The following is a 208,168-nucleotide window of genomic DNA, read 5'->3' as shown; positions in this document are numbered from 1 at the left end:
CCATTCCCACTTTGGAGCTGAAATACGTCTATGGGTACGTTATACCTCCTTGTGATGTGAGGTTTGTCTTTCAGTTGTGTCACAGAGAAAAGAATCCATTCACTGAGCAATGTTTCCATTCTTTATATATGGTTCAAATTTTGAGAGAAGTAGGTTGTGTTGGAGGTTAATCTCAACACTTCTCTGTGAAAAACTTAAAAAAAATTTGGAAGTGAAATTGTGGAAATTGCTATGACCTTTGAGACACCATCCTTTACAACAAGCAGTAAAAAAATTGGGCTGCTCAGGCTTACCTCAAGTTTACAGGAACATAAATTGCGACAATTGAACTGCAAGCTTGATGTTCTTAAATCACATCATTATTTTTCGGGATATTGGAAGGGAAGGTAGAAAATAGCAGATTTCCATCCATCTCAGGAAATAATAACAGCCTTACTGATTGCCTTCAGTATTTTGATGTAGTATATTAGGTCATTTTTATCCCCCTCATTTTAAAAAAGGCTTCTTTTAAAAAACATCTGCTATTTAGGATAAATCATGATATTGACAATTTACTTGTCTGATAAGGTGAATCTAACATGCAGGTTTATTTTTGTCTGGAGCCTAACACACAAGTGTGCAGATAGTAGAGGTAAACCTAGAGAAGCCCATGGACTTATGGAATTATGTTGATTTATACCAGCTGAGAATTTCATCAAAACACCTCAGTGTCATAAAGTAAAAGCTAGAATTTATTTTAGAATAAAAGTGAAGAAAACTTTATTATAGCAAAAAAACAAACAAACAGCTGTAGGAGTCAAACAAAAGGAGGAATAAAAACTGTGTCAAAATTGAAGAGCCCCTGTTAAAGCCACCTTGCCATCTTAACTCAATGACTGATTTAAAAACAAACAGACTGACCCCAGGATCACAGAGAACAGTCCTTTCCAATACATCATTAATGCTGTGATATGGCAAATGAATTATTGCAAGTTGTTTTTCTTTTTCAATTTTTTTTTCCTTTTTTGAGGGGGGGGAGGGGGGGAGAAGTAGGAAAAGGATACTTTGTGCTAATAAAAATTTATTAACCTAATGGCTAATAGATTCCCACTGAACTGAATTAAAAGTAGCAAATGCAAGTACTGCTACATGTAAGCTGACCCCATGTACGTGAGGTCTCTGCACCACCTGGGCAGTGGATTTACGTAGGGGCTAAGGGGTACCATCTGGCCTTCATGCCCAGTGCTTATGGGGCTCCATTCCTTAATGGGTCAGAGAAGATAAAGGGTCCTCTGGAGAAACACTGGCTTGGGCTTGTCCTCTGTCTGTGTTGTGCAGGGTGAGTAACATGCTTTCTTCATCTTATTCTGCAAGATGTATTTGCTAATTTAATGTGAGAAAGGGAGAGTGAGCTGCTAATAAATAATGCTGCATAGATAGCAAATGATAATGCAAACAATAGAAAGCATAGGAGGAAAGCGTCTGTTCCCTAGAGGAGAATTTATTGAACGCTGGGATGTAACAATAAGAAGCTACGTTCACAAATCTCTAAAGGCAGTTTTGCAATGTTCCAGCGGCATACAGCAACTTAATTCTAGCCCAAATTTCCAGTGGAGTATGCTTTTGTGTAACTGACTTCTCTGGCCCTGTGAGGCTACCGCAAGGTATGTGACAAGGGAAGAGCTGTGGCCTGGGTGTCCTGTTCCTTCGTGACTCATGCAGATGGTTTTGAAGCCTCCTCTTGAGTTACAGCAAGCGCAGCTCAGATGTAGCCCTGGAGTACAGGGCAAAGCTTGTTCTCTTTGTAGTCTTTGTTTTCTTAGTGCGGGGAAAGAGAGGAGAGAAAGTCCAAATAATGAATCTGCACATAAAAACAGGTCACTCTACAAAGTAAGTTGGCTTGTGGTACTGATTTTATTTTGACTATGTGTCTTTTCCTGAATAAGCATCTCTAAAGTCATATTCAAGCTATACACGGATTGGACTGTCTGTACAGATGATTTCTGTGCAAGATAAAATCTTGAAGGTGTAGATTTTGCCCTATTTTCATTCTTGTTCCTTATGAGTTCTTGCATGCCTTGAGTTACTACAAGTTCTAAATACCTTGTAGTCTTTAGTGTGCTTCTGTAAATGGTGTTAGTGTGATACCAGTACAGTAACATGTAAGGGACAAATATTGCATCTGGAATCTCTGATTGACTCTGAGTTAGGGTGCTTGCTGCCTGCAGCTTCTCCCATTGCTGGCCATCTCTCCTTCCTTTCAGCCAAAGGAGTGCAGCTCCTGCTTCTCCCCTATATTGCTGCTGGAAGAGGACAAAAAATGAAAGAGGAAATGGTGGTGTGGTGAATGATCCCTTTCCTATTCTGATAGTTCAGTGCTTGTAGAGATCAAGAGAGAGTTGCAGAGGATTCCAAACCTCATCTCCCAGGAGACTGACTTAGCTATGAAAATCCAAACTGTTTGGTATTGAGGAACTATCCGCTCCCCCTACTGAAATGTTCCCATGTTGGAGAGAGGGGAAAAGAGGGAGTACAGTACTAGCTAATTGACTAGTCATGGGTCGTGATGTCTGTCTGGTGTGGTTAATAGAGTATACAGAAACGCTTTTGTGTGTAAGAATCGGACTGCATGTCTCCCTCCTTCTGGCTGGGCACCCTAGCCACTGGATTACTCATGTGGGAGGGTACCAGAGAAGGGCAGGAGAGGACTGATCAGGATGCTAGTTTAGGATTGGAAATACTCCACTTCAGTCTCTTTTGCAAGGCTAAGTGGCTTGAATACTGTACAGAAGCTCATCGTGAATCAGAGGCCTGAGCCTAATTTTCCAACGTCTAGGCTGACAGTTTAACTGCTTCTGGATTCACCATTCAGGTGTAACCACTCTCTCTTGCCAGGTTTTGGTCTAATTTACAAAGATATGTTCCTCTAAGCTGTAGATGGCCTGCATGTGTTACAACTTTGTACTGCAGTATGCCTCTTTACAGCAATAAAATTCTCAGACAAAGACTTGCTGGTTTCTTTTCTTGCAAACAGAATCATACTGATAATATAAAAATGAGAACTTATCAGATTCTTCATATGAGAAGACTAAATGTGATCAGCTTCAGATATCTCCACAATCAGATGCCTTTGCTAAGGACAAATCCTAGCTAGAGGAGAGCACAGGTGGTGTGTACTTCAATCCCAGCTTCCACATGGGTATCCCTTACAAGAGGGCAAGTTGCCTTGCAGAGCTTGGGTAATGGGTGGCACACCTTTTTGTATATATCATTAACAATAGTCATCCTATCTTTGAAGTTTTACAGCATGAAACACAGGGGTTCTATTTTTGTGGAGAAAATAACTGTAGACAATCTGAGGTGGAAAAGAAAAAAAGCGAAGTAACATCTTCGACACATATTTACTTCTGAAATCTGCATGCTGGCAGAAACCCCCAAACTATAATAAAGGCAAAAATCTTTCATTCCTGTTCATTTTCATTTGCAAGGGCCAGTGAGATGTTCTCTGTTTTGAATGGAGCTGAAATGAACAATGTACATTATTTGTTTAACAATAGCTGTATATGCAGTGTTCCCTGCCTTTTTCTCTGCATATTGGTGCTACTTACCTGAACTTGCAGAGCTGGCAAAAACTGTTATATTTTGAGAACTGTAGCTAAAGAGCAAGGAAAGAAGTAAAGGGAGGAAAAGAAGGAAATAGTTGTCTCGTTTTTCTGTTTAAACTTCTGGTGACACAGTGAAAATTTTTAAAGCAGTTTCACTATGAAAAGTAGCTGTAAAAAGCCTCATTTTGAGGATTTGTGTGTTATCATAATTTCTGTATTGACTCTGCATACTACTTGAGCAAAATCAATGTGTATGTACAATATAAAATATTGATTAACCTTGTAAATATATCCTGGCATCTGAGGCTCAGACTGGTGGATTACTTTCTTTATTACCACCAGCAGCAGTAATGGTTCTGTAGATTAGCAGTTGCTTCAAATATACCAGATTCAAAACTATTTGCAGCTATAAGTGACAAAATGAAATTGAACTTTATAATATGCGTGACAATTTACACTGTGTTAGCTTGATTGTCTCTGCAGCACTAATGGATATTAAAAAAATAATTAAATAGAATATTACAAACACAAATCAGGAGATAGAAATGCCCTCATTGAAAGGCAGTTAGCTGGTAAAAGCTTAAATAATTTTGCAGAAGAAGTTGTAGGGTATTGAGTCACTTCATTTTGGTTTTGAAGCCATTTGCTATTAGACTATTTTCAGATTAATTTGCCTGTGAAATATGATGAAGCATGGTACCTGAAGGCTAGCTCTGAATATGTCCCTTGCAGTTCAGGTATTCAGAGCACTTCTACCACCAAGTTCCTGTGTTTCTGAAGGAGATCACATCTGATCTACAGTAGTATCTCTTTGATAATGCTAGGAATTATTTAGTGTAGTTTTACTTTGAGATGATGATGATCTCTAAAACAATCTTTTTTCATTGCCATTTAATTCCAAAGAATGATTAAGGGAGCAATTCAGAGAAGCTTATCTATTACTACACTAACTCTTGCTTTAAGGGATTATGTTTGTGAATAAAATTCTCTGAGGAGACACATCATCTCTCTTGAGACAAGTCGTCTCTCTTTTGACGTGGAGGAACACAAGAAAATGTGCTGGAATTTTTTAATAACTTCATATGCAAATAGGAAAAGAAACAAAACATTTGTTTAAGCAGTACGATAAATAGCTAACAAATTAACACTATGTAGGGGTATGATACCTGATTTGGACATTACTATGTAACTGGTCAAATCAATTTTCTTGGGTTTTCAGGCTTGTCCCTAAACTGAGAGCTTCGGTACTAAACAAAGCTCAGCCAGTTACGTGCAGCTGACGCTGACTGTATTGGGAGAGTCTGAATTCTCAAGTCCCCATTCATCTAACATCCACATTGATCATGTGCACGTGTAAGCTCAGCATAGGGTTTTCTGAAGTGAGGAGGAGAGATCAAGTATGTTTACCTCAGTCTCCTCTAGGTGAACTAGGAAGGTCCCTCAGAGATGATGCTGGGAACAAAACAGCCCAGTCCTGAGCAGGCAGAAATTGTCCCCAGGCTGGCTCTTTCCATGCCTCAGTCACTCTTAATATTTCAATGTAGGCTCAGCTCCTGAACCCCAAAGGACTCCAGTTCTCAGTGCACTCCTGTATGAGGCTCAGATATATTTTTTTCCCTCCTTGTTTGAGGGAAACATTCAGGCAGCCTCTGTAGGTAGTATTTTTCTAACTCTGCTTCTATATCAGAAAAATGTATAGACTTTCCTTGTTATACCTACTCTAGACATCTGGCATGTGACTAGCAGTGTCTTGTAGGATTTTATACTAAACACTTGTTCGCATCTGTTCTCAAAACATTGTCTTTGCTTCCCTTATTTTTCAAGGAGTGGAAATGTTGTCATTTCTAACTGGCTGGTCTACCTGCCCACTTTTTTGGCTCTTCATTAGCACAGCTCTTGGATGTGTGAGCATCTACATGATGTATCTTTATGACAAGGTGCTCTACCTTGTGCCACAGTGCTGCAGCCCAGATGGGTTTACCTCTCTGCCTCCTGTTGACCTTTTTATGTAGCTTTAGTCACCTCCATATGGCATTTGTAACTATCTGTGAGTCAATGTAGAGACGGAGTACTGGCTGCTCGTGTTCATCAATAGTCAGAGCCAGCTGGATGGCCTTCCATTCTTCAATCTGATTCAATTTACCTTTTAATTTGACAGTTTCTGTGACTTGTCATGGGCAACTCTGAATATTAGCTTTGCACCTCTGATGGTTTTCCATAATATGACAGGACCCATTAGTAACCAGAGCATATTGATTCTCAGATTCTGACTTTCTGGTAACTTATACAGTGGGACTTTTTTGGCATGAGCCACCTCTTCAGGTGGTGCTTGGGAACCTCTGCTTTCTGGCCAGTCCATTATATTTTCTGGTATTTTTGGTGGCTGGTGTTTCACAGTCAAGACTGTTGCATGATCTGTGCTACTCGCTTGATATAGCATTTGTCAAACTGCAGAAACTGAAAGCAGCTGTTAATAAGTTTTAAAATTTTTGTACAGCAAGAAAGGGAGTAGGTAAGGGTACAAATAAGTGTTAAGAACAAGAGAGTCAACACTGCTACCTGCAACAGCAAGTAACTTGCTAAATAACAGCTAAAGAGATAAAGCAACTATAGATTTGATTAGAATGTGCTAGACTGAATTTATAGTTATTTTGAGTCCCATGCTATTTGACAAAAAATTCTTGTGGATTTACCATAACTGGCCAGTAGGGCACCACCCAGTTGCTCGCTTATTCCCTATCTAGCAGGATGGGAGAGAGAATTGAATAGAAAAAAGGAAGTAAAAGCTTGCAGATCAAGATAAAGACAGTTGGATAAGTAAAGGAGGGAAGGAAGGAAATGAACAAGTGATGCAAAGGCACTCTCTCCCCACCAGCAGACCCGTACCAAAGCAGTTTTTAAACAATGGCAACTTGGAAAAACTGCCTCCTGCCCTTGTTCTTGTAGCTGAGAACGATGCTATATGGAAAGGAATATTCATTTTGTCAGTCTGGCTCAGCTATCCTGGCACTGTCCCTGCTGTGAAGTGCTGGGGGTCAGAGCGGGAAATGGAGAAGGCCTTGACACTGAGCACTGTTCAACACTGGCTAAAAGTTGTGTGTTTTGGTCACAAATCATGACACCACATGGGCTGCTATGAAGAAGGCTAACTCTCCCAGCCAGACAGAGTACAGGCTAGCAATGTCTTGTAGAATAACTGCTCTTTACCCTAAATCATATTTACATCTCTTCTCAAAATGACACCACCTTTTCTGACTACGTCTTTTATTTTTCAAACTGGTAAAACCAAGCTCCTGTAGAGACAAGCTCTTTCCTGTTTCATGAGACACAGCAAGTTTGTGACACATGAAGAAACCTAGACAAAGCTATGCATTTATTGTATTACATGTGGTTAGAGACTCTAGCTGCAGACCATGACTGTTGTGTGAGGTACTGTGCAAACATGAGATCAAAACATGGTTTCTGGCCATGATAGGAGTTGCCATTTCCATACCAGAGCTGATGACAAAGTTGTCTGAATCCAGGCATTGGGTGAGACAACATCATTGCGACAGGCAGCAATTTCATCATATCAGGAGCTGAACTACTTTCAACAGGCAGCCCTGCAAAAAATAAAAATAAAAATAGGGCAGATCTAATTAAGGAGAGAAGAATTTTGCTCTTTGGATGTGTGCTGGACCAAGGACTGGGAGCTCAGTTTCACTAAGAGGTCAAGGGAAGCCTGCCTTGACCTTGAATGTACTTGTGAAGAAAGGCAGTGCTTGTCTTTTCAGAGATCTAAGGATGTAATTCACTTCTGGTGTGCCCCAACTTCAAAGTACTTCTCCTTGCAGGTGAGCACATTTAATAACATCCTCAAATGCAGTACAATCAGGATCCTTCCAATAAGTTTAAAATTTGTGATTGGTGTGGTAAACATCTGGATTTCCCCCATACTCAAATTGTATTTCCATTTTAATAAAATAAAAATCCTTTTCTGAGTAGGTACAAACTAGACATAGTCTATTTTATCTTTAGACAATTTTCAAACTGTTATTTGGGGTTTTTAAGTCCCTTGCTTTGGAGGCAAGTCTTCTAATGCAACACTGGAATGGAAATCATGATCTTGTGGGAGGGGAGAGGCTTGTCTTGTACTGGTAAGGGTGTATTTGTTTTTCTGAAGATGTACCTTTTGCCATGAAAAGGAAAGATTTGAAACCCAAGAATGCCTTTCAGAAGCAAAAGACTACGATGCTGGGAAACACCATGTGAGCAGATCTAATGCCTCCAGACCTAATAATTCCAAGGTGTTTCTCTGCCTTGAATTCCCCTGAAAGTTCAGCTTTTCCTAATATATTTCTGAACCAAGATATAAATATAATCTCTCTGAACTTGACTGCAAAGATTTATTGCCAGCTAAAAAAGAAAGAGATCAGACAAACAAGTGGTTTTTGATGGGCATTAAAAGCTTGGTTGTTCTTTCTCTTCTGAAATATTATGACATTCTCATAAAAATCCTTTTCCCTTTAATGCCAAAGCAAGGCTCCTGTTAATAATGTAACACTGATGGCACCAGCCACCTCTAATCACAAGAAATGAGCTGGCCCCAGCAAAATTCTACTTGAGGGATTTCTTCAAGCAAATTCGTCCCTCACCTCTCCACGACAGCAGCTGCTGAAGATTGGGAATGTGTTGTTACCTTAAATAATGTGCTGCTGCCACATGTTTTTTTCTTCTGTGAAACAAAGGATTTTTTATTTGAAAAATAGAATAGCATACCTTGAATAGTGCTATGGGAGACTGTCAAGGTAGCCTTTCCTGAAGTAAGCTATTTATTAAAAGAGTTTTCTATACCACTACTTCTTAAAAAGGGGTGTGGAAAATGTGTATGCAGTGTAAATATGTGATAGTTCCCTTCACTTCAAATTTTGATAGATTAAAGAAACATACTGTCCTGATCTCATCACTCTGGGGGTCTGGACTGGATGATGTTTTGAGGTGCCTTTCCACCCTTTTTTTCCTCCCCCCTTGTGCTAGTTTGAGTGTCCCAAGCCACATTTCAAATGTTGCTGTTCTTCTTTTATGCATCACGTTGAAAGTAAGCGTAACTTGCTTTTGGCTGATGCCCTAACCTCACAGTGAGCTGTGGGTATGAGGCTGCATTTCTAAACTGGAAAGGATAGGGACTGCAAATGATCAGCTGCCTCTCTTAGGCAGTCTGCTTTTAACTTTGCAGTTGAACTTGGGCATGAGGGTGCAGCTTAACATGTGCACTTCAAAAAATGCTGAGGGTAAATGTGTAGGAGAGCCCTTCTGGGGCTGCACATAGTTGCTGAGCCAAACTTTTGCTTCAGCACTGCCATGTGTCCTACCAGGGGTGTGGGAACAGGGACCTTGTGTGACAAGAGTTCAGGCCAGTTCTGTAGATGCTCCAGAAATGATTATGTAGGCTCTTATTCTGGGAACTGAGGAGAGATGGAAGGAGGTAGGCACTGCAAACACACAGGAAATTTAACTAGGGATCTCTAAAGCAAATGGCTTGTTTAAATGTAATGTTCCTTAGGATACAATTTACCCCATTTCTGGGGCTTGAAACTTGCTGGTTTTGCTATAATCTGTGTGCCTCAGTTCCCTGGCTGATAATGGAATAACTTTTACAAGTGAGAGCTGAACTAACCTCTTGATGCTCCATTGACTAGATGCTTTACCCCTCAGAGGATCCGGTAATGAATGGCCCAACAGGTTCATTACATAAAGGTTTGTATTTATTTACAGGTACTGCTAGGTAACAGTGGCTAGCAGTAACAGCTATATAGGGCTCTGTGCTTCTGGGGGCTGAAGAGGCAAGAGAATCCTTGCTGGGGGTAGCTGATAGCTCTTGGGTGGCTGTGGTGAGATCTGGAAGCTCTAGTGGGTGGGAGGGAATGGCGGAACAAGATGAGCTGAGTTTCACTTTGGGATGTGTTCAGGCTAAAGTGAGACGTACCTGAGCTGCTGCCTAAGCTGACAAATGGGCTGGAAGTGTATTAGAAGAGCCAGTATGAGTAAGGGACAGAAGGGGAAATGCATGCTGGTAGAAACCTTCATGAGGGAGAGAAGCTGTTGCACCATCTTGTTCTTGACTACAAGGAGGATAAATAGAAAGCAGAGAAGGTGCTGATTAATGAGTGAAGGACGTATGTGGAGTGTACTGAGTGGGAAACATGATGTTCTGTCTGTAGGTCTGTCTGTGTAGTACTTGGCACGTGTAGCTGTCTGCAGTGTCTCACACCTGTGTGTTGATTGAGGGGTACTTTTCAACTGGTCCATTTTATGAGGAGACTTTAACATCCAATGATATGAGAAATACAGTGGTTGGTAGTTTTGAGTACAAATTTATAGTAATTGTTTCACTGTTTCATCAGGAAAACAAATATAAGCTCTGTGGTAATTTCATATTTCATAATACAAGCAACATGCAAATAATGATGAAAATTGTTGGCCTCTTGAATTCAATGACAGAAAGCCTCTTGCAACTCTATGCCAGCACCTAACTATGAGGAATTTTTGAAAAATCTCAGCAGCAGGTATTCCAGCTGCTAGTTCTTCCCCTGTAGTGTGCAGTGGTGCACTGAATCATCTTCATGGGAAAATCTGATTAAGGAATGTGGTCACTTAATTAGGGAGTGAATGATCTTTGCTTTTTGTGGTTGACTTTTTTTATTAAAGGGGGATGACATTACCTTTAATCTTGGCTTTCAGGTGGTGTGAATTGGTCTACAAGAATCAATACAGCTGTGCTGCTTGATTTTCACCAGCAGAGACTCTGACCTCCCAAGTGCAAGAGTACTGGGTGGTGTGGGGGAGACAATACTGCCTGGTGTTCTGGGAGAGTGATTAAGACTTGATCCTGGATCACTGAACTTGGGAAGTTTTGCCAATTGACTTAGATCAGGATCAGAAACTTTTCACTAGAGTGTGAAGCTCTGAACAAGCACATTCTGAAAATGTAACTCACTCCATGACTGAAACCGTTGGCATGATGGGAAAAATGAAGAGTACTTCTGCAACATTACATACTGACATAAATAATTAAATGAAAAAGGAAGTTCAGACCTTTTGCTTACACAATGAAGGAGGAAAAAAGTAAATATATATTTGTATTTGTTGGTGTTGTATAGGATTGGTAGCTAGTAGTTCTGATAAATTCAGAAGCAGAAGCCTAGATTATTAATATTTTATTTTTTCTGCACCCAGAGAAACCCACTGTACTGAGCACTGTACAAATGCATGCCATGCAACACTCCTTTGCCCTGAACAGTTCTCAGGTGGATAGGGAGTAAGAAAAGAGTAGGAAAAGAGAAACCTAAATACAGAGAAGTTTTCTACTTTACAATTGCTGAAACAAAATAAATTTGTGACACTTATGACATTGCTAGGTTCAAATGCTTGGATTATTAAAAAGCTGCCATTCTTTATGTATATATATATATACATATATATAAAGCTGTTGTCAGAGGGCTACCTAATACATAAGATCTCATCCTACTCTTTTTAGGGGGGGGAGACCAGTGGAATAGAGAAGAAGGGACAAATTCTCTATTAGTTACAAATGACGGAAGTCCTTCCTTTAAATAAAGGCAAAAAATTCTTGTTCCATCCATCAACACTGCTTGTCCTGTTTGGGCTGCCCAAGATCTTTGGTCATATTCTCCAGTTGAAAGGCTTGTAGAGGACCCTGTATTAAATGACTTCATTAATTTTTAGACATTACATTACTTCTCATGCTTAGATGCAGATGTTGGTGGAATTCAAGTATTATATGAATGGCACTGTATTCACTAGTGTGGTTGTCATTTTAATAAGGTGTGAATAGTCCTTGAGTAAACCGTATTCACCTATTTTGCATTGGTGTTGCACCATAGATTTCAAGGAAGTAGGGCTTGAGCTTAAAATTATTGACTGTAGGTTGAATCATTTCAGAGCTAATGGTTATATTATTACTGGAACAGGAGAGGAAAATCTGAGAGAAGAAAATGAGTGGGGGCTTAATACAGCATTTAGTGAAGAGTAAGCAGAATCAAAAAGGGACTTAATAATATTGGTGGATGATATTATTAAATTTGTAACGAGAAATCTTATATATTAGCTGACATGGCTAAGGACAGCCTCTGTAGAACTTGAAAGCAGTGAAAGTAGCTTGGTGATTCTTGGAATGGCCAACATCTGAGTAGAGTTAGGGGACTGGGAAATGCTTTTTAAAATTAGAGAGTCCTGTAGGAAGGCCAGAAAATTGATTACGCAGGATTTTAATTACTGAGATATCGATTAAAATAATAACTATACACAAATTAAGAAAGGGTATGTAGCTCAGGACTGCTTTCTTAAGCTGTTTGTGAGCTCGCACAGTCACACGCTCTTGCATCCAGCCCTAGGGAACTGAGCCAACTATGATAAATGAGGTGGAGAGAATCTGTGGAGCACCCTGGTGTCAGGGAAAGAAGAATGGGGAATGCTTAAGGAAGAAGCACAGTTTTTCTGAGGTTATTAAAGGCTAATACTGAGGAAGTGTGCCCAAGGAATTTCTTCTGATTATGGAAATCTCCATCTGTACAACTGAAAAATAACTGTGATTCCCTCAGAGAGAATGTAATTTAAATGTGTCCTGGTTAAGTCTACACAGGTTAAAGGCTGATGGGGGTGAAGTCAGTACAAAATTAGCATAAAGTATTAAGCAGCTACTTTTTTGAAGTACAGCATAATCAGTGCAGTTAGGAGCAGGATAAGGTGATGCACAGAAATGAAAAGAGACTATACAATTAAATTCCTTAGTTTATCCAAGTCATCGTTTTCACATGCTTTTTTTTTTTTTTTTGTATATCCATTCCCCTTTTTGATCTTGCTTTTAGAGCTAGGAATGCCTTATTTGCTTCACAGGATAGGCGAAGGTGATTATAACAGGTTATGTTAAGGATATGTAATAGTATTATAGATTGTGCTGTGTAGTCTATGGGTACCTTTTTCACAAATAAGTTTGGTTTATTTCCTGATTTTTGCCATGTCCTAATAAAGAAGTGTTGCAGCAAGGTAAATCGCAGAAAGATAAGAATATCTTGGCTTTGCTGCCTGCTAGCAATAGCAGCTAGTGGGGAAGCAAGCCATGTCCTTTTAGCAGAAAAAGTATCTTGCTCCTTAAGGAGCGTATGAAGCGTTCCTACTTAAAACAACTCTTGAAGGCAAGATGTTGTATTCTCTGGCACAAGGGAACAGGAATCTTAAAAGATGCTTTTTTTTTTTTTTGGGGGGGGGGGGGGAGAGGTGGAGGGGTGGGGAGGAGTGGAATGACTTCTCCACTATTCATGGTGCAGAAGGGACCAGAGAAAGGACGTCTGAGTAAAATGAAGTGGATTAGAAAAAGAGCTAGGACAGATAGGTTCAGTAATGGCTTTATTCTTCTTTACATAATGAAAGAATGGAAATAAGCTTTATTTAGAGAATCTTTTTGTTAAGTTGCTGGAATAATCAGATAATTTGCAGTAAAGCATGAAATGGTCTGGCCTGCTTCAAATAAACAAACCACAGCTATTCAATATAAGCAACATACAAGCCTGTGTTTAGTAAGAAACAAAGTTTGACTTATTGATGTCTTTGTTCTAGGGGCTTCTTTTCTTATAAATGCATTAGGTCTTCTGGCCAGTAAAATGTGATGAATGGGAAGATGCAAAGAGCAATGTATTATATTTTAAAAATGCTATTTACCCAAAAGGCTTCAGCAGAACAAAAATGGAGCATTTTATGAAGCACCTATATTTGTGGCAGAACCTTAATCTATTTTTTTTAAAGAATATTTTGGTTGACTTTAGCAAATAATTTGGTTAATGTAAAGATAATACCCCTCAATGGTGGCTGTGGGGTGAGGTAGAGACCAGGGAGGAAGGCTGTCCTCTTGAATGCTGCCTTGAGATGTGGAAGATGTTTTAGTTCTGTTGCCTGCTAAAGGGGTTATAACTCACTTCTCTTTCTCTGTAAAGTGCTCTCTTTACTATGTTTCCATAGGGGCTGCTGTTACTCTGTCCTATTGAGACTATTTAAATTTATATTATGTATTTTACCTGCTCATTGGAGTGGTGCCTGAAGCATGAGAGCATCACTTCCCATGAGAGTACCCAGGTGCTCACCTGAGCAAACCCCTGAGGTTGTACTCCTGTGCACAGATGTGGAAAAACACTTCTGTATGCTCATATTCCATGACAACTTTCTGCATCAATCCAGTCCTGTGCACTCCCAACACAGGAAAGAGTAGTGAAGGGTGTTCCTCCAAACCCATCCACTCCTTCCTGCTAAGACCAAACATTTCAGGCTGGGCCACTGTCTGCCTCCCAAGGGTAGAAGTTAAAGTTGCATAGGAGCAGGAGAGGGTGCTATATTTTGATGTCTATCTCTGCTTTCCTTACTGCAGCAAGTTGATGGTAGTGATCTGTACCCTGTGGCCTTGAGCTCTTCAGGTGGTGGTGCTTGCTCCTGCAGCAACCTGATAGAACTTACCTGGTAGGTGAGGGTGGGCTGGCCACATGGCGCACACCTGGTTTCTGTTGCCCAGGTCGTGAGGTAGGGCTGCAAGCCAAAACCTTGAAGGGGAGATGTAATCACTTCTTAGTGACTGTTAGTTGATGCCTCTTCCTCTGTATGTTTTCTGATTTCATGACTGGCTGGCATTTCCCCCCTCTTTCCTATCCTCCCTTCCCCACACTCTCCAATCTGTTTTTTACTTCACTGCTTTCCATCACCTAGTGGCGATGGATACGCTGGGCTACCTATCTGTAATAGGAGGCCACCTTCACTTACAGCTCCAGTACTAGCTTGTTCCCCAGATCTAGGCTGCTGGTGACAGGGCTGCTTTTTTATTTTGTCTCTCAGCCCCATGATACCAAGTGAAGGCTTTTTACTCTTCCACTCCAGAAAATTGGAAAGGAAGAGAGAAAATTGCTTTAAGAGAGTGGAAAGATGTGTAAGATGGGGGAGAAGTGCTAAAGTGAACTAGAGGGAAAATACCTAGTGGGTATGGATCATCTTTTTCCTATAAGAATCTACTTCTGCCCATCAGTTATTTTTGTTCCACAGCAAATATAAACCAGTGTTAGTTTTCTAAAGTCAGGATAGGGCTGGCAATCTAAACCAGCTGAGAATCTGCTCTGGTTTCTAACCAACTACATGCTAACTTACTGCAGATGGACTTGCTAAATCAACACCAATCAGCTTTCAATGTGAAGCTCTTGCTGTGGCAGATCATGGCCAGAAGTTTTTTTCTGGCTGCTGTAAGTGAAAGGGATTTCTCCTGATCTCTTAAACCTAGCAGAGATTCACAGAAGCAGCAGAGTTCAAAGTTAAGAAACCTTTCTAATATCCAGCAACCATCTGATTTTTTTTTCCTTAAAGACATTTGCCTAATTCTTATGTAAATAGCCACAGCCTGGTGGCCAATCTAATCCAAAAGCATTACTGCTGGCAAACAAGGGATTAAGAAAATGCTGTATTGAAATTGAAGCCGTAGGGCCTGATAGAGCCAGGTTGCCATTAAATTCTATAGATACTGTATCCTTCTTGCCAGCTCTATTGCACTTTAATCCAGTGCTCAGGGTTTTCTATAACTAAAAAGTACTTCTTTAATCCCTTTTTCACACACTGCAATGCAAACCTCGATGCTGAATAATCCGCTGAGGTTTGTGCATTTGTCAGATCTCTGCTTCATTAAATTACCAAATTTTACTGGCAGCAGAGCAGGGTGGCAAAATGTCAACATGGCTTTGCAAAGCCACCAGTCGCTCGTTTCTAAAGATGAATATGATCTCTATTGATGCCTGTTTACTATATTTCAGCACTAACCTTTATAAAGTGATGGAGGGATGGGAGGAACTCCAGGGCAGGCTTTCAACGTGCGGTAATGTATTTTTCTCAATCAGCATTTGATTGAACCAAGAAACGAAAGGCTTTGGGTTTATGAGGGCATTGGGTCTGAACTCTGTTGCTAGACATTTTCTGTTTTGTTTGGTTTGCACTGTTAGTGATATCATATTGTCTTTGAACATTCATCAGTATTGTGCCATTTGATACTGCAAATGTGTGCCAAGAGAAACAGAAGCCCAACATGAAACAGTGGGATCAAAGTTGCATATGTTTTCTAGCGGCTGATAAAACATCTTCCCCCAGCCATCTGAGTGTCTGATCTGCAGACACTAATCTCTGGAATTTCTGGTGATGTTCCTGGTCCCTGATCAGTGTTATTTCATGTACATTGTGCTGGGACTTTCTGGGGTTAAGGAGGAAGGGAACTATTATTGAGTGTAATATAACATCAGTAGGAGCATCGAGGATCCAGATATTTATTTAGGTTCAGCCCTGAGGGGCATTGGCATAATTCTGACATTGAATGCAGATCATCTGAATTCGTGACTCAAAGCTTTTGCCACTTTCTTCTCAGTGAAGTGACCTGCAGTTCATACCCGTTCTTTCTGTGAGATAGGCTCTTGGCCGTGTCGATGGGACTTTTACTTACAAAAGGAAAATACTTTGGTCCTTAGGACAAACAGGCCCCACAACAAATTCCATGAACACAACTGCATGCTGGGAAGTACAAAAGAGAAGCATTATTAAGGAATCAGTTAAAATCAATATAGTTCCAAACACCCCATGTTGGGACAAGACTTTTCCATCTCTAGAATTACCAAAGGAAGTCTAATTTTTAACCATGCTTGAGAGGTACTGGAGACAAGAATTTAGTCACGCTTCATTTTAGTTCCTCAGGAATGTCTTTGTTTAATTTAATACAACTGATCTGAGTTGTGAAGAGGCAGAACCCATACCTGAATGGGACAAAAGAAGTCTCAACAGAAACATGAAACAGGTTTTATGGCTTTTGACCTTATGGCTCCTAGGAGGAATGAATCATTCTCTGGTGAGAAATGACCTAACCTGGTCTCTTCTGTGGCTGGAATTGCAAAACTGGAAAGCAATGCAGTGGATGCAAAATAGTCTTCGCAAAGTTTGCGTATGTTTTGTGAGCATCTTGAACTATTTATTCCAATTTGCCAGCACCCCAGCTCTGTTGCTTGGTGAGAGCTACTGGACTGACCTACTGTTTGTAAATGCCAGTGGATAAGTAAAGAGCAACATGCAGAGCTGGGGAAATGTACAGAACACTACTGTGCAAATTTGCATCAGCTGTGATGAGCTATTTTTGACAGCTCTGTAGACTACATTGGTGGGATAGACACCAGGATTTACAGCTATGTGGGGGCTAAAAGGAGTTTCTGCTAGAAGGAAAATTGGGCAAATACACTCCATATTAAGATGATTTTAAATAATAATATATGATGGATTGTAAATATCTAGTGAGTCAGGCTACTGAAGACATGATATGCATAAAATGTAACAATAAGGGGACAGTAGGGATAGATTAAGTGACCTAAATTAAGTATAATTTATGTTATCTTGGGAGGAAATATGAACTAGATGACTTGAAGTCCAAACTATTTCTGTATTCTGTGAGCCTATGAATTTCCATTATTTCCACTGCTTTTATGGGGAAGGGTAGGAGAAAAGTGCTTTAACTGTGAACTTGTCTTATTGACTTTGTGTATCATGTTACATATGTCAAGGCAACTAAATGCTTTCACTGGAGACCACATCTATTGTCTAATCTTGTTGGTACTTGAAGTTCTGAATGTTCATAAAAACATACCAGACATAGAAATGAGTTTATGACACATAAATGACACTAGTGCCTTTACATGGGATATTATCAGTGAATATATTTGGTTTTAGATTGTTGTGACTATATATACTGAAAATATTGCAACTTGAACAAGGCAAGATTAATGTAGTCCTGCTTCTGTACAGTACAATACAGTGTTCCTATTCCAGCACACTGCTCTGGTCGTACTTCGTGAAATGAAGAGTCTGCTAAATTATGAGGATGTTGCTACTCGAGACTGGTAACTTATCCATGAATCTCTCTGTTTCCCAAGTGGATCCTATGTGAAGTTGCATGGGATTTTCTTGCATTTAGTTTTTCTTTCTCAAGATCAAGAGGGCAGATCACTAGAAAGCTAAACAATGGTACATTTAATAAAGAGGGGAACTATTTTGTGCAAGCTTAAAGCTTTTAAGTGTCAGTACAAAATGCAGTGTTACTATGCTTCAATACTGCTTAAGCAGCGTATGCTTCCACTGAGCACCATGCCATTCATTTCTAAAAGAAAATATCTCTGCACCAGAAAGAGTACGAAAGGCTTTACAGCTGAGATGGTGAATTTAGTACCACAGAAATGAAGATTCAGCCTTGCATGTGACAAATAAAAATACCTGTGGTTTTACTAGTTGGGGTAAAAATTCATAAGGGAGATGAGTCCATATGCTTCAAGGACATAAGCCAGTCACTGACTGCCTGAAATCAGTGAGAGATCGCCCACAGTGGGATAGTCATGCCTAATTGTCCACTGAAAGGCTTTTATCCTTTCTTTTAAAAGTGCTTAGTCCTGTTTACTCTCTGAGATGGGACAGAAGTTTGTGCTGACCATAGATCTCATCCACTCCAGCAACTTCTGTGTGGGAGTTGTATCTGCTGAAACAATGACACCGTGCTTTCACAGCATGTCAGCTTATATATGTTTTGACTGTGGGGGCCGAGAAGTACCTCAGGTGATTCATACAAGATTGGACTGAGGTGCAAAAATATCCAGGGCTGGGAATAGTCCTAACAAGCAGCAGTTTCTGGGTGTGGAGTCACAGAGCACAAGCTAATGGTGGGGAGGAGGAGGACGACGACAACACATGGGATTTTTAGTTTGTCCTATGTTTTCCTCCCATTTAGTCATGCATTTGTGTAACTCTTACTAATCTAAGCACTGGAGCAGGCTGCCCAGAGACATGGTAGAATCTCCATGCTTCAAGATCTTTGCATGTTGCCAGATATGCGGTCCTGGGCTACTTGGTGACCCTGCTTGACTAGGGGGTGTTGGACGTGACGACCTCCAGTGGTCCCTTCCAACTTCAGCCAGTCTGTGATACTGTAATCCTGTGCATACATTCAGCCCAATACAGCAATAAGAGGGAAAATGTGGCATGTGGAAGAAATTCAGAGCTGGCTTTCACTTAGAGCTTCTCTAACTTAAGAGTTATCAGCAGAAATCTCAAAACAGTGTTCTCGTAGTATGGTGTATAGCCGTAAAATTGACCTTGATTAAAGGGGTATTTGGCTAATCACATGTTCCCAGGAGTATAAAAGACAAAATTGGGAAACTTGGGTCTGCTTCCCAATCTCATCATAGTCTGTGGGAGGGTAATCAGTGCTGGATCAAAATCAGCATCAAAGTATTTTTCCTTCATGCTGGCTCAGTTCTGGTGGCTGATCATTAAATGTGCAAAGAGGCAGGATCCTGTGTGTTCCCTTATTCTGTGTCTTTACTTCTAGTGGCCTGCATTGCTTTACAACTGTTCTCCTGCTCTTTTATGCACTTTTTATTAAACTCTGTACCGCCTGGTCTTTTCTATGTTGTCTTGAATCTATTTTAAAAAACAGGATGAAGTGGTACTGGATCAAGACAATCTGAGCTGTACCCTTGGGAGTCATGCATGGAAGGGACCCCAAAAACAAATGGCATCATGGAAAAACAAAAAAAAAAAACAAAACAAAACAAAACAAAACAAAAAAAGGAAAACCCAACAATTATGTGCTTACTCTGCCATCTTATTACTATTTTTCGACTAACACGAGGAACAAGGTGCTAGTTTGACAAGATGCTGAGCATTTTCCATTACATTCTTAATGTTCCACAGAATGCTAGGGTACAAAGAAAAAGGTGTTTGGTTCATGCTTCCTAGCTGTGGTGATCAGCACTAGACAATTCTTTTTGTCTAGCAGATTTGTGAAGTCTCGGAAGCAATTTCATGTTATGTTTGTAGCTGTAGGAGATGCTCCCCATTTTCGGGGGAGAGGGGAATACCTGGGGTCTGCTCTTGATTTCTCTTGTGTTGGTGTCAACTAGGAAGAAAGTATTGCCCTTAAAGCTTTGATCAATGGAAGGAAATTATGCATGTTTACTGCTGTCCAGGTTTAAGCTGATGGTTTTATTTCTAAACATAAGGTTAAGTATATGAATTAGCACCAAAGCGTAAACTTGTTCCACTTAATACACATGTATGCTTATGGTATCTTTATATATGTATAATCTCTTAGATACATAGCATCTGTATATACTGTATAAACATGTACGTGTACATATATTTCTACAGTCACATACATCCCATGTATGTGTATGTATAAAACAATAATATTTTGTCATTGCCAGTGGTTAAATAACCAACTCCAGTGGTTAAAAACACATCCATCAATACAGTTATTTGACTTTTTCAGTTCTGCCACAGAACCTCTTCCTTGGGTGGGAGGAATAATGAGGGAGGAATAGGTGCTATTCATAGAAAATAGATCACCAAAATGAAGTTTTATGAAATATTTTCCCCACTTCTCATTAAACTTCTACTTTAAAATATACATATTTTTTTTCCCCAGGAAAAAGCTATATATTCTAAAAGTCCTTTCCAATCTTCTTAAATGCTACTTTTTCTTATTCAGCTCTTCAAAGAGCAGCAGCCACGCTATCCCTCATTTCAACTTCAAACTGTGCAGCTCTGTTGGTCCAGCACAGCGAGGGTGCTTTGAACCTGAGAAGAGAAACTAGGGGTTTTTTTGGGACCTTGAGAACCGCTTTCTGAGAACTTCAATTAGCATTTCTTTTTCACCCATTTCAACTTTCCTGACTTTCAATAAAATAAAATAATTGTATATTTACGTGTCTGGTTCCCTAGGGTTTGGCAGAGACCCTTCGTTCTTATGTTCCAGGATCTTTTGGATCCTGCTATTTGGACCTTCAGATAGATTGATACGTATGAAACTCTGCATAGGCAGCTAACTTTGTGTGGGGCAAGCACGAATTGACTTTGGTTTCCTCTCAGAGGTAACTTTATTCTGCACACAGCGAAAAGATTCAGAGCATGTCAAAGGAAGGAGCGACAATTCTCTCTGACTAGACAGCCAGATCCCTGAACTTGGTGCCTTTTATTCTTGGTGGCCCACCTCAGTGGCAGTGATATGAACTCTGAGTACCAACAGGGCACGGTGTGAAAAATGAAAGTTGAACTCTGAGAGCTTCCTGCTCTGTGCTTGCACTTCCCCCAGGTGTTTTGTTCGTGAGGTATCGGTGGCTGGAATCTGAATACTTGCCTAAATATAACGCCTTAAAGGATGTATGAGATGAGCAGAAAGCAGATGTGCTGCTGCTTTTCCTCTGACTATAAATAGCCAGGTCATCAGCACAAATGTGGCTGTCTACCATCAGCAATTCTAACTGATTTGTGGATCACCAAGTGCTCCAAAGAGCGCACTTCTTATTTCTTTGTTCTAGAAATTCACCTGTGCCAGCTCAGTGTGAAATGTGGGACATGCTGCAGGTAATGTTGATGCCACTGTTATAGTTGTGGTTGTTTGAAGCAGCTGATGACTGGGGGCTTGGCCAGCAGAGAAGCCCTTTTATTCCCTCACTTGGACAAGAGCCCTGGTGGCTGCAGTGAGTGCTGGGGGAAACCCCTGCTGAGGTCGCCTGTGTCCCATCAGAGGCTTTAGAGGCTGAACTGCTGGGACAGCAGATTGAATGAGGTCCTGCTTGATGTGAGCATGAATGCCTGAAATCCTCCTAAATGGGAGAATTACAGTGCCCCCATGACTTGTGAAAGCAGCTGTGGGAAAGAAAGGTACTTCAAAGGTACACCAAGGAAATGACCGGAAATGCACAAACTTCAAAGAAAGACGATTGTAAAGTAAACAGCACCTTCTTCCTTGGAACTGCATCTTTTTATCTGGGTTTCTCTGAGCAATTAAATATTTCTTGATCTGTAAATGCCTCCATGTTTACAACCTACTTTTTAGGCTGTAATGTGTCCAAATATCCTGTGGTAAGAACTCTTCAATTGTAAGGGATTTGCTCATGGAAATTGGTTCAATAAGGTTTTCCCTTTCACCTTCTACAACCCGCCCCCCCCCCCCCCCCCCCCCCCCCCCCCCCCCCCAACAGACTGAGCAGAGGCTTGCTGCTTTTCTGAGGTAATGTGGATTTGGAGTTGTTAATAAATACAAGCAGGTTTACAACTAACATCAAAGGTTTACCAGATTATACTCAAAGGAAGATGAGGTTTTTGAGGGCTTGAGTAAACAAAAAGGTTGAGATCCTCAATTATCTTTAAAAGCTCTTTAATACAAGCCTCAATAGGCTTAAACAAACAGAGGAAAAGACATGTCCGTGCTGTGTGCTACCCACAGCACTACTAGGTTGCCTACTGTAACGCAGTTCAAGGCTACATAAGGAATGAGAGATAAAGCAAATAGGTTTGCCTGTAGAATGAGATCATTAAGAAAAGGTGATGGTTTTATTTGATGCAGTAAGAGGTGGAGGGAAAACTAACTATAGCTTAACAGGCATAGCGGATTTTGAGACATATATGGCAATTATTAGTCATACTATTTGAATCTAAAAGGGTAGTGGTTCAAAGGACTGCTTAGAAAGGCTCAGGCTAGGAAGAGGAAGCTATTAAATTAGCTGTCCTCCTGTGAGTGTGTGGGATTTTTTCCCCTTTTCTGAAAGTCTTAGGATACTTCTTGAAGATGATGAAATTTCACAGGTGTGGCAAGAAGGATAAGATTCATATGTATTACTGTTGTAGAGATTTTTAGTCCTCTCTAAAAAGCTAAATGTACCTCCTGTTGTTATGGTCAAATCGGTAATAGGGCATATGTACAACCTGCTTCTATGAGATAGTTTAAACAAAACAAGGAATGTTTAATAGGTATTTAGGAAGTGAATAATTTCTAATCATCTGCCCACTGTCAGGCTGAGTAATACAAAGAGAAGCCATAAAAAATCAGATGAATTCAAAAAAACAACACCCTGAATTTAACCTATGGTCATGTTGCTCATAATTGAGTTGAAAACACAAAGATTGAAAACATCAGTTCATCAAATTCTGAGTCCTTTATCTGCTTTATTTGGTTTGTTTGAAAGAGTAACTAGGAATTTTTCTTTTTTTTTTTTTAACGCATCTTTCATAATTGATGATTTAAGAATACCCAAGGACATCTTTTATTTCTGTGTCAATAGAATAAGTGTGTATGTTGGGTGCTAGCTTAGTATATATAATCATACAAAATCAAAGCATATAAAGCCACTTACTGTTCAAGATACGTTGCTCTACTGTCACAGAATAGTTACAGATAAACAGATGTGAGTACCTATGTGGACTGTTACCACAGACAATAAAGAAGTTCTTTTATTAAAATAGAATGGTTTTCACTGATGCTGCCTTGCTTGTATGTGAGGTCAGTGGAATTCAATACAAATTGAACATGGAATTGTGTAAGCACTAGGTATAAAACAATTGGCACGAAGAAAAAAAAGTCAAGTTTTTCCACTCCCAAGTATCTCATGTGTGTTTACAAACTTATTTCACTTATCTTAGAGCAAGCTCCAAGTACACTTCTAAAATGTTGCACCTGCTTTCATATTATTTTGTCACTCTAATTTTAGATTCATTTTGGTGGTCGTCTTATTGCTGCCTGTCTTCCAAGTTAGTGGTATGAGATTTCCCCCATTATGTTCAACTGTTGGAACCAAGTTGATCTGTTCAATGACTTTACTGTGAACTAGTATGAACTGCACGCTTATTATTGTTGGGTTTTTATATTACCTTCTTCTAATGGTTTTGATATTTGTAAAAGGATATTTTGAGATACAATTTTATAAAAAAATTATGGAGGAAAAATGTTTTTCAGGGTCAGGGGGTGAAATAGCAGGTAAACTACGTGACTACTAAATCTTTGAAGTGATGACTTGATACCTTTCAAGTATATGGACTTTCAACCATGGTTTCTCTCAGATTTTATTTTCAATTTTTTCAGCTGGTGTGAATAGTATTACATCTACAAGAGCACAAAGCCTCAGAAGGATGTACACCATGCAAAATGGGACATGCAGCTGAATGCAATGAAATATACCATCCTCTGAGATGTTTTATAGAGCTAGATGTTAGCCAGCTTCTATTGCGTACTGCCATCTTGCCTATTAGTTTGAAATCACTTTTTCTATAGCTTTGTTCATTTGTTAAGGCAATAGTTTTTGCTCAGGTCATCTTCATTGAGTTTACCTTGTGGTTAACAGTTCAGTAAGAGCTCTGCTATGTAGGTCTCTGGAGCATTGGATGTAATCAGATGTATTTGTCTTGATTCACTATCTTGCATCTTAAGAAAACATGGGACTACACAATTTTTGGCCTCATATCAGACTGCAGTGCTGTTTTCTGTTGAGATGCTGAAGTGCTAAATGTTTCCCCTGAAGGGGAACTGTAGTGCTTATGAGACTTACAAAAAGTATACAGTATATTCTTGTAGATATTTACAGAACATAATTACACTCGCTATCTTCTGGTCTTCTATCTTTTGCAATTCTTGCACTGACCACTAGCAAAGCACTGCATGCAATGGGTACGTAAAATGTAAGCTGCTGTCTTCATCTATGCTCCCCAACACATGATGTGCTTTACCAGGCTGTTCTCACTCCTTTGCCATTATTTCATGGTTGCTATGGTGAGTTAGGAAAATGCTGGTTATTAATTTGATGCTGAATGAGGTATATTCTTATCTCAATGAGTGGGGATTTACCCACATAACTCCTAAAAATGTGAAGGTATAGAATCTTGTTTCCCATACTAAAAGCTTTGTAGCTTCCAGCTGTCTTTGAAACAGCTGTTGAGAGATCCTGTGTCACTGTCATGCCAACCAAATGGAAGGTTTTTTACTTAATGAAGAGAAATAATTCAGAGACCTGCCCACCTGGAAAGGGAGTGAAAAATAGCTCATTCTGTATTTTCTTGGTCATTAGTGTTCCATACAAAGTACTAATGAGAAATGAACTAAAATTACAAAATAAGCAGGTAAACTGGCTGCAATTTGGTTTCCATATGACCCTACTCCCATAGGATTTCTATTGTCGAATCAGTAAAGTAAGGCTAAACCCCCCACTAGTCTTTTTTCAGCTTCTCATGGACCAATGTTGAAAGTACTGAGTTTCATGTCAGTTGTGTGCTAATGAGGACAGCATGCAAGCAGTGAGCAAATGCGAGGACTATTTCACAATTTATGCAGAAAACCAGTCCTGCCACATTAACTTCCTCCATGTGTACCTCTATTTTGTGAAAAGCAGCTCATTTATTTCTGCAGCTCTCTCCTTTGCTGCTGATTCTCACAAGACTCTGGGCCTGCAGAGAGCAGGCAACCAGACAGATGGAGAAGGATGAATGCAGTGCCCCTTCCTGGGAGAAAGAATCATGAAGAGATGAAGTAGCCTAATATCATATTGTATTTTCAGTAAAGCCTTGCCTACAAAAGGTAGAATATTACAGGGCCAGAGGAGCCCAGCTGTGATAGAAATGGGTTTGGGGATACTGTTGGGAATCCAAGCTAGGTAAAAGGCAAGGCAGCTTTGCTTTTTTCTTTTTTTTTTTTAAATGATTGATCTGGTGGAATGGTGGAAGCTACATATGGCAGCCCTGTCCTGGAACTTCAACATGGTCCTCCACTGAATTTCTGAAGGCAGATCTCCATGGAATGGAGAGACAATAAGAGCAATCCTCTTGTGAGAGAGGGAATGACCTATCCCAAAAGATTTATCACAGTGGCTACAGCACTTGTTATAAGCTGTGCATGTCAAGTGAATGCAGTGCTAGAGTGGTGCTTTTTAATAATAATGAGCAATATTATTAGGTGTTAGTCAAAACAGAAAGCTTTGACTTTAACAAAGTTAAAAACAGAAACAAAGATGGTGTGCATTTCTATACAAGCCCAGTGTGTAAACTGGGTTTTAATTATCTCTGGCAATATGACTGTTGCTCAAGTTAACAGAAGGTGTAGGGAGCATCGACCTACCTTGTTCTAACTGACACAGTGAATATCTTGCATTGTAATAGAGATGGTGCAGATACTTTAAGTTACAGAGCAGAGTCTGCCACTGAGACAGATGTCACCCTTTAAGAAAAGAGAAACTTCAGACATACCTTTTCTTATAATTGAAAAGCATTGTCAGGTTGGCAGCTTCTGGGACACTGTTTAAATGACAAATACTCATGCTAGTTGAAAATGAACCCTGCTTAGCTGACATTGGCAATGTTTTGTTATTTCCTTTTTCTCATTTCTAAAAGGCTAGTAGATCATTTCTGTTCATTAGACTTGATAGAAATTAGGCATGGAAAACTCCCTCGGGCCCCTTTTCATCTCAGAGCTGTCCCAGGTACTCTGCCTTAAAGCTCCTTAGTAACACAGAACACATGGTACGCGAATGCAGCATTGGAAGGTAAAAGAAAAATAAGTTTTACCAGAGGAATGCAGACATCCTCTTTTGCCCATTTCTCTTGCTGACATCTTACTCTTTTTGGCTGTGGCTATCTAACATGTGGGAGCATTCACAGTAACCCAGATGAAATAAAAATTCCGATAGGCCTAAAAACTTAGGCGGTTCAAACTATGCTTCCCTAATAGAACATGCATTAGAGCGACATGCACAATCATCTGTCTTTCAAGGACCAATAAGCTGAGAGCTTTTTTGATCATAAAGCAAAGAAATACTTCTCCCACTCTGTTTCCTCATTTACTTACCCATCACATCAGCAGGTAGATTGCTTTTACCATTATGCATGTATTTATGGATAATGCTTTAGTGCTAGTCTGCTTAATAAGGAATCAGTGCAAAACATTATCTTGCCAACACCTATGGTTCAGAAATGTTTTCATACCAGTGTAGGAATTTATTTGGAGTTTCTCACCATCTCAAGAGGCAGAGTTCTCTGGAACAGTCATCTGATGAATGATGTTGTGTGGAAACATGAAATGATGAGAACATTTTTTTCCATATGAATTTGAATTGTAATATATTTCAATTAACAGCATTTTTTTCTGTTTCTGGAATGTCTAGTTCATGAAGATGAATTTCAGTCTTTACAGCAGTTGGAAAGCTGGATTGTTTCACCTGTATAATATTAAGGATAAAATACGGATTTGATTGTGATATTGCTAGTTAAGAGCAATCTAAACAATAGTAAAAAAAAAAAAAAAAAAAAGGGCAGGGCAGGAATGATCTTGATTATGTTGGGATCATTGTGTAAATTTAGTAATAAGTATGTAAAGGGACGATTTTTAGTGGTGTAATTTGATTTTATTAGTAATATTAAGGGACTTCATTGCAAAATTCAAAGTCCATAGCTGGAACACTGTCTTCATTCATGTGTAAGTCCAGAAGAGATCAAATTTACAAGTACTGGTGACATCTTAAAGCTGTTATTAGGGTGCTCTCTTTCAGGACTTAACCTTCTCAGACTCAGCATGGTATCTTTTCAGTCTCAAATTTTAGCAAGTTTTGGACTAATTTCTGTATAATGTATCCACAACTAATTCTGACAGATTACATGAAATAGGAAGAAATTGTGGACAGGATAATCTTTTATTTTGGTCTTGAGGAAACAGGAGTAATGAAGTGTGCGCACCAAAAAGTGTGCATGCCATGGAAAGGCAGTTTTAAATTAGTGTCTGCATGTAGTACCTTGCCACATTAAAGGGATTGTGCTGTTGTCTAAAGGCGTGGCTGCATTATTACCAGTCTGTGGAAAGTCAGAGTTGACCGTGGGTAAATGGAGCTAGAATCTGAGAAGGGTAAGCCCTGAAAGAAGATATCAAGCCTGAAGATAAGGTCTTAGGCTCACATTTCATGTGGCTGTTTCTGGAACACCATTTTTGTAATAAACTTGGAATGAGAAAAGGTTTTTCTGATAATTTTACTTTGAGAACAGCATGAGAACACCAATATTGCTACAGGCTCTGACAATCAATGTGACTGTATTGCCAGCCTTAAGCTTTAAAATACTTTAAAATCCATGCATCATAAAATCCTGAGATTACAAATATTCTTAGCTTTTTAAAAAAAAAAAAAAAAAAGAGAGAAAAATCATGTTCTGTTAACATTTGTTTTCTACTTAGTTTTCACTTGATTCTGGTATCTAAGAATTTAAAGAAAATACCAAGAAAGAATAGAAATACTATTGTTGGAACTGGTAGTATTGTCTAATAAGACAGCAATGACAGTAGCTAAATATATTAGGTAATTTCCTTTACTGTGTTTTTAACTATTATGCTAGTTCAGAAGCTAGGATGAGGGAAGCTACTATTACAGAAGGCCTTTAATTCTGAAAGCTTCATAATTGTGTAGTATTACAAGGTAAAATGTGGAAGGGAAAAAAGGCTAGGACTACAAATCCTGTTGCCATCCTCTAGAAGAGAGAAGTACATTTAGTCTGGAAAGAAAATCTGAGATGGCACAGTTCTGATTTTTTCCATTTAGAAATCAGGCTATTTGGCAGCAGCCCTCGATTTCTACCTGCAGAACTCAATCAAAGGACTTTGCAAAGCACGGTAACTATTTAATTTCTAAGTCTTATTGAGCAATGTTGAGATTACTTTAAACTCCAGTTTTTGGAACAGATTGTAACAGAACAAAAATCAAGTCCTTAGTAAAGTATTCTGCTGTCTACTTTTATATTTTCAGATTTAAAGCAGCGTTTGTTAAAGCCAAGGCAGATTATTTGGAAAGACATTGGCTAAAGATATAATTTTGTTACATGAGGTCTTCTCTTTGTTTTAGCTAATCTGGTGATGTTGTAGTTCCTTAGTAGTAAATATTTGCTCTTAAAAATAGTTTCAATTGGCTGAATGAGATATAATAGCAAGAAAACCAATTGCTAGATGAAAACAGCTGCACTACAGAGGTGAATATTATGTGAGAAACATTTTTCAATGGAGACCTTGTCATCTATATTTTTCATAACCACTGTCTGAATTTATAAATCTGAATGAATTCAAAGGGTTTCCTCAGCTGTAATAAAGTCTGAACATGGGACAGTATGTAGCCTTCTGAACTTAAACAACTCTTTCAACATTTTAATAGGAAAAAAAGGAAAAGATGGTATAAAATCCTGGCTCCAGAAAGGTTTGACTTTTCTGACTGTAGTGAAAAAAGGATTTTTCCTCAAAGATTCCTCAAGAATGTCTGAAAAATCTCAATCTCCTTTCTCATCCCATTTCCAATGAGTTTATATTTGTGTTAAAAAACAAACAAAAAAACCTACTGATCTTGAAGTCATTTGTTGCTCAAAGTACAGTGTATGGGAAAGGTGGTTTGTGGATCTTGTAACAAGTTTTCCTGCAAACTGAGCTTTAACTACAGTTTTATGTAAGAGGCTTCTATTGAGCTCACAGGAAGAAAGATGATGCCCATATTATTCAGTACCTAATGATGCTAATAAATTTGTCTTATTCCTTGTTTTATAAAGTTACCTGAACGAGGAATTTACACATTTTATGGCCTATAGGATAGGTATTATCTTATAGGTCTATATCCTATTACCCTGTATGGCCTGTAGGTAGGTCTCATACCTATCTACATACATGTTACTGTTATTATGACCTTCAGCAGCAGCCTTGGCTACAGTAACCATACAATTGTAGAATTTAATATTCTGAGAGGCATGAGGAAATTGAGCAGTAGAATGAAGACCCAGGACTTCAGAAGAGTAGATTTAAGCTTGCTGAAGGAGCTGTTAAGAGGGATCTCAGCAGTCTGCTGTGGAGGCTGAGGGAGCTGCAAAGTGTTGGGAGACTTGCAGAGACAGTTTTCTACAATCACAAGAGCAGCTTATCCTCCTAAGTGCAGGGAAAATGAGTTGGCAGAAGAAACCAGCATGGCTAAACAGTGAGCTATTGAGAGAACTAAAATGAAGAGGAGGGGGTTGGATGGAGGGAAACAGAGGAGGTTGAAAAGGGAACACTCCTAAAGGAGGACAGAAATATTGCTTAGGCATGCAGAGATCTGAATTGCAAGGCCAGGGTCAAGAGAGCTGCAATTGGCAAGAGATTTTGACAAAACAGTGAAGGCTTCCATAGGTGTGCTAATAGCAACCAGATATACAAGGAAGATGCATACCTGCTGCTCAATGGGGCTAGCAATTTAGGCCACAAATAATGTAAAATGCTGACATGATCAATAACTTTTTTTGTCTTGGTCTTCACAGTATTAGCCCAAGCCTCTATGCCAGGAAGAAACAGCAAAGCAAATGGCAAACTACTAATAGTACAGCGAGGTAAAGTTAGGGACCTTCTATACAAATAGGGCATATACGAGTCTATAGGATGTGACAATGCACCTTAGTGTGGTAAGGGTGCTGACACCTTTATAAAGCTCTTCTCTGTCTTTTCGGAAAGGTCCTCTAGATGATGAGAATGGATGATGGGAAAAGAGTAACTATTACACCTGTCTACAAAATTGGCAAAAAGATGTTTTGGGAAATGACAGACCAGTCAGCATCCCTTCAGCTCTTGGAGGAAAGAAAAGTAGAATCCTTTTCCTTTCGTGTATGAAAGAGATACCATGAAAGACAAGAAGGTGACTGGGAAAAGTCAACACAATTTTACCAACAGTAAACTGTTTGATTTTCTTTTATGATGAAATAACTTGGTCAATGATGGAGGGTAGTGCTTTGGATGTTGTCTACCATAATTTCAGCAAGGCATTTGGTGTGGTTTCCCACATCCTTGTTGACAGCCTGGTAAGGTATGAATGAGCTGAGTACCAGTTGCATGGAGAACTGGCTGATATGCTGTACTCAAAATTGTTGGTGGTTAATAACTCAAAGTCAAACTGGCAACTGGCCACATGTTGAGTTCCTCAGGGGTTGACCCTTGGTTCAATACTATTCAATATCTTTATAAACAATCTGGATGAAAGGCTAGAATGCATCTGCACCAAGCTAATGGAGAATACAAGACTAGAAGGAGAGGTAGAACAGGAGCAGGAGAAGCCACCATACAGAGAGACCTTAGCAGGCTGTTTTAAGTGTGAAGTCTTGCACCTGGAATAATCCCCAGTAGCAGTACAGGTTGGGTTCTTACAGACTGTCCTGAAGAGAAGGATGTGGGAGTTTCTGTAGACAACCTGGATGTGAGCCAGCAGCACAGCATTGCAACAATGAAAGTAAACAGTCTCCTGGGCTCTATCAGCAAGAGTACAAATAGCAGGTTCAAGGGGGTGTGATGATTTCATGCTATTTGGCACTTGATAGTCCACATCTAGAATAGTGTTCGGTTTTGATTCTCCCTGCCATGTTCAAGAGATATTGGAAAATGAGAGGGTTCAGTGGAGGGTCACCAAGATGATTAGGGCATCAGAGAACCTGATGTATAAAGGACTAATGAAGAAGTTGGGTCTTCTCAACCTAGAGAAGAGAAGGGTTTGCTAATCAGTTTTCCAATTCCTAAAATGTAATCTCCTAAAATGTAATTATGGAGAAGATAGTGCTCTTTTCACAAGTATGTGGTCACAGGACAAAGGCAACAGGCAAACTGTGCTGGGAAACCTTCATACAAACATAGGGAAAAAAAATCTTGACCCTGAGAACCAATTGGGTTATGTTGCATATAGGCAGGATCCTGGTTACTGGAAATAATTTGAGATTCTGCTTGACAGGTATTTGCATTATCTGATTTCTAAATAACTAAGGTTGGATCAGATGAACTCCAGAGACCTCTCCCCACCTAAACTTTTCTGTGAGTGTGACTCTATGGGGGAAAAAGTTTAATTCCCTGAAAAATGCCTATGGACTAAATTTAAGCATGATATAAGAAGGCTCAGCATCACTCAAACTAGATGAATTGTGCATACACAAACACAAGCAAGAGCTGAATTTACTCAAGATTTTGGGATTACAGTCAAAGTAAATGCATAATACGGATGTATTATAGTGCAAGCTATGCAAGATTGATATTAAAGCTGCTGAAAAGCTGGCTAAAGCCATTTATAAGCTGGTCTGGTAAAGTTATCTGCCTTATAACAGCCAGCATAACAGTCCCTGTTTTGTACCGTGTTTTATCATTAGTGGTATTTGAAACTGTAATAAAATGTAATAAAAATCCCTCATATCCAGCATTCTACAGGAAATTGAGGAGTGAGGGATTTGAACTTGTTGGATTCCCTTCATGTCTTTGTCAGAAAGAACCACCTTGTCATTACTGGAAGAGGAGACAGATAAAAATCCATGGTGTTGATGCCCCCCTAATGAAACACTTTTCCATACTGGATCTCTGAACCTTTCGAAGGGATATTAAAGCTTCCTTGTCCCAAAGAGGTGAGTGGATCAGTGGTTGTCAGAGAAGGCTGTGAACTAGAAGGGTGGTCTCCTTTTTCGCACACTGACATGCACAGCTTGTTGCAGTGACTTTGTCTTGTTCTTTGGGCCCTCAGAACCAGTGAAAAATAAACCCTTATGGCATAACTGATTTTGCATAGGAAGGAAAGTACTTTCTTTGACTTGTTTGTGGCACTCCTTAACCTGTGAAGAAAGCAAACTTTGTGGGTGGAAATTGTTTCACATAGTCTAAATAGTTCAGTAGCTGTGTCATGGAAGTGGTATTCTTTAAAGCCTGCAGTTGAAACGTTTATCTCTACGCTAGGGTGCAGAGCGCATATCTTTAAGTATAGTGTCGATATGTCCTGACCCAGATGAAAGCTTCTTAAGACAGTTTTTTCTCAATCCTGTTACTGCACATTAACTGTGAATGGGATTATTCTCTAGTCTGCCAGTCAAGCTGTTCAGAGAAAGCAAGAAAAAAAGTGAGGGAGAGAGGAGAGAACAGATTCTGTTTTGTCAGTCTGCCATGGGACCAGCAGGACAAGGACCTAAACTTTCCACACTACTAAGAACTACAGCTGCTTCTGATATGTGTTGCAGAGCAATTAGCTGACATACTAGACAACAACACATTTTGGAACATTTTTCTCCCTTTAGGGAGAATCAAAATGCTCATAAGGGCATAATTCCAGCACTGTGTTTGAAGCCAGCTTCTAGAGGAATGTTAGCACAGGAGTCCCTTACCCTGGTCCTGCTTCCTGGGGATGCCTGGTAGGCTTGTATGGAAGGTCCTTCCTGACTGCTTTTGAGTGTCTAAGCAGAGCCAGTAAGGGAGAATTCAGTGCTGTTGAAAAGCAATGGATCAGTTGAAAAGCTCTGGAGAGTAGAGGCCTCTGTTTATCCTCAGGATGCATTTGGTGCTGGCCCTGGCAGGCCCAATTTCAGTCTGGCTTTGTGGTCATCTGGAGGCTTTTTCCTGAAGGGCAAAGTTAGAGCTTAGTCATCTTGAACTTTGGTCTATGCATGGGGGCAAGGGGTCTCTGTATGGAGAGAGAATTGGAGCTAACTAAGGCAAAGGCTTTTATGCTGGAAAAAGCAAGTAATTTAAGGCTCAGTTCTGCTCTATAGTTGAGCCTCAGAGTTAGGTTGGTATACAGCTGAATTTTAGGGGCCATACCCTATCTGTTAGCACACTTTGACTTGGGCCCTGTCAGCAGTGAGGGGAAAGGCTTTACTTTGGCTGGTTCCCTATTCGTGGTTGTATCTGGTTTCTTTTCATGGGAAGACCTTCACAGAGACTATGTGGCTGGGTTCTTCCTGAAGGCCATGACTGGGCCACTGAGATCTTCTAAGCCTGCTACAAATCCAGCCTCTCCTGCCTGGCAATTACATTAAATTATTTCCACTCTGGAAATAGAAGTTCATTAACTCAACATTAACATCTTCAAAATCTGAAGAGCAATAGAGTTAGCCATAAGTCTCTGCTGACCTCACTTATCCTGGATGGGCCTCTTAGCACAGGCCTGCAAAAGTTTGTTGGCTTGTTTTCCCAGCCTCAAGCCCTGAAATGAAAAATGTCAAGATGGTTGCTTCTTCCAAATGATGTGGCCTTTTCTGCACTAGAAATGATGAGCAGAGATCTCTGTGCTTGCTGAAGAAGTGCTGCCTATGAGCAGCTCTGTTTCTCTTGAGCCACATGCTGAAGAGAAGGGGCTGGGTGACTTGGCTTCAGCAGCACCGGGTGGAGATGTGTGTCCTTTGAGTGCTGTGAAGTCAAATGCTGTTACATCACTCCGCTGCCTTGCCACATGGAGATTCGAGTCCATTGCAGGCTGCATTATAAACATGTGCTTTGTCTGCTGATTGTCTTCCAGGAGTCACTAAGGGCTGGTGTCAGGGAGATGGAAACCCTTTGCTGCTTGATGGGTTGGGTCCCTGTAGAAAATCAAAAGTCAGTAAGGGAGCTCACGGTTCAAGTTATAGATGTTTAGAGGTGAAATAAGCATGAGAAACATACCAGAACCCTTAAAGCCCTGGTAAACATCGTTGAGAACTGGAATAATACTAATACTGTTTACTTTGTTTATGCCATGAACCTCTCTAGCTCCTTCCTCTGTTACTGGTTTCTCTTCAGTTGCTACTGTTCCCTGTTTATCTGGATAATTTCTGCTTAGCTATTGTCTGCCTTTGTGACTGGCATTATGTGCAGCCTGTAATAACTTTTGTCTTGGTGATGTGCATGTTTAAAGGAAATCTCTTGCTGTCATTTGCAATCAGATTTTAATTTAGAAATCAGCTCAATTGTGAATGTATTAATTTTAATGTTTCAACTGTTACAGTAATAAGGATTGGGAAATAATGGTATAGCAGAACACTGGTATCTGGAGGTAGGTTTGAAGTTTTAAACAGCTCATTTATTTAAAAGGGGCATAATTCCACATGCTGGAGCAAAGCAACTCCAGTGGAAACCAGGGGTGTCCTAGGGTATTTGGAAGTCTATCCTGTTACTGCTAGATAGACCCTTTAAGTATCAGTTAATGGTGTGCATGCTGTGGTAGGAGGAATGTTTATCACTTTTGAATAATCAGGTCTATCTGCTGCTCTATCCTAGATAACATCCTTTCAGATGATATTTTTTCTTTTGCATTGGACCTAGTATCTTTGATATCAGATATTTATCTTTACTGTTTCTTTCACTTGCCCTGTGGTGACTTGAGGGTGTACGTCAGTGTTAACATATTCTACTATGTTGGTTCTGTAAATGTAAACCAGCATTTTTATCTGCCGAAAGATTTATTTCTCTTAAACAACTGCAACAAAACTAAAAACAATTATATTTGACATTGAGGAAATTTATCTTCTGACAAAGAGCAGAACACTGAATTTTCTTTAGCAGGCTGGAGTTTTCTTCACCTAGTTTTTCTCATTGCAGAGAGCTTTACTCCTCCTTCATTTCCAGCATTGATCTCTTCCATCCTGATATGCAGGACGGAAGTACGCATCCTGATTTGTTCTGCTGAAGTAGCAGGGGACTTCAGCATCCTCATTCTGAAATGTGTTGCACACAGTTTTTGTTTGGATTTGCGGAAGAGGACCATGCACAAGGGCCCTCTTCCCACCAGGATGCTTCATAAGGAGCTTGCTGTAATTGCAGCTCTTATGTTTCCCTGAGAACAAAAGCTTTTATCTTCTCTCCCAAATATTCTGTGAATGGATAAATCTAGGACAAATTTTCTCACTGAATCTACTAGAAGAACTGGTTTGCTCTGGAAAGGGTCTTGCACAGCACTCCTGAAGATGCAGATCTCCCCTTATAGTACTATGTTTTCGCCGCCTTTGAACTTCTAGGTGAACTGAAGCATTTCTTTGTCATTCCAACTCAGGCCGGAATTTCATGGTCTGGATTAATCTCAAGCATAGGAAATTCTGAATGATTCTGATAATAGAAGTACTAAAGCATGATCACTCAGCTTGGTGTGTTCAAAACTTTCAGTTTCTACACAGAAGCAGTTGATAAAACCAGTCTTTTCTTTCTATCTTTATTCATAAATTCATTTATTTTGCAGTGTGAAAATTAATCTGTTCTGGAAGAATTCCAGTTTTTCAAGCAGTCTTAGTTCTACATTAAGGTGAGTTTTGTATCTTTTCAGAAATTTCAGTTGTAAAAACAAGATGCAAAAATAAACTTTCTGACATTAGATTTTCAGTGAATCAACTTCTTCATATAAAAACACTTGCCGAAAGATTTATAGACTGTTCTAGTAACGATGTTTCCAAGTGACTGATTCCAGAATTCCATGCTACTGCAGCAAAAGTAGAAAGTTCTATGTTTCAGCAGCAGCATATTAGTTTTGAACCAAAGGTCTATGAATGACTTGAATATAATACAGTATAATTTAGAAATTGTATCTTGTAGGGAATTGAAATCCCACCTCATCTTCTTATCTAGATTTTCCTTTTATTCTTCTGACCACTGTCTAATCATTCACAGGTGAAATTTCAAAATATTTCATGAGCACTTAGTGAGAATCTTTCAGCCAAATTCCCTTCCAGCAATTTGGAAGCTCTTCATAATAGGTCAGAAGAATCTTGTCCAATTGCATTGGGTCTAGTAAAAAAAAAAAAAAGAAAGAAAGAAAAAAGAAAATGATAATTTTTTGCTTTCATCAAGAGCTGTATGGTGTGGTATCAGGCTCCAGAGATGAGCTAAAAAGTTATGTAAAAGATGATCAAACACTAAGACCTTAACTCCATGTGATTTGGGTCTGATTTTGGAAGATGCTAAACATCTGCAGAGCTGTTGGATTTTACTTTGTGTTTTGCTCATCACTTTTGAAAATTGCAGAAAGTATCAGGTCACAAAATAGAAAGCAAGGGACCTAAGATCAATTTGTGAAGTCGTGAGTACTTGTTTATATATCTCCGTATGCAAATCTTCTTTGTAAGCCAGTCAAGAATTAAGTCTATATTTTGAACACACTGTAAAACATAGCTAGAGCATTAGCTATATAAGTGGTGGTGAACCCAAAAATAAACAGATCTTAATGACACATGCCTTAAAGTATGTCACTCTTTCCCCAGCTAAAAAAAAAAAAAAAAAAGAAAAAGGAAAATAAAACATAAAAAAATCCAGGACAAAAAAAAGTCTCTTTCATGGGGTTTATGTCACAGGCATCATAACTCAGTATTAAGTGGTGGTACATGGTCTGACATCCTTCTTTTATTAGCATGTTTTTCAGTAGTTTAAGCCATCAACTAGAGTTTTTTTCAAAATGTATCAAATTATTTCAGCCCTGTCTCAGTATGAAATAGTACAGTTATCATTCAGATAAAGGACAAACTCCAACAAAAATGTTTGGGAAATTGCAAAATGACAAAATGTCACTTCTGAGGAAATATAGGAACCTGTCAGAACACACAATTTTTACTTTATATACCTGTCATGCTTTTTTCTACATTTGTGCCTAAAGAAACCACTACATAGTCGTTTCATAAATTTCCAATACAAGGAAGGGTGATGGGTAAAATGAAAGTCTTACCTCCAAAATTCCTTGCTCTTCTGCATTTATGTTGGGCTTTTAGCTATCTTGTGAAATCATTAGAATTTATCATGCCAATAGGCATATAGGGAGTGTTAACCACAGATCATTGACAGAAAAAAACATGCATTCACAGTATGTATGCACACTGATGTCTGAGAAACTGAGCATGTGTGATGTGTGTGCTTCTTTAAAGAGTGGTTTCTGCTTCTTCAGGCTTTGACACTCAAAGGCACATGTACATATTCTAAGCCGAACAGATTTGAATTACCTTATAACCATGACAGGATGAGATGCATAGAAAGCAGTTACAAACAGCTCAGTGTTTTTCCTCTTGATTTATTTTAACAGATGAGGGTGATCAAAATGAGATTAAATTAGAGAAAGGCTATGTCTGTTAGCAAGTGGCATGGCCCAGTAGAAATGAATCTGCAAAGCAAAACCCTGTGACCACCCTGTAAGTGTTTGTGGGGAGGTTCCTTCATGCCAGATCCTGCTGGAGTGCAATAGTTGTACTCCTGAAGTGTATCTTCTGGCTTAATTTCATCCAACAGGGATCCAGATCATGTGCTCAGAGACTGTTCTGCAGTGCAAAATAATGTGAGGTAAATAGGGAGGATTGAGAGATTCACTTTGAAAGTACAACCCAGATCTACACAGAATTGCTGATGTAGACTTACCAAACAGCACCTGATCCAAAGACCTGCATTCAAAGCAGTAATCCAATGTCATAATTTGTTTTTTAAAAAAATGAAGACTCTTTCGAATGACAATGACAGAAGCTAATGTTCATATGAATGTAACCCAGCCTTCTGGGGACAAATTTGAAAGCCAAATGAGTTAATCTAATGCAGCTGATGTTGTTTCTGGTAAATGCAGGGGCCATAGTGGCATAGACACTGCTTTTCTGTAATGTGATGGCACACTTCCTGATGGGGTTAAAGTCTGTCCAGTTAAAAGTGTATGGCAGTTTCCTAGTAAACCATTTAGCACAGTTATTGTGGTATCTTGCAAAATGCAATGGAAGAGCGTGTCTTATGTCCAGCATGCAATTGTTATGGTATTTTGCAAAATGTAATGGAAATGAAGCTAAGTGGCTGGTCTGTTTAAAATAAATAAATAAATGATGCTTCAGTAGTAGTATTATAGAGACTGACTGACTTATGCAGAACGATGGACATTAATGTATTGTATAGGGCAATAAGTATGTCTCACATAGTTCTTCTAACGTACTTTAGAAGAATAGCTATTTACGTTAACAAATTTATGTAAATTTAACTGTTGCAACTCCCTATTAAGTTAGATTTATGCTTGGAGGACCGTGCTGATTTTTATATCATTTCCATTTCTTTTGAAACCAGTGCATCAACTGTTGTAATATGGCACAGCCCTGCACAAGTCATTGGAGTGCCTTCTACTGAAACCTACTGGTTAATCTTGCTTTGAAAATGCTGTTCTGCTTTGTTCCGTCTCTTGGAGAATTTAGAAATTTTAGCATCATAGGATAATTCAGTCTGGGAGGATGCTCTGGAGGTCTGACCTCCTGCTATGTTAGTATTTTTATGGGATGTTCTAAAAACAGATGCAAGTGTGACAGTTTTTTTTGTGAATTTATAACTAGCTGTATCCTAATGTTTGAGAAGTTCTATGAAGTAATATCTTCTGAAGACAGACATAGTCCTCCAGTGTGGGATTTTAAGAAAATCAATCTGTTTAGCTTATCAAAGAGAAGGTTGAGGGGTGAAGGGGTCATGATCTGAAAATACCTACATTAAGAAAACCATGGCTCTTTAATCTCAGCAGGAAAAAGAACAAATAGATAAAGTGCCCAGAAGCTGAAAACAAACTCAGATTTAAAAAAAAGATCATAGCAACTTACTAAAGTATGCTTTATCTATCGCTTGAAGTTTCTAAATCAAGAGTGAACATCTTCTGAAAACTATATGTTCTATTTCAGAAATTATGGACTGATGTACAAATTTCTTCACTAAAATCTGTGACCTGTGCTAAGAAATCAGACTAGTTGATCAAAACTGTCTCACTTGCATTGTGTTGTATATGCTCCTGTTTGTGACTTTCTGTTTAAAGCTCATACTGCTTCATAACTGCAAGCTTATTTTAGGATCCTGACAGTGGTCGTAGAATAATTGTGAACATAGGTCAAATAATGGGTATGACGATTAAGGATAAATGAACCACCAGAAATGTAAAAAACAAAATACTTGGCTGGTTTTTGTGAATTTCATCAGTAGAAGAACTCTGAGCAGAGTCTCGATGATAGTGGTCACATTTCCAATATTAGACTGGGTAGCTTTTTTGCATTTCTACCTTTGGAGCTGGCAGCTGTACACCTGGATTAGTGAGGTAGGAGAGAACAGCTATTTGGCTCAACAAAGCATGTAAGATTGCATTTTAAAATAGGCTGTCGTAGTGCAGCTGTTTAATAGCATAGGCTTAGTGAGACAAAGGCTTGCTTCATTTCTTGTTTTTGCATTAGAAGAGGGTGATAGAAGGTGGCTGAGAGTGAGGCTCATGGTGGCTTGCAGGGCATTTTGGAAAAGGTGGAAGTACTCAGGGCTCTGTCATGTTTTTTGCTTTGTGAAATAAAAAAACAAAGCTGGGAGCATAATACCTTTTCCAAACCTCTGAGGAAAGAATTAAAACTCAAGTCCATTCTGTGAATCTCTACATCGACTTGGTCAGTTTTTTCTGTGTAATCCTGAGTGTGTTCATCCCTCATGATAATGGCTCAAGTCTTGATGTGTCAGATGATTCACAAACCAGACTCTTTTCAAAGTCCATTGCACAGAAAAGTAAGAAAGGTAGTCTGGTTGCCACAGCCAACAATGCCATGGTTCCCAGTATGACAATTAAAGATACCTTTGAGTCATAATTCTTCAAAACTTTGATATTGACTCATACCCTGTTATAAGCTCTGTCCTGCCAGTATTTCTCATGTGGTTTACTGCTGTCAAATCAATGGATCTGTAGGGGCAAATTATGAATTTTTCAGTTTGGTGCTGATCTCCTTCTCCTGTCAAAGCAGGAAAAGAATCTGATTTTATCTTGAAATACATCTGACTTAATTTCATCCAAAGGGAGTTAAGTTTGCTGTCATCAAATGCTTTTTAAAACCACACATGCAAAATTTTATTTTTGTTTCTGCAATACTTTTGCATCTTTATAATGAAAATGAATGGGGCTTAAAGAATTTCCAAACTTGGTCCCTCCTTCAGTATTTGTTTTCATTGCACCCTCAAATTCCTCAAATTGCTTTTATTCCCCAGTTTGACCAATCAGTTTTTGAAGGAATTTACAGTTTGGTCCCCTCCTGTACCCTAGCAATGTGGACTATAAAGAAAGGTAAGATGAGCTTGCCCAGCAGAAGGTATTCCATTGAAATAAATAATATTGCTGATATATTAAATTACTGAGCATGGATGGGAGCATCTGGCTGTGACAGGCTGCTGGGCAAGGGGTTAGAGCGTTTTGTGGCGATGTCTGCCAAGCACTTGTGCTTAGCTCTGAGCTTAGCAGGGCTCACTCCCCTAATTCTAAGGACTAGGTTAAAAATGGTATTAGTGCAACATTTTGAAATGCCATGTGCTGCTTGTGCTAGACTAGGCCATCAAGCTAGATTTTTGTGCTGTCATCAATAGCTGTCATGAAAATTTCCTTAAATCTCTGTTTGGAAGGGGTTTCATGTAGCTGTAGAGACGGATGCGTGATTATGCTTAAAACTCAGGGTCAAGCCAACATGGAAAAAACTGAGTTGTAGTGGAAGGGTCTTTACAAGTAGGTTTAATGCTGTTAATGTATGAATTATTTTGATTTTATTTCTGTGCAGAAAAGCTATACTTCAGTGGCTTTAATGTCTGTTTAATAAAACAAAACCAGAAGTTGTGTCTTTGGAGGGACCAAAGAAAGGGAGCAAATAAATGGTATTTTTCTCATGTGGCTGATGATGACTTGTGCCTGTCATTGCTATTCCCTGTTTATCCGACCTATTAATGGAGGGCAAAATTCCAAAGAAATGTTTAATTAACATTTGTAATTAGTATTACAAAAGACCCTGCTTTACAGAACAGGCAGCCCAGAGAGGAGGGCCAGGAAAAGACAAGCTCTTCACCCTGTAATTATTGCAGCTCTCCATAGTGCTCTCATTCATCTCATTAACATCACAGTGGGATGGTGCCACTGCAGGCTACTGGCAGGTGTCTAACTGCCTTCCTCCTGGGGAGACTTTTACAAAAGAGGTCCTGATCTGCAAATAAGTTTGAAAGCTTGCCAGTGGAGTATCTCATTCAAACTTTGCAGTCTCCTGCTTCCAAAATACCCTGAAGACTTTCAGTTTCAATAGACAGAGGTGCTTTGGGGATGCGGTTGCTTTTTAATTGGGGGGGGGGGGGGGTTAGAGAGGAAGAAATCAAGGTTTGTCTAACAAAATATGCTCCTTCATTTGCATGTTTAAAAAAAAAAAAAGCTAGGAGGGAATTGTGGATGGATAAACAAAAGGAAAATCTGAGTCATCACTTGAAAAACACTGAAATGTAATCAACCCATAAGGAATTGTGTGTTTTGTGTGTGAGTAAAGCTTTTTTTTGTAATTCGCTTCTTTCAAATTAAATTGGAACAACTTGTACCAAGTAGTCTAATTCCACAACTGATAGTGGATCTTTTAAGGATGGGAAAAGGAATTTGTTTTTGTATCTTTAGGAAATGTATAAAAACAGTGTATTAATACTGATATTCATTTTTTTCTCAAGTCTACAGCTCATATTTACATGGGACCCTCGCCTTAAACTGAAAATTAGTGAGTTTCTAGCCATAAAACATATAATAAATACCAAGATAACATTAAATAAAAGGGGAAAAAAGCTATAAGCTTTTTGCTTTATGTTAAAGATAAGACATGATTTAAAGCCAATATCATGTTTTTTTAAGATACTTTTATTATTTTTAGATATGTTGGAACTGAGCTTTTTCTTTACAGCTCTAAGTAATGAGGCAATAAACATTTACAATATATGGCAGGAATTCAGTCGGCAAGTACCCAGTCTTTGGAAAAGTCCTAAATCAGGTGCACATCCCACCAGTTTTACTGGGATTGCTCTTGTAACAGTTTGTCAGCCTTAGTGTATTGTTTAGTGATGATTAGATGGCCATTATAAATATGCATAACAGCTAAAGTAAGCCTACATCTCCTGAAGAGATTGTATATAGAAGGGCACTGAAGGTGATGTTTAGAACAGCAGTGCAAAAATCAGAAAATGTTTGAATCTTGCTGGCTAGATTACCTGTGGTGAATCACCAAGATCAGATGACCTGTAATTTTAAGAACATATTGTTCAGTTTAGTGAAAGGAATCAATGCTGCATTTATTTACTGCTGATAGAGCAGTACTACTGTATTTTTAAGAGCTCCAATCATGGCCTAGTAGATTGTGTAGGAATCTGTTCAAATATTGCATAGAAAGGTGGTCTGTGCCTCAAAGCAACTAAAACACAACAGGCAGTGGACAGACACAAAAGGAAGATAAGGAAATGAGGGAAGATGTAGGCTTGCATAAAAATGGATCTATATACATGAATTGGTGTTATACTTTGGGTCTTTGTTTTAAAGATCTCTATGAAAAAGATAATGAGATTGTCTTTAAGAACATGTAACTAGTAAACATCAGCAAAACTATTCGATGAAAATTCACATCATGGATTGATTGAAGGCACTTGTCAACTTTTTGGCAGTTAATAAGAGATGATAATGACAGCTAGCATAGTAGAGGCTGTAACACTCTAAGGCACATTTAAGAAGAAAAAATTAGTACTCAGGCTAGTGATATAACTTTTAAAGGTTATGTGATGAAGTCCAAAGATTTGCTATTCTAAGCCTGGATTTCCTTTGTGTATGAATCTGCTTATGTAAAGGAGCTTGAATTCAGGAACAAACACTGTAAAAAGAGGTATATCCATGAAACTCTACCTGTGAGGAGCCTTTGGGGTCACACGGCCTTCTTCGAAGGCTCCTCATGGGGCCTTCGAAAGAGGAGCCTTCGAAAGACGGCCCACAGGAACCCAGTGTTGTAACAGTGAACCTTGTAATCGATCCTGGCAGATTGGAACAACAAGCCCAGGAGTTCAGAGCGAACATGTACAATGTCTTGGCAACACGCAGGAGCTGGAAGCTGACCTGGAATCAGTAAGGTATGGCATATAGATCTAACTGCTCTTCTACAGCTTACACCTAGAAACCATTGATATACATGAGGAGAAAGCAGAAGTACAAATACATTTAAACATAAAACTAATATAAAATCATGAAAATTACTAATGCTGGTAATGAGTAAAATACAGGCTGGAACAGGCAGGTTTTTTTCACTTTTCAAATTCCTCTCTTTTGGCTTATACAGGTGCATATATTTTCCTTTAATGTCTACTGCTTTTGGATATAGTAATGATAAAATTAGTCTTGAACTTAAGACCAATACAGATATGAGTGCTTAAAAAAAAAGCAATCGGGTACCTGGGATGACAAATCCATATGATTAGTGCACCAGCTCCTTACCTCTGAAGGCCAGAGCTAAAATCCTTTATTATGACCCTAGTAAAAATGAATTTGGTGATCTACTGCATGTAGTAAAGGTACAATATTATCTTCAGTTTCTACTGACTGTAAGCTTCATCATGAAAAGGCTTTTTTCTTTCTATTTTCTGACTGAGTCCTTGAACCAAATACAGATCGTGTATAAATAAGTGTAACCCACTGACCCTCTGTCCCACACTGTGTCCTATATATTAAAGCTTTGGTGTGCTGAAAGGAAGGAATTATGTTCCCAGAGGGATGAGCAGGAAGATTGCTGCCTTTTTTTGTCCTTCATATGATAGCATGACATTGGCTTTCAAAGGAGCCTCCTTCATGTTACTTTTGTGTATTCTCACGCATAGCCCAATTATAACTATCCCCAGTGGTGATTTGACTAATAGCTGAGCTGTCTGTGCAGCAGTCTGCAGCGCAGCTGGTTCTGCATCATTGGTGGGCGTACCTGGCTAACACGGATTTCAGTAGGAACATAGTCACAAAAGAGTAAGTTTTACTTCAGTTTTCATACACTTAGTATTTATGCCAGTAACTAAACCCCTAATCTATTGTGCTGCTGCTGCCTAATTCTAAATTTCATATTAGGCTGAGTTTACCCAATCAAGCTGCAAGTGGAACTCTGGCTCTCTAAGTGGGCCAATGCAAAGTAAGATATACCCTGTTTTTGTGGTATCTGATGATAAGGGACTGCAAAAGTGAAAACTTGCTTTAATCAGGTGAGAGGCACACAGGCTCCAGTCTCAGTGATCTCTTCTCCCAGCTTGCCTTAAGGGTTGGCAGTTTATAACTGCCAGCCTGGGCAAGCTGTGCTTTTGCTGATCATATCTCTGGGATCTTAATTTGATGTGTGATATTTGCCAGTGGCAGGTTTTTAATGCCCATATTTTTCAGACACTTGAAAAATACAGAGTGAAAAGCATTCAGTTGAACCCATTGCCAAATGCTATTTGCTCTCAGTTTGGATTAGTGCCCCAGCTTACAGCTGTTGTGATCTTCAGGGGAAAGACTGTGGGAAGAGACTGACCTTATAGCACACCTGGAAGTCCATGAGACTCTGTCTTTGCCAAGTAATACCTAGTCAGGAGGGTTAAGTTACACAGCCAGGTAAATAGTAATGCTAGCTGTTGTCATGTTTTATTTGGGTGAATGTGGCTGTTAAGGCAGTCCTTTAGGGACATTATTTTGAAGCTGGCAAGCTCTGCATCCTAAAAATAACCAGTGCTGAGCAAGAGTCAGTGTGACCAAGGGAAACAGTTATCTCCAGATATTAAAGTCTCATATCTTCAAGGTTTAACTTCTGTGGTTGGGGCTAAACCTGCTAAAGTCTACATGAGATAGATGCTTGGTGGATGATCTCTCCCAGAAAGGTGGGATTTTAAAGTTGTTTTCTCTCCTCTATGCAGTCACTCAAAATGCAGGACTCTGTGTTATAAAACTGGTGATTCAACAGAAGCAATACAGAAAGTAGTTGCCAATCAGTCATTCCTTACAGACATCCCCTCTAGCGCACATGCTGGCCTTTTTAGGAGGCAAACGTCATTAACCTTTCTTTTTTGAGTTTGGATTCCAAGTTTTTTATTGAAATTCAGTTCACACTTGCAACATGCTCTCCTTTTGGACTGCGGATGCTGTGCAGTATGCAGATCATTCCATCTTCTGCTCCTTGTTGGTTGCTGCTGCAGAACCAGAACGTTCCAGCCAGCAGCTACTGCAGTGTTTTTCCTCCAAGGGCTCTGATGTAGAAAGTCGTCAGTGCAGATGGTTCTTACTGGAGAGGAGCATGAATGTGTCCTCCAAAGAGAAATCCCTGGAGACGCTCTTGAGCACAATGTCAGATGAAATGCCCTTCTGCATACTGCTCCTGAAATGAGAAATGTTTGTTTCAGTGGGCTTTTGGTTATGGCTAGGGTTTAAATGTAATTACATGCCCTTTCTCTACTTTATTTAATAGTCCAAAGAAGGTTACTATGGGGCCTTTTGTCTAGGTGTGCTCCCTTCCCAGCAGCGAATTAAGTGACTGTGTGCTTCTGTTTCAAATGCTGTGGGAAGGTTGGAGACCTGTTTCACCACCTGTCTCTTGAGTCTCCACTTCCAGGTCACTTGTTAAAGGACTGGGAGTGGAAAAAAAATATAAAAATCAGTGGCCACAGATAAGTCAGGGCACGGGTTAAGGAGGGTTTGATTGAAATTTGAACCATATTTCTCTTTGAAAGTGATCTGCAAAAAATCTAATGGGGAAGGGGTGAAATATTTATGCAAAAAAACATACCAGCTTTGCTAATGCATCTACAGAATTGAAGTGTTCTTTGAAATGAAACTTAATGAAACTTAACTCCCAAATACATGAAAATGATGCTATTTATAAAGTATAAGAATGAAATAAGTCCCATCGAATTGTCAAGTTTGGTACCAGAGACTGTTCTTCCAGTCTAATATTTTAGTTGCTGACTTTGAGATTTACTGTTTGCTGACACATAAGTAAGCTTCATAAGAAAACACTAGCGTCCATTATTTCATTAGGTTAACAATTGGCATTTACTAGTTGCAAGGGAAACCCTGAAGCTTGTCTTGGCTCTATTTCCTGCAATGAGCAGGAGAGTGAGGGTTTTTATCAGTTTTACCTAAATTGCTCTCCACAGGACCAGAGGAAGGAATTCACTGCCCCAGAGTTCTTTTCAGAACCCTTTCTCCATCAAGTATCTCTTATCCTGACATTAAGGGTAAGAAAGCTCTGTCTCTGGAGAGACCATCTCTGCCAAAACAAAAAGCTTGAAAGCTTGGTTTTGTTAATTTGACAACCAACCCATCTTCAAAGTATGGTTTCTCACAGGTCTTGATTCCATTAATCAGAGGTGGAAGGCTCATGCTGTGTAAATGAATTATGTTAATGGCTAGCACGTCACTTCTGCCATGAAATCACGTGACCTTTCCCTCAAAAATCTTGTGGATTTGGACTTTGAAGAAAATGATAATTTTCTTAAGTTCTCTATAGAAATTACCTGCCTCTAAGTTAACTTGGCTCCTCAAACCCTGTTCCTTAAAGAAACGTGAAGTTGCATTCTCTATTTTGATTGTATATATCTTCTTGCAATTTCTAATTGCTTCTCTGCCTACTACACTTAACTACGTATATTTATTGACACAATATCAGCTACCTCTGCATCTTCAGTTAGCTAGCTACAGGCAACACTGCAGATAACAGGCTTGCTTCTTTCCTATGAAGTGTTTTCTCCCAAGTGGGATTGGAGCATCACAAATCTTGATAACATCTGAAAAAAGACCCAGTGTAGCTGGGTAACACCAGAGAGGACAGTCTCAAATGCGAGAAGTGCAAGTACCCATTGATCAGCTGCTATGCTGCTGTCACTGCAGTTCAGGACCATGACAGCCTGATACGTTCCCTGGCCTGTCCGTCCTGACGGAGAGCTGAAGTTAGTGATAACTTCTCATTTCTTTTGAAAAGATCTTTGTACCAACAAGAGAAAAGTGAATGGTGGTTGGTTTTGTAAGTTGTCTGAGCCACTTTTTTATTTTTTTGTCAAGCTGACAGATTTCTTTATGCTTATTGAGCCTTGAATTATTCTACAATGTTGACATGACTGGCAAGGTCTGGGTTCTGAGTAATTCCAGGAGATTGCTTGTAAATAGATACTGATCACTGAATTTTGTATTAATAATAGTAATGATAATTGTGAGTGAACCTGACTTACCGCTTGATCGCTTCCACTTTTTCTTTGGGAACATTAAGAATGGGAGTTAATTTAAATTGTATGTATTATTCAGGGCATGTCTTTTAAACATCTTATGGTATCATTAATATACATGTAGAGGGTAATTTCAGAGACACATGTTTGATATAGAAGGATTTGGAATGTGTAGCAAGTAATGATTCTTTCTTTTGTGAAGTTGTAATTAAGTTATTAAAAATTCATCCTTCAAAATATGAAAATACATATTTTTTTAATGCATCAATTCATTTCAAATATACTGTGTATTTTTAAAATTTGCATTCTGTGGTTTGCCTTATGGATACTGCCATTCACTAAGTTGATATGGTGAATAGGAGAGCTGTGTCTTGATTTCAGGAACAAACCAAACTTTGGAAGAGCTAGATACCTGTTGCCAGGGATGCTCTGCTGGCTATATTGTGACTGGCTGAGCGCACATGGTTCATAAGACAGTTAGGGTATACCATCCCCCAGCAAAGGTGCAGGCATGGATGCCTCTGGTCCTGCACCTATCCCCCTGAACTTATAACTGAAGAGGATGTAGCTGATATGGACCAAACAGACCCCATTAATCAGTGGGAAGAAACTGCTCTCGCTCTGTTGCTGAGTGTACCACGTAGTGATGAAAGATATCTTCACACCAAGTTCAGGTCCCTGGAGGGCTTTTAGTGTTACACTTAGAGGGTGAAGGAAGCTAAAATGGAGCTGATGCATGTGGTGCAAACTCGCTTCTCTCATTGCCACCTGGGATTTCACAGATTGGCAGCTAGTCACTGATGTTGAGCAAGGTCCCTCGCATTAACAGAGCTTTGTTTCTCGGGGACTCATGGGAATAGTTTTGGTTGAGTGGTTTGATTTGCATGGCTTCACATTCGTTGAGTTTTGTTTTGAATTCTGGACTTAAGTTTATTTAAATTCCCCAAAGTGACATTCACTGAAGTTGCCAAGTTTCACTTGGTTTTGTGTTGAAAGTGACGGTATTCTGGCAATTTTTCCGGATTAGTATAAAGGATTAAGGTCTGATAACTCATCAGTATTAGAGGCAGGCACTTCATACTGCTAGAAAGCTGCAAAGACTACTTTTTCCTCTGTCCAAGAGGAGGAGGCTTCTGTTTCTAGACATGTTATGTCCTGTGACATCAAGTTTTAATCCTGGAATATTATTCAATGTAGAAAAGTTATTTTTGGTAGTATTTAGACCTTTCCAAAGTGCATAAGCTTTTATCTCTTTTGAGGCTTTTTATAACATGGCTTAGAGTCTTAAGGAAACCCTGTTTCTTTGTGAGGAATATATGACACAACACCAATAAAACTTCCCAGCTTTCAAGTGCCACTAAAAGTATGTGCCTGTGACATGTGTGGTCTTTCACTGCACAGAAATGTACTCTGGCATGACTTAAAGCTTTTACCTATTTACTGTATGAAATGATTTACATAATGTGACTGTGGCTTTGCTACTCATGGGTAGTACAGCTATTTTAAACTCCTGTTTGTAAAATACTTGCTTATTTTCCCTCTCTGAAGAGAGGCAGCTGAGCAGCAGGAACCTCTGCAGAGGCTCTTCCTGGCTCAGCTGTCTCCAGGGGAGATGTATGAGGGAGAAGCTTCCCGCATGATCCTTATTGAATAGGATGGACCTGGGAACCAAGCTTTGCGGGCAGTTAAAATGAAAACAGCTTTTCAGCAAGTGTTACTGCTTAGCAAATGCACTTTCTGGAATCTCGTTGCTGAACAAAGTAAGAAAAATAATAGGGTGACAAATTTATTTAAAATTGCAAATGAATTTGCATGGGTGAAAATATTTTCCTTTCTCTATTTCAACCAGGACTACTTCTGACATCCTTGGATTTGAGCATCTATGGTGAATGCCTTTAAGAATAAGTCACCATGTGCAAATATTTCGCATTTATCCTTTTAAATGGGAAGTTCCCTTACCAAATTGCCTGTTAGCCTGCTGTCTAGCACTGAAGCAGATATAATGTTCAATAATCTGGGAAAGCATTGTCATTAGAGATGCTTCATGTGCTAGCAGAAATTTCCCATACTTTCTGTTGGTCCCATTAAGTTGAGACCACAAGTTATAAGAATGGAACTGAAAATTAAAAAAGAAAATAGTGTTTGATCAGCTCAATTTCCATTAAATTCAGTCGTTCCTATAAGAATATTTTAAAGGATTTTAGATGTTTATTAAATGTAGCATTTGTAATCTTCTCTTCCTACCTTGGTGCAGTTGAAAATGTTACTGTGATGCCTTGGCTTTAAAGATAGCAAGATGGGCAATTGCTTTGGCAATGTAACTTAGTCAAGAGATGAAACTCACATGGCATAAGTGATGAGCTCTGTTTTTCTTTTTGGTTGAGATCACGAATGGATCTGTCGCCAGTGAGCACCCCAGACATCTGAAAAGCATGCCGGTAACATGCATCTGTGCATACCATGTCAGAACACATGCTGTGTAGATCCTCTTTTTGTTATATACAGGCAGGACAATTAGTTGTTCCAGGTCAGTTTCTGGTGGCCCCTCAATTAGGCAACACATGTGGTGTGTTCAGGGCTGCAGAACTCTTTTGATGCAGGAAATTTTGTTTAATATAAGTAAGGTTAATAAAAGCTGGCTTCAAGTAGCAAATGCATTCAAGATTTGACTCTTGTAAATAAAAATTCAAAGGTGTTTTGGGCATGCAAAGCAAGTCTTTCTTGTCTAATGGCAATCTATACTGAATGTTGCTTGATACACAGTATTATGAATACTTCAGTGAGGTCTGCAGTCAAATATCCTAAAACATGTTCCATGACCCAATATGCAAATCAGCTGTGGGATGTGAGAGGGCAGTTGGGGTTTACTCTACATAGATTTATACTGTTTTAACAAAGGTTATTTATTAAACATTATCGACATTGGTTTTTTCACCACTTTTGAAATTCAGGAGGGTATTCTATTTTTCTTTAGGGAAAGAGTGAAGAAGTAGGTCAGGAACCACGACTGCGAAGAGGTCGCTCAAGGGAAGGGAAAGGTGAAGTTCTGTTCTAATAAGAAAAACAAAGAGGTTGGGAGGCTGCTGTCATTCATGAAAGAACCACCTCTTCTGAGTTACTGTTATACATTAAACTATTTAATATGCCTCAGTTGTTGTTCTTTGAATATTTTAAGGTTAACAAAGGAAATGCCTAGCACTACATGATTCAAGGGAGTTAAATCAGAGGATGTTGGAGGAATTATAATTTATAGTACATGGACAAGTCTTGAAGCATATTCCATGAGTAACAAATGCCATGCAACAAAATCGATATCAAAATTGTACGATGCAAATTTGACTTTGTGAAATCACAAAATCCACATAATACAGTAAATAATTTTGGCAATTGTCACCATGAAAAATGGATAGAGATTAGTGGACCATATTCTGTCTTGCTTTGTACTCAGTGATATTCCTGCTGGAGATAGGGAATATACTAGATAAAAATTGAACCAAAACAAGTATAAATAGGGGTTAAAGGCTTACGCTTCTCAAGTCAGCAATTTGCATGCACAAAAACAAAGTATATTGCAAACGTGCCAGTTTGTCAGGTGGAAAGAGCAGAGTTTAGTGTCTGAAAGTTGTTTTTTTTTTCTTTTTTCCCTCCAATATTATTGAACTCCCACAGAAATGGGGAAATCCTCACTAACTTTAGAGCAGAACTTGCCCTGGACAAATTAAGCAGCAGTGATGAAGTGAGGTGGTGATGTTGCTTAGGCATGTCTCCAGCCAGCAGGCTATGTGAGAACCCAGGAGCTGCTGGTCTGTGTGACCCTATAGCCCAGACCATGAGATGCTGCAGTCACAGCATGTTGTGTCGTGAGGTCAGTGTGCATGGGAAGCCTTGCAAAGCCTCTCTTTCTGCGAGACCTCTGCAAAGGAAGCAATCTTCGGTGAGGCCAGAGTGCATCCTGAGGTCTGTCCCTCCTGTGCAGGTTTCAGAGTTCGACGCAGCCGGTAAAAATAGGGACACCTCAGGGCATATGTAGGTTCACAGGCGCTTTTCCTTTACTGTGAGCTGTGGCTGTGTGCATGAAGGGAATATATTCTTATGGGTGTGCAGGAGTCAGCATGTTTCCTCTGCAAAAGCTGGAGGACTGCAGGGGAAGAGTTTGGGCCGATGAAGCAATGTCGTTTCACATCAGTAGAAAATTGGCACCTCTCTCTTTCTCCCTCTGAAATGCAGCACTTCAGTGCTGACCTCTGCTCAAAATGAAGTGTGTTGAACCTATAATTAGGGGAAGTTCGAGTGACTTGCACAACAGAAAAATGAGAGTTCTGGGGTTCACTTACCATACTCCTATGCTGCATTTTGAAGCCTCCTGGCATTTGTCTTATTGTGTTGTCCTGCTCATCTCTTAATATTTTGCCCTTAAAGTCCTGGAGTGCAAAGTCAGGCTTATTTTGACCCTCAATTTTTACTAAGAAAAAGGGAGTTGTTAGTCCTAAAAGCTGTGGACATAAGATTGAATGCTCTTTGAAGCCTCAAGAATAAGAAATCAAAACATACAGCAGTTATTTAATTGTATAATTGTAAGCATCTGAGAATTTGAAATATTTGGGAATAACAGTGCTACTCAAGAAGCCTCCACATGCCTGTGTCAGCATGCTTCTAAATTACAGTAAACCTGTGCTCAAAATAAAACTCTTTCAGAACAGAATTAATACGCTTCCTCCTGTCGGTACCCTCTCCTTTTCTGTGCAAACAACTTGTAACAGCTTTTTTCCATCCTTATTCAAATAAACTCTTTCTTTTGTAACCAAAATGAAGATGAGTAACAAGTGAAGACATTTTTTTTAATGATGTTGAGAGTGAATCATTATTTAGCTTAAGATTTCGGCAATTATTTTCTACTAATCACTATAATACCACACAAACATTAACAATAATTTATGAACTTTAGTTCTTTGAAATGCTCAGTTCTCTGAAAGTAACCCTTTGTCTTTACGTATCATTGTCTTTGCATATGCATGTCTGGGAAACATGTATATAAGTAGATGTACAAATACGTCTGCATGTATTACCAAGTCATACTTCTTACCCATTAAAGATATCCCACTCAGTGTACACAGCATACAAATTAATGTTTGAATATACATCAGGTCCTCAAAGGACAGTCAGGCCAGCTAGATGACACAGAGTAACTCATACAAGTTTCTCAGAAAACCCTAAATTTGAGTCACATAACATATATTTCAATGGTAGTACCTCTTTTACAAAGATATCCAGACAACTTACTAGTATAGAGTAGTGCCCTGTGTTGTGTTTTTTTTTTTTTTTTTTTTTTTTTTACTTCAAGCTATAGCTATTGATTTCCTTCAAGAAGCAGTGTGATGTGATGTGAAAGAGGTGCTGGGGCAAGGGGCTGCTGCAAATTACAGCCTGGGGCCAGGAGAGACCTCTGTGAGGCCAGTGCTCGTTCTGGTGAGCAGGTAATAGCATGATCAGAGCACAGCAGCTCTGCCTCACCACGCTGCTGACTGCAGGAGCAAGCCTGCGTGGATGAGGAAGTCATTCTGGACTGATCTAGACAAGGAGGAGAGAACTCTGGTGCACAAAGAAACTATCACGGTGAAGAAAGTGATGTGCATTTAATAATGATCTTATCATTAATTCCTGGAATTAGATCATAAGATGGGATAGATGTTCTGTGTTTATTATTGTTCAGGATTTTTATCTGTAGATGCCTTCTAGCTTCAGCTCTGTGCAAACTTTTTTATCTATACTTTTTTGGCTTTAATACCAAGCAGCTTTCAGACACATCCTTCATTAGAGTGGCTTCCAGGAAATGGACTGGAAGCCATTGCAGACAATATGCTTTTCAGGCATTCAACATTTTCACAAATGGTTTTGTTATTCTTGTCTGGTTTCACAAGTAAATCAGACTGACAGGGTCGAGAATACCCATGACACAAGCTACTCTCAGTAATAAGTAGTCTCTCTTAACAGAGATCCAAAGTCCAGTAAATGCCACGATGGGATTATGCCAGCAGGTTTAACTCGCTTCAGCTAAATGGCCCATCACTGCAGCCATGCTGGTGTGTGTTGGGTGGGGTCACTTCAGTCACCTTCTCTTCAGCAGATCTCTTCTAGATCTCCTTGTAGATCAAAGCACAGAAGTATTTGTAGCCCGTGTTACACCTCTCTGCCCCGACTGCCTCATGGCTTTGGATTGTGCAAGACCCAAAGACAGCAAGACTTGGCAGACTTAGAGCTGTGGGGGATGCTGGGGTCCTGGAGGGATGTAGGAGGTAGGCTGGTGGGAGGGGGCAGGATAACCTCTCACACCTTACTGGGTAAACCATGTTCATCTTTCCTAAGACTTGGAACTAGGGATTGCCTTTTTTTCCTTAGTGTAATAGGTGTGAGAAAAATTTGATTTTCAGAACATTTTCAGTGACAAACTTTTTGACATCTCATTTGCAATTGTTTTGTTTAATAAGATTAGCTTAAAAGCAAATGTTAGGTACTAGTGTATGCAACAAAGACATTTTCATTATTTTGCATCTGCTGCCATGTAATTTTATACCCTACCTTTGGTATTAGATGAAGCAGAGGGTTATTTTCCACTCACCTTCTCTATCTTTCATGATAGTATAGTTCTTTAACCTTTTCTTCAGTCTGTCAATTGTGTTATTTGTTTATTTTTTTTCCAATCTATCAGTTTGTCCTGAATAAAAGCCCAAACTGGATCCTCCAGAGATTTACATAACCAGATGGTACTATGTTTGGCATCGTTCATTCCTCTGATACCAAAGCTGATCACGTTCTACTCTTAGTAGTTCATCAATTTCAGATCTGAACCATGTTCTTTAGAAAGCCCGGGTGAATTCTGTTCTGTCCTTGTAATTTGTTATTGCTCATTTATTAATATATTCTAAAAGCTTTCCTACCAGCACTTCAGTTAGAGGCACTTCTACGACTTTCCCCTGTAAATAAGGACTCCACTATGAGAACGTTCTTTCCTCCAGTGTTAACTTTATGCAAAAAAAAAAAGTGTTTATTTTTTCCAATATTACCACTCCAAAAGAGCTCTGTCTTTTTCTTCTCTCACTGGGAGCACAGTAGCTCTACATTCTCAAAGTCTCTCTCTCAAAAAAAAAAAAAATGTTTCACAGACTTCGGTTCTTGAAGAGACACAAATGAAAACTTAATGTAAAACATCAGCGTATAAAATACGGTCCAGTGTATAGACTGCTTTTATTGTTAAGCTGTCTATATGAGAAACAGTTACAGAGGTGCGCGTTTATATCACAACTTCATTCTGTTGTCCCACGTACAAAATGTAGTACTTGTTAACAGTACCTTTATATGGTATGGTAAATACGACTTTGCGAGCCTTTCCTGAAAGCATTTGCACCACATGAGGCATTGTGTATAATACTGACACATCAACAGAGAACTGTGTTTTCTGAGTTTTATTACAAATACAGATCTTGAGTAGGCTGGGCTACTAAAATCCCTTCTCACAGTGTATGCTAAGAACGTCCATGAGGGAGCCTGGTGTACAGTACCTTGTGAGCTGTGAACTCATCTTCTAGTTTAATGTGTGTTAAGGTCTCTGGGGACACAAGTCTGGAACGAGCTGGAGCTGATAGAAAGTTTGAAATTAGTCAGATATTTTTAAAACTCGTCATATGAGTGAAAGTGTTGGAAAATGGCTTATAGGAGGCAAGTAATATGAACACAGCAGTGGGGAAACTAACCCTAAGCCTCACAAGTTTTTGTAAAAATGCCAGTTAGGTATCTCTTGGTAATGCTGATGCTGAGACATCCTTTCACCATTTTTCTGCTGGCTGCATCGACAAGGCATTGGGACATTTACAATGAAAGTGTCTCAGCATATTTCGTCCACTAGAATCTCCTTTTTATTCCAGCAAGGTCAGAAAAAAACTCATCTGAAAAATCCAAGAGGGGGATGGAAATGCTGACACTTAAATTGCCCAGTTCAGAAAATCTGATGCCCATGCTACTTTTCATTCCCACAGCTCCCAAGTACATTAAGCATGTTCCTTTTAAAGAAGGCTTGTGTTGTTGCAAACCGTATTCTCAATGTCTAGTTGCACTGTGCCTGTGTTTGTGTGGTGTTTTAATCATTGATAGATACCTGAGTATTCATTGCTTTCTTGTTATTTCTCATGGTTGCTCTTTTTCTGTTGCTATTGGTAAAATTGTTATAAATGGTTTCTGCTGTGCCCCTATTTGCTCTTGAGTCAACATAGAGTAGTAAGTGAAAATATAATTCAGGGAATGTATTTTAAATTTTTTTTTTCAGTAAAGCTCAACACTTTTTACAGGATTTTTATCCAGTAGAGTAGGGTTACCGCTGAGTGGATTATTACATTCTGTTGTTAGCCTGGAAAGGAAAAAAACAAAACAAAGCAAAACAAACAAGAACAACAACAAAAAAAACACAGAATGAATAAAGGAATAAATTAATTTAAGTGCCGCAAAGTGCAATAAATTTTATTTTAATTCTAAATGGAATTGTTGTCATTTAACCCTGTGTATAATTTGTATTCAGAAGCAGTTCCATTTCCCCTGGTATGTCTATCAATACTGTATCAGTATACTTTCCTTCTTTCTTTCTTCCTTTTATCTCTTTGAGTCTCTTGCCAGTCCTTTGTTTCTTTCCTTTTTTTTTTTTCTTTTTTTTTTTTTTCCCCTTGGGATAGGGAAGGAGCAGTAGTTATGGTTCCCTCCCCTTCTCTCTGATGGCTAGCAAAAAGATCCTTGTATTTCTTGTGACTGATCTTTCCCTTTCTCAGAGTACTACCATTCTGCAATGTATGACTCTGAAATTGCCATGTTTTGAAGCAAATAATGCAATCCCTTGGAGAAATTTGAGTCTCCCTTCCTTAGTGCTATAAAACTCCCCTTTCTCCTTGCTAGAAAATGAGAAACCAGCCTGTGAAACCTGATCTGTTCTCTTTCCTGAGCCCTTTGCTAATTTACTAGCAAGTTGCATGTTCAGGACAGAATATTTCTTTGGAAAGCTATGCAGAGACTTATAGTCAAAGATACTCTGAATTTTAGAACTCAAGGGAGTAGCTGCACTGGTGCAGAGTTAGCGGGCAAGGGTTTAGATGAGCCTTGCAGCAAGTGTCCATTATTTTATGACTTGTCAGTTACTATCCCACTATATAATATGTGGTAATGCTTCAAATGTCCTGCAAGACAAGATGTGCATCTGGTTGTCTATCAGACTACACTAAATGAATATTCATAATGTAAGTATGAAGCATGATATTTTCCTGAAGAGTGTCTCTGTTCCAAAATATATGCCTGTCTCATTCATGTAATTAATTCAGATAGACAGCTTCTTGCAAAAGACTTTCAATAAAATGTTAGCTAGACTCCTGGAAGGGTTAACTTCCACACAATTTAATTTATGTTCTGATTAAAAAAATAAATAAATCTCTTCGACTGGTAACTGAAAAAAATCATGTAGATGGAAACCTTAGAAGTGGGCTGACTAGCAGTGAAATGCTTGTTGCCAGGAGTATAGAGCAAGAGTGAAATGGACAGTACCCTTTCTCTAGTCTAAAGTGAGATTTGGTACCTCTCCCTTTACTTCTTAATGTTAATCTTGGGGAATAAATGGCTGTTGCTGATGGCAAGAAGTAAACAGCTATGAGCTCAGCTGGATGTAAAATGACAAAGAGCTGGTGGAGTCAGTAAAGCAATACTGATTTAGACTAGTGGAGGATATATAACTAAACTAAATCACCTAAATGAAATCAGCCATTTGCAAAATCTTCTAAATATGGTTCTGAATAATTTTCAGGGATGATGGTAGTCAGATGTTCTCACACTATCTGAAGATGGTTTCTTTTCCAGACTTGAGGATTCAAGACCTTCCCTTTCTTTCAATGGAAATGTCAGCGGCAGATGTGTGGAGGGGAATATTATGGGGGCATTCACAAGAGGCCAGGGAGGTCTCCAAAAGGAATTTTAAGTGCTGTTACTAAACAGAATTTCTTTTCTTACCACTTTTTTTTTCTTTGTTTTTTTTTTTTTTTTTCCCATTAGAAATCATGTGTTAGAAGAGAGAGAGCAACTGTTTAACTGAGTTGCTTTCACAAGTGGGACTTGTGAAAGGGCCAGACCTCTGTGTGTCATGTCTCACAAAAGCATTGCTGTCAGAGGTTGGAGCATCACTTTCCGTTGAAGTGACTGTGGCAGGCAGAATGGTGCATCTTCTGTGAAATGTTTTTATTGCCTCTTTTTCTTATGTTTCTTTTCATGGAAATTTAGTATACCTTATGCCCTTTTCCATATTAAAAGTAGGTAACTCCAGGAAAGCACATAAATCCAAAACCATTTATTTTCATCTCAAAACCCTTCTCACCCCTCCCCCCCCCCTTTTTTTCTGAAGCAAGGCATAAGAAAACCTCAGAAATACACCATGAAAACAGCATGATAAATTCTGATATATCCCAGCACGTGTCATTTCCTCCTCTTTCACTTTAAAGATAATTTTGGAGGTTAATGAACTTAAACGTAATACTTGAAAATAATCACTAGAGATAACAGAAAAAAAATCAAGCAGCTCCCCAGACTAGAAGGAAATGTTTGATCTTAGACTCTCAGGCTCATTTAAATTCACTACTGTAAGTCCATCACTTTCAACTATCGATCTATGATAAGACATTTTTATTAATTTTTCTGTAGAAAAATTCACTAGCATTGAAGAAGATTCAGCATGCAGAGGGAAAAAGCTTCTTAATTTGACTGATTAGACCAATTTACCTAGGCTTTCCTAAAAAATGAAAGGATGCACTGTAAATCTTGGACTTCATCTCTGAAATGTTTAGTCAATCTCTGGCAATTAATCCATACCTTGCTTTCTCAGACTGACATATATCATGCAGTGTTCTTTACAAGAACCACTTGTATCTTTGCATTTTGTTTTCTTATCCAGTCATGGTGAGTTTAATTAGTTAATGCTTCCCTTATTCCCTTGCTCCAGCTGCACGTACTGTGGTCATATTTTGGTAAGAGGAACAGTTCCTACGTAGCTTTTATACCTCTGGCACATGGTTGAGATGGGATAAGATCTGGGTGGAGCTTGGCAAGCTGAGATTTTCCATGACTTTGTAGTCCATTACAGCGGCAGCATGCACACACACACACTGCCCAATGTGTAAGGAATCATAGCATATCCCAAGTTGGGAGGGACCCATGAGGATCATCGAGTCCAACCTCTGGCTCCACAGAGGGCCATACAAAAAATAAGCCATGTGTCTTGTCTGAAAGCATTGTCTGAATGCTTCTTGAACTCTGGTGGGCTCGGCGCTATGGTGACTTCCCTGGGGCCCCTGTCCCAGTGCCCGACCACCCTCTGGGTGCAGAACCTTTCCCTAACACCCAGCCTGACCCTTCCCTGTCCCAGCCCCATGCCGTTCCCTCGGGTCCTGTCGCTGTCCCCAGAGAGCAGAGCTCAGCGCCTGCCCCTCCGCTCCCCTCGTGAGGGAGCTGCAGGCCGCCATGAGGCCTCCCCTCAGCCTGCTCTGCTCTGGGCTGAGCAAACCAAGGGACCTCAAACACTCCTCACATCTTCCCCTCCAGATCCTTCACCATCTTTGGAGCCCTCCTTTGGACTCTCTCTAATAGTTTTATGTCCTCATTATATTGTGGCACCCAGTGCTGCACACAGTACTCGAGGTGAGGCCGCACCAGCACAGGGTAGAGCAGGACAATCCCTTCCCTTGACCTGCTAGCCTTGCTGGGCCTGATGCACCCCAGGACACGACTGGCCCTTTGGACTGCCAGAGCATGCTGCTGGCTCATGTTCAACTTGCTGTCAACCAAAACCCTCATGTTCAACTTGCTGTCAACCAAAACCCTCATGTTCAACTTGCTGTCAACCAAAACCCCCAGATCTCTTTTCGTGGGGCTGCTCTCCAGCCTCTCATCGCCTGGCTTGTATGTATATCCAGGGTTACTTTATCCCAGGTACAAACATAGTCTGGGGAAGATTGAGGAGATAGACTGTGGCTGCTTGAGGAAAGGTCTCTCTTGTGATTTGCTTTTTTAGCTGGACATACCAGTAAAGCCAGAATGTAGTTTTTGCTATGCCGTCTTTACAAATATGGCTTGTACAAAAGACTTTTTGTATCCTTTCCTGATTACCTTCAAGTACAGAGAGAGTCTAGCTTGAAAAAGCCTTGCAAGATCAGCAAGACTGAAGTTGATTATGTCTGTCAAGACATTCTGACAAAAAGGTACTCAGGTTTTCTCCCCTTGTGTCTTCTACCCAAGATAGAATTGAATGTGGTCTGGGGTTTTAGTTAATTCGTTAATTAATTCAATTTTAAAAACATTGGCTCATTAAGGTTCAATATTTCTAAACTCTGGGATTCCCACAGGTCCTGGAACTCAAGATAACGTTCCTGAAATGCTTGAAATTTGCTAGAGGTGGGTGGGTCTTAGCACATATTTATTCTCTCTTCTTTCCTTTTATTAACTATTGCAATTACTTTGAAATCAAACAACGATAATGCTACATGGGCAGTATTAAACAATATATCTGCGGTTCCCTGACTGTTCCCTGAACAGCAGAACCAAATATCTTGCTGGTAGGCAAGCAACAATGAAGTCCTGTTCTTATTTATTTATTTATTTATTTATTTATTATTATCTTTTCCCACTGGTGACTCAAATGTATCAAGATTCAAGGCATGATGCATACTTTTTTTCTTTGATGCATACTTGGCATTTTTTTTTTATTATTGCTTCTGAATTTTGTTAAACAGAAAGGAAGGAAATAATTTGTTTGTATTTGAAGATTCAGTTGTTGTGTCCTGAATATTACCGCAGAGCTTTGTTTGGTAGTTTTGTTGTAATTTTTCTAATTGATGTTCATCTGCTGAAGTGACTGAGATGCATCTGAAATTAAGGAGATAGATTTCAGTATATCTGAATTCTGCTGTACTTGCTGTGATTTTTTTTAGAAACAAAACTTTGTTTCTTGCCTGTGACTTTTACATATACCATGTCTGCAAACCTTACAGGTTTCCCACTTATAAAAATATGGAATATTCTCCACCAATGACTGAAATTGGGAAAAAATAAGGGGGTAGGGTTAGTTGTACTTGTTTTTAAAATGTTTTCAGAATGTACCTAGCAGGCTGCTGAATGACAATGCTTCACAAATTGCTTGCCCAGCTGTATAAATTGTGGGGAAAATAATAAGAATTAAGAACATTGAATAATTTATCATAAAAAGTGAAATTTGTCAAATAAATTATTCAGTGATATTATCTGACAGCTGTAACTGTGGGGCTTAATTAATGAATGTATGCAAAGCACTTTAATCTTCAGCTTATGAAAGGGACTAGTTGACAAAGTTGCGTTCAAGAACACAGGCATGAATCCAAGAGGGCTAAGAAACCTAAGAGGTCCCTTCCAGCAGAGTCACATAAAAAAACATTTTCTACAATACATTGTATTATAGTTACAGAAAAATTACTGTCTACAATATATTATGCTACAGTCAGAAAAATTGTTGTCTGCAGTACGTTGTAGTAAGTATCTGTTCTTGCAGGTACATTTGATGTGGTGATCGTCTACTATTTGAATTTCAAAAAACACCGTTGAGGATATTAGATACCACTGACTGTACTGTTCTTGGTGTACCAGAGCTTTAGGTAGTGTCTACCAAATAGACATAATCTGGTCAGAAAAGCTTTGGATTTTGCTTGAATGTCTAAGGAGGAGTTTCCTTTATCCATCAGCTCTGTATTTTTTTTTTTGTCCACTTCCTAAATCTTGGAAAAGAATGTAATTGACCACATTTTTTTCACCTCCAGCTTCTCTCTAGCTAGTCCAGATATCTCACAACTCATGTACTTCCCCTTACAAACAAATTCTGTAGTCGTTATTCCCATGAAGAAGCACATGAGAAATTGTCTCTAGAATCCTCTGAAGTCAACTGAAAATCTTTCAAGGACTTTACAATGGTTTTAGGTTGAACTCTAAAATAGTTTTCACTTCATGAAGGATTCTATTCCGTGTCCACTCTGGCATTAATGGTTTCTTTTGATTGAGGCCCCAGTGGGCCAAAACTTGAGCCAGTATGAATTTTAGTTTGTTTTTCTGTCTCACGGTCTGTATAGTAGTCTTGACCAGCTGAGAACCACTGCACAAACTTAGGCCTAGGCTGTTTGCCATTGCATATTACTCACTTGGATAAAACTTGGAAACTTTAATCCCAGTTCTTCTCAAATCATTGTAAGTACACTGTTCACATAGTAACTAAAATGTTATGATTCTATAAATTTGCTGGCAAGGGTTTGGGTTTGCATTTTTCTTTGCAAAATGTGTCTCTTGCTTCTGAAGCTGCATATATATGCAATGCAAAAAAATACTCTGGCAATCACAGATTTTAATTAACAGAAGAATAAGCAGGTGCATAAGAACTATGAAACATCTTCATCCATTAGCAACTATTGTTCTGATCACATCAATAACTTACACACTCCTTTGAAAGTCTGGAACACTTTTTGCTAAAGTTATTTATTTTTGCATTCGTTGTGCCAATTTAGCATAGCAGTGCCAGAGAAATGATCACCTTTTTGCCTTTTTATTTCCTCCAAGCTGCTTCCTTGAACTGTTTTCCTCAGGGAACAGAGAGGCTGTAGTAATATCAATTGCACAGAAGAGTGCTTTATGCAGAAACAATACTCTTGCTAAACAAGTTAACATTGACCATGAAATGGTTCCCAGTTAATTATGAATATGTATGACCTATAAATTGTCATTTGTCTTAAATGCAATATATATATATATATATATATGTAGATCCAGAAAAGAAGACTAGTATCTGTTTTCTTTTGGTGATGGGGTGATAGCTTTTTAAAATTGCTAAACCCTATATATGTGCCCAGAATAGTGTAAGTATAATTTTGTGTGTGTTTTTCGCTTGCAAGAATCAGATAAGTATATAAAGCAGAAATTTTTCTCCTTATCAAGATCAAGGAAGGAGGCTTAGTGAGTTGATCTCAATTTTGAACTTTACTTGAGGAAACTAAAAGTTCCTAGGACAGACTTTATTTATTTATTTATTTTTCTCAGAAGACTGTAAAAGTGCAGGCTGAGTTCAAGAAAACTTTGAATCTCAGTGAACATTTCCAGCAAAGACATTCTGGCACCAATGGCTTGCTGCCTAGAGGAGACACTGGAGCAACCTACAACTTCTGGTATTCAGCAGCGTTTATCCATCCATACAACCTTGGGACATTCTTTTCACTTTAGTGGTTAAATAACAAGGTGATGTTTTCTGCAATATAATAGGAAAAAAAAAAAAAAAAAACAGAAGCTTTCTGTAGAGTGATTTCAAACAAACAAACAACACCCCCACCCCCACAATCCATTAACAATGGAAAACAGCAAGTCAGAGACAAACATATGGATTAATCTCATTAAGGAGAAGCAGAGTGCTTGAAGCCCCCTTTCTTCCTATTTTTCTTCCCTCTGCTTTTGTTTTTTCCTTGCCCAAGGAAATCAGTGAAAAGGATTTTTTTTTTTCAGGCTTTTGGAGTAGTTTTCAAAGACTGCTGGCAGCACAGAGGCTTTATCTTTTAGAAGTCACGTGCAACTATATCTGTAATAATCTATGATAGATGAAGTGATAACATATGATATGTCTTAGGCATGGCAAAATGAGAGCTGTGAAAAATTTGAAAACTTAACATGATAGATGGCCTTTCTTGAATTACACAAAGTAACTGGTTTATTCTTAATTTAAAACTTGGTGCCTGATGCATAAAAATTTAAAGTGTTTTAAATCCATATGTTTTTAACAGGAGAAAGACTCTTACACTGAAGAATGATATTCAAGACGCTCTTAGATAGTATAAGGTTTATTCTAACAAGAAACACATTTTTTTACTGTTATATCAAGTCCACTTATAATTAAGTGTATGGTTTACTATCGTCTTTTTATACATAAAATTCTACAAAAGACATTAAGACCGGATACAAGTGATTTCTTAAGAGTTTATGTGGGGAGGAGAGTACAATTGCATGTTTTGAAGGTACTCTGTAAATGTAAATTGTAACTGACACAAATCAACAGGAACTAGATTATCTAATCAATTCTCGGCTCATAATCTCTCCCTAAATTTAATTGAAGTGGTGGAGACTATTTTTTTCTGGAGTTTGAATGAGGTGTCATTTTCAATCCACACTTCTTTTTGTTTATGTATTTTTGAATGTCTGATATCATCTCTTCTTCTGTCAGTGCTGAACTCTAAGTTGGTGTTAAAGGTCTAGAAAACCGTTCTGGGTAATCTAATCATTGCCCAATATGCTAGCAGTGCCACGGCTTATCCATTTTGATGGTCATTTTTGTTTGCAGGTCTGCATGCAATAGGAAATAGAGTGTGACACATGATATATTTTATACCAGCTGTGAAAGAATGAAGATCTTCTAGCTTCAGTTTAGGGAAGAATTTCAGCAACTGCATATTAATGATGCCATAGAACATAATCATGTGCTTAGTCTTATGCCAAACGTGGTGAATTGGTGAATTGAGGCCTCACTTGTTTTGACCTTCACAGGAAATAAGATGGTCAGCCAGAGGTGAATGTCTCCATAATCAAATCAGAAAACTCGGGATACTTCCAACCCACTTCTAGACACCTCTCTCACTTCAATTAGCAATCCATCAAAATTGAAAAGTAAAGCAGGGGAAGAGATGTGTTTAGCTCCTTCCTGGTGCTGGAAAGCTAGCCGCTGAATATGTTACTTTAATAAAACCCATGGGAAGCTTGGAAGGCTTGCATTTGTTCTGTTGTTATTAAAAGAATGTTTTAGTAGAATGCATAATTTGATTTTATACTGCTTGCCATTTGATCAAGTAAACTTGATTTCCACATATTCAATTGCCTTTGCCTGCAAAGCTGCTTCACTGTTTAAAATAATAATTGCATTTTGTTTCAGTTTTTACAGAGAACATTGGATTCATCTTCGAATTAGAAATCATGGACTAAGCAAAATGCAGGGCTTACATTTCTGGGCCTGACTTCCATTGACATTACGGCCAATTGACATTAGACAAATTTTGTAACAGGATCATGTAGTTGATGTGAAGAGTTAAGGTCAAGTCTCAGGCTCCTTTGCTCTTCCAGAACACACTAGAGGAGCATGGTGCAAACTAGTTGGGTCCTTGTGATACCTTTTTGTCTGAATTAATAGTGCTAGTAACAGCTGAGTATCATCTGAAGAGAGCAGTTTGACTTACTGTAGCATCGGCATGCAAGCAAGATGACACCAAAGAGCTAGACAATCCCAAACACTTTCTAAATCAGATTTTATAGAGAAGGGTCAGGGCAAATTGACCATTTGCTATACATTTAAACCCTAATTGTCCTGATCTCTGCATGGGCTATTTTACTACTTTTTGCTGAAAGCAGTATAAGAATGAAAAACATTTAAGGATGTGTTAATCTAGGGGTCAACCATCACTGTGTATTTTACATATTTGGTATCGTGAGCAGAACAAAATGAGGCTCATCCAATGTGGTTTTTTTTTTTTTTTTCAGTAAGCTGCCAACAAAATGCAGTATTTGACCTTTAGCTTTACTGCATCTCTTAAAAGCAGAAGGCAAAGCTGCTAGTCAGCACTCTGAGTGCCAGCCCAGCTCTGCTCCTATTTGTGCGATATGGGGCATAGTGGTTGGGAAAATCCCAGATGGAGAAGATCTTTCTTGTGATTTCCCACTGAGACATTAAAATCAACATCACACAACCAAAAAGTCCCTGGTCTCATAGATGCCTCTAGGGAGTCTTGAGTTTCATAAGAACTTGTGATTTTTTTGGTATGTGTTTTCCTGGTGGCTTTTGGTCCTGCTGTGTTCATTTAGACAATGACAATTTACGTCCATTGCAGTTGTTCTCCTGTGATTCTCCTTGGTAGCTCTATTGACAGTTCCTACACCTTTCTAACTTCCTAGTTTGCTGTTGGTGTTGGTGGTGGTGGTTGTTAGTTTATTTTTGAAGACAGGTAGATTTTTCCAGGTGGTGTTTAGTTTTATAACACTCATCCCAAACAGCTCCTGTCTTGACTTAACCTCTCTTTCTCTGTGTTCCCTTTTTTGCACAGGGTTTGTTCATTGTTATATTCTTCAGTTCAACTTTTGCTACACGTTGTTGGTGTGGCATGAATGTTACCAATGGTGAAAATCAAGCATACATATTTCAACATTCATCCTCTTAAGTCTGCACAGTACAGTAGAGTTTGTAGACAAACTGTGGAAAGATCTAATGAAAATGCATGTTGTGAAAATAATGACTTTTCAGGGCAGATTAATGGAATGAAATATCCACATTTCCAAATTGTCCTTTAAAGTTGCATCCCAATTCTAGTTATCTGAAAAATAATGCATGCAATTTTTATTTATTCATTACAAGAGAACTAGGCATCCCAATTTGCTTGGGTAATACATATTTTGTTCCTTTGGAAGCAAATGATCAAATATGCTACACCATGGGTAGAAGTTATAGATATGACTTTTAAAAACTGTAATCCAGAATGTTCTGTTTTCATTTTGGAGGCATAGAAAATAATCTCGGGAAGTGGCATTGAAAAGAGTAGTAATAAGAAGGAACACTGATAACGATATTTAAAATTACCATTAATTTTAACACACACTGTGTCATAGAGGAACAAAAGAAGATTCACTGCAGCAGGAAGGAAATAAATTTTAAACCAATAAAATTAATTTCACTTTAATACAATGACTAACTGGTATACTTAAGTCATTATTACAAGATACAATATCAGAAATAAACATTTCTGTGAATAAGGAGAACAGTTATATTAGGCCAGATAGAAAATTTATGTGGGATATAAACCTTCATGATTCAGGACATAAACCAGCTACTAAATAACAGAGGTTGGGAAGACATCTTCCCTAAGGGCACAGTAATCTTACATGGTAGTTCTCACACTTTGCTGTGACACATTTTGAGGTACTACTGAGTCTTGAAGAAAAGGCACCAAATTAAGTGGAACAGTGATATAATTAAACATGGCAATTCTTTTGCTCAAGCATACTATTTCTGTGAATGAGCTTTCATAGAAAGTATCGGATAACTCTCATCTTTAGATTATGCTTGACATAAAAGAAACTCTAAAGCTTTTACCTTAATGTTCTTTTTTAAAAACAGATAAAATATAATAATACTCGACCCTATCCTCCAGTGTTCCTAGTTTCCTTTCTGATGAACTGACTCACTTCAGATAGCCCTGATAATTTCCAACATTAAACAACGTCTCTCTTTGCACTTCCTTTTCCTTACTTAACTTCACACCCTGAATATAATGTAGTGCTCAAGGCAACTGCTTGTAGTTTGTCCTGTCAGTTCCTAAATGGGAAAACATGTGATGTGGCAAACTTTTTGTCCTACTTATCTTCATTCAAAACATTTTATCCTTTTAATCCTACAGGGACATTTTGCAGAAACTTCACACCTTCATGTCACTTTCTGTTTATTTTCAAGGTTGCCTGAATTGCAATTAATCGACATCTGGACTTTCACTGGAGACAATGTCACTTGCTGAGACCATTTCTGGATGACACAAAGTTATCTCTTAGGCTCTACTGTTTAATTAGAGATTCCAATTAATTATTCTTCATGTCCCTTCATATTTCTTGTGCTCTGCAGAGAAAAGTCCTCCTTACCCTAAGGATTCAGAGAATCATTTTGTCAGGATTTGCTGCCTTCTTCCAACTAAATGGAAAACTGGCCTAGATTAAGAAAGCTGCTATCAACATCATCTGTTTGCTTTTCTTTTTAACTGTTTGAGAGAATTTAATTACATGAATTGATATAGAAGATATGGACTTTCATATTTTATCCGCATGTGTGACTGAAGGTCTTAGAAAAATTTACCTGAAGGAAAAAATGTGGTCTTAAAACTAGACCGAAAGCCAGGATCGGAACTCTTCTATGTTCTTACGCTGGCTTTTCTGCTTTACCCCTACCTGACTCTCATTAATTCAGCACACTTCTGCCTCACCTCAGAAAGCACTTGTTTAGTTTTACCCCATTTCACAGGTTGGTGATGTGAACATAAGATAAAAGGAATTGCATGCTCAGCAGTAGAAAGGAATCTCTCATAACTTTTGTTGTCACTGGGAAGAAGAAAAAAGGAAGAGAGTTGTGCTACTACAGATTGATGTTAAATGAAAGAATAATAAAAAAATGGTAGGACTCAGAAGGTCATATCTAGTCCATCCTCTTACCTTAAAGTGAAATCAGTTCTAAGTGCGTTTTTCATGGTGGGTGCTTGTGTAAGTTGCTTTTAAAGTGATGGAGGTTCCCCAGCTCCCATGGGCATGCTTTTCTAGGGCTTCCTTTGTCCTGTCAATTCTCCTAATGGCTCACCTAAATCTTTCTTCTTGTTGAAGTTCCATACTTCTTATGCCAGAAATGGACATGAAAAACAATCTATGCCTTTCCTCTTTGCTTTTGGCTTTTGCACAGTTGAAGTCTGTTCCAAACCTCCCCTTCTGCTTGCCTCCTATTCCCTGTCAGCCCCCACTTTGTTTTCTTTAGCCCATTAGCATTAATTCTTTAAGCCTTTCCTGGAATATGTTTTCTAGATCATTGTTATTTCTGTCTTCTGGATTATTTTGACTGGTCTGCCTCTTTTTGATATGGGGTAACCACCTGTACATAGTTTACTGGCTGACGCTTCCCCGTTGCTGAACTGAATGAAAGCACTACCGGGTTAGTTAAATATCACCCACTAGAAGACACTCCAAACGCCCCACTCATGTTGCAAGAAAAGTTCTTGCTTTTCAAGGGCTTGTTGACTTGTTTGCTGATTCCCTGTACCTTCTGAATTGTTACTGGAAGGAGCACTTACCAGCTGGCTCATCTAGATTTTGCACTTCTGTGGGTATTCCTGCATTTACTTCTATCTTTTTCATACCGTTTCCCCAGTTGGAAGAGGTTAGACTCACTTAGAATTATAATCCTGTTCTCTGATATTCTCACTGTTTTCGCTAGCTTTGTGTCATTGTCATTTGTACGTGAAACAGGCATACTCTCTATTCCCCCATCTGGGTTGTTAATAAGAATGTTTCATAAGAACCACAGCAAGGGGAAACACCTTCTGTTCCCTGCCTAATATATCCTTTCATTTTGACAATTTCATAGAATCATAGATGGTTTATGTTGGAAGGGACATTAAAGATCATCTAATTCCAACTCCCCTGCCAACACCTGCAACCAGACCAGGTTGCTCAAAGCCCCATCCAACCTGGCCTTGAACACTTCCAGGGATGGGGCATCCACAAATTCTCTGGGCAACCTCTTCCAGTGTCTCACCATCCTCATAGTAAAGAATTTCTTCCTCATATCTAATCTAAATTTACCCTTTTTTAGTTTAAAACCCTTCCACCCTGTCCTATCACTACAATCCCTGATACAGAGTCCCTCCCCAGCTTTCCTGTAGTTCCCCTTTAGGTACTGGAAGGCTGCTGTAAGGTCTCCCAGGAGCCTTCTCTTCTCCAGGCTGAACAACTCTTACTCCCTCAGCCTGTCTTCACAGGAGAGGTTCAGTAGCCCTCTGATCATCCCTGTGGCCCTCCTCTGGACTTGTTCCAACAGGTGCCTGTCCTTTCCGTGCTCGGGCCCAAGAGCTGAGTGCAGTGCTCCAGGTGGGGTCTCACTAGAGCTGAGCAGAGGGGGAGAATCCCCGCCCTCGCCCTGTAGGCTACTCTGCTTTTGGTGCAGCCCAGGATATGGTTGGCTTTCTGGGCTGCAAACACACATTGCCAGCTCACGTTGAACTTCTCAGCAACCAACACCCCCAGGTCCTTCTCCTCCTCTAGTCCTGGCCCCAGCTGGCCCCAACGGCCCTGCTGCAGGGCATGGCTGGGCCCAGCAGCCAAGATGGTGGCACCCTGGGGACAGCCTGGGGAAGGGAGGGCACAGCACTGCCTGGCAGCCAGCAGAAAGAAAGGAAGAAAAGTGGAGAAACAGCCCTGCCAGCACCCCACATGCGGGAGAGGAGGAGGAGGGCAGGAGGGGCTCCAGGAACAGGAGCAGAGATCCCCCTGCAGCCTCTGGGCAGGAGGCGGCGCTGGAGCAGGGATTTCCCTCCCTCAGCGCCTGGGCAGGCCCCACGCTGGAGCAGGGCACGGTGTGAGGAGGAAGGGGCGGCAGAGAGGGGCTCTCAGGGATTGAACCCAGCCCCACGCTCCAGCCCCTCTGCCGCTCGCTCAGGGGTGAGGGAGGTGGAAGGTTCGGGGATGGAGGGGTGAGGCTGGGCATGGGAAGGTGGAGGGTGTTGGAGTAAAGGTGTTGTAATATTTGTCCTTGTTTCTCACCATCCAAATCTATTTTAGTTGGCAATAAATTAAATCACATTTCCTTAAGTCGAGTCAGTTTTGCCCATGACAGTTGAGTGATCGCCCTGTTTCTGTCTGGACCCGTAAGTTTTTCTACCTCATTTTCTCCCCCTGGCCTGCTGAGGAGGGGGCAGCAACAGAGGGGTGGGGTGGGTGTCTGGCTGGCCAAAGCCAACCCACCACAGCAATTTACAAATACATTAATTATTTACTACTGGATTTTGTAGATGACTGCAGTTTATTTCACTAATCCATAATTTCCTTATTCTATTTCCTTAATCTTCACTTTTATTTTCTATAAAGGCAGCCATGATGTTTACCTTTTTTCAGTCTTCTGGTACCTCACCCACCCTCCCCTTATTCTAAGAAATAAGTATCAAGTGCCCTGATATTATTATTTGAGTAAGTATTCTAGAATAGAGTACTAAGAATTCTAGAATAGAGTTAACTTTATTTGAAAACATTTAACTTACACAAAAACTCTTAACCAGTTTTCTCTTTAGTTTATACTAACACTTTATATTGTTTTATTACTGATAATAACTCTACTAGCCATTTTAAATATCCTTCTGCACACTTACACCACATCCAATACTTTTACTGTGGACTGATTCAGAGTAGCGCAATGCAGATGGTCTGGCTACTTCTTTCATTTTAAATACACCTTTTTATCAAGGCTGAAAATCTGGGAGATTTGATGCTTGCTTTCCATGGTTGTTATAAAAAATCTTATCGTGATATTTCAGTTCCAGATTGCTTCTTTGGGTTGCATTTTATTTAAGAGTCTGAGCTAAAGGGACAGAATCTGATATTTGTACTATTTTGTCATTGATACCTTTCTTGTCAGTGACTGCATAAATAGCTAGTCAAAGGGTGATAAAGAAACCAATATGCTGTGTCAGTGCTACTCAGGGATTTCTGTGTGCATGGAGAATGCTCATCACCTAAACCGTTTTCTGTTCCACTTTTTTCCTGCAAATCACCACAGAGCAGCTGTAAATGAGTGGCAGGATCTGGATGTTCATATAAGTTAGGAGAGCATTATCACGTCCTTTCTTAAGACACTTTTGATCCATGAAGAGCAAAAAGGAGAATAGCTGCAGGCAGTAAGAATATCCTCATTCCTCTAAACTGTGCAAAGTATAAGGCCTTTGCTAGAGAAATCGTCATGTATTCCATGTGTATACAGCATAAGTTATTGGGTATGGTGCTGTTGGAGAATGGAAAATAGCACCTCCTGATTGAAATTATGCAGCCTGATAACTCCATTCCATTTGCACTAAACGAGACCAAGTCCTGTTCTTCATGTAACTCAGAGACAAATTTCTTGCAAACCAGACCTTTATGTCTCAAGGGAGTGGGTCTCTTAAGACTCTTCTGACAGGCACAGAGGTGGAGGATCAATTTAATTTCAGCTTTTAGTCAAGCTCTGTCTAGAAGGTTTAGAACTAAACAAATAAGCTATTTTGGAGAAGGAAGGTTTTTTTTTTTTTTTTTTTTTTTTCTCCTGTGTTTTTTATCAATAGGCAGTGTTTGTGACAAAATAATACCTGACTGCATTATTCTTAGGAAAGACCACTTGCAAGATTCTGAATTTGGGCTGTCTGATTTTGCCCCAGAAGATTACTGTGTCAATGGATGTGCATAAGTCAGCACAGAATCTACATAAATATATAAAATATACACATACAGTAAAAACATTAGTCAGATAGAAAGAGCAGATGAGCCAGAGCAAGCACAGTGTGAAACTATTTCAGCAAGGCGAATTCAAAGCAAACACTGAAACAAATGAGGTGGCAGACAACAGTATGAATGTTAATGAACCTAAAAGCAATACAGTGGAAAACTATTAAATGCAGTTGTGGTGCATGAACAATATATTCCTTTAAAAGATGCTTTCCTCTATTGGTAGAATGTAAAGATGTAAAATTTCATGCAATATTTATGAGAAGTCCAGTCCAAATATCTCATCACTCATCAGTACCATAGTTCTGTGTTCAGGATAGCTATGGAAGTCTATAACTAGCATTTCAGGAATCATTTAGCTGAATTTAGGAAAAAAAAAATCTAGAAATATCAGGAGTGATTGTGAATTCTCCCTAGGTTTTGCACTGTTATTATTTCACCACTGTGGTAATAACATCTATCAGGATCTTTCCTAAGCTGCAAGAGTGTAAAGCACTGTTAATTTCATAGGAGATGGCAGCTACCGCATGTCTTCCACTTGAGTAGTTTGTTTACAGGAATACAGATTTTCGAGCCATCAGCAAATTTTTGGCGTCTGCAGAGCTCCCAGTATTTCCGATATGACACCTATATGGCATTCTGTACTGATGAAAAGTCGTGCCTCGCTTTGAAATACTACCCAGAAGATCTGCTTCTGCAGCTATTTTGTCTCAAACAGTTAATCGTACCTGTCTTTTAGCAGGTATCTGTTTCTAGTTGGCTATACTTACTTTGCTCATCAGCCCTTATCAGGCTGCTGCCTGAGACAGGCTTTGGACCTTCAGACTTTCGCACATGCAAGCCCAAGTTATGGTACCCTTTCTCAGTGCAGAGTACTTGCACTCTTGGTCAGCCCCTTTGGGAAGGGAGAGGAGGTAACTTCCGCTCTCCCAGCTCAGCTCTTCAGGACCTCCCTTCCTGCCTGGAATTGGGTCACAGGTGAAATGCCTGGAAAGAAACCACTTCACAGAGTGAAAACCTTAGCGCGAGCATCCTGTGTTTAGCTAAGCAAGGAAAAAAGTGGGCAGCTTTACTTCTGGTGGCCCAGTACATTCGTGAAGCATTTACAGCAGTCTAATTCTATGTCATCGCTTCCACATTTTACTAGACTCCCAATTTGCTTTGAAAACAGCAACGTTGTGCTATAAAAGTGATGTATGCACCTCTTTTGGCTATCTTCCTATTTTTATGTTCATGAAACTTCAAAGAAGTTGAAATGCATGCACTTAGAACTTTCAGTTACTCCTGTTAAATGTGTTAACCAGAAGCCAAATAAAATAAGCTGGCTCTCAGAGTGCTAAAACCAATTCAGACACGTAGAGCACAGATTATGGATCGGCTATATTTGGATAAGGTTTGCAGAAGTTCTGCATTACATAATTGCTTTATCTCAGCAGATTTCAGTGGAACAGGTGCTATTCTCTTAATAAAATTAAACTTGTGACATCTGGGGAAGAAATACTGCCCCAGCATAAAACGATGAAGCAAAAGCAAACCATTCTATTATCACTTCTCTTAACCTAGACAGCACAATTGCTCAGGAAAACACCAATCTACTGTCCATCTCAGATGCTGTGAGAAGAAATTTGGCATATGCGAGGGCTACTGCACCTTCCTCAATGTTACTTTATTACAGATGTGCAGTGCTTATCTATGCCAAGTAGTTTGTGATGGTGCTAAGCAACATTTCTAAGGTGGCTGTGGTTCTGCCCAGCCTTGAGGTGTGCAGGTAAATAAATCAGGCCAAACTGAGCACAGAACTCTTTCTTTAATCCAGAGCTGGTTGTGCTTTTTATCACATTTGCACTCACAGTGGACATTTTTTAATAGCAGTGCAAGGCCAGGCAGTAGAGAGTCAGGATTCATCCTCAGAGCTCTTTCATATGATTCAGGAAGGCTCTTCTGTCACAACAGCTGAGCATCTCTCAGTCCTACAGCAGCAGAGCTTCTTGCTGGTTGCTTATGACAAGCTGTCTCTGATGGCTGCTTCTTGTCTTGCTTTGGTGAAAATCCATCTGTCACCCACTTGGAAGATAAAGCCAGGGAGGAAAGAGTGACAGAAACACAGGAAAACAGAGCTGAGCCAGGAAATAACTAAAACTGATTATAGCAATAGACTGTGCAGACAACAATCGGTTATTTCACAATAATTAAAACATATTGTAAATCCATGGTCAAGAAGTAGTCTGTATTTCAAAATGGGGAATGCATAAAACAAATATACCTATTGCTAAACAAATATATGTAATATTTTAATTCTTGTCTCTGTAATTGTCTCTTAATTTTATTTTTTCACAGTCAAAACTAATAATTGTTGCAAGAAAGATTTGAGTTTCGAAGCATGCATTAGGAGGCGTATTTGAAATCTTACCTTAATAAGTATCATGGTCTACAAAAAAAGTTGGACCACAGAGACATTATTTAAAAACAAATGCTAATATTTTTTCAGCTACATTGACTATAGGCAAAACCATTTGTCATTATGTAAACAAATATATAAAGGTGTAAGTGCACACCTTGAATTAAAGCTGCTATGAATTCTGTTGCATTATTTTTAGTGAGAGTACAAACTGCTTATGCAATCTTTAACCCATATGCAACCAAGACTCCCAGTGAATTTTATGCAGAATTAAAAGATAGACAGAGGGTAGGTTCAAGTCATTTTATCACAGAAAATCTCCCAAGGGGTTTTCTTAGTCATAAATCTGTCATAAAATTGCCTTGCTCCTGGATGCTGGTATTTTTGAGATTTTTGGCTCCTAATTCCTCTGCTTCTAATACCTTTATTCTCAATACTCTAATTGAGTAAGACTCAGGGAATTACAATAATCAGTATAGAAGTACACAGTAACAAGGGTAAAAATAGGGCCAAATGCCCAGTAATTTTTCCAGGCTTTCAAAATGGAAATAGTTCCACTGATTTTGAGGATAAGGAAGATGAAAAATCCTTTTTAAAGATGAAAAATCCTAAAGAAATCAAAGGACTTTCAATTTATTTCATCCAGGTTTAATATCTATCCCTTTATTGGTAGGTTTTTATTTGTTTGTTCTTTTTTTGTTTTGTTTTGTTTTGTTTAAAATTAAATCACACAGCTTGAAACCACCTACATTAATCATAGTATCCAGAAGATATAACTGTTTGAATAAAACAAGGGTGCTGTTATGATAACAGTAGAAACCTACATGACATTAGTTGCACGTTATTCTCTGAATCTAATTTGCTGTAGGTTTTAAATATGGATTTGTTGTTGCTGTTTTTTTTTTTTTTAATTATTAATTGTTTTCAGACCACTTATTAGTCAACATCTACTGTGCAACAGGAATTCTTAATATTCTCTTATAATGGTAATAGGAATTCTTAATACTCTCTGATAATGGCAAAAGCAGTCCCAAACCCAACACCTGCTTCAAAGCCAGCATAAAACTATTTTGCCAAGAGAAGAAAGAAGAAATTGTATTAACCTCAACTGCAGTTTATGGCCAGGCTACATGGTGGGAGAGGAGCAAGTGACTGATTGACCTTAGTGTCTTTCGCAGGGCAGGGAGTATTGAGGGCTGCAGCTGTATTGACCTGTTACACCTGGGACATCGCTGGGGCTTTTGTAGGGGTACAGAGATGTGGGAAGGTTTGGGCTGGTCTGTTTCAAAACTCACTGCCATCTTACTGTACTGCTTTAGAGCAGATAATGTGCTCTGGTCCTCCTGTGTGGGTACATCAACACTGCAATTCAACGCAATTTAGTGGATATTGTGCAGAAGAAAAGATCTAATTTAATGAAAACAAACAGGAAACATTACTGGAATTTAACAGGCAGAATGAGAATCTAATTAAGAAACAGCAACAACTGGCTCTAGTGTAGCTGCTCTTCTCTCAGTGGCAATTCATGCCACAGATATCAGTGCCAGTAACCATAAAAGGATGTGGCATGATCAAGACATGTCCCCCTCTACAAAAACAGTGATCAGTCTGGTTTTGTTGGCAGAGGAAAACTTCCTGCCCTAAGCTGGGTAAATACTTTGTGTGGGACCCAGCAGTTTGTCCCATGCTTCTGTCAAGTGGTGACATGGATCTGGTGCTTTTATGCTTGCTCAGAGCGTCAAACAAGGACCGTTTGGTCTAGCCCCAAGGAGGCTATCCACTTTGCAGTTATGAAGCACCGAGACAGTGCACAAAGATGTTATACTTGATAATGTAAAGATCTTCCTGACAAACCACAGGTCAGGAATAAGGGTGATGCAACAGCTGTAGCATAGCCCTTTTTTTATGTTCTATCTTTGATAAAGTCTATAATAAAAGTTAATAGAACTGCCTATGGGAAAAAAATGTTGTTTCACAACAGGGTGACATTCATCCCAAAAACAGTTCTAGCAAAAGGCTGCCAAGTTGTTTAAACCCACATAAGCCCAAATTTGGGGACCAATGCCGGATATAAGTGGTATGCAGACAATAGTAGGATCTCTGTGAAGGACCACATTTCATCAACAGAAAAGCAAAACAATGAAAAACTGCTTTTTTTTTTTTTTTTTTTTGCCTGTGGGGGAATATTACTAATGCTAGTATACTCTGGCAGGAAGAAATTCTGTGTTTATTCTTTTTGTTAATGAGCATCTTTTTGTGCTGTAATAGCAGAGCTATATTTGCAGGGAGGCCATCTTAGGTGGATTCACAGAGCATCTGCCCTCACCTACCGGCACAGTCAAAGTAACTCTCAAGAGACTGCTTATCTGGTCACATGCATTTCACTCTGTGAGTTCGTAAACATCCAGGTCAGCCTAGGAGCATCACCTGCTTAGATTCTACTAAGAAAACATGTATGCACAGTTGTATGCATACATATTTGTATGCGAAATATGTATATCTGTCCATTCTATAGCATAACAGAAATAGCTTCATAACATAAGGAATATCAAAATACAATAAAAGCATATGCTCTACAAGTAAAACAAAATAAGCTCCAGGTACTTGTAAAAGCTTCCGTAGCAGTGACCTGAGACACTTTTTAGCCACTACATTGTATATATCAGACATGATTGGTAGTCCTTGCTGTCACATTTGAGGAATCAGTAAGGGTGGATGCAAACAGTAAAGGAGTCAGAATGGAACAATTACAGAAAACTGTCAAAAATGAAAGCAGGAAATAGATTAAGAGCTACCATAGATGTGTGCAACATGCTGAAATGAGTGAAAAATCACCATGGTGACCTAAAAAGAATATATAATCCTATTTTATTATTCTAAATGGTTTTGTGAAGCAATGCCCAAAATTTCAGTGTAACCTGGTCACAAACATCATTGATTTCAAAATGTGAAAAATGAGACCATTAGTCCTCTGGGAACTGTGGAGGAAATGTACAACAGAGTTGTAGGCCTTTATGCAAATGTTTTTGAAAGTCTGTTCTATCCTACATTTGGGTGTGTGGGGTTTAATTATGAGTAGGATCAAAGACATCTTGAAAAAAGCTGTTCTTGTTTTATGTATATGCAACTCCATCTACATTAATTATATCTCAAGATCACAGAACTTGGTTATGAGCAGTAATGATAGTGATGCAAATTATATTGTGGCACTGGTAGGACGTTTCACCTGCAGCAGAGGCACAATGGATTACCTCTCTCTGTGTCCTTTAATTAAGGTATATAACCTTGTAGAGGCCCTCTTCTGTGGTGTAAATGTCAACCTTTGTGAATTAAGAAAAGCTTGTTGACAAAGTATTGTTTTCATATTCATAATAGGACTCTAGTGCAGATATATTTGGGGTTAAATTCTCTGTGTTTGAAAGTTGGCATAGTTCTGTTAGCCTCAGTGAAGTTCCACTCATGAGCCAGGGAATTTGGCCTTCACAGGAGAGCCATTTCAAGTGTCATCAGATTTTGAAAGTATTTCATTATTCCTTTGTAGGTAATGGAACTGGTTATTTCTCTTCTGAGTGAAATAGCATTCGCTCTGGAATTTTGTTTTATTCTTGACTTTGTGAAAGAACAACATTTTCAAAAATTCCTGGGAAAGTCTTTTCCTACTTTTTCAGTCTTTTAACCACATTTTTCAAATCCTTCAAATGCATTTTGTTAGTTCTGTCCCTCTTTATATTTTCCTTTTTCCTAAAGTTACATGATGCTATTTTTTGCAAATTGTTTAATAATGTGGCTATATTTCTGTATCCAAAGTTTAATATATTCCTTACCGTTTTTTTTTAAGACATGTATTACAGTCCCAATAACAAGTGTACATTTACCTTAGCTATAAAGAACAATACATTTTTTCGAGTGAAGTTAATTCTGGTAAGAAAAAGAGTATGTTATTTAGACTCTTTCTTTGTAATTTCCAAGCTTATTCCTTTCACATATACTATTCCAAATGTGGATAAAGAAGATTTTGTGAAAAGGGAAGTGCACAAATACTTAGAAGGAACTTTGAACGTTAGGGAAGGTAAAAACCTCGGTAGGTAGGATACCTATGGATTGAAAGGATAACTATGGGGAAAAGAAGCAAATGGTCATCTTTCCCTATGCCGCCTTCTAATCCCTGAGGCAGAAGAATCTACCTGCCTTTGTCACACAGTAGGATTGTTAGTGCAAAGGACAAATATTCTTTCATTCAGTTATGTCTTTATAGGTCTTTTCCTGCTGTGCTTAAGTGGGGCAAACTCCCACAGAGTTTTCTTTTGTAAGGATGAAATAACCAGTCCCTGACAGGGTGGAATCAAGAGACAGGGCACATAAGGTAGCGTTTACCTCATGTCTCTTAAAATACATATGGATAGTCTTCCAGACAAAGAAGAAGTATATTTCTTCAATCATAAATCAGGTTACTACTAGTTTATATAAAGATAATCAAAGGGGTAGTAGATGATGCCTGATGCAAATCTGATGAGAATAACTCCATAAAAAGATGCCTACTCCATTGAAAAGATGCCTACTGTCTTGCAACAATTGTGTAGACAAAGGAAAGCAAATCACAGGAAATGCATGTCGATCTGCAAGTCTGATGATTGTTTAGAAGGGGAGAAAAAACGCCTGCCGGAGTGTCAAGCTCTTCTGAATATGGTGAAGTCTACCAAGAAATAAAATAATAAGATATATGGCCTTGGTTGCAGAGCAAGAGAAGTCAGAAACTCACAATGCAAACAAGATAATACCAATTGGAACATTATCTTAATGGTGGTAAGAGTTGTTATGAAAGGATGTGATAAGCCAGGATAGCCACGGGCCAAATCAGTCACTTTCCAACCACATACAGCCTGTTTGATCATAGTGGGGCTGCACATCCACACATTCAGGCTGAACTTTTAATTAAATATCCTTCAAAGCTGATGATGAGTAGGAGGTGAAAGAAAGAAAAGAAGTGAAAGCTCATCTGCAGTTATGTAAGGAAACATCAACATGATCTCACATCTGTCCAATGGCCTACTGAGAGAATATATTTGCATGTACTTAGACAACCTTTTGAAGAGGACCCAAATTCTGAATTAACATGAAGCTAGTCTGAGTTGTATTCTCATCTGTCTTACAGAAATTATCTGAAAAAGTGGTGAGGCATCAGATGAATCATTTGATCATTAATATTGGAAAATAATTCATTGCTAGTACAACAATACTTAATGCTAGTGAAAAAAAAAATGTTGTACTAGCTGTACTGTAGAAGAATAGAACTAAGATAACCGTTTTCTAAAACTGTGTATCATTTATAGTAGAGTATTCTAAGTATGGTCTCAAAAATGCTTTTGATGAGCTCAGGTGAATAAATATTTTAATTTTCTTTAGATTTAGCCTCACAAGCCTTATATTTAGATTATTTTTTTTTTCTGAAAACATTCATTCTTCATAATTTGATCTCTATTGTAAAAAAAATAAGAATGCTTGTAGCTTCAAATAAATGTGTACAGCCTATGCACACCAACATCTTAAAATATGGTAAGTCATGGAAAATTGATAACTGAAGAGGCAAAAGTTTGACACCATATATCTACAAATTTTAATTAAGAAATTCTGAAACCTGATAAGCAGAATGCAGGAGATAAACATAACCTGTATTAGAACTCAGATCTGCTTGGAAACTGCAAATGAAAATATTACCTTTCAGAAGATCTACCTAAGACTGGCACCGCTGCATTGCAAAGGCTGCTTGTGAGTTTCAGAAATTCAGAGTTTTGGTATTACCTTATGAAAACTTTGATTAAGACTTGGGTTACCTGAGACCCTGGCTCCTTGCCTTTGTTATATGAGATTCCGATGGGCTTGTTTTCTGGACCTCATGTTGGAGATGAAATTTGTTCAGGCTTCTCATTTTAGTCTCTTCTGTAAAAGGATTGATAATTTGTGTTTGGTTGGGCTTTATTAAGACTTACATGAAAATGGGTCTTCTAAGGACCCTTTGCGTAGATGTACAATCAGTACAGACATACAATACAGCAAGGCAGTGTTTTCTGGAATGCGTTTATCTCTCTGGTATGTCATTACTGCCAAGTTGCTGAACCTTCAGACAACCTGCTCCCAAGCCTTTCCTCACAGTTGATTGGGAAGGATGTGCATTAGGAGAAAAGGACTTTACAGACCTATTTTTTTTTTTATGGATGTTAATATGACTGAAGACATTTTCGTGAGGTAGTTACATTTTAAGGTGCATTAGGTGCTCTGTTGCCTCTTTTTATGCATCCACTGTTCATTTTAATATTTTCTAAGAGCATCTGTAGTATGTGATAGGTGTTAATGTCACTTATAAAATTAAATTAACTAGGATGTTCTGAAATTGTCTTTAAAGGTCAAATTATAATAATCTTACCCAGAGTAGTACTTTTACTCAGGGGTAGGTCTAGGTAAATTGATAGCACTATAGAAGAAGTAAGGTTAGACATATAAAAGGGCTTTGGCACAACAGTCCCACCAAAATATACTTTCCACTGCCTAAATTCAAAGATGTAGATTGTTAGAATTCTAGTTCATTTCCTGACACACTTGGAGACGTTAAAATTTTTCCTCCTAAATTATCTAAAATTTTCCGTCAATAAGATTTCACCGTTACATAGTGATGTACTTCTGGGTGGTCAGAAGATTTAATAATCTGGAACATAAATGTGATTGTTCCTTTCCTGCATTTCCGTGGCTACATAAACTATACGTTCCTTTATATCTGTCACAAAAATGGATCCCAAAGATATTCCAAAAGTATATGGATCAGATGCAAGTGCTCCAGTCATCAGCACAGTAGAAAGCTATCAGTAGAAGAATTGAGAAAGACCCACACCAGCACATCTGAGAATTCAGAACACTCAGCTGAAATTTCTATTCTTATGAGGAAGGATCAGTGGGGAATTTGGGAATTTGTTGCTTCTTTACTCAGAGCACTTCCTATAACCATGGAGTTATTGGACATTGTGGGGCTGCTGTAGGAGTGGAGTGATCTACCATGCATTTGTGATTAATAATCACTGCTGCAGCATTAGATACAAACTAACATTATACATTTAATTTTGAGAATAATCTTAACAGTTATTCTTTGATCACTCTGCCAATTTCTGTTGCTCTCATTCTTCAGTGTTTAATTCCTCCCAAGAACTGTGTTGGAAGGGATCTGGCTTATAAATGGGAAACCACTGGGCAGCAGTGTTCATTGAGTCTGGCTGATTGTGTGGACAAGGTCTTGGAACAGTGCAGATAGCGTCAATAAAAAATGTTCAAGCTAGATTTGAATGGGTTAGCCCACATACTGGAAGCCCTGTTGATTCACTATTGACCATAATATGCTATGGTGAAAAGCAAGACAAAGTTTAAGCAGAAAGGGAAGGGTACCATGCTAAGGATATGCTGAGTTTGGTTCAGGACTGTAGCAGTCCAATTCACTTCTGAAAGCGGGTCAGAGGTTTTTAAGTCACTTACTGCTTTTGGAAATGCTGCCAGGAGTGCCTCCCTTTCTCTTTAGTGTACCCCTCAGTACACCATGATTTTGCTCCAGACAGACTCCAGTACATGTTCTGACATTCAGTGGTGAATTTTGTTGCACGGCCTTGTGCATCATGCACACATGGTGGCACAGAGCCTCTGCCTTGGCAGCCCATCCTGAGGGTGCTGCAGGGAAACCGCAGTCAGGCACACAGGGTGGATGATCACAGTGGAGGAAATCCTAGCAGTCTTCTTTGTTCCTCCCTAGTGCAGAAATAGCAGTGTGAAAATGAGCTGGAATGCTTTCCAGTAGAACAGTCTCAGTCAGGTTTTTAATCATGCATTTGAGCATGCATCACCGCTCAGCTATGACTGAACCTATCAGGATACCACTCCTCGATTCTGTGTGGCTTGCACTCCTAGTTGTTCGTTTCAGTAGATTTTTTGAGTCTAAACAGAGACAAAGGCAAGTACATGACTGTGAGGACACAATGTATTAAGATAGTCATTTTTCATTTTTTATGACTGTCATGACTACCCTTCAGCTGCTGGGTGCATCGCTTAGCTCTTTGTTCCTAATGCCATTCATTGAACTGTCAACATTTGTCGTTTGTTGTGCATGCAACCTGGTTGCAGATGCTAGCATTTCTTGTAATGCCCAGCTTTGATGCTTGAAAATAATGGCTTGTTCCCCACCCTCCTATGCCTTTGCACAACCAGAGAAGCAAACCCTCAGGGTACAAAGTATATTCAAGATTCCTGCTTCCTCATCCATCTTTCAGACCAGAGATGTAACTGAATAAAAACTCTGCTACAAATATTTCCAAGGTTGGGAAGAGTCTAGAGCAAGACCCCTTCCTAAGCTTGCTTTTGCAAATGATCGGAGCCAAGCCATTGAACCTCAATGCACTGAAGCTTTAAGCCATCTCTTTATGAGCCCCTTTGGCCTTCATTTTCCTATTTGAAGTCTTATACTAAGGTGAAAGGGAAGAAAAGTATTTTTCAGAGCACTTGCAGCTCTCTTTAGGTATGCCGATTAAACAAGTTGCCTGTGGGAAACTGTTTAGTCTTTCCAGGAACAATTTCCTTTCCATGTCAAATTACTAGTCTGATCTATGCGGTTGATGTGACAGCGGTATTTCGCTCTCATAAGGAAATTTTGGGTGTAAGCAAGCTGTTACTTGTTACTTACTCCCATTTCTGAAAAGGAGAGAAATATAGGCCCCTATATGTCTATAGCACTGCTATGTGGAAAGCGTATCTTCTCTGTGCTCGCTTTTGTTTCAGAGCACTTTCTCCAGTAGAACAGGGAATAGGATCTGCCATCCTGTGGTCTGCTTCTCAGAGTAAAGAGGACAACAGAGCCAAGAGGAAGTAAAAGTGATAGTTTCTCACTTATGGGGAAAAGGAAAAAAAGAAAATAAAGGAAAAACTGTATGAAGGATACTTGGATGGAATAGTTCTGTATGCACAGTATTCCTGTACATGCTCACATGTCGCTGTGAGTTCTCAGGCAATCCACTTACTTTCTTTCCCCAGCATACAAAAAACGGTAATGGAGATGATGTCTGTGAGGCTCCTTGAGACTTATGGGTGAAAAATGGCAACCATATGCTGACTATTCATTATTATTATTATTATTATTTGTTTTTGTAAGAGATGGAAAGGAACAGTGTACCAAGAAAATTTTGGCAAATCATTTGTGCCCTGTTGTGTTCTCTATCTCTAGCTGTCCCCTCCATATAATTGCTTTCTAAGTCTTAAGTCTCTGGATGTACTTTCTTCTTACAGTTGTATATCAAGCCCAGTGGAGCTCTCATCCCCACTAGGTGTTCTAATGAGCTGCATGAGAAGAAGTACAAGACAGTTTTTGGAGCAAAGGTTACGGGAGAAAAAGAAAAAAAAAGGAGTTAATACAGTGCAGCTTCTGTTTTGTATTGAATCTAAAATTTCTGGGACACTTATCTAGCAGCTTTCTTCTGCCCTGCTACTAGCCAGTGACATTATAAACCCTCTGCTGCCACTGGACTGGCCTGTAAAGCTCTCTCTCATTTATTGGAAAGGTTTTATGGAGAAAGAAGACAGAACTGTTTAGTTAGGTAGTAGTTCAGTGCAGTCAAAATATGCAAGGAGAATGACAACTGCTACCTACTGTCCAATAAAAAACTGCTGTGTTTACATCTGCTCTTTCTCCTCTAACTGTTGTTTATTTCTCCACATTCTTTATGGACATTTTAAATGGAGGGTAATAGTTCTAGTCATCTCATGAATTGGAGCACAGGGAAACTGCTTACCATATGTAGACTCTCATCTATGTAGTAGCATGCAGTGTATTAGCTGTTATTCAGAAACTTCACTGCAGATCATTACTGGCTGCAAAATGGGAAAAGAGTTGTCCAGAAAAATATACTGGTACTTTTAATCAAATTTATGTTAACCATAAGGGTAGATTTTTTAAGGTGTTGATCGAAAGCTACTGTGTCCAACATTTAAAAAGTCACATAATGTTAACTATTTTTTTGACACCTTCTACCCAGAGCTAAAGTTTAATTTGGTTGTATTTCCCAAAGTTGGGACTGAAGCTAGAACCGTAATACCAATATCTGGCTGGTATGTCTGGAGTATAATATGATCAAAAGCAGGGATGTGAAAGAGGAAATTCGCTAATTACTCGTTTCAATAAAGAATGATGCTGCAGCTTCCAGTAAAAGAAAGAATTGCTATAGCCTTTGCAAGTGTAAGAGTGGCCAGCATCAACAAAATGAGTGGGATTCCTTCATTTCCCTCTGCTGCCTTTTGTCCCCAGAAGGGTTTCTTGTCATTTCAGCAATGGCTGACAGGAGTCAGTTGAGTGCTGACACGTATTGTGGCACCTGTAAGCATTTTTGACATAATTGACATAGTCCTGCAGGGTTTTGACAAGTTTGTCAACCTAATGAATGGGCAACTGAGCTTTAAAACCTATACTAAAGGTCATGTAAGTTGTTCAATGGAGGATGAAAAATTCTAGTAACCAAATAATAGTTTCTGATTTATTCTGCTTGCCTGTGAAACAGAAGGTGTGGGGGGCATTTTACAACCTCTCCGCTCTCATATTGCTTATGCCATTCAATGAGAAGGTAAGGGGGGACCCTCTGAAGAATGCTTTCTTTTTTTTTTTTTAATAAGCAAAATTTGGCAACTCATATATAGTAAAATATTTATCAGGGAATGGCCTGGCTTATTTTAGTACCATTGAAGTCGTTTTCTTATAAAAGCAGAGAAGATCCTGTTTATGAAATAAAACAACTCACTGTAGCAATAAGGCATCTCTAGATGACTATAAATGTAGAGAACCTTGAGGTTATAAATGAGCAAAAATACTTGGTTTAAAACAATCATCTGCCTTTAACCAAAACAGTTTCACTTTGTGGACAATGTACATAGACCAAGACAAATGGCTTTTACTAAGGGGTTATAGCAGGTATACAAGGAATCCACAGTTGAGCTTTTGTAACTGCGTGAACAATCATCTCACAGTATGAACAGACCAAAAACCCATGGAGAGTTACCACTGCTCAGCTGACAAGCAGTAGTATCTTAGGTTGCTGCGACTCAGTCATGGATCACATCATGGTGTAGCACAAGAATCTATCAGTACACTCAAGGTTGTTGTTATATGTATTTATTTATGTTGTAAATGTCCTGTTTTATTTGCCCATAAGCAGATCTTAAAATATTTGAAATAAAAGCAATGTATTTATTTATTTATTTTTTAAAATAAGAACTTCATGATTGCATCTTTAACAATGCTTTCCAGAGGTCTAAGATACACTGTCCAGGGAAAACATATATTAACATTAACCCTACTTTAGGGAAATACTAGCATTTCTTCGATTGCAGTTCAACACTCTTGTTTAAGTGGTGCAAAGCACAAAAGATTACATATAACTGATATTTCACCCCCTTGACAAGACAATGAGTCTAAGGACTTACCTCACTGAGACTGGAATATTGACTGTGGTGGGATTTTGTACTCAAATGGCAAAATACACATTCAATCAATAATATTTTTCAGACCAAACTACAGAGTGTTACACTAGTATTAGCAGAATCATCAGATCAGTAGCAATAACAACCTGACTAATTTTTGCAGGATTAGAATTGCTTCATTGCAGTTAATGATCGTTTATCAAGCACGTGTTATGGATTGTCCCAGAAAGTGTTAGCAGTGAAGAGGGGAGAGGGAGTAGAAAGGTAACTAAAACTAGTATTTTGTGATTACTGAGTTTACTTAACTGCTTCTCCAGCTACATAAAATTGATGTATTTTCCTTTTTAGGAAAAAGTAATATTTGTAATGCAGAAGGCAATTTTCAAACTGTCTGTCTGTGAGGAACTCTGGCCTCCTATTAAGATATCTAAGCAAAATATCTTGCTTTGTATTCACTGCCCCGTACTGCACTTCTTTCTGGCTCCGTGGTCATCTGGGGGTCATGGCAGTGGTAGTTTACTTGACTGCATTCCTGCAGCCTGGATTCTCCTTTAAACTAAGACAGATGTTAATGAGCTGTTATCGACTTTTCCCCAGCACGAGATAGCAAGAGGATTGTGTTCTCTCTGAGCAGAACTGGCAAATAAGAGATTTGGGGGGATTCAGTGGCTGAAAGAAAAGGAAAGAGCAGAGTTATATGTAGTATATTCTAATGTAAAATGCCAATATTGACAGAAAAGATTCAGATAGCCTTGATGGTATTTGCAACTAGACAAGTACCTAAATTGACCCATTGCATTTTTTTTTCTGTGCATTTGGAAATTCAAGCCTGTATCTACATATATTCCACTTTTGTAATGGAAGAAACCAAAGCCATTGATCCATGCTAGGCTGAACTCACTGGTATCTGAAAAACAGATGAGATCAGATTTTTTTGGCCTTAGCTTATTTCTCTATTTGTAAAAGTGGGAAAAGAAGTACATAAACGTATGAGTTTTGTATTTATTTGTTGAAGTGTTCAACTACTAAGTATTTAAATACCAGCTCTCTCAGGTATTATGAAAATGTTCTCTTGCTTGTGCAGTTGGAGGTAGCAGTACTATGCAAGTCCTAACATCCAATATTGAGCTTATTGTTGTTTGAAGGCTTTGGAATCTCAGAGGCACAAACCAGGCTGCCTGAACTGCAATATCTCTAGTAATTTTTATGCACTTTAGTAGCTGTAAACTAGAAACTACTTTTGCTGTTCTCTTTCCCTTTCACTTTTATGTTTTTAATCGCATTTTCCACTCATGCCACTCCAGGCGATATGAGTCATGTTTCATCTGTTAGATTTGAACAAAATATTTGCTTTTTTATTGTTATGCAGATCATTTATATCATTCTGCCATATCTCCACTGATAATTCAGAAGACATTAGGGGACTGAATGTAAGGATAAACTAACATTTACTTTACATTAGCTCCCCATGAAGACAATCAATCGGGCAGCCAATGAGAAATTGTTTGTTAGTCTGCAGCAGTCTTACAAGCAAATATACCGATTCTTTTTAAATGTTATAAATGTTGTATATATAACCTTCTAGGGCACAAACCTTTAAATAATTGACAACTGCAATGATAGTTTTTTCTCTCCATCTGATGTAAATGTTCAGGTGGTCTGTAACATTAGGATATTATTAACAAATTCCACCTGAATATCATCAAACTTCAACTTGCCACCTTTAAAATTGAATGCTGTGGAAACAAAAATCATGAATACTTTCAGTTTGTTCAAATATTACGGTGCAGATATTGATGAAACCTCTAGCTGGAACTAGAATATTGGGCATACAATCTTGTATTTTTAAAGTGTATTGGGAGCGTGAATGGTTGGGATAAAAACAGATTAAATAGCTGCATATTTAGTAAGCACCCTACATGCTGAATGAGGGAGGGGTTTGCTTGGAAAAACACTGTTGTCATGTAATTAAAGACATTTGCAGGAAAGAACATGAAGGTTGAAAAGGTGAGCTTAATTCTGGCATTTTCTAACTCTTGAGTGTTTGACTTTGCAATCCTAATATAGTTTTCTTTGTATGAAACACAAGAGTTCTCATGGCAACTACTTTCTCAAGTGTCTGTTTCAAAACTAAACAAAATTATTCATTCTCTCCTTACAGGTATCATTTTATCTCAGCCTTTTCAGTGCAGATGTTAATTTTGAGAGACACAAACTGCCATCAGGATTCCAATTTCAGCTGAGTAGCTGAGGGTAGAGAAGATATATGACCTGAGTTGCCTTGCTGGAGGTTCCTGTGTAGCTCTGTCCCCTAGAACTGAGCTTGTTATGGGCAAGAGAATTGAATTGGAAAGTCACGTTTAGTTTACAGGCAGTAATTTCCAAATCTTACATAATCTGTGTAGATACGCAGTGTGCATGAGTGTGGAAGACACACGCAACAGGCATACTGATTTGCTTTCTGGGTTATTTAAAAAACAGAAACAAAAGAAAACAAAAACCACCCCAAAACTTAAAAATTCTCTGTGGAAAGACACTGAATCATTTCTAACATATCGTTTCTATTACAACCTCCATATGAAATGTTATCTATCCATTTCAGCAGAGTGTGTGGTACCTGGTATACAAAGGAAGGTGTAGGAAGCCTCACAGTAGACAGTTACACAATCATTGTGCAACAAGAGGATGTTTTGTTTTAATTCCTAGTGGTTAATTGCTGGCTCGGGTCCAGAAACATGGAGGAGTTGCATTCTGTATTGCTTTTATGCTAATGTAGCTGTCAGTGATCTTGACAACCCTATTATTGTAGGTAATGGAGGTCTGGGGAATCTCACGCATTAGAAAGAAACATGGAACATGAGCAATAGGAACACAGCGTGGGGACATTTGAATGGCTTTGCATGAAGCCAGCCTGTGGCTAATAAGCCTTTTCAGACCGAGCTGACTCTTGCAGAGCTGTGCTGATGCCCATTTACTGTGCAGTTCTGAGCAATGAGTTTTCTCAGATCTCAGAGCATGGGGGAACGTGAGATGAAGATAGTGGAGCAGCCAGACCAAAGCTTTCTCTGGCTTTTTGAGCCCAGCTTTTGTGCCAGCCACAGCTGGCTGTGAGCAGGGTTGGATGGTTTCTGTGGATTCCATCTCCTCTGCTCTGAGGTGGAGCAGCTCAGTGCTGTAGCATCCAGCTACATCCAGGCAAGCTCTCAATGCCTTCTTGCTCATAAGGCTCTCTGTTTCTGCTAGTACTCCTAGGTACTAGGCCCAGAGATGGGCAGTCTGATTGTCTGGGACCCTGCAGTATGGATAACTGAGACTTGCTTCCAGTTGTCTAGCTTGTACCTGAATCTCCGTAAATTCCTGCTATGAGTGAAACAAATGCAAATAGAAAGCAATCAGATCCCCTCACGTAGTAGCTTATGTTAAAAAAGCACCATCCTACTCTGCAAAAGTGTGTTCAGCAAGTTTTGTGCACATCTTTTCCTGGACGGGTGGCATTTGAACCTATGTGGAAAGGAAAACAAGTATATTTATGGAAATCAGTGATGCTGGAGGTTCAGCTGGACAGATCCAAGCCCAGCTCCATGGATTAACTGCCTTCTCACCCTCTTCACTGACCTGCTTTCTTTTCTTCCAATCCTCATCACACCCAGCTGAGGATAACATCTATCTGTGCAGATAAACTGCAGCATTATGAAATTAATTGATCCACTAACTCTAGTGGCAGCAAGCCTTATTTTCTGATCCTTTAATTTAGTTATGCTCTTCTGTGTCCTGCTCTCTTTTGCATGGCGGGAGGACACTACTCTTGTTCCCAGCTATCCTTAGAGCAATTAAATCCAATAACATCTATGTGCCTGAGACATCTGAGCTCATTTTTCTAGCTACCACAAGAAACCCGTAACCTCCCTATTGTGTTGCAAAGGGGAGAACACAATACCACAAATGTACGTCCTTCCAAAAGCTGCTAGCACAAGGAGACAGTTGTTTGTTCAGTCAAAACCCAGGAAGTAATGTGCTGCCTTAGTCTCTCATTTCTTCTTCTCCATCTTTGAAACCTTTTCGTCTTCATCTCTTTCCTGTGCTAATACCTTCCACTATAGTCACGACAACTAAAGGAAAGGCTATGTTTAAAACAAACAAACAATTAATATTAATGAAATATTTATGAGCAAGGATGATGAATATTTATGAAAATATCAGTGGCTGCTCAAGATGTAAGATAAGCATTGGTTGTAAACTCTTTGTGTGAAAACACAAACGTACATACTAAGTGCTAATTATGTGGCTACTATTATTAGGTACCATTACAGCTAGGTGGAGCTTTCAAATGATTTATTCACTCACAAATATTGTTTTAGGCTGACTGAAATTATTTTTAAGTTTGGAAAACTGTTTTCACTGAGAGGAAACTAGAAATTTTATTCCAAAATTTTCATATTTTTTAAAAATATTCAGATCACTTCTTTGCATCAGATCTGCCAAATGTAAATAAAAAAAAAAAATTGACACAGGTTCTTTTTAGAGACAAAGCAAAGCTAACTTCTACTTGACACAATGCATATTCCCAAAATTTTTTAGTATGCTGATCAATTTTTTTTTTTTTTCCCCCAAAACTGAACAGAGTCACCAAATAAGGACATTTTGTAGAAAGTTCTATGTGTGGTATGATTTCAGTATTTCTGTGGGAAAAGGGAGATTTCTTTTTCTGTTGTGTTTCTTTGCTCTTAAAGATGCATCAAGAGCTCTTGAATACAGCAGTCCAGATTTTAATGACAGTAGGCTAGCCTTGTTAAATCCAGGCTTGAATTCAAGAGCATGTTTTTAATAGTGAAGCTAATTAACTTTGAAACAATTTACCTAAGTATGCAACAGATTCTTTATATATTAAAATCATATTAATTGAGATGGGATGTCCTTCTAAAAATATGTTTTGGCTTAGCCAGATGTTCTTGGTGGAATACAAAATTTTTTGGCCCATGATATGTGGAGGTCAGGCTAGATGAATGTGTAGGTTTTTTTGTTTTGTTTCGTTTTTCTTTTTTCCTCCCCTCTGACATGAAAATGTAGGAATCTCTGAAAGAAACAATTTAATCTTTGATCTAAACTCTCCTCTTTTGATTTTTCCTCCAGCTAGATAGTAAAGCTGTCAATCAAGGACAACCTACTTTATAATTTATTAAACTCAATACAACCATCTTGGGAAGATGAACCTCACAGACAGTGATATCAGTGTTTGGTCACAAGTTTAAGCGCCCACTTCTCGAACATTTTCTGAGGTGAATATTGTCATTGGCCAAGTAACTTCAGTGCAATCAATGGTGCTGTTTATGAACCTGAAGCAAAAATCCTTGACATCTATAGCAAGACAATTGCTAAATGTATGGAGTTTCAGGTAAAACCCTAAATGCATTAGGATCAGACCTTAGAAACTCGGATTCAGTTGGGTTACTGCAGCCCCTTTTATCTGCTCTGATGGCGTGCCAGTGTACACGAGCACTGCTGAGGTGGTCCAAGCTGCGTGGGCAGTCTGAATCTGGTAGCAGATGGAGCATGCTGGACATGAGGCCTGCTGCCCTTGAAGGTCACCTGGGCCAGCAGGAGCCTGCCCTTGGCCTGGGCCATATCACAGGTTCAGGAGGGACGTGAGCTGTTGTGTCCACCCAGCTCCTGCCCTGGGGAGGAGCTGGGGGGACAGAGGCAGGGACATGGGCTGAACCTGGTGGAGCCCACCTGCGGTAAGAGCAGAGGGAGCTTGGAAACACTTGTTTGCTGATGTGCATCTCCAGCCTAGCCTTGAGGTTGAAACACCACCAGCACTTGAAATGCCAACCCTTGAGGTTGCACTTGAAATGCCGAGGGGTTTCTTTTCCCTGTGGGTTGCCCCTGGACCATGTAGACGTGACCTGCCAGCTGCTCTGAGCAGTTAATGAATAGGGAAGGAAAGCAGAGGCAAGGCTGCACCAGCCTCCTACCCCTCCTCGCTCTGCTGCTTGCAAGAGGTTGTTCAGGCTTACACCTGCGGGCTGCTGCCACTCAGCCAGGCAGTGCTATGGCCTGCTTGGAGAGTCAGGTGCCTCTATTTGTAGCCTTAGATGCACTACTTGGGTAAGCAATGCAACAACAGCTAATGGGTTTGGAGCCAAGTAGTAATGACTGATTAATTTTGTTAGTATCTTCTATATTGGCTTTTTTTTTTTTTTTTTTCCACCACTAATTGCTAGGGAGCAACCATTCATCAGCTGTCTCATAGCTTGCACAGTTTACCACTTAATTGGGAAGTTGATTCACTTGTGTGGGCTATACTGAGATGAAGAAAAGTATCTTAGTAGATGTATACTCATTATATAGTGTATGAGCACTACTTGTATATGTCAAAACCAGCTCTTTGGTGTCCTCAGGAAATGGTCTCAAACTCTAATAAAAAGTTTTCATGTTACCTTTCAACATAAGTTCAAAGGAGTCGTTGGTGTCTGCATAAAAATAAGTTTAGTTGCAGAGTGATTGAATTTTAATAATCTCTTAGATTTTTAGGACTTCAGTTCCAGTTTATTCCTGTCGTATTTCCTTTTTCTGCCTCCCTCTTTCAGCACTTTCCCCCCTTAATGTCTTTCTCAGTAGGAGAAAACCTGCCTCTGGGGTACAAGTAGGAGGAGCAGAGAGCATGAAGAATCAAGCTAAATTAGGATGTCTCGAAACACATAAGGTCACAACCCCACATTTTTCTGAGAGCAAATTTCCTGCTATTGACTCTGTAACACTAAGGAGGATTCAAACTGATTTAATTTTCAACCCCCCTACCCTCTCCCCCCCACATTTTTCCTCCTCTCCCTAGACAACAGATGTCAATGTCTTTTTAAGTTGTCGATGATTAACTGTGAACACTGTACTGTTAAAAACTCCCAGTCACATTTTTCAAAATCTTCAGAAGTGTAACTGATAAAGTGTGCACCACAGCAACGAACATGATCTTATTGCAGGTTTTTTGAAGTGAGAAACTTATTTTTCCCCTTTTCCTTCTTCATGCTTCATGTTAAATACATTTAAATTCCTCCTCAAGTGCATGCATCCTCTTATTAGAGAACCATATGTAAAGATTTATCAAATGACTTGGGTTTTTTTGTTTGTTTGCTTGTTTTCTGGGGGAAAGGGGACATGTATGTGAATTTGCAGCACAACACCCTTTGAAGCAACAGCTTTAGTTGTGGGACCGAGGTCTAGCTCTGTTACTAACTTAACTTATTCAGACCAAAGGCAGACATTGTTTGAAGAAATGCAAACCCAACCCTGCCAAGGTTGATATCCTCCTACAGGTAGAAAGGCTAGTAGAAATATGAAAGGATGGTTAACCTTGCTTTCTTCTCATTCTGAAGTTTCTGGTTTATTTATCTCTATTGCATCTTTAAAAATGTATGCGTTTATTTTTATATAAGAAAAATAAAGACCCCCAAGGGGAGAAATAATCATTTCTTTCCTTCCCATCCACATGCATCATGTCATACAGTAAGTATGTATGGGATTGTTCCCATGTAAAGTCATAAAATCTTATTTTTGTACCTTGCTTTTTTTTTTTGGTGGTGCTGGGGAACTTGCTGCCCCTCCTTACACTTTTTTTCTTAAAGTGAGTACAGCTTGAACTTCAAAATATGAAATTCAGATTAATATTTTGGCAAGAAAATGCACAGTTTTCCCATGTGTGTATGTGTGGAGATACAAGAGATAAGAAAAAAAATATATATATATGTCAATAGCCTCTTATTCTTTCTGTTTGCTTGGGTTTATTTGTTTGTTTGTTGCCAATGCACTCTTGTTTTTTAACCTTCCTCCACAGCTGGTAAAGAAGGATGTGCTGCTACCTGTTAAAGTAACAGCAATTATATTTTTTCTCCTGTTTGATACAGAAATAATCTAGATGTTGGAGCTGTCAGAAATCTCCTGACAAGGCTGTCATTGGATCTGTGACAGATCAGTTGGAGCTAATGAAAAAGAATTATAGGTGTGGTAATCTGTCTCAGGAGCTGAGGGACGTGGTTAATGCTCCTGTAAAAGGTTGGGAAAACTAGCTGGAGTGTGGTCTGTCTAAACTGAGATCTTAATCTGGCAAAATCTTACACCTAAACTTAACTTTAGGCACCTGTGCAAGTCAGTAGGAGGTAAGCATTTGCATGCAGCTTGCAGGTTGGTGTTGTTACCATCTAAAATTCTAAAATCTTCAAAGCTCTTCCCCCCCCCCCTCCCATCTGCAGTACTAGTAAGCTTTGACTGGCATATACTCTTTAAATAGCTGTTAGAAATATTCATCGTTATTCTCTAGGGAAGAATACTGAGTTTTCAAAGCTGCAGTGGGATTGATTAGCTGGACCTTCTTTGGGGGCAGGTGAACCTCATTTCCACCCCCAGTACTGTAGCCTGAGACCTTGCTGCTCACTAATGGTCTGAGAAATTCCCATGCCCATTGCCAGGTGTTTTTGCGGAGGATGTAGAAAGCGATATGTGCTAGTGACTCATGACTTCTGCAGCCAGAGGCATTTCATCTAAAAGGATCCACCAGGCTACCTGCAGGGCTGCTGCTTCTCCTGCCTACCCTTGTTTCCCAGCATTTGCTTATGCAGCTCAAGACCCAAAAAAGTATCAACAGGATGAGAACGTTAATGTGGTAGAGGACTAGATAGGTGCTCAAGAGGAGGCAGAGCTCTGTGTAAGAAAGACAGGGAAAATGACAGGTCTAGAAAGCCATTTAGAGTGCTCTGGTGCTTTTTCAGCAGTAGGGTCTGAGTTTTCAGCTACTTCTAGCTTTTTGTTTGTTTGTTTGTTTAACACTAGAAGCAGCTCAGTGATAAAAGTTTACTTTTGTATTTACAAAGGAAAATAAATTAGAACTTATTTTTGAGGCTATTAACTGTGGCTAAAAGGGCTACTAGCTCCATGGCAACAATAAAAAAGAAAGTAAGGATTTCAGGAAATTTTAAGTAAGCAAATTAGCAAATGATTATTTGGAACTATGCAGAAGGAGGTATGTATGATCTGTCCCTTCTTATTTTCTTGACATCTTTTTGCTAAGACCTACTTTTCAGACCAGAAAAGCACTATGGAGAGTAAAAACAAAACAATCAAACTAACAAAAAACCCCACAACCATATAATGCTATTTTCCAAAATATGCTTGGAAATAACTTTTAATAAGAATATCCCCCTATACCAGTAATTAGCCTCCTGATAACAAAGAGGGTGCATGTTATTAAGCTGGCTGTATCCTTCTTAGGTGGCCAAAAAGGAAGTCGCTTTACTTTCATCCTCTTACCTAATGCAACAAATCCAAGGTATGCACCAGTCAGTCATTAATGCACACCATGTTGAGGCTTAATGCTATTGTACTTGTTCTTTTTCAAGCTCCAGGCTGGTTGTACTAGGAAATGCTGCAGAACAGCATTGGGAGCAAAAGTCACAGTTAGGGGTTATGTTCAAATACTGAAGAAATTGTAAAAACTCTTTTGTTGTTTCCCTGTTTTTTTGTTAATAGAGGACTGTTTTGTTGGTTATACGTTTTCAAGTAAATTTCTCAGTCATCTTTAGAAAAACTGGTTTCGGCCACCTACGTGTCTCTGAAGGAAAAATAAATTAGGCTGAAATTTACCTGCTTTTCATATATGACTGTGATGTCAAAGCAGTAGTTCGTTCCTTAGTGTGCCCTTCATTTTCCTGTTGAATCAGCTTACAGCAATCTGAATTTTCTTTCCTGAAGTTGGAGACTTCATAATGCAGCAGATAGCCTACTTGTGAATAAAGTCTAGAAAGGCATCTTTGATGTTTCCATAGCATCAAGAACTACCACTACACATGTGCTTCCAAAATGGAGGGAGATACGGAGGAAAGCTCTAAGTGTAAAGCTTAGAGCATTTTATATCACATCACTGGGTAAAAATGAAAAAGAGAAAAGCGAAAGATCAGACAGAGCTCGCTAAAAACTGGAAAAATTCAAATTAATATTTTCTTCATTGCAAAGTGTTTCTCTTTTGGAAAAAAAAGACTGCCTTTGTCAAAGACCATTTTGTCCTACTCTTTCAACCAGCTCTGGAAAAGATGCACTTCTCTAGTCTAGTGCACGTGTGAAAATGCAAAGGCTTCTGGTTTGAACATTTCGTATTCATTTGGGCAGAGAAGAGAGGCTGGATGAGGAACAGGGTATTTGTTGTTCCTGACACAGTGGTTGGTCCGTCTCCTGTTTGGCACAGGAATAGTCCCTGGCTGAGAGAACGCACAAAAGCTCATTGCTGGGCACCTATGTTGTGGCTGGCCAGGAGCCCACTCAGCCCTCATGCGAGGACTGCTGCTGAATAGAAATAGGAAAGCGGGAAGGCTTCTCAGCTGGGCAGGGAGCTCTGCCACACTGGCCCCTTCCTCCTGCTCGGGCTGGATCAGAAGCAAGGTACAGCAGTCATTGTCATGCCTGGCTTCGTCTGTTTATTTCAACAGTCCTTGTCCCACCAAAAACTGGAGGTAGAGCCATTAGGAGAATCAAGGTGATTTGTAACGAAGATCTTGCACTGTTGTTCTGTCTGTATAGCCCTGGCTAATGCTGGCTCTATCTCTGGAGAGCAGTGTAATGAACAAAGCTGGTGTGGCATTGGGTACTTTTTATGCCAGTCCTCATGACACTTCTTATTAACACGCTGTTTTTGTATCATAAAAGTCAGTAAACTTAATCAGCTGCAAAACACTTGTTAATTCAACTAAAATCATAGTGCAGGCATTCCCTTGCACATTCTTTTGTCTGATCATTGCCTCACAGAACCTCATGGGAAAATTCTGCAGGATTAAGCTCTGTGAGATTATAAATGAAGAAAACAATGGCCCCACTGCTATATTTATGCTCTGAATGACTTATTTTTAATGTATTAAGCATTAAATGCAATAAATTAGGAGCCTGTGTTGATAGATTCACTTGGGTTGTTCTGAGGAAAAGTATGTTGACTCACATTTTGAGACTTAGTATTTGGGGTGGTGGTTAGATACTCGCTTTTCCCTCACCTCCATTCCCCCCTGCAGAAGCACGGTTCTCCAGTTACAGAAGGGCCTTAGGAAGTATGTGTGTGTGTGTGCGTGTGTGGCCACATTTTGTGGACACATAAAATTGATGAGTACTCATGCTTGACTGAATGAAACTAGATTCAAGGAACAAATATCTGGTACAAATGTCTCGTCCATGGAATGAATACCTTATATCAGCATGCCTATATAAATGTTAATAATGTTTCTGATATGATTGCTATCAAGCAATTTTTGTGCTGTGCCACAGCCTTCCACTACAAGAGTCTGGTAAATGAAGTCTTATCTGCCTTTTTTTTTTTCTTTTTTTTTCAGGTTGCAGTTATTATTATTTACTTTTTGGGGCTATGAAGTGACAAAAAAGTTGAGACTTTTTGAACTATGGTGAACATCTCTATTTCATAGGCTCATAATTCATGAACTCCTTGTCTGATTTACTGCAAATTTGGTAGAAAAACCCTACCTCAGCTTGAGACCTAGACTACAAATCTTATGGCCAATATGATTTGTGAAGCTGGAATTTAGAACTGGGGGTTGGTGCCAAATTTTATCTTATAATGGAAATCCATGTTGTAGCCTTAATTAAGGGTGCTCTTTCTGTTCCTTAATATATCTTTCCCAGCCCTTTGTGCCTCAAAATACAGACATATGAGTTATGAATATTCCTTTTCGTATCTGGTGGCTATTTAAAGATCCTCAAGTGAAATAAAGCGATGGAGCTCCATAGAGATCAGCATACCCGATTTGCAATGGCTTCATCGTGAGCTGGGTATTGTATAGCCATGATGTGCTATCACTCCACAATCTCTCCATGTTTTGCAGCAATCCCATCTTTGCAGTAAACAGAAAACCTTTAGAAAGGGAAAACTATCAATATATCTCAAATTGTTCCTTACATAAAACCACGCGAAAGGCCTTGGTAGAAACGCTTTCCTGTGTTTTTTCTGTTGAAGCAGAGCTGTAGGGGGGAAGCTGATGTGGAGAGATGCATCATGAATCTTTCCTGTTTCATAGAAAATGGCTTCTTCCTTGCTGGGTTACAGCCATTTTGTTCAAATCTTGCAGTTTGTGTTCTGTCATTTTATCAGACTTTCTTGAGTATGTTAGCTTCCACTTTAACACAGTGGCTTTTATAAGTGAGATGAATAGTTCACTGCCTTGTTCTGTCCTGGGGCATCTTCCAGATATAATTATCAAATGTGAATGTAATGGCTTTATATTTTTTCCAGCACCAGGTCTGTAGAACCGTAGATTATTTTAGCATAGGGTACTGTATCAGTTTAGTACAATGTCAGATGCCAGTCTTTTGTTTGAGACCTGGAATCACTTATTTTTCTAATAAAATATTGTACACTATTTGCAGCTGCAATATTCCCAGCTTTAGTAATGAATGAAAAACACAATCAAAGCAAGAGCGTTTCAATATATCAAACTCATTCCAGTCATTATCAGAATATGGTGAGATGGGGAAGGACAATTTCACCCTGGAGAAATCACTGTAACCTATACACGGCATAGAACTAAGTAATAAAGAGCAAGTGGCTGTGTATGATATTTGATTTCTAGATAGATGGTGAGTGTGCTCAGTTCTCCCATCTGTCCAGAAATGAAATGCTTTACCAATGAGTGGTGTTTTACTGCTATTCCAATATGGCTTTTCTGCATGAGTCTTTCTTCACATAAAATAAATGTCCTTTATGGAATGTAAAACTTTTTGTCCCAGATTTATTAGGATTTTATTATTATTATTAGTAGTAGTAGTAGTAGTAGTAGTAAATCTTCTGATTATTCACCACATGAAACTTCTTCTGGAATAGTCAGAGAAGTCCAAGGGAATTAGGCACCTCAATCCTACTGATTTTCAGTAAGAATGAGCTATTGATCTCTGACTGCTTTGAAAGCCTGAGTTTCTCTTACTATTTAATTCAAAACAAGAGTTACAATACCGAGAATATACAAGCCTTCCTCGCAAAATAATCCTTTGATAAGGTTACTCATATGGGGGGAGCTATTTGTGGTAAGAATGACATTTCATCCACTCCAGATTGGTGTGAGGACCTGCATATACTTAATCAGCAAGTCCACCTTGTGGAAAATCATAGTCCTGACATTAAACCAACCACTACATGATGTAAGAGGGAGTAGAGACTTAAAATAAATTGCTTCATCTTTCTTCCCACTTATAAAGTACCTGTTTAGTCTGTTTTCCCTGTTGAAGAGATGGAGAGGATGGTTTGGCTTCTGTGCTGAAAAGAACCACTTTCCAAGGAACTTCTTACGTGTAAGACGCTTTATTTCCTATGGCTTATATAAGTTTCCCTATTGTTCATTTTTCAGGAATGTGCCTGGTTCCTTAAAAGACACAATAAAAGCCTCTGTTGACAGGAAGCCTTTTCCAAAGGTTAATTATTTTATGAGAAAAGAAATTACTCCTATATTGCCTGTTAACCTTTGTTTTTTCTTTTTTTTTCTTTACTTTTTTTTTTTTTAATTATTTCCTTCAGTTATACGACTGCTTGGGATCTACAAGAGCTTTTTTCACTTTCTAATTTAGCTTATCTCTTAAATATTTTTCTAAAATCTGAACCTTATCTTGTTAATCTTGTTTGTTCTAGAGAGAATAGATTAAATTCCTTTAACTGTCCACTTTATTAAATTCCTAGTATAATTTATTACTCTAACAAAATCAGACAAGTAGGAAATTTAATTGCTTAAAAGTGCATAACCCATTGCTACTGCAGACTCTCATAAATATGTGTTGCAGTTATGAAAGATAATTAAAATGAAAATTGTTTTCTTTTAATTAGACTTTCATAATGAGCATTTTTCACTACCAAAATAATTAAGCTTTCGAATGATACACTTTTATTTAAAAATACTAACTGTGTAAGGTCCTTATCTGCTCCCCAGAAAAGTAATATCTGATGATGTTTCAATGTGATGTGCGTCCATTTTTGCATACCCTGGTCAGGTAGGAAAACAAGCTGATTCCTGTTCTGCAGGTGAGGGACAGAGGTAGGGTGACATTAAAGAGGGAATTCATTTTATCTCCTTGATGCTTTTGCAGGTGCACCACTAAGATCCAAACTGCCTGAAATTAGGAGCTAGATTCTCTCTGTAAGTACTGAAATAGACACCTGGGGATCCCGTAGCCTCTGAAACAGGGGCCCCAGTTACCCTGGGTTAGATACCTAAGCAGTATGATTATCCTTGTCATTGAAAGGATAAAACGCATCCAAGACAGCACACAGAGTCTTTAGCAGATCTATCCAAATACTTCCACAGTTTCGCTCAGCTGCCTTCCTGGGGCACTCCAGACTGGGGCAGTGTCGGTAGTTCATGTGATTCGTCCAGAGGGTTGCAAGCATGGGCTTTCGAGAGGGCTAGTCACACGTAATCATGCTTACAGAGAGGTGGAAAGGACGTCCAGGTAACTGACTAGTATTGTGATAGCAGCTGTTGTACCGATTTCTAAGGCATATTCTATCCCTCATTTTACACTCAGCCAAGAACATGCAGGGATCTGGGAAGCAGAGTTGGCAGATATGATTAAGAAAACTGATGGTGTGTACCTCAGTACCGAAACTCTGTATTTGATTCAAGGAAATCCTGATAATTGGAAACACTCATCTTGACATCAGCTTTATTAATTCTAGTGCTTAGTGTTTGCATGGCACACCATCTTCACCAGCAATATCAGGCACAAGTTATTTTTACAGTTGTTGTCAGTGGCAGTATGACAGCAGCAGAACTCCAGGTGAACATACTACATGGTCAAGGGCTCCTCTTCAGTCATTTACAAAACCTGGAGCTCCATTGAAAAACAAGCCATGTTGCAGATAATATAGTTTAGAGTCTTTTTTTTTTTTTTTTTAATGCCTTGCATTTTCTACTCATTATGCTGTATTGTGGTGGCGATATTTTATTGTCTTTTATTTTAATATTCCATGCCCAAATATATTTTCAACGGTAATTTTTTTCTTTCTTCTTTAATTATTATTTTAATTCTTCCTGTTCCCTGAATATTAAAAGGCATATTTTGATTTTAATTACTTAGCTCTTGTTAGTTACGATGAAAGAAACTTTCCAAATAAATGTACTGAATTTTCCTAAGCCAGCATAACTCCAGAGAACTATGAATGTACAGGAATATTGGCCAAAAGAAATGCAAAAAATGAAAAAGGGAACATAAGCACATTCCAGAAATTGTTTAAATATTGTGTGTTATAAGTTAAATGCCTTTATCATTAGCTTGCTATTATTAATAATTAAACAATGATTATTGTAGGTCTTGGTTTTATAAAGCATGAGGCTGAAGGATGAACAACTTTAAACACCAAAGAAGCACAGTAGTAATTTTAGCTGAATTTTGTGAGAGGGAGTGTTGTATGATTCTAGGTAAAATTCATTGTGGAATATATGGTGCACACTCTATAAACCTGAAATTAAGAAACGAAGTACAGTTCATTCCATAATGAATGAAATCAGTAAAATCATAATGCCTGTGCCTAACATTCAGTATTAGACCTTTGAATCTGAGCAAAAGAGATGCACGGGACTTTTTATTGACCCTTGACATCAAAAATTTTTTTACATAGTCAGGGGCTGTAAAACCTGTATACAGGATAAGCGTGGATAGGTTCAGATGCTGAATATGAAACCTACCTGGGTTTTCTGTGAACTTGCACTAGAACAGATACTGCTTCGGGTTTTCCTACTTATATCTGGTACTTCCATGTTACAGTGGAGCTGTGATAGCGTTACAGTCTTACAAGTAAAAGAAAAATGATTTAAGGAGGTGAAGTCTGACAGCTTTGTTCTATCTTAGCTTAAAAAAGAAATAAATCTCATCTTGAGTCCCAAAATAAGGATTCTTATTCCTACATGCCTTATTTTTCTGCATGTAGCTGTCATAGCAAAGCATGTCTGTTCACCTCAATTTTGGGTACAAACATTTTCTCTTTTCTTTCTCTCCTCTAGAAAAATATTCTTAAAATCTGTATTGCTGCCCACTTTTTCAACAACCAAGTATTTGTGCTACTATACTTGCCAAAATCTCCACTCTCTGGGTTGTATCCTCCTCTCTGTTTTTACCTTCCACTTGTTTATTGTTCCTGTTTGTTCTTGAAATCTTCCCTTAAACGCAACACAAAAGCACTTCACAAACCCAGCCCATCAAAAAAGGGCAGAGCAGATCTTTGCTCAGTGGGTCCATATGCCTCTTAGAGAAAAGGTAATTGTTGGGAATGATTTTTGCAAGACATGGTGCTTTCGGAAGCCTATTAGAGGAGAAGAACCTGAATGCCCAATGCATTCAGATTTTGTTCTCAGAGAAAAAGGTTTTAATATAACTGTCTGAGACAGCACAGTATCTTCTAAAGGATCAAGGTCTCATAAAAATACAGTAACAGCTGTCAGAAAACCGAGTTTGCTACTCAGTAGAATGCTGTGCAGGCCAGTGCTTAATTAGCAACATATTCCCCTTCTGAGAAATAGAGATGAATAAAACAGGTTGCCACATTTTCAAAAGAGCTTCATCCCAGCTTGTGATATTCTACTTAAAGTTTTGCACATGCAGTCATTTTGGGCAGGATTTTTCTCCTTGCCAAAATTAGTGCCTGGGAATTGCAGCTATCAGAGTTGCTTCATATGAACCCTCTTAGTATGGTCAAATGTGGTCTTTTTACCAATGAAATCAGCCTTATGTGATGAAGAGAATTTTTTCCTTCTAACCTTCAGGCAACTGTGCTTTAAATCACAGGCATGTGGAACAGCTCAGCTACTCGTAGCTTGGGTTTGAGAGAAGATGAGAACTGAAGATTTACTCAAGCTGAGAACATCAGCTGTGGATGCTCACAGACTTTTCCACACCCAGCTTCTAATTTATAAAACTCCTTGGTTAGACATGTTTTTGTGATAACACTGCTTAGTAGAGGAAAACAGTAGTTTTAAATATTCCTGCAAGGGAAAGTAGTTTCCAAGACACTGTGCCTGGGAAAGTAGTTTCCAAGACACTGTGCCTATCAGTTGTTCAATTCACTGCATTGTGCAAATGTCCTGATAAACGTATCTTCATTTTTGCCTGCTTAGCTCATCCAGTCTAATCAACTTTTTGGGTTGCAGGTTTCAAAGGGTGGGTGACACAATGAGAATGGAAGGTTTTTCTGAGCCAAAATTTCCACAGACACTCCCCATTTTGCAGTAATATTAAAGCTTGTTGCCTCACATACAAGGTCTCTGGAAGGTAATTCCTTGTTTACCACAATTGTCACCAGAACTGGATGATCTTCATTAACTTTTTCAAAAGATAGGAACAAAAGAAGAATAGTATTTTGTAAAGTAGAGTGTACTACCTACAGATTCAGCCACTGGCCAAGCAGACTTCCTCAGAAAATAGAAATGAGTGATTTTTTCCCTCTTTTTTATTTATTTTTTATTTTTTTTTTTTTTTTTTAACAACCAAGTCTAACAAATGGGATTATCTCTAATGTGTAGAGTTTGATTTATCTCCCTTTTGTACTTGGATTTTATTTCCTTTATTTTTTATTTTTTTTTTTTTTCATTTGTGTGGGAATAGCCATTTCTCTTCCAGCTCCACAGACACAGCCAGGTAGGAGCCAGAACAAAAAGTTCAAGGGAGGCACTGGGGCCAAATTCTTCTCTGACCTGAGCTATGCCTGACTCCATTGAACTCAGTCAAATGGCACAAGGAATTGAGCAAGCTAAAAGCTGACTCTTAGTAATGTTATTGACTCCTACTAACTCTTATCTTTGCTAAATCTTTATGGCACTGTAGGAAATCTCATTTCATCCTCTTTTTAACTGAGCCTCTGATGTACCCATTTTTCAATGGCACTTACGCACCTGCAGGTGGTTGTGGTGGGGGGTGTCCACAGGGCTTTTTGGGTACTGAACAGAGATTGTTACAGGGTTAGAGCCTTGTCTTGGGAAGAGCAGCAGTCTTTCCTTAGTGCCAGCACTGAGCTGTCAAGGGAATTTTGGAAAGTGCTTTTTGGACTTTCCTGCCTTTCTGTCTTTTCCAGTCTTTTTGCCTGTGGCCTTCTTTGATCGCTGGGAAATGACCCATTTTATCTGCTGAATGTCAGGCTTCCTACCGCTCCTCTCCTCCCCGCTCAGAGAGACTCCTGCGTGCCTCCATTGTCCGTGGCTTGCTCTGAGCATTTGCCATTATTGTCTGCATGTTTGATCAGTCAGGTTACACCAAAGTTACCAGAGCTCTACAGAATACACACAACTGCATCAAAAAGCTCTTTGAGGAGAGCAACTCCATTGGTACACACACGAATGTAACACCTGGAAAAGTGCTCTTCCTGTCATTCTGCATTACCTCGTTTTTTCTCTCTGGCCTTGTCCTAATGAACCATGTTATGATACTGAATCTCTTTCTTAACCTGGGCTGTTTTCCCTTCACATTACTTAGAAGTTTGGCTGAGTTTAGAAAGGAAATCAGAAGAGGTATTTTTAACATTTCCTGTTGCTTAGATCTGTCACAGGGACATAACATCATATTACATCATTGCACAATTTGTTAGCCCCTCTCTACAGTTAAAGAGTGGAAAGTTAAATAAAGCTTGGCAAGTTTGAGGGGGACAAAGGGAATTTAAATCAGGTTCAGACCTTGTTGAGGTCAAAACAAACATTCAAGCAAATTGGGACTTGTTTATCTACTGCATCACATTTTATGTAGCCACATATGCAATGTTAGAATATTGCTACATCAGAGAGAGTGCCTCAGATTGAACTATGGTGTCCAATTGCAGATACTATCCAGTTGTAGATACTATGCTTGCCAGAAGAAGTGGTCTGGTGAGAGAGACTCCAGAGGAATGCAGTAAGGGAGAGAATTGTTCTGAAGAATGTGCTGGGTGATCAGAGACAGAATATGTGGGAGTTGTTCTGTCAGATCAGGAAGGGTTGGGATGGAGGCCCCAATTTAGGACACACACAAAAAAAAAGTTATAACCAGAAATGGAATAAACCTTTCTCTGTATCTGGTACTTAGGACATAAACTATTAGAGGGTATCCAAAGGAAGGCTATGAGGATGGTGAAGGGTCTAGAGGGGAGGATGTATGAGGAGCAGATGAAGCCCCTCGGCTTGTTCAGGCCCGAGCAGAGCAGGCTGAGGGGAGGCCTCATGGCGGCCTGCAGCTCCCTCACGAGGGGAGCGGAGGGGCAGGCGCTGAGCTCTGCTCTCTGGGGACAGCGACAGGACCCGAGGGAACGGCATGGGGCTGGGACAGGGGAGGGTCAGGCTGGGGGTTAGGGAAAGGTTCTGCACCCAGAGGGTGGTCGGGCACTGGGACAGGCTCCCCATCCCCAGGGCAGTGCCACAGTACCGAGCCTGACAGATTTCAAGAAGCATTTGGACAACGCTCTCAGACACGTGGTCTGATTTTTGGGTGGTCCTGTGTAGAGCCAGCAGTTGGACTCTGAGGCTTGTGGGTCCCTTCCAACTCAGGATACTCTGTTATTCTAGTAAACTCAGAAATAAGGGGTTAATTTTCAGCAAGGGAATTAAGGTATCAATTAAAGCTTGTGAAGGGCCAGGGTAGTTCAGCACTGGAATACATTTTGTGGAAAAAGTGTGGAATCTCCTTCACTGATGGTCTTTAAGAACAGATTAGAGAAATGTTTGGTGTGAATAACATAGTTTATTACCGATCTTGTCTTGGAGTGGGAGGGTGGAGTGAAGAACTCCTTGAGGTGTATTTTAGCCTATTTTATATCATTTTTCATACTTAGAGCAGAAGGCAGGGGTGAGGCAGGCTGTATGCATCCAGGGAGAGAATTTTCCCTCCAAGAACTGTGAAGTGTTACCTGTCCCTCAGTCTCTCTACATGCAAATAATGGATTTTAATTTAGAGAAGCCACATGTACAGTGTGTTATGTAGTGGACAGTGTTTCAGAATAATCCAATGAAAGATGAAAACTTTTCCATGCCAATAAACTCCAGGCACTGATAGTTGCATCGCTTGCAACATATTCAGGGTTTGAACTGCTGAGGTCTACATAAATTCAGGTTATCCATACAGCCGTGCGGAAAATCTCCAAGATGAGTTCTGTATTAATAGCAAGAAAGAGTCAGTCAGCTAAGTTAATGATCTGGACCATAATTTGAATCCATTGAAAGTTGTCTGTAAGCACCTCTGGGAATAGAGATCAAGCATGACCTTGACTTACAGATAGTCTGAATTAAATCATTTTGTAATATTTCTGACACTCACTGTTGTCATACAAACAGTTCAGATTAGCAGAACAGCACAGTTGTCATCTTGTACCATTCTCATGGTTCCTTTCAGTGAAGCCTTTCATTTCTTTCAAAGGCTGCTCTTACCACTGTTTTCAATTTACTGCATTAAGAACTTAGAGAACCGTCTTAACAGTGTTAAAACTCACACAAGGACAATGCATTTCAGGTGTATTAATGTACTTGCATGAGGGCTTTCTTTTTTTATTCTATTAAGTAAAGATGATTTCTGGTTATAAAGGATAACACATAGCCTTGACACTAAGGGGTAGGCAGTACCCCATAGAATCCTTTTTTTTTTTTTTTTTAATTATTTATTCCTTAGACCCGGGCCACTGTGGGCACTGATCTGTGTGATATGCTGTTCCTGTGGCTAGTTAGGTTCAATCCAACATCCCTGCTTTCCCACTACCAGTTCTTTGATGTAAGTTATTTTTGTTAATACAATAATTATTTCTCTCTATTTTTCTTGTGTTTTTATTTATTTTTTATTTTTTATTTCCTTCTATTAAGTTGGAAAGTAGCTTTCAATGCTCTTTGCTCTTCTTTATTGATAGTCTTTTATCCATTCACTTTCACATCAAAGAAATAAAAACAAATAGAAAAAAAGAAGCACAGCCTACTCCTCTTTCTATAAGTTAAGGCTATTGCCCCTATGAAAAAAAAGGGCAGAGAATTAGGAAAGATAAAGTTTATAGACACTGAATGCATCCCATTTTTTTTTTTTTTTGAGAATGGTGTTCCATTTTGTCTTTTTTGTTTTGTTTCTATGCAATCTTTGAATTGATAGAAGATCTCTGCAAAAGGGGATAATATACTATTTTCTATAGCTAGGACATCATTGTATTGTATTATATCAGAATATATTGTATCAGAAGCCAGCATAACCGTTACAAGTCACGAATGGAAGAGGTTTATCCAAAAAAAAAAAAAAACCACAACAAAAACCAAAAACCAAAACCCCACCTTCTCAATAAGCTTCTTCTTGAGATAGTGAGGGGAACAGTGTATATAGTGTAAGCAGGTAATTTCAGTTGATTTAAGTATGTAATTTAAATTAACTGTGATTTCTTTCTGTCTTCAAACACCTCGTAACCTACACATTTCAACCAATACTTTCACTCGGCTCTGCACAAGCACGCAGTGATTTAATTTTATTGTAGTGCCTCTCTTTTTATAGATGCTTCAGAATGGAAGCAATATGAGTTTTGGAGGTTGCATAGTACAGAATGACTTTAAAATATTTGACTGTTATCTGTAGGAAATTTTCAGTCTTCCAAACTGAAATTGTTTTGCTTCTTTCAGAGATTCAAAAGACTTTCTAATTTTTAATATTCTCCTTAAGTCAAAAGTTCAGGACCTTGATTTGATGAAATACTTTACCTCCCTCCATTTTCTTGGGTTAGTAAATGACATCTCAAATTGCTGAGAAGCAATGTGATACAGTATTGTCACCCATGATACATGGTTGTTTGCAAACGATGTGTTTTCCATGTGCTGTTTGCAAAGAGAACAGAGAAAGAGAAAAAAACACAGTCCCTATTTCCAACAGACTTCTGGGAACAGCAAGCCAAATCTCACTGGAAGTTGACATCACGTCAGTGAAGAAATCTAGCTTCACATTACTGTTAGTAGGTATCCTAGCATACTTGGTGTCAGCTTCTTCACAGAATAGAGGATTTGACTTGCCTATTTCTCCCCACCCTAGCATTTGTTATTTATTCCCCAGACCCTGGCTGCTATGGGCATTTTTCCGTGAGATATGCTGTTTCTGTGTCATATTAGGTTAAACCCAGCCTTTGTAAACCCAGTATTGTAGCACCTTTGGTGTCAGCCTCCCAACACAACAGAGGACTTTGCTTGTACGAGTTGTTTGTGCCTGCACGCGCAGATGCACACAAGTGAGTGAAACAGCACAGGGTATGTGTAGTGCATCTCTCAGATGTATAAACACGGAGTGGATACAGCAATCTGAAAGAGATAGAGTCGATCTGATCTACTGGGGGAGGGGGAGGGAGGCATTGTAGTAGATGGCATATCTGCTGAAAGCAGGTAATTTTAATTATCTAAGATACTTTGAAGCTATGAATAATTTATTACCCATAGAAATCTTTTTTTAAGGCTTCTAATCCTGGTGAGCCTCTGATATTCAGATCACAGTCCCTGATGCTTCCTATTTGAACTGTTACTCTGGAGGCCCTGGATGGAAACTATATGTTTCTCTGTAGCGAGTCAGCATAGATTGAGTTGTTTTGACAACCCAGCATGAGACTGTAATAGTCCAGCTAAAGATCTGAAAAATACAACACACAGTGGAAAATAAAACATTTTCTTGGACAGTGATAACCATACTGAACAATGCAACACACTCCAGCACAAATATAAGAGAGTTTGGGGGTTTGTGTGCGGCTGGGGCGGCCTTTCTTACGGCTACAAACACAGCAGTGTTTTCCTACAGACTGCTCACAATTAACAGGCAAATTGCTATTAGAGTCTGCTCGCTGCAAGTTCAGCCACACCATTGCCCTTTCTGAACTCATTTAAAGCCTGCAGTTTGTGTGTCCACTACAAATTTGCTAAAATTTCTGTATCCCCCCCAAGCCTGTTTCTCCCTAGGCTGCCCATGCTGAGTGGGGCAGGACCACACTGGGGCAGGCGAAAGCCTTCAAAGCAGAGATGCCCACTTTCTCCTGTGCTTAATCCACATTTTTTTTTTTTTTTCCACAAGTGCATAACAGCAAGGGAGCTGGAGAGAATAAATAAGAATGAAGAGCAGGATCTTGCAGGAAGAAGTGGGAAGTGAAAGACTGAGGCAAGCATCCAAGGGGTGGGAGATGCGGGTGGATGTTCAGCGTGTGTGGAGCGAGATGGGCAGGGCGGATGGGGACAGGGGGCAGCTGAGGAGCCGAGAAGAGGCTGACTTTGTTGGGGTGGCTAAAAGTAGGGCAAACCTCCCCAGAGCTGCTGAGATGTCTTTTATGCTCATCTTAGGTTCACAATTAAGGGCTAGGGGGTCCATTAAGCGAGGCACTCAGGCAGAAGCCTGACACTAGGGACGTATGTAGGGATCTTAGCAAACCGTGTTTGAAGGTGAATTGTGGCTTCAGTTCTTCTGAAAGCCTCGGCTACATTTGGAGAGGCTGACATGTGACAGAGCAGGATTTTCCTTCTGTATGTGTCCTTTCAAGGTGACGAATCTGAAGCCCTGGAAGGTGTTCAGACATGGGGGTTTGAGAGCTTAGAGGAAACCAGCTTGGTGTGGAAGGGGGTTGTGGAAAACTGAAAGTTTTGATCAGATTCTCTTCCCTGCACCAAGATTCAGGAGATGGGGAAGGTCTTACATCACACAAACACTTCTTAGGTCAAAAGCAAGGGCAGGATAAAACTAGCTCAGAAAAGGCAGAAGATGATAATACATGGAGGTTGGGTAGAGAAGCTAAGGGAAAACCATCCTATGTCACATAACGTGTTCTGTCACTGTTTTCCTTGTCATATACATCCTGTCCCTTGTTAACTGTTAGCTTTACTGTCAAATGCATACTGTAAAATGTGCAGGATTTGCAAAGTGACTGAGATATGTTGCTGTAGGAACTCTAAGTGCCAAATTGTTTGATTTTTGCATGCTCTATTTCTGTACAGTGGTAATGCGCCACTGCTGAATTGTATAGGCAACGTGTATGTACAAAAGACACAGGGGCATATATGTATACAGACACCCTTCCCTCCACAGCCCTGGTGAGGATTTTTCTGAATTCCTAGTTTATAATCTGACTCTAGTGCCAGCTTTGCCACCAAATTATTTTAAAATGAGTTGTAGAGAAAAGCCTCTTGAGGCAGTGAAACAGCAGGTGGCCTGCTTAGTTTGTTGTGGTGGCACCTTATGAATAACTCAATTGATCTCCATATGCTTCCATTCACTCTTGCTCGCAGCAATACTACCTTAAGCACTGAGCACTCCAGCATCTGATAGTGAAGGTTTTATTCACACAAAAAAATGACATACTGGAAGGAAAACGTTTCACTGCAGACATTGCTTTGTCATCCAAACCCATTTGCAGTGCCAAAAGCTGATGCAAAACCCATGTACTGGAGCAGTAAAAAATGAAAATTCTATGACTTGTTTTGCAGTGATGTATTAAAATAGTCTCTAAGATCACATAAGAGGTGTCTGGTAGAAAAAAATTAACTTCACCTATACAGAATGCTTTTCTCCTGTTTGTGGTTTGTGGAGTTTCTGAGGCTAATCTTTTTGTAGTGGAAGATAATCCTGAAAGTTCGTACATGGCAGATGCCTGGGTAATGTCCCTGTATGACCACATGCAGCAGACTGTTAAGTTAGGCGTTAGGAGACGAGGATCTTGTATTACTTGTGTGCTGGAGTATGATATAGATTTCAAAGCCAATGCTGATACAGGAACAAGGATGTTCATGTGTCATGGGGATACTAATGTGGTTCTGGTAGCAGCATCTGATGCCAGTGTAGTAGCAGCCTGTCCTCCTGGGTGATGCACCTTCCTTCTGGCAGGATGCGTTTCCTTCAGTGCAGTGCCATGCTCATTCACCTCTACCTCTTCTAGTTCAGAGCTGGTGTGACCACCACTCATTGAAGTGCAGCATAGACCTGGTGTACTGTTTCTCTTTGTTATGGAGACAGTATAAATGGAGAGATTAAACAAAGAAAGCTGTACCTCCTGCTTTAAGAGGCGAACACCCAAGGACAGCATATATGCTGTTTCATATACGTTTAGTCACTGACTGCCTATGAAATAGGATCATAATAAAATCTTGATGATGTACAAAATGGGGAGGGGTATATTTTCTAGGTTTTAGGTGCTTAACTTAGATGGTTAGTCTTGTTAATCCCTCTAGTTAGGTGTGAAAGAAACTTTCTGCCTGAAATAACTCTGTGGAAGAGCCTTTCTCTTTCTCTACTGCTGAAGTTGTGTGAACGTGCTCCACTCTTAAGGGGTGATCCCTCCAGACTCTAGCCAGCAGTGGCTGCCAACATTATGGTAGTCCAAAAAGCAGCAAGACTCTCAAGTGACATGCTTGGGAAGTAACTATACATCAGGAGGTAATGTCAGAGCAGGGTGGAATAGGGATCATTCCTTTTTAAGTCAAAGCATCGCGTGTGTGTTGTCATCCCCAACTCTTGGATCACACCCAAGGAAACTGAAAATGTGTGCACACTGCTTGTACTCCAAAGAGATGAGCCTGAGCAAAGCTGCATGGTGCTGTTTGGGAAGCTTTTGGTATCAGAGTTGATTCAGAACTGTGAATCCAGCATGGAAGATGCCTGCTGGTTGCGCAAAATAAGGCACCCAGCCTTGGAAAAGGGTGCCTCTAAAGGTCAAATCTTGTTCCTGATGTTTCTCTGTTGGCTATTTTAGCCAAGAGTCTTGTCTAACACCCAGTTTACACATCATCTTTTTACTCTCACAACTTCAGCACTAACAATGTAGGATATAAGTGTGTTGGCACATTCCTATAAAGGTAAATGGGGCTCTGTCAAGTCCAGTATTCAAATGTCTTGAATAATTCAGTTTATATCACTGCATGTCTGTATTTTTGTTCTGATGCTGTATGTTGTCACTGAGAAACCGATTCTAGTGCATCCTCCTTCGGTAACTGTAGGCGCAAGGCTATTTCATCGCACGCAGGGCTATTGCATCGATTGTCTTTCATATGCTACCCTGTTAACTCAAATTAACTTAGAACACTGAATTAAGTATGAAGATGTGGTTTTAAGATGAACAGTCATCACCAGCTCATTTTAATGATCTGTTTATCCTTCAAAATAATCTGCTTAAGTTATTTTTATCTAGCTGTGCAGTGGCTGAGTGGTGCACTAAGTCAAGACTAGCCAGTTATTGCTACATATTGCATCTTAGTCTGATTTGTTGATGGATATGAAAGACGACAGTTTTTAAAAGGAATGTAATATATATTTTTAATGGGATTTATATATTTTAGCTTTAGTACATACTTTCGTTTCATGGCATTTTGTGTATTTATGATGCAATTTTTTGTTTCATCTAAAATACTGATATTGGCCTGCAGCTCAGCTGTGATTCATGGTAGCAAAAATATCTATTTTCAGAAGCAAATGTTCTCTAGTACTAGCTGGATGTGCTACAGACTATATAATAACATTACAAGACAAACTTTTAATATGCGTTTAATTGTTCAGTTGAGGTTACTCAGCATGCATGCTTTTTTATTTTATATTTTATTTTTTTAATACTGTTCTATATTTTTTCTTATATTATCATCAAACTCTTTCCAATACAGCCTTCCCTAATGAATCTAGCCCTAGGATTTTTGTACTGTGGTCTCTGGGGAGACATCTTTCTAGTGTGAATACATATAAAATCACATTTAGAAAACTGTGCTAGGTATGAAAACATGTCTTTAAGATATCTTAAGAGTTTATATCTGTATCTGTCTCTACCTATATCTCTACTATATAACAATTAATTGCTTCAGTGTCCCTTACAGAATAAATACTATGAAAATATTGAAAATAATAATAATAATAACAAATGATAACTAATGAAGATTAGGTATTAACAATAATAAGTCAATTCACTCCAAATAATGCAGTGTTTGGCTCCTGGATTCAGAACAGGTATATCAAGAACAACTGCTCTGTACTGTGGTTGTCTTTTACATGAGCAATGTACGTGAGCAACAGTAATTTCACTTCCACCCTTCAAGTAAGTGATGAGGCACAGTTGTAAGGAGCAAGTAATGTTTGCTATTGCTTCCCTTCAGATTCTGTGATGAAAGCCACTTCAAATCTTGTCTAAGGCATCTTTGCAGCCCATCTTAAAAATACCACTAGCAGTTGTGCTGAATTGCTATGATGGTTTAGAGCACATACTTTCCTGGCCTTTCTCAGCAGTTTGCTTTCTTATCCACTTTAGCTCCCTAAAGATATTTCTTGTGTTCTTTTTTCACACAATTCAGTTGGAAAATAAAAAAAAAAAAAATGTTGTGTCAATGCAGTGAGTTTGCTTTTTTTTTTCTTAAGTAATTTGTTGTTTTTGTTGTTTTTATTATTTTCCCTGTAGCTTGAAAGAGTAGGTTATAGGACTATATGTTAGTGGTTTATGTACATGACTCACTGACTGTGTCTGTCTGTTGGAGAGGTGGTGTCCCTCCATTTTTGGAGAGACATCAGTAAGAGGACTGTGTTATCCATGTCACACTGATTCAGCAGTACAGTCAGTCAACAGCTTCCATCAGTTATTGTTGTTAAAAGTAAAGTGCAGGAGATATTCCACAAAATTGATAAAACACATTTACAATTTTGTGAACAAAGGAAAACTTTATATTCAAGGTCTTTTGACATTTCTGCGTGTTTTGGGGAAAAAAATAGAAAACACAATCTCAAAAATACAAGAATGTCTGATAGCTGTTAACCCTTTCTTTCACCAAAACTCAGATGTGTTGTAAGTCTTCCCATAGGAATTTGTTACTCCATTTTATTGGAGGTATTTCAAAGTCCTGATGAAACAGACCGCTGCAGTTCTGAGCTCTTTTCAGTCATCACTATCTCCTGCTTGTCTCGCTGCTACAATTCTCCACCTTTTTCAAAGGCAGACAGAACAGCAGCCACCGATAGCCTGAGGCCATTTGCCCCCATTTAATGCCCATCTTGCCCTGGGCTTGAATCAAATCCAAAGAAACACCAGCTATTATTTCCTTTCATGCTTTAACCTCACATTCAGTCAAGGTGGCTGTACGTCCAGTATTAGGTGTTCCATCACCTCTTCAGTGAGCTGAAGGCCCAACTCTTGTAATTTCTGTGAGCTGGGACCACAGTTCAGAGGCTCATTGTCCCTCTCCTCCTCAGTACCCAACTAATGAGCTGTGCACCTTTATGTTTGCATATAATTTTGCAGAGGTTGACTGTCTATATGCATTTAGCCTGGCAAGCAGCTTCCATTCTAACACGCTATTTTATCTCTACCTATAGCTTTGTCTTGGAAAATTAGACAGTGAAAGCAGTGAAGCACGAGCTTAAATCTGTCTCTATGGAGGAAAGCACTCAGACATGTGCTTAAATGTAAATATGTGCTTAGATCCTATCATTAAGTCGAAGAGCCTCAAGTGCATGCTTCAAGTTAAGCATATGCTTACATCCTTTCTGAATAGTGATGCTTTCCTGAATTGGCACCTTAACTTGGCCAGAAAATTGCCACATTTCCTGTGAAAGAAAGAAAATATTTCTGCAACGTTTAAAGGCATGCTGTCAGACTGTTTGAGCTATAGGTCATTTAAGAATATGCTGATTTGAAATTTGAATTTCTCTGTTAGCTTTTCTTTTCATCTGACCAGCATAAAAATGATTTGTTAGCACTCGTGGTTTTGAGACTGGTCATTTACAAGGCTACAGCTAATACTTTGAACTGATGTAACAAATGTTAAGTAAATCTCTGGAAAAGCTGTAAAATCTGATTTTCGTGTTTGATACCAATAGCTGGCTATTAAAGATCGTGTATGAACTTGAACGTGGAGGCACAGTTTGTGATGTTTGCTTACCCGGAGGTACTCGCTCATTTAACTGGTGCTGCTCTTTGATGGAGACATAGGACTGTACCAGACAGATTTCTTAGTAGATAAGATACATCATATTCTCAGTTCCCAGTCAGTTATATCTCCTTGAAAATAAATTAATTATCTATATTTGGAGGAAATAGATGGTGATGAGGTTATGATCACATTAGTACAGATATCTGGGAACAGAGCCAATTCATAGGGCTCTTTGTCATTCATGTTTATGTTGTTTAATCACTCCTACTGATTTGTAACTGGGTCAAAAGAGTGGGTTTTTGTTAGTACTGAATATGATGAGGATCGAGATCCTGTGCTGTAGGTGTTAATAGGTTGGCTTCTGCTAATGTTTAGTATTAAAGTACTAGAAGGACATTTTTATAGCTAAGTAGAAAGCTTACTTTGGATTGAACAGGCTGGAGGAAGGTATGATAACATCCACAAGAACCTGTTTTGCTTTGGATGTGTGTCCATGCAAGAAGTAAATGATGTATTCTGCATAGCTACATCTTCCCTACTAAATTTAGTGCTTCTGGCAACGTTCTGTAATAATGAGCTCAAACTGCTACGGGAAGATTTTCTTCCACATGAGGATACTCTGCTAGCCACCATAATCAGGTAGCTACATGTAAACTGCATCTTACAATGCAGAGGAAACACTGCTAGCCACCAAAATCAGGTAACTACATGTAAACTGCATCTTACAAAGGCTCCTTACGCCTCCTTAACTCCTGAGCTATAACTGAGAGTTGTTTAGGAAAGCACGAGACCAGATGTGTACCAGGCACTGCTCTAGCAGTTTAGCAATGCATATTTCAGTGACTGGGAGTAATGCTTAGTGGGATTTAATTTGCTAGCATGTGTGTAGCCAATAGGGCCAGTCTTATTGTCACAGCAATATGTGGGATGGTCGTTGAGTGAACATTATGCCCTTGGAACAAGAACACGTAGACAAATTTTATTTATTTATTAAGACTACATAATGCTTTGGGCTTGTCTTCCTGCAGGAAGGGAAGTCTTGGCAGATGGTAAAATGTTCCTTTTCCATAGAAACATTTAATCCTTTTGCCAAAGGGATGAAATGCAGAAGTTTTGAGTGTTAGAGCATGGGATTTTCTGTAGCTTGTCCAGGAATGGCAGGCTTCCTGGAGTCTGTTCTTGGTTTCCTACAAGAGCTGAAAAACAAGAGAGAAAGGGAAAAGGTGTTTTATGTGGTCTGTGGGCCTTCTCTCATTTCAAGGTTGTGTATTATCTTGCTTGTATATCTTTGCAATTCTCTAATTTATGCTCAAATTGCAGCAGCTGACTTTCAGCCCTCTGTCAGCCTCAAACAACTGGGCTTCAGAGAACTTCTCCCATATTCCCTTGTTTTCTCTTCCTCTGCATCTCCAGTATCTGCCCTACAGCTGGGGCTCCATGAGGGCAGCTTTCCCGTACACTGAAGGTATTCAGCACTGAGGAGCTCATCCCTGACCCTGGAGGAGCCACAAAAGGACAGAGGTTTGGGTCAGAAGTGGTGGAATAGAGCAGTAATTAAATTGTTGAGCTGAGCTGAAGAGTTAGAAATTGCTCCTGAATTCTCTCAGTGAATCAGGAATACTTCTGCTTTGCTAATTCATAGACTTTATATGAGATGAAGTTAATGCGTGAGAGGTGTTTAGACAACACTATGATGAGTAGCGATGTGAAGTCAATGCCTCTATCATAGTAACTTTTGAACTGTTTTACAATCTCTCTTAGTGTTTTCTGTCTCAAATTATGTCTTTTTTTTTTTTTTTTTTATTTTTTCTTTTGGAGAGATACCATCAGCAGGAGGCTCAGAAATGTCAAATGTAATTAAAAATGTAATTTTCAAAGGCATTTTTCACTTTATTCACATGGTAAATGGTTTCCTACCCTCTGAACTTTCAGCCTGCTGAGCTGAACTGAAGAGTTAGACATTTTCTTAAAATCCTTACATTTTCTCAAAGTGTAACAGGGCTCTTTTCAGCTGAACAAGTTAGCAATGAAGAGTTCAGCTAATGGTGTGGAGCTTGAAAACATAAAAAAAAAAGGGGTTGTTTGTTCACCAGAGTTTTTGTTCCTGTCAGATCACTTACTGAAACTTCCATTCTGCTCTATTTTAATATTTTAGTCCTTTGTTTCTTCTCTCACTCCTTTTTTTTTTTCTTCTCTTCTTCAGACTTGACTTATCTTGTTTCTCTATCCAAATGAAAATATAATCCTTATTAACCTTTAGTCCCATCTAAAGCTGCCTGTTCTCTGGTCTCTGATGCCCTAGGCTGGTTGGATAGCTGATTATACTTAGATGATTTCCATTGCCTGGTATCAGAGCACCTAACAATCTAAAATATTTTTTCCTCGTGACATCTCTGTGAGGAAAGGCAGGGCTATTATTAATTATTCATTAAACAAGAGAGAGACCAATTCCATCACCCAGTGATTAGGGTAGTCAGCAGGTTCATGGTAGCCTCAAGTCGCTCTTTTATCATTACTTGTGCAAAGTAACCGAGCAGCTGAGGGAACTACCCTATAAGATAATATCTTGTTTTGAGCTCTTCTGTGGGATGTGGAAGGTCTTGGCTCCAGTTCTGCCCCACCCTGGGGTCTGAATCCTCATTTAGGACCTCTCATTTAGGGCTAACTCCATCCCTACCTATTCTTCCTGTATTCCCAGCTGCCTGTATGCAGGTTCAGTGAAGCTCTGCTCCCTGTTGCTGGCCTACCTCAAGTCTGCTGCCTGTACTGACAGATGACAAGTTTTAGGGTGTTCCTGTCACTGTGAGAATCTCGTTGTGAAGCTTTGGCCTGAGCCAGGACCCTGAGCAGTTTAGGATCTGGTGGGTGGTGTCAGTGGTTAGGCGGATTTGGCAATGCAGACTGGCAGCAATGCAAAGGTTTATGAGATTATGTGGGAGCTAAGCAATGGTTTTGAGGCCTGCCAGGGATTTACATGATAGATAAAAGGTGCCTTCTGCCTTGGGAGGGTCAGGTAAGTCTATCAGGCTAAACCTCTACCTGTCCTGGGAATTCATCTCATGAATGAATTGTACAGAGAGAGGGGGTTGAACACTGGGGGAAGAGAGACATAAATGCAGTGCAATGTAACTTAGAGCAGTTGTTGAAGGGAATGAATTTAGCGCATTAACTGAATTAACAAATTAAGAAAAAGGAAGGGATGGGGGGGAGGGGAGTGAAAGCCTGTAATTAACAGGAACTACTGGCTATTACCACTTAGATTATTTGTTTATTCTTCCTTGGTTCCAAACTGTAATTTATCTTTGTCTCTTTAGACTTGACACTCTAGAGCAAAGACTGTGTCTTCCTGTGCTTAGAAAATACGCCACTGTAATGTAAATGAGTTTTTCGTTAAAACAGGGACCATACACCTCCTCCCCATCCTTGGTTTTTAATGTGAAAGGTGAGCTAATACTTAGACCCCAGAAATACAGTCAAGCACTTTCATCTTTGTAGAATTGTTCCTGAAATTGTATTAGGCTATTCTCACATATAGTAGAAAGCTTGGTGCTTCTCATGTGCGAAGCTCAGAATTTATGTGGGAAGACAGCCCTAAGACTCTGATCCTGCAGCGTGCTGCAGTTTTGTACCTGAAGCCATTGGCACTGCCTGTACGTACTGGAATGTGCACTAAAAGACTGCGGCATCAGCAGAGCCTTAAAAGACCAGTCCTCCCCCCCTCCCCAAAACTGAGTATCCCCATCTTTTCCACCCATGTGTGCTCTGATGTCCCCTGGGAGGGCGCAGTGCTTGGGATTCACATCAATCACAGGCTTTGCGGAGTGATTCAGATCTGCTCTGTGGCCATCAATCACCCCACAGATACCACTGGGCAGGGGCGGTGCAGCCATCAGTCAATGAGCAGCCTCAATTCATTAGCATGTTATGTTAGTCCGCTGAAAATAAATACTGGCTACCATATTGTCTGCTATCTCAAAAGGGCTGAAATGTATTAGGTCAGCTAATTTTACTTGCTCTTTTTCTCTGGCAGGCTTCCTTCTGTCCTCCAGAGTAGTTCTGTACGACAACGCACCCTTGAGTATTGCACTTAGGAACAAACAATGTATCAGCCTGATTTCATGACAGTGCACATTTTAGGTGTTCCACTTTCATTTGCAATAGCAATAAATTAGGTTAAAGAAAGGTTGACAGACCATTTTCCCTTGGAAAAATACCTTTTCACGCAAACTAAAGTAATGCATCAAATTAAGTTTATTTTCCTGAAGATTAGAGAAAAAATAATGAGGGGGGAGTGAGTATCTTGATAGTACTGTGGTGTTTTCTGTCAAGTACAACATTTTAATTTGTGTCTTTGAAAAGACTTCTATTACTAAACTAGAACACAGAATGGGGAAGAAAACAAATTCCTGTCAGAATTTTCTTCGAGAGAGAATTCTGCAGTGTTTGGGGCTTTGTTTCATGTCAGGGTGAATCTCATTTTTCAAATCTTGAAATTCACCCCAAACTGCATTTGAATTCTCTGCACAGCTCTCATTAGCAAAAGATAATTGCCTAAAAACACAAAAGGCACAAAAGGAATCACAGTATTTACTAATTGCATCTCAGACATTCCTCCCCACCCCCAGTTGGCAATGGCAGAGCTCTGCTTCCCCTTCATCTGTGATTTTCCTTCCTCCTCTGCCCATTTCCTTTACCTACTGCCTGTATTCATGCTTTGCAAGGCGTTCCTGTAAATTGTAGAGACTGACAACAAAGCTGAAAAAATGATGCCGTAAATATAAGGACTGGCAACAAAAAAGGGAACATAAAGGAAAATGTTGCCATATATTTAACAATTGTCAATGCGGTTTTAAAGAGCAGTGGGACTGATTTAGATTTCTTTTTTCTTTGCAATTCAGTGTGTTATTCTTTATTTACATCAATGTATCAGAGAAAAGAATCAGTCCCAGTCTTTCTCCTAATGCCTAGCTAAAAGGGCCTTTGAGGGCTCAGCTTACCTCCTGCAGTACCTTGATGCTTCAGAGGTCATGAAATTATTAAAAATTCAGCCAAGTCTGTTGATTCAATGACACCCTCTGGCAAGCTGACTAAAGTGCTAGGGAAATATTTTATTAATTTTAAGTGAACCAGCAATAAATTAAATGTGTAGAACCCTTTTAGTACTGTGTGATAACTCAGAGATTGGACCAGATAATTTTCCCAGAAACCTTCCTAATTTGAGAAATTTGAGTCTCTCTAAAACCCCTTTCCAGGTCAAACAGTGCTCTGTCTCCCTGTAATTGTGGCTCTAGGTATCCATATCTGTCCTCATCTGGACACACCAGCAAAGAGTTCAGAGGTTTCCTATCAGGCACAGGAAGCATTCATGATGACTAGGCTCACTAGCTGGATTGAGCTTCTTGATCTCTTTCATGACACTCAGTCACAATGCATTTACTGCTCAGCAGGAGTCCTCTAATTCCACTGTAGATAGACTGCAATAAACTTCCAGAGGAGAAAGTAATATACTGACTTTTTAAAATAGTATTGATGTTTAAAATCTCATAACTGCAAGGCACTTAGCAGTGTTTGAACAACGAGATTGCTTAATCGACTGATCATCCCGAAACATGTATTTCTATAGATCTCTCACTCACATTCCAGCTTTAGTAACAGCAAAGTCACTTGACTTTCACTCACACAAAACTCATTTAAGAGTCTTTTCTAATGACCAATGCATTCCACTAGGAAGTTTTTTCTAGATCTTCTTATTAAAAAAAAAAAAAAAAAAAAGAGAAAAAAAAAAAAGGAAAAAGGGAAAACTGTGCTAGATGGTGAAAGTCTAATTGGATTTACAAAGTGTGTACACTTAATTTATCAAATCCTCTGTAAAGAGGTGTTTACTCTGTAGATTTGAAGAGTCTGGCCCTATACAGAGCATATAAATCTGTCATGTATTGTTTCACAGGAGCTCTCTGAATTGTTTTTAATTTTCCTGAGAGGACAGGAAAACCAAAATAAAATTAAATGTAATTGCATAATTTCTGTTAATTTGTTGGCTCTGTAATTGGAAACACATTTATACCATGTTCCAAGGGAACCTTGTCTTGTGATAGTATGATAGGTGTCTTTCTTCATAGTCTATGCAGGTGGGGTTTCTTGGCCTTTTTTTTTTTTTTTTTTTTTTTTTTGATCCTGCCCTGTTTAATTAAAAGAGAGACACCCTTAGGACATCATACAAATTTGTCAGCAGTGTACTGTCACTAAAAGGCTTCAGCGTTAATCATGCAGTCTTCGTCTTGGGTTATTTGAATCTAAAAATAATGAGAAGAAAGGTGAGAGTTGCGCTTTTAGTGGCCCTTCAGTGCTGTAGCAAATTGCAGTCTGGCATGTTTCCTCTCACAGGTCACATCCCTCCTTTAAAAATGTCCTCATCACTGCCATTTTGGGAAATCTTAGAATGTCTCAGCACACTGTGCCTGTCACTGCAGTGCTTTGCTGGAAGCCTTAATTCCCTGAAGAACAGTCAATGATAAATTTGTGCATTTGATGTGGAAAAGGATGAATGAGAAGGAAGGGACTGAGGAAAGGGGGTAGCTGTTTTGCACTAAGAAAATACAAAAATTATGCTTGGATATTGGTTATATCCCTTATATATCATCTTGAGGATGTCATCCTACATCAACACGAATATTTGTTTACAGTGTTTTTCAGTGAAGCGTGGCTGTCTTGAACCAGATTGCTGAGGCTGAGAAAGTACTTTGGAAACTGGAATAGGACCAGTGCAAAAAAAAGGACTGGTTAGAGGTACTGATAGGGGTTCTTGCATTATGGTCATGACAAAACAACCACATTGGTGTCCCACAACAGACGCCAGTGAGTACAGCTTGGCAGGAGGAGCTGAAGGGGCAAACCTTGGCACAGTACGGAGTGAATGTCACTGGGACAACAGCTTCTCTTCCTCAAGACCCCATGGGCCAACATACCAAGCCCCCCTGGTTCAGACAGCCTCAGGAAGAACAGGACAGCCCTAATAAGCCTAGTAAGTATGAACTCGTGCAGCCAGTGTGGAGGTACCAACCCGTGCCTCGCACAGACATGGGTTAGTGAGAGGCAGTGTCTGGTGTTGTGTATGTGCAATAGATCATTTGTCTTATCTTTGAGACAGCATTCAGCAACTTCTTTGGAACTGAGCCTCACTTAAAAAAAAAAAAAAAAAAAGAGTGCAATTTTCCACATCTTTCCAAGCTCATCACCAGCTGATGACTGCTGCTGCCACAACTTTTCCCTAGCCTTTGCCTCACCCAGCATGTTTTGGAAGCCTTTGCCTCACCCAGCACCCCATTTACCTGTTCCACCACCCTGTACTTCTGTCTAGGTGTCCTTGCAAAGCTGGAGGTGGGAATTAACTACCGTAGCTTTCATGGTGCATTTTTCCCAGGAAAGCAGTTAAATGCACAAGGACTTTTCCATGAAAGATGTTTCTCCTCCTTTTGCCATAGAAATGTGGAGACTGTGAACTAGATGCTTGCATCTTTCTTGATTGTAAGGGCAAAGAGATGGTTGACCATGCTGGTTCTGCTAAAACCCAACTAAAAATATGCTTTCCCATGAGAGGAATATCTGGAGGGTAACTGTTGTTTTCTGACTAGGAGCTGAAGGGCAAGTGATCCTTGGGAAGAACAGTGAGGACTTTTCTGAGTCAGGTTCTATGACGATATGCGTTATTTTAAATACCCTGACTGTGAATCTAGACTGTATACTTCCTTTCCCGTATTTCTTTTCTTCTGCATTGTTTCTGCATGGGAAATATTTTTGTAGCTGAAACTTGAATCTCTGACTTGAATAAACAAGATCCACTAAATTATGTTGCTTTCACTTTAAAATTTTGCTTCAAAAAATAAGAAGTGTCCATCTTTACAGTTTCCTCTTGTAATCTGAACACCAAAACCTGCCTGAAATCTTTTCTAAGATTTGCCAGGAAACAATTCTAGACAGAGCTTTGGACTTCTGTCACTCACCTGGCCAGAAAGCCTTGTCCCAGATGCAGTACTTATTTATCTCGCTATGTGTAGTGAAACGAAAGAGAAGGTAGGTACAAGAAAGCTGTAGACCTTTAGTTATAAGCATTTTAAAACTTATAACTTATCCATCTTTTTCCCTCAGATCATGTTTATACTTAAAAATGCTCCACTGCATATGAGCACTATGTTTTACATACAAACTTCAATTATGGCTGGATATTCAACCAGTAAATGACATAGCTCTTTGATTTCAAAGGAAATATGTTGATCAATATGAGCAGAAGGTTGCCTACATAGTCTAATATAAAGCCTCTAGTCTTGAATCCTGTATGAACAATAAAATATAATGTATATCACTTTACACAGAAGTAAACTGAACTATTGGTAGAAGTAGTCAGGGATGCTGAACAGCTTATGCAAAGCGAAAGTGTGAAATGCAATTCCATAGCACCCCAGAAGAAATGAGGGAGAGAAAAACACGTGTGGGTGCCTTTCTTCACTCTCAGATGGTCTTCCAAGCAAAATTGTCTCAGTGGGGTCTCTTATGCAGGGCTGGAGCATTCACCAACTCATCAGTGCCCATGTTTGGGGGGGGGGGGGGGGGCATTTTTGTCTTCTGCCACTGGCACTGCCATGTTCTTTTCTGTCCCTGATTAGATGAAAAAATAATGGGTATCAAAAGCTGCATCCTTCCCATGAGTAGAGTTGTCTTCTTGTCCACGTTATGGGATAAAGTAAAATGCTCTTTTAGGAAGAATTTCTTCCAACCAACAAAAATTGGGAGTGAGTGTATATCTATGTATATGTAGGCATTCATTCTATCACTCTCCTTTATTTCGCCCTGTGAGGATGAGAGAGTTATCACAGAGCCTTTCAGAGTCCCTTCCTTGTCAGGCAGAGCTACTTCTGTCATGTCAGTCCAACAGCTGGGGCTCAGTGCGGGTACAGGGGAATGAGAGAGAACTACTTTACATTTTAGGGATGAGACATAGCATTTCCTTTTAGCTTCACCTGCTAGAGAGGCTAATGTTCATAATTGCTCCAGTGACCTGCAGAAGCTTTTTGAGGTTCTGGCTCTTTACAAAACTGGATCTCTTTTCTATGAGCATGGCTTTTGCAGTCTTTTTCTGGGTCAAGTTTAGGTGTTGAGCCACTGGTGCTCTCTCAGGAGTTCTCCCATAAAAGCCAGGAAATTACATGGCCCCTGGGCCAGCCCTTCTGAGCCTCAGATTAATTCCACGCAATGGAGGAAGGTAGGAGAAATAATAGGGTAGAAGAGAGTGATGTGGGCACTGCCTTTGGCAAAAACATCTCCAGTAGTTTTCATGTGCATTTTCTTCAACAGAACTGACTTTTCTCTTGCTGAATTTATTCTATTGTTGCAGCTCTTTCAAATTAAAAGAAAGAGAAAAAATGAAGCCTTTGATTAATATCTGATTTGATTTGAGCTTTGTCAGTGATGGATGCATTTAAATATTCCTGTCAGGGTGAGCGAGAGAGAGGTATTTCTATTAGGAGCACAGCATGCAACCTTCTAAGGAAACAGAAACGTTGCATCTTGAGTTTTGGAGCTGCTGAACTGACAGTAAAACTGGACATGAAAGTTTCCATCAACTGGAATCTGTAAAATAAAGCAAAAAGCAGAAGGGAAATGCTCAACCTCTGCAAAACCAAGATCACATATATTGGGAATATTATCATAACAATTACAAAAATAGAAACCTTGACGTCGTTACCTTTTCTCTTTCATGACAGGAAAAAAAACCTCAACCCTAAAACACCTAAGCAGAATATTATGAAGCTAGATTCCTGGATATGGCTCTTTAAAATGTGTGTAGTGTAAACATAACCTTGAATCTACAGGTAGGGAAAACTGAAGCAATTCCTCTGAAGACACAATCTGGTAAAAACTTGAGTTGAGTTACACAAGTGAACGCAACCTGAAGACTGGCCTAACACATAATTTGACATTTAAAAATATATCTTTCTTATTAAAATGGGCTTTATTTTCTTTTTTTTTTTTTCCTTGCTTGTAATATCTTTTTTTTTATTATTTTTTTTTTTTTTTTTAAGCTTCACAGGAGTTGCTCACCATAAATACAAATCAACTGTTCGCGCATTCCCAATTTACTCATCCACACACCAGGACAGCAAGTTAATTGCAAGAGTTCCCCATGGGAAATGGTAAACTTAAATATGCCTGATATATATTGTTAGGCAGCAGAGTGAAGAAAGGCACAAGTCCTGAAGAAAGGCAGCAGAGTGGAGCTGGGAGTGAAAAAGGATATATATATAGCAAGAAATCCTCCCTGTCACAGGCAAATTGACTTTGTAAATAATTGCATTGTACCCCTGGGAGGCTCAGGGGTAGAAAGGAATTTAAAGACTGTTTATTGCCTTAGGGCATGATTCTCAGAGGGAGGCTGGTGGTTTAGTGCTTTTTAGTGGAAACCACTGTCACTTATGGGTGACTTGTAAAGGATCTTTGCTTCCAAAAATGCCAGTGTCAGGCTCCCAGATCCAAAATTTGGATTCTCATAAACAATTGCAGCTGCTCCAGCCTTTGGAGGTATCTAAAGAACATAGAAACCAAGATTTCTGCCAGTAAAACTCACGTTTGCTCTGCAGCCTGTGCATAAGTGATTTGTCTTGACCTCAGTGAGTGGCCTGGCACTTTTTCTCAGGCCTGGTTACCTGGTCAGTGTCTTGTCATTTCTCAAGCACAGGGTTTTGATTGCACAGATGTTCTCAAAAACAGGCTGCATATAAACCATGGTTAAAAGAACAGGAGCAGCGTGTCCTTTTAAGATCACAGCATGTCAAGTAGCGTACTGTCTTTAAGTGCCAAAGACCAATGTTTAGCTTCTCCCACTGCCTGAGGGGAGTTCAACCCATCAGAATAATCCTGCTAGTAGCAGCGTGATACTGCAGAAGCAAAACTCTCATTCTGTCCTATTGACACACTTCAGCGTAGTATGGAGCGATGAGCCTGCCTGTTGATCTGGACAGTACCAGCCCTAGTGGTGGGGGCACTCAGCATGAGAGGGAAGATTGTTTCCAGTTTCTGCTCTGGAGATTTTTATGTTAAGCATTCAGTGCAGCAAGGCCTGGATGTCACAGCTTCTCTTGCTTTCCCCCTTCCTTCCTGTTAAATATAGTTATTGCATGCGAGGGGAGAGTCTCTCTTGTATATTTTCGTATATGTTGAATGGTCTGTGCCCTAGTAGCCAGGGCACTGTGCAAGAGATGGGTGGTCCATCTCCTCACCTAGAGGTGGACATCAGCTCTGTCCACCTGCTGGACACCTGCTGCAGAGTGGTCAGAGAGAAGGAATGAGGAGTGCACGCCATAGTCTGCAGCCATGGTCCTTGAGAGCCTTGGTGCAGTAGTCATCCAGATCCAAAATTAAGCTTGGCATGTGAGACAGGCAAATCTCGCTGCAAATGTGAGTAGCACAGACTGAGTGCTGGGATGCTCTCAACAGATTCAAGGTGCGTCTTGCTGCAGACACCTATGGGTCTGTATCAATAATAAATTAGATAGTTTTGAACTGTGACTAGTTCTAGGGATAGCTGGAAAATGAAGAAGCATACTCAGGGTTTCTGTTTTGTCAGTGAAAGCCTAAAGTGATGCTTGGTAGCAGGTGTCATTTCATGCATCTGACCCTTTCTGTATCTCAGCTTCTGAGCCTATCCAAATTCTTGGCCCGAACAGGAGGAATATCTTCTTCATACAACGCCAAGAGATGAAGTAATTGCCATTTACTGTCTTATTGGTATCAAAGCAGTGAGAGGTGTTCCTCATTTTGGTAGAGAGCAGTCAGTAGAGGAACTGTGACTTGTTCTGATGGTAGAATAGTATTTGCTAGTTGTTATCAAAGGCCTAATGGTATACACAAAATCTGTCAACAGAAAGGATGCCATGAAATAGTAATGCAAGTAATTAGTTTCTAAACAAATCATGTGTTTGATTTAAAAGCCAGGTGTATGAAGTTCTGTGTCTTGTTCAAAAAAAAACCTTTGGGATTTGTGTTTGTGTGATTATCTCTGTAAGCACATCACCCTGGATGTTACATAAGAAGACTTCATCATGTGGTCAGCAGTCTGTAGCATCAAATATCAAGAGTCTCTCAATAAAACTACTGGAGCTGATAACACTCAAGGACAAAATCCTTTTCCCCTGTTGTGCACTGTTAATGGTTTCATATCCGCTGCCCTTTTTGTTGCATCAGAATCAAGGCATTAAAGCATTAACTTACTCCCTGCCTCAGGTGATAAAGGCCCAGCATCACGGAGCCAGTAGAGAATTATTTCTGCCTTGTCTGTGTAGGGCAGACCACAACAAATGGGTGGTCCATTGCTTTTGGGCCCATGCCACAACTGAGCTGCTCCAGGGGCCACTGCTACAGGGGCTGTCCACGCCAAGAGCAGACCTCACCGCCTGCACAGGGTGCCTCCTCCAGGAACAAGGATAACAATAACATGAGGACTTTTGTGGTAAGGTGAAAACTGAGCGAGCACTTTGAGGGAAACCGTTTCAAACGTAGGCATCCAATGATTTAATTACTAATGGAACTCATCCTGTAAATCATTATTTCCTGCGTGTACATTGTGGGGGGTGACGCTTCTGTGGCTCATAAATGCTCCGTGAGGATAGGCAGATTCAACAAATGCACTCAGTGGGACTGGTAATAAGAGAGATGCATGTAAGATATATAGAGCATTACATCATTGAGTACTTTTGGCCTCTTCCATTGACCGTGATCTAATCTGGCATTTTTAACTTGTCTTCATAAGTTATGCAAGGAACATGTTTTTAAAAGGAAATTGAATTGGCCAATTTCAGATTTTCTTGGTGTTTTCCTCTGTTTAGGGATAGAGTACATTCTGAAATGATCAAGTAGAGTCAATGCTGTTCTGCAATAGCTATGACTACCCACAAAGAGTGCTCTTTTTTTTTTTTTCCCCCACACTTATATTCCATGTCTGAATGTGGATTTACAAGACAAATTGTAATGGTGCACTGCAAGCTGTTATAGCCTGTTGGGTAAATGATTAACATTTCAAATATATTTATAATTTAATTTCTAAATACTTACTCAAAGGACTATAATGGCTCTATTCTAATTTATCTTATATTCAATCCAATTTTTGTAACATTTATTAATTCCTTTTATTCCTGATTCAGAAGTATAACATGCCAATTAAAAACAGATTAAAATGCCTATTAACTGCAAACCATTACATGCTACCAAGTAAATAAAACATTGTAAAAAAAATCCCTGATTATACATAGTGTAATAAGCCTGTTAACAATTACATATTTCTGCAGTAGACCGTAATATTTAGCACACTCTCAGCTGGATTCATCACTCACTGGCTTAGACTATGTGTTTAAATACTTTTATCCACCACAAAAACTTTCTCAGGTGTTTCCACCTTAGCTTCCCACAGACTTTGTAGCAATGTAGAGCAGCTGTTATTTGTTCTACCAGACTCATGCCTAGGAAATGTGTTGAAAAGCAGCTTTTGGATGTTCTGGCCATGTACTTGCCCTCTGTAGCCACATGGAATTTTCCCCACATTCTATTCAGATCAAGAGCTCTCAGCATATTAATATATTAATGGACATATATTTCTTATCTTGATAAAATCCATAAAACCTACTGCCAGTCAGATTCTTCATACCTCAGTGTGTGTTTTTTTTTTTTTTGTGTGTGTGTGTGTGTGTTTGATTGTTTTTCTTCACAAGACAGTAGAGGGGTATATAGTTCCTTGGTTTCACCAGGGGGCAATATAATAAGATAGAGGATAATCAAAAGTGCCTTTAAATTGTATTCTGCTAAGCCAACAGCTGGAAAAAGGTTAATTTTATCTATTGATTAATTTAGAGCAGTCACAGGGATGCTCCTGTGAATTTACACATGGCTGGAAATGGTCCTGTTCTGACTTCCAGCAATGAAATTCCAGCAATAAGATCCAGGCATCTCTATTTCAACACCCTGCTGATGACTGCTTAACAATTCTGCTTATGACTCCAGGGTTACGATTCCATTTTTACTAATATCAAGAGAAAATTTGTTGCAGCCTTTCCTTTCACCATAGTAGAGCCAGTTGCTGGCAAATGGTGTCTTTTCCATATGAGCTAAGGCATAGAAATTAAGGCCCATGTACTCTATCGTAGGATTATATTGTATATCAGGGCTCATATTGAGAAAGTGAGGATGTGCAAGCTTGTAGAACAGGCGTGATCCTCTCCTGAGAAAGAAAGAAGGAGCATGGTTAGATAAACATTTCAGACTGCTAGTTGCAGTAACCAAGAAGGAAAAAACAAAAACAAAAAAAAAACAAAAGCAAAAACAAAACAAAACAAAAGGAACAACAAAAAAAAAACTGTGTGTTTTTGACCAGGTGTATCAGAGGCTTCTCTCATGACTCCACACAATAATCTAGCCAGCCCACATCTTCTGCTCTGACATGCCACAGGATAGCAACCAAGTGGAAACGTGCACTGTTATGACAATACAGGAATATGAAATAACATTGGCTGCCAGAAGCATTGGGCAACCCTGTGACCTAAATCAACTCAACCAGAATCCATTAAATGATTTAATTTTTGTCCATCCAGCTATTGATTGTACTTACAGTGCAAGAACAGCAGTGACAGCAGCAGTGCTGAGAGTCTGAGCAGAATTATTAAAAGACACTGCTTGGCAAAGTGAATGGATGTCTGATAGGAAGGACTTAAAACAATGAATCTTTGACAGTGCTGATTCAGTCTTTGTGAAATGACTAACTGATTGCCAGAGACTTTTAATGTCAAAACATCAGATTGTGCAGGTGCCTGAAAATAAGTATGCATTGTAATACTGATGTCTTTTATTTTTTCCCGGCAGTAAAGAAATGCTTTCAGGTGTTACAAAAGAGAATATGTGATATGAAAAATGGGGATAGCACAGACTACTGCTCAAAGGGGAATGCTAATGTGTTATTACGGGAATGATGATGTACTGAGCATGCATTTGCAGTGCAGTGGGTTTCTGTGGCCATGTAGATGGCTAATTTATCTAAAGTGTGACCTGTATTGATGGCACAACAGCCTGCTAGCCACTGAGGTTGCTGAATAAAGGGACACAAATCTCTTTCTAGGAGTCTAGGGCCTGGGATCTGCATACATGTGGCTGTGGATGCCTTGCTGACTTCCTGGAGCATGAGGGCGTGAGAGAGTGAGTTTGCCCCCTCCTGGTTTGCCAGTGGCATCATAGAGTTTGTGGATATGGTTCAATTACCTGTAAGTAAAGCCTTGCTGGCAGGCAGAGACAATAAGGGGAATGAAGCACATACTTATGCCTAATTTCAGTCTAGACATGTAGGTAAGTAAGTTCATGTGGCTGTCTTCATGACTCAGAAAGTAGGCGAAGAGGAGAGAGGAGCAGATGCAAAATTTGAATCAATCACGGCCACTTCATACGGCCGGCACGGCTGAACTGGCATAAACCAAAGCAGAAATCAGCTGGGAAAAGAAAACCTCATCTCACAGGTAGGAAAGGGGCTAGCAGATTAGGCATAATAGCTCTCTAAAACCATGTTTCACCCCTGACCTGAGCACGGGGCAGTGCAGAGATGTGTTCTGACCTATGGGCAGGGCCAGCAGTGCTTGCGCGTGTTCCTTGTCCTGCACGGGGAAGGATGTGCTGTGTAGGAGGGTGGCTGCTGGCAGGTACAAATCCTTCCAGCTGTTCTGGTCTGGAGATGCTGTGGCCAATTTGCCGTGACCCTCAGAGAGCTCTCTAAGGCTGCCCCACAGAGAACCAGAGCTTTGTTATGGTCCTGAGGGAACCACCAGCCCTCGCTGGCCCTGTCCCACTCCCCCGGCTCCTCTCATGCCCTACTTGTGGCCCTGGAGCCCCAGTTCAGCCCAGTCCAGGACCACCCATTGCTGTCTCCATTGCCAGGTGCTGGGGTGGTGAAAGCACTGCCTGCGCTGTGATCTCCCTTTGCTGCCAGCTCATCCTCCCCTGTGGAGCAGCACTGCTCCTGCTCTGCCTGATGCATTTGCTGGCCTCATCATCAGGCAGCAATGGGACTTGCACATGGGCGATACCTTGAGTCTAGCTGGTTCAGACTGTGGGGAAGTGGAGCTCAGGGCTGTATGCCTCTGACTTCGTAAGAATGCAATAAACTGTGTGCCAAATGTTGCTGCAGCACTAAAACGCTCAGATCTCAAGAGCTCAGGTGTCTGTAAGGTGTTCAAGAGTCCTCTAGAAATATTGCAAAGCCAGCTTGCAAAAGGCAGAAGAGAAATGATCTAAAAGCTAAATGATCTAAATGATCTAAAAGCTTTTGTTCAGATATAAATGGGGGAATAAAAACAATCACGTTACTGTACAATATGCCTTTGTCCTTAATGCTCTGTACCAATGCATGAGGAACATGTACTGCAGTCTCTCTGAGATGGATTCTTTGAACCAATCAATGACGAATTTCGGTGGAGGCTTGTACTGAGAGCAGCACTGGAGCTGCTGTGAGAGTTAGAAGTGGAAGTGCGGAAGCCCAAGAAGGCGCAGGGCAAGAGGGGGAAGTAATATGGGAATGGGTGAGGAGCTAGCTTGTTTTCCAAATAGGCTCTTCAGCAAGCTGCGAAAGACAGAATATTAAAGGTAAAGAGTAGTGAGTACCAGCAGTAAAACTGATCGGATTCTGTGTGAGCATACGTAGACTTTCCCCTGTGTCAGCTTTCGTTGCTCCATAGTACACAGACTGAAGAACAAGCCTGTCGGTCACAGTGGGACCACGGAGGGTCTGCTTATGTCCTGATTTACTGCAGCGTTTGGGGGTAAATTGCATTGCTGAGAGGCAGAGGAGAGGAACGGAGCAAGAGTGCAAAGGCAAGTTCACAGTTGGCAGATTGTCTCTCTGGACATCAGTTAGCAGCAATGCTAGTACACTCTCGATTGGGCTTTAATTGTCAGTCTTAAAGGACCCATCTGTGGTAGTGGGAAAGCCACAGGAGAGACCTCTTGCTCTTCCCTCACATGATGCAGTGGCAGAGGTGGAGGAAGGTGTGTGTTCTTCTGGTTTTTTTTTTTTTTGTTTGTTTGTTCGTTTGTTTGTTTTTTGGATCCCTTTTACCACTTTCCAGATACCATTAACAGAAGAGGTGTAGTCCCTTCCCTTCTTGATATCAGCCCCTGATCATCAGATCCTGCTGCAGTAGGGATCACCTCTCTTGATCCTCACCAGGTTCCAAGACTGTAAACAAAGGTTGATACTCACTTTATACTGAAAAGAAGTCCCATCTGGTTAGAGTACCTTTTCGTGTGCAAAACCATAGTTACGGCACCAATGACTGTTTGTTTACAGCAATATTGTTTTTGCAAGAGGCTTGAAAGGTTTTGCACTGTATTTAGCATGCATGGTTGCCATGTAAAATGTTGCTATTTTTACTCTTCTTCTTTGGAAGTGTTGTTTTAAAATTTTGAATGCAGAAAGAAAATAAATGCTTCACTACAGGTTGTGGTTTATACTTTCCATAACATCATTCATGATGAATCTCATGTGTTTAAAAAACAAAATAAAATGATCATTCCAAGCGAAATGCATAGTACTTATAGATTTTCTTAATAACAATTTAGCCAAGCAAATATACAGAAAATAAATTTCTCTCAGTTGGAGTATGTTCTTTGCTCAGATGTTTCATTATCCACTCTCTCCACTGTTCACGAATAAGCCTCGCAGGAGAGCCACATCTGGCTCTTGTTGCATTTGCACAGTTATGTGTGTAAGGTTATGTGACAAGTTATGTGTGTTAAGTTGTGTGTGTAAGCAGTGTGTAAGGTTGGACCAAGACATCACAGATTCTGCTGAAATCCAGGTAGTTAAACTAAGGGGGAAAACAAAACAAAACAAAACAAAAACTTTTTTTTCATGTTATGCACAAAAGTCTTTGTTAGAGCAGAAAACAAATATGAAAATGAGAATTAAGAGTGTGTTTAAAATGCAGGATTTTATGTGTCTAAGAGTTATGACTGAAACTCCTGCTGAAATCTATTGTAAGATTTAGTCCTAAATATCTGCAGCATTCATGTTTGGTCAGATGCTGAAGGAGGACTGTGCCTATTGCAAACTGTTCCTTTTATGCTCTGAAATCCGAGAAGATAAACTCTGTGACACCGAATAATATATGAATGTATGTTTTCTTCCCTTGTTGGGGGGCTTCAAAGCAGCACAATACTGCACTGTCTAATCTTGAAATCCTTGTTTTAACAAAAGCTGCTCTGCCCTTTCAAAGACATGCATTTGTTAAAAGCACGGAAGGGAATCACAGTTATGAGATTATATATACATAGATGAATTTTTATATGTGTGTATATATATATATGTTTGTTTACCTGTATGGGGCCATTAGCTGTGTTAGCAAGCACACGATGTCAATCTTTTTCAAATTAGATTTCCTTAAATAGAAATTGCAATAGCATGATGAGTTACATCTCTATTGTTTGCAAGACAAAAATCTCACCATCTCACAGTGCTGACTTGCTTGATGGCAATTGCTTGTGAATTAAAGGAAATGAGCAATTCTACCAAAGTTACTGTTTAAAATGTTGTAGGTAGCATACAGTCCCTGCCTGAGATGTGGTAAGCATGACAAACAGGCTGTGATACATTATGTGGGAAAGCTGGTGGACAAAAAGTGAAGTCATCTTGGTCCCTATGTGCAAAAACTGCACCCTTACATCTTGATAGTGTGATCTTCCCGGTATACTGTCAGCCCACGGAGAAAAGCATGCTGTGCTCTTGTAGCGTGGTCTTGCTTGGCACTCTGGAGGACATTACAGCCTACGAGCTGGAATTATTTAATAGAGAAAGTATAATGTGTTTTTCTGTCAAATGTCACATTCACATTTGGAAACAGGATGGCAATCCCAGGTCAGATGGACACCACCTTGTCTGGTTATTTATTTGTGCAGTGTCCTATGCCTCGTACTACTGTGAAAGCGCAAAAAGTCAGCAAAGCAAAAGTACGTGTTTCTGCAGAAGTTCCTGCTTGATTCCTTACTGCTTTTTGCCCTTATATGTATTTGATCACATTCCCTCCAAACTCCTCTGTGTGTGCTTGCTGTGGTGGCTTCCTGGAGGCAAACCTAAGGATGCCTAGTGGCTGAGACTGACCGGTGACAGCCTGAGCTGACATGCTTTATCAGGGGCAGGGGTGCTGAGGGTCTTCTTCAGTGTGGCATGATCCAGGAACCAAGGTACAGACAGCAGATTTGATGCCAGTTGGTATTTTCAGTAAGTTGTTTAAAGGCAATGCAGTCATCTGCAAAACAGGCATGTGAATGGGCCATGGACAGAAAGGGGGGCTCACTGGGCTCGCAGATGCACCAGACAGATATTGGAGAGCAGTATAGCTTTTTCACCTTGGTGGAACAGCAAATATTGCCAGTATCTGTGAGAAAGTATAATCCCTCTTTGAATCCCAATTTATTCTTGATATCTAGCGATCTCCTTTAGCAATAAGTTCCAGAGGTTATTTATGTACATATGTGTTATATATTCATGGCATATTCCTTTACCTGTCACTGAATATCACTTGGTTCCTCCTCTAAGGAGGATAAATATGAACTTTTCTTTCTTCACTCCTCCTATTTTTATTTATTTATATTTTTATGCACTTATCTAGTCCCTTCTGTAAGACAGTTCCAGTCTTTCAAAATCAGTGCCAGTTTCCTAGAAACACAAATGATGCATGATGTGAACTTTAAGAAAAGATCGAGTAAGGGATATTATGAACAAAAGCTGCACACCAACTGAAGACACCCATGGTAATTTGTGTAAAGCTAAACAGGAACACTAACGATGTGTAATAAGTTCCTTTTCCTTTCTTCTTCTCCACCTCCACTAAGAATGTTGGGAGGAATGCAAATAATTAAACAGCCAAAACCACCAAACATTCTTGCAACTGAGGATATTGCTTGGTGCCTGTGAACTTCTCTCTGAAAGAAGTTTCATTTCTGAATCACCAGTTGGGAAGAAGCCAAAGCGACAGAATTGATCACTAACTTTTAACTAAAAGGTCTCTCTAGGCTCAAATAATGTGTAGTGGCAGCATTTTTGTTCTTATTGTGCCAGTATGAAATTAATATACTAACCTAAAAGTAGTGGTTTGTCCAAAAAACAAACAAACAAATCAGAAAGAAAAACGAAACAAAACAAAACAAAAACAAAACAGGACTTTAGTTTCAGAATGAGCAGAACTGAGCTTTATGCCTCATTGATCTGGTTAGGTTCTTAGGTTCAATTATTTCACATTTCTGTGTCTCCTCTTTAGCTTACCCTTCCAGTGCTAGCAGCCTGTATGCTCTGGCAAGGTGAGGTAGCTCCAATGTATGTGTATTTAAAATCAGATTTCTGGAGTGCTTTACATTGGGAGCTACCAAAAAACAGTATATATGTGTATTGTTTGAATGTTCTGAACAATCCCAAACATTCAGGTACTGTGAACTCGATGCTGGGAAACTACAAGGGTTTTTTTGCTTCTTATTTTCTCCTCTCCGCTGGAATAGTTAAGGTTAGAAACGTACTTGAAAAAATCTGGGGTATCTACAGATTTAGCTACTAGGGATGTAGCATAAACCCCAAATACTGCAAGACTCAAAATTGTGAAAGTCACAAACATTACATGTAGCTAAAATAATATTGAACAGTAGGAATTCAAGGCATTAAGAGAATGATCATGAATTAACATGTATTTGCTTTTCAGGTGGTTCACCAAACATCAGAGGAGCAAAACTTAAACATCACTAATTAAAGTTTTAACACTAGTTTGAAGAAGAAAAGTGGTAATTAACTTTTAATCACTGTTATTTTATTATGAAGTCATCCAAATCTTAGCTGGTTTGGAACATTACAAACTTCAAATTCAGCCCTGTTTCAGTGAAAGGTTTATGAACCTTTCAAGTGTTGTTAGGTAATTTGGAGTTAGCAAGTAATAGAAACTTTAAGAATTACTTGAGAATCTGATTAGGATTAAAGGTGGCCAAAATACAGGAACTGTGATTTGCAAGATATTTAGGTTGGTCATTTGTGTTTCTGTTGTTTGCACACAACTAGGCCCAATCTTCTTCTCATATTTCTTATTCGATAGAAATTTCAGCAAGTGTGCTTCGGAAACAGAAAAGAAAAAAAAAAAGTTAAAATATGCTGCCTGGGGCCTTAAAGTGGACAAATAAAATGGAGAAATACCGTCAGTTCTGCCAGTGATGGCAGGTTGTTCCTGCACCTGGTTGGATGTCCCAGGTATGCGACAACGCAGCCGTGCTGTGGGCATTGTCCCAAGCCAGGGACTCAGATTCTCCATATTGACCTTGACTCACTCAGTCCTTGTCAGAATTTATGCTATTTTAAAAAATGTTTATTATTTTCATTTTTAAGAATCACTCATCCCATTGTAAAAAGGAAAGAAAACATCTAAAGTGAGGAAAAAACTTTGGCAGCTGAAATACCTGAGTTTTGCAGATTCTAAGGACAGAAGAGACCATTCAGGGGTGATAGCCTGATCTCTTGCATAACACAGGGCAAAGAACCTCTACTAGTAATTTCTGCATTAAGCCTATTATTTCTGATTGAACCATGGCATGCTCTCTGCTCTCATTAGTGATGTCTCTTCCAAATTATTATAAGCAATGCTTTTATACTAATAATATTATTTATATAGGTCGTAAATACTCAGTATTTAGCAGGACATAAAATATAATAGCAGCTTTGAATGACTTACTGTCTAAACTCCCTTTGCTATGTTGTCTGACATTCTCTGGGCTCTTTTCTGCAGTGTAATGGTTTTTATTTAATGAATAACATTTGGCAACAGACTGTCTCTATTCTTTTTCCTCATTTTTCTTCTTTTCTTTTCTTTGTTCCAAGGTGTCTGGACTGATCTAGATTTTTTCATATACATATATAGATATATTTGTATTATTTATGAGCTGTTTATCTCTTTCTTAACTTTTAAAATGATCATTTTCCTTCTAATAAGACTCACCTGGGACAGCGAGCTAAATAACTCAGAGCTCTTTCACTTAAAAAGAGAAGAAAAGCTCTGCATTTACTCTCTAGGCAGATTTCCTGGAGCTTGTCCAGCTCTAGCTTAAATTATCTTCATAAGGCTGTTGTTAGCAGTTGCACTGTTGCATTATGCATGATTCCTTACTGCTCCTAGTATGAGCAAACCACACAGTGTTTGGTTAGTGGTTTTCAATTTTATGCTAAGCTGTACAATTTGTTGGTGCTATTTAGGTTAATATGCTATTATTTTGCATATTTATAACTCTCCCATTACACTTTTATTAATAATGATGTCATGTTTGGTAGCAAGGATCAATAAGACTCCTAGTGTGTAATGTTTACATATTTATATTATTACAGTATAATAAGTCTCTTAGGCAGCTCTCTGCATTGGAATCGCTTTGTAGATGAGTCTTTCAGGTAATTTCATGCCTACAGTGACCGTTTGGATAGCAGTGATACACTGCTGAAATGAAATCTAGCCTGCAACTGGTATGTCGGTATCAAAACTGGCAATCTATCCTCAATGTCTGTATAAATGGTAATTCATTATATCCGTTTCCACTTCCACTGGATGGATTCTGTCTTACCTATTGTGCTGCTTGTGGCCTTCCACAAGTGGTATTTTTTTAGCGTAACTCTGCAGAGCACTTCTGCACTCTCTTTCCCAGTCACACCTTCTAGAGGGATGTATTGAGCTTAGGGATGTGTACCATGTCTCCTTGAGGAAGAACTTCTGGCTCTTTCTGAAATTTCCCTTCCTACTCCCCAAATGTTCCGTTTACTTAAGTTGGCACTGGCAGAAGGTTTCCTTAGTTGCTGCTATGCCTTACAAAACAGCAGCAATACCATGAAGAGAGTAAACGTTACCCCCGTTGGTGAGCAAACTGCTTGTCTGATCCTTTCATACACCCGAAGGCTCATCAGCAACGCTGACCCACCAGCCGAAGTACAGGTGTGCACAGAGGCAGCTGGCTGCTACGACCGAGAACCTTTGGACAAAAAGGATTGCTTGCGGATCTATCTCTATGCTGCTTATTCTTGCTAATAATAGTGATTGCTGTAGTGTGAATGAGTATCAGTGTCTAATTATACAGAGCTAGATTTTGTCCTGTTAATTCCTTAACGGGTGCAAGAAGCACTCCCTCTTGCTTTTTCATCTGCCAGTGTCTTTGTGCAGAAGCATGCAAAAGTGCAGTGGTGCATCAGGGTGTGCAGAGACATTTCCAGACAGCCCCTGCAGTGCCAGCTAGCTGAAGGTGGCTGGGAAAAACTGGAGTCACCTCTTACTCATTGGCTTTTTCTTCTGCCCCTTCCCCACAGGCACATCCTGACCCCTTGACCCAAACCAGAGCCTCCTGAACCAGCAGGTATGCTCTTTTGGGTTGTGGAGAGGAGACTTACTGGTAGGCTGTGAAGTCTGTAACAGTGTCAAAAGATCACATAATGTAGCTGATTGGCATTGCCAAACCAAGTGTGAGAGTATCACAGGAAGCAGAGCAAGGTTGTCAAAAAATAAAAATAAAAATAAAAAAAATCAGTCACTCAAATGTGATGAAAAAAGCAAAATGGAAATAAGGTTTTATTTAATATTGCAGAATAGGCAACAAGTCAATAAGGATAGCATTTCACAAAACTTCACTCTGTATTCCTTCTAAAGGCATCTTGCTGGCTCACGACAGATTGGTGTTCCTTGGTGGAAATGCTGCTGTTTTATGATGTTTTACCTTGAGGGAAGAAATGTTATACAAGACATTCTTACTCAGACCCCCAAATAAGGGGAAAGCTGAATCATGGACAATTTATCTAAACAGATACACTATTTTCTTTTCACTAGCATTCTTTAAATGCTTCACCTTATTGCAGTTAAATTTAAGATCTCATAGCTTGAAAATTGTGAGAATAAAATGTAATCCCCCGCCCCCCCCCCCCCCTTTATGATTTTAAGTACTTAGTGCTAGTGTTTTCTAGGCTTTTTCCTGTTAACAGAAACTTACTTTGCCCTTTCTTCTATAACAGTAGAATCTATTCCTTGCTTGAGAAAGACTTGTCATAACATATCTAGCCCATGGTGAACAGCCTGAGCCACATGCATCACAAATGCAGATCAAAAGACCTCCACCACCAATGAAAGTCTATCATGAACTGTACATAACATGCATCAGTGCCTCCTGGAGCGGGAGCCTAAGCACACACATGAATCTGCTGTCTGTCCTCTACCCCAAAACCAAACCTCTGATTCACGCTGTTCCCTCTAGCAGAGGCCTCATGGGAAGCCGGTGGTAGCGAAGGTCTGTGAAGGGTCTGGGCCTACAGCCTCGCCCAGCAAATGTCAGCTCGATGTCTGAGATTGTTTTTCAATTTCAACTCAAAAGAAGAATCAAGTTTACATGATGTTCTTAACATTTGTACCTATCAAGAGAAGAGTCCACATAAACTATTACTGCAGGCATTTTTATGATACACTGGTAATGAGTCAAACTCTAGTGACTAATTCCTGCAAAAATTTAAAAAAATGGTCCAACGTGAAGTTGTGTAAAACTGTTTTGTCCAGTCACACGCACAAATTCTCGGCTGGATATAAGTCCTCTTCGCCCCCTGATACCTGAAAAAGACAGTGCTGGTTGTAGTCTGTTGGGTTACTTCTTTCCAACCGTGTTCTTCTCTTAGGGCCTTAGGCCTTAGCCTGGGCCTTGGACTCTTTCCTGTGGTGTTTCACAGGAACAAGGATCCTTTCACAAGGATCTTTCTGTTTGCTGAGGACACTCGTATTTTCATTATTATTAAAAAACAAAGCTTATACTTAAGGCACCATTCCCCAGCAATGTCATTTCAGGGGATTGTGTGCGTATTATTTATGAACTTCTGTGTCCTTCAGGCTATAAATAAATAGAAACAGGCTACAAATTCTTAGCTGCAGTCAATGCACCTGAGGAGCAAAACAGTTTATAATTTGTCTCTGTGCCTTTCTGCTATTAATTACTGTACTGTTTATTTTTTCCTCTGTTGGTGTGATTTAGGTAGCACAGCACCTAATACTCATACCACTATCCTAAATATAAGTGTCTTTACAGACTTCTATGTCATGTCTGAATCTGGTGTGTGAACCTGGTCTTGAAGTTTAGCTTCATTAGAACCAATGCAGCTGCAGCAGTTTGCACTGTTGCTGAAGTTACTGTTTCTGTAAATCATGTGAACTAGTTGCCATAATGCTAAAGTCATACGAACAATTTGAATAAAGATCGTTCTTCCAAAAGCTGAACATGTATAGGTCTAAAGTCTCCATTTAAGCATTTTCAGTACTGTATTTCTGCTGTGGCTAGTATGCTTCACTCACAGAAGAATACTTGCACGTGGCAGCCATGACATACTTCAGCACATAAAAATACTATGTATTGTTTTGCATTCAGATGGTCAAACAGAAAGGTAAAAAGCCTTAGCCTGTGTACAGAAATTAAACCTCCCTGCTCTCTGCATTGCCTGCAATTCAGAAGTACACTGGCAATGCTCAGGAGATGCATACAAGTGAGCACAGGCACCAGAGGCACATACAGAGCCACTTTTTCATTCTGATGAGGCCAAATGTCATTCTTCTGTATTCAGCCTCTGAGACTGGCTATAAAAACAACAGACATTGATTCTGTTCATATTTTGTTTACAGACCATAAGAGAAGCTTATGAAAATGTCAAGTTTAGATCACTGAAGTCTGAAATCCTGATTGCTCTAATTTTGGCCTCATCCACATACTGCTACTCTGCCTGTATCACTGTTTATATATTTGTTTGGTTTTTTTTTTCCCTTATATTGCTGTAGAATGAAATTCAAAATGAAAAAGATGTCTAGAAAATGAAAAAGATGTCTAGAATACTGTGTGCTCATGCACAGAAATGTACATACAAAAATTCATACCTGTTTTAACATCAATAAATATCATAACCCTGGAGATTGTTCTCCATAGGCTCTGTAGGAGGATCTAGGCTCTGCAGGAGGATCTGGATAGGCTGGACCGATGGGCTGAGGCCAACTGCATGAAGTTCAACAAGTCCAAGTGCCGGGTCCTGCACCTGGGGCACAACAACCCCAAGCAGCGCTACAGGCTGGGAGATGAGTGGTTGGAAAGCTGCCTGGCAGAGAAGGACCTGGGAGTATTGGTTGATAGTCAGCTGAATATGAGCCAGCAGTGTGCTCAGGTGGCCAAGAAGGCCAACAGCATCCTGGCTTGGATCAGAAACAGTGTGGCCAGCAGGGCTAGGGAAGTGATTGTCCCCCTGCAGTCGGCTCTGGTGAGGCCACACCTCGAGTACTGTGTTCAGTTTTGGGCCCCTCACTACAAGAAGGACATGGAGGTGCTTGAGTGAGTCCAGAGAAGGGCAACGAAGCTGGTGAGGGGTCTGGAGAACAAGTCTTATGAGGAGCGGCTGAGGGAGCTGGGGTTGTTCAGTCTGAAGAAGAGGAGGCTCAGGGGCAACCTCATTGCTCTCTATAGGTACCTTAAAGGAGGCTGTAGCGAGGTGGGGGTTGGTCTATCCTCCCACGTGTCTTGTAACAGGACGAGGGGGAATGGGCTAAAGTTGCGCCAGGGGAGGTTTAGGTTGGATATTAGGAAGAACTTCTTTACCGAAAGGGTTGTTAGGCATTGGAATGGGCTGCCCAGGGAAGTGGTTGAGTCACCATCCCTGGAGGTCTTTAAAAGACGTTCAGATGTAGAGCTTAGCGATATGGTTTAGTGTAGGACTTGTTAATGTTAGGTCAGAGGTTGGAGTCGGTGATCTTGGAGGTCTCTTCCAACCTAGACGATTCTGTGATTCTGTAAGACAGGTACCTTACTCCCAAAAAATCAGTTTATAAGTCTGATTCTCCTGCCTTTTACCCCACATCTATTTTGCTTTATCTCTGTTGTGTTGACTGGGATGTGACTGATGTAACAGAATGTGAAATCCAGTCAGTCAAATGTATAAATACCCACTTTGGAAAGCCATTATAGCAGCTGTGTGTTAAAATTAGGAACTTAAGTACTGTGACATTTTTTGTCTGAGCAATTGGATGACTGACCTTTTAAAAATGTGAGTCTCAGGTTAGCCCATCGCCCTCATTCTGCTTTGGAGATGGAGGTTCCTTCTTAAACTGTATTTATGAATGTGTTGAAATACTCACTTTCTCGTCCTTCTTACTGTTGACAAATCGTGCTGCACTCAGCTGTTCATCACAATCAGTGCAAACTGGTATCACATGGGAACTTTGGGGATTGTGGTATGTGGACTCTGAAGCTTCCAGTGTACTGGAAAGGATACTCTGTAGTCTGGTCTACAGTGTTTAGAGACCCCATGTTTTCTTTCCTTACAGGTATCCAATTTATTGTAATTAAGACCTCCACAGTAATTATTTTCACAATGGGATGTTTGGATAAAATCATACATTTGTTTTTAAATACAAGTCCTGGTTTAGTCTACTCCAGGTCTTGCTAGTAGGCTGAGCTTCACAGTCTACAATTTCAGAAGCTCTTCAGGACCAGATTTTCTATTATTATTATTATTATTAATTATTTTCTTTGAGGGGTTGGGCTGGGTTATTGTACTATATGTAGTGAAGGTCCTCCTGGTTTAGCCAGATTAACAAAACTGAGGCCACAGTATCCAAGAGGAATGTATTTAACAAAAATATTATTGGATATAGCAGGCAAAGAATAAGAAACAAAGTTAATCCTATGAAGTTCAGAGATTCTTACTTCTCTCTCTTTTTTATTTTTTACATTTTTGTTTATCTATATAGTCCCCATTTTTCTTAAAATATCTTGTTGTTTCTGGAGGGACAGGGACATTTTTCTGATGGGCAGCACAGTTTCATTTGATAGGAAAATCCTGTATGGGCACTGAACTCTTCCCTCACCTTTTTCAATCACCAGAAAACAAATTGGAAAAGTGGAAATAGCAAGGTCAGGTCAGGTGAGTGCATACTTAAACATTTCATAGGGTTGAGGGTGCAGAGCAGTGATCTGCTCTCATGTTCCATTAATTCAGGGACAGCTGTCATTTATCTTTTGATGGAAGCTAGAGGTTGAAATGCTTGACACAGCATATCAAGCCTAACATGGAAAGATAAGAGCGATGTGGGCTCAGTTCTGTAAAAGTGAGTTACTGTGCAAAGAGGTTTCATAATTCCCCAAATGACGTTTAACAGAGAACTTTGGCCACATTTCAGCAAATACAAATTGCACAGTTGTAGTTTAAGAGGAAAAAAAAAAAGTCAAAGGATTGCATGGGGAATTAACCACATAATTTCTATTAAAGAGTATATGAATTGCATGGCTAAATCCTTGTGAAGCTTCTCAAATGTTTAAGAGCTGCACATCCATAAAAAAGTCTTAAAGATAGCTTTTGAAATGCAGGTAGGAAGGCAAAAAGTTAAATAAATTGGTGGGGAGGCACTCCTTTTTGCCTCTGGAAAAACCTGACTACGTGATGACAACTCCGACATACCCGCTTCTTTAGTTGTCAAAGTATTAGCATCTGTGAGTCAATTTGGTGGGAAATACCATTAAAAAGATAAAAGAGAGCAAAACCAAAAACAATTTCACTAAAGGCTCATTCAATAATGCTATACATCTAAGAGAATAAAAATGATTTCTATAAAACAATGAAATGGGGGAGGGGAGGAAGGGAAGGTGACAGATGAAAAGTGAATCTGAAAATCGTGTTTAATACAAGAAACTGTACTACGTTCAATAGACATAGAGAAGCAGAAGCAGAAAATGCTACAGCTTGCTGGTGACTTGATAATATTTTATAAGTGGCCAAGGGGTTTAGCAACTAATGAGATGATGCTTATACAAACCTACGTCTTACCTGTCTCTTATGTTGTGAATGGAAAGGGCTGTCCACCACCTCTCACACTTCAGATGGGACTGTAAGGGTACTGGGGCTAGATGTGTTTTTCATGCTTCTGGATGCTCAAACTTTTCCATGGCACAGTTGCATCTGTATGACTACAGTTATTACACTGACACCTCTCTCCTTCCAATTTACAGTCACATGCATCTTATGCTTCTTCCATGCATTAAGAGATAATACTAACAACTTGGAAAAGAGGTGCCATGAACGTATGTATGTGCCTTTGCACAGTTTTTCAGCTATTTAATAGCAAACAGGTCAAAGCATCACCTTGTTAACATGCAGGAATGTTCCAGACATCACCCAGTCTCACCGATCTGATTTTGGGAATCATGAATTTATGTTTTACAGGTGGATATTTTGTTCTTGGTATTCCATACTGATACAGAGAATAGGTGAGTCCAGACATTCATTAGTCAGGTACAGATTACGAATTAGCAGTCCTGCCTACAACTCGTATTTCAGGTTTATCAGCCTGATGTGGGACATCTGTTCTAGTCATGTCTTTTTGACGAAGGTCTGAATTTGAATTTGGAATTGCTGCCTCCTGAACTGAAAAGCTCTCAAGGTCTAGATATTTTCATCCAGTTCTGTCTTTGGCAGGAGAGCAGGAGCAACAGAAATTGCCGGTGTACATTCAGTTCTGCCACTCTTAACTTTTAGGAACTTACCCTGTTGTAGTGGAAAAGTTCTTTTCTTGTCTTTGCCTAAATGTTGCTGTTCTGTGAATTATTTAACTTTCTTTGAGTGTAGCTGTTTTTGAGCATGAAGAAAGTAGAGGTAAAGTATTTTTACTTTGATAAAGACACTACAGATAATGTTGTGCCAGACCTGAAAAGAAAAGAAAAGGTCTGTATCAAAAAGTACATTTGACTGCAATAGAGAAAAGTGGTTTTAATTGGTATGAGATACCTATCCTTTTTTATATTTTCTTCCCATAAGAAATTGCATACTGAGAATTAATTTGGTTGACTTTCTAAGAAGTTCATCCCATTTGTTTATTTGTTTATTTTATAATAATAATTATTATTATTATTTTTAAATACTTTGAAATATATTGTTTCAAAATATTAGGGACATCCAGTGCTGTAGGAAGATCTCCTGTGACTCTTGTAAGTTGTTAAGGAATTGTAAGAGAACTTTGGTATACTTCTAGGGGAAAAACAAAACAAAAAAAAAAAAAAACACACCACCTTTATGATTCAATATCACATTATTTGAGAAATTTGTCTTACTGGACTATTTTAGTGATACTCAATGAAATACTATGCTACTTAGAGTAAGCAAGAGGAATGAATCTGCCCATAACTGCTATTGCCCTTCAGTTAGAAGTCCTGTGCAAAGGATTCAGATTTTATGAGCTGTTGTCAGGTAGAAGGTGCTAAGAGGGAGGCAAGGAGGAAGGAGCCTCATGTTCCCTGGGCTCCACAGATCATGCAAAACGCAGTTATTATAGTCAGGCAAAAGAAAGTAATATGGACTCAGGCAGCACCCCAGAACAATTAAGGGAGAAATGAAAGAGGCTTTTTCTGTTCATCCTCAGCACAAGTTCCAGGTGCATTCTAATGCAGTACCAACAGACATTGTGTTATGTGCCCAGAAGGTGCTGGACAAACTGTTTTGGGTGTTCTTCCAGCAGGTCTGCTACCTTATGCAAAAGCAATGCTTTAGTGGCATCACTGAAGATCTGTTTTGCTCTGAGTGTCAACGTGGCTCTCCTCGTCCTCAAAGCAGCTACTGCCAGAAGTGCAGGATGTTTTGTGGCACAGACTGCTTGGTGATTCTGTCTTCACTTGTAACATAACTCTACAAACACAGCTCTGCTTTTGACATGACTCCAGCTAAGAAGTCCGTGTTGCAGTTTGAAGTGCTGAGCCTACCTGCTGTTTTAATTCAAATTTCATCTGAGATTTCTTTGATTCTTTTATCCTTAAGGAGAAAATAATCACCATCTTTAGGGTTTTTACATGTCTTTAGAATACAGATCAAAGTTAGAGAGGCAACAGTTTTCTAGAATAAAAATTAAAAATAAAAGTAAAAAGGTGAAAAATTTGGATTTTCTTGGAACAAGCTTAAGACCTTAGTGTAGATCAAGGTCAGGATGTCTGTAAAACTGTTGTGCTGGAGATAAATGGGATGGGAAGTTTCCTGTGCCATGGTATGCCCTCCTTAGATCTTAGGTTCTCTTAGTAGAAAAAAGCAGGCACTTCCCAGCCATCTGTGAGCGGGAAGGGTCTGCAGTGAGTAGGAAGTAACCAAGTGTTAACAACTGAGCTGACGCAGAGGAGGTGATGTGCGTCCCACATGGTAAAGCTGGAGCAGATTGTGGCCTTCCTGTTCTAGGGGAGAAGCAATTCCTTTGCAGCTATATTTGTTGGATAGTAGCATCACTTTCATCTTGTCTAGAGGCACGATCTATTCCTTAGGGCTTCTCCTGAATCCAATTAGAGATAGTTTTTTTTGTTTTGTTTTATTTTGTTTTTAAACTATGTGTTTTTCTCAAGCAAGAACTAAGTAATGACCTTTAGACTGGAGGCTTGACATCATTCCCATACTCCACTTAGGTGAAAACAGGAGTGGCACCTAGCATGGGATATATACCATAGCTTTGAAATGTTTGTGGTCATATGAGACTGGGTAGAGGGATATGACCTTGCCTTTCCCTTCCCCGTACTTCCCTATTTTTCTCACCACAAGACTTATTTTTGTTTCAGCCTGTTCAGGTTTAAGGAAACCACTAATTTATAGAGGGCATGCTCAGAGGCTCAGCATAATCATTCCCAGAATAACATGACTGTTTCCATTAGCATAATTATGCCTATACTCTTTACGTGATTCATATTCTTATAATTTTTTTTTAGGAGTCGCAATTCCCCACTTTATTAGTTTTGTCTTTTCTGAAGGATTGTACTAATTTTTTTAATCATCCCTTATTTTTCAGTTTAACTTTGAAAAGTGAAATGTGAAATTTGGTTTCTTTCTGAGTAACTTCCTTTATCTTATACTATGACCTGAGTCACTATGTGAGAAGAAACCAGAATCGAAGCCTGTGTCTCTCAAAACTTTGTCCTTCTGATTTTCCTATCACATTTGCCTTTCAATGTTGGTTCTTAGAGACAGGACTAGAATTACATTCTGATCTATACTCTCTGCACTCTCATTGTTTCCTCCTGGTTGTTAAAGGATCATACCACCCCTACACCTTCCTGTTTGAATCAGGAAATATATATTGCTACAATTTCTAAGGCTGCGATGGGGGTGAGTTCGTATAGACCTACACAGAAGCTGAATGGACCATTTAGCAGACAGCAGTTTCCTGTATCCAACTGCTTACATACAGAAACCCAATAGGGCTTAGCTGACACAAACTGTCATGAGTTTCTTCAGGCTTAAAGAGGTTGCCATATCCTATTTTAGAACAGCTGCTGCATAACTATTGGTCATACAGCAGCATTTTGGAAACTGTCCTGTAAGGGAAAACATATATATTTTAGAAGATTTATATATTTACTTAAAACAACAACAACAACAAAAATTTTGACTTTCTAAATACCACCTTCAGGATGATTTCTCCAAAGAAAGTCTCTTCATTTGCATGTCAGTGAAAATCTTGTGCCCCAGGAAACAAAGGTAAATAATATGATTGTTATCTGCTGGTAGGACTGGAAGTTTAAGGGGGAGAGAAGGAAGAGAGAGAGTGGAAATGCAAAGCTGCAGTCTTTCTCTAATTGTTTCTTACTTCTGGGGAGCTGATCCCAGGAAAACAATGTCTTACCCTCTGTCTCCCATATTCATGTTCAAAATATTGTGTTTGCAGCTTTGTGTCAGTCAGATATGATTGATCTTCTTTTCCCCGTCAGTAGCACATTTCTATGCATTGCTCTTATTTTTAACATGGACAGAGATATGGCAGAGTTTTTCACCTTCCCAGTTAGAGCTGTGTATGTTTTATGGCAGTTCATGGATGTGGAGAAGGGGCTAGGACCTGGGACTCTCTGATTAGTGTGACTAAGTTTTTTTTTTTTTTTTTTTTTGTGTTACTATCTGATTTGAGTACGGTCAGGAGGGCTCTGGCCCATTTGGTCTCAGGAAGTCCTGCTCATTAATGATTATTGCTGCCAATACTCAACTACAATGACAGGATGAGGATTCACATTGTCTAACTTCAGACATCTAACAGGTTGGAATCTCTACTCCATATAAAGAGAAGAGACGGATTCCTTCATCTGGAGCTCACAGTTATCTAACTCAAAGGAGTGAACGTAGGTGGAGTGATTACTTTTATTTGACAAAACAATCTGTACCCATGCCTCAGTTGGTGAAAATCTAAATAGTTCCACTGAAGCTCATGGATGAAGGGCAGAGGGGCCTGGGGGTCCTGGTGGACAGCCGGATGTCCATGAGCCAGCACTGTGCCCTTGTGGCCAAGAAGGCCGATGGCATCGTGGGGTGTATCAGAAGGGGTGTGCTTAGTAGGTCGAGAGGGGTTCTCCTCCCCCTCTACTCTGCCCTGGTGAGACCACTTCTAGAATATTGCATCCCGTTCTGGGCCCCTCAGTTCAAGAAGGACAGGGAACTGCTTGAGAGAGTCCAGCACAGAGCCACGAGGATGATTAAGGGAGTGGAGCATCTCCCTTACGAAGAAAGGCTGAGGGTGCTGGGTCTCTTTAGCTTGCAGGAGAGGAGACAGAGGGGTGACCTTAGGAATGTTTATAAATATGTAAAGGGTGAGTGTCAGGAGGATGGAGCCAGGCTCTTTTTGGTGACATCCAGTGATGGGACAAGGGGCAATGGGTGCAAGCTGGAACATAGGAGGTTCCGCTTAAATATGAGACAAAACTTTCTTATGGTGAGGGTGACAGAGCACTGGAACAGGCTGCCCAGGGGGGTTGAGGAGTCTCCTTCTCTGGAGGCATTCCAAACCCGCCTGGACGCGTTCCTGTGTGACATGATTTAGGTGTTCCTGCTCCGGCAGGGGGATTGGACTAGAGGATCTTTCAAGGTCCCTCCCAACCCCTAACACTCTGTGATTCTGTGATATTCCAGAGCATATGGCATCGTGCTGAACAGTAAATATGGGGGGAGTTGGCCAGGGAGGTGGGGCCACTGCTTGGGGTCTGGCTGGGTGTCGGTCAGCAGGAGGTGAACCATTGCCTCGGGCATCATTTGCTTTGTATTTTCCCTTGTTTGTTCTTCCTCTTCTTCTCCCTTCCCTTTCTGTCCTATCAAAGTGTCTTTATCTCAACCCATGAGTTTTTACCTTATTTTTTTCCCAATTCTCTCCCCTATCCCAGTGTGGGGGGTGGAGGGCAGTGCAGTGAGTGAACAGCTCTGTGGGGTTGAGCTGCCTTCCCGGTTCCACCACGACGTCTTCGGAAGCAGTGTCTGCTTTTGGAGTTCCTGATTAGCATACTACCAACGTGCCTCTCAGCAGGGCACAATTCTTTGCCTTTAAACTTCTCTTGCAACTTTCCCCTCCTCTGGGCCAGTGCAACAGAGGGAGTCTGCTGGAGGGCCCCAGAGGTCCTTGGGGCCTTGAGGGGGGAGGCCGTAAGGCTGAAGCTCCTTGCCATGGCAACATGGCCATGTTTGGCTACAGGTGTGGGCCACCATCACAATGGCCATCATAGCGGCCTGCTTATGTCACAGCAGCCACCACCACCCCGCCTTTCCTTCTGGGCCCTATAAATACAGGAGCCCAGCAGCCGGCCCACCACTTGCCAGGCTTCGAGGCTTTTTAACGCGAAGCATGCGTGGAAGCAAGAGGAAGCAGAGCAGGGAGACGGGTGGCTGCCCATCTTGGAGGGAGGTGAAGAGACTGGCTCGGTTGTCAACATCCAAGAAGACGACGAGGCCATGCCGTGTGAAGACAAAGCAGAAAAGGAGGACAAAGACCAGCTTTGTCACGAGAGCGATGGCCAGCCTTCATGTTACCAGTGGCATGCAGATCACGGCTGCGAAGACAACAGCGAGCAGCACGAGGCCACGACGTGTCCATTGGCCAAAGAACAGTGTGGGACCACGGCACGGCAATCGTCCTGCGAATGACCAGGGGCGCAGGCATGTCCATCTGGCAAACAACAGGGAGGAGCCCATGGAGGTGGATCCTCCACCAGAGCAGGAAGAACGCATGGAGGTGGATCCACCGCTGACAGGGCAGGCATGGAGTCCTGGCATGCCTTTGATGTCCACCATGCAAGAACGGCAAGCTCATCGCAGGAGTGCCCGGCCAGCTCCCTACGCGCAGCGTAGCCTCCGCGCCAACAATTCCCTTGGGCAGAACCACCGCTCTGGACGTCTTGTGGGCTCGACTGCAAGACACTGCAGAAATAAATAATTCTTTTGTGGATTGTTGAGGGTTGTATGAGCCCTTCTTTCCCAACCCCTGTCCTTCTTGAAGAAGTGGCATCTCTTCTTCATGGATGCCCCAAGGGAGAGAGGAGGAGGGGGCCTGTCTGCTCTACTGGTGCCACAGGAGGTGTCCCTCAGAGGGTCACCGTGGGCCTGGGGAGGGGGGATGCTGGGAGGTGTCTCAGTCTGGGGACGAGAAGGCTAAATTGAAGATGCAGCCAGAGCCTCCATGGCAGTGCCCAAAGCATAGCAGCAGACTGAGCAAAGAAGTGAGAGGGGCAGCAGTTCCTCTGGAGAAGGAAAAGGCTTCAGGTGTGCCAGGAAGGAGTGTTGGACTTCAGTGTTGGAGTCCCTTTGAGATGCTTCATGAGGTCTTCCCAAGATGGGGCAATAAGCAAGAAAGCAACCACCACTGCCACCACCTGTTACAAATGTTCTCCTCTCCTATTTGGCACTTCGGGGCCTGCGTGCGGGCTCATCTTCCCTTCTGATTGTGGGATCCCTGCTGTGCCTTCCAATCGCTAACATTCTGTGATTCTCACACTGTTGTACAACTCATATCCATTTTTCCAACAAGTACAAAAATAAGAAATATGCCTACATGGCATATTTCATACATGAATATGTCTACTGTTTCCTTTATCTTCATTTATTGTTATGTGGATGTTTAGGTCCAGATGTGGTTTGATTTTGTAATATTCTTTATATTGAAGAGAATATTAGGAGGGGATTTCCCCACAGAATCAAACAATAATTTAGCTGAGACTAGAGGTCAAGTATCCTAACCCCATGCTCAAGGCAGGCAGCTCCAGTCAGTTCAGGTCTGATGGCAGGCCATGCCAATTTGGGTTTTGAATCTTTCCAAAAATCGAAATTCTGTGGCCTCTCTGTGCAACCTGTTCCAGTGTTTGGCCACCCTCTCAGTGTGTCAGTGTGTGTGTGTGTTTCTTTCCTGTTACCAAACTTTAATTTTCCATATTGCCTCCTATGTGTGCTGCCTTTCATCTTTCCTCTATGCACCTCTGAGGAGGGCCTGACTTAATCTTCTGTATCCACACCCATTACATAGTTAAGATAGCAATAAGGTTTTTTTTTTTTTTTTCCCCCAGCTTTCCCTTCTTCATACTGGAGAAATCCAGCTTTCCTAGTCTCTCTTTGCCCACTATGGGCTCCAGCCTCCAACCAGTTTGGTGGGCTTCCACTGGACTTGTTCCTATGTGTCAATGTATTTTGGAATATGTGTCTTGTATTTTGGAACTTAAAACTGGACATAGCAGTCCAGTACCCTCATGACGTTTTTTGCAAAGCTGCTTTCCAGATGTTTGGCTCCTTGCCTGTACTGGTGCATGGGTTTATTTCTCCCCAGCAGCAGGATTTGGCATTCACTTTTTTTCATCTTCACAAGGTTCCTATCAGCCCATTTTTCCAGCCTATTTAGGTCCCTCTGAATATCAGCCCTGTCCTTCAGCAACTGATGAATTTGGTGTTGTCCAGAAACTTGCTGAGAGTGCGCTCTGTCCTCTTATCCAATGTCATTAATAAAGACACTGAACAATACTGGCCCTTGTATTAATCCTGGAAGGACACCACTAGCAACTAACTGCCAGTTGGTCTTTGTACTGCTTTATACCACCCTTTAAGCCCTGTGACTTAGCCAACTTTCTACCTGTGTTTGTCCTCTTTTCCAGTCACTTCCTAGGCCCATCTAGAAAAAATATTTTGCACTGGGAGAGAAAAGTCTCTGTCTTGGTTATTCAAAATACTTCTGTATAATCAAAACTTTATTTGCTAATGTTCTTAAATAAAAATCAGTAGATGAAATGCATTTTGTTTGGATAATTGAGAATGTTTGATGCAAAAGGCTTGTTTTAATCTAGAAATGTTTTAACACTTCACAAACCCTACAGAGTAAAGTAGAAAAAATTGAAAATGTAATGGGGTAAGCTTATTTTACTTTTAAAAAGTTTTGATGTTTTTTACACATCTCTTTGTAGTAATATGTGCCATTATCAGCCTCTTCGTGTAGATAGCTAGCAATAGGACTGGGGGAATGGCCTCAAGTTGCACCAGGGGAGGTTTTGGTTGCAAATTAGGAGACACTTCTTCTCAGAAAGAACAGTCAGGCATCGGGATGGGTTGCCCAAGAAGGTAGTGGAGTCACTGTCTCTGGGGGTATTTAAGGAAAGGTTGGACGTGGTGCTTAGGGACATGTTTAGTGGGCGACATTGGTGGTAGGGGGATGATTGGACCAGATGATCTTGGAGGTCTTTTCCAACCTTAATGATTTTATGATCTCTCAGGGTGCAAGGTATTTGAGATGTTTTGATGAAAACCAAACAGCAGCAGCAAAGACCTGTTGCCAGGATGTTGAAGAAAATATTTTGTTTTGTCTTTTCTATAGCATCTTATATTTCTTTAACAGAGAGACAAAAAGTAAGTAAATAATTGGACTCCTGAAAGTCCTGCCTCTACTGTCATAAACTGAAAATCTCTTATTTCTTTTCTATGACAAGTGCACTTTAAAGAAACAGAAGAACATGAGCTACTTTCCAATCCATCTAGCTGTGTATGAGTCCCATGACAAATGTATACCCTTAGGGACACACTGGAGTTAGTCATCAGAGCCCCCTCTGTGACTTCCCTGATTACTTCTCTTTTATTATTGTATAGCAGGACTGTAATACCAGAGTGAGTAAAGCACAAAACAAATTCTTCACTCCCCATACATACTGGGACAAAGTGTGATATAGCTATTATATATAAGATACTGCTTGCTTGTGGTAATGTCCAGCTGCCTCCGTGGACTTTAGGCCTCTTATTCTTACATAGCAAGTAACCTCTTTTTGGCCACTGACGTTAATCACAAGTAAAATTCAGCCTACAGGTAAGTGCTTGCAGCACTGGGGCCTGACTGTGATATTTGCTAGGGAGCACATGTTGGCAAAGATGCACATGTACATCTGATACCTGGCTAGGTTAAGGATAAGTGATGCTGTTGTTTGAGTACATTTTGGTTACTGCTACATGCACAGAAAAATATTTGTTATTGTTGTATGCATGTTTATCATATCCTAATAAGGGGGGAGTCACCCATTGATCAGCAAAATACAGATCGCCATACTGAAACAGTTCAGATGTCCTTGTCCTGTGCCTGTCTCTTGCACATGCTAATACTGACAGCTTTAGAGGAGAGCAAAAGTAACCTTGCAGAACAATTATGCCATACATTGGCCTAGGGATTGTTCCTTCCTGGTGGCCACGATTGTATAGGGTCTGGCTGGGATGTTAACTTTCCCTGCAGCAGCCTATACAGTGCTGAGTTATGCCCTGAAACTTGAGAATTAAATCCTATATAGATGGCTTCAATCATAAAAATGTGGATCTGAGTGCTGAGCATCTTTGCTGGCTACATGTTTGTGTAGCCATTCCTGAGCCCTGTAACATACCTTGGTGTTGTAATGTGCTGATACTGAAAAACATGAAGGGATCGGCAGGAGGAGAGGGAGGGTGTATTCACATCACTTGCCTCTAACTAGGTAATGGAGCTGTATCGGTTAAGAGGGTTGTTTCCCTGGTCTCCCTGTGTTGCTAATAGAGACAAATGGACTCCTCTGGAGACGGGCTAGGGGCCAGAAGTGCCACTGTGTTGCTCTGACTCCTTCCAGGGTGGAGTTGGTCTTTCTCTCTCTGCTGATTGCACAGCGTGGAAACATTGCCCTGCTACCTGAAGCTGTCACTCCCACAGGTAGGAATGGCTTCCACTGCACGATATCCTTTTCCAGTTCCCTATGTGCATGTAGGAACCAGGACTATGATCTCAATTTTGTCAATATCTGTGAAGGGCCCTTGGAGGATGAGGAGTAGAGGTAGCAAGGTGAAGGGTAAATGCCAAATAACGGCATCTGGAAGTGATGCCACACTGTATTTATCTGACATGACTGTTCACGCTGCAACTCTGTTTTCCAGGTCTTTCAATAGCAATCTCATGTGGCAACAGCTGAACCATCTCATGCTACTTTCATTGACTTTTTAATATATAAAAAAACACTTTGAATCAATATATTCAATAGGACGTCTCAGTAATGTCAAACTAATAAATGTTTAAATAAAAATACAGCTTTTTTTTAAAGGTTTTATTTTTTATTTTTTTCCCCCAATTTTCTTGCTAGATTTATGCTGTTACATTTAGGGCAGCCATGGCTATTTAGAAGCACAGTGCATACAAGTCCATGTTGTAGCAATAGCAGGGCCCGCATATGCTCAGCTTTGTGCATTGGTTTGATGTGATTAATTACAGCACAGTGTACTTCCATTGCTGGAATCCTATGGAGATCCCTGGCTGCTTTTTGTACCTGCCTTAACCTGTTGAAAATTAATGCAGAAAAAGTTAGGTAATGGGCTTGTGAGCATGCAGTATTTTCATTCATTTTAATAGTCAGATGTAGAGGGATTGCTAAAAATGAGCTAAGTACAGAAATAAAGTTAAGCTACTCTGGGACAGAGCCAGCATTTAATGGTTCTTACCCATGACTACTTAATTGTTGGTGCTCATCTCAGCTTCTGTCTTAAAAGTGAGCTGTCATTTTTTTGCCAGGGGAAGCAGCCCTTGAAGCATTTATCCATAGCTAGGGGTGAAAACGTTACGAGTTCATTAATGGTGTGCTCATAGCTGCTTGTTTTAAGACCAATGAAATGTGAAAACCCTAGCTGTAACTCCTGTGAGAACTGGAGGCAGAAAGGGGGCCTCAGATAACTGTTTAAAAGGATCTGTGATTCCTAAGAAAGTTTTCCCCATCACACTTGCTTTTGCATTTACTTCTTCAATAGATTTGCTTCCTCTTTGTTTATTCAGGGAAATATTTTAGGAGTGTCATACTTTAGGAATGGACGTAGACAAGTCTGAGGAGCAAAGAAAAACATGTATGTCCTTGAACATCTGCTCTTACAGCACGTTAGCCTCTGCTCCTCTTTCTGAGCTCCAGAGCTCTCTGTTTTTTTCATCTTTCCCTCCTGCTGCCTCTTTGGAGTGGCTTGACTAATCAGTTAGCTTCCTCACCCCCCACTACAGTAGAGTCAACGGGGAGGATTTTCAGCACCAGAATCCCCAGGGTTGTCCATGTTATTAGCAAGAAAGCATTCTCACCTTTTTATCAGCATAAAAGGGGAATCTCCTCATAGCCAAGCTTATCCTAAGGTCCAAAAGCACCCCATAAAACCAGAGCTATAAGGGGTTCAGTGGCTATGGTGCCTATGATTTTGTTGCCTTCACATCTGCAACCATTGAATTCCAAACTCCGTTTCATCCTGTGAGCAATGTGGGGGTATCTCTCTCTCTCAAAGCTCCAAAAGTTAGTCTGTATAGTGTTGACCGTGAACATGACTACAAATGGTACCATTTACATATTTCTGATCGAACAATTAGACTGAATCAGAAACATCCTGAGAAAAATGGAGAAATACTAATTTTCAAAGATCCATAGGAAAGTTCTGTTCTGTAGAGCATTTTATGAGTCATGCAGAGAGAGATTTTTGTTTTTGTTTTTCTCACATATTGCCTTATTTTCTAACTTTCCAAGTTCTTTGCTGCCTTCTTGTTTTTCAAAACATTGTCCTCTCTGGATTGCCATTGGGTTCCTCATCACCATCAGTGCAAATATCAGTAATGGTGATGGAATTTTGCACAAACACAGATTTCCACCCAAACTGAACCTTCACATTGTCTATGTGGTGTTCAATATTTTTGAATGAAGCAAGTGTGAAGAAGCAGTAGTAAAGGATTTTCTCAAATGTTGCTTTGACTTTATAGGAAAACTATAAAGTTTCTTCCCAACTTTATAGTTGGGAACCTTGCCAACACTACTGTCTGTTATACCAGAAAGAGGAGTCCTGGGCAAAAACCTGTTAAAAAAGGTGCTCTATTAACTGATGCTTTTTTCTCTTCAAATTGACTTGCATTATATTACCGTGTTTGCTCCTACAAATACAAAGTTTTAGGACTATTTGCAATTATTATACTCCAGCACAGTAAGTGGCTAGTAGAAACCCCTTAATGGTGAAAAAAAATGTAAAGTGTGAATGTCAACAGAGGTATTCAGTGATAGAGCTAAGTTCTGAAATTTGGAACTTCTAATTTGGATGACTGTGCTTACACCGCACCTGTTTCTTAAGTTATGATAATAATAGTATGCCCGTTTTGTTGTTGTTGTTCTTGTTTCTTTTGTTTTTGTTGTTATTTTTTTGTTTGTTTTTCTTTGTTTTGTCTTTGAGTAAGTGCTAGGAATCTCACTCTGTAGTCTGGAGACAGCAGAGGTTGTGTTCTGTGATTAAAACTTAGGGAGTTAGTTAATGAGAGTTCCAAGGCAATTCATAGTTCAATGTTATTCAGGAGGTTTCTTTTTCTTTTATTCTTTTTTTTTTTTAATCGAAAGCATATCATTCATTTCTATCTCAGACAAAAATATGATAATGGTTAATTCATTGGGTGGAATGAAGGAGGAATGTAGGGAGTTACTGATAGAATTTAAATAAAAAAATTTAGAGGTCTAATATTTTATTTCATTTGAGAAATGTAATAAATCTTATAAAAGGCCTTTCTCAATTTCTCCTTGAAGATATAGCACTGTGATAATGATGCCATGCCCTTGCCAGCCAATTTCTTGATTTGTTCAGGTTATTCCAATAATATCTACATTTCATGGGAGAGTTTTTACATTCAAATCTTCTCTGAGATTTGTCATGCCCTGTTGTCATCATGTTTTCTCATGTGTCACCTTCAAGGACTTACAGGGCATGAGAATCCATAGGAATAAACAGGACTTGAAATCCACAGTGAAAGCTGTGCTTCAGCCCTCTGAGGAGCTGAGTTCACTGCCACTGATGTCATCAGTGCTTCAGGAGACCCAGCTTTCTGGAGAAGATGCTCAGTGCCTAGCAGAATTTGGATGTAATTGCCAATTTCAAGCCTATGTATACAACTGTGTCTCAGGCCAGGAAATGGGAAGCAAGTAGCAAGCTAGTTACAGAAAGTCCTATTTAAACATTACCGGTTGCTTTTGAAGAAGTAATTTTCCTTTTGGAGAGGGACTTTTTCATTTCTAAAGACTCCTACGCTGTAGCAATGTTCTGAAGGTTACTGAAGAAGAAGCACAGCTGTGCTCCCAGAAACATGCATTATCGCTACCCAGCACGTTTCTTTCCTGGAAATGGATAGGAGTGCAGAGCAATAAAAATGGCTGTGTTTAATCAGTTTAAATGGATATCTTATTAGTTATTCCACATAATTGAAATCTCATGAACTGAAACAATTGACCTGTAGTATAGGCTGGGGAAAGCTGGGAGTTATTGCTAAAACTGGGGCTAATAAGGAAAATTTAGGTGATAAAGAGAGTTCTGGGACAGGTATGAGAGACTAAGGAGACAGTGATTGGGAATTACAGTGTAATGGATCCACTAACAAGGGATAAATAATTTAGAGTCTATCTTTATAGTCAGGGACAGTTACTTTCAGGACAGTTTGTGTTTGCTTATTAACGAGACAGATCAGACCAATGATTGGCAAGATGCCCTTTAAAGAAATGTATTTTTCAACCTAAATATTCAGTTTGTAGGGGTGAATGGGTGGTGTAGGTGTGTTAGGCTGTAAAATGGATCCTTATTTTTATTTCTTTTTTTTTCCAGAATCTTTCAAAATATGTTATATTTGAAAGTAATAAAAAGTTCTGGTCAAAACAAAATAAACAAAAAAGGAAAAAGTATAGAGGTAAAGTTGTGTAGGATTTCCTCATTCCCCTAAGTAATTTTATGGCCTTTTTTAGCTTACAAGATAGCAATAGTATATGGCAAGATGGGTTATGTGCCTAAGTTTGTGGTTAATTGTCATTTTTAATTTGTAATGGTGTAATGAGTATTCCTAACTTTGTTTTTATTTAATGAATTATCAAGTTGCACCAGAGGAGGTTTAGATTGGATAGGAGGAAGAATTTCTTCCCAGAAAGGGTGGTCAGGCACTGGAAGGGGCTGCTCGGGGAAGTGCTGGAGTCCCCACTGCTGGAGGATCTGGGGGTTGTGGTTGACAGCAAGTTGAATATGAGCCAGCAGTGTGCCCTGGCAGCCAGGAGGGCCAACCGTATCCTGGTGCGCGTCAAGCACAGCATCGCTAGTCGGTCGAGGGAAGTGATTGTCCCACTCTACTGGTGGCTGGTGCAGTCTCACCTCGAGTACTGTGTGCAGTTCTGGGCACCACAGTACAAAAAGGACATTAAACTGTTGGAGAGTGTCCAGAGGAGGGCGATAAAGATGGTGAAGGGCCTAGAGGGGAAGACATATGAGGAGCGGCTGAGGTCACTGGGCCTGTTCAGCCTGGAGAAGAGGAGGCTGAAGGGGGACCTCATCGCAGTCTACAACTTCCTTGCGATGGGGAGTGGAGAGGCAGGTGACCTATTCTCCTTAATCACCAGTGATAGGACCCGCAGGAATGGTGTCAAGCTGAGGCAGGGGAGGTTTAGGCTAGACATCAGGAAGAGGTTCTTCACCAAGAGGGTGGTCGCACACTGGAACAGGCTCCCCGGTGAAGTAGTCACTGCACCAAGCCTGTCTGAATTCAAGAAGCGTTTGGACTGCACGTAGTCACATGGTCTAAAATTTTGGGTAGACCTGTGCGGTGCCAGGAGTTGGACTTGATGATCCTTATGGGTCCCTTCCAACTCAGGATATTCTATGATTCTGACTCTATGAGGTACTTAAGAGCTGTGTGGATGCAGCACTAAGGAATGTGTTTTAGTGATGGGACTCAGTAGGTTGGGTTGATGGTCTTGAAGGTCTTTTCCAGCCTCGATGATTCTGTGGTTCTGTGATAAATCACTCCCTGTCTATCTAGGGTTGAAACAACAGTTAACACATACAATGTTTTAGACACATTAAAAGTGCTATCTTCAACAGAAGTCCTTAGATGTGCCCCACACAACTACTGACCTCTGCCCGTAGCCGACATCGCTCTGAGTGTCACTGCATAGTGGAGCACATGCTTACAGTGCATGGGAATGGAGAATTCAGGTGTGTTTTTATGGTGAATTCCAGAGCCCATCAGGAAATAACTACCGGGGCTTACATAAAATTGTGGCAAGTGTAACTACAGGCAAGGCAAGGTCCTGAGTAGAGCCTGGTAATTTTTTGCCATCCTTAGCTTGCAAAGCTGATTTGCCTGCTGCTCCTCATAAACTGTGGTCAGTGCAAAGGGGCTCCATATCCTATAGATAACATCCACTCCCTCCCAGCTGGCTCCCATCCCAGAAGGGAAAGTGGTACTCATCATCCTCAGTGTCTTCATGGCAGCGGCAGACTGTGAGTGCAGGTAGAGACATACCGGCTCTTCAACCTGCCTGCGACCTTCTGTGCACATCTAAGCACCAAGGCTAGGTGAGGTCCTAAATCCTGAGCTCTCTGTGGCAGGAGGATGGAGCCCCGCCTGTGTCTGGGCACAGGCTGAGAGCTGAACCACTGCTCGTACGTGAGCCCCGCTCCTTTACTGATGCGGGCACTGATGTTTAAAAGTAGCCTATGGTCAGAATTAGCAAACTGCAATTTACACAGCCCCAGTACTTGATTGCTTGTCAAGAATTCCCTCCGGTGGGCATTCCTTGCTCAATTTGTTCAAAGAGACAGAGACAGTCTTTGCCAGCTAAGAGGTGTTACCCATCCCAGCATTAGCATATTTCTATTAAAACATATGTTATTTTGTTCAATTATGACATGTTTTTTCGTTCGTAGCCAGAGGCGATATTTGAGATATCACTCCAATACTCCATAATTATAAAGATATATCCTATACATTGCATTGAAAAATTATAAGACTTGAATAGCATACAGACTACTCAGGCATTCTATTCTTTGAGTACAGTATAGAGAATAATTATGGTTTCTCATATTCTACGAGTAATTAATTTGAAGAATTTAATTATATTTTTCATATTAATTATTAATGTATTATTCACCAGGCATAGTCAGTTCATAATTCATAGATGTATTAGTCAAGTAATTTAGTTGATGAATTTCATATTTTGAATAAGTTTTTCATTTTTTTTTTAATTATTCATCCAGCTCTAGGAGTATCTGTTGACTCGAACATTAGGTATTGTATGGCATCTTCTTTTTTGTAGAGTTTTGTTAACATCTGATATTAAATCCAAAAGCTAGTGAAATTCTTCCCAACCCTGAAATGTGTATTTAGCTAAGGGTACTTAGCAAATAAATGGCAGTTTCATCTGATTAGCATGTTCAGATTTGTGATCTTTATGACTATTTAAATGTAAGATTCAGTTTTCTTACATTGTGTTTGCATAAAGTAATTTTTTTTCCTACATTTTCCTTTCATTTAAAATGAACCTACGGCACAATCCAGTCCTCACATTTACCTTTCAATGTTAGAATTACACCCATGACAACGTACCCTTTCATTAGTCTATGAGTTTTGTCTCGTACCTCATCAGTTTTATGATCAGGAAATTTCTAATTGAATCCAAGGAAAAAGAGAAGAAAAATAAGGTTTCTATAGAGTGCTGCCAGTTCAGCAGGATACTTCAGCTTAGACTAAACTATAAGCATATAAGTAGCCTAGGCAATTTCCAGAGAAAATAATCCCATCATTGCAGCACCTCTCATGTGGCAGAGGGATAACACACAGGATGAACTATCAAATCTTACTTTTCTAGATTTAGTGATTGTATCACATAACAGGGGGCAGCAATGCTAGTGGAAAGGCAGAGGAGGATGCATATATATGTGTGGTTTATGTGTTTTTGGACAGAGTGTCTTGTGTGAAAGTAGATAATATAATAGTCGATACTGGTAAATAGAGCAAGTGGAAAGCCCTGGGAAAATGGTACTTTATTTGTAGTGTTTCTGGGTCCCTTACTCTGCTAAACAAGGTGATTGCCATTAATTTCATTTTTTACAATCACATTTTTCTCTAAGAAAATTTTATCTTGTATCCTAAAATAAATTCCAATAACTTTAATTACACTCAAGTGATGCTTACAAAAGTTTCAATGGTAAGAACAGCACTGTAACACTAATGTATGGAATGCAGTGCACAGTTCAAGGTTTTTTTTTCCCCTGTATGGATCTTACAGAGATTTCTTTTTAACAGCTCTAAAACCAAGAAAGCCATTTGTAAAAAGAGCCCTGTATTTAGAATTCCTTTGTACCAAGTTCTCTGCATATTGATGTAATCACTTTTGCCATTTGCTGTATTTCTGTTTTATACAGCCTCAGTGTCTGTGATAAATCCAAGTCACAGAGGTATGTGCCAAACTTTTCATGTTTTCCAAATCCATGATTATGATACACTATTCTAAAAGAAAAGTCTCCAGCTACAGGTTGCTTCTTTTGCTGTGGAAGGTTTATGTGTTTTGGGTTGTTACCTCACTAGTAGGCAGTCCATATGGTGCTAAATCCTGTAAACCGACTATAACTAGGTATAAAATTCATTGGGAAAAAATGTAATTTATCACAAGTGCACAGCTGGTCTCTGCTTCTAAGTGGTTGTTTCCTAATCTGATCCCAACCTGTTCACACCCCTAGTATGTTATTGAGCTATAAAATCAATAACAAATAGCATGCATGATCTCTGGAGAGATTAACCATTTATTCCAGCTGTGAAGAGCAAATGAAGGTTAAAGCAAGGAAGCTGCTTTAAGAGAGGTGTGTGCATGTTTATGGATGTTTGTGCACATAAAATAAGAGAAAATAATCCTCCTTTGGATTAATTGACAACAGCTGCAATTACAACACAAGGTGGTTTGTTTGTTTTTAATTATGGTTGTTTCTTTAAGCAGTTGATTTTCAAACTCAGATTTACCTGCAATTTGCTTTGTGTGCTGCCAGAAGTGCTTGATATGTGGTTTATATTTTTTCTTCTCCCCAAATGTTTCAGTATTACTTTGCTCTTTTATTTAATCACAACTAATATCTCAGGGAGTAATGCCTGAGGCAGGCTGAGTGAAAGCACCAGAAATTGTGCTGGTAAAGAATATAGTGGACCAAATTGTCATGCCCTTTATTCCTGGCTCGTGGCTGTAAAAACTGTGAATGTTTTGATGTGTGAATGTGCAATGGGAAGGAAGTGAGAGACCAGAGACGAGGTGAGCAGCCGTAAAAGGGAATGGAAGAAGGGGAAGTGGAGAGCGGGTGGGCTCTGGGTGGGCAGCTGGACACAGGGAATGGCCAAGGAAACTGGTGCAGCACGGCAGGAGAGATGGAGGGGTGTGTGTGGCCCATGTAAAGCGGGCTGGGGGTGACCAGAAATGCCACATTTTGCAGCATTCCTAGAGGTTCATAGTGCCAGCAACATCTAAAACCTCATTTTTTTTTAAGCAAAATGCAGGTGTTAGCCTTAGATGTGGCAGAACAGCAGTTCCAAAGGGAAAAAACCTCCTTCTGAGCCAAATTCCTTGCTGTTTGATGTGCAAAGATCTCCGATAAGATCTCAACACCAAGACTCTGCCTGTCTCCCTGCACAGCAGTTAGAAAGATGCTATTACCATTTTAATCGAATTAAGCATTCCTCCTGTGATCCTTGGATTTTTTCAGCCCTCCGCACCACGGTGCTTAGCCCCTTGCACCAGCTGCTCTGCCTCCTTTTTCTCTGAGTTAGTTGCAGTTCATCACTTTGCATAATATGTAGTTTGTAAAGCACTTTACAGTGACAGGCACTTGCGGTGATTTTACTCTAGCCTAATTCCATCAGCTGCAGTAGTGCTGTTCCTAGCTTTGCTGAAACAAGATCAGAATTTGACCTCAAAACACCCCAGTGAGAGCAACATTATTTATACTTATTTTGTAGAAGGAGAAATTGAAACACCGAGAGTTTAAGTGACTTGCCTGAAGGCATGAAGCTTCTCAGTGCCATAGCAGAGACTCAGATGCATGAATCCAGAAGCCACTGTCCTTGCTGTAAATGACAGATGGACTTTGAAATCAGGATTGTGCTCAGATGGAAAAAATCTACTAACATCCATGGGCTTACAAAACCAGTTTAAGCCGTGGAAGAGTCAGGCCTCTGCCCACTTTCTCCGAGCTCTAAGTGTGACAGTTGCTTACAGAAGAGGGAAAATCCTCTTTGAAAAGGAGAGTTCTGCAGGTTTGGAAACTGTCCAGCAACAGAAAGCCAGTTCTTACCTTCTCTCTTCATAACAGAACACCACACTGTGGAGAGTATAGTTTAAAAAGCAAAACAAAAACAAATAACACAGAAAACTACCAAAGAAAAACATACGCCAAGTTTAATTTCATAATTTTCTTTTTTCTTTTTCCCTATTTGTAATTAAATGCTTAATTTATAAAGGTTTATTATAACATTGCAATTGTGTATTCCTCTATCTGAGAAACTCAGCGGATCTTCTTCCCTGGGACTGTTGCAGTGACATTACCATACGCAGGAGACAGATCAAACTTTTAACACTAGCAATCTCATGGGTACTAAATTTCTTCAAAGTCAACACATTTGCTGGTGGGCATTGAGAGACAAGACAAAAAGTTACTTCTCCTCCAGTCCCTTGCTATTTTTAGTGCCCCTGTGGCTGTCTGTATACTTATTTTTTGTAGTCTGCTTTATCAGTCATGAAACTAACTGCGCTCAGCTCCAGCCTTGGTGGCATTATCTCAGGCTGTCATATGTACATGCTGCCCTCAGAAAAGCTGCATACCCATTGTGAATGATGGGCAGCAGAGAGAGAGCAATGGGGGTAATGCCATATCTGAGTTTTATGCTGCTTATTCCTTTTACAAATGTAAAGTCAGAAGTTTGATGCACTTTAAAGATTATGCTGGATTTTGTGAACTGTTTTGCAGTAAGAAATTTGACACAGTGGATACTGAGAAGAGCTGACAAAGAATTTACTTGATGTTCCTTTTAAGCCTGTGGAAAGCCTGCTCTCAGACTGTAATTTCCTGGAATTGATTATTCACAATTATTCACTGTATTTTGTTTTGGCAAATCTTTTTAACTCTGTTTTGATCATGCACAGTCTTCCATGAATAATCATCATTTCAGATTGGAGCTGTTGTGATAGGTCAAAAGAGAGATATGGCACTGTCAAGTTTATGACTAGAAATGGAAGAAACCACTTCTAGTGCAGTATTTGCAAATGTGGATATAAAAATTGGCACCTGTAAATATTCATGCACATACACTTGAAACTATGCTCTGGGCTTGATCCAAAGCCACTAGAGGTAACAGAAGGAATGAATATTCATGTCAGCAAAACTTAATTCCTAGATAGTTCACTGACAGCTAATGTAAAGAGAAAGCAATATAGGGAAAAATGCATTAATGCCACTAAGTATGCCACAGGAAAAAAAAAGAAAAAAAGGTCCTACTTATTATATTCTAATACTTTTGCATATATGTTAATGAAATACCACTCATGCACACAAACATGACTACAGTCTCCCTTTTAGCACTGTCTTTCCAAATCACAGAAGCTCTCCTGCTTAACGAAGAACAGCTAGGAAAAAGCCAAAAGTTCAAAATCTGTGAAACTGGTCCAGCAGAAAGAAAATGTTTCTTTTTTTCTTTTGTCTACAACAGGAAACTGAAACAGTTCTAGAGTTTTGATTTAGTATACTCTTCCACAAAGCTCAATACATAATGCATGCAGGAGCACGTAGTTCCAGTGTAGACTCGTGAAGCCTTCATTTTCTCTTAGGACATGCACCTAATCTCTCACATATGTAAAATTATCTACAGTTCAATCTCTGATAATGACAGCAACACAACCAGAGTGCACCTGATACTTTTGATTTCACCTGTTATTATGGTTATTTTTTTAAAATATTTTTTTTCGCTAACGGGAAGGTAGAAAAATATTTTTAAGGGACCAATGAGCTTGAATGTGTCTGAAGAGGCAAATGCACACCTACAATGTAGGAGTGGCACAACCAGGCAGAAGCTGAATTTGGGAGATGCAGTCACTGGAAGCTGACATTGGTTGTGTTTGAAGTGTATTTGTCTGATGGTGTACAGTCAACTTCAAGCAACACTGCTGTGGGGCAGCCTTCAGGTGTAGGCTTCCCAAAGTCTTTCTCTAAGTCAAGGTTACTTCATTCATGAGAAAATGAGGTGTTAACATAGAATATCACCCATACTAGACCGTAGATCTTTACAGTCAATGAAAATCTATCTCCCTTATGGTTGGTTAATAGACTTTGTGCTTATAGTGCTATACATCCTCATAATTAGCATGACATCAGGCTGAATGGAGAGGTTCACGTGCTTGCATTTGCCTATCCAGTGAAACATCATGACGCACAGTGCGTATAATACAATTTTAAAGCAGAATAAGCTGTCATTTTACTGTCCAAACACATGGGCCGTATTTTCAACTGACATAAATGTCCCATCTCCGCTAAAAAAAGCATTGTGTTTTCTTGAACTAAACTCAAATTTGTATACAGACAGCATAGAGAAAGAGGATAACCAGAAAGGTAAGTAGCAGAGCACCATTCCATATCCTTTGCTAAAATCCAAGAGTAGGTATGCTTGCACACGCTGGGAGGGTTTCCCTGATGTTAAAAAAAGACACTAAACAGCAAATACGTTAACAAATTTTAGTGCAATAATGAAGAATTTCCTTCTTCTGGGAAAGAAAGCACCCACAGGTGAAGGAAATATGTATTTACCCATGGAAACTAATTCTCCTGCAAGTGGGATAATTTGTACTCAGGACACGGTATTAGGAGTCTCCAAGTTGGACTACAAAAGTCTGAGTTTTGCAGTTCAGTCACCCTGTTTCAGCCACAGATGTGAAGATTAGACAGTTTAGGATTAGACACAGGACGAGACAGGATTAGACAGTGAAAGTAGCTCCACAAGTCTGGAGGGACATGCTCTTCTTGTGTACTCCAGTTGCAGGGCTCTGGAAATGTTTAGAGGGCAAAGATGACCTTTTTTTTTTTTTTTTTTTTTAATTCTCTGTCTTTACCTCCACCACTGCCTTTCTGAATTTTCTTCAGAATACATTGGTAGCTTCTCTTCAGACAGGTGTTTTGCTTTGGCAAATCTGAAGGTCAGTACTGGACTTGTATACGGCTGTAAGGGAAAAAATTGCTCTAACTGCTAACAAGGAAAGCAACTCTTCATTATGGATCCTGACTAGAAAAGAACATCCTGTATAAACCACAGACAGTGCATTGAACTCCAAATAATGTGAAATGAATTCTTGGTTCTCCTGAAGTCATGGGAGTTTGAAGTGAGGGGCTGAGCTACCTGGAATTCCTAATTTTCTTTCTAGTTCAGAAATGGCTTTCTTCTCAAATTGGGGCAAAAATATGCAGTTTCTTACAAGATGACATTTCCAAATGATTTCCCTCAGAAATATGTAAGGAGTCCCATGAATTGCTTAATTTTATTAAGAGTAAAGCATTTCTTTATGGCTTGCTCTGACTTTTCTATTATTGGCTAAAGATTAATAAGATTTTTGTTGGATGTGATAAATGTTCATAAAATCATAAATCAAAACAGTCACTGAAACAAGGTACTTTGACCTTATCAAAATGAAGTATTTCAAAAATCTTGAATAATTTTTTATCTATGTTTTACAGGAAAAAAAAGATGCGATTGAACCAGCATTTTTGAATGGAAAACTATTCTATCTGAAAACTAGTTGATCAGCTTTAATTACAAGGCAAAAACAAACAAATAAGCAGGAGGTAAAAAAAACCCTAAGCAAAAGGTGGTTGTTTTGAGAGATTTTCAGAGAGCCTGAGAGATACATGAAGACAGACTATAATACCTCTGAAGCCGATAGGAGTTCTGTTAATTATTTTAACAGGACTAGAGTTCTATCTTGTATCTTATGAAAATACAGCATTATGCATTTTGAAAGGCTAGAGAATGGCAGGCATTTCTTGAGATGGATGGAATCTAGTCCTTTTGATTTCTTTGGTGAACAAGTAGGTATGTGTATATATATGAATGTACATAGTCACCGGGGGAAGCAATACACACCAAAATGCAGCAGCTGAGATTGTGGATATTGAAGTCCAAACGTATTATGAAGCTTCAGCGTTTGGATTTCAACCCCATTGTGATAAGCTATAAACAAAGTCAGATGGGCACTGCCCCTTGATGGGTGCTTTGGAGGCACAGTGGGTGGATCAGAATGAGATGCTGATTTCATTTGGATTTCTACCCTTATGTCCACAGGACTGCACTTTTGTCATTGTTTGCCTTTGCAGCAAAGTTCATTTCTGTTTCAGCATCTGTTCATGGACAGGATTCTGCTTCTGCTTCTTTTATGGTACATTTACTGCTTTTTCACCACTTTATATAGCTTGTTTTTTCGCTGTTCCTACTCGCATTTTGCAACAGCTATGCTCTTCTCATGTCTGCTCTGCCAAGCCCGTATCTGCATGTAGCTGGGCCTCTACCTCCAGCATTCGACATGTCCTAGCAAGGAATGGTCATAATTTTGGTTCTAAGCCTCCTTTCCACACAGATCTGTTGTGATAATCACACATTTTCTACTGGAATGCATTTAAATCACAAATGCAGAACCAGGAAACTAAAGTAAGAGGAAAGGTTACATGCACTAAAATAAAATACATTAATTTCTTAGCATTTTAAGATATTTTTTTTTCATCTAATTTTTGAGAGAGGCAGGTTGAGAAGGGAAGTTTGCCTCCTATTTAATGTCCAGTCATTTGGCAATAAGAAAGGTAAAGAGGCTAGTCCAGTATTTTTAGAGTTTTTCACAGGGATTTAGCTGCACATCACAAATCCTCCTGATATTAACATTATAAATATGTAATTACATAAATATAACTGTATATGGAAATATATTAATTTTAATGTATAATATAATTATATATAATAATTATACAATCAACTCTTTGCAGAAATATTTAAAGATATAAGAACAAAATCAATCTTTCAGATTACCTTCCAGTGTCATTTTCCTTCTTTATTTACTCTTTTTGTGGTGCTGTTTTTTTAAGTTGTTCATTTTGTGATTAGAAATTGTCTTCTATAACTTCCAGATCAATATCCCAGAATTAAGTGTCTTTCTGTAGCAAACATCCTGTAAACTGCCTGAAGACAACTTTTAGGTCTTCCCAGAATATTATCTCCAGGGTTTTGTTGCTTGAGAAGCTGTTTGTTACTGCAAGGTGCTATGGTGTTGAAAAGCTTTCTTCCCCTCCCCCCCCCCCCCCAAAAAAAAAAGGCAATCTTCATCCAGTATTAGATGCTTCAAGTTCACCTGCTGCTCCAAGTGCATCTGAGGTTAGTTCCAAGAGATGATAGAAGTGTACCTAGTGTGAGCATCTCTTTCAACAGCCTCTTCTCACAAAGGAAACTAAGATAACAAATCAGTGTCAGAGTTCACAGTGTAAACCAAAGAAATAGCCTCCTGGGTTGAAAGCTTCTTCGTCATTCGAAGGATGATGTTCAGATAAATTCCTGAGTCATCTGCTGGCCTCATTTGGGCTAAAGAAATGCTGGGATGTTGTGGCTACATCTGTGCTAGTAAACTGAACAGTGCCAGGTCTCGCTTTCTTGTTCGGGATTTAGCTGGCACAGCCTGGAGCCCTTCATATTGCTGAATACTCTCGTCTTCCAGGCAGGCTGCTAAAAACTAAACTACCAACTGGGGACACAAGTGGAGAACAATTCTGGCTTTGTGCTGATTCCCAGTTTGTACCCAAGAAATGTTTGGGAAAAGACTCATTTGCTAGGCAAAAACTGTGCCAGTGACTACTCAAGATAGTTAGACTACAAACAATGAAATTTCTAAGTGCACCATTTAGTTCATGAGTATATATATTCCCTATGATTATATCCTTAAGTAAAAGGTATATTTTCAGGGAAGAGGATGTTACTTAGTGTAAGCACTCCATTCCAAAAGTCACCTTTTACAGTAATATTGTCTTCTTTATATAGTGTTCATGGAGAGCAAACAGCAATGAGTTCAGTGTGAAGAACACTGTACTTAATATTCCCTATAATATGCTGTATGAAATGTGCAATTTTATCTATGTATCTTTAGAACCTTCTGAAAGAGGAAAGCAGCTGAAGCTTATGCTGGGAATGTGCTAATTAAGAGATGTGATTGAAATGTTAATCAAGATATTCTGAGACTGACAGAGGAAGGAGATGTCTTAATCCCCTCCATTACCATGAGGTCTTCCATTGCCCAGTCATAGCAGAGAAAATGCAGCCAAAGAGAAACTGAGATGCAAGGAGACCCCACCCGTCCTGGGCTATGTGTCTATTCCATGTCTCTAATATTTGCAGTCAACAATAGCAGAAAGCTAAAATAGAGCTCTGAGACTTCTCCTGAGTGTGCCAGCTCAGGGACAGATTTTCGAGGCTAATTAGTGAACCTCAAAAGCTTGCAAAGATGAATTGTTAGCAGCAGCCTTAATAATTTATTTTTCATTTAAACTGTTTGTAGCTTTGTTCTATTACTGCAAATCTGTATTTTAAGTAAACATGCCATTTAAATCTTGTCTAATAATAAAGCTAATGCAGAATAACCTGACAAGACATTGCACTTTTAAAAATACACTGAACTCAAAAACTATCTGAAAGGATTGGACCTCCTTTGTGCTGTTCTGTATTTGAATGCATTTGTGCACTGCACACAGAAGACAAAAAAAAAAAAAAAAAAAAGACCTCCACAGAGTTATGTGGGTTATGTGGGTTTAGGAACTGGTAATGTGGCTTTGTTGTAGAGGGTCTGCTTGAAATCAGTGCTAGCCAGGCAACTTTCTTTGACAGTAGTATGTTAGTGAGAGGGTTTTCAGATGTGTGGACAGCTTAAACAATGGACTTAAGTTTGTGCAGCAGCTGTTTTTGCAAATATAACGTACTTGGTTACTATGTGGGGGAACTTGCCATTTTGTGTTAATGAAATTTGAGGAAGACAAAATTTTATTAGCTGCTACTTAGCTCCTGAAGTTGTTCTAAAGATCATTTTTCTCCCTTTGCTCTCTCTCTCTTTTTTTTTTTTCCCCTCCTTTGTACAGCATCAACAAATGCTTTCCTGTTCTAGCGGTCTTGAACTGCATCTTTATGAATAACACAGTTCATAAATTATGGACCAAGGGAACAGGCTGATTTGTCATGGTCTGTCTGTGTTAGCATGTACTGATGCACAATAAGATTGGGTTTCTGAAATGGACTTACTAATGGTGAGATTTCAAGGTCCATGTTACACATGTTTTGGGGGACGGAAGGTTATTGCAGACTAGACCTAGTCTGGCCCTGTTGACTAAATGACGACTAGAATGTGGACCAGGTTAGTTACGCTCCTGGTGATTATCTTCTAGATCAGTTTCATCCAAACTTATTCATTTACTCTTGGACCACTACACGGTGTGAAACAAAATGTGGTATATGGCAATGACGGAGCCATTTGCTTCAAAAGTGCACTCCTGATCTGAACTAAAACATCAGTGTAGATGCACTCTGTTCTTGAGGTATTATGAAAACAACGTTTCAAAACCTGAGTTTATCAGAGATATCAGGGTGATTTTGATGACACTATTTGTTGAAATGAACAGGAAGAGGACATCCAAATCATTTAGAAAATCATTCTGAACCATAATGTCCTTTGCAGTTTCTTCAAATATCAAGGAAAATATGAGCAGAAAAAAAAATCTAACAATGCAGTTCTGCAATTAAAGAAAAATATTAAAAACAAATACAACCCAATTAATATGTTTATGCCTGTCATTTAAAATTAGTTGATATTTATTTGCTTGGAGCATTGCGATTTCTGATTGGTTCATTGAGTTGAGTGTAGGTTTTGTTGCTCTTTGCTATTAATTCTTTATGTAGTTGACCTTTCTAGCACAGCAGTTTGGGACCACCAGTGATGAAATGTTATTAATATCTTAGCACAGCTACATTAATAATCCAAAGGAAACACAGCTAAACATGCTCTTTCCAACTTGCTCAGTGACTTTTCACCGGTGGTGTGCACAGCTGGTGTAGGTGACCTGTTTTCAGCAGGAGCCCTGGATACCCTCATTCCCTGTGGCGAAGAGGAGATGATCCTGTTGGCTGCATCGTCTTGCAGTGACACTGTGTGCAAGACAGAAGCTGTTTCTCAGTACAACTTCTGTGAGCTCAGGGTAGCTGAGTCTGCTGGAACATCTGTTGTGGTGGATGTTCAGGGCCTCAGAGAAAGCCAGTGAAAAATTTGGTTGGACCCCAACCCCAAAACACAGTTATCTGAGTGACTGGGCAGTTCAGAAGATGGGATGAAAAGGCTCTGCTTAAAAATGCACTCGGGTCCTCTGTCAAGGCCAGGAGGATAATATTGAGCTTTCTGTCTTCCAGTCCTCCTTCTGGATAACAGGACAGATTGCTTCATCTTAATAGCTCATAATATTATTAACATCTATTAACCCCTCCTGTGGACTGTTAATTAAATAATGCAGGGTTAAACCTTAATTCCTTTTGTGCTGACTAGATATCTCTTCAATTTTATACAATTTCATTTGTCATTACCCTATATCCCTTGTGTTTAATTTTCAAATGAACTAAACACCTGCATTTAGTATTTAAAATAGAACATTAAAAGTGGCTGCGAACATAGCAAACATAAGCAGTGTTATTAGAAGTTGGCATGGTAAGGCCCATAAACAAGCCTGACTGTAGGAAGTTACATCTTCCAAAGTGTGAGGAAAGAACCTTGAGTGAGTCCGTATTTTAATTTAAACTGAAGAATAGTAGTTAATAAACTTTTGCTGAAATGTGGCAATGTTCTCCCCATGTGACAGGTTTAAGTATACGCATAAATGCTGGAAGGGATGGATGAGCTGATTGCCCAAAATGTGATCCTAAGTTATGGTAACCCTTTACCCCAGGTTGACTAGTTATTATATCATGCAGCTGTGAGCCATACCAGAGCTAAAGGAATGACTTGATGAATGTGCCTTTAAAGCAGTTAAACTAACATTCCCATAAAACATGGGGAAATATGCAAATTAGTGTCCTCTTCTGAATGCTGATAAAAGGCACTATTTATAAATACAAAATAATTGTTTGGCAAGTACGATAACCTTTTTATGGTTGCTGTTATGCAATAAACAATATCAGAGGTTTCAAAATCTGGGTGATGAGCACAGGGAGAGTGATGTTTCTCCCACTGGAATTTTGTATTGATTTCCAAATATGACTTTAAAGATACGCTGCAATTGGGAAAGAGAAGACTGGTGCCAGCATTACAAAAAAACTACCTCCTGGCTGGTCACCCTCACAGCTATCCTTAGGTGGGTTTGTCTTTTTCAGATCCATTTTGCCCTGGCAAGTGGTACATGATTTGCTGTGCTTGAGCTCTAGATGGATCCAGGGAATGGCAGGGGTCAGCAAGAACCAGCGAGGAACCCATCCCAAAAGTAAAAATACATGTGGTGAAATACTGTGAGAAAGGTACTACACAAGAGCAGAGCTTGTTGTGTTGGTGTATCTCACAATTCAATATGGAAAAGGGCAGAGCAGGTTTTCTTCATCTCTATAAATAACATGCTGCTTTTTATCTGTGTTAAAAGATTTACAGAATCCTTCCTTTTGGCACTTGATTGCTCTAGCTGGCAGTGTAAACATAGGAACTACACGAACACAGCAAATCAGAGAAGAAAAATGGCTATGCAATCCTACTAGGATTCCTCAAAACTTGTATTTAAAGAAGGGGCTTCTCCGGCATTATTTATAATTTCCTTATTATTATTATTATTATATTTTTAGCCATTACTGCCAACATCAGCACAGTGAGGACAGAGTGCAGGAAAAGCAACCAAGTGTTCAGAAATTAAGGGGAAATGATGTTTTGAACCATGAGTTATCTAGACCTTGCATGAGTAGTTCTAATCAATCCCCAAATGCTTCAGTTGTCTACACTGTTACTTGTTGCAATTTACAGTTGCTGACATGGTGGCAAAACGAAATAGAGTCTGTGGGCATAGCGTAAGTGTGATGCTACATGAATTGCCGTATTTAGGCACAGATTTAATATGGGAACTGGTGGCAACATTTTAAAATAACTTTAAAAAAGATTAAAAAAAAGTTATGTAATTATATTTATTAAATTAAACAAGACAATATGAAATATTTCTTAATTTTGCCTTTTTTTAAAAAAAAAAATTTTGATTCCTTTCTACCTTTTCTGAATACCATTTTTTCCTTATCAAAACTGAATGAGGTATTTGATATCACTGTAAAGGAGGGGGAGGAAGGGAAAGGGAAGAGAATGGAAGGGAAGAAATATTCAAAGGGAGAGTTTCAGCCATCAAAATGGCTGTTATTAAGGAAAAAAAAAAAAAAGGAAGCAGTTGAAAGAGAAGCCATGAAGAAAACTTTTCCCAAGTACACTGATTTTAGAGTTTTATGAACTTCAGTTGGTTCTGTGATCTAAGATGGCCATCCTGGTTATTCCCAGGCTATAACTTAATTAAATTTGATGTTATTAACAACAAGATTAAAATTTTAATGTTCCTTTACTCTCTACAATAGCTGCTTTCTAACAAATTTTATTACAAATCATATTAGCAGATATCCTTTTCCGCTATATTTTTTAATTTAAATATTATATGACAAGCATGCTGGTTTGTATGATTACATACACAGGAAAATATATGAAAATGAATGAGAACATGTCTATCAATAATTGAAAATGGTTTCTCTCCTACCCAGAACTGATACATGGTATATATTACTCACATATTTTATGAGTCACGTTATTCACCTGAATGTTTTGTTACCAAAATCCAGCTGTGAAGGCTATTCACAGACTACATGATCCATGCTGCCTGGACATGCCTGTAAATCTGATGATATAGGGAAGAAATATGTGCCTTAATTAATTTCACTGTCAAGTGAAAAAATATGTCTTTACCTATAGTGAATGCAGTCTGGAGATCTCCCTCTACAATTCGCTGTTTTTCTCAGCTTTCTGAAGTTCTCATTTTCTATAGATTTTTGTATTTTCATAAAATAACCTTTGTCTAATGTGTGCATCAATTTATTGTACAATTTATTTTTCAGTCATTGTACCCAACATGCCGTGCTAGATATAAAAATAAGAAGCTCCTGTTTTTCTGTCAATGTATTTTCTAGGAATTCAGCACATCCTCTCCACTATGCAAGAATTATGTTCATGTATAGAGGTGCCATTTTTATTCCTATTCAAGTGTTCCCAGATCAGAGTGATACAGTGAATGTACCACCATATCTACATAAATGCCGAGAGTCCCAAGCTGATCAATCCACCAATTTGTTTGCCCTGGTTAATTAATAGAAATTAATGGAGTGTCTTGCGTATGTAGGCTACACAGACTGTTACACCAGGTAGCAAGTGTGTCCCTGCTGGTGAGTAACAGCAGGGGACTTTGGTGGCTGCAGAAACGGGACACCCATCTTCACTCATAGTACTGGATATTTTGCTTTTTCCTTAAGCGGAGCCAACCTGGCAATGTTGATTTTTTATTTTTTATTTTTTAACTAGCATCATATTCTATTCAGGCACCCTGAGAAGAAAACTAAACTTTATCCTTACAACTCTTTCTTTTGTAGTTACTTATTTTTTGGCTCTCTCTGCACTTGAAGAAACAATAGCAGGGTTTACATAATCAAAAATCTGATCCTTTTATGCTCAGTATTCCAAGATTAGTTAGTCTTTGTTATAAACTTTTCAAATTAAATACCCTGTATTTCTTATTTAAAAATGAATGTTGTTTAATATAAGCAGAGGACAAGACTTCAAAAGATTATTGTTAATAAAAGGAGTAAACAAAATTTTTTACAATTCTTAGAAAAATGGTCTTAAAAATGTTCTTTTGAAGTATTGTTAATATACTAATGTCATTGGATACATTCCACTGCCTGGAACTAATTCCATTTAAGTCAGTGTAGTATATACAATTTTTTCTTGATAAGAGTTAAGAGAAACTTAGAGCTTGTTCAGATGTTGCTGGTATGATTACAGACTTTTACCTAGTGTCTTGTTTAAGCACCTGCTCACCTGCTTGTGTGATAACTTTCTGATTACCTGCCTTTTAAAGTGATTTTTAGTATTACTGCTTTACATTCTGTAGAATTGAGTCTAGTGCTAGATACTAAGTTTTGTTAACTTTTTCTCTCTGCCTGACATTAAAGATAGGTCTCCTGTTCGTGGCAGGGGGGTGGAAATAGATGATGTTTAAGGTGCCTTCCAGCCAAAGCCATTCTATGATTCTATGAGAAGCTGACTGTGAAATCTGTCCTTTCCAACTTAGACAAGCGGAACTCAGCTACTTGATTATTACAGACAAGAGAGAGAGAGTCTCAGAAATGTAGTTGTATGTACCATTTTAGAATAAATGATGGATGAAAATTCCACAGTTCAGAGAAGAAACCAAGATGTTTACATCTTGCTAGTATCTGTATTACACCTAGACAATAACCTTGTAATTACAACAAAATTTTCTGGCATGAAGATAGAATAATCTTGGAGCTACCTGTACAACAATGAATCAAGTCCTGCAGAAGACTCATCTGGAGACATCCTTTTGCTCATCAGGAATTTGGCAAAACGTTTCTTCATGATTTCAGGCAGGCTACAGCTATTGTTCATATCATCGTTCTTTTGCTACTTCATAATTTCTACAATTGGTAATGGAAATTTACAAGAAAGATTTTTAAAAAGTTAAGAGCTTCCTCATCTTTCCTCCTTTATTTTGAAAGTCAGTAAAGAAAAAAAAAAAAAGAAAAAAGATATATGAAGATAACTTGATTACTACATATTTTCCATCAGTCAGAAAAATTGCTCTGAAAACATGAGGGGAAGGATCATAGAAAATATTAAATTTGATCTAGCATACTGTGATGTTTTTGTGGCATGCTTATTTAGGGAAAAAATAGAGAAGGTGATTCTAAGGTCTGGTTTTGAAAAACAGTTCTTTGTGCTTTGCTTTATTTATTTATTTCCCCTGGAGATAATTAGGTCACAAAACATAGCAGTATCATCAAGACCTCCATTTAGATGCATTCAGAGTGTAGTACAAAGTCTTGGGAAAGTACAGAGGATGTGCTTTCCTGAACAAAAGTTTGAGCAAACACTGCTGTATGCCTGCATTTTTTAATAATAAGGCAGCTCTACAATTTCAGCAGCAGAAATAAGAACTGTACATCTAATGTTAAGCAGGCAACCTTTCAAGGATGGTTTCCTTGGCCCACAAACTCAGAGCCTGAAATTCAGCATGCTAAGAATTTAATATTTAATGTTTTAATTTTTTATTTTCAAATTTTGTGGCCTGTTTATCTCAGAAGCATGTAACTTTGAACTGTTATTAATTGGTTAATATCAACACAAGTATAAACATTGAAGCATGACATTTAGAAATATAAACGAAAAAGGAGCAGCCTCACATTCACAAGCTCTGGTTCTATGAGGAGCTTCAACTACCCCAATATCTGCTGGAGGGACAGTACAGCAGAACATAAGCAGTCCAGGAGCTTCGTGTGCATTGGCAATCAATTCCTCCTCCAAGTGGCAGAGGAGCCAACGAGGAGAGGTGCTCTGGTGGGAGAAAGGCTCTCTGACTAAACCATTCACCTCAGGCATAGGAGACCTATTTTTATGTAGACTAATGGTATTTTTGTTAGTACTTCTACATGAAATCCTTAGTTCCAGACTCTTTGATAACTTTCTGAGCATTTTTTGCTACTCTGACACAAAGTGACTTTAGGCTGAAAATCCTCTGCTCTGGTAGCTAGAGCATGTTTTTTTTTTGTTGTTGTTGGTTGGTTGTTTTTTATTTTTTCTTGAGACTTAAATAAAATGTATTTTATTTAGCTTGCTTAGATATTGTACTGAAATGTAAACTATTATAGCTGTAAAAAAGTTATAGATATGAATTTGGTGATAATTTATGAACAGTTTTCAGAATTTTGCCCGACCAGGGAGACCATGATTTTATATTCATTTCTACTGTATTTTTCTGCTATGCAGTGATGTTGATATGTGTAAAGATGAGCAACATTTACTGAGAGAAAAGCTGTTTAGAAGAAGAAAAACTAATTTTTTTTTGTTTGTTTGTTTGTTTGTTTTTAATCATTTTGCTGATATTCAGGTTCTTTTTTTTTTTAAAAAAAAAACTTTTATTTTATTTTATTTATCTGTTTGTTTACTTATTTCCTTGCTAGTTGTAAATAGGAAAAAATAAGGAAAGAGAAAAACTGCAAAAGCAAGATGTTATTTTTTTGTTATTGTTGACTTTTCAGTGAAGGAAGTCAGAACTCTTCAAAATTTGCAGAGTGAAAACAGCTTCTTCAAAGCATGTGTTTTCTCTTTTAAGAATCTCATATTTGCACATGGTTGTGAGCATGTTTCCTCTGCATGTGGTAACGCAGCAGATGAAATGGAAGGTGCAGTGTTTGTGACAATGAGATACCAGGATTTCCTCCCTTTCTAGACAAGCAGAAGTTAGTTGGTTGTAATGGCTGTAGCTGCATTCCTCACTGTTTCGACTTTCTCTTTTCTGAGTGACTGTTACAGGCTCCCTCCTCTCTCGGTTGGGACCTAATGATTTTCCCAGTTAAAGCAGACAAAAATGGGGATCTATTCTACTGTGTGTGTTTAAACACAGCAGGTATGTGTGTGTGGATACAGGGTGTAAGAACTCCCTCTCTGGGTTTGTGAGAGATGCCACCTGGTAAGAGCTTAGAAAAAAAAAAGACATCAGTTTAAATTTCATACCAGGTTCTTGAATATAACTTTCTTGTGCCTCTTTCTGGTCTTCTGTTATCTCCCATCAGCCTATTTTCTTATTTTCTCATCTGGCATCCTCTTTGCATGCATGTGAATGACAATTCAAATTCTTCGGGAGCTATTGTTTTCAACTTTTATTAATGTTTCCCAACTCATTCTCTTGTTTTCCTGCTGACAACCTGCCAAAATCAACCTCCAGTGATTTCTAAAAGGGTCTGGGAAGCAGAAACTGGACCCAAAATCTGTTGCAGATAATTACTTGATCAGATCTTTGTCACGAGAATATTTGACAGCCTACACATCTCTATTTTTAAGCAGTCCATGACATACAAATACCAGAACATTTCTTCCTTTAAGCACAGGAAGAACATCTTTAGATTAAAGATACTTCATTTAAATAAGCAGCTTAGTTGATTCTGCATAATTTTTTGTTGATACTTGAGATTCAGCTGTGGCTGGGATTCCTATCATGTCCAAGAGTGTACACTATTCCCTCACACTTCTGAGAATAGTATGCTATATGGTAATCAAATCTGAGTTGTTTCATCCCAGATGTCATTCAAGGCAGCATTATCAATAATGGCCTGCCAAGGAATATTTCCGCCAAGTTCCAAACCTGGATCTTAAATGAAGCAAAGGGAAAAAATTGTTTCAACAAACCAAGCTGGAGACCGTATTCTGATCACAATCTATTTTAGGACAAGATTTCAGGAATTTAATAACCGCTGTATGAATACTCATGCATATAGACATGATCAGTAGAGTTCATACTTTGTTTCCCACTTGTGAAGCTTGGTAGAATTTGATTTTATGATTTTTTTTCTAGCAGCTTGGGACATATTACAGACTTAGGATGGACAAGCAATTTATAGTAATTTAAACACTACTAGGACATTGTACAAAAGTTTGAGACAACTAAAATCTTAAACCAGTGTCAGAAGAAAAATATATTTGGTCTAAAAAAACCACACAAATGACATAAGAGAAGAATAAGAAACAGATATATTAATGGGAAAAGGAATAGTTAATTTTAAAAGTGTGCAAAGATGAAATAAACGTAACTGCAAAACCCTTCATAAAGGACCTGGATAAGAAAGAGAATACACATGCCCTTACAGAGGTGTGTGGGGATAAGGAGAAGAGTGGGGATGAATATCTGACTCCGTGAAAGCTTTTATAATCGACACCTTACCAAGTTCTTCTGCCATTCTTTGAATACAGGATTTTCAGTTGACTGTGGGATTTTGGTTGTTTAAAAAAATATGAGAGAGAGGAAGAGAAGAGAAGGGAAGGGAAAGGGAAAGGGAAAGGGAAAGGGAAAGGGAAAGGGAAAGGGAAAGGGAAAGGGAAAGGGAAAGGGAAAGGGAAAGGGAAAGGGAAAGGGAAGGCAAGGGAAGGCAAGGGAAGGCAAGGCCCAGGTGGAATGAGATTCTGCAGTGCTCATGGAAATGCTGTCATTTCTTCCAGTGGTTCTTAAAAATGTTAGAACTGTGTGCTGCTTCACCTGTCTGGGAGGTCTTCACTCTGCACCTTGTTCGCTAATCCATTTCGTTCATTAACTGCTAGTTCTCAGGAAGGTCAGTTACAGCAACTGGAAATAATTAATCTACTTCATTTGTAAATTTATTAACCACAACTGTTTGGATAAGTGAACTTCAGCTGCAGGTTATAATAGTCTCACTGATGTGCAGATTGATGTCCATTACACTTTTGACCTCATTTTCTTGACAAATTGACAAATTTTCTTGTCCAAACACTACATGGTCACTACTTACAAGCCTGTCCGTCCCAGTCTAGTGCTCCGTGAAGTCTTTAATTAGGACCTATGTGCATATATCTACTGGGGTATTCTTTTAAACATTGTTTGTGCCTAATGACATATGAACCAGTTAATGTTCGGTGTGTGATTGTATGTTAAGGCATACACTGTATGATTACTTCCAGCAGCAATGGCAGAGGTCTTGCTGTGGAGGTGAAGAAATTGTAGGTAATTACGCGGTGTCATGTACTTCCAGAAGGTCACACATTTGCTGGAGAACATCTTGCCTGAGATACCCGTTCATTGTTAGCTATCCCATTGATAGGAAATGCACAGTGAAACCTAAACTCTGAAGTTACACATTGTTATAGGTTAGTGCTAAATCATTGGTGTACCTGTCTTTAAATAATTACTAATGAATCCTAACAACAGCCCTACATCTGAAGTATATATTATCCTTTTTAAAAAAATATGTTATTATTTATTCATTTATTTATTTTTATATATATAGTCTGGGAGGACAGGAAAGCTTAAATAAGTATAAGTATTTAGGACTCAGACACTGTTGGACTCTCCGGATAGAAGGATTTATAACCAAACACCATACCCGTAGGTTAAGCTGAAAATAAGCCTTACAGAGATAAAAATAGTACCTGATGGTGGCATAAACATGGTCAAAATGAATAATCACTTCACTGAAAGAAAGCAGAAAAAATTGTAGAAGGTTAAATAAAATAAAGAAACACTTTGTTTAGTTTATGAAGGAAAGTAAGTCCTCTGTGTACATAAAATTATTCTAACCTCTAGGTTTAAAAATTAACCCCTGTATATGTTTATAAACTGCACGGCTCTTTGAAAAGAAGGAATTCAAAGGTATTTGTAAACCAGTTTGGCTTAGTCTAACAATATTTTCTTTTAATAAGTAGCTGTGTTTAAGAGAGACCTTGGTCCTAAACTACAATGTTACATTTTAGGTCAAATTGCCTTTAGTTATACTGACACCTAGTATTGACTGGTAGAATCTGGTACCACACTGAATTAAAGAGGGAAATTTGTGTTCATAAAACTCTGGAACTCAAAAATAGAAGAGTACAAAATTATTCAACTAAGCTGCATACAAAGTATACAAAATAAAGCAGATGAATTAAGTAGGGAAAAAAAAAGAAAATTCACAAGATGCCAATCACCCTACCCCAGTCTTGGAGCTTGTATCAACCCTATTGATACCAACAGGGTATCTTAATTTTTTCAGGTTGTTGCAGTGATTTGAGGTCGTGTGTACTCGTGGGGATGCTCAATCTACACGCAACTGCACCCTTCACAGATAAGGAAGGTTGAAGCTTTCATCTTGTTATTGAGAGTCTGTACTAGGAAAAAAATAGTATGTCATGTAGCAATAGTACTGTACTGTGTGTGCACAATAAGCCTCTGATTGTCTTTTGGAAAATTCTATACTGGGGCTTCAACAATAGCTTGTTTTTATTCTTCATTATTTTCATCCTTTTTTTGTTTTCAAAGACACAGTGGGAATCGGCTACACTGGGGCTGGAGGTTGCCAAAGCATGTCACAAATAAATTACAGTAATTTGTTTTTAAAAAGTTCCCCCAAACCCCCTCAAAATGTTCAGACGTACATTTCTGACATGCAGGATGAGTCAAAATGATTTAGAAATCCACATGTGAAAGGTAGAAAGACAAAAAAAAAATCACATGTTCTTATATGGTTTTTGTGTTTCAATCAGACCAATTCCTGTTTTTATATTAGTCTGAAATGATATAATGGAGGCACACAGCACAGCAGAAGGATACATCACAGAATCACAGAATCATCTAGGTTGGAAGAGACCTCCAAGATCACCGAGTCCAACCTCTGACCTAACACTAACAAGTCCTCCACTAAACCATATCACTAAGCTCTACATCTAAACGTCTTTTAAAGACCTCCAGGGATGGCGACTCAACCACCTCCCTGGGCAGCCCATTCCAATGCCTAACAACCCTTTCAGTAAAGAAGTTCTTCCTAACATCCAACGCAAACCTCCCCTGGCGCAACTTCAGCCCATTCCCCCTCGTCCTGTCACCAGGCACGTAGGAGAACAGACCAACCCCCACCTCGCTACAGCCTCCTTTAAGGTACCTGTAGAGAGTGATGAGGTCGCCCCTGAGCCTCCTCTTCTCCAGGCTGAACAACCCCAGCTCCCTCAGCCGCTCCTCGTAAGACTTGTTCTCCAGACCCCTCACCAGCTTCGTTGCCCTTCTCTGGACTTGCTCAAGTACCTCGATGTCCTTCTTGTAGCGAGGGGCCCAAAACATCCAAGCACATTTTGTTGCATGTGGTAGGTTTGCATGGTATTTGTCTCAACCTAAATTATATAACGTTCTTAATTATAGGACCACAGTTTACAGCCACCCCAAGTAATTTTTTAACTTATAGATCCTTAATTTGTAAGTCATGGGAAGGCCTGAGTGTTAATTCCAGCTGGGCAATAAAACAGGAAATAAAATGTAAACCAAAATAATAACAAGATATTTTTTAACTTGAGAAAACTGGTGAATTCCTTAGAAAAATTCTTGTCATTCCTTTTGCTTCTGGTTATCCCTAGCTTTAAACATGACCAGAAAGCTAAATCTTGACTTGTCAGTGCACTGTGTGAGCCAGGTAAACCATGAAACTGTGGTTTTGTAACCAGTTGAAACATTCACAAACAAAGACGTCAAGAATCAGTGATGACAGTTCCCAGAAAGCTGATGCAATGGCTGTCTTAAGTTAGGCCAAGAAACTTTAGTATGAGTGGGAGAGGATTATCAGAGACCTGGTACTACCAGGGATGTGAGGAAAATTGGCAACTGAGCAAGAATTTTCAGTAGCTGTGAATGTAAAGAACAGTTTATTATGGCGGAATTATAATTGCAATGATTTTTCAAATGTGAATAGCAAAACAACCACCTGTTACATCGTATTGATTTAAATCACAAAAGCTATTGAATTTTCCATAAGCAGCTGGATGTTCCGCTGTCATGTATTTTCTAAAACAGAAAGTAAAACAAAACTGTAAGAGACTCACAGAGAATGAAACTGTGAGAGAAACAGTGGGGAAAGAAAGGCCTGGCGTTCCCATTATCTCTTGGGTAGATTTGTCTTTGCTGGATAATTGCACTTTGGATTGATTTGCTGCCTCTGGCAGTTTGTTTGGAAGATAACTTTTATTTGTCCCTTCTCCTGATCCTCTTCCACCCTATTATTTAAAACCTAATTATCTTATGAAATACTAATTGCCAAGCTGTGCAACTTAATTTTCCAAACTGCAGACTCCAGTATTTCTACTTGCCATTTTTGACCAAGGAATGCTTGCAGGGAGAAGGTTTACTTTTATGAAAAGTTCTCCAGCTCACCACAGGCAGCAGCTCAGTCACACAATACAATCCCACCTTTTAACCTGAAATGCATAAATGCATTTTGCATTTTTGCATCTTTTTTTTTTTTTTTTTTTTTTTTTTTTCTTCTGCCAGGTTTCGAAAGAACAGGGAACCTGCTGTCAAATGATAGACTGGGAATCAGAGACAGCTCCAAACTCAGTGTGTGAAGTTTCTAGGCCCTGTTTGAAGGCAGCAGATGGAGCTGCCTGCCCTGATCGTAAACAGCAACTGCCTGGAACCAAGTAAGTACAACAGCTCCTGAGCCTCTTTAATTTTGAAGATCTGTGGGACTACGTGATGCACAACCCATGAAGCACGAAACAGAACTGTGAAATTTTAAAATCCTTGAGAAGTCAAAGATAGTTTGCTTGTAGATAGTTTCCCCCATAGATGTTGTATCCTTTTTTTTTATTATTTTTATTTTTTTTCCCTCTTCTTCACTTCTCCTTCAGTGGAACAAACTGTACCCTTCTGAAGTCAGAAAGGCCCTGTATCATTTTTGCCTTTTAAATAGCAGTGATATAGCCCACATCCTGCATACTTCCAAGATAAGGTTAGCAAAGTAAGTCTTAAAAGCACTGCTGTATTTTTAGCTTACATTTGGCTTGATGTTAATATTTTGGTGATGCTGTAGAGTAAAAAACAAGAAACCACAAGAGAAATCTGGAGTGTGGCATGGTTCCTAAGTCTATTGACATTATGGGTAGACCTAGACACAAAGATCAGACCAATACAAACATGCTTTTCTGGCTGTGTCTGCATAAATCTGGGCAGCTGAAGATTATTAAGGGCTTCATATGGAATATCTTGACGCTGTCTTGGATGCAATATAGATGCAGTACTATATAGGTGCTATATTGCTGTCTATATGTTATGCTTGTTTGTTTTTGAACAGTTCCACAGTAAGTCCCTTTGCAGTTAAAAGGAAAATAACTTTTATCCCAGGGAAAAAAAAAAAAAAAAAGGAAAAAAGTCAGCAGTCAGCCTACGTAGGATTACTGAAACTCTAACAATGAGAAATCAAGGGCAAGCAAGTTGATAGGGTGAGTGCTCTCGACACAGGTCTGATGCTGTGTTCCTGTGCTTATGGGCAAAGGGTGAAACACTGTCTCTTCTGAAAGCTTTATCCAGCAGCAGTTACTCACATGCGTCTTTGCAGGGTGTGTTCTCAAACAGAGACTAGAAGGATAGAAAGACAGTGCAGGATGAATAATTCAAAATGGAGACCATTCCCTCATTGGGTTAAAGCAATTTTAAGCAGAGCTTTGCCAGTTTACAGACACTTAAATTTCACCCAGACTATTATGTTAATTTTTGTTATATTATATTACCGTGGGCAGTATTTCACAGTCTACAGGGTTATTCTTGTTTATCTTTGGTTTAAACCTATGTAGCCCTGTAAACTTAATTTGAGTTGTTTTACACTGTTTAAATTAAGTTAGCATCCTGCATTTGCTGTCTCTGGCCTGCTCAGTTATCATATTTCCTCCTTTATGAATCCCTGACTAATGTACTTACAGCAACAGTACCTGCACGCCTGGTGGTAGAGTCCAGTATTGCGTTAATCTGAGGGAGTGGGGAAGGTGACAGACATGCAAAGTATTAAAAAAAAAAAAAAAAAAGCTTATGGCTTTTGGGGGATGCTTCAGCATAATAGAGCAAAAGCTTTCACATTAAAAATGCAGTTGTAAGTAAAGAGACTGAGAATCTGATAACCCAGAGTTCCTCGTGTCTCTGCTTTGTCCCACTCTACACCAGACCTATAGAATGCAGGATGGTCTTCCAAACAGCCCTGCTTTCGAGCTTGGCTAGAAATTGGAGATCTGAACTGCTCTGTGGACAGTGAGAAATACCTCAGGTGAAGTTTCTCCTTTTCTAGTGGGACATGGCAGTTTGTCACTACTAAAACATTTCTCAGGAAACCTCAGTGTTAACTAATTTACCAAGGAGATTTTTGTGTTTGTCTTGAAAGTCATTTCTGTTGACTCTGGCTCAAGCCGTGCTGCCAGGACTCCCAGTTTCCCAAGGGCTCCCCGTGGGTGCCCTGGGGAGCAGAGCTGGGTTATGTTGTCTATGCATCCAGGTTCCTTATTTATTTATAGCACGCCAATTGAGTAGCCAGATCTCAGTGCTGCTTAGGGAACGTTGGATTGCTTAGAGAAAACTGACATGAAATGTCATCTCTTGGACTTTCTGCTTAACTCTAGAGAAATGTGAGTAACAAACCAAAAACTAAGATTTTTTTTAAAAAAAACTCTTGTGTCAACTATAATTTGCTAAATTATTGTAATTATTTCCAATTACTTGGAGAATTTCCTTTTTTATTGTTGTTATTGTTTCATATACTCTGAAACTTAATCAGTATTGTCTAGTAGGCAATCAGAAGGAGGAAATTCAGATGAAAATCTATAAATCCTTAAAATCACCTCCCCCCCCCAGTTTTTGTCATAGTGCTCAAAGCTTCAGTATTTTCCAAGTAGCCCTTATGAGACATGAAGCAGCAGTAGATCTGGTCTGCTCTTTGGAGCTCTGCTGCACTAGCAGGGTTTCTAGCGTTTTTCTTTTAATCAATTAGGTCTATTTTGAAGATACCACAGTCTGTCTTTGAGCAATTTAATCCTCAGCTAAATCCTGGTGACCCACCACTGACTTCGCAAGCACTTCAGGTACCCTTTACTCCTTCCCTTTTTCAGTCTGAGCCAGTAGCATGGGCTTTAAGCAGATACCTTGAAATTTCAGTAGCATGACAGATACCATTCTCCAAAGGGAAAAAAGCTTCTGATACAGTTTTGACTGTGGGAGGTTTCTTTGAGTACTTGCATATTTGTGAGCTCCTGGAAAACAAACAAACAAACAAACCTGCAGCTATAGACAGGGTATTTTTCTGGATTAATATTCTTTTATTTTATTGTGCTGTGACTTGTTGAATAAATCTCCCTTCTTAATAGCTTTGATCTCACTTCTTCTCTTATGATGTCCTATCTGCCTCAGCACAGTACTTTTACTCCTGGACTCTGCTTCCCACAGTCTCCAGCATTTGCCCACAACAGCAGTTTTATGAACATTTTCGCTATGTTACACTTGATAAGTGTACAAGTCCTTCCAAAGAGCAAAATTCTCCCTATTTTCCTCCTAGACTTTTTGCTAAGTAACTCTTAAATGAAATTAATTTTATTTCAATGAAGTCACAATAAAATTAATTAAAAAAGGACCAAAATACATTGAAGCTTAATTTAATTGCATGGTATTTTTCAGTGTCAGAGACAGGCCTTCAGTTTGGGATCAATGTATTGATTTATATCTACTGAAGATCTGGCTTGGAAACATTAATATGCAAGTGTGCTTGTCAAGAAGTAGTGATCTCGTAAGAAAATATTCCCTGCTGTTTATCAAGGCTGTAGCTGTGGTGGATTCTTAATGTTACACTTAGGAACCTTGTATTTAACATTTGCTTTAATACTTAAGAGCCTTCTGTGCTATAAGCCAGTTTGACAGGGGGGAAAAAAAGATCTGTTTAACATATTGGTGATATAATCCTTGTAAAGCTAACTTCTGTTAGGCAGACTGCTATGCACACACCAGACAAGAAGGGAGGCAAAGAGAAAAGTTGGAAAATGTTGCCAAAATGACAGTAAATGTTAATGATCCGATCACAAAAATTGTCCTTCAAACTGGAGTGCGTAGTAAATAGTAATGAATAAATGTACTTGTCAGGAAGATTTGATTTGTCTAGCAAATCCTTACTGACATATACACTCATTTACTACTATATAGCCTTTTGAAAATGCCATTCCAGCAGAGCATAAAAAAGGTTATTTAGATTAAGTATAGTAACAAGATGAGCAGCATACTGAGTTCATTGGACTACAGGCACACACATTTAATATCCAGTGCTCCATTATTCTGAATGAAACCATCCCTAAAACCAAAAACAACAACAAAAAAGAAACAGCGTATAAAAACAAACATAATAGTTTTTTTTTTTTTTAAAAAAAAAAAGAAGAGCTTCAGTGTAATGCCGTGTACCATCAGTATTTACATTCACTCTGTGAGTGATAATACTGGAAAGACATAAGGGTATTGGAGTATTAGATGTTGCAGAAAAGGGACACCTCCCACCCCTGTATCCTGGTGCCAAGACTGTGAGAGCTACAAATTTGCCTTCAGTTTCATGACTTCATGTTTGGAGTCAGAAACTCACATCAATAAAAATAATAATAAAAAAAAAGGTATGTCAAAGCCAACCTCACATGGCACTCCTAGGTTTGCCGTTCTCATTCAGGGGAATTACACGAGAGGGCCACACTGCACTGAGCTGCATTTCATCTTTCTTGAAGGGAGTAGGAAAGTGCTGTTGCTGAGAGTCGACAAATTTCTGAGGCTGGATCCTTTGCTAACAAAAAATCAAGCTCACTTTGGGGTTCATTAAAGCAATGGTAATATCTCATGACATGCTATTGACTTCAGGTTTAATGCTTATATACCAGCATGTATTTTTTCCATGTCTTCTCTTAATTTTATTGCCATCTCGACCCAGCTTACATCTTTCTATATACGGTTTCTGCTCTTATAGGTTAACAGCTTCACATTCTCTTCCTTCAACCCAGCCTCTCGTCAGGAGCAGTTCAAGCATATGACATGTCAGTCATTATTATGATTGCTTCCCTGCACATGGACACGGCGGATCTGCCACGGGAAGAAACAAGGAGCATCAAACTGAATCCAAATAGAGAGCCTGAGGAATGTGTGTGCAAGAGGACACCCACTCTCTCTGTCTCACACACACACACTTATAACAATGATAGAAAGTATCAGCTCTTCCACATCTGTGAGCAGTAGCACTGCACATTGTGAAAAAAAAAAAATGTGCAGAATTCTCAGAAGGCACCACATAAATAATATATGGCTATGTCAGGATTTTTCACTATTATTCTTTATATCAAGGTGTAGTATATAGTAGAAATATGATTTATTGTGTTCCTTTCCTGGAAGTGTGTTTTACAGTCTTTGTTTATTCCAATGTATGTGAAACAGGAAGAAAAAAAAAAAAAAAAAAGGTGTTGCACTGAAATGTACTAACTGATAAGGAATATATGATCATTTTACTAAAGTCTGTAGGTCAGATCCCCAAACAAGATGTCTTCTCCTATTCTCAAGGCTGGGAGAAAAATGTATGAAACTATGTAGTTTGTTATGTCCTTAATGTGTTGTCTGCCCCACTTTGCCCTCCTTACTGGGGGCCAGCCTTTTTGCCTAGGCAAACTAAGCATCAATTTATGCTCAAAGACTTCCCAGAACGGCTAGGTGATTGCAGCTGCATATTTTACTTGTGTCTAGGAGAAAAGCGTAACTGTTTGAGCAGAGTATCCTATCCAAATGGCTTGTCACTCCCTCTTGCTTGAAGAATGGAAAATGGAGAACTTTCTGCTTCCACATTCAAAAAAGGCAAGTACCAGAACTATTTCTGGGGGTTAAGGATTCCTAGAAGGTTGCATGGGCTCATTAGCCTCACTCTTCTTTTTCTTCCTGCCCTTTCCCCTGAGGTTTTTCCCATGTTTCTCATCCAGGCCTGCCTTTTTCTCTTGTCTGTATAAGAAGTAGTGCTGGCATGCTTGTGGCAGAGCAGCATAGTCAGATCAGTTGAAAGGGCAGGAAACGTGGTGCAGAGAAGGAACAGAGACACATTTCATTTTTTCTTCCAGCCTCCTTTCTCCACATCCTGCTCTTTCATTTCAAGGTGAGGACCAAATAAATTGTCTTATGTTCCTGTGAAGCCTTGAGCTGGTACCATGCTGTGGCAGTAGGACAACATGCATGTAACTTTAATCTGTTTTGAAGAGTTTAGTGTGTCTGTAGTTTACCTGCTCACAAATTCCCTGCCCCACTTACTGAAAAGTACAGATTGGTTTTCTGTAGGACTTTTTTAAAACTGTTTATGGGGTTATTTATTTAACCAAAAGCTGCAACTGAGTGAAATTATGAAACTCCAAACCTGTTCTCATTGGTAAAAAACCTTAGGCTTTTTTTTTTTTTTTTTGAGGACCTAACAAAAATATTAATTGAAACATTCTTTTTATTCAAAAACTCATTTCTATTAAGAAGATTAAAAAAAAAAAGTTCAAACAAAAGTACTTCGACCAGCTGTAATAACAAACTGTTATTCATGGAAAGCTCTATTATCTTGTGCATCTTGAAAAGCTAACCTAGGAATTCTCAGATAAAACTTCTCCTGGGTACCTGAGTATGTCTGCAGAAGCTGATATACGTCCCCAGGCATACCAAAAGATATACAGCAGTGTCTCTGTCTGTGTGCCTTTTCTTCTCTCCCCTTCTGTCCATAGCAGTGTGTTTTACTGGTACTCTCCTGTAGAGCTGAATTATGTGCTTTTGTGCTGCAAAGCATTCTAGGTTCACAGTCTGAGCATAGTTAGGGGAATGGAGGTCAGATGAGTACTCCCAGTATGAAACTTCCTAAAGGTCCTAATACCATTTATTTTGAACTAATAAAGTTACTCAGGATTCTCCCTTTCCATTGACTAACATGTCAGGTGACACTTCTCTCATATCGCACTTCCATCCTGAGCAAGAGAGGAGCAGTTAATAGTGAGATCTAAATTTCACTGAAATAAATAAGAGCTTCTGCACTATTCAGAGACAGTGGGATTGGGTCAATAACTGAAGGACTGAATATGGGATCCCTCCTTACCACCTTTATGCAGGATGATGAATCATCATTTCAGAGCCTTCTCCTCTCCAAAGCAAAATAGCTGCTATTGGAAAACTGCTTAAAGTAGTAAAGAATCCCTTCCTCGTATGTCCCAAAGCAATAAATAACTCACTTCTAGTTGAAATTATAGAAAAGGTTTTGCTCTTCAACTATCCATTGTAACAATACAAAACATGAAATCTTATTAAATTATTAAGTAGAAACAGATCCTTTTAAAATCCCTGTTTAGTACTCTCAGTATGATGCAAAAGCCTTATTTCTCTTTAATTGGGTTATCTATAAAAATGATAATTTTCAGACATTTGGCAGTAAAATCCCTCAGGACTTCAGGAAGCATAATTCCCTTTTTAAAATTCTCTGCATTTATTAATGAACTTGAAAAATAACACTTAAAATTGTTCGGTAGGTTTTCCCTCCTGTGCATTGTGCTCTCCACAGAGTTTCATAGTGAACTTCAGGCAGTTCTTCTTAATTTTTACCTTCAGGCTATATTTCCAGGTGCTAACCTGGATAATCACTATTAAATCCTGCCCAATAAATGTTTGTGAGAAGATGGAAGGTTGCAGATCACAAGCAATATACCAAGGCTAATACATGGGAGGGGATTGGTATGCTGAGGGAAAAAGACATGTTCAGCCTGTCTTTCTTCACCTTTTCAAGTCTGCACTTTCGTATTTTCAGACTGAAAGAGAACAGCTTTATTAATTTCACTCTTGCCACCCCAGTTTACATTAAAGGAAATGTGAAAGTGCAAAAGCAGATACTCATTCAACTCTTATCTACTAGGCCTGTCTCTTACATTCTGTAATTTCTACAGGATCCAGCAAAGTAGTCTCTAGATCTTTCATTGGACTCTTCAGTATTAACACAATGAAAATAACAGACGTTGATAGAAAGTCGGGAGGCATACATTAGTCATATATTCTGCAAAAACTAGCAAGAACTGGGTGATTCTCTCTGTAAACTGACAGATCACTGAATCTTGGTCTAGTACAAGAAATGAGACAATATTTTTTGCACACATGGACTCATCTTAAAAAACAATTTAGGCTGCTGATTTTTAAAACTATTTTCTTAAGTAGAATTTCCTTAAATTTGACCACTGCAGGAGGTCACCCTAAAGGCTTAGAATAAGTGGCAGTCTACCATTTCAATCTTTGCTTCCTCATTCAAAACTGTAACAGGGACATCAACTGAAGACTCTATGGAGGCCCTAAAGCTGGAGTAAACTTACATCTTATTTGTCCTCTACATACCTAGGCCATTTTTGATTTGGTAACCTGGAAACAAAAGCTTCCATATAGTTATTAATAATTCCTCATTAAACTTTGGCAAACAGTGCAAGTACAGATGTATGGTGACATGGAGGCAAGGACCCTGAATCTTAAACAAATGTGATTGGAAAATGTTGCCCAAGATCTGTCACAGAAATTCTTAGCTTCTCAACTATCCTCCCACTTTTCAGGAGAGAGAGATGGATCACTAACTCTGTACTTGCTTCATAAGAAAGTTTCCATTAGAGGAAGGCTGGATTTTTAACACTGACTGGGATGTATGGCATCCAAGGACGTTTTGGCTGCTGACTGAGGGAGGACTTGGACCTGGGAAGATTGTGGTGGAGATGTGGAAATGCTGGCAAGTGGCAAGAGGATGTGGTAGGCTGGGGCAGGAGCACATTTTGGGCCCTGACTTCTCTGAGAAGAGTACGCCAGCATGAAAGGAAGAGCATATGCAGAATTCCTGCACTTAAGCTGATTTGTTGGGATGTACTTTTGCAATGGTGGTTTTAATCAATGCAGTAGTCACTCTTAGTAGTTAAGAATCACTCCCATGTGCTATGTTTGGATGAAATGGTGTTTACTGTTTTTGACCAGGTTGGGAGTCCTTCTTCCCTACCAGGCCTCATGAAAAGGCACGCTATCCCATGCCACAGACAGTCTGATGAAGTAAAAGGAAAAGAAGCTGAGGAACAGAAAGGCATGGTACTCACGTAGTCACCACAATGCAAGTCCCTCATCTCAATCAGGTAAAGTTTTTAATATCAGTTTTATAGATCTGCTCTTACTTACTAATTGGCAAGTTAAAAAAAAAAAAAGGAGGAAAAAGTAAATAAAAACAGGAAAAAGTAAAGAAAAACAGTTTCTTATTTGCAATTAACTTATGCCAAGGTACATCAAGAGCAACAATACCACAGTAAACGAAGTTATAATGATGTAAAACTGGGAAAAAAAATGCCAGTTGTGTTAACAGCTTGGATTTGTGATTTGTGGTTGTAGAAAGAATGCAAAGTTGTGATTTTCATAACTTTTCTCTGCTGGATTAAAAAACAGATATTTATAAATGCATCAGAAAATTTAAAATAGGACAGGTTATTTATTTATTTATTTGATGTCTTATTTACTAAATTAAAATGCAAAATTCATATATTTTAACATTTTTTTTCCATGAATTATTTGAGGTTTTTTTTTAAATATTGTTTCTTCTTTTTATTTCCCGTGGCATATAATCCTTAGGCATATTATGAAAGACTGGTGTGAACCTGACCAAGCAGGAGGAAGCTATAGGAGACTGAAATCTAGAATCAAAATATTGTATTCTTTCATGGATATGGGCAGATGCTCATAGATTGCAGAGAACTTTATTGAAAGAACAGGAAATACATTCATTTTTTAGACTGGGAAATTGAAGCAAGACACAAAACTGTTACGTTTTATTAATCAAAACATCTGACTTTCTAGGTTTCTAGGCAAAGAATACTTTGCCTATTGAATCATATTGATAAGTAAATGAGGGCTAATTATTGCCTTTGTGTTACCACACTTCTATGATCATCTGTTCTGTGAATTCCATTAAGTAACACTTCACACAGGGCAAAAATAATATTCCTCAGATTTGTCTCCAGCAAGGATCCAGCGTGGAGTTTATACTCTTAGAAGTGGTACTGTTAGGAAATCATCTGTGCCAACTGATTTATCTAGGTAAGTTCATCATGGCATTTTTTCTTTTTCCTCACTGACTGAATGATCATGCTAGCGTAGTGCAAGCATAAATGCTGTAATTCACTTTTGCCAATACACTGCCAATGTTAATCAAGCTTGAATATAAAATAAGGTGCAAACAAAGCAAAAGTGATTTTATTTAAAATGTGGGCAAATATTTGCAGAAACTATTTTGCGTTATTTTCATACTCTTTTCAGCATTCTCAGCTCCCAGTGGTATGATGAGGGTTTGACATGCAGAATGTCTCCCAGAGGTGCTCAGCAATTTGCAAGAACAGCCCCACAGCTAATATCTCTTTGGTTCAATGGCTTCAAATAAATTAAAATATTTCTGGTTTCTACTGGCACTGATAGAGATTAATCCATGAATAGGCAGCAGCTATTTAAGCAACTAATTAGGAGGGCCTGTCTTGATGATTTTTTTTTTCCTTTCAGGTGGACAGGTTCATCAATGCATTATTTTAATGCTTGGGATAACTACTTATTAAGGGTTCAAAAGAAAAAAAGAGAGAGGGATACTCAAAATATATCTCTTTGTACACTGATTCATTGTTAAAATTTTCTGTATAAACTGTGGCTAACCTATCTTTAGTATACAGGAAATCAAGTCTGTGAAGTGAACCACTTTTGTTGTCACTGTGGCGTATCTTCCAAGGTCCTGTCATCCACAGATTGTGGCGGTGGACTAGGTATCTAATTGGAGGTATTACAGGGATAGGACAAGATTCAGATGTAAATAAAATTTCATTTTATCAATTGTTTCAGAAATTTCTGATACTTAGCAATATGGAAAGGATTACAGGCTATGACAATAAATAATTAGGGGATGTTCTACAAAGAATTATGCCCTATGGCTCAGAGCTATCAGAATGAATGTATAAGTTGGTGCAAGTGGTACTGTAATGCTAAGAAGATAAACTATACACATATGCTGAGAAATTTTCAAGTGTGTCATAGCAGTGACACTTTAAATATATATATGCCACTTAACTTAGCCACTTTAAATACATATCTATGTTTTGATAACCAATACTTAAATTTTCTAGACCTTTGTGCATCTCATTTTGTCCCTTTCCTCTTTCATTTCATCTTATACTCAGTCTTACCTGTAGTATAAGATAACAGGTCATGATTTTGGAATTTTGCGTAGTTTCTTTAGAAAATTATTAATTTCTGCATGAAACCAAATCTTGGTTTAATCTTTCTCTAAACATGTCCTAGAATTCTTATGGTCAAGCAGGTCTTTCTGTATTTCTGTTCAAAAGTTGACACTAAAAGTACTCTGAATAGAATGGGTAAATACTTTAGCCAATAACAGTATCTGCTGTTTTTGCTCACCTTGTATTTACTATCAGAATTAGCTTGAAATATCTTTCCCTGTATTTTTTTGTTTGTTTCCATTGGTCTTTTGGTGAATGTGGATGTTAATGTTCTGTCTTCAGTATTCATCATTTAGATGTAGGTTAGTTATGACCAGTCAGATGAATGACATATTTTTCAATTTCTCTGGTGGGATGAGCTGGACAACTTACAAACTTTCTTATTAGTATTTATACAAATAATTCATTGACACATAAATTCTAAGTATAACCATAAAGAAATGATTACTTTTTTATGATAAAGATCTAGCTTTGTAATTTTGGTCCATCAAGATTTAAAGCACTATTTTCCCATTGTAGAATGGGACTCTGTCTTACTGATGCTTTTCTATTTGGTGCTAATTCTCAAGTCCAGGTGCAGAGGCCTGAAACATTATAGTAAAAATAATGTTCTTATTCACCACCTTTGCAAAAAGATCTTCAAAGCATCTTCTCCAAAGCCTATTAACAGAGGCACTAATTTTGACCTACTCAAGAATGAATCCTGTTATTAAAATCGCTAAAATGTTTGCCTGTATAGTAAAGCAATCTTGAAGTTAATAGCCCGCAAATATGACTACTCATCATTACTATTATTGCTATTTTTTATAAGTTTGCAGAGTTTATTTATTTCTTGCAGAGGAAGAATTTGGTTATATTTTGTTTACAATATGGATACCTTCATGTGCTACACCTTCATGTGGTACTCTGCAGAAATGTATCTCATATCTATTTAAGGATAATGTTCTGAGTATTGTGGTACGTGTGAACTTAGCTAGAACATCATATGAGGTATAAAAAGCTGCAGAAGAATGGCTTCCAGAGGGAATAGAAATAGCACAGCTTGAAATGCCTTGTTCTTTGTAATGTCCTTAGCCACCAGCAAGGCAAGTGTCCTATGGAAGGGACAAATGGCCAGATCTACAATATATACAAGGATGTAGCACCAAGAGGGTTTGTTGGGTAAATAGGAAACCAGAAATGGGAGTTGGTTCTTCTCTCGCAGTACTTCTATTGGCACAGCACTTTAGGGGGAATATTCCTGACCGGTATCTGGATAAATAAGAGCAATGCTGTTTGTTTTTCCTTAAACCTTTAACTTGATGAGAATGGAAAGAAATAATAATAATAATAATAATAATAATAATAATAAAATAATAATAATAAAACAAATCAAAAAAACCCACTTTTGTTCAAAAGAAGTTTATAAGACTTTTGCTTAGAAAGTTGAGCAACCAGGATTTCACTCTCTAGTTTCTAGAAAAACAGGGAACTCCGCCAGAGGCATTATACAGCCTCTGTTGAGGGTGGTCACTTAAAATTTATTTATTTATTTATTTATTTTAATTTTTTATTTTTTTATACCCTACATCATTCTCTCCTCGGTTTCTTCAGGTGAGATCAGCTATACTGAAACCAGCTACCCTCCCATTTATTCTGAAGAACATTCAAGAGAAATATTCAGTTGTTATAGATATCTGTTAACAGTGAAACTTTAACTTAGCCCACTCAGAAGCTGCAGCTGTCTACAGGAGCCAAGTTAGGTGAGCACTAATTTTACTTTAAACTTTTATTTCCTGACATCAGTCAAACTGTAGTAATGTCAGAAAAGCAGCATGATTTGCACAGATGTAAATGGCCAGAAAAGTTTTAGGTCAAAACACACTAAGGGCTTTCTCACATGGCAGCAACCTTCTCTACCTTCTATCACACCTTGAAACTGTACTTATTGTAGCAGGAGTGGCCCAAATGCTCCGTCATTAACATTTGCTACTTGCATAAAATTCTGTTCTAGATGTATACTTTTTATACCAATATGAAAACTATCTAAGGAGTACAGTATCTTGGGAGCTCACTGAGAGTAAATATTGGTTGATTAGGTTAAAAAAATCCATTTTTAGAAGGGTTTGGGAGGGGGTGGTAGGGGAGAGAGAAAGTGTGTGTTTTGTACAGATATACCCGCCCAGAGATGTCAGTGTTCTTTACTGCTTTTTATTTTACACGGTATTTTGCAATGGCAGGCTAAAGAATATATAAATTCTACCAAATGCTACCAATTCACAAAAGTTGTCCAGTCCATTAAATTCATACCATTAGCTTCACTGTCATAAACTATGCTGGAGAGCAATGAAGTGTTCTGATTACCTATGATGAAGGAGATAACAAACACAAATTCCTAGTATTATTAACAGAAAAGCAGGAGAAAAAATACTGCTATCAAAATATGAACAAACAAACCCAAACATATATTTTATAGTCTTAGCAAAAATAAAGCTTTAGGAATTCTTCCAGTGAAATTGAAAGGCATGCAACCCAACAACAAGCTGAAGAAATCCTCACAAAGCAACACAAGATACTTTGTAGTGACTCTAGCCTAACTTCCTAAGCACGCTCTCCAGTTTTGCTAGTTTCAAGCCTAAATGTCTCCAGTAATTATACAGAATTAGGGCCAATTTAACAATGTTGATACTCAAATTGTAGATTACTAGTAAGCTGAGCAAGAAAGAACACACCAAGCTGTTTGTTTGCATTGTTTCAGCATTTTATAGAGCAATTCCAACTGTGTGTATGGGAAGATTTTCAACATTAAGAAAAAAGAAATCACAGCATGGTATGTAGCTGTGACTAGTTGGGCAACATGAAGAAATGTAATAAGAGCAAATTTTCATGATGTGGCTAAATAAAGTAGCAAAACTTAAAACATTTAAATCTCTAGAAAAAGGGAGGAAAATTCTGATTTCCCATGAAGGAAGATAATATTAGTCTGGGAAGATCCTTTTTATAGCTCCTGCTAGGTTCAACGTTAAGAGGGATGCACCTAAAAAAACCCTGATACTTGGATTTCATTTCATAAGTTTACCTCTTCAGCTTTTGGTTAAAATGCATAATTCCATGTAATTTCAGCATTTAGGATAGTAAAGAATATATCTGCTATGTGCAGCAATGTAAGCTCTTTCCATTGCACTATGTGTATAGAATGAAGAAAAGAATTTGTAAATCCTAGGTTTATTTAACATTTCTGTACTGTGTGGCATTTGATTTATTTAGACTTTAGTTTATTCTCCTTTAAAAACAACATTGCCAGTTTAGGTAATGTTCAATGGGTTTGTATAAAGAAAAGCCAGAGATTAAGATGTTTCAAAGTCAAGAGTTTGCAGAGATAAAGGTAGAAAGAAAGAAAAAGAAAACATAGATAAACACAGAGCAGACAAAAAAAAATCATAAAAAATTAAAAATGGGTGTATGAAAAGGAAAAGACTGAAGAAAAAAGCTAATTTTGGAACGCAAAAGCCTGTCTGAGCTTAATGTAAATCTCTGTCCAGCTGAATAACATCACATATATTAGGCATACAAAGGAACTGTGGCAAATGTGAAGTTCATTCACAATGTAAACTTTAAGTAGTGTTTTGCAGTGTTTATTCAATGGGTGAATGGAGCAGACATCTCCACTAGTCTGAGTTTTATTCTCTGTTTTCTACTGAATTCTGTACAAGTTACAAAAACTGACCCATACCATAGGTAAGGGAGGTTTGTACTGGCTTTGAATGGATGAAGGACAAAGAAAATGAATATCCATTTAATTTCTTATGCAGGTGTCAGGGAATCATTTTTTTTTGTTTAATATTTAAATATTTGGGAATTAGGCAATCTCAGATTTATTTCTTTTCAATTCTATTTAGGTTCTCTGTACTCCATATCTCAAGAGAATCAGTTCTCCTGCAGAGTGTCAAACAGTCTTAGTTTTCACTGTGCACCGGTGTGGCTGGAGATTATCCTGGAAGGTACCAAATTACTAGCAGTTCTCCCATTTATTATATAATCGTTATGAATATTTTAAGAGTTCCAATTTTAGGCTTCAACTCTCCTGTATGTGAAATTTTAATGTTGCACTTAATTTTTTCGTATTGATTTTTATACATTATGTTATTTCTTTAAGCTCTCTAGGGAGATTTGGGATTGAACTCAGTAAAGAATAAAGCAAGCCCATACTTCCTCTTATTGATTAATAAGACTGTGTGTGTGTGTGTGTGTGTATAAGATATATTGATGTATAACTATTAAAAATTAAGAGTGAAAATTTTCAGAGATGCTTACAAGCTTTAGCTATCCAATATCAATTTAAAAGGAGATGAGTGCCAAATATTCTTAGACTCTCTTGAAGAATTCACCTTTTAAATCCTTTTGGAGGCAAGAAATACGTCCAAGAAAATGTTCATCTCCTTTGCCACAGATCTAAGCAGATCGAATCATTGACTTCATGCCCATCATATGCAACACTTTTCACTGCTTTAAACAAGAAACACTTGAAAAGAAATAAAAGCAATACTTGGATTTTTGGAGGCAACTGCTCCAAAATATGTGTGAATTAGGGACTGTTTATTCACAAATGGGTATAGGATGGGGCCTTAGTAACCTGAGAAAAAAATCTTCGAGTTCAGTCTATTATAACTCTGACCTACCATTTGCTCTCCTCTACTGCCTTCAGCACTTCTTTTACCTTCCTAAAGCTGTTCAGCCAAACTTCTAACTACTATGAAAGGATTCATGTTCAGATTTGGGATATATACCATTCCATACTAAAAAGCTCCAAAATGCAAAAAATGACATACAGCTCTTCTAGCTGAAGGAAGGCCCTTAGCATGGTCTGGGGTGGCAGGAAAGACAAGAACATCAGCTTATGAATCAGAATTGACAGATTTGCCAAGCCTATTGATGTCAGTGGGAGACTGAATCATTTTGTGATCACACTTAGACGCGAATGAAGCCTTTAGATAGAGGGAATGTGTCCCCTTTGTTCCTTCCAGCATCAAAGCATTTCCAGTCTACTGACTGTTACATATTTAAATGGCTTAGGATCATATCTCCTTTTCATGGTAGATAAAGGGATGTTACTCAAGCCTTAAATTCAGTAGTAGTAGCTTTTCAGATTTCAAGTAAAACAAGGATATAAGGAAGAAAAACATACAGGTTAAAGGACTAACTAAAGGACATTCCTGTCCTTCTCTTTCAGATGAACTGGAGCAAGTTGAAAAATGACAGTGAGTAGAAGATCCTCACATAAGGATCTTAATGCATTAGCAGTCAACGAAAGTCATTTCTTCATAGCGAACACAGTGATTACAATCTATAATGGCACTAACACATAGAGCAGGAAATGGAATAAGCAGAAGATATCAGCTCAGGTAGGGTGTATGGTGAAAAGCTTCCTTTTGGTTCCACCTTCCCCTATACAAAGCATATTATTTCCAGGATTAAGTACTTGTCTGGACTGCGCAGTGAAAGAGCTTTTACCATACCCTGTGCTACCAATCCCAATACGCTGACTGACTTAGTTTGCAGAAATATCTTGGTCTTTTTTTTTCTCAGCTTATGTTGGGTGTAATGACAGGATCCTTTCTAGTCTTACCAAAACATGCATAGAAAGCTTACATAAGTATGTGTACTCTTTCCTGTTTTCAAAGGTAAGTGCTTAAGGCTTTAAGGAATAACCCAAATCATACTGTAATCAATGGGAGTCTTTTACTTCTATAGATTTCAGATCATCTCACTCTTTTGAAGGGAAAGAAAAAGAGAAAAAGAAGAAAGTAGAGTTTCTTCCTTTTAAACCCCAAAGGTCAGTTGTGTTAAAAATGGGATTAAATTATCTCTCTTTAATTTGGGAAGATATTTGTGTATTTTCTATTCCATTGCACACTTCAAGGTTACCATGAGACTTGATAGACTATGCAAAGATACAAAATGCCTTTTATCTGTGTCTTTTTTTTTTTTAGCATTGGTTTATGTATATAGGTGAAAACTGGGCACAGATTTGCCATCAAATGAGCTTCCCAGAAGACATATTAATTGGAACTGCAAATTTAAGTGAACAGTATAAAATGTATGCTGTGAGCTAAGCCTGAATTCTTAATAGGAAATACTTTCACTGCAGAAACTGGAATTTAAGGGTGAAGCCAATTCCGTTAGAGAATTTAAATTTATTGTATATTTTATGGTGATCAATCTCTCAGTTCATGTAAAGCATTGCAATTTCATAGGCTGTAGTGGAGCAATACAGTTTATACTACCTGAAGATCTTACCTAGAAGTGCATTCAGTAACAGGCACACATATTTCAAGTACTGAGTACTCTGATAGAAAAATAATTCCAAGAAACTATTTAGTAACTCAGTCAGAATACTGAGTGCACACAAACACCATATTTTCCTGTTACTATTTAATAGCAAATAAACAAAAATGTATAACTATCATAAACTAGCTATCTGAAGTACTACCTAATATCAGAACAAGACAAATACTAATTAATCACTGAAACACTCAAAAAGGTAAGTCCACAGAAAGATCTCCAAAGAATAATACAAGCCAGAGACCTAAGCAATTTGTCAAAGCCCACAAAGAGATTAAAATATATAAATGCCTATGATCAAGCTATTAGATTGAGTTTGCTATTGTTTGTCTTGTTCAGTTAATAAGTATTCTACCTAAATATGTTTCCTTAGTGTTCATTGCAGCCTTATGGCTTAAGTCTGCATTGAGCCATGTAACTAAAGGCAACTAAATAAATTAACAAGGATGAAGTACTAGGATTTGTGTTAAGGGAGATGTCAGTTCTATTGACTATAAATATTCCTGTCCCTTTCAAATTTATAATTCTTACAAAAGTCAATATTACTGATAGAATTTTTTCCTTTTGCCTGTTGGCTGTGTTTATATGGATACAGGCTTGTTGAATCATAGAATCATTTAGGTTGGAAAAGACCCTTAAGGTCATCAAGTCCAAATATCGTGTTTAGACATAGAGGATGTAATACCTGTCGGATGGCAGTTCAACACCTACATCTCTGAATTGTATCTTAGATGACCTGCTGTCAGGGTTACGCTTGTATCTCTTCAAAGGAGATGATGTTCTGCAAATATTGTCTTCAGTATTTATTGTTGTGGCTGTTGTCAGGAGAGCTAATAAAACTGGCAACTAGGCAGAGCTCAGCCTCTTTGAGCTATTGCCTGTTGAGTCTTCTATGTTCTTGTCTCGTATCTTGGACTCGCCCTGACAATTTACTTGAAGAGATTGTTCCCAGTGGGAATACTGTGCGAGGATGTTTTGTCCCCAAGGCCCTGTGGGTGCATCTGTAGACAGTGTTGTTAAAACTCTGCTGTGAAGTGTGGAAGGAAAGCAACAGCTAAGTCACAGTGTTCACAGGAGCTGGGCTGTTAATGCGTGAAACACTGAGGTGACGCCAACCTTAATAAAGCATCTCTGTGGTCATGGTGAGTGAAGAAAGGGCAAGGCTCTGCATCATCCTTGTGCCTGGATTGAGAGCTGTTGGCCATCCAGGAGGGGTTCGCTGAGTTGAGGGACTTTCTGATGAATCCAGCCAAGATCACTTTTGTTCTGACTGACCATCAAAATATGTAATATTTTAGGAACCTGAAGTGTCTGTCCCCTCTCTTGTCTCTCTAGGCATTTTTTTTTCTCACCTTTTTGCTCTTAACTACAGGCTGGGCAAACAGAATGGTAGGGCAAATATTCTGTTGCATCAGGCAGCCTTGGCAGGAACTAATGAGGCAGATTTACCCCCCTGCAATTTTTTATCTCCACAGAATTTTGTTGTGGCTACACCCACCAATGCCTCTGTGGGCTTTCTATGTGCTGGGTACTGGTTGATGAACCTCTGACTGCAGTTTTGGGCAGGGGAACAATTCTCAGAACGTGCAGGGTAAGGACAGTTGCTTGCATTGTGATGAGCAGCTGTACATATCCATCAGCACGCTGTGCATCCAGGTCCTTCAGTGTGTTCATGATGCACTGATAGCAGGGCATAGCAGTCTTCAGAAGCCTGCATGAAGTCATGAAGAGATACTGGTAGCCTACAGTTCATGCTGATGTTGTGAACTGTGTTCACTGCTTGCCATATCATCACCTGGGTCAAGAGACTTGACAAGAGTCAAGAGAGGCTGCAGGGACTGTTACAGCCCTTACCAAATCTTGAGGTTATGGCAAATTATTTCAATTTTTGGTGTGGACTTGCTTATGTCCAAGGGACACACAGCAATGCTTGTGGTATTGGACTCATTTATGAGGGCAGCTATTTTTCTTCCACTAAGGAGGCTGGCCACATCCCCTCAGACTGTGCCTTTCTCTTTGCAATATGTGTTTCACTGCCATAGTCTGCTGGATCGTATGGTGATGGATCGAGTGGCCCAGTTCACTGGCCAGTTCTAGGATTGGTTATGGGCCTGCTGTGGGCACAACTCCCTCTTTCCACCCAGTATCACCTGCAGTTCAATGGCCAGATGGAGTGGGTGAACCAGATACTGGAGCAGTATCTCTGCTGTTTTATTAATTACTATCAGCATGACAGGATCTCTCTGTTACTATTGACAGAATTAAACTATAACAGCATTGTCTGCTTTTCCTTGCAGCAGATCCCTCTTCATGCACAGTATGGTTTTCATCCTTGTGACCACCCAGCTACTCTGGCAGCTATCCAGGTTTTTTCCCCTGAGGACTCCCTTGAGCGGTTGCAGTGCATACGTTTGTGTCTTCCAGAGCAGCTGGAAAAAGCAAAGGAGGATTTCAAAGGCTATGCAGATAGATATTGGCAGCCGGCATAGGATTTTGCAGCTGGGGACTGCGTTTGGTTATTGTTTAATGTGTGTGTTTGGCACATCCTTCTTCTAAATTGGACCATCATTACATGGCCCCATATAAAATTGTGACCCGGTTAGCTCTGGTTGTGTTTTGTTTGCAGCTTCCTCCTGCTCTCCAGACATACACTGCTGCTCACATCTCCCTATTAAAACCTGCTCAGCTAGATCCCTTCCAGTGGCAGCCTCAACCTCTGCTTCTACTTGTGGTCCACAGCCAGAGAGAATATTGTGTCTGGATTATTTTGAATTCCCGGATACCGTAGGATATCCTGTAGTATTTGCTTGATTGGGCAAAATACACCCTGAAGGACTGTGCCTCTCTTGGAGGTGTACGTGCTGCCCAAGGTTTGGGGGTTTCATGCCCATTATCCTGCAAAGTTGGGTCCACTGGAGGATGTGAGGGCACACCCTGGGTGAGGGAGGTTATCCTTGTATCTTTTCAGAAATGATGTTCTGTGAATATTATGACTTTGGTAGCCGTTGTTGCTGTTGTCAGGAGAGCTAATAAAACTGGCAAGTAGACAGAGCTCAGCCTCTTAGAGCTACTGCCTGTTAGAGCCGTCACATCTTGTGTTCCTGCCGTTTGTCTTGGGACTGCCCTGACACCTCCCTGCTAGGCATGACCATCCCTTAGACCATACAATCAGTCTGTAGACAGCTAAGTAATACAATATCAGTTCTAGCCCTGATAAGCAGAAAACAAAGAAAACAAGTTCTTTTTTAGCATTCAGTAACATAGCTTTAAACACAATGGGAAGCCAGTCTTGCACCTTGCTAGAAGACGTGTAGAGATGCAGCAATAGGTAGGCCTTTTTCCCATTAAACTCTGCATAGAATAGAGAAAGCCATTCTGAATGAAAGGTTGGGAAGGCTGTCTGAAATTTTCCTTAGAGGTCTGCCCAGAAAAGAAATGGAAGGATGCTCAGTAAGCATTATAATGCATTACTGAATGAGACCCCATATGGTTGGTTCAAGTGAAGTTTTAGTTTTCACCCCAGACAGATTTCCCAGTGTGGCTGTAACACAAGCCACGCTGCTAAGGGAAGCAACAGCAACAGAATATGTAGAATAATAATAATGTGAAGAAAATGTATCTCATGAGGGAATTGGTTGAACATATAAACAGTGAAGACTCAGTATACATCCACAGCGTACTACAGCTTTGCCTTGTGAGGATTTTAGCCACACTTGCATAGTGTCAGTGCTATCCTGTTACCACTATAAATTAAGACTTTATAGTTTAAGAACAATTTTTGATGCTTTATCATTTTAACTACAGTTTGCTTGGGGGTAGTCAAGAAAGCAGTAAGTTGTTTTGCTGTATTAAGGATCAATATTTAGGTCAATAAAATTCCTATTTAAAAAACTTACTTGTTTTGTTCATAGGAAAATAATTTACTGTTGACTGTGCTTTCTACCTCACTATGCTTACATTCACCTGGTACAGAGGAATTAATGGCTAGTATCTTTCTGTTTCGTATCTTTATAACCGACAGCGCAATGCTGCCCCATCCAGTTTTGAAAACACCTTTCACTTTTTTTTTTTTAATTTTTATTATTATTTTTTTTATTTTCCTGCACCACATCTGTTTTGCAGCTAAATGATTTGACAAGTCTGTACCACTGGGAATATTACTACTGACTTCAGTTGGCACAGGATTGGGATCAGTATAGATCTTCCTTTGGCTTGAATGGACTTTAGGTTATAGTCAGCTGTCAGTCTTGAGTTAAAATGAAATAATGCAACTCCCCCAGGTGAAAAGGCACAGAATTGTGTTTCTCTCATGTTTGTTCTATATCCATTGACAATACCTAGTTGATACATCTTTTTCTAATTTTTTTTTTTTTGTAAAAGATAGTTATAGCTTTTCAAAGGCAGCCCTTCCATAACCTTGAACTTTCTGCATATCAGTTACCCTGTGTCAAAACTGCTGTATTTTAAATTATGAAGAGCTGTAGAACTTCACAGGAGTTGTGTTTTGCATTTCTTTGCAAAGTATAAAGAAATCAGCAGAGTCCTTACTTTGTAGAAAGTTGCTCAGTTGCACATCACTTACAATTTTATGATTCTATTTCTTCTCTTCTTCCTTGGAGAGGAAGGGCATATTTTGCAATTATCAAAAGGGCATCATGAATGGTCTAATCTAGCTGAGTATTCTACCTCTTGAGATCAGCAATAAACCTGAAGTATAGCTTGCATGAGGAATTTCAGCATTTCATAGCAAAATCTTTTTATAGTTCTGTTAAAATATAAAACAAACTTTTGTCACATGTTCAACTCTTTTCTTTTTCCTGGAGAAATTAGGTTGTTTTCCAACATACCTACCATACCTATCTACATGTATAATAAAATCCAAGTTTCCATGGAGAAACAGTTTTGATAAATTTGGTTCAATTAAATCTAGTGAAGGTAATTAAACAACAAAGAACTCTGAAAGTCATTAGGAAAAGTTCTGCTAACTTCTTGAGAGTAGAGTCATTACAGACAGTCAGCTTTTGAGGATCTTCTCTGTCCTTGCTTAGAATAGAGAATACACTGGCATAATCTACAGGGACAGTCAATCTGATTTTAATTGTCTTAGAAGACCAAAAGTAGCAGATAGCTATACACAACTCTCCCATATAGTATTACTTTGATAATTTAAGTGTTTCTTTTTAGTCATTGAAATATGCAGAATTGTTTAACGGGCTTTTTTTTTAATATATATTTATATATATATATGTCTAGAGAGGTGATGACTTCTTTCATTTGTAATTTACAACCTGACAACCCAAGTTCAGTTGATTTGTCATCTGAATCATGTTTCAGATGACTGTCTCTCAGTATTTCTGGCAAGCTGGGGTTTCATGGAGTTAAAAACAGAATAACAATCTTGAAAAATTAGTTCTTGACTGCAGCAATCCAGTTCAATTTGCAGCATCTGGAAAGAAAATCAAAACCTTCTTGGGAAGAATTAGCACAGCAATAATGAGAGTAACAGTAAAGCATAATGCATAATAAGACATGTTTTGGTCTTGTGTCATTGAGCATTATCTTCACTTCAAAGATAATGTGTGAGTAACGGTATCTTTTTCCACATATCAGTAACCTTTAAAAAGTGTGCATGCAACTTTATATTTTCCCTGACCATCTGGCTATTGAAATCTCTAGCAATAGACAATGAAATCTGAGCCATGATAAGATTCCATCTAAAATCTAGTGGGACTAAAACTTAAAAGTTGCCTTATAAAGGCTGCTGCTGTTCAGATCTGTTTCTGTCAACGACAGCACTGCAGCACTCGACATCAACCTCTTTTTCTCTTTCATAGTATCCAGCAGCTTAAGGACATTCTGATTGGATTGGTGCTGGTGTATGACCAAGATGCCAGCTTATGGGGAGGGGACAGGGGGGACACAATGACTCAACTCAGCAATTAAAAACACAAAGTACTGCTTAAAATGAACTTCACATTCAATGTTATTTTTCTGGTTTTATTTAGGTGATCCCAGGTTCTGTGAATCAGCTCTTATTGTTAGGGATAATTTGGACATCCAAATTCCTGTGTCATACAACTTCACAGCCATGTCTTTCTTCTACCTCAAGACATCACAGTTAAAATTGATATAAGACCAGGCCTAATAGCCTTAAGCTAGTTAGATGAATTTGGACAAGCTGTCTAGTCTTTCAGAGGAATCCTACAGGAAAAATATGCTGGTGGACATTAAATAGAAGTAGACACAAGTCTGTGGTGTATGAATAGCTTCTTTCATTCATGAGTTTACGAACACCTAAAAAAATAATAAAGGCAATCATTGCCACTGTTTCACAGCAGAAGAAACTAAAGTCTGAAGGTAAATGCCCTACATGCTGTTACACCACAGGAGAGGAGCAGAGCTGGAAACAGAAAACAGAGCTGGACTTAAATAATTAAATGGATCTGAAGAAGAAATGTCCTAGTGAGTACTAAATGAAAAAGGTTGTAAGAACTTTACATAACTTACTGGCATTTACTTAAATAATATGTGTGGAAACATCATTTTACAATGTCTTATTTAGTCTACAGACTTTTGTAAAACAATCTTGAGTTACCATGCTGTCCCCTCATCATAGTTTGCTTGTGCATTTTTAACCTGTTATAGCTTTTTAGAATTGCTTGTGTTACACCAGCTACACAGTATACAGCACAGGGACAAATCACAGTCTCACAAATCACTCCTCAGAAACTCCTCTCATGCCCTACTCTTTGACAGTTAGCACAGTCCATTACTGAGAGGACAGACCTGTTAAATCTATTGTGAAACAGTATAGGAGCCTCAATACTAGGTACCAGGCTAACAAAAAAATCAGAAACACAAGTAACTGAGGTGAACTGATATAAGTCCCTTCAGCCAATAACCAGACTTGACCAGCAAAAATGAGCGGTGAGTGAAAGATTCAAGTCCATGGCTTAATCACTGGTATTAGACTAGACCAAGCATCTATATGGTGTTATATGCTGTGTTATCAGAAAATATTAATAGCAGCCTGTTCCAAAGCTGCTGATGGTAGAGAAGAGATCCTGGCTGTGGCAACTGATACACGGATCAAATCAGATTGTGTAAGAGGTTCTCTTGAGGATTCAAATCTTCCAGTTTGTTTTCAGTTTATTTCAGTTTATTTCATTTCTTTGTAATGTGACTCAATCTAAAAGCTATTTTAAATTGAGCTAACAGTTCTGGAATATTTTTGCTTTTAAATCTTTAAAAACTAAGTTATTTTAGAAAGGTACAAAGTTGAGAATGTTTGCTATTATGGCAACCCTGTAAAGTCTTTCAAAAATGTGTGCTTTGATGCAAACTGTGTTCACTTGTCCATTGTGCTTTCCGTGTGAAAAAGTATAAAATGAACCCAGAGACAAGAAAAAAAATAAAATACAATCCAGTAGCAAAACAATGCCCAACTCTAAAGGATTTATTATGAGTTAATTTGCAGTATCTGTTGACAATTGAAATTGCTTTGACAGGAAGCTGAATGAAAGAAACACTTGTAACTGATAACAGCAAAATACCAACAGTGAAATTAAATAAATGCTTTATATAGAATTGTATGGTAGCTTTTGAATGACTCTATTTATCAGAATTTATTTTTTCAGAACAGATATTGCATCTAACATGTAGGTTCCCATCAGCATGGTGTAGCTCCAAATTGCTGATCTGGATGAAGGATGAAACTATGAATTTATGAAACAAAATGTGTTTTGTGACAAAGCAGATCATCCAATCATGGAAAAGAAACAAGTACTTGGCTTTAGGCAACCAAACATTGATCCCTGAAGGAATACTGCAAGCAGTCAGTTTGCAATAACATAGGCTACAAGTTGCTGTGCAGAATATCCAGCAAACCGTTGGGAGGAAAAAACAAATGGTAGCAATCATTGTCCGCTAGTAGGTAATTACCATAAGAAGAAAAAGAGCTAAAGTAATTGAATACAATGTACATAGATTGTTTACTCTGCTCTATTAGCAGCAAGCAGCATGCTCTCATTAAACCTAAAAGATGAAGAATAAAACATTGCTTAGAGCTTCAGTGAAACAGTGATATTAGTTTCCACAACATTACCTGGCATTTTAAAGAACACTAACAGCATGCAAGAATTCAAAAGGACCCAATAAATACATTTGCAAGTTAGCCTACTCTTTATAGATTATGTTCTGGGAGCTGTACGCAGTTTCCACTGCCAAAGATTTCACTGCAAACCAGGCTACAATTTAGGGGTTGGATTTCACTCCTGCTGAAATGAAGAGCAGTTTGCTTTTGTCTTTGATAAACCATATCAACTGGTATTGGGAAAAAGAGATAAAAATACTAAAAGCCTGTTAGAGCTGCAAAAATGTGTCTAGTTCTGGGCTCCCCAGTACAAGAACAACATAGACATATTGGAGAGAGTCCAGTGAGGAGCCACGTAGATGATGAAAGGAGTGGAGCACCTCTCCTATGAGGAGATGTGAGAAAGCTGGGACTGTTCAGCCTGGACAAGGGAAGACTTGGGGGGATCTCATCAATGTGTATAAACACCTGAATAGAGGCTGCAAAGAGGATGGAGCCAGGCTCTTTTCAGTGATGCCCAGTGAAAGGACAAGAGGCAATTCTGTAAATGATATTTTTATAATGGAAAGCTCTTTTGCAGTCATTTACTTTTTTAATGTG

The 208,168-nt window shown here is 39.2% G+C and overlaps 2 long non-coding RNA genes across 4 annotated transcripts; both read left to right on the top strand.

Moving 5' to 3' along the window:
- The first annotated feature begins 35,429 nt into the window (after positions 1-35,429).
- LOC136790135 (uncharacterized) lies at positions 35,430-187,326 on the top strand. 2 transcript variants are annotated; one of them, XR_010829496.1, is made up of 4 exons: positions 35,430-35,494; positions 43,016-43,104; positions 182,363-182,511; positions 186,843-187,326. It is a non-coding gene; the product is annotated as an uncharacterized lncRNA (long non-coding RNA). The 2 variants fall into 2 exon arrangements; XR_010829495.1 differs by lacking the exon at positions 35,430-35,494 and having other exon boundaries at positions 42,337-43,104.
- A 2,936-nt stretch (positions 187,327-190,262) lies between these two features.
- LOC106039904 (uncharacterized) lies at positions 190,263-205,946 on the top strand. 2 transcript variants are annotated; one of them, XR_010829494.1, is made up of 5 exons: positions 190,263-191,974; positions 194,749-194,897; positions 197,034-197,135; positions 198,365-198,536; positions 205,482-205,946. It is a non-coding gene; the product is annotated as an uncharacterized lncRNA (long non-coding RNA). The 2 variants fall into 2 exon arrangements; XR_010829493.1 differs by having other exon boundaries at positions 190,263-194,897.
- Positions 205,947-208,168: the final 2,222 nt, after the last annotated feature.

Source organism: Anser cygnoides, chromosome 2 (genome assembly GCF_040182565.1).
Source record: "Anser cygnoides isolate HZ-2024a breed goose chromosome 2, Taihu_goose_T2T_genome, whole genome shotgun sequence".
NCBI lineage: Eukaryota > Metazoa > Chordata > Aves > Anseriformes > Anatidae > Anser > Anser cygnoides.
The sequence above is the reverse complement of the archived record's forward strand: the minus strand, read 5'-3'. Positions and strand labels throughout refer to the sequence as shown.